This window comes from Macaca nemestrina, chromosome 16, assembly GCF_043159975.1.
Source record: "Macaca nemestrina isolate mMacNem1 chromosome 16, mMacNem.hap1, whole genome shotgun sequence".
NCBI classification, from domain to species: Eukaryota; Metazoa; Chordata; class Mammalia; order Primates; family Cercopithecidae; genus Macaca; species Macaca nemestrina.
This window is the reverse complement of record NC_092140.1, coordinates 104,399,515-104,687,872: the sequence shown is the minus strand read 5'-3', so window position 1 is coordinate 104,687,872 and position 288,358 is coordinate 104,399,515. Positions and strand designations below refer to the sequence as shown.

Below are 288,358 nucleotides of genomic sequence, written 5' to 3'. Positions count from 1 at the left end.
AGAATCACTTGAACCCAGGAGGTAGATGTTGTAGTGAGCTGAGATTGCGCCATTGCACTCCACCCTGGGCGACAGAGCAAGACTCTGTCCCAAAAAAAAAAAAAAATTTTTTTTTTTTTTTTTTTTTTTTGCTAAATGACATTGAAAGTGGAACAGAGCTATCTAGAAAAATATGCTGAGGGGTAACACTCCAACTTTGGGGGCTTTAGTTTTGGTTCTGTCATTAGTGAAATTATAATGGCATCGCTAAATAAGCTAGTTGTGATTAATTTCCCAAGTAAGAAGTTTTAAAACAATCAAGAAATTTCATTACTGCAATCAAATGCCAATCGATCTTAATTATTTGAGTTGTAAAAGGAAAGAATAATCTATCTTCATAATGCTGTGTGGATCCTCAAAAGTAAAATCAATGGTTTACTTATTTTTAGAGCTAGATATTTCAAACTGGAGCTTTAGTATCAAGAATACAGCATTAAGTTGTTCACTATGAATAGATTTACCACAAAACCGAACACAGTTTACCTTTTTAAGTTTAAATGTCACCACATTCTTAGAAGTTGAAGACTGCAGAAGGTAAGCATATCTATTCTTTCCTTAAAAGACAACCAGAGAGGTATCAGTTAAAATGAACCTCTCTGGTTTCCGAAGAAAGGGTTAATATTTTACTTTGTATTGAAAAAGCTCCTCCCATTGGCTCCAGCCCTCCAGAAGCAGGAGAGGAAAGAGGTACTTTGTTTACTACAGCTGCAGCGGGTCCCAGTGGATGTCATGATTTTGGAAAGTAATTTGAAATTAGTGACAACTTCACAAATTGAAATAACCTTCAAATCTTCTCCAACCAAGAGGATTTGTGAAAGATTATGCCCTGTGGTTACGTGTTTTTACAAGGGAGAGCCTGGGGGCTGGCGCTTTCTTTGCCACCCCCAACCCCCAACATCCTTCCTCTGGGCCCCTCTGCAGTCTGTCCACTCACCCTGTCCACCCATGAAAGTCAGGACAGGAGCAGCCAGTGGAGTTGAGTCTTCCTTAAAACTTGCTGAGTCTCCTGCATTTACCGCCATCCTCCCACAGCTCCATGAGTCGGAGCGTCTCCTGGGGCAGCCAGGACTGGCCAGTGATGGCAGCAATGTGCTGGAAATTTGGTGCTTGGTAACCCTCAACTGGCCCATCACCCTGGCCTGTCTCTTGACACTTGCAAGGGGAGCTCTCCTCTCCCTGGCTGTTGGCCTGCAGAGAATGATACGCAGGGCAGATCTCGAGGGCTGGTTGGTGAGCCCCTCAGGAGTGACACAACCAGGAAAAGAATGGAAAGAGCCACTCTCTCACTGTCTCGATTGGGAAACACCAGCTCAGGGGCACTGAGCGCCTAGGGGCAGCCCACTCAGGACCGGGCAGGTTTGGAGAGAGGACACAGCCCCTCCCTTGGATCACTTCTGCTGTTACGAATAGCAGGGCCTTTGTGGCTCTTGCAGGAGGACGCTGTGAACCAGGAGGCTGTCCTGAGTGACTGGGGGCCTAGACACGCTTGTATTGGGTTTAACCTCATTTTTCTCAGCAAGCTCGGCATCGCCTTTACTTTTCTTCCTTTAAACGCATAGGTGCATTGCCGATTTTTAGTACCAGCATTTCCACAGGAGAAGAGAATATTATTATTCAGAATGAAAAGAGGGGCCCAATTCCTGGAGGAGGGCAACTACCTTGATTTTTAAAATAAGAGAAATGCTTAAAGAATTAAAAATAGAATAACCATGAGATCCAGCAATCTCACATCGAGATACCTAAAAGACTTGAAAGCAGGGTCTTGAAGAAAGTATGAGTACACCTTACTCACAGTAGTGTTACAACCGCCAAAAGGCAGAAGCAACCCAGTGTCCATCGATGGGTGAATGAGTAAACAAAATGGGGAGCGTCTATACGGTGGAATAGCATTCAGCCTCCCAAATAAGGAAATCCTGTCACTCGCTGCAACGTGGATGAACCTCGAGGACACGATGCTGAGTGAAATAAGCCAGTCCCAAAAGACAAGTGCTGTGGCTTTCTACTTCTATGAGGTCGGTAGAGCAGTCAAAATCACAGACACGGAAAGTAGAATGGTGGTTGCTGGGGGCTGGGGAGGGGGGAATGGAGAATTGTTGCTTAATATTAATAACGCAGCCAAGGGCAAAAAAAACAATTTCTCAGAAAGCCAACGGAACTAGGAGTCGGACTTTTCCGACAGGTCTGCTGACCGCACCCGGCCAAGCATGAGAATGTTTTTAGGGTGGGCATTCCTTTTCAGAAAACCTCAGACTAGCAGGGCAGGGAGTTGAAGTTATAAAATATCACAGCCTACCTCAAAATAAAGTTGGCTTCAGTCTGTAATATCACTGTGTCACTTTCCCAAAAGATGCTGCCTTGGGGCACACAGTAGCACCCCACTCCGAGGCCAAGGCACTCCTGGGTGGGGAGAGGCTGCCTCCATTCCCCCAACTGCTTCCAGGAGCAGCCAGCATAATGCAGAGGGGCAGGTGTGTGGGCCAGAGCGTGAGGTCCAGGGGGCTGGCATGAGAGGGGGAGGCTGACAGGTGTCCCTCACCCATTCAGGGACAAGAAAGTCTAAGACCGGTGAACAGAAGGACTTTGGTGACTCCCTCATGCCCTGGCAGCCTGTAAAAAAATGCCTGAGTGAATTTCTCTGGGGAGGGGTCTCTTACTTTCTGAAAATTTTCAAAGGGTCCGTGATGCCTCCTTTTCTTTTTCAAAGGAGAATACTGACCAGTTCTATAGTCTTCTGTGGCAGTGTAGGATAAGAAGGCAACTGTTTGATTTATAGCAAAAGTGTCCATAGCTGTAACGAAGTCCTTTTTCTCTTGGGATGTAGAATCAGTGCATTAACGGGGAAGGAGGCCCTGGGTGGCAGGGGCAGCAGATCCCCTCCTCGGCCGCCCCTGGCACAAACAGGACCCGCTGGGGAGGCAGAGCCAACGTGGGCTTGGTTATACTGAAGATATGTTGGAGAACAATGGAGCAATCTTTATAAAAGATTGTGAGTCTCTTTTAGAAGAGGCTTTCTCAGTAGTTGACAATATTAGATTTCCTAAGAACACATGAGTATGGCAGATGATGTTATTCAAGCTAGAATTAAGTATAAATATATTGTATAAATAAGCTAGTAAGTATTTTGTTTTTTCCCTTCTTAGTCTGTTGGGTAAACTAGATTATGTCATTCCAATGGAAGTTTTGTTTTCCCTGAATAAGCTATTTAACAAATAAAATCTACTGTGGAAGCTCGGTGAGTAGCCCTTGGATAAAGCCAAACGGTGTAACAGCTCAGAAAGTGATTAAAAGGGAGCTTGGAAATGAATTCGTTTACCTGTGTTCCTGGATTAATGCAAACAGCAATCTAATATATGATCTGAATTCAGTTGAATCAAGATGATCTGAACTCCCTCCTCTGAAAAGTTATTTCTGACCAAAAACATGAGATTTTTTTTTTTTTCCTTTGGTGAGACAGAATCTCAATCTCGCTCTGTCGCCCAGGCTGGAGTGCACTGACGTGATCTCAGCTCACTGCAAGCTCCACCTCCCTGGTTCACCCCATTCTCCTGCCTCAGCCTCCCAAGTAGCTGGGACTACAGGTGCCCGCCACCATGCCCGGCTAAATTTTTATTGTATTTTTAGTAGACACAGGGTTTCACCTTGTTAGCCAGGATGGTCTAAATCTCCTGACCTCGTGATCCACCCACCTCGGCCTCCCAAAGTGCTGGGATTCCAGGCGTGAGCCACCGCACCTGGCCAAGCACGACAATGTTTTTAGGGTGAGCATTGCTTTTCAGAAAGCCTCAGACTAGCAGGGCAGGGAGTTGAAGTTGTAAAATACCACAGCCTACCTTAAAATAAAGTTGGCTTCATTCTGTAATATCACTGTGTCACTTTCCCAGGGCCTCTTCCACTAATAAACCTTTGCCCGCTTTTGTCTGTTTAGGGATAAACCGGCACAATGGACTGGGGGGCCCTGCACACTTTGATTGGGGGTGTCAACAAACACTCCACCAGCATCGGGAAGGTGTGGGTCACGGTCATCTTCATCTTTCGAGTCATGATCCTCGTGGTGGCCGCTCACGAAGTGTGGGGCGACGAGCAGGAGGACTTTGTCTGCAACACACTGCAACCGGGATGCAAAAACGTGTGCTATGACCACTTTTTCCCGGTGTCCCACATCCGGCTGTGGGCCCTCCAGCTGATCTTCGTCTCCACCCCCGCGCTGCTGGTGGCCATGCACGTGGCCTACTACAGGCACGAAACCACGCGCAAGTTCAGGCGAGGAGACAAGAGGAATGAGTTCAAAGACATAGAGGACATTAAAAAGCAGAAGGTTCGGATAGAGGGGTCGCTGTGGTGGACGTACACCAGCAGCATCTTTTTCCGAATCATCTTCGAAGCGGCCTTTATGTATGTGTTTTACTTCCTTTACAATGGGTACCACCTGCCCTGGGTGTTGAAATGTGGGATTGATCCCTGCCCCAACCTTGTTGACTGCTTTATTTCTAGGCCAACAGAGAAGACTGTGTTTACCATTTTTATGATTTCTGCATCTGTGATTTGCATGCTGCTTAACGTGGCAGAGTTGTGCTACCTGCTGCTGAAAGTGTGTTTTAGGAGATCAAAGAGAGCACAGACACAAAGAAATCACCCCAACCATGCCCTAAAGGAGAGTAAGCAGAATGAAATGAATGAGCTGATTTCAGATAGTGGTCAAAATGCAATCACAGGTTTCCCAAGCTAAACATTTCAAGGTAAAATGTAGCTGCGTCATAAGGAGATTTTTGTCTTCTCCAGAAGGCACCACCAACCTGAAAGTTCCTTCTCTAGCCTGAAGAGTTTGTCTTTAAAAATGACTTTCATAATAAATAGACACTTGAGTTAACTTTTTGTAGGATACTTGCGCCATTCATACACAACGTGATCAAGTCTGTGGTCCATCTTTGACAGGTTCCTTTTAAGTGGACTCTGACAAAGTGGGTACTTCCTGAAAATTTATGTAACTGTTGTTGATAAAGAACATTTATCTAGAAATCGATACTTTTATTAGGAAAAGATATTTTTATAGGCTTGGATGCTTTTAGTTCTGACTTTGAATTTATATAAAGTATTTTTATAATGACTGGTCTTCCTTACCTGGAAAACATGAGGTGTTAGTTTTAGAATTACACCACAAGTATCTAAATTTGGAACTTACAAAGGGTCTATCTTGTAAATATTGTTTTGCATTGTCTGTTGGCAAATTTGTGAACTGTCATGATATGCTTAAGGTGGAAAGTGTTCATTGCACAATTTATTTTTACTGCTTTCTGAAGGTAGATGGAACAGTACGGAATCAGAGAGCTTTTTTAACTCACCTATTTGCCGATCACTGCGAGCAACTGAAAGTGAATGTGATTACCTCAATAAAGCTCGGCCCCACTGCTTAAGCCTTCGCATGCCTTGTGGTTTCTGTTGCATCTGGGCAGCTTGCTGCCAACCCTCGTGGGCTGGGTGCTTTTGCTGGGAAGGCGACCAGTTACTGTGGGTGGAGGGGCCTGGGACCTCAACAGGGATTCTTGCATCCTCACTGCAAATGGGCAGAGGCTAAGTTTAGCAGCCTACGGGGCATTCAGCTTGGAGCGGGCCACTTGCACGACACTAGGAATGATGTCCTCAGGGTCAGTTCATCCTGGAAAGAGAGGAGGTTAGGGAAGTCTTAAGCCTTCATCCCGTGGTGACTGAGAAAAGCACCCACAGTTTAGCACCCAGAGGTGGGAAACCTCTTTCCCCCCAAGGATTTCCAGATTGGACACAGATACCGTTAGTGTGGGTGTGGGTGAGGCAGGTGCAGATCGCTCCTGGGAGCAACGGCACACCCGTGAACTCACTCCCTGCATAAAAGGACACAGCATGATACACCGCCCATGGGGACAGCCGGCGGACGGTGAACACAGATGTGGGCTTGGTGTGGCATGTTGATTCCTCCAGGACCTCCTTCAGAAACTTGCTCCAGAGAAACAAAAATACACTTCTCATTTTCTTTAGTCTAAAGCAAATCCCAAAATATTTCATCCATAAATATTTTAGTACCAATCTATAAAAACAAGGACTAAGCTTTTAAAGCAAAATCACAATTTAATCATCACACTAAAACAATTCAGTTGGCATTCATAATCCCTGCTTTTCCTGGGATGTTCCTTTCTTTTTATTTGATTTCTTTTTATTTTTATTTTTTGAGATGGAGCCTCACTCTGTAGCCCAGGCTGGAGTACAGTGGCACAATCTTGGCTCACTGCAACCTCTGCCTCCCAGGTTCAAGCGATTCTCCTGCCTCAGCCTCCCAAGTGGCTGGGATTACAGGCGTGCACCACCACGCCTGGCTAATTTTTATGCTTTCAGTAGAGATGAGCTTTTACCATGTTGGCCAGGCTGGTCTCCACTCCTGGCCTCAAGTGATCCGCCCTCCTCGGCCTCCCAAAGTGCTGAGATTACAAGCGTGAGCCACTGCTTCCAGCCCTGTTCCTTTTCTTTTTAAATCGCTGGTTGTACAAGTATTGCATGAAGCCCATAGAAAGTGGGGAAGATCGGGGCAAATAACACAGCCTTGGCAATGATCCCCATACGAATGGAGGAGGCATCTTCTCCCCACCTCTCCCCCAGCTGCTGCGGTTGGCCCCTCCATTCCCTCTCTTCTTTTTTAAACAATAAATTGAGGTAAAATGGATATACACAGAACTGCCCATATCTAAAGGGCCCAATTTGATGGGTTTGGACCTATGGAAACACCCGGGACACCCAGCACCATAATCAAGGTAATAAGCATACCCATCCCCTCCATAATCAAGGTAATAAACATACCCATCACCTCCAAATGGCTCCTGTGTTGCATTGGGTTTTTTTGTTTCATTTTGTTTTTGTTTGTTTTTTTGTGGTAAGAACATTTAACATGAGAACTATCCTCTTAAGGTATTCGGAAGTGCACAATACATATTGTTCACTATGGGCAGGATGCTGTGCAGAAGATCTCTAGAACATACTCTTCTAGCATCACTGAAACTTTATCTCCATTGAATAATAATTCCCCACTTCCTTAAATCCACACCCCTCCCCAACCCTGGAAACTGCTGTTGGATTCTTTGCTACTCAGAGATTGACTGTTTTAGACACACATCAGTATGATCAGGAATATTTACCTTCCTGTGCCCGGCTTATTTCACTTGGCATAATGTCCTCTGGGTTCATCCATGTTGCCCAGATGGCAGGATTTTCTTCCTTTTTAAGGTTGAATAATAATCCATCATATGGATATACCATACTTTCCGTTTTTATTTATCTGTCTAAACTATCATGATATATCACCTTACACCTGTTAGGATGGCTATTATCAAAAAACAAAACAAAACAGAAACAAAGGATGAGTGTTGGTGAAGATGTGGGGCAAACGGAGTTCTCATGCACTGTTAGCAGGAATGAAGAAGGGTGCAGCATTATGGAAGGCAGGACAGAGGCTCCTTAAAATATCAAAAGTGAAATGGCCAAATGATCCATCAATTGCACTTTTGGGGATATACCCAAAAGAGTTAAAACCAGGATCTCAAAGAAATATTTGCACACCTGTGTTCACTGCAGCATGATTCACAACGGACAAGATAGGGAAACGACCCTCTCTCTTTCACTTTCGGTCTCTTCGTCTTTAGTTTCTTCCTGCTCTTTAACCTCTCTAAAAGTTCCTCCCTCTTGAGCTACAGCCTGGTCTCTCCACACCCTGCCATCAAGATTCTGAGAATGGCAGCACCTACTTCCTCTTTCCCCACCTATTCCATGACAATGAATCTGGGCCCACCTTCACTACTGAACCGAAGCCATTGTCAGCCCCGATGACTTTCTGAACGCCATATCTGATGGCTTCTTCTCAGGTGTCTTCTTCCAACAATTCTTTTAAAACTCTTGGGCCGGGCGCGGTGGCTCACGCCTGTAATCCCAGCACTTTGGGATGCCGAGGCGTGTGGATCACGAGGTCAGGAGATCGAGATCATCCTGGCTAACACAGTGAAACCCCGTCTCTACTAAAAATACAAAAAATTAGCCGGGCGTGGTGGCAGCACCTGTAGTCCCAGCTACTTGGGAGGCTGAGGCAGGAGAATGGTGTGAATCCGGGAAGCGGAGCTTGCAGTGAGCCGAGATCACGCCACTGCACTCCAGCCTGGGTGACAGAGCAAGACTCCATCTCAAAAAACAACAGTCAACATAGTAAAGATGTAAATTCTCCTCAAAATGATATACAGGTTTAATGCCATTTGTATCAAAATCCCAGCAAAAGTTTTTGAATACATAGATGAGATTATTCTAAAATAATCCTTATAATGGATTCATTCATATAATAGAAAGGCAAAGGAACTAGTTCCTTTTTTTGAGACTGAGTCTCACTCTGTTGCCCAGGCTGGAGTGCAGTAGCATGATCTCGGCTCACTGCAACCTCTGCCTCCCAGATTCAAGCAATTCTTGTGCCTCAGCCTTCCGAGTAGCTGGGATTACAGGTGCCCACTACCACACTCGGCTAATTTTTGTATTTTTATTAGAGACGGGGTTTCACCACGTTGGCCAGGCTGGTCTCGAACACCTGATCTCAGGTGATCTGCCCACCTGGGCCTCCCAAAATGCTGGGATTACAGTCGTGAGCCACCATGCCCAGCCTCTATTCAACCTTTCTGACCTCAGTGCCCTTATCTGTAAAATGATGCTCATATCTCATAGGGTAAATTGTGCAGATAAACAAGGTTGCTGAGGAAGACTGCAGGGTGAGTAATGAAAGGTTCTTGGAGTAACTTTACCTGAGGATGGAGAGAGGAAGAGAAGCCAGTGCAGGAGATAGATGGGCAGGTGGAAGTGGGGCAGGAGAACCATGGTTAGGTTGGGCAGTATGTGGGAATCCAGTAAAATATTAGTTTTATTTAATTTTTAATTTTTTTGAGACAAGGTCTTGCTCTGTGATCCAGGCTGGAGTGCAGTGACATGATCATAGATCACTGTAGCCTCAACTTCCTGGTCTCAAGCGATCCTCCCACCTCAGCTTCCTGACTTGACTGTTGTTTCAGCATTAAACCAGACTTGCATTCCTGGAATGAACCTCACTTTGTTGTGGTGTGTAATTCTCTTTATATAGTACCAAGCTTTATTTGTTACTATTTTATTAAGAATGGTTGCATCTATATTAATGGAGGATATTAGTCTGTAGTTTTCTTTTTTGCATGCTGTATTTGTCTGGTTTTAGAATCAGTATGACACTAGAGTCACAAAATACACTGGGAAGTGTTCCCTCTTTTTCTGTTTTCTGGAAAAAATCATGTAGAATTGGTGGTAATCCTCCTTCAAACATTTGGTAGAATTCTCCAATGAAACTATCTGAGCCTTGCACAATTCTTTTCTGAGAGACTTTTAATTATAAAAGTTATACAGCTCATATCATCTATGTTATATTGGTTGAGTTACGGAAGTTTGTGGATTTTGAGGAAATTGTCTATTTTGTCTAAGTTGCAAAGTGTATGTGTAGAGTTGCTCACAAGATTCCCTTATTATTGCTTTGATGTCCACAGGGTCTGTAGCGATATATCCTGTTTCATTCCTGATATTGGTAATTTATTTTTTCACTCTTTTTTTCCTTTGTCAGCCTTCCTAGTGGTTTGTAAATTTTAAATTTTGTTGATCTCTTCAAAGAACCAACTCTGTTTCGTTAATTTCCTCTTTTCTTTTTCTGTTTTCAGGATAATTGATTTCTGCTCTTATCTTTACTATTTTCTTCCTTCTTTCTTTTGGTTTATTTTGCTCAGCTTCTTCTAGGTTCTTCGAGTAGGAACTTAGATCTCAGTCCTTTCTTCTTTCCTATGGTATGCATTCAGTGCTACACATTTCCTTATTAGCACTCCTTTAGCTATGCTAACAAATTTTGATATGTTGTATTTTTAAATTTCATTCAGTACAATGTATTTAGAAGTGTGTTTTAGTTTCCAAGTGTTTGGAAATTTTCCTATTTCTGCTATTTATTTCTAGTTTGATTTTATTATGGCCAGAGAACACACTATTATTTTATTCTTTGAAATGTATTGAGGTTTGTTTTATGGCTTATGTATTAAGCATGTCTTTTTACTCTTATGTTTTGACATCAGAATAATGTCCATGGCCTTACTAACCCTGAGGAGACTGTCCCTCCCAGGGCCAGCTAATTCCTAGAGATGGCAAATAACTCCCTGTGAGTGCACCAGTAATACTCAAACCAATCAATTCAAACCTAGACCCTAACCACCCCCTTCATCAGTCGCTCACGGAGATTTCACATTCTAGGCCACTGTCTACCTGCCCTAATCAGTCCAGGGCCAGTTACCAGACCAATGGGGATAGCCCCTATGCCTCAGAGCCCCCTGAAATTTTCACACTAGTCAATCCCAAGTCTGCTAAGCCTGCTTACTCTGCGTTGCCTTTCCCAGAGAAACCACATTAATGGCTGTTGTGGGAAGTCAGGGACCCCGAACAGAGGTACCGGCTGGAGCCACGGCAGAGGAACATAAATTGTGAAGATTTCATTTTAACATGGACATTTATCAGTTCCCAAATAATACTTTTATAATTTCTTATGCCTGTCTTTAATCTCTTAATCCTGTTATCTTCATAAGCTGAGGATGTACGTCACCTCAGGACCACTGCGATAATTGTGTTAACTGTACAAATTGATTGTAAAACATGTATGTTTGAACAATATGAAATCAGTGCATCTTGAAAAAGAACAGAATAACAGCGATTTTTAGGGAACAAGGTTAAGACAACCATAAGGTCTGACTGCCTGTGGGGTCGGGCAAAAAGAGCCATATTTTTCTTCTTACAGAGAGCCTATAAACGAATGTGCAAGTAGGGAAGATATTGTTAATTATTTTCCTAGCAAGGAATGTTAATATTAATACTCTGGGAAAGGAATGCATTCCTGTGGGGAGGTCTATAAAAGGCCGCTCTGGGAATGTCTGTCTTATGCGGTTGAGATAAGGACTGAGATACGCCCTGGTCTCCTGCAGTACCCTCAGCCTCACTGGGGTGGGGAAAAAACTCCGCTCTGGTAAATTTGTGGTCAGACCGGTTCTCTGCTCTCGAACTCTGTTTTCTGTGTTTTAAGATGTTTATCAAGCCAATACATGTACCGCTGAACATAGACCCTTATCAGTAGTTCTGCTTTTGCCCTTTGTTCTGTTCCCTCAGAAGCATGTGATCTTTGTTAGACACTTAATACTAGTTCTGCTTTCTGCCTTTTGAAACATGTGATCTTTGTACCTCCTCCCTATTCCCACACCCCTCCCCTTTTGAAACACTTAATAAAAACTTGCTAGTCTGAGACTCAGGCGGGCAACACAGTCCTACCGACATGTGATGTCACCCCCAGCGGCCCAGCTGTAAAAGTCCTCTCTTTATACTGTCTCTCTTTATTTCTCAGCCGGCCGACATTTATGGAAAATAGAACCTACGTTGAAATATTGGGGATGGTTTCCCCCAACAAGTGCCTCTTGCCCACACTTCCCCCTGACCCCCTCCACCTCCTGGTTGACTCTGGTACTTTTCCATATGGCCCTGCATGGTGTGTTTGCCCCCTATTTCTAGAGCACTGTGAGTAAAAACCTTTTCCTTCATGACAGTCTTTTCCATGCCTGCATTTCTTTTTTTTTTTTTTTTTTTTTTTGAGACGGAGTCTTGCTCTGTCCCCCAGGCTGGAGTGCAGTGGCGCGATCTCGGCTCACTGCAAGCTCCGCCTCCCGGGTTCACGCCATTCTCCTGGCTCAGCCTCCCGAGTAGCTGGGACTACAGGCGCCCGCCATCTCGCCCGGCTAGTTTTTTGTGTTTTTAGTAGAGACGGGGTTTCACCGTGTTAGCCAGGATGGTCTCGATCTCCTGACCTTGTGATCCGCCCGCCTCGGCCTCCCAAAGTGCTGGGATTACAGGCTTGAGCCACCGCACCCGGCCCCATGCCTGCATTTCTTATCACACCTGATTAAAACAGGTCTATCTTGCGGTTCTAGAATTTCTATTTGGTTCTTCTCTATATCATCTATTTCTTCACTAACATTTTCTATTTCTTTGCTGAGGCTTTCTATTTCTGTTTCACACATGTTTGTAATTGTTCATTGAAGCCTTTTTATCATGACTGCCTTAAGATCTTTGTCAGATTATTCTAACATCCCTGTCATCTTGGTATTAGTATCCATTGATTGTTTTGTTTATTCAGGTTGAGGTCTTGGTTCTTTGTATGACAAGGGATTTTCAGTTGAAACCTGGACACTCCGACCGGGTGTGATGGCTCACGTCTGTAATCCCAGAACTTTGGGAGGCTGAGGCAGGTGGATTGCCTGAAATCAGGAGTTTGAGACCAGCCTGGCCAAGATGGTGAAACCCTATCTTTACTAAAAAAAAAAAAAATACAAAAATCAGCAAGGGGTAGTGACTCAATAGGCTGAGGCGGGAGAATTGCTTGAACCCAGGAAGCGGAGGTTGCAGTGAGTTGAGATCATGCCACTGCACTCCAGCCTGGGCAACAACAGTGAAATTCTGCCTCAAAAACAACAACAACAAAAACCTGGACACTCTGGGTGTTTTGTCAAAAGACTCTGGGTCTCCTTTAAAGTCTCTGTTTTAACTGGCTTTCTCTATCACCCCTCCAGAAGGGAATGGGTGCCACCTCGTGCTGTCAGGGGAGGTAGAAGTCCAGGTTTTCCATTTGGCCTCCGCTGACACCCAAGGTGAGGAGAGGCTTCTTGTAGGGCAGGGTTGACAGTTCCAGCTCTCGGTGTAATCTCCACCAGCACCATGGTGGGGTGGCCTCGTTTCTGGTAGGCAGTGCTGAAAGTCCTGACTCTCCACTAGACCTTCTTTGACACCACCTGGAGGAGGGGTAGTGGTGCCTCATTACCACTAGGTGGGATGGGGTCCAGACTCCCAACATGGCCACCACTAACATCATGTGGCAGGAGGGTCTTGTTACCTGCTGGGACAAAAGTCCAAGCTCCCTACTTTGCTTTCTCTGACACTGTCCCAGTGGGGATGCTGAGGCACCCTGTTACAGCCTTGCTAGGGCAGAAGCCTGGGCAACCTGTTTGGCCTTTGCTGGCATGGGTGAGTGGTAGGAGGAACACAGTTTTTTCTGGGATATTTGGCTGAAGTAGATTGGTTATTGTCTAAAATAATTTTTTTTTTTTTTTTTTAGATGGAGTCTTGCTTTGTCGCCAGGCTGGAGTGCAATGGCACGATCTCGGCTTACTGCAACCTCTGCCTCCCGGATTCAAGCGATTCTCCTGCCTCAGCCTCCTGAGAAGCTGGGACTGCAGGCGCGCACCACCATGCCCAGCTAATTTTTTGTATTTTAGTGGAGACAGGGTTTCACCATGTTGGCCAGGATGGTCTCAATCTCCTGACCTCATGATTCACCCGCCTCGGCCTCCCAAAGTGCTGGGATTACAGGCGTGAGCCAGCGCGCCTGGCCTAAAATTTTCATGTCTTTCTAGGCTTCCCCTTTACTGACCCTATGACTGGAGACAGAAGGCTTTTCCTGGCTTGTCTTTGAGTTTGTTTTGTTTTTGTTGACATTCACCTGTGTTTTGGGTCACTGGTTCCCAGCCCTTCCAACCACATCCCCAGCCTTAGTTTCCCAGTTAATTTCTCAGTCTGAGAGTGATGGGGAGTCTCCATGCTCCCCATTTTCAACCTTCCTAAGGGCACTTGCTGTTCATTTTCTTATCCTCACCTCTGGGCATTGCACAAGCTCTCTTCTACCTGGAATGGCCTGCCTGCCTGTCTCCTCCTCCACCCTGTCCTTCTAGACCAGCTCAAAGTCTTCTTCTTGAGGATTCTCCTGCCTCCCCCCAGGCAGCATCATCCCTCCTGACCCTCCTCCCCAGGGTGCTCTGAGGGTGTTTCTGCTTTGCTAACTTCTCTCTGCTTCTCCACTCGGGCAGGGGCTCCTGGACAGAGAAGAGCTGATCTCATTCCCTATGCTCCTGCCTCAACGTGATCCTTCACATACTGAGCCCCAGTAAGTGGATGTTGAACTAATCGGCATCTGAAATACCAATCCTTTTTCTCCTGACTTTGTGGCATGGCTGCTGGGAAGGGAAGAAGGCTCATTGGCTTCCTTAACTGTGAGGGACCTGCTGGTAGCTTTCTGAAGGCCTGTGAATAACCTCCCTATGCGCCAGAACTGCTGTTGCCATGGTTTCTCCCACCCATGAGGAGTACTTAGGTGAATGCTGATGGAAGAACACAGCAGGCTGGCCAAGGCCTTTTCAGGCCATTTTAATAGGGAAAAGTTGGTGAAGTAACAGAAGACCTTGAAACCATTCAGATGGCAGAGTGCAGTGGGAAAATCTCACCAAGATGAGGAATTAAATTAACTGTGAAACTACAGCCAAGAGTGTCTTTAAAGATCATACTGCAGACAGCAGACACTCTATCATTAATCAGCCTCAGAAATGTGCAGGTGCTTGTCAATCTAAATTATTTCTAGGTATGATTGATTTCTAACTTTTTCCTAACCTAACTTTTAAGTTTATAGATTCAGGATTAATGTGGCATTTTAAATTGTGGTTAGCAGTCAGCTGTAAATAATTATTTCTTTGTATACCATTTACTTTTTATTCATCTCTTACTAACTTAGACATTAGTTTTCTATTTGAAATATATTAATACAACATGAAACAGTCTCTTGCGACTGGTAGCCAGTATCTATTCAACTCTTCAATGTTCACTAAAGAGAAGGCATAAATCCAGAGGGGAATTGGCTGTTTCTGGCTGAACTTCAGCCCTAAGAGAGACCTGTGAGTCTTCTAGACTCTGCTCATGAAGGGGTCTGCCTGGCACTTGTCAAAAACTATTTAGGTCCAGAATTAATATCAGAGAGAGGCTCCTGGCTGAAAGTGTGCCACAGGCTCTAACCTCCTTAACAGACGTGGGATTTAAAATTGAACACTCCATGTTTCCTCCTCATACACCACATTTCTACGTGCTGAAGACAGACACCTTCAGTCGGAGCTCATGTTAATGGGATCAAGATCCTAAGTTTCCCCAGAAGTACATTCGTCAAAATAGTGCCGTCCTAATCCGTTCAGGCCGCTATAAGAGAATACCATAGACTGGGGGGCTTATAAACCACAGAAATGTATTTTTCACCGTTCTGGAGGCTGAGAGTCCAAAATCAGACATCACCAGATTTGGTGTCTGGGGCAAGGGAGCTCTCTGGGATCTTTCATAAGGGCACTAATTCTATTCCCCTTAATCACCTCCGCAAGACCCCACCTCCTACTTGGGGGTGAGGATTTCAACACAGGAATTTCAGGGGGGATACAAACATTCAATCCATAAGAAGTGCTAAGTCCAGTTATAAGATCACAAGAACCAAATAATTACAGACTATAGCCCATGGCTTTCCAAATCTACTGGATCAGAACCTCTGGCCGCACAACCCAGAAATCTGTATTTTTAACAAACTTAGGAGTTGATTTTTTTAAATTTTTATTTATTTTATTTATTTATTTATTTATTTATTTTTAAATTTTGAGACACAGTTTCACTCTTGTTCCACAGACTGGAGTCCACAGACCTTGGCTCACCACAACTTCTGCCTCCTGGGTTCGAGCGATTTTCCTGCCTCAGCCCCCGGAGTAGCTGGGATTACAGGTGCCCAACACCGCACCCGGCTAACTTTTTATATTTTTAGTAGAGACGGGGTTTCACCATCTTGGCCAGGCTGGTCTCGAACTCCTGACCTCTGATGATCCACCTGCCTTAGCCTCCCAAACTGCTGGGATTAAAGGCGTGAGCCACCACGCCCAACCAAGAGTTGATTTTTAATCAATCAGCCTTATTCCACCTGAAAACAGTGTGTATTATGCAGTTGCTAAACTTGGTGTTCTGTAAATGTGAGATCAAATTAGCTGATAGTATTCCTTAGATCTTCTAGATCCTTACTGACTTTTATTATATACATGTTCTGTCAATTACTCAGTTATTATAACTATGAATATGGATTTGTCATTTTTCCCTTTAGTGTTCTTAATTTTGCTTCATGTAATTTGGATCTCTGTTACTTAGGGAATACACATTTAAGAGTGATGTCTTCTTTTTTTTTTTTTTTTTTTGAGATGGAGTTTTGCCCTGTTGCCCGGACTGGAGTACAATGGCATGATCTCAGCTCACTGCAACCTCCGCCTCCCAGGTTCAAATGATTCTGCCTGCCTCAGCCTCCCAAGTAGCTGGGATTACTGGCGCCCACCACCACGCCCAGCTAATTTTTTGTATTTTTAGTAGAGACGGGGTTTTGCCATGTTGGCCATGGCTGGTCTTGAACTCCTGACCTCAGGCGATCCGCCCGCCTCGGTCTCCCAAAGTGCTGGGATTACTGGTGTGAGCCACCGCGCCTGGCCAAGATTGATGTCTTCTTGATGAAAAGACCCTCTCACCATTTGAAATGTCTTTTTAACTCTGGTAGTTTCCTTGCTTTGAAGTATATTCTGTGCAGTAAAGCCACCCCAGCTTCCCTATAATTTAAGTTTGCATTGTATATGTACATTTTCCCATGCTTTTATTTTCAATATGTAGTGAATCTGCTTCTATTGACTGTTTTTTTTCCTCCTGATATGGATCTTTTTCCTATTTCCTCACGTCTTGTAATTTTTTTACTGAATGTTAGACATTGCATATAAAAGACTATCCAGGAGTGTTTTGTTTTTGTTTTTTCTAGTGAGTGCAAGTCCCTTGCTCTCTGCCAGTTGGCTGGAATGAGAATCTGATCAGATTTCATCAAGAGCCAGGTTGAGCTGAGACTGAGCGGTAGTGTTCACTAAATTGAGTGCACCACTGATATCTAATGGAAACAAGGACGTTTTACTTTGCTCCTCAGCCTAACCTGAATTTCCTATGCCACCACTGTATAATGGCTGGTTTCTTTGGTTCTCCTAATGTGTGAGCTGGAAGCAGGTTGAGACATAGATTTCATATCATTTTGGCTTCCCTTGCATCTAACATGGCTCCACAATTCAAGCACTATGAAATTGTTTCCAGTCTTGCCTCCACAGCCACTTTTGCAGTAAAATCACGGATGGGGGTGACATTGAGCCAAACTATTTTTGCATTTGGTGGACTTCTAAATTCCAATCCAGCTCCAAATCTTTTGGCAGATTTTTCTTAAAGGTACAAAGTCTCTTCACTCATAGAGGCCTGCTTCTCCACCTTCCCACACAGAAATCAGGTACTTTCCCTCAAGTATGAAAGAAGCTGTGGGCTCTCTGCTCATCGTCATGCCCAGTAATTCAGCTCATCAAAGCGTACCCTCTCCACTGTTCTTTGGTAATTGCCACCAAAAAAAGTATGATTTTTATTTTATCAGGGTTTTTGTTGTTATTATCATATGAATAATGGTATTTTGCATTCTATATTTTAATTGGAAGCAGAAGTCATATTGCTGTTTGTAACAGCAAAATATTAGAGATAATCCAAACACCCATCAAAAAGGGTTTTTAATTAAATGATTACATAATCATATAAAGGAATACTATGAAACTGTGTGAAAGAGTGAAGAAACTCTTTGTTCACTTATATAAAAAGATCCCATGATACGTTAAGAAAAGCAAAGTGTAGAATAGTATGTAAAATATTCTATCTTATGTGCAAAAGGGGGAATAAAAGTCATCAATATTCATGTAGAATCAATTCACATATAGATTCATATCACATTCTTATATATATAGAGATTCTGGAAAAACACAAAAGGAATTAGTAAAAGTTGTTACTTCATTGTAGTTTTTAAAGTTTTTTGAGTCTTAAGACTCACTTTCCACTTCTGTAGAATGGGATTAAAAATCCTTTCTTTATAGAGCTATGTAACAAAATAAACATAAAGCATTTGGCACACTTCAGGATAGCAATTTGTGGATTAGTGATTAACACAGTCACCTTTGCACCAGATTATACCCAGAGATTTCTTCATTTATATTTATGTTGTTTTGTGTGTCAGTTATGCAGTCTAACTCAGTCATTCAATTGTGTTATTGAACACTCTATTTTTAACTCTGGTAGTTTCCTTGTTTTGAAGTATATTTTGTGCAGTAAAGCCATCCCAGCTGCAACACTCTATTTTTTTTCTTTGGTACAGGAGTGTCTCTCTTATCCACTGTTTCAGTTTTTGTGGTTCCATTACCTGTAGTCAACCACAGTTGGAAAATATGATAGCATTTTGAGAGAGAGACTACATCCACAAAAATCGTATTACAATATATTGTTATACAATACATTGTTATAGGTGTTCCGTTTTATTATTATTTATTGTTAATATCTTACTATTAAGCTTTATGGTAGGTTTGTATGTATAGGAAAAAACAGAGTATATAGAGGGTTCAGTACCATCTGAGGTTTCAGGCATCCACTGGGGGCCTTGGAATGGGGAACTACCGTAAATTGTAAGCAGAGGCTGTGTCTTTCTAAAGCCCAGCCACCTAATTACCTACATGGAATATCAAGCAGCCTATAAGAGTAAGTGAACGTTTCCCATCAGATGGTGACTGAGATGACCAATGCCATCTTCACCCATGAAAGTTATGTGTACTAGAGCCCCATAGCACTAATAGCAATAGCCTAGTAAACTAAACTCCCCACCATCAATGATTCATTTCAAAGCCAATAAAGAGACAATATAAACCATTATGTTGATTGCCTCCTCTTTTCCAAAGCATAATTGTTCAATGCATACGTTTGACATGAAAAGTCTCTATCTGGTTCTTTAAATATAGAATCCATTAAAATGACTGATCGACGATTTCTGAGCGTACTACATATCAAAGTTTTACTCCTATCCTTTTTTAGACAAATAATTATATTAAGTTAGTAAAAGACCTAACTAAATATTGCTATTGCTTCTCAGATCACAAAGAGGAGCCCGGGGGACGTCTTTTTCCAAACTGAAATGATGGTCCTAAGCAGCCCCTCCACAAATAAATCTCACCAACCTGGGGTTTCTGGGATCAGTGGACTGTGAACTTAAAGCACAGCAGAGCTGGGGCTGCCCTTGAAGCCCTGCTGTCTCTCCTCTTAGTAACAACCCCATTTCACATGAGGTGACAGTGGTGTCTTTTGTTGCCCTGGAAATGGAATACAACAGGGGCTTTCCAACTTTTCTGCGGCAGAGACCTACAGACCAAAGTACATTTCACACTGGATCCAGGACACACATCAGTCTGAAAGCACACACATGAACCAAACGTTTCCTAAAGCATTACTTACCCTTGCTAATAGCAACACATTCTCATATTCTTTTATACTTCATTTAATTTCATTTAAAAAAGAAAAAGATAGGAAAGAAATCTATTTCTCCGCCCATTAATAAGGTCAGACGCAGCAACGCTAGACTAGAAGAAAAGTTTACCTACTGATTTTACTCCCACCTCCTGAGTGCGCACAGCTTTCCGACAAGTGTCAGTGCCATCTACTGTGCGCTCTGGGTACTGCAATAGCCTTTTTCTTTTTTTTTTTAGAATGAGACTAAATGAGAGAACACAAAGAACTTCTTTCCCCACAGTGGAGATGGCTCTGAAAGCGTTTAAGGAATGGCTTAGATGAGTGGCTAACACATTATCCCAGTTCTGAATTCTAAGACCACAGACTCCATGTCCGATCCCCAAAGAGAGGCTTTGCAAGCCACAGAATACCCCTCTGACTGGGGCCTCAGGAGCTAAACTGACCACGAAATTGGTTCTAGAAAGTGAAACGTTTTCATTTGAAACATCAAAATGAGCATTTTGTGAAAAGCTACTGTCGTCCATCAAATACAACACAGCCAGGAGTCATCGCTCTACTGCCCTTGTCAATCCTACATCTTTTGCTACAGCAGCTCATGAGTGTTGACTCTATTCTAACTTGTTCCAGAAGCCCTTCAAGATGATAGCACAATATTTTTGTAGCCAGAGCTAGAATGTAGAGCTCTTTTTTGCTTCCTTGTGAATGATCCAGAATTTCCATGTTGACAAGCCACCATAATTTACAGAATTTACTTTTTATATTCAATAGAAGTAAATAAAAAAAAAATTACCTATTTAGGGAGTTACAGCTCTGGATTCATTTCTGACCAAAATGTGCTTTTTGACACAAATACAGTTGGAAATATCTTTGTAATTTCTCCACAGTCTGCCTAGATAATCATAAAATAACTGCATGGATATATTTGTGAGTAAGAGCACGTGTCCATTCAGGAAAACCAAGGAGATCAACTAACTCTACCATTGCCTTGAAATGGAGACACATCCAGCAGTTCGAATTTCCCCCAAAAGATTGTACGTGTGAAGATAAGAATAGAATGAGGAAAATTTAAAAGCCGATAATAATTTCAGTCACAACTTGGCAATTAGAATTTTATGAGATGTCTTCAATTTGGAAGCAAAGAACAATTAAATTATTGAAGGCTGGAATTTTTTTCTTTTTTTTTTCCTTTTTTTTTTTTTTTAACTCTTTGAATGGAACAACTGATTTTCCCTAAAAGACCTGACTTTAACAATTTTCAGAAAACATAAGTCAGGGTGTGGTTCAATTACACAGAGAGAAATTGTAGTGAAATCGTGTTCCCCGTAATAATTATCCACAAAGGATCACAGTGGAGCCACTCCTGCATTAAAATTACAATATCATGTGTAAGTTATTAATTAACCAGAGATGCCAGGGGCTTGTCAGTTTCCAACTGCTATTTTGAGGAGAGCTAAAGTTTCTCTTTTTGCCAGTTATTATTAATATTATTAATATTTCAACAGCAAGGCAAGAAAAGGGAATGTGGTCCATTAACTAATGGCTCTTGAAGACAGTCAATGAATCCAACTTGCCCTAAAACTGCCAAGTGGTAGGACAGTCTCTTCGCATCTTGCATCATTTTCTGCCATCACCTACGTGTGATTCATGAGTCGAAAATGCAACCAAGACATGTTTAATGTATATTTAGAGCACCCTTCCCAGCAGGAATTCGCGAGGCCGTTCCATCAGGCAGTTGGCAAGCAGTCACTTGAATTATTAAGAAATATGATTTGTCTCACACAGATTTATTGCACAATAGCAACTTCTTTCTTTTTGGTTCATTTATAAAACAACTGTCAAAATGCCAAATAGCTTTGAACATTAGCATTTTCACCTTATAACCTTACAGGTGCATCACTTTAAACATCTGCATGAAAGTTCAGCTCGATGATAATCGCCTGGGATTTACCTGCATGGTACTAAGCATAGACGTGAAAATATTACTGATAGGTATCTCTGGCACTCTGAAGTGACAAAGTGTAGCCTTCACAGATCCTTGTCAGTTAATCATCAATAGTTACCTGATAAGTGCCCACTTGCCATCATTCAAGATCAATCAGGCAGACACCACAGTGAGTTTTCCATCAAAAACACCTTCTCCATCTGGTCCGTCCCTGTGGGTCAATGAGACAAAGTTGTGTGCTGCAGGCAGCAGGACTGTCCTAAGCTCCCTGTGCTCTCACCACGGGGCTGGGTGGCTGGGCTGGAGGAACACAGGATTGGGCTTCAGGTTCTCTAGGTACTGGTACATTAAGAGATGAAGACATAAAAGGTGAGAACATCATGGTTTATTTCCAATGTTTCCATTTCTGTTAAAAGTAATGCTTTCAACAGAAAAAAAAATGCAGCAATTTAAGTGTGTAATTTACAAAATAATTTCAGGATTTGTTTAATCATTAATTTGTGGTGTGATCTGTTAATTGGATCTATGTCTAAGCTCATTTGTAAATGACTTCAAATATCCAAGCCTTCCCTCACCCTCTTCCCACCTCACCTCTCCTCCTTCTCCTCCCCTACACGGGTACATGCATATACTGTCCTGCCCTAGAGGAGTCCTCAGCCTAGTTGGGAAGAGAACACCAGCTCACAGGAAAACAACAGAAATCATACAGAACAGAATAAAAGCAAGCGCTGATCTGTAAGTGAAGACTTAAGTGCTGTAGGACTTCTAGCTACAAATCCTGAAAACACGGAGTGGCTGTGATAATACGACTAGCCAACATCACACAGTAATTTTGCACGTAGGGAGAACTAAATCAAAGAAAACAAGGAAAAGAAAGTTGAGCCTGTCATCGTGACACAGACAATAAAATCTCAGGTGACATTTTTCAATGGGGGAAAGTCAGTCAACTTCCAATCTCCAAACCATCTTTACTAGCCAGCTTCCCACAATAGTTCTAGAACCTTCCTTCATTCCAACCAACCAGGACTCCAACAGACTCATAAACAGCATAGCTCTTGAGAAATTAAAGGGAGAACCCACCAACTGGCACCCCACACCACCCCACCCCAAGTCACCTCTGGCTCAACCAAGACGTGCTCAGGCCGAGAAAGCCGCTCCACCCCGCAGGCTTTGCCTGTCATTTTTAACCAGCCGACTCAGCACATCTCTCAGATGGGCCATGCAAGGCTTTTTGGCAGCTCTTGGTGCTTTGCCTCTTCATGAGCAGACACTCCCTCTTAGACTAAGACCTGGAGCCGGAAAGTAGGTGGTAACCCGCGACCCAAAACTCTACGCTCATCCCTGCAGAAACTGCCCAGGTCGGCCCATGGCCACGGGGCGCCCGTTTTTCAAGGAAAAGTCAATGCTAATAATGGTGGCAATCACAGGAAATCCACTCTGAGGCCAGCTCTGACGTGTCAGGATTAATCACCATTTCCACTTAACTTCGAATTGACCCGGGTAAAAACGTGAGCGCGAGGGGACCCGGCTGCACCTCTGACCTGGCTCCCCCTGCAAAACTCGCGAAGTGGGTGCCCGAGGTGGGGCGGGGGTGGGGGGAGACGTCCCCGGGGGTCCCCACCCGGCCTGCTCTGCACATCTTAGCTCCTCATCCGCTCGCGCTGTGCAAATCTGTCTTCGGTCATTTGTATCTCGAGACATCAAAATCCCCAACCAAATGCAAGCACCGAGACCTCCTAACGTGAGACAAAGCTTCGCGGTGTCCAGAAAGCGCCCAGCGGGTGTGCGGTGCAGACCCAGCCGCCCCGCGGCCCCCCGCAGAATCCCGTCCGTGCCCCCCTTTCGCGCTGCGCGCATCCAGCAGGAAGGGGCTTGGGAGATCTCACCTGCCCTCTCTCCTTTCTGAAAACTCCGGGCCTCCTCACCCCAAACCGAGACACCCCCTTGCAGTTCCCTAGCTGTGAAAGGAGGAGGAAGCTGGCTGGGCCGGGGCCGCGGGGGCGACCTCCGCAGACGGCGGGACCCCCTGCCGGCCACGGCAAAGGCGAGGCTTGTCGCCCCCACCGCCCCCAACCTTAGTCCTTGACACATCGTTAAAAGTAATCGAATCAAATCGGAAATTGGAGAAGGCGTTCGTGCGGGTTGGTGAGGTTTTGCGGGGACTTCGCCAGCACCGGCGGCGCCCCCTCCCCGGTCACCGTTAACCCCCATTCCGAGGGCACCGCCCCGCGACCCAGCCTAGACCCCCCGCGAGAGCCTCGCGAGCAGCCTCCGCCACCCGAACAGGTCTTCAGTCCTTGGACGAACGCCTGTTTCTCCAACAATAAAACAGTAAAGAAGCGCTTTGAACGCCCAGTGCTCTCGCGCCAGGCGGAGTAGAGAGGAACGACCGCAGCCAGCCCCGAACCCCGCCCGCCGCAAGCACCGGAGCCAGGGCCTGGGGCGCCGCTGCCTGGGGGTCCCGACGCTCGGCCGCCCCCGCTCCTCCCGGGCCACCCAAGGGCTGGAGGAGGCGGCGCTCGGGGTGACCGGGGGAGACTCGGGGCGCTGGGGGCACTTGGGGAACTCATGGGGGCTCAAAGGAACTCGGAGACTCGGGGCCTCGAAGGGGACTCGGGGGGTTCGGGGCTCTCGGGGTGCGGTCGTGGGTTCGTGGTCACGGGAAGCTCTGGGGACCCGGAGGCCGGGCGCGCCCCGCCCGCGGCGCCGCCCCCTCCGTAACTTCCTCAGTCTCCCGGGAAAGAGGCGGGGTGTGGGGTGCGGTTAAAAGGCGCCGCGGCGGGACAGGTGTTGCGGCCCCGCAGCGCCCAGGCGCTCTTCTCCCTGACTCGGAGCCCCTCGGCGGCGCCCGGCCCAGGACCCGCTCAGGAGCGCGGAGACCCCAACGCCGAGACTCCCGCCCCGGCCCGCCGCGCGCTGCCTCCCGACGCAGGTGAGCCCGTCGGCCCCGGACTGCCCGGCCAGGAACCCGGCACGGGGAGGGACCGCGAGACCCAGAGGGGGTGCCCGGCCGCGTGGGTCTCGGGGAACCGGGGGGCTGGACCAGCGCGCGTCCTGGGTCCGGGGACGAGGACCGCCTTCCGGAGCGGGCGTTGCTGCGGCCGAGCTCCGGGGCTGGAATCGGGCGGCCGGGCCGGACCGGCCGCTGCGCGCCGGGGAAGTGGACGCGATGGCACCGACCGGGGTGCGAGTGGGGCCGGGTGCGCGCGGGAGGGAAGGAGGCGGGGACGAGCCGCCAGCGCGAGGTCTGTGGTGCCGCCGATGTCCCTTTGGGGAACGCTAGCGCAGCCGCGTGGCTACTTGACCCACTGACACCAAACGTTTTAAACTGGCCGAAAGCTTAGCTCCGAAGTCACGCTCGGTTTCGCGGGAGAAGCAGGAAGCCTCCGCGGCAGAAACTGACCTTTACCTCCTGGAGCGGCTCCTGCAGAAAAAGCGCCCGGGCAGAGGTCTGGGCGGAGTTTGCCTGGAACTAACGCGGAGCCCGCCGACCCCGGCCGAACCGGGGCCAAGATTTCGGTGGCTTCCCTTTTTCCTAAACACTTCACGAGGGTTTGTTTCCGGGCTGTGCGCCCCGGCTAGAAAGAAAATTTTTAGGACCCTTGTTTGCAAAGAGGAGGGGTGCGGCTGAGACCCGCGTCTTCAGGACGGTTGCCTCCGTGCCTCGATCCCGCCCCACTGGAGGAGAAAGGCAGCCTGAACAGCGCTCACCTAACAGCTGCTGACAGCTGGGTGCTGTGTCCATGCACCTGGGACTTGAGAAGGGTGGCAGGGCCGTGTCCCCATGTGACCTCAGGTCCCTTTCGAAACTGCTGTGCAAAGCCTGTCACAATTTCAGACACTGGTGAGAAGGATGCAGGAACCCTCTGGGGGCAGCCAGGCAAGGTCGACCACCCATCACCTAAGGGTGGAGAAATTAAGGGGTGAAGAGTCCCTTTTGTCTTTTCTGGAACTTGGTGATACACCCAGTGTCTTCCCTACGGAACTGAACCAACTCCTCCTCTGGCCTCTGGCAGCTCTCCAGGCGGTGCGCGGTGGCGGTGGCCCGGTAGGAAGCTGCATGTAACCGCCCAGGGTCGGGAGGCCAGGAGGGCAGCTCCTCCTCTGACTTGAATATTGAAAACAACTTCGTCCTGCTTCTGAGCCCTTTTAACCCATGACCCCCTAGCCCATTAGTAAATTAATTAGTAAATTAAAATTTACTCCCCTTCCTGAAAAAGGATCTTTAAAACAGGTAGCTTCAGCTCAAGCTTTATAAAAGAACAATATAGGGTTTCTTGGAACTGTATTTTTCTCAGCCGACGGTAACTGGACAGGTCTGTCGAAGGGTATATGACCTGGGTTTGGCAGGTAGAAGAGGGCAAAGGATGAACCCCTCCTCCTGAGCCCCATATTCTTGGCCAGGTGTAAAGCAGGCGACAGTTTACTTCGGGGAGTATCCTGTTTTCCACTCAGTGAGGGCCAATGAAGAATGTCTAATTCCGTACTATGCTTTTGTTAAAACCGGAATGTTGCTGCCCTCAGTGGTTCTGCTGTCGGGACGGTACTGGCCTGAGCCACAGGTGCTTTAGCAGGACAACCAGCTCACCTAAGGGCTTCCCAGTCTGGATTTCAATGGGTCAGTGCTGAATCTGGGCTAAAATATTGTTTTTTCCAATGATGTTTGTCTTTCCCAAGCTTAGTGGGGCTCTGTTTCACCGGCCTGTGTCAACCTGATGTAACTTTCTTGGCCACCGCTCTCCTGTCGCCTCTGACCAAGGTGACACTACGTGGTTTCGGCCTGACCTTGGCAGTGACTCTGGGTCATGAAAGACATTCACTACGACCCTGCTTCCGGAGTCCATCAGAAAACAGGACGCAACTTGCCTAAAATGAGGAGAGGAGGATGCTTTTAAGTAAAAGGAGGAGGAGGGTTCACTACCAGCTCTGAAGGGTGGAAAAGAGATGATTCATCTGGATTGTGGAGAGGGTGGAATCTTGTTTAGGAGAGGGTTAGTTGTGGCAGGCAGGGTGTAACTATGAATCAGTGAAGATAGTTCACATCCTGGGATGAAAAGAAGGCCACGGGCTCACGGCAGGTTATCCACGGGCCTCTCCACATCCACTTGCAGTAAGGAGTGGGGGACTCCCCCAAGCTTCAGCGCTGAACTGCAGTGCAGTGAGGTCGCTTAGTCGGCCAGTAACTGGGGGAGTTGAATTTTCTGTCCTTTTTAAATAATGTGTCTTTTAAGAAACACTTTGAAATTAAAACCACAGCCCACAATTATAATGCACTGTTGCAGCACTTGTCAAAACAGATATGCTAACTGAGCGGTCAGTGCCAGCCTGACAGTGAGGCCACCAAGCCATCCACAAAACCTACATGAAAGTCTCCGCTCACAGTGGCTTTCCTCCATGAAGAGGGCATTCATAACTTCTTCCTTTCATGTAGAAGGAAGCAAGGTGCTTTGTAAAATTTTAACTCGGGGTGCCTCAAATGTAAACTTAACCACTGGTAACAGTTTCACTGCTACATGCCAAGTCTGTGAAAATTAATTCAAGACGTTAAGGAAAGTGGCTCAGCAGAGAGACTAGATAGGGGAGCTATAAGTTACATCTTATCCTCACGGTTCTCCTGTACTTGGCCTCTCAGCCTTTGAGCAAGGTTGGCCCAAGCTAGTATCAGCCCCAGTGGTACAGCCAAAACTTGAGACTGCAAATCAATGCAGCTGCTGAACGCTGAGTAACTTGTGCAGAGTCAGGAGGACCCAAGGAAGCTCTGCAGAGGATGCAGGGGTCCGGTCAGAACCCATGAGTGCCTTTCAGCTAATGAGTACTTTGTGACACTCCCTGACACAGCAAATTTTTATGATGTGTTTAAAGACTGGGTGAATTACTCAGGTGAACAAGCTACCGTTTATCAGAGAACGCCTAAAAACACGTTCGAGAGGGTTTGGGAACTATACATTTAACCCTGTGACAGACTAAGTTGGTTCGGTCTTCACCTGTTTTGGTGAGGTTGCATAAGAGTTGGTGTTTGCTCAGGAAGAGATTTAAGCTTGCTTGCTTACCCAGACCCACAGAAGTCTCCCTGTTCCGTCCTAACTAGTGATTCCTGTGTTGTGTGCATTCGTCTTTTCCAGAGCACACCGCCCAGAGTGGAAGATGGATTGGGGCGCGCTGCAGACGATCCTGGGGGGTGTGAACAAATACTCCACCAGCATTGGAAAGATATGGCTCACCGTCCTCTTCATTTTTCGCATCATGATCCTCGTTGTGGCCGCAAAGGAGGTGTGGGGAGATGAGCAGGCCGACTTTGTCTGCAACACCCTGCAGCCCGGCTGCAAGAATGTGTGCTACGATCACTACTTCCCCATCTCCCACATCCGGCTGTGGGCCCTGCAGCTGATCTTCGTGTCCACGCCGGCGCTCCTGGTGGCCATGCACGTGGCCTACCGGAGACATGAGAAGAAGAGGAAGTTCATCAAGGGGGAGATAAAGAATGAATTTAAGGACATCGAGGAGATCAAAACCCAGAAGGTCCGCATCGAAGGCTCCCTGTGGTGGACCTACACAAGCAGCATCTTCTTCCGGGTCGTCTTCGAAGCCGCCTTCATGTACGTCTTCTACGTCATGTACGATGGCTTCTCCATGCAGCGGCTGGTGAAGTGCAACGCCTGGCCTTGTCCCAACACTGTCGACTGCTTTGTGTCACGGCCCACGGAGAAGACTGTCTTCACGGTGTTCATGATTGCGGTGTCTGGAATTTGCATCCTGCTGAATGTCACTGAATTGTGTTATTTGCTAATTAGATATTGTTCTGGGAAGTCAAAAAAGCCAGTTTAATGCATTTCCCAGCTGTTAGATTAAAAAATAGACAGCATGAGAGGGATGAGGCAACCTGTGCTCAGCTGTCAATGCCCAGTCGCCAGCATTTCCCAACACAAAGATACTGATCTTAAACGCAACCATTTGAAACCCGTGTAGGCCTCACGTGAAACTCCAGATGCCACAATGGAGCTCGGCTCTCCCAAAGCCTCGAAACAAAGGCCTAATTCTATGCCTGTCTTAATTTTCACTTAAGTTAGTTCCACTGAGAGCCCGGGCCGCTAGGGGTTATTGGTGTAAGGTACTTTCATATTTTAAACAGAGGATATCGGCATTTGTTTTTCTTTCTCTGAGGACGAGAGAGAAAGGCCAGGTTCCACAGGGGACACAGAGAAGGTTTGGGTGTCCTCATGGGGTTCCTTTGGCCAATTTCCCCCACATTAAAGGTGAACGTTGGTTCTTTTATTTGCTTTGGAAGTTTTAATCTCTAACAGTGGACAAAGTTACCAGTGCCTTAAACTCTGTTACACTTTTTGTAAGTGAAAACTTTAGAGTATGATAGATTATTTTGATGTAAAGATGTTCTGGATACCATTATATGCTCCCCCTGTTTCAGAGACTTAGATTGTGATATGTAAATGGTATGTCATTAGCTACTATGATTTAATTTGAAATATGGCCTTTTGGTTATGAATACTTCGCAGCACAGCTGAGATGCTGTCTGTTGTATTCATTGTGGTCATAGCACCTAACAACATTGCAGCCTCAATCGAGTGAGACAGACTAGAAGTTCCTAGTGATGGCTTATGATAGCAAATGGCCTCATGTCAAATATTTAGATGTAATTTTGTGTAAGAAACACAGACTGGATGTACCACCAACTACTACCTGTAATGACAGACCTGTCCAACACATCTCCCTTTTCCGTGACTGTGGTGAATGGCAGCCAGCATCAGAAGGAACGCTGATTTAAAGAGGTCGCTTGAGAATTTTATTGACACAGTACCATTTAATGGGGAGGACAAAATGGGGCAGGGGAGGGAGGAGTTTCTGTTGTTAAAAAACAGATTTGGAAAGACTGGACTCTAAATTCTGTTGATTAAAGATGAGCTTTGTCTACTTGAAAAGTTTGTTTGCTTACCCCTTCGGCCTGCGATTTTTTAAGTGAAAATATGACTAATAACGTGAAAAGAATAGAAACTAAGGTTTAGATAAATATTGAGCAGATCTATAGGAAGATTGAACCTGAATATTGCCATTATGCTTGACATGGTTTCCAAAAAATGGTACTCCACATACTTCAGTGAGGGTGAGTATTTTCCTGTTGTCAAGAATAGCATTGTAAAAGCATTTTGTAATAATAAAGAATAGCTTTAATGATATGCTTGTAACTGAAATACTTTTGTAATGTATCAAATACATTTAAAACATTAAAATATAATCTCTATAATAATTTAAAATCTAATACAGTTTTAATAGAACAGCAAATTTTAATTTCATCTATCACTATTTTTATGTAAGTACATTAATGTTTTATATTTTTCATAACACGAATGGGTAAGTTGCCAAGGTATCTGCCCCCACTCTGCCTCAGTTACGGAAAAGCTTCTGTCACCAGGAAGATTGGTGGGGAAGGAAGGGAGGCAGATGATTTCTACCCAACCCTATGCCCACCTCTACCGGGTTTTTGAGGCATGTCAGTCTACGGACAATGTGGCATGTGGACTGGAAACATACCTTGGGGAATGCTGAGTTGGGTGGATGTGACCCGTTTAGCTCCTGGATGAATCACAGAAGTGGGCCTTCAGAATGTCACTCATAGCACAACCTCGGCTCACTGCAACCTCTGCCTCCCAGGCTCAAGTGACCCTCCCACCCTAGCGTCCCAAGTAGCTGGGACCACAGGAGTGTGCCACCGCACTCCACTAATTTTTTCATTTTTTGTAGAAACAAGGTCTCACTATATTGCCCAGTCTTGTCTCGAACTCCTGGACTCAGGGGATCCCCCTGCCTCAGCCTCCCAAAGTGCAAGGATTACAGACGTGGGCCCCCGCACCTGGCCTGAAACTGCTTTTTATTCTTCAGTGCCCACTTCCATGGGAAATAAGCCTGCCAGGTTAGCCTGCCCCATGGGAGTGACTGCCTGCTGCCCCCACAGGCTTGCCCGGCCCTCATGAGCCTCTCCCAGAGACGCCACCAATAGTTCTGTTCTTTCATGGTACAAGCTTTCCATCCAAAGCATTTCCCACACCAATAATTAGAAGTATTTTCATAGAGGACCATACACTTTTAAAATGGGTTTCAAAGAACAAAAACCAATCAACTATCGCCCAGGTAACAGAAAATGGGAAATGGTTTCTACCTGACTTCCAAAATGCTCTGCACATAGACTGTGAAAATAGGACATTTTAAGCAGGCTGCAGAGGCTTACACCTGTAATCCCAACACTTTGGGAGGCTGAGACAAGAGGATCACTTGAGCCCAGGAGTTCAAAACCGGCCTGGACAATATAGGGAGACATTGTTTCCACAAAAAGTAAAAATGTTAGCCAGGCAGGCACGGTGACATGTGCCTGGAGTCTCAGCTACTTAGGAGGCTGAGGCGGGAAGATTGTTTGAACCTAGCAGGTCCATGCTGCAGTGAGCTGTGACTGTGCCACTGCACTCCAGCTTGGCGACGGCAAGATCCTGTCTCAAGCAACAACAACATCAAAAAACACAGAACTTTTAAAATAAGTACATTCACTCCTACGAGCTCTGTAGATTATTACTCTCAAGCTATTAAAAGACCAAGCCAAAATAATTACGGGCTGCTCTCGACCACTTGTAGGAAGGGACAGAGAGGTCTGGTCACATTCCTGGAAATTAGAGCTTCGGCTCTGAAAATGATCATCCTGACTGTATCTCAAAGCATCAGTCTGCACTTTGTACCGAGCAGGAAAAAGCCTTGTGGAGGCCGCCTCCCACCCAGCCGAGCCCTCGGCGTGGACAAGCTCTGCTTTTTTTCTCCCTCTGCCTGCGTGAGATTCACGAACAAACCGGGAAACGTGGTCTCAAACAACCTTCCACAAAGGGCACCCATCAAAAGACAGTCACAGCTGGGTGAGCAGGTCAGGCCCACTTGTGAGGCCCCAAGGAGTACGCTGCAGGGGTGGGGCCTGAGCCACCCCCTCGGGTTGGTCTCTGACAACTAGAGAACATCTGAGAGGTGGATAAAAGCTCATTCACTCACCCTGACCTCAGTGTCCTCATCTTAAAATGGGTTTCCTGAATCTTTCCCAAGCTTCGTGGCAATGAAATAAGATAATGTATGCAAACGTTCTCCACATAGTAAAGCACTAACTAACATGTGACTGTCACCTGTTTTCCACTAGACAGATCCCAAGCTGGAAGGGTGATGGAAGGTATTTCAGATACAAGTGACTCAAGCAAAGTTTGATAAACGGGGGGCTGGAAAAAATGCACATTGACACAAAGCCTGGAGTGACTGCAGCACGGGCAGACGAGGCTAGCCACATAAGCCAGGAGAGGAATGGCTGGGGGCAAACATAGCAGCCAAAAAGGATAAGGTGGTGACAGCTATGCGACTCTGCAGTTAAAGAAAGGTCAACAGAGTAACGAAGAAGACCATTGACTCATCCGGTCAGGGTCTCTGCACTTTCCATACATCTCACCAAACGCTTTTCCCATGTTACCTCATTTGCACCTCACAGCAGCGCTCGCAAGTCCTAGGCTGTCAGAGTATTTTTCCCGCTGAGGGCAGCAGGAAGGCGCTGCTCAGAGAGGTAGCAGATCACGCTCAGAGGCCAACAGCGGCTGGGCCCACCACACAGAGGATGTGGACTGCACTTCTACAGTTCTCTAGTGCATTTGATCCCTGAAGCCAGTAAGAAGAACAGCAGGAACACCCCAACCGTCCCAGTGTTCACAGGATCCAGGGGCAAAGCTGGTGAGATGCTGTTCCATTTCTGCACATGGCTAACAATTCGTTTTCCCAGGCAATATTCACTGAGTGCCATGAACTGTTAGGGGCTGGGGCCATAGCTGTGAACAAAACAAAACCGCAGGCTTCATACTGAAGGAGGCCGACTCTCAACAGATCCCTGTAGGTGGTACCTGCTGCAGGTAATTTAAATGGAGGAAAATAAGACATTGTGAGGGAAATGGGAAATTGTAATGTAACTAACATGGGGTGGTCAGGGAGGGCCTCTGCTAAGAGATCCGGAGGACACAGGGCAGCAAACCACACGGGTCTCTTTGGGAAGCATCCTAGTGCGAGGGAAAGGCCAGGATGCCAGACAGTCAGGGTGAGAAAGGGGGAGATGGGGCCAAGGAGGGCGTGGCTGGGACAGACACGCAGGCCACTGTGAGGATTCGTGGTTTGAAGATGGAATTCCGGCATCTGGGCTCCAGCATTTGTTCTGCCCTCTGGTGGACCCGAAGTCAGTCTATTTTCCACTTGAGAAAGCTTCGAATCGCTGAGAACAACAGGTCCCAGTTCCGACTTTATCCTCCTGCTCCGCAGCCCCACATTCCTTCACACATTCAGCATTAAGCAACTACTGCATACCGCCCTACTCGATACAGGCTGCCTTCAACTTCCCTAAGAAAACACATGCTCTGACAGTCAAGCAGCAGTGACTGTGCTGGGAGCCTCCATCAGGCAGGAACAATATTCCAGTCCACAGTGTCCTCCTAGAAGGCAGATGGCCCCCTGTCCTCAGTGCAGCCCCCGACATGGCTGAGCCGTGGGACCCCTGTTCTGGACAACACATTATTGCTCAAGTGACTTAGCTTTTTAACAGCCCTATCACTTTTGCTCATTTCAAAATGAAAAGGCAACCAATGTGATTTTTGTAATTACAGAGTATACAAATACATTTTCACTTACATAATACAGGAGTATACGAAATCAGAAGTGAAAGTCTCATTTCGCTGCCATGCTTGGAAGTTTCAGTGTTGACATCTGAATTACGTCCTTCCAGTCTTTTCCCCTGTGAAACTGAATATACTAATACTTACATACACAGACACACAACACATACATGACCATGTTGGTTTGCATTTCTTACATCATTTGTTCTATGATAGTTTCCCATTTAGTAATACGTCTTAGAAATCCTTCCAGGTCTGGCCGGGTGTGGTGACTCACACCTGTAATCCCAGCACTTTGGGAGGCCGAGGCGGGTGGATCACTTGAGGTCAGGGGTTCGAGACCAGCCTGGCCAACATGGGGAAACCCTGTCTCCACTAAAAAAAAACAAAAGTTAGCTGGGCATGGCGGCTACCTGGCCGCCAGGTGTATTAGCCACCACACCTGGCTAATACACATTGGGACCACATGCCTGTGGTCCCAGCTACTTGGGAGACTGAGGCAGGAGAATCTCTTGAATCCAGGAGGTGGAGGTTGCAGTGAGCCAAGACCGCACCACTGCACTCCAGCCTGAGCAACAGAGGGAGACTCCATTTCCAAAAAAACAAAACAAACAAAAAACCCCACAAACAAAAACAAAAAGGAAATCCTTTCATGTCAGCATGTATAGATATTTGTTCTTTTAACAATGTGCAACGTCCCATCGAACGTTACTGAACCATTTCCTTGTTAAGAGATAGTAGCATTGTCTCCCATTTTTCACAAAGTCTACCCTTCCTGCTCCTATTTTTCTAACCTAAGTTCAGGGCTTTGCATTTTCCCTGTTACATTTCATCTTGCTGGTTTGGGCTCATCCTTCTGGTGCATCCAGATCTTTTTGAAGCCTGTCTTCAGTTTATTAGCAATTCATTCCAACTTTATGTCATCTGTCAGTTTAATGAGCGTGCTTTCTCTATGGTCATTTACGCCAATAAAAATGTTGAATAAGAAATGCCACCAACAATTTCCTGCTAGCTTAACATCAGTTCATTTACCAATGTGATTCAAGTTTGGAGTTTTAAGGATAGATGTACTTAGCCACATCTCATTCACAAGTTTCCATTTCATAGCAGAGATATTTATGGAAGGCTGTCAAGTATTTCTGCAAAACTATCTAAGTGTATCCACCATTTGATTAGCCATTTCAAAAACACATTTATGGAGATCTTCATTTGGGCAGAGCATTATTCCAGGCCTCTGAAGAACCAAAGATGATTTTGAAAGAAGGTCACAGTGCAGACAGCAGGTGTGTATATCAGGTGGTTACTTTACAAAACAGGATGTGGCAAGCTGGACCTGATAGACACATCAAAGCCTCTGAACAGAGTTCAGGGCATGAAATGGTTTCTTTTGGGGGTCTTCAGGAACAATTTCATGAAAGCTAAATCATGAAAGATAGCAGACTTTTGCCAGGAAAAAAAACAAAACAAAACGAGACTAGTGATCAGTTTGGCGTTTTCGGTTTCTTTGAGAAGCGAAATAACTTATCAAGGACTCTCTGTGCCGCTTGATGTTCTAATCGGTTGATGGGTCTCTCAGAAGCCCTTTCTGCAAACTAGAACCTGCAGGGATGTGCAAAGCCTCTCTCTGCTGCCATCTGCTGTCTTACAAGAGGTCACTGCGAGGGGCTGAATCCGCCAATGCCTTGGGGATTCCCACTGCAGGGCAGGGGCGCCAGCCTGTGTTACAACCACCTGAACGGCCACGTGGACCCTCCACAAAAGTGTCACTGTTTCCATTGCTCTGGTGTTTGTATTCCCAATGTGTAGTCTTTGTTAGGGCACTCACAAAAAGTTAAAAACAAAAATTCACACAAGCATACACTACCTTTTTTTTTTTTTTTTTTGAGACGGAGTCTCGCTCTGTCCCCAGGCTGGAGTGCACTGGCACGATCTCAGCTCACTGCAACCTCTGCCTCACAGGTTCAAGTGATTCTCCTGCCTCAGTCTCCCGAGTAGCTGGGACTACAGGCACCCGCCACCACACCTGGCTAATTTTTTGTATTTTTTAAGTAGAGACGGGGTTTCACCATAGTCTCGATCTCCTGACCTCGTGATCCGCCCGCCTCAGCCTCCCAAAGTGCTGGGATTACAGGTGTGAGCCACCGCACCCGGCCAGGCATACACTACTTTCATTCATAAACAACACAATAACCAAACTGAGAACAATATCAGCAAACTTCTGTAATATCATGGTTGTAGTTAGTAGCTTTTTACAGGTCCTTATTTAAGTTTTTTTCGCGTTTCTCTACTATTCTGTCCCTTGGATTTTGAAATTTTACTATCCAGGACTATAAATGCTATGAGGTCGGATTATTTCTTGACACTCATCCCCGAGAGGAAAGTCTCTTATTTAGAAAAATGTTTAAATCAACATCTAATAGAAACATGGAAGCTCTCTAAAGATTCAACATCATTTTATTTTACTTCTTTTATATTCTTACGAAGGGAAATCACCTAACATATTTCACTCAAGATTTTCAGGTGTTTTTTGTTAATTGTGACATCTACTTTTCAAAAATAAGAAGTAGATTTGGGAAATTTTAAATCACAATAAATCAGGAAACCATGATTTTTTTTCACATTTGTCCTGCCTTTTCCAAAGGAGAGCGATCTCAATCTGAACAGATATTTGTACATCCATGTTCACTGCAGCTCTATTCACAACAGCCAAGAGGTGAAAGCTACCCGAGTGCCCATCAGTGAGTGGATAGAGAAGCAGAATGTAGTCTCTCCACACAATGGAATGTTATTCAGCCTTAAAAAGGGACGAATTCCTGACACAGGCTACAACATGGATGAACCTTGAGGACATTATGCTAAGTTAAATAAGCCAGACACAAAAGAACAAATACATGTAATTCCACTTATATGAGATACTCACAGCAGGCAAATTCAGAGAGGCAGAGAATGGAGTGGTTGCCGGGGCTGGGAGGAGAGGGGATTGGGAGTTGTTTAATGAGTACAGCGTTTCTATTTGGGAAGTTGGGAAAGGTCTGGAGACGCGTGGTGGTAATGACTGCACAGCAGTGCGAATGCACTTAATGCCACTGAACCGTACACCTAAAAACAGTTAAGATGGTAAATTTTATGTTATGTGTGTGGGTACATGTGCATTTAGTAAAATTTTCAATGAAAAAAGTGAAGAAAGATCTTTTTTAACACAAGAGACAATGGGCGGGCTGCACTGAAAGACATTGGTTGTGATCATAAGCATGTTAAGATGTGTTCTGAACTCAGACACACATCAAACCCTGTTATCATCTCTGTCCTATTTTATTAGCACTATAATGCGCTGAAATAAACTCCTAAGCTCATATACACATTAACCATAAGCATTAGACTAAGAGGACAGGTCTGAGCACACAGCTGGGCCTTGCCCTTCCTTGTGAAAAACAATCACATTCAAGTCTGGTCAAGTTATTTAGGGAAGAAGGACCAGAAAATTATTCTGCCTCAAATTCAAATGGCATGCTAGAACTGACTTTTCCTACTCTCAAAAAAATTTATAGTACTCTCTATAGCCCATACTAGGTAGAATATTATGCATAAAAATTATTCTCCAGAAAAATTAGCTGGGTGTGGTGGAACATACCTGTAGTCCTAGCTACTCAGGAGGCTGAGATGGGAGGATCGCCTGAGCTGGGGGAGGTCAAGGCTGCAGTGAGTGGTGATCGCACCACTGCACTCCAGCGTGGGAGACAGAGTGACACTCTGTCTCAAGAAAAAAAAAAATTCTCAGGAATCGTGATAAAAGGAGGAGGCACCCATATCAAGCTTTGAAAACCTCGTATTTCTCTAAATCTAAATCTCTGTTAAGCCCCTTGGTTAAGCTTATTTCCCAAAGCTGGTATAAATTATAATTCATTTAGTAATCTTGTCTAGGAGTTTTCGTCCGTATTCCAAACAGAAGCAGAAGTTTTAATAATACTCATCATCACATAAGAACTTGGAAGAATCTGTTCTCCCCAGCCAGCAAACTTCTAGTTGTATAAATGGTAGGAAAAATTCAAAGTCACAAAGAGATAATATTTTCGTAGGATTTTCATCCTCCACAGTCTTTGACAACCTTTGGGTTCCCAAAAACATACCCCAGGGCTCTAGGAAGTAGCAAACAAAATCAGTCCTTATGGGAAACAGGAAATCAGTCCTTATGGGAAACACTTTGTTGCTGCTATTGTTTTAAAGATTTATTCTCGTCTTACTCTGCTCATTCTGAATGGGAAAATAGCTGTGTTTATGGGCCTGGGAGAGTGAAGCTGTGGTCACAAAGGAGAAGGAAAGGCTAGAAATTACAAATGTCCAGTACTTTGACTCTATGTATTAGTTACGTGTGTTCAGAATTTTGTAAAATGACTTAATTTTGTTCATCCAGAGAATAGCACAGGAAAGGCAAGGTTTATGAGAAAACTCAGGTGGATTCAAGGATGGCCTACCTGAAAGAACACCACATAATTCCAGACTCACGAACTCGGTCCAGCGAGGCTCCAGGGAGTTACAAAGTCCTCTAAAACTCGGCTCTGGGCTCTCAGATCTTGCAGGAGAGGACAGCAAAGGAAGGTAAGAGAGCTCACGTTGACAGGAGTGAGCGAAGGGCATACTCTGAAGGGGAGAGAAGTCTCGCTTACAGGGAGTGGAGCAGGGAAGGCCCCTAAGCAGAAAGAGAGAAGACAGAGTTTGCTTGCTGGACAAGGGAAGCCCTGGAATGTTTCGTGGCTGAAAATCCACACAGTCAGAGCTGGGCTCCAGAAAAGCAAGCCTGAGGCAGTACAGTAGTATGTGGTCAAATCAATTTGGTGGCCGAAATGGAAAAATACATATTAAATATCTTAATAATACTCATGGGCTTTGTAGCGGCCAATGCCCCCAGGATCCCCTGCCACCAGCCATGGTCAACTCTGCTGAGCCTTAAACGACATCTCTTTTGAGCTAGTTGCAGACAAAGTTCCAAAGATAGCAGGAAACATTCATGCTATGAGCACTGGAGAGAAAGGATTTGGTTATAAGGGCTCCTACTTTCACAGAATTATTCCAGGGCTTACATGCCAGGCTGGTAACTTCACACGCCATCATGACACTGGCGGCAAGTCCATCTATGGGCAGAAATTTGATGATGAGAACTTCATCCTGAAGCATTCAGGTCCTGGCATCTTGTGCGTGGCAAATGCTGGACCAGACACAGATGGTTCCCAGGTTTTCATCTGTGCTGCCAACACTGAGTGGTGGGCCGGCAGGCAGGTGGGCTGTGCAAGGTGCAAGGAGGCGTGATTATCATGGAAGCCATGGAGCGCTTTGGGTCCAGGAAGAGCAAGACCAGCAAGAAGATCACCACTGCCAAATGTGACAACTCTAATAAATTTCACTTGCGTTTCTCTTAACCACCAGAGCATTCCTTCTGTAGCTCAGGAGAGCACACCTCCACCCATTTGTTCATAATATCCTATAATTTTTGTGCTCTTGCTGCAGTTTTTGGAGCTTCATATGTTTTCTATTCTCCTCCACTTCTAGCCAGATTGCAGAGTTAAGTTTATGATTATGAAAAAAACTAAATACCAAAAACTCATGACTTGTCAACAGATAAGTTATAAAGGGTGAGAGAGAGAGGAAAGACTCCAAGGTGACTACATTTTTACATCTGTGCAGTGGGAAATAAAAACAAGTATGTCCCCAGGCCGGGCATCATGGCTCATGCCTGTAATCTCAGCACTTTGGGAGGCTGAGGTGGTAGAATCACTTGAGCCTAGGAATTTGAGACCAGCTTGGGCAATACGACGAAACTCCAACTCTACAAAAATGGGTCCAGAAATCAGCCAGACATGATGTCTCATGCCTGTAGTCCCAGCTACTCAGGAGGCTGAGGTGGGAGGATCAACCTGAGCCCAGGGAGATTGAGATTGAGGATGCAGTGAGCCATGATTGCGCCACTGCACTCCAGCCTGCCAGCCTGGATGGCAGAGTGAAACCCTCAAAAAAAAAAAAAAAAAAAGAAAAAAGAAAAAAGCCCCAGGGCAACGCATCTGTGTCACGAGGGGAGACGATAGTCTGATTTAAAACATGTTGAGTAGGAGACACTTGTAACATGGGAAAATCAAGCAGGGTAGAAAGGCTTGTCTAAAACTCATGCCAAACGCAGGCTAGAAATATTCGTGTGGGCCATGTCCTTGCATCCCTGATGGCTGAGGTCACCAGAGGAGGCAAAGCTCTCCAGGGAAGGCGCAGGGGGACAGCCCGCATGGAAGACGGTCCAGGGTGCCAGGGCCGAGGAGCAGGGAGGGCCTCGAAGGAGCAGAGAGGAGGATGAGCCCAGGAGGAGTCAGGGAAAGGCAGGTGGGTTTGCCCAGATGTAGGCCTGGGCAGAACCGCATATGCCTGCGCGCCAGTAACTTGGTGGAAGGTGCAGTGAGCACTGGCAGGGAGCAGGGACGATCCGGGCGAGGGGGGTCGCGGATAAGGGGGGCCTCAGTAAGCCAGCTGCGGTGGGCGACAGCGGCTCCATCCCGCAGAGAAGCTCGCGGGGAGGCCTCCCGTGCCGGGGGGTCACTCACGCGCCGTGTCGTCCGGCCCGGGCTGGCGGGGCCGACCCGGCTCAAAGGCGCAGCCCCACGGCGGGGCGGGGCGGGGCGGGGCGGGCCGCGTGGCCGTCACGGGCCCTGGGGCGTATCGGGCACAGCTCGGCAGCTTCCGCCGGGTGAGGGATGAAACCAAAGGTGCAGCGAGGAGGAGGCACAGCGGCCCTGCCAGGACCCGGGACCACGGGTCAGGGAGGCGCCGGGAACCGGAGTCGGGGCGCGGGCGAGGGGGCGGCGCCGCGGCCACCGGGCAAAGAGAAACGGGCACCGGAGGAGGCGGACGGCGGCGCGCGGGCGGTAACCGGTCCCTCCCCACCGCGGGCCGCGCTCGGAGCCGGGTCCAGGCTGCGCCCCTGCGGGAGGCTGCGCGGCGCCCGCTGTTCTCCGCCCGGCCGGGGCTCTCGCTCTCCCCGGCTGTTGCCGCCGCTCCCCGCGCCTGGCCAGGGACTTTGCCGCCCGCACCGCCCTCCGCTCCACGATGCGTCCCGGCTTCCGGCACGTGCCCGCGCGAGGGGGCCACAGTGGGGTGTGTCTCTAGAGAGAGGGTCTCCGAGGGGAGGCGGCAACCGGGTGGCAAGTAAGACCTCCCGTCTCATCCAGGCTTCCCCACGGGGCGCGTGCCCGCCCGCCCAGCGTCTTTCCTGAGCCCTGAGCAGCAGTTTCTCAAAGGACTGGAAACAGGACAAGACCTTCCCAGACCCCTGTCAGGTGCTTGAACCAGACAAAAGTAACTGAATGGCCCGGCCTTGTGGCCTGAAAACAGCTGCTCTGAGAGCGGTAGCTGTCTACCCCAGAGCGCATCAGCCATGCAGCGACTGCTTCGGGCCAGGGTCTCTCGCTCAGTCTCCATCAGAGTTCAGAGCCCTTGAGGGCATCTTCAGTTTTCACTTTGCCACCAAAAGCATGGTGGTTTTTGGACCTACACACATCTCTGTGTGGCCGAACACCATAGTATTCACTGTCACATTAGGCCTGGACCTACTTCGTGCAACCGCAGCTTATCCAGTAGACGGGGCCAGCGGAGAAGGACCTGGGGGCCAGGATGAAGGGAGGCCTTTGCAACAACACATGATGCTTTTGGGGGTCCTTCCTGAAGACAGTGGTGACCCCAGCAGCTGGAAAACGGGAAGCTCCTCTTCTCAGCTTCAGTTGTTCATGAGTCAGGCCATCGGTCTGGGGCAGATGGGGCTGGCTTTTCCTGAACATCCAAGGAGCAAACTAGGTGAGGCAGTTTCGCACCAGCACTTCCTTTCCGGAATGTCACCTGAATGGGCCCTCTCTCCTCCTCCTCCTCCTCCAAATGCACTCCTCTTCCGTGTCTAGGAAACCTCCCTGTGTGCCAGGTCTCAGGTAGGCTGAGGCAATTCACAGTCTCTTTAGCTGACTTCACGTGGGAGAAACTGTTCATAGCAGAATGAGGTCACTTGAACAGTGGCTTACTTCAGTTTCTTTCACAACGATTAGGATTCTTAGGATAAAAGATCCCAAAACACGTTTTGTCTTTAAAACAAACACAAACCGTAGAAAACCCTTGTGCCTGTTTCTGCAGACGAGGGCCCCACCTCCAGAGGATGGGAGGCAGCCCCAGAGAACTCGCTAACAGTGTTGGTTTTGGCTCTGAGCCCTTTTTCAAATTGATAGTGTGATGTAATCAGAGGGTGTGTTTAAAGTCTGGAGTGGATAAAAGGAGACACAGATATCCTGGCACACTGTCGTTAACTGTTGCTGCCCAGATGGGAAAGGTAGACCCCTCAGGAAGGCTGTACAGCTCACTGGCAAGCAGTGATTCAAAAAACGTATCATAGCCATCCATCACAATATCTAACATCTGTAAGCTGTTTTATAGCTTTCACCTGATACCTGCACCTCTATAGTTAATTCTGACAGCCACCCTTAGAGTCTGATGGTGTTCTTTAGGTTCACAGATAAAGAAACTGAGTTCAAGGAGATTAACTGACTTCCTCCAATGTAATACGACCTAGATTAATAACCAATATTTGTATAACTTTTTAAGTATTCAGATGAATTTTAGAAGATCCCAAGACGAGAAAGCATTTGGTGGAGTCACTGGCATATGGTAGGCTTCCGTAGATTTACTTGTCCCTTGGCTTTGCAAATGTTTTCATCTACCGAATGCTATTAAAACAGAGGTCCCCTACCCAGGGCGAACAAAGTACGCTTGAGAGGACCAGACAGCTTGTCCACAGTCAGAGAGCTAACAGAGAGCTAATCGGGTCAGGATTTGAAAGACCTTAGCTTTGTGTGACCTTCAGTTTTATCATTCAGTTTGAATATGTGCCCCAGAAAACCTTTATGTAATTTCCTAATATTTCAGTAACATATTTCACAACATACAAGCAGCACATTCTCTTTTTTTAGAATGGTGTCTCGCTGATGACTTTGACGACAGCTCACGTGAGAGGGAAGTATTTCAGCAATCAGACCGAAGGAGAATCCAAAAACCCCACTATTGCGGGGTCAAGAGTGCACGTGTTTGAATTCTGAAAGATGTAAGCCAAGGCAAACAGAAGGAAATGATCTTCCACTAATCCCTGCATTTACTTCCTCCTCTCTGGAGGGGACGGCCACACACACAGAGCCCTGTGCTCTGACTTCTCCTGAAGGGGACACAGCCGGGCTCACTCAGTGTCACCTCGCCCCTGGGGTGTGCCCGGGTTTCAGATCTCAGGCTGGAGTGATTCACGTGTAGCAGGGAGGCCGTCATTAATGAAAATGCAGGGGCGTCGCGGGAGTGCTGATGATTCAGCAGGCCTTTCTACTTCTCTATGAGTCAGTACCCGTCGCAGCCAAGCCTGGGGCAGAACAGGTTTTCTTAAAAGAGCATGGGGGCCTCGTCTTCAACAACCAATTAGGAGGCAGAAAAGTCCTCAGTGAGGAAGGAATAATGACATGTTGGAGCTAAGATGATGGTGCTCAAGCCCGAGAGGCCCTTCCAGACGCCAGGCCCACATGGACAAGGTGCGTCACTCCAGCTGAGGCCAGGGGACAGCGGGGGCACCAAGTACAGGGTGGACCAGACCACCAGAGCCAGGCCACGTGGGACTTGAAGCCAGAAACAGCCCAGGCCATGAGGCCACGGGGCATTCCCTGGAGTCGAAGGAAAGCATGCCACTGTGCGGGTGCGAGGCTGGGGGACCACGCTCCATTCCACCCTCGTCCAAGCAGTCAGAGTGTGTGAAATCCAGGAGTCACCAAACCTAAGTTTTGGAAAGAGGTGTCCTGTTCCCTTCCCATTCCACTTAAGCAAACCACACCTCCCAAGAACGTTCTGAGCCACTCTTAAATACCAGAGCACAGAAGCGAATATGGCAATTTTTACTGCTGGAAAAAGTGTACATTCAGATAAAAAAGAGACAGAAAAACAACTGTGGTGCAATGTAACATGTGCCCCAAGGGGGGCCACCCCTGCTCTCATATTTCTGAGGGTGCCCTGGTCGAATACCACTTCAGTGTACCCTCTCTTTCCCTCTCTCTCTCACTCCATCGTTTCCTCCTCTCTAGGGGAGGAGAGACATAACTCATCCATGAGTCTGGGGGATGGAATGGGCCCTTTGAAGTCCGATGCCCTCTGCCCTCCTCTCCAGTGTGGCACTGCCTGAAGGCCTGGGGGTGGGGGGGTGTCCTGGTTCATCCTTGGTTGCAGCCAGAGCTGCCTGGGGGAGGCTGTGCCACCAAGAAAGCGGCCAGCAGCTGTGAGCAGGTAGTTCATTCTATCTAGTTTAGAAAGGGGTATGAAGTCACCGTATCCTGGCTTTTGAAGCTGACATTTTTATTTTTATCTGCCTGTCCTGTCTTATTTCTTGTTTCATTCTGAACTGTGGAGGGGAGCTCAGGGGGTGCCCCCAACCAAACCCCAACATAAACTCCGTGAACACACAGGACATCTCGGCGCCCGTCAGTGCCAGGTGTCTGTTGAATCTGCATCTGCAGAATCAAGAAAGGAGTGGTTTCCTCTGCCTCGGGTGGCGGGGAAAGCTCCTGGTGGAGAGGACATTTGAAGGAAGCCTTGAAGGACACTGGGTGAGGATGAGTAGAATTCCCTGAGCAGGCAGCAGGGCAGGCGGAGGGTGCCAGGCAGGAGCGAGGGTGCAAGTGAGTGTTGAGACTCCCAACAGCCATGGGGGAGGAAGCCCAGAAGCAACAGAAGTTTTCCAGCCCACCACCCGCGCACATGGGCCCCGAAATGAAGAGAGGATTAACTCATCTTCCCAGAAAGTGCTAGAACCATACAGTATTCCGCAGCAACTATACCATTTTACATTTCCACTAACAGTACACAAAGGTTCCAGTTTCTCCACATCCTCATCAGCACTTGTTATTTTTGGTTTATTTGATAGTAGCCATCTTGATGGGTGTGAGGTGGGCTGTCACAGCGGTTTTGATTTGCATTTCCCTAAGGATTAGTGATATTGAGCATCTCTTCATGTGCCTGTGAGTCATTTGTCTATCTTTGGGGAAATGTCTACTGAAGTCTTTTGCCCACTTTTGAATCAGCTTGTTTTCTGTTGAAACTGTTATTGTTCAGTTTTAGGAGTTCTCCATACATTCCAGATATTAATTCCTTATCAGACATGTGATTTGCAAATATTTTCTCCCATTCTGTGGGTTGCTTTCTCACTCTCTTTAGTGTCCTTTGAAGCATAAAAGTTTTTGATTTTCATAAAATCCAGTTTGTCTATTTTTTCTTTTATTGCCTGTGGCTTTGGTGCCATAACCAAGAAATCACTGCCAAATCCAGTGTTGTGAAGTTCTGCCCTTTGTTTTCTTCTACACGTTGTATTATTTTAGGTCTAACATTGAGGTTTTTTACTCATTTTGAGTTAATTTTTGTATATGGTGGAAGATTAGGGTCCAACTTGACTCTTTTGCATGTGGATATCCAGCTTTCCCCACTATTTGCTGAAAAACTGTCCTTTCCTCACTGAATGGTCTTGGCACCCTTGTGGAAGATGACCACATATGTGAGGGTTTGTTTCTGGCCTCTGTGTTGTGTTCCGTTGGTCTATACATCTGTCTTTATGCCAGTACGAAGTTGTGTTGATTACGATCACTTTGTAGTGTGTTTTGAAATCAGGAAGAGTGAGTCTTCCAATTTTGTTCCTCCTTTTCAAGAGTGTTTTGGCTATTTGGAGTCTCTTAGATTCCACATGAATTATAAAACGGATTTTTCACCCGTTATCTTTTGTTCTTGGCCTTAGCTAGCCTTATGTCCCTTGTTTTGGCCTTCCTTTTCCACCTCAAATCATTCAAAATGCAGCTCAATTCCCACCTCCAATGTTTCCCTGACTATCCCCACCATGTTGACCTCCCTCCCCTGAGCCCCTGTTCACCTATCTCCTGCACCACCCATTGGAGACAGCATCCCACCAACTCTTCTCCCCTGTCCCTACCCTTCAAGCCTCAGCTGAAACGTCACTCATCCTAAAGCAGGGCTTTCTGTTGGGCTTTCTTGTAACACCTTTTCTTTAAAGAACTCACCATGATTAGTAATTAACTTACTTATAAGTTAATTCTTACACACACAGATTCTAAGACACACAATTCTTTCCCATTTTAACACCTCTGAAATAGCCGTGCTTTACAACTGGTGACATCCGACAACCACAGTCAGGCTTTTACTTCAGTGGTACATACATGGTGATATGTCTTATGATCAATGGTACTTTCAATTCAGTGAAACACAGTACATGTTTTCTTGTGCATTTACCTGTTTAATGCTCATCTTGTTCATTGCAAGTTGCAAGAGAATGGACCCCCAATTCAGCTCACCATGACACCCCAGCACCTTTGGCATAGTTGATGTGCTCATCAGCCATTTGATGCGTTGATGAACTATAAGTTCATCAATCATGTTAACGAACTTATCAACATCAACTCATATTCATGGACTATAAGCTACTAAACATGTCACGCTTTCCCAGGAGCCCCATAATTCCTAGAACAGTGCTACCTGCACTGAGATGCTTACCCAGTGCATATTTAAGCTAGATAACATCTAGCACTTGGTTGCTCTGTGCTCTCTGGTAGAAATAAAAGGATTAAAGATGCCTCATTGTTTTAGAGGAAGAAAGCAAAGTAAGCACTGTCAGGAGAACCCAGTGGTTCCTGCTTTCCTTTCCTTGGCAAGCAATAGGCCTGGCCTTTGTAAACTGAAATCTACACACTTCAAATATTTTATTTTGCCTTTGTGGCATCACACAGTGCCTCGGGGACATTACGCAGGGTCCATTTTAGAAAGTGATGTCAACTTTTTTTCAAGAGGGTTGATGATCTTACCTGTTAAGAAAATGACATATTTCTACACTCTTAATAGCTGCTAACCACTTATAAACACACTGTCCCTACATATCAAATAAAGCAAATCTTGGATAAGCAGGAAATTAAATTTGTCCTCCTGTGAGGGGACATTGAGTTCCTGGTCTGGGCTTGTCAAGGATGAAAACACGGAGGAGGCGCCTGGGCCACGTGAGCACAAGTTCTTCAGCACCTGCCCTGTGCTGACAAAGGGGCCCACAGGGAGGCAAAAAGAAGCAAGAAGAGGTTCCATAGAAACCAGGTTATTTCATTTCTGTTTGTTTATTCTCTCCCAAACTCAAAGAGGAGGCCTGTTTTGCAGCTGATTCTTGCACCATTTGAGAAATTCACCCATTAGGTAAATAAATGTTTCTATTCGTAGTAAGTAGCTTTTGCAAAGAAAGGGAAATAAAGACATTAGTAGTGAAAGATTTTTTCCCTAATCTCTTGAGGATCAATACCTGTGTAAATTACAATATAAATATCACAGCAATGGCAAATGGCTATACAAGTTTCTAAGTAATAATAATGGGGGCCATTTTTTGAGTATCAACTATGCACCAGCACTGGTTTAGGCTACTTCACACACTGGGGTATGTTGATGCATCTTCATAACAATCCTACATAATATCCATGTTGTAGCCCATGAAACGGGGGTCAGTGTGCACAAGCCACTTGCCCCAAGGCAGAGAGCTAATAAGGGCAGACCAGTGATGGAAACTCAGACTTTCTCTCAATTGTCCTGAAGAAATAGGTGTATTCTACTTATCTGGCAACTGCAGCTGGTGGAAGGGAGTCTGCCGGCAGGAACTGGCTGGTCCTGGACCATCTCTGCTCATTCCTCCCATCACAAGGGGCAGGGATGGGGAGGAAGGAAGAGAGAAAAGGACCCTGTGGTGGTGGGGGCTGGTTACTGATGGAGAAGAACCATCAGCAATGGGGACTAAGGGGAGGGAAAGAAGAAATGATATCCAGTCACTTGATTAACAACAGAGGTACGTTCCGAGAATTTTGTCATTAGCCAATTTTGTCACTGTGGGAACATCATAGAGTATACCCACACAAACCAATGGAATAGCCTACTGCACACCTAAGCTGGGTGGTGTAGCCTATCGCTCCAAGGTCACAAACCTATACAGCATGTGACTGTACTGATTACTGAAGGCAACTGTAACATAATGATAAGAATTTGCATATCTAAACATACCACAGGTACGGTAAAAATATGGCATTATAATCTTATGGTACCACCATTGGATATGCAGTTCATCATTGACAGAAATGTCTTTATGACAGCATTAGGCAAAAGTGAAATTAAAAGGAAAAGATAGGAAAGACAAGTGAGAAGAAAATGTAGCCAGTAGAAGTCAAGAAAGAAAAAGGCAAAGGAGGAATGAAAAAGGTAATCCGTGGCTGGGCATGGTTCCTCATGCCTGTAATCCCAGCACTTTGGGAGGCTGAGGCAGGAGGATCACTTGAGGCCAATATTGCGGGAAGTCAGGGACCCCGAACGGAGAGACTGGCTGAAGCCACGGCAGAAGAACATAGATTGAAGATTTCATGGACATTTATTAGTTCCCCAAATTAATACTTTTATAATTTCTTATGCCTGTCTTTACTGCAATCTCTGAACATAAATTGTGAAGATTTCATGGACATTTATCACTTCCCCAATCAATACTCTTGTGATTTCCTATGCCTGTCTTTACTTTAATCTCTTAATCCCATCATCTTCGTAAGCTGAGGATGTGTGTCGCCTCAGGACCCTGTGATGATTGTGTTAATTGCACAAATTGTTCATAAAACACGTGTGTTTAAACAATATGAAACCTGGGCACCTTGAAAAAGGAACAGGATAACAGCAATGTTCAGGGAACAAGGGAGATAACCATCGGGTCTGACTGCCTGAGAGCAGGGCAGAACAGAGCCATATTTCTCTTCTTACAAAAGTGAATAGGAGGAATATCTCTGAATTCTTTTTCTCAGCAAAGAACAGCCCTGAGAAAGAGAATGTGCTCCTAGGGGAAGGTCTCTAAAATGGCCGCTCTGAGAATGTCTGTCTTATATGGTTGCAGATAAGGGACGAAATAAGCCCCAGTCTCCCGTAGCACTCCCAGGCCTATTAGGACAAGGAAATTCCCGCCTAGTAAATTTTAGTCAGACCGGTTGTCTGCTCTTAAACCCTGTCTCCTGATAAGATGTTATCAATGACAATGCGTGCCCGAAACTTCATTAGCAATTTTAATTTCGCCCGGTCCTGTGATCTCGCCCTGCCTCCATTTGCTTTGTGATATTTTATTCCCTTGTGAAGCATGTGATCTCTGTGACCCACCCCCTATTCGTGCACTCCCTCCCCTTGGAAATCACTAATAAAAACTTGCTGGCTTTGTGACTTGGGGGACATCACGGAACCTGCCAACATGTGATGTCTTCCCCGGACACCCAGCTTTAACATTTCTCTCTTTTCTACTCTTTCCCTTTATTTCTCAGACCGGCCAACACTTCGGGAAACAGAAAAGAACCTATGTGAAATATTGGGGGTGGTTCCCCCAATAGCCAGGAATTCAAGGCCAGCCTGGCTTTCTTTAAATTTTTTTTTCTTTTCTTTTCGTAAGGAGGATCTCACTCTGTCACCTAGGCTAGGGTGCAGTGGCAGGATCATAGCTCACTGCAGCCTCAAAATCCTGGGCTCAAAGCAATCCTCCCACCTCAGCCTCCCCAGCAGCTGGGGCTATGGCGCATGTTACTGCGCTCAGCTAACTTTTTTTATTTTTTGTAGAGACAGGGTCTTGCTTTGTTGCCCACACTGGTCTCAAACTCCTGGCCTCAAGCAATCCTCCTGCCTCCACCTCTCAAAGCACTGGGATTACAGGCATGCACCACCACACTCTAGCCATTTTCTTAATTTTTAAAATGAGGATAATAATGTTAACACCTCCCCAGAAGAAATGATAAAGCACCACCTTTTCCCTCCCAATTTTCATGAAAACAAACTCCTTCGGCTTCTGAACACCACCAAATTTAAATTCCATCGTTTGAGATCCTCAGGGAAGGGAAATTCTCAGACCCTGTGAGGCTCACCAGGAGGCAAGGAGCTCTTCTTGTACCTAGGGGTGCTGAGGTGTTGGGTCATCTTGCCCAGTCAGGCTGGGCGCAGGCATGGTGGTCCTCTAGGACCATGGCCCATTCCCTCAGAACCACAGCCTGACGACTTCACATCACTGAGGTTAGCCCTTTCTAGATGTTACCACGACTTTCACTGATTTATGGATGACTGAATTCTTTTCCTAGTCAACCTCAGAAGTCTCACAGTGCTACACAGAAAGAACTAGGTTGATACCTGCAAGGTCAGAGCCCAAACTCCCATAAGCTATTTACCAGCAGTGACAACGTCTGCAAACCATTTCACCTCCCCATCTCTCAACGTATTCCTCCGTGAAATGGGAATGATCCCTGCCCTTCCTTCCTCACACATTTCTTTTGAGGCTCAAATAAGATCAAGCACTTTGAAAACATTAAAACACCAAGCAGTGGTGAAGGGTTCTATTATTATTAACAGAAACAAGTCTGTTATCAACCAAGGCTGTCTTTATTTCTGAAGTACATGAAATACCAGGACAAGGCTTGTTCTACCCGATGATAACTGACAATAACCGAGCAGACAAGGACTCTGATATGAAATACCAGGACAAGGCTTGTTCTATCCGATGATAACGACAATAACCGAGCAGACAAGGACTCTGACGCTCTCCCTTGTCTATGGTTTATCAGCGGTTCTCCTATCTGCTTTAGGAATCACACTGACTCTCTTCCACATGAGATCTAATTTTCTAATTCGGCTGCTGTCCAAGTTTTATTATTATTATTATTATTATTAATCTGAGAAGGTCTCGCTCTGGCTGGAGTATAGTGGCACAATCTCGGCTCACTGCAGCCTCCACCTCTCAGGCTCAAGTGATCCTCTCACCTCAACCTCCTGAGTAGCTGGGACTACAGGCATGCACCACCATGCCCAGCTAATTTTGTATTTTTTGTAGACACAGGGTTTTTTCACGTTGCCCACGCTGGTCTTGAACTCCTGAGCTCAAGCAATCTCCCAAATTGCTGGGATTACAGGTGTGAGCCACCACGCCCAGTCCCAAGTGCTCTTTCTAACCCTCCACCCTGCTGTCATCATTCATGTCGATGCACGGTTCCTGAGCCCTGGCACTATGGCTCCTCATTCTCCACAGCACCCTGCTCCTCCTGCCTCCTCTGGGCAGTTTTTCCAGTTGGGTTTTCCCAGCCCTTCTGACTAGCCAAGCAAGGATGTATGGACACTTAGAAAACGTACATCAAAAGAAAAGAAGAAGAGTGTCAAAGGGACTTTCCAGCAGATGAATCTGAAATGTCTGGATACAACACACAACTTTCACCAAAGAGGATTTGGTTAACATGCTCTAAATGCTCCTATCAATTGGATATAATCATTTGTGCAAGAATAATGCAATTCTTTTTTTTTTTTTTTTTTTTTTTTTGAGACGGAGTCTCGCTGTGTCGCCCAGGCTGGAGTGCAGTGGCCGGATCTCAGCTCACTGCAAGCTCCGCCTCCCGGGTTCACGCCATTCTCCGGCCTCAGCCTCCCAAGTAGCTGGGACTACAGGCGCCCGCCACCTCGCCCGGCTAGTTTTTTTGTATTTCTTAATAGAGACGGGGTTTCACCGTGTTAGCCAGGATGGTCTCGATCTCCTGACCTCGTGATCCGCCCATCTCGGCCTCCCAAAGTGCTGGGATTACAGGCTTGAGCCACCGCGCCCGGCCAAGAATAATGTAATTCTTAACGTAATCATGAAATCGTATGCTGCCGTAACAAGATTAATCAAGTCTGATTTACTTACCTTACAGTCATTATGTTTTCAAAGCAAACTCCCACAGGAGATGAAATCTCAAATTATTGGATTTAACTCTCTGCAAGAAAGAGAAAAGATTCTTTATAATGCACAGCATATTGCTAAATAAATGTTCTCATCCTAGCATTCTGGTTTGAAACTTTTTGCAACTTAAAATTTCTATGAAAATCTATCTCAATGTAATCCTCTATTCGGCCTAGTAGTTCTAGAAAGTCTGTACTATGACTACTTGCACTGATATCTCTGCCACCCTCCATTCCGACTACCCAACTTTCTGGAATTAAATAAATTACCCGACAAGAATTGGATACAGTTTGTATTAACTGCTCAGCCCAGAGAATTTCCACAGGGGACATTCCCAAAGCCTGCAGAGCCCATATGAGACATGCAAATCTCATTTTTCCGCATGCAAGATAAGAAATAAACACTGCTTGTTTATAGTTTTCTCCCAATTGCAATCACTTCATAGAAATTATCCCATGGATTTTATTTTATTTTATTTATTTTTATTTTATTTTGAGACAGGGCCTTGCTCTGTCACTCAGGCTAGAGTGCAGTGGCATGACTCACTGCAGCCTTGACCTCCCAGTTTCAAGCAATCCTTCCACTTCAGCCTCCTGAGTAGCTGGGACTACAGGCACAAGCCACCTTGCCAGGTTAATTTTTTTATATTTTTGTGGAGACTGGATGGGAGGTTGGGGTAGGGGAACATCTCACTGTATTGCCCAGGCTGGTCTCGAACTCCTGGGCTCAAGCAATCCTCCTGCCTTGGCCTCTAAAAGTGCTGGAATTACAGGCACGATCCACCACACCTGCTAACTGTTGGTTAAATAATACTTTGCAATTCAGAAACAACAGACCCGTAAAATCCTCCTGCGGACAAAAACTGGCACAGAGCTGAGCACAATGAATTCTCTGAGGAGAGAAAGTGGAACTTTCCATCCTTCAACACCCAGCCCAGGGCCTTGTATGAAGAGAAGTTCAATAAATAAAAGTTGGATTGTTGGAATCCTTTTTTTTTTTTTTAGATGGAGTTTTGCTCTTGTTGCCCAGACTGGAGCGCAGTGGCGCGATCTCAGCTCACCGCAACCTCCGCCTCCTAGGTTCAAGCAATTCTCCTGCCTCTACCTCCCGAGTAGCTGGGATTACAGGTGTGCACCACCATGCCCAGCTAATTTTTTGTACTTTTAGTAGAAACAGGGTTTCGTCATGTTGGCCAAGCTGGTCTCGAACTCCTGACCTCAGGTGATCCACTCGCCTCGCCCTCCTAAAGTGCTGGGATTACAGGCATGAGCCACCACACCCAGATGGATTCATTTTTTTTAAGTGCTGTTAGAGCTATTTATAGCCCACAGAGTAACTGAAATAGTACGCATTGTCAATCAGTATAATAAGTAAGGAATAGTACGGTCTATACAAGTAATTTTGTTTTGCTTTGTTTTTGTTTTTGTTTTTTGAGATGGAGTCTCGCTCTGTCACTCAGGCTGGAGTACAGTGGTGCCGTCCCAGCTCACTGCAATCTCTGCTTCCTCAGTTCAAGTGATTCTCCTGCCTCAGCTTCCTGAGTAGCTGGGATTACAGGCAGGTGCTGCCACACACAGCTAATTTTTGTATTTTTAGTAGCAACGGGGTTTCACCATGTTGGCCAGGCTGGTCTCAAACTCCTGACCTCAAGTGATCCGCCCGCCTCGGCCTCCCAAAGTGCTGGGATTACAGGCGTGAGCCACCGTGCCCAGTTTATACAAGTAATTGTAAACGAAAAGGAAAAAATGGAGATAGTTTTTTCATGCATCTTAAACTTTGGTGCTTAAAGAAAAGCACCATTAAATCCTGCTCTCACACGAACACACACAAGATTACCACGTTTGCTCTGGGCTGCCGCGTATAGGAAGGACATATACATTCAATAAATATTTGTTGAACTTCCATTCTGTACACAAAGCACAAAGAAAGATTCGTTCACAGTCCGCGTGGGTACAGGAAAGCAGTTCCAGCCCTGCCTGCCAGGGGGCACCCCAGGCAAGCACATCTCAGTGGCTGCAAGAAAGTCAGCGAGTTGAGGCTGAGTCTCTATACCCAAGTGTTAGGTGTTCTAGGCTCAAAGAGAGACAATGACAATGCGGGCAATTCTCTCTTCACTGTGTCCCTTTCTTTGCTAGAAATGTTATTAGAATGTGGAAATGTGACCCGTCGATTGAGAATTCAGCACTAATCAGTTTGACATATGAGTATATCTACATAGACACATATTTCTCCCTGAAATTGTCCTAAACACTGTCTTCCTTGAAACCAAATGAGAAGGAAACAACTGTTACCACTAAACATTCAGCCATAAGATTAACATCTTAGTTGTGTACCTAGAAATTGTACAGTATGACAAGTGTAAAGAAACTGCTAGCTTCTTAGTTCTGCTGGTCTTTACACGATACCGTTTTAAAAATTGTTTTATGGTAGTAAAATATACATAACCTTTAATTTACCATTTAATCTTTCTTAATGTGTACAGTTCTGTGGCATTAAGTATATTCACATTGTTATGCAATCATTACCATCATCTGCTTCCAAAACTATTTCTATTTTCCCAAACTAAAACTCCATACCTATGAAACTCTATCTTCCCATTTCCCACTGCCCCAGCTGCTGGTAACCACACTTCTACTTTCTGTCTCTATGATTTTGACTGCTGTAGGTACCTCATGTAAGTGGAATCATACAGTATGTGTGACTTTTGTGACTGGCTTATTTCATTTAGCATAATGTATTCAAGGTTTATCCACGTTGTGGAATGTGATGTGGCTCTCCTTGCTTTTTAAGGCTGAATAATATTCCACTGTAGGTATGCAATACATTTTATTTATCCATTCATCCATTGATGGACACCTTTTGGCTACAGTAATAATGCTTGCATGAACATACGTGTAAAATATTTGTTTGAATTACATAATTTTAAATCTATATTTTAATAAAAAATTTTAAATTATTACTATATTTCCATTTTTATCCTCAGAATACCAATAATAGCATTTGGCAAACATACTACAAATATTAACAATTTCTAGTGCTTTTGTGATCAACCAAAAAAAAAAACCCAGAAACTATTCCTGTGCTCAGAGAAAATGTTTTAAATGAGAAAAATACTCAAGTATTTTAAGACCTTCAAAGGTAGCATTTTCCAATTAAAAACAAGAAACTAAAGTCTCCATAACTACTACCCACTCCATACATACACCGCAAAGTTCCCAAAGGGAGAAGATATTTTAGATGCGCCTTTAGGAGCTTAGTTTTTCCTCCTTGGGATAACTTTAAATTCAGATCTCAGCAGAACAAGCGCATTCTTCAGGGCAAGCCGACTGCTAATCCGAGTAGATCTAAACGCTAATGAAGGTAACCGATGGAGGCTGCTCCTCGGAGACAGGAAAACTATCAGACTTTCATTCTGCCACATTCCTGGAATAAACTTACTACTCAGAAAGGTGATTTGGGAACCGTTTCAGCTTGTAGAATCATCACCGAAATGCAGTCCACCGCTATTTGTTAATATCCCAGACTGGCCAAGCCCCAATCCAGACCTCGGGGGACAGGGAGGGGACCCGCGGCCTGTCTAGACTGTGCCCGGACAACACACAAGGACGATGCCGCCCTCGCTCCGCGGCCCTCCGGGTGGGCGTCCCTCTGGAGCGTTTTGGTAAAACCACCCGAAGGGAACAGAAAGCGTTAACATCTCCGCTGGGCGCCAGCAAGCAAGTTAGGCCTCGCCCCGGCATCTCCAGGACCAGATGGAGCGAGGGACCCGCGGGGACACCTTCCCGGTCACCTCGGGCCGGGCCGAGCCTCGAGCGCACGAAACAAGTTCTGTTTAAACAACAAGCGTCCGTGCGCCTGCCGGCTCCACTGAGTGTCTGACCCGAAGCCGGACGGCGGCCGCTATTTACAGCCTCCCGCCCGCCGCGGCGCCGCTCCCCGACAGCACCACGCCGCGCCCGGCAGCGCTTCCGCGGGGACTCCCTGCGCCGTGGCCCCCGGCCCGCCCCGCGCCAGCCGTCCGGACCCGCGTCCCCAGGCGGTTGCAGACGGGCGAGACCTAGGGCCCGATCGGCTCTGAGAGCCCCGGAGAGCAGCTGCCTCGCGCGGCCTGCGGAGCCCCGGACAGGCGCGAGCGGGGCGCTGGCTGGAGCATCTGCGTGCGGTGGGCGCCGGCCAAGCGGGTCGGGACGGCCCCAAGGGCCCTCGGCGCTTCTCTCGCGTCCCGCGCCAGCGTGCCCCGGAGTGTGTGGGCGGCAGGGAAGGGCTCCGCGTCCACACCTCGAGCGCCCGCGCAGCTGCGGGACGGGGATGCAGGCGCTAGGCTTGAGCGTGCGCGCGGGCTAAGGTGCGGAATGGGGCCGCGGGGGAGTGCGGTGGCTGCGCGTGCAGGGTAGGGATGCGGGGGCGGTCGGTGTGAGTGCCGGGAGGCGCGCGGGGCGGGGCGGGGCTGCTCGAAGGCGGCGGGGACTGTAGGTGTGCGGGGGCGGTGGGGGTGCCGGGGCTGTGGCTGCGCGTGCAGGGTAGGGGTGCGGGGGCGGTGGGGGTGCGGGGGCGGTGGGGGTGCGGGGGCGGTCGGTGTGCCGGGGCGGTCGGTGTGCGTGCCGGGAGGCGCGCGGGGCGGGGCTGTTCGAAGGCGGCGGGGACGGTAGGTGTGCGGGGGCGGTGGGGGTGCCGGGGCTGTGGCTGCGCGTGCAGGGTAGGGATGCGGGGGCGGTGGGTGTGCGGGGGCGGTAGGGGTGCGGGGGGGTGCGGGGGCGGCGGGGGTGCCGGGGCGGTGGGGGTGCGGGGGGGTGCGGGGGCGGCGGGGGTGCCGGGGCGGTGGGTGTGCCGGGGCGGTGGGTGTGCCGGGGCGGTGGGTGTGCGTGCTGGGAGGCGCGCGGGGCGGGGCTGTTCGGCGGCGGCGGGGGCGTGGCGCGGCGGCCTGGGCTGCGGCGTGGGGGCGCCGGGCGCAGCGCACACTGGGGCTGCAGGGATGGCGACCAGGGCGGGGAGGCCGGGCCCTGGCGCGGGGCGCACGCGTGAAGCGGCACCGCACGTGTGAAAGGAATTCTTTTCAGAGAGGCCGGGAGCCCTGCTCGGGAGGAACGCGCCCGGGTCGCCGCCGCGGCGGAGCGGGGTAAGGCGGGCCGGGCGTCCCGGGGGCCGGGCGCAGGGGCTGAGAGCAGCGCGGGGCGGGGACGGGCGGGTCGGCGGTGCCGCGGAGCTCCCGGGCGAGCTGGGACTGCCGAGCTGGGGAGCTGAGCCCCGGCACGTGTGCGGCTCCCAGCCCCCTAGGATTCTTTCAGGATTCTTTGGAAAGTTGTGGGGAGCTCGGGAAATTTGTGAGAAACTTTTGGAATAGTTGATCCTCCTGCTCCTTGGCTCCTGGAGGTCTGGGGAGCAGCGCCTGGTTTGGCTTCCCTTGATGGACAGTCCAAGGCCGAGTTTAAGGTGTTTTCCTGGGTGGTGTGCCCCTCGGGGGGAGGAAGCCGGGCTGTCCCGGACCGTCAGGCTGTAGGGCTCCTAGCGATACCCAAATGCTTGGAAACTCTCAGCAGATGTCACCGCGCCATCGTCCGCGCGCACCCAGCCGTCCGCGGGCATTCGGCATCGCCGTGCTCCCCAAAAGTCGTGTTGGGCTCGTTTAGAAACGAGCGTGGCTCGCCTACATTCTTTTCAGAAACATTTTAAACGTTTTATTTTTAAGAAACACTGTAGCTATTAATGCCACGACCAAATGCCTTGGTCTATATGTTTGTTATGACGTGTTCAAGTAGAAAGAATTTGCAGAGGAGCGGAAAAGCGCCGCCGGAGCCCCTTCTCGTAGGAGACTTGAGAAAACAAATGGCAGTGACGCGGCTGCATTTGCTTTGTTGCCGGCTCCAAACTAGTGAGCAAAATTCATCCTACCGTGTAGAGTTCTCGGCTCCTGAATATGTGACTGCGACTTTAGAACTCCAGTTTTTATTTTATCAAGATGTCTCCAAAACATGTCGTTTACAAATGGTTCTATCCCAACAGCTGACAAGCGAATTACGGCTCTCATCACCCCGGGATTCAAAACCGTGGTGATTTATGATCTGCGCATCCCCTCACTGGCGGTCCGTCCATGTGCTATGAAATGTATTGCAAGACAAACATTAAAAGATTAAAGAGGAAAAAAGAGGGGTTTATTTTCCAAATATCACTGTGCGCAAAGTAAACATCAGCTAGTTTGGCGCAGGTTCCACCTGCTCAGCAGTTTTGTTCATGTTGAGATAAGCATCTCATAAGGGCAACGCACGTGTTGCTGTAGTGGAAATTAATTCACAAAACTGTGCTACTCTAACAAATCAGACAACACTGTTTCTTAACCAGGAACTGTTAACTGGCTGAAAGCTCTTAAAAGAATGATGGGTAACAAAATTTTTTGCCAATAAGGAAAATATTTTTGACCCAATTGTCTTAAATGTTACTTACATTTTAACTTCTTATATTCATTTCTCTTAGCTAAAATAACGTGTACATACTATACATGTGAAACGAAAAATTATATACGTTTATCGCAGCCTTTGTTTGTTTGTTTGTTTTGAGACCGAGTCTCCCTCTGTGGCCCAGGCTGGAGTGCAGTGGTGTGATCTGTGCTCACTGCAAGCTCGGCCCCCCATCTCACCCCATTCTCCTGCCTCAGCCTCCCGAGTAGCTGGGACCACAGGCGCCGCCACCACGCCCGGCTAATGTTTTTTGTTTGTTTGTTTGTTTGTTTAGTAGAGACAGTTTCACCGTGTTAGCCAGCATGGTCTCGATCTCCTGACCTCGTGATCCGCCCCCCCCACCCCCCCCGCATGCCAAAGTGCTGGGATTACAGGCGTGAGCCTCCGCGCCCGGCCCTTTTTTTTTGAGATGGAGTCTGGCTCTGTCACCCAGGCTGGAGTGCAGTGCTGCGATCTCAGCTCACTGCAACCTCCCGAGTAGTTGGGACTACAGGGGCCTACCACCATGCCTTCTTCCTCCCTCCGCTGGATGGTAGCTATTCCCAGTACTATGTAGTACTTATATTTTGATCTGTTTTGTGCCAGTCTGACTCTCTCATAGATTGCAAATGAATCTCCTGAGAGTGAGGACTGGATCTTAATTATTTTTGCTGTCCTCAGTGTGTGGCACTGTGCCACACACAATAGGTAATAATGTTTTATAATAATTTATAATAAATGTTTACTGAATTGAGGAGGGAAAAAAATCCAATACCTGTGACAACAGCATATATGTCTCTAAAAAACAGTATTTTGCAATTTCTGTATAATGCTTAAAGGCAATAAAAGAGTAATAAAGTTTCATCTTAATTTGCATTCCTACAGTGGTGGAAAAATTCTCATGATAACTAGGTTAGTACTTACTGCTTGCTTTTTTTCTTTCCTTTTTTTTTTTTTTTTTTTTTTTTGAGACAGAGTTTCGCTCTTGTCCAGGCTGGAGTGCAATGGCACAGTCTCGGCTCATTGCAACCTCCGCCTCCCGGTTCAAGCGATTCTCCAGTCTCAGCTTCCTTTGTAGCTGGGATTACAGGCATGCACCACCACGCCCAGCTAATTTTTGTATTTTTAGTACAGACAGAGTTTCGCCATGTTGGACAGGCTGGTCTCAAACTCCTGACCTCAGGTGATCCACCCGCCTAGGCCTCCCAAACTGCTGGGATTACAGGCGTGAGCCACCACGCCCGGCCTACTGCTTGCTTTTTTAAAACTCCTCTGCATCTCCAAAAGTAATGGTTGATGTGAATAGTTTTCACACTCTTATGTGTTTTCTTTAATTTGAAGAATTGGTTTGCTTTAAATTTACTGTTAACAAACTAATGATACTAGACATAAAAATTATTTAGCTTTTTACATTTAGACCACCTGATTATCTCCATGGATTATTGCTTATTTATTCCTGAAACTCCATTTCCTGCTGACTTTAAAATGAATCTTTTATTCTAGAACATAGAAGCAATTTCTGGTTATATATCAATAGAACTAGAGTTGAGTAAGAAAAGTGAAATGATACTAATACTATAGAAATTATTTCTGCAAAAAACTAGAAAATATTTTGACAGATGTAATTTTTATCAGTAATTCAGTGGAATAATAAAATACCATAATTATCAGGTTGTGGGATTTTGTTCAGTAAGCAAGAGTAAAAATATCTGAATTTACTTTAAAAAAATAATTCTGGCCAGGCGTGGTGGCTCATGCCTGTTATACTGGCACTTTTTGGGAGGCTGAGGCAGGAGGATCTCTTGAGCCCAGGAGTTTGAGACTAGCCCAGGCAATGTAGTGAGATACAGTCACTCCAAAATATAAAAAATATATTAGCCCAGTGTGGTGGTACATGCCTATAGTCCCAGCTACTCAGGAGGCTGAGGCAGGAGGATCATTTGAGCCCAAGAGATTGAGGCTTCAGTGAGCCATAAGTGTGACAGAAAAAAAAAAAAAAAAAAGATAATTCCAACTTGTGATAAAGTAATTGGGCTGTCCTTAGCATATCAGTAATATTTAACCATTTTTATAAAAGATAAAAACGCCCCCTTGAGACAGTCTGGACTGGAAGAAAAGAGTGAAAGCTTAAAATGTACTCCAGCCCATGTTTCTAAACATATGTATTCCAGTATGTTAGAATATAATAAAATACAAAAGGCATGTAATACACAGTGTCACAGGCTGAACAGTCTGCCGACTGCATCGCCCATGAAGTGGTGTGGAAGGGGAAGGGAAGTTGGACCAGGAGTTGGAGGCTGGGCACTTCGTGCTGGTGTCAGCACTGTGGGCTGCGCAACTTTCGGCGAGTCCCAGGACCCTCTCCGGGCCACCATTTCCAGTTTGTAAAATAAGGAGCATGAACTAGACCATTTCTAAGGTTCATCCCATGCCAAAATGCTTAAGATTCCATATTTCTTCTGTCAGTAATGAGTCAGATTCCTGAAGGATGTCGTTTGGATTTATATGAGGAAGTTGCCTTTTAACTGATGGCACTGTGTTTATGAGGCCAGTGTTTGGTCTTCTGTTCAGACGTCACAACTTGTGTTTTAGACATGACAAAAGCCTGTTCTGATCGCTGCGATGCTGAAGTACCCCTGTAATTTTCTCTGTTACTTACCCTTGCCCCAAGCCACCCCTCAGAAAGTGGGGTACTGGTAAGTTCGATTTTACTTTAAGGAAGTCACTTGTTTTCATTATTCAATTTTTAAAACTTGGAGGACTAAAACATTGAAGGAAATATGTTAACACATCGCTAAAATGTCTAAATAAAATGTTTGGATAAGAAAATAATTTCAGGGGAATTCTTAAGTGGTTCACAGAAGTTATTAAAACTGACAATGCCCTTTAGTAGTTAGCGGAAGAAACCAGAGGGTTCCTCTGGGAGATGGAGCTGGGAGGTCTCTGGAGGGTTGAAAGGAAACCCAGTGGGGCGTGAACAGTCTTAGCAGACAGTGTTTCTAATTACGTGCAACTCTTTACATTTTCCTGTCAATTGAATTGAAACTAAACCAGCTGTTAATTTTCTAGCTTCATATTAGCCCTCCTTGTGGAAATGATGCTTTAGTGCTGATTTCTAGAGGGAATATTTATTTTATTCAAGTATTTCAAGAGGAAAGACTGTAGATAAATAGTATATTTTTAATTTGGCCATTCTCGAGTATAAGATATTGAAGACAATTGTTTTTAAATTAACACAGTTGTTTTAATTACTTCCAGTTTAAAATTAGCTCTCAGTACGGCCAGGCTTGGTGGCTCATGCCTATGATCCCAACACTTTGGGAGGCCAGGGTGCACAGATCGCCTGAGGTCAGGAGTTCAAGACCAACCTGGCCAACATGGTGAAACCAGAAATATTTTTGTGTTTTCTACCAAAAACAAATTAGGTAGGTGTGGTGGCACATGCCTGTAATCCCAGCTACTTGGGAGATGAGGCCCGAGAATTGCTTGAACCCAGGAGGCAGAGGTTGCAGTGAGCCAAGATCATGCTACTGCACTCCAGCCTGGGAGTGCAGTGAGACTGTCATAAAATAAAATAAAATAAAATAAAATAAAATAAAATAAAATAAAAGAATAAAATACTCTCACTAAGATTTTAAGTTATAAAAGGTAAAAAAAGATTAGTTCCTCCCTTTGACTAGAAATGAAAGTTGTTCACCATATTTACCTTAGCCAAATAAAGGTTTAAGAGCATATGACTTTTCAGGTATGCATAAAAGATTTAAATCCCCACATGAAAGAGAAAATAAGATAAATAATAATAATACGTAGATGGCAGACACTGTTGTACATGCTTTCCATACATTCTTATTTCGTAAATAAGCACATTTAAGATATAAAAATGTATAATCCTAGCAATGCCTTAGAACTATTAAAGAAGTTAAAAAATTAAATTTATAATATTCCTAAATCACTTGGCTCTGGATGAGAGTAATGCTTCCTGCAACAACAGCATTAGATTTTTGAAACATTAAGAATAGAACCCATGTATCTCTCCGTGTAAATTAGAGATGGAAACTCCTAGAACTATACAATAACCACATAACTTTTGAGATAAAGGATACTCTTAAATTGTATCTGTGTATTTTACAGTAATGCCAACAAATACTAAAATCTGCATTATCTATTGAAAAGATCTATAGGACTCCTATAGATTTATTCTATATGTTATGAATATGGCATACAAAATAGGACAAGGGAGAAAATAAAATAACCTGTCATTTTTAAAAGCATATCAAAGTTGGTTCATTAACAAAAGATAAACTAGCAAGACTAAATATTTTTAAATCCCCAAATAAACAATATTTGGAACCAAACGAATTTGACTACAAACACCATAGAGCTTCAAAATCATAAGAAAATGCCATGAATAATTTTATGTCAACAAATTTGAAACATAAAGCAGAAAATTTTCTAAAAAATATAAGTGACCAAATTTGACTTAGTAAACCTACATATGTTAGTAACAGTTAATGAAATTAAATTTGTAATCAAGTCTTCCCTCCTACCCCCTAAAAAAAAAGACATTAGTCTGAGTCAGGAGAATGGCTTGAGGCCAAGAGTTTGAGACCAGCCCTGGCAATATAGTGAGACCCCGTCTTCACAAACTAAAAATGAAAATAAAAATTGGGCATGGTGCCTGTAGTCTCAGCTACTTGGGAAGCTGAGGCAGGAGCATTGCTTGATCCCAGTAGTTCAAAGTTACAGTGAGCTATAATCATGCCACTGTATTCCATCCTGAGTGACAGAACAAGGCCTTGTCTCAAAAAAATAAAGTAATTAAATCATAACAAAGAGGAGTTACCCTCTTTGGTGATTAACATCTAAAAATCACAATAGATGGAGGAAAAAAGTGTTGCATTAAATCCAGTACTCATTCAAAGTTTAAAAAACAAAAACAGAACAAAGTATTTAGCAAAGAAAGCCTGGAAGGAAATGTCTTAGTCTGATAGAAATTAAAACATCGTGCTCAATGACAAAACTTTAGAAGCATTCATATTAAAGTCAGAAACAAGAAACGATGTTACCACACTATATTATGCTAGAAGTCCTGGCCAGTAAAGGGAAGACAAGAAAAATAAATAAAAGGAATTAGAATTAGGAAAGGAAGAGACAAATTTATCCTTAAGAGTAGATGATTTCTATGTCTACGTAGAAAATCCAAAAGAATCTATTAGAACTGGAAAAGCCTTTTTAACAGGTTGCTGGATACAATATCAATATACAAAAAGAATGTTCCTAAGTACTAATAACAATCAATAAGAAAATTTTTAAAACTCTTCAGAACAACTGTGAAGAAGTATCTAGGGATAAATCTAACAGATGTGTAAGACCTTCAGGGACAGCATCCTAAGGCTCAGGGCATTAAAGAAGCCGTTGCAGCAGTTGAGACATTGCACTTGCTAGTGGGGAAAGGAATGTACAGAAGTAAATCTGATTCATCTCTAAACGTAATGCATTTCCAATCCAAACCCTATCTTGGATTTTTGTGGGTCTTGGAAAACTATACCTAAGTTTCCTGTGTTAGAAGTAAAAGGCCAAAAATTGTTGAAAGATACATTTGGAGAACAAGGTTGGGGGACTTGTCCTACCAGATACCAAGTGCTGTATATCTAGAACTGTTGCCATTGGGTGTCCTGCTGGTGTGGTTAACAGGGGTACCCTTCTGTCATTTTCTTCCGGAGATGGGAAACTAATATCATGTGCTCTCAGTGTGAAACTTCAGAGATTCAAGATTTTCCTCTTTCATGCTGGTCTGTGTGATTGAACTGTGGCACTAAATTATAAGTGACACTAAACCAGCTTTTAAAGGCCTGCTTTTAATCTTGCTTGGACAATGCTAAATGTTGAAGTCAGCCGTATAGAGTACAATAAAAGGTCTTTTGTTCCTTTTGTTATTTTGACAGGTTTGTTTTCAATTCTATTTCTTTTTTAAAAAGTCAGATCAGAACTATGAAAAGGGTGGGACGATGTACCGAACACTATAGGCTTGGTCTTGTGGCATCTGGAAATTACAGTCTTTAGGTACAAAAGCTTGAAATAGGCAAGGAATGAAAGAGGCTAATGGAAGACAGTCTTTTCAGTGGTTGAAAAGATGACTAACTAGATAAGCCCATTTTCATTGTATATTATTTGTGACTAGTTCAGCCCACCATGCCCTCTTAGAAATGTGCTAAACCAGGGATGCAAAAATGAGCATCTGAACCACCATTGCCCTGTACCAAACCCTCACAGACATTACTAGTTAAACATAGAGCTCTTTCTGGGTAAGCCTACTTGTGACCCTCAAAATCCTACTCATCAGTGTTCCAGGCAATCACAAATACTTAATACAAAATTAATTTACCTAGCTTTACTCCATATTATATTAGCTCTAATTTGTAAACCAAGTAACAGTGTTTTAAATTGTCAGTATAGACTAGGCGTGGTAGCTCTCACCTGTACCAGCACTTTGGAAGACCAAGGCAGGCAGATCACCTGAGGTCAGGAGTTCCAGACCAGCCTGGTCAACATGACAAACCCCTGTCACTACTAAAAATACAAAAATTAGCCGGGTGTGGTGGCGGGTACCTGTAGTCCCAGCTACTCGTGAGGCTGAGGCACAAGAATTGCCTGAACCCACAAGACAGAGGTTGCAGTGAGCCAAGATCGTATCACTGCACTCCAGCCTGGGCAACAGAGCAAGACCCTGTCTCAAAAAAAAATTTTTTTTTAATTTTCAATATGGTGTTATGAGAGGGAATCAAGTATGGTACAAATTACACCTTTTGGCTGTGGCTGCATTCCAGAGTCTTAACTAAAACTTGGCTTGGTGGTGATCAGCTCCTCTGCAGGTGCCCCGCCCATGTGTGCTCACCCTCTGGATGCTGCTGGACCCCTGGGCTCTATCGTCACCCCTGTTTTCTCCTCCCCTGCCCTTCAATGATCTCAATCCAGCCCCGGGATCCACTTAGTGACAAGTCCCAGAGGTGCACCTCCAGCCTCCACACTCGCACATCTCAGGCATTTTAAACTTAACACGTCCCAGAAAATTCATGATCGCATGTTCTTCCCCAAACCTGGGCCTCCTCTGGTCTCCCCATCTTGGTAAAAGGCAGTTCCATTCCTCCAGTTCCAAGCGTCAGTGCTGGTGCCCTCCCCACACCAGCCCAGGGGAACGCCTGTGGGTACCACTTTCAGGCATATGCAGGCCGGGCCTTTTCCCATACCTCGACTGCTCACATCATGTCTCTGGGTTGTGGCCCAGCCTCCTTGCTGTATGCTGTGCGTTTGCCCCCACCCCCATTGACTGTCCTAGGGCAGCCCTGTGAGCATGGCCAGTCTTCTGTTCCGTCCCTCCAGTACTTTCCCATCGCACTGAAGTGAGAGCCCGGGTTCTCTTCCTGTCTACTGTGGCCTGTCTGCCTTCCTGGCCCCAGCTTGCCAAGCTCAAGTAATCCCATCCTCGCTGTCCCTTGAACCCATGAGGGATGCCCGTAACTGAGAGCCCCTTCTGGCCTGGATCACTCTGCCCTCATACCTGAGGCTCCCATGTCCTGGAGCCCCAGTCCTCTCTGGCCTGCGCACCCCCACGGATGCTCCTCCGCGGCTCTCCGCTTCTCCAGGGTATCAGGAAGTCTGACACATGGAACTTCTCTCACGTGGCCTGACTTCGCACCAGCACGGGGGCTGCACTGGGACAGGAGTCCCTGTGTCCTGTTCCGTGTCGTCCTGAGGCTGGAGGCATCCCTTTGGGGAGCAGGACTCAGCAGCCTTTGTTGACCGCCTGCATCTCCTGTACCTGCAGAGGAATGGGTTGTGGGGTGTGGGGGGCAGGACCTCATCTCTTCCACATCCTCTCCAGTCCTTGCCATCAAGTTTCCTTATTTCCTGGAGGACTGAGTCCTGCCCTTGCCTGAGGAGGTAACCTCCTCGCTGACCCCGCTGACAAGAGTCTTGTCAGCACTCTGGAGACCTCCTGCCCACGCCTGCCCTCACTGGCTGCCTCCTGGCCGGAAGGAGCCTCCTTGCTCCCACTCCACCCTCCCTCCGACACCCTCCTCCCTCTTTGATGTCCAACATCCACACCTCCCCGTCTGGGGTACCTCTGCTGGGCCCCGGGCCCCACTTTTGCCCATGCTCTGTCCTTCTCTGACATTCTTGATGTACTGAGAACAGATGGAAGCCGGTGGCTCCCCCATCACTTCTCTCCACACTGCATTGACCCCTCCCCCAGGACAGGACACTTGAGGACCACAGTTGTCTCCTGCCTTCCTGTGAGGTGGGCAGGCCTTTCCCCCACTCCGTCCTTTGGGCCCTCTGAAGGGCGCTGACACGGAGTCACCCCTGCACACCTTCCAAAAACCTAACACAATCTAAGCCTGTGGCCTTCTCTGAAGATGCTCATCAGGAAGAGACGGAGGGCGCCTTCCCCCACACTGTCCAGGACGCGGTCCTCCCGGCCTCATCTTAGTCCTGACACTGCCAGAGCACCTTCACACACACGCGCACACACGCACACGCACGCACACACACACGCACACACACACACACGCATGCACACACACACACACACACCAGGAGCAGTGGTCTCCTGCCTCCCTCTTCATCTCTGTTCTTTGCTCCACGGTCCTGCCTGAGAGAGACAGCTGTAGTGCAGACCCTCTTCCCGAGCCCTCCAGCCCACGCGGGCAGCTGCCTCCTGGTTGTCTTTGTTCCTGTCTCACCACTGATTTCACAGCCGCCCCCTCGCCTTTCTTCCAGCTCAGCTCAGCACTTGCCCCAACTTCTTCCTCTTTATTTTTTATCTATTTATTTATTTTTATTTTTTGAGACGGAGTCTCACTCTGTGGCCCAGGCTGGAGTGCAGTGGTGCGATCTCAGCTCAGTGCAAGCTCCGCCTCCCGGGTTCACACCGTTCTCCTGCCTCAGCCTCCCGAGTAGCTGGGACTACAGACGCCGCCACCATGCCCGGCTAATTTTTTGGTATTTTTAGTAGAGACGGGGTTTCTCCGTGTTAGCCAGGATGGTCTCGACCTCCTGACCTCGTGATCTGCCCGTCTCAGCCTCCCAGAGTGCTGGGATTACAGGCTTGAGCCACCGCGCCCGGCCAACTTCTTCCTCTTTAAATGGTGCCATCATTTTCCCAGTCATCAGGCTCAGCCTCTGGTTCATGGCTCCTTTATTCCCTGACTCTAGTCAGCCGCTGCGTTCTGCTTTATTTTTGTCTTCAGAATGTGTCTCCTTGCTGTCCTTTTTTTTTTTTTTTTTCCATTCGCCTGCCTGTCACCCAGCCCAGGCCTTGGACACTCACTCCGAGATTACCCCACTCCTCCTGGGGCCCTGCCGGCTGGCAGAGAGGCCCCCTCACTCGTGAATAGCACTTCCAGCCCGTCGCTCCCTCCCAGCGTTGTTGAGGGGCTGTCATTCATCTGTACCGCAAGTGTTTACTGAACGTCTGCTCTGCGCAGAGTATGGCCACAGCCTGCCTCTGCTGCACAGAAGCCGCCTTTTAAAATCACTGCTTCCAACCCACAACCCCTGTTCCCACCTCCATGGAAACGTTGCTCTCTCCTGGAAATGCATTCTCTTCTCCCACCGCTTATCCAAACCCACAAACTCCTAATCCCAGCTGAAATCCTACTTTTCTCTGCCTGCCCATTTCAGTATAATATGAATATCCCTTTTCTCTGAAATCCCCTTGTATGTATATACTATGTAGCTCCCTAATTTACTGAATTTTCCCATCTCCACAAATAGATTTTTAAGATAGACACTATTCCCTAAACTATTTCTTTCTCTTTTTTTAAGAGACAGCGTCTTGCTCTGTCACCCAGACTGGAACGCAGTGGCACAATCACGGCTCACTACAGCCTCAACTTCCCTGGCTCAATTGACCCTCCACCCACAGCCCCCCGAGTAGCTGGGACTATGGGCATGCACCACCACCCTCAGCTAATTTTTTTGTAGAGAGGAAGTCTCACCGTGTTGCCCAGGCTGCCCTTGAACTCCTGGTCTCAAGAGGTCCTCCTGCTTGGCCTCCCAAAGTGCAGAGATTACAAGTGTGAGCTACTGCACCGAGATCATTCCTTAAACTTCTCATGTGGCCAACAAAACCTGTGGCCCAGAATTGAGAGCAAGACTGTCGCTGAGTAAATAGCCATTGATATATCTGAGGGAAAATGCAGTGGCTCTTGAAGGCCAAGGGGAAAACAATTTAACGGTTGAAAAGAAAAGGTAACTTTTCAAAGACTAAGAAAGCAGAGACAGAAACTTTGAAACATAAGACCTGTTTGTTATTCAGACAGTTAAGAATCAAAGTTTTCACTGAGACAAAACTGAAACGATGAAGGGCCATGTCATGGGCGATCATAAACACCCATAAACACCCTGCAACCCAGTGCTGTGTAACCCACAGTTTTTAGGTCAGTTCTCTAAAAAGGTCTCAATAACGTGGGCTGCGGTATTCTGTCATTAGGTGGCATGCACCTTGCAAGGTTAAGCGATCACACCGGGGCCCTCCCCGTGGGTGATGAACGAAAGCCTGTGTTTTCCTCTGCCCAGCGGTGCTGAGGAGACGTGGTTCAACAGTGCCTTGCCTGACCTCAACCTCCGTCAGTCCTGGCCTACCTTCTCTCGCCCTCTGCCTGTACTTAGCGCAGGAGAGTCTTTCTGTGACACATGTGCAGGTCTCTGATTTCACTATCTAATGATATTAGGAATGTGATTAAAAGTGATATCGGGCTGGGCACAGTGGCTCACACAGGTAACCCCAGCACTTTGGGGGGCCAAGGTGGGCGGATCACTTGAGACCAGGAGTTCCAGACTAGCCTGGGCAATATCGCAAGACCGCGTCTCTACAAAAAAAAAAAAAAAATTAAGGCCGGGCGCAGTGGCTCAAGCCTGTAATCCCAGCACTTTGGGAGGCCGAGACCGGCGGATCACGAGGTCAGGAGATCGAGACCATCCTGGCTAACACAGTGAAACCCCGTCTCTACTAAAAAATATAAAAAACTAGCCAGGCGAGGTGGCGGCACCTGTAGTCCCAGCTGCTCGGGAGGCTGAGGCAGGAGAATGGCATGAACCCGGGAGGCGGAGCTTGCAGTGAGCTGAGATCCAGCCACTGCACTCCAGCCTGGGCGACAGAGCGAGACTCCGTCTCAGAAAAAAAAAAAAAAAAAAATTAAAATTAGCCCCGCATGGTGGTACATGCCTATAGTCCCAGCTACTTGGTAGGCTGAGGTGGGAGAATCACCTGAGCCCAGGGAATTTGAGGCTGCAGTGAGCTATGATCCGTGCCACTGCACCTTAGCCTGGGCGACAGTGAGACTCTGTCTCTAACAACAACAACCAAAAAAAAAAAACAAAAACAGAAAAACATGATATTGGTAAAATGCCTCCAGAGCCTCTACATGTCATCCAGAGCCAACTAAAGTCTGATGGTGGCGGGGTGATTGCCGTGTCTGCTGAGGAGGCTTCCACACAGGTCTGATCAGGATCCAGTTGTCAGTCTCCCAGATAGATTGTCTGTCTTCTGGTTAAAATTTCATTTATTCTTGCATGTGTTTTACAAAACAAAACCCAAATTGTGAAGTGTAGTCGTGAGGCTCAGATGAGTGGCGGGGACATGGACGCCCTTGCCCTTGCTCGCTTAGAGTCAGTTGGGGAAACTGCTTTCTCCAAACACTGCGCCTGATGTGGGAGATTGCCAGGCAGGAGGATGGAATCCAGTCTAAACTCTCAGTGATCCCGCAGTCATTATCCTCTGACATTGGGCGAAGCGTGCAAAGTGTATTGTATTTGTTTGTGTGCTTACTGCAGACATGATTAAAGCAATGAACGGAGTAGAAACCACAATGAAAGAACAATGAAAAAGGAGTCAGCTGATTTTTTCAAAAACTACAACTTCGAAAAATGAAAGCCTGCCGGGCGCGGTGGCTCAAGCCTGTAATCCCAGCACTTTGGGAGGCCGAGACAGGCGGATCACGAGGTCAGGAGATCGAGACCATCCTGGCTAACACGGTGAAACCCCATCTCTACTAAAAAATACAAAAAACTAGCCGGGCGCGGTGGCGGGCGCCTGTAGTCTCAGCTACTCGAGAGGCTGAGGCAGGAGAATGGCGTGAACCCGGGAGGCGGAGCTTGCAGTGAGCTGAGATCCGGCCACTGCACTCCAGCCTGGGCGGCAGAGCGAGACTCCGTCTCAAAAAAAAAAAAAAAAAAAAAAGAAGAAGAAAAATGAAAGCCATGGTCATTCATCTTTTATGATGAGCAATGTGATATGTTGTCATAGAAAATGCAGAGAACTGTGAAAAGAAAAATCACCCCATTCTCAGAAGCACCACTGTTAACATTTCAGTATCATTTTTCCTTTTCCTGTGTCCATGTAAGAGAGTGTATAAAATAGCTGGTATCAGACTGCTGTGTGGTCCTAAGCTTTTGTCACTTATCATAGCACCAGTAATTTTTCATGTCATTAATGTTCTGAAAAATTACATCTAATGGCTCCTTCATATTTTAGTAGTTATAAATGAACCATAGCTTTTCATTTTTACCAGGCTTTATTTCATGAAGCATTTAAGATAGTGTATCGGTTAGGAATTCTTTTTCACTTGCAAGCAACAGGAAACCTAATTTGAACAAATAAGATTTTCCCCTCTCATGAGAAATCTGGAGGTGGCTGATGGGGCTGGCGGGGCAGTGCCACAGTTCACAGCAGGTGCCCTAGGACTCTCTTAACCAGCCCCGCATGCGTATTGATTCATGCTTGCCAGGCGGCTGCCCAGCTCCAGCACCACGTCTGTATGTGGAAGAGAAAGGGAAAGGATGGCACAGTACTGCCTGCCCTTTTCCCAGAAACCAAAGCTTTCCCAGACGTTCCCCAGCCGACATCTTACACCTCACCGGACAGAACTGCCTTTTCTATTCACCTCCAGCCACAAGGGAGGATGAAGAAGCAAACATTTCCCTTCCCAGTCACATCAGAGTCAGGCGAGGGAGAGAAGGATGGGGGTAGGAGCTGGGTCGGCCAGAGCACGGTGTCAGCCATGGCCAGCCAGCACTGCTCAGGTAACTGTTCATCCTCTACCAGCCGTTTCTGATTCCAGTCATTCCTTATGAGTAACATCACAACACGCCATGCACACACACGTTTATCCAAGTCTCTGATTATTCCCTTAGTAGGATGTCCTGGAAGTAGAATTAGAGGTCAAAGGTATTGTTAGGTTCATGCCTCTCATTCTTTTCCAGAAAGATCCACACAGATCCCTGGTGTGCTACCACACGCAGTGTCTGAATGCTGGACGCTCCTGTTCGGGACACACTGTGTCGTCCTGTCTCTGGGACGCAGCCTTGGCCCCTGATGGGGCACAAGCAAGGCTCTGGCTGGTGGCTGGTCATCGTTCTTGTAGGTTGCACTCAGAGGTCACAAGTCTCTTCCAAGGGCATATATTAGAGTGTTTTGCAGCCCCTGGGCCTGAAGGATCTGGAGCAGGCTGAGCCGCTGCAGTCAGCTTCCCCATCCTATCGTCTGGTTTACCAATTGAATAAGTAGTTATTTGGCCCCGTGTTTCTCAGCAGGTGCACGATGGGCATTTGGGGTGGGACAGTTCTTTCCTGTGAGGTCACCCCAAACATGGCAGAACATTTTGCCTCCACTGGCCCCACAGGGAAAGGCCAGCAGCATTGTCCAGTCTGTGACGGGCAGCAGGCCCCTCCCTCATGGTGCTCTGTGCCATCAGCCCTGTGCTGGGAGCCAGCGAGGCCCCTGTCCCAGCAGCTCGTGTAGCAAGAACTGCTGGAGCATGTGCGAGGCTGCTGGAAGGGGAATGAGCTACCCACAGCGGCCTCTCCTCGGAATCCTCTGGAAAGCACATCACCCTGCTGCTCCGCCTGTAGACAGGGAACAGGAAAGGACGCCCATGCCAGCCCTGCCCTCAGAGCCAGGCCTAGGGGAAGGGCACAGGAGGCAGGTGTTCTCTAGAGCCCAGAGGCTGCTCTTGCCTGGGAGAGCTTGGCAGGTGGAGCTGTGGGAGGATGGAGAGAACCTGCTGGAGCGGGGTGGAGAGGAGGGTGTTGGGAGGAGGTGACAGCCATTAAATCAGGGCGTGGCAAGGGGGGGAGAGAACCCAGGGCACCGGTGTAGGCCTGAGGTGGCCACCCCTGAGGGGACTGTGGAGGCAAGGGGCAGGTCAGCAGGCAGTGGCTGGACGGAGCAGGGCTTTAGGTTGGAGAAACAGCATGTGCGGAGGCGTAAAGGTGGAGTTTCAGGCTTCAGTGTGTCTGGGCCCAGGTCCTGATGGGTCTTGCGTGCTCTCATGGTTTTGTCCTGTGCAGTGTCTACCCAGACGCCTGGGCAGGTAGGGGCATAGATGCCACTGGGGTCTGGTCCCAGCCCAGAGGAACACTTGGAGGAGAAGCAGGAGGTGACCTAAAATGGTTCCCCGACGTCTTTCATGGGGTGACTGAGTGGTTTCAAGTGTAGTAATTAAGTTTCTAAAGTAAAACATCCTCCTCCTCAGAACACAAGAAAAGATGCCAGCCACAATAGGAGACGAGAGACTGGGAGGATGAGTGAATAGTCAGCTTGTCTAAGAGCTCCAGGGGCCCAAACAAAACGCTGGGAGTTTATTCTGAGGGAGAGTTAACATTCGTCTGTTTCTTTAGATTGTTAGTGAGTAGAGTTTTCTTTTATTTGCCTTTGAACCAATTCATAAAAATTAATATTTTTTTTAAAAAATTGTGTTTGAGACGGACTCTTGCTCTGTCACCCAGGCTGGAGTACAGTGGCGTGATCTCGGCTCACTGCAGCCTCTGCCTTCCAGGTTCAAGTGATTCTCCTGCCCTCAGCCTCCCAAGTAGCTGGGACTACAGGCGTGCTCCCCCATGCCTGGCTAATTTATGTATTATTAGTAGAGATGAGGTTTCACCACGTGGGCCAGGCTGTTCTCGAACTCCGGACCTCAAGTGATCCTTCTGCCTTAGCCTCCCAAAGTGCTGGGATTACAGGTGTGAGCCACCGCTCCCAACCTGAAATATTTTAAAATTGAAAATGACAAGTGTTTTCTTTGGTTCCACTAGAGACTGTGTCCTCACAGCTGAGACTGCTTTCCTCACTGCAAAGCATGGAGCTGTCTTTCTGTTTCCATTCCCAGCATCCAGCCTGTTGGGGCAGCAGCAACACGGGGTGCCATCTCGTCCCGTGTCTGCGGGCACTGCTGCTTTCTCAGCAGGCGGCCATCTCACCTCCCTCCATCCCTGTGGATGACCGTGGTCCCTGTTGTACACAGGCTCGGAGAATGGAAGCTGCCTGCCTGGGGATGTTTACCTAACGCTTGCTGAGTTGGGCCTGGGGCTGGGCCTGCAGCTGGTACCACCTCCCACCTTGGGCTGCCTTCGTTGGAGTCACACCGCTGGGGCAGGTGTGGCTGGTGAGCCCTGCCCAGCACCCATGGGCACTCTGACCCAGAAGACTGAGGATCCATGCCATCTCCCACACTGGCTGGGCTCCATGCACTTGCACCCTGACTGAGTCTGGACATGCTGTTTCCACCCCCAGACATCCTGGGTACCCACGAGTGCTGTTGGGTGACGGCCACTGAAGGCCTGGCTCTGCTGAGCTGGCCCCTGGTCCTGGCAGGATCCTCAAGCTCTGTTCACCCCAAGGGCTTCCTCTGCCCTCATCCACCACCCCTCCAGCTCTGCCTAGAATCTGATGTGGGCACTCGGTCAGGTGAGGTGATTTCAGGTGGTTGTCAGTTGATGCTGAACCTGTGTGAGAAGATCGTTCCCTTATCAATTCTGTTTCTACCCTAATAGTGGCCTTGGAGAGGGGTTCGGTTTGGTACTAGTCTGTTTAACACCTCTCCAGTACTCCTCATCTTCCTCTTTGCAACAGAGAGAGCTTACACCCAGAGCTCAAGCAAGCAATGTCCCATAGACTGTATCAACTTCCTTGTCATCAAGGAATTTATTCTTTTTTAAAAAGGGGGAGTAAGCCTTTATTTCCTTATTTCCAAAATACAGCTGACTGAATTGGAACGTATTTACTTTTAAAGCTACCATCCATTGAAGGTATTAGTGGCAGTTTTCCATTGACAATAGTAATGTAAACTTTGCTAGTTTAGATAAATTTAAGCGTAAAGAGTTGTTGTGAAGACAGAAAAAGCAAATAGTAGGAGAGGTATCAGATTAACATGGCAGAAGTTCTGAAGGTGGCATGGGCATGGGGATGGCAGCAATTTGGGAAAAGGCTGCTCTGATCCCACCAGAACAGAAAGGTCATGATTCAGAATTGGCCCAAGTGGGCGCAGAGCCCCGGAGCTCCTGTAGGGTCAGCCTCAGGGCGAGGATGTGGGCAGCCTGGAGGCCAGCGGAGGGCATTTTCTCTTCCGGCTCTGGCTTCCTCCTCTCTGAAATGAAGAGTTCAACCTGTGGTTCCTCATGGGCGCTTGCACTTGTGTAGTGCCTGCTCGTCCGGGTCCCGGGGAGCCGCGATGCCTGCCCTGTGGAGAAGCTGCCCAGCAGCCCCATCTCAGTACCATCGGGCCGCGCCCAGGGGTGCAAACCCTGGCCCTGAGCCGTTGCAGCCCGGTGTTAATGAGCGTTCTCCTCTTACAGGTTAGGAATCTGAAGCAATGGGCGACTGGAGCTTTCTGGGAAGACTCTTAGAAAATGCCCAGGAGCACTCCACGGTCATCGGCAAGGTTTGGCTGACCGTGCTGTTCATCTTCCGCATCCTGGTGCTGGGGGCGGCGGCGGAGGACGTGTGGGGCGACGAGCAGTCCGACTTCACCTGCAACACCCAGCAGCCGGGCTGCGAGAACGTCTGCTACGACCGGGCCTTCCCCATCTCCCACATCCGCTTCTGGGCCCTGCAGATCATCTTCGTGTCCACGCCCACCCTCATCTACCTGGGCCACGTGCTGCACATGGTGCGCATGGAGGAGAAGAGGAAGGCCAGGCAGGAGGAGGAGCCGCCGAAGACGGACAGCCCCAGCCCCCCGGAGCCGCCGCAGGACAGGCCCTCGTCGCGGGAGGACCGCGGCCGGGTGCGCATGGCCGGGGCGCTGCTGCGAACCTACGTCTTCAACATCATCTTCAAGACGCTGCTGGAGGTGGGCTTCATCGCCGGCCAGTACTTTCTGTACGGCTTCGAGCTGCAGCCGCTGTACCGCTGCGACCGCTGGCCCTGCCCCAACACGGTGGACTGCTTCATCTCCAGGCCCACGGAGAAGACCATCTTCATCATCTTCATGCTGGCGGTGGCCTGCGCGTCCCTGCTGCTCAACATGCTGGAGATCTACCACCTGGGCTGGAAGAAGCTCAAGCAGGGCATGACCAGCCTCGGCCCGGACGCCTCCGAGGCCCCGCCGGGCACGGCCGATCCCCCGCCCCTGCCCCGCAGCTCCCGGCCGGCCGCGGCCCTCGGGTTCCCGCCCTACTACGCGCACACCGCGCCCGCGGGACAGGCCCGCGCCCTGGGCTACCCCGGGGCGCCGCCGCCAGCCGCGGACTTCAAACTGCTGGCCCTGACCGAGGCGCGCGGAGGGTGCCCGTCCGCCCAGCTCTACCGCGGCCACCACCACCTGCCGCTGACCGAGCAGAACTGGGCCGGCCGCGCGGCCGAGCAGCAGCGCCACGAGCTCAGGGCCTACCCCGCGGCGCCCACGCCCGCAGCCCCCAGCCCCACCGGCAGCAGTTCCCAGCCGCCCACGCACGAGGCTGAGGCCGGCGCGGCGCCCCTGCTGCTGGATGGCAGCGGCAGCAGTCTGGAGGGGAGCGCCCTGGCGGGGACCCCCGAGGAGGAGGAGCAGGCCGTGACCACCGCGGCTCAGATGCACCAGCCGCCCTTGCTCCTCGGAGACCCAGGTCGGGCCAGCAAGGCCAGCAGGGCCAGCGGTGGGCGGGCCAGGCCGGAGGACTTGGCCATCTAGGGCCCGGGTGCCTGCCTCCAGACAGCTGTGTAGTGATCCTTTTCTTAGAAACCAAAACCAAAGTGCACTTGCCACCAGCAGATAGAACCTGAAAGTGAGCGCCTGGCGTCCCAGGAGGTGGACGATGGAGGAGAGATCAGGTTTCCGTGTTCAATGCTTGCTGTTCTTAGTACTGTGAGTTACAGGGGGGCTAACTCCCACTTTCTGAGTTTGGGGATTGGGGGGCAAGGGTTGTGGGCCTTTGAGATCTTCACAGCAGCCCAGAAGTCTGGTTGCTGAGCGCTGTCTCTGGGGGTAACTGTTCTGTTGTGGTAAAGCAACAGGTATCCTGCAGTCCCTTCAGCTCCAGGGCAATTGGGTTTGCTATTCCTCAGCTCTCCAGAGCCTCTGGGCAGCCCAGAGAGTCACAGAGGCACTTAGCTCTATCTCTGTTTGATACTTTTAACTTAGAGTTGAATTTCATTTGGGATATTTGCCAAACTGCGCTAAAAAAAGATTTACAGCAAGTCTATGTAGTGTCATTTGAGTTTCCGAAATTGCATGTGAAGCCCAGGATATCAAGCTTCAGGCTTCATGACAAGTGACAAAGAGCAGTTACCCTGCAGAGGCAGGCTCAGTGGGCAAGGGCCCCAGAGGTTGCTGGCAGAAGGCAGGTGGAGACGCAGCCACACCTGAGGCCATTTTTAAACAGTTGAGGAAATTGACATAAAAGTGTGTCGGGTATGCTGTAGGTATTTATTTTCTAAATGATTATTTTGTGCTTTGAATGGTACAGATATGCCTATTTTCTCCCACTTTCTTTCAGGAAAAATGAAAGAAAAATATTGTTTTTCTTTCTCTAAATAATGTTAAAATGATTAGTGGCCAAAACAGTGCTAATTTGTCCTAATGCATACTAGTAAAGATTTTGAACTTTCTTTTAAAAGAAATTCTTTCACTTCATGAGTCACCTAATTATAATGAGAATGTATTATATAAAACAAAAGCAGGGGAAAGTTTTAAGTGCATTCAAATACTTGAAGTTCTGAAGATTTTGAATGGGAAGTGAAAAGTGAACTACTGTTGCCAGGAAAATTATTTATACAGATGAATCTATGACAATCGACACTTTAAAAAAACAGTACAGAATAAAAACACTTCAAGCTTCCTAATCATTCTTTGTGGACAGCCTGTTTGCTTTCTGGAGTGTAAATAATATCAGTGTCTGGGGATCCCTGCCTGGGGGAGGGCGTGTGCTCATGCAGGCTGTATGCCCCCTTCTCCCTCCACACTAGAGCTGTCCTGACAGGGAAGGCTGTTTATGTGTGTGGGCATGGCTGGAAGACGGCAGAATTTTCTGTCCTGCACACACGGCTATAGTATCTTGGTCACCATTTGTTTATAAAATGAATGATGGTCATGTTGAGCCTGTTTCTACTCACACTTTTCACCTCCAACTTCTACTTAGTATAGTTAGCCCTTGTTCGGCAAGACCAATTTAATGCATTTCTTTTTATAAATTAACTTCTCGATGGTGCATTTGTGACCACACTCCAGACATACTTTCTGTTTTCTATCATAAAGGGTGCTCCACTAACAATCTGATGAAAGGAATGCAATTTCCAAGTCTCAGATTCCTGCATGCAACTAGTTTTTCATGTCAGTCAAACACAAAGAATTTATTAGTACATTCTGCTTGCTGTAGGATTCACTGGGCAGGCTCCTAGGCTTGAAAAATGCTAACTTTTCCGTACAGCTCCTCGCAGACTTTCTCAACCAGATTGAGAAAGAGAGAAATTAGCCTTTTGGAAAACTGTGAGTGACTTTCTCACTTCTTTCCAGGCTGGTGCATAACTACAGCCATTCTAGATGCATAACTTCCCTCCGAAGTTAACTCATTACATGCAGTGTATGCCATAGGGCTAGGGCAGCAGGACTTAGTTCTCGTGAGTGATAAAGGCTGCTAGAAGATCCTAGTGTGGGAGGCATTCTGATAAAAAGCTTTGGCCATTTTAGAAAATGCAATAGCAATCATCCAAGAGCATATAAGTACAGCTCAAGTACCAGTGGATGTGAATACTTGGTTCTTTAAATTCTACCGTAATAAATGTTCATAACAGTAACAAGCTTCTTGTTTACTCACAATTTGATTTTGAGTGGGGTTGGAGATGAGCATGAGAACTCAAATTGTATTTAGTTTTTACATTTTAAAATTGAATTTAGTCAAAATATGTTTATGGAAATGCCAGTACTGTACAATTGACTATAGTCTAGTGGGCCCATTGAGAGTGGATAGGAGTGTAGACTTAGATTCACCGACTTGAAAATCACTAATCTATAAAGAAGTGAGGTTTTGCAATAGAACAGTGCCTGTGGTGTTTTTTCAGGTTAGCATACTGATTTCAGTTCATGTAAGAAATGAAAGCATGTCTTACATCCTTTTTCTCTTTGAGGTATCCATGATTCTAAAGGCTGGGTCTTTCTCTCTCGGGCAGTGTGAAATTGTTCTTTACTCAACTAGTCCTTTAAGACATTGAAACGTGCAATAAAAATAGAAATTGCCTCTCTCCGTGGGCAAGATTCCAGACCTTTTTTTTTCCTAGCCTGGAAATTTTACTGAAACTATTTTACTCTTGATTTATTAGAAAGTTTTTAAAAATCTCTAAGCCTATTTTAAAACTCAAATGGTGTACCTATAGCATTTGAGTATTATATTTACATACATGGTTTTTAAGCTGCTATATACAATTACTTCTTAGATCCCTGTTTTTATAAAATGTTAAAGATCACTATAGTTACAGTACCAAAATTCATTTTTTAAATTCTAAAACTATTTCTTATATTATCACTCACTTTCTCCTTTTTAAACTTTTACTGAGTTATTCTTGTATTTTTTAATAAAATTGACACCAAGAAATCCTTAAATTTACAAAAGAAAAATAGCAAGACAGCATCTCTCTCATTTATCCTGGATTTCTTCAACTCTGGACAAGTAAGTAGATAGATCATAGAATTCCTACACAACAATACCTAGAATAATAACTATGAATATCATTTAAACGTCACTTTACAAAAAATTAACCCAATAGGGTTTAGGTCTCCTTTCACTTTAGGCTTTTTAAAAAGTATTATTAACACTTTAATTATTTTGTATTACTAAATAAAGTCCTTTTCTCTGAATTTTTTGAACTTCTGATATTTGTAACACTAATTCATGAATCTCCACCAAAATAAATACTTATAGAGAGTACTGCATGATTTAAGAGAGTAAATACATTTTCCAAAGATGAATAGAGTCCTGCCACCATCACCACGTGCCACTCCCACAAATTGAGGATATCCTACATAACCTTTAATGTAACATATGGACATTGTACATTTAAGGTCAGGCAAGGCACTTTTCTTCCTAATTTTATATTACAGTGCAAATCTTGGGTTGACTCACTCTAAGGTTTCTGACCAAAAGATTTTTTCCCCTTTACATTACAGAACATCATAACAAGGCAAACAAGTTAGGGATTTGAATAACACTCAAAGCAACAAACTGTTTCCAGAAAGTACCATATTTGAAGCTGTTTGATGTGTAAATGTTCATTTAGCTCATATATTTGCAAAACTCTTACTAACACTTAATTATTGTGCCATCACAGTGTCTTTCCTGGATTACACTGTAACTGGAAGTAAACATTTTCTAAGATAATAAAAGTGGCCTTAAGTTTAAACCACTAGTTCTGCAGTGGGTTGTTCTCATTGACAGGCTCCCTAAGCCGGTATTCAAAATCACACTTTTTGGTATCTTGGATATAATAAGGAGGAAGACCTTTATTCCTAACAGAAGCAGTTTGAGAAGTCACTGCAGGGCTTTCTCTCTCACAGGCTTTCCCCAGAGTGAAAACACACGTTCTCCCAGGGTTCAAGCGTTGCCGATGCCTGCAGCGAGTTCTTCTGAAGAAATAATATAAAAGTTCACCTTCTTCCTGTCTCATTAAGTCCCCCCTTGAGCAGCGTTCTCTCAAGCCCCGTGGGGCTTCACCAGAGCGAGAAAGAGATCTTTGCTTTAGGAGGCTGGAGTTTGTGGTTCTTGGGACGCTGTCCCGCATGGAATTCTATGTCAGGGGCCCCCTCTGCCTACCTCTGTGACACCGTTGGCAGCACTGGAACGCGTCTGATTTTCAGTGCTTGAGAAGGAGCGCATTTCCCACCTGCAGCCTTCCTGCTTTCTGAACCCAGGTGTGAGATGATTCCCAGGGACACAGTATAACACCAAGCCGCCGGCCTGGGGGCTCGGAAAGCTTTCAGAGCTCCACACCCAGAACTCAAAACTCAGCTCCTCCAAGCACAAATTGGTGGGAGTTTCCCATATTGCAGACAAGTGCAAACACCTGTCGTGATGGACACTTTGGGGAAGACAGTCGCGGCCTGTGGAGGGAAATGTTAAACAGGCCCAGGCCGCAGCCTGTGGCTCCCTTGCTCACTGCGGGCCAGGGCGGCCCGGACCCTGGGGACAGAGCGCCAGTGGCACCGACGAGAGGAGAGGGGCCGTGGTAAGAAGGCACGAGTGCAACCTGGGCAACACAGGGACACCTCGTCTCTTCAAAACAGCAACAACAACAACAAAAAAGCAGGCCGGGCGCGGTGGCCCACGCCTGCAATCCCAGCTAGTGGGGAGGCTGAGTGGGAGGATGGCTGAGCCTGGGAGTTCCAGGCTGCCGTGAGCCGTGATGGCGCCCCTGCACTCCAGCCTGGACCACACAGCAAGACCCTGTCTTTAAAAACAAAAGCATGGACACACGGATCAGGACCGTTTCCCTCGGGGGAGGGTGGCGAGGAAACGGGCAGACCCGAGTCTGAGCCTGGGCCGGCTGGGCCGCCGCGCAGGGCGCTGGCACGCCCGGGAACAAGTGCCAAGTGCGCTCCGCACAGCGCCGCGGGAGCGCGGGAGGGACGCGGGGAACCACAGCGCCTGCTGCTGAGCCGCAGAACCCAGGCTGGCCGAGCGCGGAAACAGACGCTTTCCGTGGGCTTTGTCGTCTGCGCGGTCCTGTCCATTGGAAGGGAGTGTCCTCACCAGGAACTCGCAACGGTCCTGTACGGGGGACAGTTCCACGCCCGAGTCCAGGTGAGCCGCTGTGGTCACGGACAAGGGGCTGAATCTTGCACCTGTCTCCTCCCACAGCTGACTTTGGGAAAGTTATCTGACGTCTTTGACTTTACAGATGAGTTTTCTTGTCTGAAAAATTGAAATAAAGTTGCAAGGAGTAAAGAATGTACTTAAAATGCTTTGCCTAGCCCTTAACCCATAGTGATGCTTAATAAACGCAAGACTCAGGGTAAATAAAAATAATCCTCAGGCTGACCAAAATTTTCACCTGCCTACCCATTTTTATGGTTTACCTTTATTTCAAAACAAAACAGTTTTAGGCCAATTGGCTCATGCCTATAATCTCAACGCTTTGGGAGGCTGAGGAAGGAGCATTGCTTGAGGCCTGGAGTTCGAGATCAATCTGGACAACATAGTGAGACGCCCCTCTCTACAAAAAAAAAAAAAAATTTTTAATTAAAATTAGCTGGGCAGGCCAGGCGTAGTGGCTTATGTCATCCCAGCACTTTGGGAGACTGAGGCAGGTGGATCTCCTGAGATCAAGAGTTCAAGACCAGCCTGGTCAACATGGTGAAACCCCGTTTCTACTAAAAATACAAAAATTAGCTGGGCGTGGTGGTGCATGCCTGTAATCCCAGCTACTCTGGAGGCTGAGGCAGGAGAATCGCTTGAACCCGGGAAGCAGAGGTTGCAGTGAGCCAAGATAGTACCACTGCATCCAGCCTGGGCGACAAGAGCAAAACTCTGTCTCAAAAAAAATAAATAAGGGCTGGGCCCAGTGGCTCATGCCTGTAATCCCAGCACTTTGGGAGGCCGAGGTGGGTGGATCACCTGAGGTCAGGAGTTTGAGGCCAGCCTGACCAACATGATGAAACCCCGTCTCTACTAAAAATACAAAAAATTAGCCAGACATGATGGTAGGCGCCTGTAATCCCAGCTACTTGAGAGACTGAGGCAGGAGAATTGCTTGAACCAAGAAGGCAGAGGTTGCAGTGAGCCGAGATCGTGCCACTGCACTCCAGCCTGGGCAACAAGAGTGAAACTCCATCTCAAAAAAATAAAAAAATTAAAAATAAATAAATAAATAAATAAAAATTAGTCGGGCATAATGGCACTCACATGTGGTCCCAGCTGCTCGGAAGGCTGAGGCAGGAGCACTGCTTGAGCCCAGGAATTCAAGATTGTAGTGAGCTGTGATTATGCCACTGCACTCCAGCCTGGGTGACAGAGCAAGACCGTCCCCCTAAAAAAAAAAAAAAAAAAAGAATATTATACAGCTTTAAAAAGGGAGGAAATTCTGACACGTGCTACAACATGGATGAAACTTGAGGATTTCATGCTGGGTGAAATAAGCCAGACACCAAAGAACAAACACGACACAATTCCACCTGTACAAGATACCTTACAGTGGTCACACTCATGAAGACAGAAACTAGAATGGAGGCCACTAGGGGCTGTGGGGAGGGGAATGGAGAGTTGCTTCCTGGGGACAGTTTCAGTTTGGGAAGATGGAAAACTTCCGGAAAAGGATGGTGGTGATGGTTGCACAACACTGTGAATGTGTTCAATGACCCAGAACTGTACACCTGAAAATGGTTAAAATGGTCAATTCCCTGTTATGTGTATTTTACCACAATTAGAATTTTAAAATATATAGATTCAAGAAGCCCGTAAGAATCGCATTTCAAACTGAACTAAAATACATATGGAAAATGGTGCGATGCCTACGCACACCGCTTGGCAGATCTGAACATGCCTAGAGGAAGAGACAGAAATGGCTTCCTCCCCAGAGCTGCCCTCTTTGTCCTCTGTTTATGTCACAACTGCCCACCCTTTCTCTTGTCACTATTCATGCTGAAATTCCTCAGGGAAAAGAAGCAGGCCTTTGGGATGAGGGTTGTGGGAGTGGTGGGGTTGGAAGGGCAGGTATGGGAGGAGGGAAGGGAGGTGCAGAAGGAGGCAAGTGGCCTGGGTACAGTCACCCACAACTGTCCTCATCCTGGCGCTTGGTCCTGTGTCGGTTTGACAAGCCTTGAACTCACCCCAGAACACTGTTATTGGCCCTGATGTGGAATCTTCTTTGAACCATTTCATGAGTTTTCATCACATTTCTAGTGAGAAAAACAAAAAGGTTTATAGTTCTTTAAAAAAAAAAAAAAAAATCTAGGCCGGGTGCGGTGACTCACACCTATAATTCCAGCACTTTGGGAGGCTGAGGTAGGCAGATTGCTTGAGCTCAGGAGTTCAAGACCAGCCTGGGCAACATGGCGAAACTCTCTCTCTACAAAAAATACCAAAATTAGCTGGGCGTGATGGGGCATGCCTGTAGTCCCAGCTACTTGGGGGCTGAGGCGGGAGGATTGATTTGAGCCCTGGAGGCCGAGGCTGCAGTGAGCCATGTTCATGTCACTGCACTCCAGCCTGGGTGACAAAGTGATACCCTGTCTCAAAATAAAAAAAAAATAAAAGGCCGGGTGCAGTGGCTCACACCTGTAATCCCAACATTTTGGGAGGCCAAGGTGGGTGGATCACAAGGTCAAGAGATCGAAACCATCCTGGCCAAAATGTTGAAACCCTGTCTCTACTAAAAATACAAAACTTAGCTGGGCGAGGTGGTGCGCGCCTGTAGTCCCAGCTACTCGGGAGGCTGAGGCAGGAGAATCACTTGAAACCGGGAGGAAGAGGTTGCAGTGAACTGAGATCGTGCCACTGCACTCCAGCCCCTGTGACAGAGCAAGACTCCACCTCAAAAATAAATAAATAAATAAATAAATAAATAAATAAATAAAAATAAAAACAAAACTCTCTCCCAAAGGCAGTTTCTATGGATTTTTCAAAATAAATTGCTTTAGACTTGGAAAGCAGTTTCATCACAAAAAGCCATGCAGGTCCCTGGGCTTGGAGGGGTGGCTGCCTCCCTGGGGTCCACCCTGGAAGGCCCCACACTCACCTGGGTGTCTGCTTCCAGAGGTTAATGTGTTTGCTAGGAAAAAGAATAAAAAAAGAATGCTTTCTTTCATTTCCCCCAAAGAAAGTCTGTGCCCACTTTTCCTAGTGGGCACAACAGACGACACATCTGTGAGTGCTAGAGGTAGCACCAGGGCAGAACCTAGGGCACCTGTTTGTCAGTCTCAGTCACTGCCACCTAATGGAACTAAAAATCATGTCACAGGGTTGCCTGAAAGGAGGATGGTAATGAATGTGCTCACTGCATTCTCAGATGTGAAGACCTATCCAATCATAAAAATCACCATTAAACCCCATAAAATTACAAAAACAGTGTCGTGTCATGAATATTAAGGGAGTCCCACGCTTTGGAACCAGTAAGCTTTCGACCCAGGTCTGTCACATACTAGCTGAGTGACTTCTAGACAGTTTCCCTCTTGGGCTGTCAGGTCCCCCTTGGTGAAAGGGAGATGACACCCCAGTCACTGTAAGGAGTAAGAATATTTCACGATGTCAGAATCAAACTGATGTTATTCCAAGATCAGGCCAAGGGGGAGGGGCCCCAGACTCCCCTTGGCTCCCTTCACATTGGGGATGTCAGTGACTCCTAGTTTGTCCTCACACACTCCCAGTGGGCCAGGCTCATAAAGGAGACCAGATCTGTGAATGAAAACAGGCAGCGTCACTCACAGTTACTGAAGGGCTATTCATAATAGTAAAAAGGTGGATGCAACCCAAAGTCCATCCGCAGATGAGTGGAGAAACAAAATGTGATCTGTCCATACAATAAATATGATTCAGCCTTAAAAAGGAAGGAAATTCTGACACATGCCACATTGGTGAGCCTTGAAGACATGATACTAAGTGAAATCAGCCAGGACAAAAGGACAGAGACTACATGATTCCCATTCATGAAGTATCCGGAGGGGTCAAATTCGTAGAACAGAAAGCGGAATGGTGGTTGCCAGGGGCTGGCAAGAGGGGTGTTTAATGGGGCAGAGCTTCAGGCTGGAGAGATGAAAGCGTTCTGGAGACGGATGGTGATGACGGCTGCTCAACAGTGTGAATGCACTTAATGTTGGCAAATTTTACGTTATATGTTTTGATTCTGTTCACAACAATCAAACATTTTTTAAATACAAATAGAAATTGTTAATGAAAAAAAAAGGAAATGAGCTACAACTTCTTTGCCCCTCAGAGCCAGCGGGAATGAGGCCGCCATGCTACTATGTTTGTGCTACCTTGGAGGCACTTAGGACATAATAACTCTTATTTTTTTGTCAGCTTGGCTGGTTGTTTTGCTGTGTGTACTAATTTTCCAATTAGGGGAGAAATTGTTTCTCCGTCGTGTGGACCGAAGGCGCTTGTTTTTCAGGCTGGCTACACATCGGGCCCACTCGCTATTGTCTCATCACTGCAGCTCACCTCCATGGCAGCCCTGCCGGGATCCTCTCACTGTGGATTCTGTAGGACACCGCCCGGGGGCAGTAAGAAATTGTCCCCAACGCTTGGAATGAGCTCTGGATTAGAGGCTTGCTGAGGGCAGCTTTTGTGGCCACGTGAGGTATGCTGGAGAGTTGCAAGAGGTGGCTAGTCAGGTTTGAGCGTGGCAGGAGAGGGCTCCCTCCACCTCACCAGGAATGTCAGGCGACCCTCAGGTGATGGTCAGGCCGTTGTCATACTCTCTCTAAAACAATAATTGGTCACAGCCAGTGCCAGGGAAAGGCAGTCTCCCAATAAACAGAAACACCAGAAACTGGTGATCACTGCTTCCCAATAAGCTCTCAGGAGTTGGGTGAGTAGCAACTTCTGTAAGGTTTTACATCAGAGAAGGAATTTTTCCAAGCCTCGTCAGCAAGGCCCTCCCCAACACACTCCCTTCCTCGAGAGCAAGTTCGGATCACCTTCTCACAACCTGTTCTGTTCATTCTCTGCTTCCCACCCTCTAGCTTTGTGGCTTTTGTGTTTGCCTGGCGTCGAACTCTAGGCACAATGCCTGGCACGCAGTAGGTTCTCGATAATACGTGCTGAATGAATGAATGCCTCGTTAAACACTGTGGGAGTCAGACAGTCACGTCCAGGCCACCAGGTCACACACTTGCAACCTCTGCTCTACTCCGTTCTGATAGAGCTGATGATTCACTCAATAGACACAAGTGCCAATGAGCTGACCTTTCTCCGGAAAAGTTGGTACTTGTCCATCTACCTGTGTGCGGCATTCGTGGGTACAACGCACACAGAAGTGGACCCGACACTTCGTGCTTCCCACCGAACTGCGGATTACGTTGTCCAGTAATGGGCTGGGGGAGAGGACCTGCAGCCTCAAAGGGCTTCACTGGGCTCCAAATACCAAACATGGAAATAGAGACTTTTACAGAATATAGGAGGTGCCCTTCCTTCTTATTTTCCTTGAAAGTTCAAAGCAAATTAAACAGGGGAGGGAGAATGACTGACTTTCAAAAGTCAGTCATTCTCAAGCATGAGTTCAGCAAGCCGTGAGGAAGCTCTTAATCCCGGCTACAGCCTGCGTAGCTGGCTGTAGGAGGAGACCCACAGAGGCCTGTAGGAGGCTGGCAGAGGGGTGAGGGTGGAGAGGGAGCTGAGGCACAGCCCCCAGGTCCCCCAGCCCCAGCCTCAATGGGCCTGGCCTCCCCCACTTCCCCAGTGGCACCTGTGGGCTGCAGGTGCTGAGGAACTATGTACATGCACAGCGGGTCACTTGTGGCAGAATTGAACAGAGTGTTCTTAAAAGCAGTCCTGAGCTACAAATTTTCACTTTCAGCGTCTTCGAAAACCATACAGAAAGTGCAATAATCAGAAAGCACATCCCACCTCCATTTGAGCATTTACCTCGTGTGTGTGCGCGCGCCTGTATGTATATGTAAGTGTATCTGTGTCTGTACGTGTCTGTGTGTGTGTTCGTGTGTGTATGTGTATGTGACTGTAAGCCTGTCTTTATGTGTATGTGTGTGTATGAGTGTGTGTGAATGTTTATGTGTCGATGTGTGTATCTGTATGAGTGTATGTGAGTGTATCTGAGTGTGTCTAAATGTGTATGCGAGTGGGTGTATCTGTGTTAGTGTATGTCAGTGTGTATGACTGAGTGTGAATGCATGTGTATGAGTGTGAATGTGTGTGTTTGTGTGTCTGTGTGTATCTGTATCTGTGTGTCTATATGTGTATGCGAGTGGGTGTATCTGTGTGAGTGTATGTCAGTGTGTATGAGTGTGAATGTGTGTGTATGAGTGTGAATGTGTGTGTATCTATGTGTGTATCTGTGTGTGTCTATATGTGTATGTGAGTGGGTGTACCTGTGTGTTAGTGTATGTCAGTGTGTATGAGTGTGAATGTGTGTATGTGTCTGTGTGTATCTGTGTGTGTTTGTATCTGTGTCTATATGTGTATGCGAGTGGGTATGTGATATGGTTTGGCTGTGTCCCCACCCAAATCTCATCTTGAATTGTAGCTCTCATAATTCCCACATGTGGGAGGGACCTGGTGAGAGATAATTGAGTCATGGGGGCGGTTTCCCCCGTACTGTTCTCGAGGTAGTGAATAAGTCTCAGGAGACCTGATGGTTTTATCAGGGGTTTCCCCTTTTGCTTGGCTCTCATTTTCCCTCTTTGCCTGCTGCCATGTAAGATGTGCCTTTCACCTTCTGCCATGATTGTGAGGCCTCCCCAGCCGCGTGGAACTGTGAGTCCATTAAACCTCTTTTTCTTTATAAGTTACCCAGTCTCGGGTATGTGTCAGCAGCATGAAAATAGACTAATACAGTGTGTCTGGGTGTATAGTTAGTGTACCTGTTTGACTGTGAGTATACGTGTGAGAGCCTGTATGTGGGTGTGGGTGTATGAGTGTGAATCTGTGAGTGTGTGAATGGGTTTGTCTGTGTGTTAGTATATCTCTGAGTATGAGGGTGAATGTATCTGTATGTGTGTGTGTGTCTATGTGTCTGTGAATGTGTATGTGTGTGTATATGTATGTCTGTACATGTGAATGTGTGTCTGTGTATGTGATTGTGTCTGTATCTGTATGAGTGTGTATGTGTGTGTGTGAATGTGTGTGAGCATGTGTATGTGAGTGGGTGCCTGTGAGGATGTTAGTGTATCTATATGTGAATGTGTGTGTGAGTGTAACTGTGTGTAAGCATATGAGTGTATGTGAGGGGGTATGAGTTTGTTAATGAGTATAGGTGTTTAAATGTATGAGTGTGGGGGGGTGTCTGTGTGTGTGTGTGTATATATATGTGTGTATATGTGTGTGTGTGTGTGAGTGAATGTGTGTACACACTCTGTTCCTTCTCATTGTACTCTCAGATTTGGTCTTAAAATATTTCGGACTCAATCCAGACAAAACTTGAGGAAGATACAAAACCACAGAATGGCAGTGTGGCCTGGAAAGGAAGAACTTTTGTTTGTTTGTTTGTTGTTTTGTTGTTTTTGTTTGTTTGTTTTGAGACAAAGTCTCGCTTTTGTTGCCCAGACTGGAGTGCAGTGGGGCGATCTCGGCTCACTGCAACCTCCACTCCTGGGTTCAAGCGATTCTCCTGCCTCAGCCTCCCGAATAGCTGGGATTACAGGCGCCGCCACCACACCCTGCGGATTTTTTTATTTTTAGTAGAGATGGGGTTTCACCATGTTGGTCAGGCTGGTCTCGAACACCTGACCTCGTGATCCGCCCGCCTTGGCCTCCCAAGTGCTGGGATTACAGGCGTGAGCCACCGCGCCCGGCCGGAAGAACTTTTTTTCTTAAGAAAAATGAAAACTTAGCATCACCGATGGGAGCCCGAGTCTCAAGCCTTCCCTAACCACACGCACTCCAGGGGCAGGTCCCAGAGCCTCCGTCCTTACCACGGCGAGTGGCGGCTGCACAGGTTCGGAGGTTTTTCAAAATTCACTAAACTGCATCCTTAAAATAAATTTATATTGTTATATGTAAATTTTGTGTCAATAAAGTTGAGTTCAAAGGAAATGCATATATTTGCGGGTGCATATATGTAAATGTATATCGATGAATACAAATCCTTAACTTGACACAAAATCGTGGACTCTTCCGTTCCACGTATTTCCCTCTCTCTGATTCTCAGCAAGGTTTTCACGGCCGAGCGGGTCTGCGGGCGGGGGGAGCCCCACAGGCTGGGGAGCCCGGCTGCTGCCAGATAAAGGACCGCAGCTGGAGGGGCTGGTCCCGTGGCTGCTTTAACCAAATCCCACAGATGCGGGCGTTACACGCCGCCCGGTCCAGCCGCATCCCCACAGTTCTGGGCGCGGAATCGGTGCCCACGGTCCCCGGCCTCTGCGCCCACGGTCACGTTCCTTCGCCTCCTCGCCCTCCCCTACGAGGACGCTTCGATGGCATTTGGGGTCCGCCCGGATCGTCCAGGACGATCTCCCTACCTCTGAACCCTCAGCCCGGCCACATCCGCAGAGCCCCGTGGGCGACAGAAACTGGTGTTTGCAGGGGCAGGGATCGGGGCCGGGCACGCGGCCACTGCGGGTGGGTGTTCTGGGCCGGATGGCACCGTCACCCCCGCCTGGAAAGTCTCGCCTCCCCCAGCTTGGACCCGCGGCGCGGGGCAGAGACACGGGCGCCCCTGGAATCGGCGGGACGCGCCCCACGGACAGGCCTGCGGGGGGGACCCGAGCCCCCAGCGCCACTGCAGGGCGGGTCCCACCCACGCTGTCTACAGAGATTCACGGAGGAGGCTGCACTCGAGTCCGAAGTCAGGCTGCGCGAGACACGCGGGGAGGTCCGCGCCGGCCCCACGACCCCGCAGTGGAACCCGGGTCCCCTCCGGCCCCGCTGGGCTCCTCGTGCCTGCGCGATTCAGATGCTGCGGCTCCGGCCAGCAAGGCCCGGTCACCCGGACACCAGCGAGCCGGCGGCGGTCAGGCGGGAGGACAGGGGGTCGCACGCGGCGGGCGGGGGACACGGGACCCAGCCGGAGGGCAGCAAAGAGGCGCAAACTCGGGCGTGGGAAAGGAGGCGAGGCTGACTTGGCGGCTGCGGGAGAACGGCCCAGCGGAGGGCACCGCGCCACGGCCGGCCGGGGGCTCCGGTTCCGGGGCTGCTCCGTGGCCTGCGGGATGCGGACGCGCACGTGGGCACCTCCCCCGCCCGCTGACCTCGCCTCCAGCTGACCTCACCCTCATGGCCCCAGCACTGACCCCGGGGGACGCGCGGGCTGGCCCTGGTGCCCACTCCGGGTACGCCCCCGAGGGACACGCGCGCCTTCGCTCTCGCGGGACAACGTTGCTCAGCAACTTCCCCGGCCCCAGGGACCCCCGGGGCGGCATCCTGATGTTTCAGTTGGGGGCCTCCAGACAGAATCAAGACTTGGTCCAGGTCCTGCACATGGCTCACGCCTATAATCCCAGCACTTTGGGAGGCCGAAGTGTTAGGATCACTTGAGTGAAAAGTTCAAGATCAGCCTGGAAAACATAGTGAGACCCCGCCTCTAAAACAAGTTAAAAAAAAAAAATTAGCCGGGCGTGGTGATGCAACGCCTGTAGGTTGTCCCAGCTACTAGTGAGGGTGGGGAGGGTGGGGGGTGTGGAGGCTGCAGTGAGCTATGATGGCGCCGCTGCAGTCCAGCCTGGGCAACAGAAGGAGACCCTGTTTAAAAAAATAAAAAGCTTTGGCCTAAAGGGAAAAAAATGACCTAAAGGCTTGCTTCAGGTCACACCAGGATGCACAAAGCACAGGCAGTGGCTCCGGGCAGCGCTGTGGGTTAATAAGCGCAGTTGGCAAGTGGCAGACCCCATGCTGAAGCCAGGTCCTCAGATGCAAGCCCACAGATCCTCCACTAAGCGTGACTAACACCAGAGCCAAGGCGGCTTCAGGGGTGCAGAAGCAATGCTTGCCATCGAAACAGGTGGTTTGGGGGTGGTGAGAGGTAGAGGAGGGAGGTGAGAGGAGAGGAGGGAGGGAGTGGGGTCAGGAGGCCAGTGGGCACCCCTCTACCTCCTCACTAACAGAGCAGGCAGAGCTCTCAGCCTGGGCGTGGTGGAGCCCACTATGGTGAGATCCTGCTGAAAATACCCTGCACTAACAGCCACATCCAGGAATCCAGGATCACTGGGTGGGGATTGCAGTGATGGGGAATAACAGCCACATCCAGGAATCCGGGATCACTGGGTGGGGATTGCAGTGATGGGGAATAACAGCCACATCCAGGAATCCGGGATCACTGGGTGGGGATTGCAGTGATGGGGAATAACAGCCACATCCAGGAATCCGGGATCACTGGGTGGGGATTGCAGTGATGGGGAATAACAGTCACATCCAGGAATCCGGGATCACTGGGTGGGGATTGCAGTGATGGGGAATAACAGCCACATCCAGGAATCCGGGATCACTGGGTGGGGATTGCAGTGATGGGGAATAACAGCCACATCCAGGAATCCGGGATCACTGGGTGGGGATTGCAGTGATGGGGAATAACAGCCACATCCAGGAATCCGGGATCACTGGGTGGGGATTGCAGTGATGGGGAATAACAGTCACATCCAGGAATCCGGGATCACTGGGTGGGGATTGCAGTGATGGGGAATAACAGCCACATCCAGGAATCCAGGATCACTGGGTGGGGATTGCAGTCCAAAGACATGATGCTGAGCAAGGATGCTACCCACGTTTGTGTGAGCTGAGCACTCCTAAAGCTAGAGGCTCTGTTTCATAGCAGCCTATTGGTTATCTAACTTTAGCTTACACAAGAGTCACTTGGAGGCCTTGTTAAAAATAGATTCCTGGGGCCGGGCACAGTGGCTCACGCCTGTAACCCCAGCACTTTGGGAAGCCAAGGCAGGTGGATCATGTAAGGTCAGGAGTTTGAGATCAGCCTGGTCAACATGGTGAAAACCCATCTCTACTAAAATACAAAAAAATTAGCTGGGTGTGGTGGCGGCGCCTGTAGGCCCAACTACTCGGGAGGCTGAGGCAGGAGAATCACTTGAACCTGGGAGGCAGAGGTTGCAATGAGCCGAGATCGCGCCACTACACTCCACCCTGGGTGACACAGCCAGACTCCAGCAGAAAGAAAGAAAGAAGAAAGAAAGAAAGGGAGGGAGGGAGGGAGGAAGGAAGGGAGGGAGGGAGGGAGGGAGGGAGGAAGGAAGGAAGGAAGGAAGGAAGGAAGGAAGGAAGGAAGGAAGGAAGGAAGGAAGGAAGGAAGGTAGGTAGGTTGGTTGATTCCTGGTCCCCAGAGCTTCTGCATCAGCAGGTAAGGTTAGAGTTCAGGAATCTGCATTTCTTATAAGCTCCCAGGTGATACCAATGCTGCTGGTCCATGGACCACAATCTACAAGAACCACTGTCACGCCAGAGACGCACAGTCAACAACCTGCACAACTGTACACAGCAGCCCTAAACATCACAAAAGCACCTTTAACAAAAACAGCTTGCAGCCCTGCTTGTGGGAGAATAAACCAGGCTGAAAAAACGACAGCCAGGCCGGGCGCGGTGGCTCGCATCTGTAATTCCGGCACTTTGGGAGGCCAAGGCAGGCAAATCACGAGGTCAGGAGTTCAAGACCAGCTTGGCCAACATGGTGAAAACCCATCCCTACTAAAAATACAAAAAAAAGAAAAATAAAATAGCTGAGCATAGTGGCGGGTGCCTGTAATCCCAGCTACATGGGAGGCTGAGGCATAAGAATCACTTGAACCTGGGAGGCGGAGCTTGCAGTGAGCTGAGTTCGTGCCGCTCCACTCCAGCCTGGGCAGCAGAGCGAGACTCCGTCTCAAACAAACAAACAAACAAACAAACAAAAATGACAGCCAATAATGTCCATTATTTACAAGGCAAAGACAGGCACGAATATACTTGCAACCTGGATAATTCCCAAAGTTACTTAACTGCTTCCTTTTTAGGTTGTTGGTCATCTGACATTTTTGGCAAGATGACCACAGAAATGAAGCATGCCCTTCTCAGTGCATCACACCAAGGGGTGTGTGACACCACAGTGACTTAGTTGAGCACACCTTGGCTGTTTGCTTACGGGGACATCTTCCCAGTTTCTCTGCTATAAAGCTAACAACCTGGGGAGATACTCTGAGATTATGCAAAGCCTGCCTCCTCACACTTCCCCCTGGATTTTAGCATCTGTCAGTTGCTCTCGCCCACAGCATTTTTCCTGGGGGACTTTGCCCACGGCTGCTTTTCTGTTGCTCTTTTTCCTTCTGTGTCTGTTCACTGGACCACTCCTTCTCAGCTGCCTTTGTCTCCATGTGGGCTCACCACGGGCTTGTAGACAACAAAATCCCAGGACTTTTCCTGATAAAATAGCTAACATTTGTAAATGCACAGTTTATAAAGTGCTCTCACTTACACTATCTCATTTGATTTCCTCGCATGAACAGCTGCCCAGAAAAGCCTCTGCATTCTGGGACCCCCGCAATGGGCTTTTTTCATCCAGCCTAAGTGGAACATACAATACTGTCCTGGCTAAATCATCTTGTTAATTGGGTGTCAGCCCAGTTAGTTGAGTCATTTACTGTATTAACTTGGTGTCATTGGAAAATGAAGTAAATGGACTTTCTCTGTCATTATTCAAGTCATTGGTAAAAATATTGAACAGGACAGAGCTAAAAACCTATAAATTTTTATTTTCAGTAACACTTTACTATTAATTGGACTACCCAAAGAGAAAGAAAACGAGTAGTAGGGAGTTAAAGAATTATCTCACATGTATTGTTTCTTAGAAATTCTGAAGTCTATATTTAGCCAGATCACATGCTCTGTGACTGATAATAAATTCCTAACAACGGCAGAATTTTTTGTTTTCAGTTACTTTCTCTGGCAACGGTACTAGCTACCATGTGATAAATGAAACAAAAATCTCCTTGAAAATATGCATATATCACTATCCTTCATATAGAAAATAAGTGCATTATCTTACAACGTCAGAGCAATTGTAGCCTACTGTGTGCCTGGTGAACAGTAGGTGTTCAATAAATACATGTTGAAGTAACAAATGAATGCATGAATGAACACATGAGTGAATGACTGTAAAATGTAGAAGGTAAGAGGTTTAAAAACACAGGTTTGTTTTTCCTTTTTTTTTTTTTTTTTTTTTTTGAGATGGAGTCTTGCACTGTTGCCCGGGCTGGAGTGCAGTGGCACAATCTCGGCTCACTGCAACCTCTGCCTACCAGGTTCAAGTGATTCTCCTGCCTCAGCTTCCCAAGTAGCTGGGATTACAGGTGCCTGCCACTATGTCTGCTAATTTTTTTTGTATTTTTAGTAGCAACGGGGTTTCACTATGTTGGTCAAGCTGGTCTTGAACTCCTGACCTCATGATCCACCCGCCTTGGCCTCCCAAAGTGCTGGGATTACAGGTGTGAGCCACGGCACCTGGCCTGTTTTTATTCCTTTTAAAGCAACATAAATTAAATGACATGACAATTAAATCAATAGAGTATTGCTTAAAATTGCCTAGGCAGTAGATACACTATAATGTTGAGAAAAATGTCTGGCAAGCAGGAGAAACAACTTTAGCACGTCAGTCTGTCTGCCCCCTGCTTCCAGGGTCCAGCCATTCCTGCTGTCCTGGTGTTAAGGTGCCGTCACTTCTCCTCAGGTTCCTGTAGGACCCTTGTCTCCTGACAGTCCACTCTCCATGCAAGAAGTCAAATCACGCCTCTCTGTTAAAAACCTTTCCAGCAGCTTCCACCTCACTCCAAGCAAAAGCTGAGGGATTCACGGAGGCCCACGAGACCCCTGGGCCGGATCCCCTTGGCCTCCCCGGCCACACTACCGCCCCTCCATTCCAGCCACTGCACCCTCTACACCACCATAGCTGCACCTCCTCTCTAGGGCTCTGCTCTGTCTTCACCTTCTCAATGGGGCCTTCCCTACCCCACAGTTTTATTTTATACTTTATTTTATTTTATTTTATTATTTTTTGAGATGGAGTTTCACTCTCGTTGCCCAGGCTAGAGTGCAGTGACGCAACCTCGGCTCATTGCAACCTCCACCTTCGGGGTTCAAGTCATTCTCCTGCCTCAGCCTCCCGAGTAGCTCGGATTACAGGCGCTCACCACCACACCTGGCTAATTTTTTGTATTTTAGTAGAGACATGGTTTCACCATTTTGGCCAGGCTGGTCTCAAACTCTTGACCTCAGGTGATCCACCCACCTTGGCCTCCCAAAGTGCTGGGATTACAGGCGGGAGCCACCACCCCCAGCCAAACCCACAGTTTTAAGTTGCAGCTCCTACCCACCTTGTCCTCCTCTTCCCAGCGCCCTTTCCCCTACAGCACATGTCATCATCTAGCACACTACAGATCTGGTTCATTTTGATTCCTGTCTCTAAATAAGACCTTACGTATGAGACGAGGGCAGGAGTCTTGAGCTGTTTTGTTCACTGTTCTCTCCCCGACACCATGGAGTGGCACATGCCCAGCACGTAATAGTCACTCAAGCATGCACTGAATAAATGAATGAATGCATCATACATTTTCGCATGTATAAAATATTTTTGAGATCTTTAGATTGGAAACACTAAAAATTATCATGTCTAGTCCTGACACTAGTCAACATATATTAAATATCTGTTTGGAAATAAGGGCTTTGCCCACACAAGACTTAACATTCCATTTAGTTTTTCTATTTTCTTTCCTCTTGAACATCATTATTTCTTCTGACGAAACATCTCAGACTGTACCAAATGGCTTTTCCTTGAAGTAAAGTTAAACGGGTAAATAAATAACAAAATCAACACAACAGCAATCACAGAGAAAAGAATAAGTATAGTCTGGGCACAGTGGCTCACGCTTGTAATCCTAGCACTTTGAGAGGCTGAGGCAGGTGGATCACTTAAGGTCAGGAGTTCAAGACCAGCCTGGCCAATATGGTAAAACCCTGTCTCTACAAAAAGTCCCCCCAAAAATTAGCTGGGCATGGTGGTGGGTGCCTTTAATCCCAGCTACTCAGGAGGCTGAGGCTGAGGCAGGGGAATCGCTTGAACCCAGGAAGCAGAGGTTGCAGTGAGCCGAGATCATGCCACTGCTCTCCAGCCTGGGCAACGGAGTGAGACTCTGTCTCAAAACAAAACAAAACAGAAGAAAGAAAGAAAAGAAAGAAAGAAAGAAAGAAAGAAAGAAAGAAAGAAAGAAAGAAAGAAAGAAAGAAAGAAAGAAAGAAAGAAAAGAAAGAAAAGAAAGAAAAGAAAGAAAAGAAAGAAAAGAAAGAAAAGAAAGAGAAAGAAAGAAAGAAAGAAAGAAAGAAAGAAAGAAAGAAAGAAAGAAAGAGAAAGAAGAGGAAGGGAAAGGAAAGGAAAGGGAAAAAGAAAAACAAAGGCTTAAACTTATAACTGTGAGCCTCCTTTTGATTTTCCAGTGTGGTCCTGTGTAAAACCCCTAAAAATACAAAGATTAAATTGTGTGCCTTCCTAATGTTCTCTTTAAAAACCCTCCTGTCTGGGGATGCCTGGAATACACAGTTTCAGGCTGTGAGACCTTCCCGTGGATCTGGGCTGAATAACACTACTGAGAACAGGATAAGAGGGAAAATGTCCTACAAAGTCGGTCCTCCAACACAGAATGTATTGAAAATAAATTTGGGTGTCTCCATCCTCCTCCACCTCAACTGCGTTCGGCAAATGCTCCCTTCCAGTCTGGAAAGCATTTCATGAGTTAAAAGTCACAGAGGAGCTGGAAGGAGGCTTGGAGCTGGCCTCATCTAGTGATCTTGTTTTGTGGAAGAAGACAGTAGAGGCTTGGAAAGAGCACATCTAATGTTGTCCATTTGTAACTCAACAAACACTTACTAAGACTCTATGTCTAGGCACTCTTCTGGCACTGCAGATATAGGAGTGAACAGAACAAAGTCCCTCGGGAGAAGGACAGTCTTTTCAACAAATAGTGTTGGGAAACTGGATATCCATACACTAAAGAATGTGGATACCTCACACTATATGCAAAAATTAACTCAAAATGGATCAGGCCGGGCATGGTGGCTCACGCCTGTAATCCCAGCACTTTGGAAGGCCATGGGTAGATCATTTGAAGTCAAGAGTTCAAGACCAGCCTGGCCAACATGGTGAAACCCTGGCTCTACTAAAAACACAAAAAGTAGCTGGGCATGGTGGCAGGCGCCTGGGAGGCTAAGGCAGGAGAGTCTGTTGAACCCAGAAGGTAGAGATTGCAGTGAGCCAAGATGGCACCACTGCACTCCAACCTGGGCGACAGAGGGAGGCTCTGTCTCAAAAAAAAAAAAAAATTAAAGGCCTAAATGTAAAAGCTAAACCTATAAAACTCTTAGAATAAAACAAGGGAAAAGCTTCGTGACACTGGATTTAGCACTGGTGGTTTCCTGGCTACAACACCAAAAGCACAAGCAACAACAACAAAAATAGACACATTTCATCAAAAGTGAAAACTGTTGTGCATCAAAGGACATTATCAACAGAGGGCAGCCCACAGAATGAGAGAAAATATTTGTAAACCATTTATCTGACAAGGGTTTACTATTCAGACTTTATAAGCAACTCAACAACAACAACTAACCCTTAACTACAAAAAACAAGAAACTCCTAAACTCAACGACAAGAAAATAAACAACCCAATTTTTGTTTTCTTGTTTTGTTTGTTTGTTTGTTTGGAGACGGAGTTTCATTCTTGTTACCGCGGCTGGAGTGCAGTGGCACAATCTCGGCTCACTGCAACCTCTGCCTCCCAGGTTCACGTAATTCTCAAGCCTCAGCCTCCCAGGTAGCTGGGATTACAGGCACGCGCCACCATGCCCAGCTAATTTTTGTATTTTTAGTAGAGACGGAGTTTCACCATGTTGGCCAGGATGGTCTCGATCTCTTGACCTCGTGACCCGCCCACCTCGGTCTCCCAAAGTGCTGGAATTACAGGTGTCTGCCACCACACCCTGCTAATTTTTGTATTTTTAGTAGAGACGAGGTTTTACCATGTTGGCCAGGCTGATCTTGGACTCCTGACCTCAGGTGATCTGCCCACCTCGGCCTCCTAAAGTACTGGGATTACAGGCAGGAGCCACCACGCACAACCCAAATAACCCAATTTTAAAATGGGCAAAGGATGTGAATAAACAGTTCTCCAAAGAAGACCTACAAATGGCTAATAAGCACAAAAGATGCTGAATGTCACTAATCATTGGGGAAAGGGCAAATCAAAACCACAATAAGATACCACCTTGAGCCCATTTGGCTGATAGGGTACAATTAGAGAAATATATTTGGTCTTTGTCCCCGGTTCCTAGCACAGAGCCCCTAAAGCCCTTGGAATTTCCTGAGTGATAGCAGTGTCTTTTGTTATTCATAATGAAGCCCCTATTGATCACATCTGAGTTTATGCTCCGGAGGTGACTTAGGGTAAACCCTTGCATAGCTTCAGGATGGGGTTGGTCACCGGAAAGACCAGGTAAGTAGGAGGTTGGATCCTTCAGCCTCACCCCTAAACCTGTGAGAAGGGGAGGGGACTAGAAATCAGGCTCTGAGAAAGCTCTTGAACAAGGAGGTTGGGAGAGTTTCCAAGTCGTAGGAGTGTGGTGCGCCTGCAGCCCCCACCTCATACCTTGCCCTGCCCGTCTCCTCCGTCCGGCTGTTCTGTGCACTTGAGCTCAGTTAATGAGCACAAATTCCCTACAGTCTTGGTCTCTGACACTGAAGAACAACATTTTGACAAATTGAGTTTTAAAGATTTAATTGACTCTTATTAGCAATGTACGAAACAGGCAGCCTCCAGACTACAAAACAGAAGGCACTCGGCTGGGTGGCGCAGAACAATTGGCTTTGGTAAGGCAGCTCGAGTAGGACTGAAGAACGGTGTGGTTTGAGAAAAGCGCATTGGTTATCATTGGGTGACTTTCTGAGGCAGGAGAATAGGGTATGGGGGCAGGAAACCCAAGGCAGATTCACACTGAATTCCTAGAACTAAATCAAAAGGAAAACCCCGACATTTCACACCTAACTAACAAAAAAACCAGGGGCAGCCGGGCATGGTGGCTCACGCCTGTAATTCTAGCACTTTGGGAGGTCAAGGTGGGCGGATCACCTGAGGTCAGGAGTTCCAGCCCAGCCTGGTCAACGTGGTGAAACCCCGTTTCCACTAAAAATACAAAAATTAGTCTGGCGTGTTGGCAGGCGCCTGTAACCCCAGCTACTCGGGAAACTGAGGCAGGAGAATTGCTTGAACCCGGGAGGCGGAGATTGCAGTGAGCCGAGATCAAGCCATTGCACTGTAGCCTGAGTGACAAGAGTGAAACTCCGTCTCAAAAAAGAAAAAACGAACAAACAAAACCAGAGGCTACTCCCTTTGCAAACCCCACCCTTTTCTGCCTGGCAGATGGAAAATTGCAAGTGTCTCTGAGGGCAGCCAATCAGACGTTTACATAGGATTGTAACTTTGTAACGTCACTTCAACCTCTTTTTGGTCGCTTCCCACAACCAGTCAGACTGATGGTGGGCCAGGTCTGCCTTTGCATAGAAGTGTAACTTTGTAACTTCACTTTGCAATCAGAGGCTTGCACAGGGTGTAACCTTTGTAACTGAAGTTACACCTCAGCCTCTGGTTGCAGGTCACTACTTCATTTACAGAGAGTGTACACCAGGTAACCAATGGGAAACCTCTAGAGGGTATTTAAGCCCCAGAAAATTCTGTAACAAGAGCCCCTATGCTCCAGCTGCTCCCACCCTGTGGAGCATACTTTCATTTTCGATAAATCTCTGCTTTTGTTGCTTCCTTCTTTCCTTGCTTTGTTTGTGCGTTTTGTCCAATTCTTTGCTCAAAACGCCAACAACCTGGACCCCTCCACTAGTAACATGTCCTTGTATGAGTTTAAGCAGAGGAGACCTCTCTGTTATGCAGGCTCAGTGGACTGGACCCCTTTTGACTGGTTGCTGGTAGTCTCCTATTCTTTCAGGAAAACTGGCCCTGTTGGGGGATTTTCCTGTTTTGTTTCAGTTTCAGTTTGATTACGTGGCACTTAGCACAAGTGATTCCATTTTGGTCTGGCCTATTGGGGCCTAGTACAGGAGCTCAGTCCAATTCAATGGCCTCCCATAAATCTTATTTAACACTTACCACCACTGTGCATATGTGGAAGGTAAAACTCAGAGACGTTAGGTATCTGAGTGTGTCACAGAGCTAGTAAAAGGCAGAGCTGGGATCAGATACATTGATTCATTCACTCAAAAACCTTTTTTTCCTCGGGTGCATACTATGTATCAGCCTCTGGGTACTGAGCATGGAGCAGAATCAGACACCCCGGACTGATGGGGCTCACAGGCGAGAGGGGGAGACAGTTCTCAATCATAGAAACCATTTGTTCTCACAAACGGTGACACGTGCTAGGAAGAAAAAGGCCTGAGAACTAGGAGGGCATCTAGAGGCACCCTTTCGGGTCTGGGCGTCCTACAGGCAGCTGGAGGAAGACGTCTGAGCTGACATCAGATGCGTGGGTAGGTGCGTGGGTAGATGCGTGGGTAGATGCATGGGTAGGAGTCTACCAGGACGGGGGGGTGAGTGCCTTCCAGTGGACGGAAAAGCTGTCCGGTTCCCAAAAGTTTCTTCCTTTTTCTTTTTCTTTCTTTTGTGTGTGTGTGCGTGTGTGTGAGTGTGCGTGTGTGTGCGTGTGTGTGCGTGTGTGTGTCCACGCACGTGTGTGTGTGCGCGCGTGTGTGTGCGCGCGTGTGTGTGCGCGTGTGTGGGTGTGTGTGTGTGTCCGCGTGTGTGTGTGTGTTTGGGGGGCCGGGCAGGGTCTCGCTCTGTTACCCAGGCTGGAGTGAGGGGAGCAGTCACAGCTCACTGCAGCCTCAGCCTCCCAGGCTCAAACCATTCTCCCATCTCAGCCTCCCCCCACCTCAGCCTCCCTACTAACTGGGACTACAGACAAGCACCCCTGTGCTTGGCAATTTATTTTATTATTTTATTTTATTTTATTATTTTTTGTAGAGGCAAGATCTCATTCTCTTGCCCATGCTGGTCTTGAACTCCTGGGCTTAAGCAATCCTCCACCTCAGCCTCCCAAAGTGCTGAGATTACAGATGTGAACATACACTGTATTTATTTTTAATAAATATGGTGTATTTAATAATTTCTTTTTATGAAGTTAAAAACAATAGTCCTCAAAAGAAAGAGTTTCTCAAAAACTCATTGAATTAAAGCCTTAATCTTTACACAAAACAGATTATATCCACCGATGGTTACAAACACCAAAATTATTCAGAAGTCCCCCAAATACTTCATCCTGGAATTTTAACTAATGTCTGAAATTAGCTAATGCAGGAACCTTTAACTTAAGAACTTTCCTGACTCCTTAAACCAAACATAGAGTTACTCTCTGGGGCTTCAAGCCCCTACCTTCTTTATCTGGTCCTTTACAGTCTAAACCCTTTGGATATCACTAACTGAAAGGTTACTGTGATTTCAACTATCTTCCTTATATTCATCCTTATTTTCTGATTTTTCTAAAATGAGTTTTTGTTGTTTTCATAATTTTTATAAAAGTTATTTTCATTTTAAAAATTAATTTCAACTCTAAGAGAAATTTTTCAGGTCACATTTTAAAAATAGAAAAATGGGGCCGGGCACAGTGGCTCACGCCTGTAATCCCAGCACTTTGGGAGGCTGAGGTGGGCAGATCACAAGGTCAGGAGATCGAGACCATCCTGGCTAACACGGTGAAACCCTGTCTCTACTAAAAATACAAAAAATTAGCTGGGCGTGGTGGCAGCGCCTGTGGTCCCAGCTACTCGGGAGGCTGAGGCAGGAGAATGGCGTGAACCCGGGAGGCGGAGCTTGCAGTGAGCCGAGATCGCGCCACTGCACTCCAGCCTGGGCGACAGAGCGAGACTCTGTCTCAAAAAAAAAAAGACTATGAGAGGGCAGGGAAGGAGCATGGAGGCTGCTTAGGAGGCTGGCACAGCCATCTAGGCCGGGCATGGTGGTGGCCCAGCGTGGAGGTGGCAGTTGAGGTGGTGTGAAGGGGTCAGAAGCTGGATATAAATGGAAGATGGGGCCTGTAGGATATCCTGTCATGGTCACTGTGCAACATGGAGAAAAAGAAAGGAATTGAGGATGAATTTGAGCTTCAGTTTTCACGTCCCTGGGTAGGCACAGTGGTCAAGGGTAAAGGCCAGGATTTACCCAAAGAGTCTACTAGGCAACAGCTGACATCCTAAAGGACTGTGCACTCAGCTTAAAAATCAGAGAAAAAAAGAAAAGATTTAGTAATCACTCCCTCCTAAGACTGCAAGAAACTTTGCCTGTTTAATCCATGGTATTCGGTGGAAAGGGGTCATCCTGCCCCAGATAACTTATAACCAGAAGCTAGTTCTCAGGCATATTTTTAGCCTGAGCTCACACAACTAGTTGGACAAAAATCCCTTCAAGGTGACAGCTGGGTTTAAAGTGTCTCTAACCTGGGACAAGCACCTGCCAATCCCCCCGGGAGGGATCATCTTCGTCCTGTGTCTCGAAGAAGCCCGACACGATCTTCCAGTGAGCAGCTATTGAAGCAGTAATGGTCTTTTCCCCTCTCTGCAGCAAGAAAAAAGTCATTTTAAAATTTTCCCTTACACGGCGCACAGACAAAAACCCAGCACATGCACAAAGCAGGGAGGCCCTACGACAGCAAATAAACAGAAACAAGAGACGTTAGAAATAGACCTACAAAGACTTCAGATTTTAGAATTATCAGACACAGAATGTAAACATGTAAAGAACAACAACAACAAAACAAGATTAGAAATATGTGAGGTAAATAAGAAATAATAAATAAGGACCAAATAGAAGTTCTAGAAATTAAAAAATAATAATAATAATTGAAATTTAAAACTCAATGGATGGATTTAACATATAGCTGAAGAAAGAACTGGTGAACTAAAAAATATAGCTGAAGAGGCCGAGCGCGGTGGCTCACAGCTGTAATTCCAGCACTTTGGGAGGCTGAGGCAGACGGATCACCCAAGGTTAGGAGTTCAGGAACCAACCTGGCCAACATGGTGAAACCTCGTCTCTACTAAAAATACAAAAATTAGCTGGGCATGGTGGCAGTTACCTGTAATCCCAGCTACTGGTGAAGCTGGGGCAGGAGAATCACTTGAACCCAGGAAGCAGAGGTTGCAGTGAGCCGAGATTGCACCACTACACACCAGCCTGGGTGACAGAGAAAGACTCCATCCAAAAAAAAAAAATACACACACACACACACACACACACACGAAGAATTATCCAGAATGCAGCATGGAGAGTCAAAGAAATGGCAGGTATGAAAAAGAGATTCAGAGACATGAAGAATGGCGAGAGGTCTCACATATTAGAAGTAAAGAAGACAGAGAGGGAGCAGAGACAATATCTGAAAAGATTAGAGCTGAGAATTTCCCAGAATTGACAAAAGAGCCTATCCATAGATTTAGAAATCCAAGAAATCTCAACTCAAGGAAAAAAAAAAAAAAACCCACCAAGTCAAGACACATTATAGCTAAAGTACAAACACTGAAACATGAATATGAGTTCTACGGATTTGCATCTGACCGCACAGAGGTAACCTCTGCTAACATTTTGATTTATCTGAGGTATTTTCTAAGTGTACACTTACATGGAATTTGGATCCTGCTCTATATTTATCCTGGTTTTTTAAACTTAATATATTATGAACATTTCTCCACATTATGTTTTCTTCAAAATCAAAGTTTTAAAGGCTTCATGACATTGCACCTCATGACATTGCTCACAATATACCAGAGGAAAAAGATGGAAGATAAAAATGCTTTTGTTTTACATACAAATAATATGGATATATAAGATAAGGTGCAATGTCTTATGTATGTATGACATTTTGTTTACGCAGAACTCAGTTGTTGAACACTGTTGAACATTTAAGTTCTTTCCACATTGGGGCTTGTTGCACATCACTGGTCTCCGCATCTCTGGTTATTTCTTTAGGGTGGACCTCTAGGAGCAGGACGGCTGCGTGAAGCATGTGGACTCTGTTAAGGGTTTTGATATATATTTGCCAAACCACTTTCCAAAAAGCCTGTGATGATTCCTCCCTGATCGGCAGCTCACACGTGCACCTTTCCCCACACAGGAGGACTTCTCGCCTAACTTCACTCAGGTAAATTCATGGTAGGTTGGTGGACTCGCCCCCCAAATGTTAATTGACTTTCATTTGTGCATCTCTCCAAAGTCAAAAGGCCCCGATATTCATATGCTAATAAAAGGAAACCACTTCACATCTCACTTCAGAACAAAAGTAACGAAAATCCCTTAGGAACATACACATATGAAAACTTGAAAACCCTTTCAGTTATTTTTAAGCGTTGCTTCCTTGTTTTCAAAAATGACTCTGCTTCATTTACTTGAACATGTTTTAAAATGCAGTTGTCATCCATTCCATGTCTCCCAAAGCCGGACAGTTTGTTTTATGATAAATGGTGGCCTTAGCTCCTATCACGTGATTAGAGGGAATTCAGCACACATCCCAGCCTCTAATCACAGCTCTAATCTCGTTTTCACATTTCGCTCTGGTTATCCTACTTGACCCTGCTGACTGAAGCACATTCATTGTGCTGGTTAAAAGGACAGGAATTGAGTAGAAACAAGAGTGAGGTCTGAGAATTGTTTTGATAGCATGTGCCCATCCAGCTCTACGGCCAAATGAATAAAAAAGATCTGGAGTACAGCCAAAGCCGCTTGATAGAAAACTCTGACTTCCAAAATGTATTCTTGGTGTGGACAGCGAGCTCCCTGGGCAGGCACTGAGTGTCCCTATGCACACCTCACCCACTGTAGGTATCCAAGTAACATATGATCCTGTGAATAAGTATGAATGAACGAAGGATATTGTTTTCCCCATTTCTGCAGGAAAAAAATCCACAAAAGCCTGTTTGTCTTGGCGTTGGTTTTTTGTACCCTTTAACCCATTCCACAGACTAGCATCAACATGTATGTCACTGGTAGTCTTAATAAACATTAAATTAGGCCAGGTGCGGCGGCTCACACCTGTATTCCCAGCACTTTGGGAGGCAGAGGAGGGAGGATCACTTGAGCCCAGGAGTTTGAGACCAGCCTGGGCAATCTAGTGAGACCCCTGTCTCTAAAAAATATTTTTAAAAATTTGCTGGGCATGGTGGCACACGCCTGTAGTCCCAGTTACTCAGGACATTGAGGCCTGAAGATCGCTTGAGCCCAGGAGTTGGAGGCCACAGCAGTGAGTTATGATCAAGTCACTGTACTCCAGCCTGGGTGAGTAAGACCCTGTCTCAGTCAACCAATATCAAATTAATCTTGGCAACTTTAACAAAGGGAGGGAAATAGAATGGCAGTCCTTCCTTTAGGCTTTTAAAAATGGTTTAAAGGGCATTAAAGTGTAGAAATATTTCATATAGTATTTCATATAATCAAAACTCCTCAGAGGAAGTATGTAAAACACTCACAATATGCCAGAGGAAAAAGGTGGAATATAAAAATGCTTTTGTTTTACATACAAATAATATGGATATATATGAGAAGGGCTAGATGGGGGGAATACTGATATGCTTAGGGGTCAAATTTCAGATATATTTGCTGTATTCAAATATTTCCTCTTTATGGTTACCATTTTCTATTCTTTACTGCTTTTACAAAATAATACGACTCCAGGTCAGGCACAGGGGCTCAAATCTGTAATCCCAACACTTTAGGAGGCTGAGGCGGGCAGATCATTTGAGGTCAGGAGTTTGAGACCAGCCTCACCAACATGGTGAAACCCCGTCTCTACTAAAAATACAAAAATTAGCCAGATGTGTTGGCGGGCGCCTGTAATCCCAGCTACATGGGAGGCTGAGCCACAAGAATCACCTTAACCCGGGAGGTGGAGGTTGCTGTGAGCCGAGATCGCACCACTGCACTCCAGCCTGTGTGATAAAGTGAGACTCAGTCTCAAAAAAATAATAATAATATGACTCCAAACATTGAATAACCTAAAGCAGGATCTTTTACTGATAAGAATGTGAATATTCCAGAAAGCTGTGATTTAGAAATCCAAACTCCAAAAAGCAATTAAGCATTTTCTGCTCTCTCTGACACAAAACTCTTTAACATCTTTCTTGCCTCATGTCTCTAACTTGCTGCGTTTCACTAGAATGTGCTCCCGTCTGCCTTTCCTGATGTGGTGCCAGTCTGCGGCTGCAGCTGTTTTGGGTGTTAACTGAACGCTTGCCCACGTGACGTTCTCATTAGATTCAACAGGATGGGGAAGCTTCTGGTGCGCACCATCAGACTTGGGGGAGAAGGGGAAAGAAGAATGAGAATTTAAACAACAATCTCTCGTTTCAGAAGGTTTCCTTTTTCCCAGAAAAGTCTTTGAGTAAAACTCACCTGGAGGTTGAGAGCTTCTAGAATGTACCACAGAGCTGGGTTTTCAGTGATAAAATCAACCGCTTCTCTCTTGGTGAGTGCTCCTCCATGTCACTAGCCAGCAACGTTCCTCAAACAGGAGAATCTGTCGGACACTGCCAAAGAGAGAAATCCTCTCCCTCCTTCACACGCTGAGGCTTAAAGGAGTTGGAACCGATGCTGACAAGTATACACAGGAGTTCCGCGTGGGGACCTGAGGCTGCTAGACTTCCTCACCCACTTAAGTCAAAACGCTGCCTGCTTACCGAAAGGAGCAAGTTCAGGTAGATCCAGATGGGCTCAGGAGACAACAAACACTACTTCTTCCCTTCAAGTGCAGGGTCAATCCCATGATTGCAGGTGCGTTTGGTGTGAAGGGCGTGCAGCCCCCGTTCTCTCCAGCTCTCTGGAGGCTCTCCCATGCCCTTCTGCCTCCCGTTGCCGATGACCCATCTCCAGATGCTGACCCCTTGATACTGGATTTCCCAGCCTCTAGAACTGTGAGAAATATATTTCTTTTCTTTACAAACTAGCCAGTCTGTGGTATTCTATTGTAGCAGCACAAAACAGAATGAAACACTGCCCAACCCCCAGCATATTCCCACTAGCACCCGTTCGGACACCTTGTCCTCCTGGGTAAGTCTTCGCTGAGAAGATCTGTCACTCCAGTGAGACTGAGTGCCTTGAAAATGTCCCGAGACACTGGGTGCTTCCCCCAGCCTCCAGGATGGGAAAGATCCTCAGAGAAAGCATTTAATGCATTCCGAATCACACAGTACAGCATGGAAATGCAATGGGGAGAGCCACTAATCTGCAGTAACGACAGACGTGGAAGCAGGAATATGGGGCAGGTGTTCAAAAGATGGTGGGCAGGCTCAGCTTCACCCTGGTTCCTGTGGCTGCACGACAAACTGTCACTCGCCTTTGAAGACCTCATCCCCGCGCTCTGTGGTGCTGGCCCCAAGCTCCTCTCTACCAACCTGAGAAGTTCTCTCCTCGTCCTGTTGTGTCCTCTGCCTGCTGTGTGCTCATCTTGGATGCCATGAGATCGCAGGCCCTTTCTTTCTTCCTGTCTGTCTCTCCTATTACATTGTGGGAGATACTTTAAGGAAATATTATTTGTCTCTGTTTACCCTGTGCCTCACAGGGCTGACATGTAGTAGGTCCTTGAATCCTCCCTGAATGAAATCTGACATCTCCTTTCAGCAAGTCAATGAATGTCATACTGAAAACTGCTTTTTGATGCTCAAGTATTTTTCTCTGGTATAAATAATGCTTGAAATAATGGAGGCAAGGTAGTGGCCATTTACCACATAAGACAAAGTTAGAGAGGAATAAATTAAATAATAAATAAAATGAAATTCCCAAAATACCTTTCTCAAGCTAATGCTTAGTTTACAGATGATAATACTGCCAGCATCAGGCATGAATTAATATTCTTTGTAGCAAAGGCCTGTATTTCAAATGCACCAATTTAATTAGATTCAACTTTTCTTATTGTGGTAAAGCAAACATAAAATTCAATATTTTAACCATTTTTAAGTGTATAGCTCAGTGATATTAAGTATATTCACACTGTTGTGCAACCATCACCACTATCCATCTGCAGATTTTTTAGTCTTCCCAAACTGAAACTCTACACCCATTCAACAGTCATTCCTCACCTTCCCCTCTCCCGCCCGGCAACCACCTCTGTGGTTGCTGCCTCTATGAATTTGCCTACCCTAGTACCTCTTTTTTTTTTTTTCTGTTTTTGAGAGAGAGTCTTGCTCTGTCACCCAGGCTGGAGTGCAGTGGCCGGATCTCAGCTCACTGCAACCTCCGCCTCCTGGGTTTGAGCAATTCTCCTGCCTTAGCCTTCTGGGTTGCCAGGACTACACGCACCCACCACCACGCCTGCCTAATTTTTGTATTTTTAGTAGAGATGAGGTTTCATCCTGTTGGCCAGGCTGGTCTCGAACTCCTGACCTCAAGTGATCCTCCCACCTCAGCCTCCCAAAATGCTGGGATTACAGGTGTGAGCCACTGTGCCCAGCCCCTAGCACCTCTTATAAGTGAGATCACACGATATTCATCCTTTTGTGACTAGCTCATTTCACTTAGCATAATGTTTTCAAGGTGTGTCCTTGTTATAGCATGTGACAGGATTTCCTTCCTTTTTAGGGTTGAAAAATATTCCATTGTATGGATAGGCCACCTTTTGCTCATCCATTCATCTGTTGATGGACATTTGAGCTGTTTCCATATTTGAGCGCTCATGAATAAATTAAAAGATGAAGTAATACGTTAAGCAATTTAAAAGTAAAGAAGTCATCCCCCTATTGGCTGTTTTGCTTTCTGCAGCCTCAAAATATTAAATGGAAAATTCTGGAGATAAACAATTATCTAAGGTAAGAGTGCGTAGCCTTTTGAGTGGCGTGACGAAGTCCCACGCCGTCCCAAGCCATCTCACCCTTTGACGCGAGTCGTCCCATTGACCAGTGTCTCCACACTGTACTTGCTGCCCACCTGTCAGTCACTTAGTAGCCATCTAGATTATCAGACCAAAACATAGTATATATAGGGTTTGGTACTATCCGTGGTTTCAGACATCCACTGGGGGTCTTGAACCATATCCCCTGAGGAGAAGGGGGGGCTGCTCTAGCACTGAGAGACATATAATAAAAACCAGCAGTGCCCTGCCCACTCCAGATTCCTCTCCTGTTGTTCTCCAAGGGCAGCACCTTTCCTATCACTGAGCTCTTTCTCCTGGTCACTACAGCCATATTTCTAAACATACTTCAGTGCATTTTTTTTGTTTTGTTTTAGTTTTAAAATTTTCATGTAATCTACTGACTTCTCACCACAGAAGAGTTGGCTCTTCTACATACATACCCCCTCACATGTCCATCCATACCTATATCCCCTTTCCATCATCCCAAGACCACCACAGCATACATCTTGATAGAATAATGTTTCAGTGTTTATAGTACTATGTATGTCAGTCGGGATCGTCTGGAGACAGAATCCATACCAGTAATACTAACAGGGAAAATTTAACATAAAGAATTATTAGCTAGTAATTAAGGAATGAATTCCTGGGAGGCATAAAGTGAACATTGGAGAATGCAGGAGCAGCAGGTGTAGAGAGCAGCTGCTGCCTCTAGGATGGAGGGAAGGCAGCAACGCAGGACCAAGGCTGAGGCTGCGGCCTGTGGTAGAGTCAATGAGGTGCTGAGGCTGGGCCGATGGGCAGAAGTCACCACCGATTTGCCAGTGAAACTCACAGGAAAACTCCCCCTGGGGTTCTGCTGGCGGTCTCTCCATGAAAACAAGAAAAACGGGGACTGAACCCGAGAAAACCCTTCCCTCTTGCAATGTCTTCCCATGCCCTTTACTGACAAGCCTTGCCATTGCGACGGCCAGCAAACGGGAAATGCTTACAGGGTCCTGCTCAGGTAGCACAAAGAAAGGTAGAAGGGTGGATTTAGAGCCGAGAGACAATAAAGTGACAACTGGGGCATGATGATGTGTCACACAGCCGCCATCCTTCAGCGCCTCTCATCCGGGCTGCAGCTCCTGTTTCCTGGATCCCCTGTCCTCATTCATAATCTCATTTCGGCGGAACAGAGCCACCTCTTGACAATGACATCTAAGGGGGAAACTTTCTGAGGACTTGCGGATCTGAAAATGCCCTTCCTCCACCGGATAGCTCAGCTAGACATAGAATTTCAGGTTGGAAATAATTTTTTTTCAGCATTTTAAAGGCTTTACAGCACTGTTTTTTTTAACTTCCAGCGCTGCTGTCAAATCATTTTCTGATTCCAGATATTTTGTATGTAATCTGCTTTTTGGATTTTTTTTTCTCCCTCTTTGGAACCTTGTAGAATCTTTGCTTCACATCCCATTTTTTGAAATTTCACGATGATGTGTTTTGGTCTGAGACTTTTTAAATTAATTACCCTGGGCACCCTGTGCCCTTTCAACATGGATAATCTCACTTTCCCATTCTAGAAACGTTTCCCATATTATCTCTTTGCCATTTTCTTCCCCTGCACTTTCTCCGTCCTCTCTCTCTGGAATTTGTAGTTGTCTGATAGTGGACCTTCTGGATTAAATCCATAGGATTAAAAAAAATCTTTTCTCTTTCTTACTTTGTCCTTCTTTATCTTTTTGCTCTACTTTATGTGAGATTTTCTTAAATTTGTTATCGATCTTTTGACTGAATATTTTATTTCTGCTATCATATTGTGAATTTTTCCAAGTCTTTCTTCATATTCCTTTTCGTAGCCTCTGATTCTTGCTTCCTGGATATGTCTATCTTTTTTTTTTTTAATCGAATTAAAGTTTTCCTTTGCTTCCTACATCGTAGCACTTTTTTCCCATTTCCTTCTTGTTTTGGTTCTCTTTCGTGTCGAAAGCTTTCTTCAAATGTCTAATCCATGCTTACCTAGAGTGCAAACCCCTGAAGGGAGCTCTGTGGACCTGAGGAGGGTTTCCTGACTGTAAGGTCGTTGTGCAGAATCGTGACGTCAGCAGCTGTAGGTATCACTGTCATTTGTCCTGGGCCGTTTATCCCCCCAGAGAGGAATCGTCAGATCTTCTGCAAGCCTGGCCTCAAGCATCCTGGGTGCCAAGCAGCAGGGCTCTCACTTTCAGCTGTAGACTGGCATGCAACCCGCCGGCTTCAGTCTTGCCTGGCCTCTCTGAGTCCCAGGCTTCTCTACTGCACTTTTTCCGGAGACTAAACCTCAACTCCTAGGTGTGGGGAATGGCTGCTAAGGCTGGGGGCAGGATCTTGGAAAGGACTACATGGTTTTTCTGGCAGACTTTTAAACAATCTGATCTTCAGAGTGTCTGATGCTTCCAATTCCTAAGACTTTTTGGAGTTCTGGGGCATAATTGCTAGCTTTTGGTTAGCTTTCCTTTTTACCAACACGTATTTTAACTTTCTAGGCAGCGTAGTGATTAGGCACACAGACTTGGAGCCCAGACTGCCTGTTGGAACCCTCGTTTCATTTGCTAGCTGATGAGTGTTGGCAAGTTATTTGAACTCTTTGTGCCTCAGTATCTCCACATGTAAAACGGGGATAATAATACACTACTCTGTAATAGCTTACGGCAGGGGTCAGCACACCACAGCCATCAGTGCAAATCTGGCCCATGGCCTGTTTATGTATGGCCTATGAGCTAAGAATGCTTTTCACATTTTAAACGGTTGTAAAGAATCCAAAAAAACTCATAAAAGAACATGCAACAAAATGTTAGTAAGAGGTGAAACCAGCTGGGCTTCGGGGTTGGGTGGGGACTTGGAGAACTTTTGTGTCTAGCTAAAGGATTGTAAATGGACCAATCAGAGCTCTGTGTCTAGCTAAAGGATTGTAAATGGACCAATCAGTGCTCTGTAAAATGGACCAATCAGCAGGACATGGGCGGGGCCAAATAAGGGAATAAAAGCTGGTCCCCTGCCACCTGCCACCAGCCACCAGCGGCAACCTCCTGAGGTCCACTGGCATGCTGTGCAGTCTTGGTTCTTTTCCTTTTCACAGTAAATACTGCTGCTGCTTAACCTTTGGGTCTGTACTATCTTTATGAACTGTAATACTCGCGAGGAGGGTCTGCGGCTTCACTCCTGAAGTCAGCCAGACTACGAACCCACTGGAAGGAAGAAACTCCGGACACATCTAAACACATTTGAAGGAATAAACTCTGAAGAGTTGTAACACTCACTGTGAGGTCCGGGGCTTCATTCTTGAAGTCAGCGAGACCAAGAACCCACCAGAAGGAATTCAGGACACATTAGGAGGTCCACAAAGCCTCAAATACTCGCCCTTTGGCCCTTAATAGAAAGGTTTTCCATGCTTTGGCTTATAGGGCGGTTGTATTAACTGAGTTAATATAGCTAAAGTGCTGGAAGAAAACATCTATTCCCCAACTTGGAAGTATGTGGTCAATACATGTAACAGAGTTTTCAGTATACTGGTGGCATTTAAAGCCATTGAGACTACGTAAGAACCCCACAGATTTAAGTTAGATAAGAGGCTCAAGAACTGAGCTGTGGACATCCTAACTTTAAGAGGTTAGGGGCTAAGGGGTTAAGGATGGTATTAGCAAAGAATACTGAGAAGAGCCATATGAAGTAGGAGAAAAATCAGGAGACCATAGAATATAGGAAACTAAGTTCAAAAACATGTTTCAAAAAGGAAGTCATGCGCTGCAGTTTAAAATGCTAAGTAGTATGATGATTAAGAATTACCTACTGGGCCGGGCATGGTGGCCCACTCCTGTAATCCTGTAATGGTGGGACATGCCTGTCATCCCAGCTGCTCAGGACGCTGAGGCACGAGAATTACTTGAACCGGGGAGGAGGAGGTTGCAGTGAGCCAAGATTGCACCACTGCACCACAACCTGGGCGACAGAGCAAGACTCAGTCTCAAAAATAAATACATAAATAAAATTGCATTTATAAGAAATTGAAGTAGAAAGCAAGGTTAACAAGTAGGAATTGCCAAGTTCAGGCTGCAGACCAAGTCTTACCTACGACCCATTTCTACAAGGCACACTAGCTAAGGATGGTTTATGCATTTTCTGATGGTTGGAGACATTTTAAAAAATATTTTGTGGCATATAGCATTCAAATATTTCCATGAATAAGGCTGTATTAAAACGCAGACACACTTTTTCATTATGTATGGCCTTTGGTGGCTATTTCGCTGCAAGGGCAAGGCTGAGGAGCTGTGAGGGAGTAGCCTGTGGCACTCTCAGCTCTGTGCCGCGCTTAACACACTGCAGCGAGGGCTTCACATCAGTGTTTCAAGTGCCATGCACATTGCCACGCCAACATCTTATTTTCACCAGTGCAAACTCACCATGTCAAAGCAATTAAAGTGTCCTTTGGGTGCTCCAATGTTAAGGTACAGTGGAGTTGGATTCTGCTATTGCATTAGCTGGCTTTGTGTTTAATTGTGAAATGACATGACAGCGATGCTAAAGAACACAGTGTCCATCAACATGACCAGCCTGAGCCCTCCTCACAGTATGTCCAACTCACAGGAGAGCCACGGTCAGAAAAATTAGAAACTTTGAAACAGAACCTCTCACTCCAGCACAATTTCCTCAAAAAATAAAAAATTCAAATGAGGCTGCAACCAAAAGTTTCCAGCGGCTCATTTGTTAGCCAAGCAAGGAAAGCCACTTCCCAATGGTAAATTAATTAAATTGTATTTGATTGCAGCAGCCAAAGAAATGTATCCAGAGAAAATAAGCTTGTTTAAGAGTACTGGCCTTTTGGCAAAAAGACTTGCTTAAAGACTTGAAGAGTCATTTAAAATTTTGAAAACAAGGTAGATGTTTTCAAGTGTTTTTCTTTGCTCTTGATGATTTTTTACCAACACTGCTTAGGTGTCTTTTCAGTGTGTCTCATTGCAAGTTTAAAGTGACTGAAGAATTATTAGCATCTATGAGTAGATCTGTAGGTAAAGTGGAGAAAACCTGAAAATAGAATTGGCTGAGTGCAACTAATGGTGGCAAAATTACGAAGCAGAAAAAGTCTTAGTTGAAATGTAAATGTTTAAAGCCTAAGGTTGTTCATGGTATTATTTATCAGCAGTGCTTTGCAGTAAATACGTCGTGAATGGATCACGTGTTACTGAACCAGCAGTGTCAATGGCGAACTTCATTCACTTTCTTGGATTTAACTATCGTCAATCCTGTGAACATCTGTCAGACAGCACAGTTGAACATCCCGACTTGCCCTACCACAGAGCAGGTCAATGACTTGGCCGCAACCAAGTTTTATTTGATGTTTTGAGCTCAGGGCAAAGACTGCAATTGTTCTGAATGAGATAAACCACACTCAACCACTACGACTCAACACTGAATAGCTCTGGAAGTTATTTTGTTGCAAGCTTGATGATGTTTCTTGATGAATTCACCCTAAAATTACAAGGCAAAACAGTGCTTAAATGCAAAACATACTGCAGTAAGGTTATTTCAGTTAATGATGACAACTAATGTTGCTTGAATCACAAGTAACATCAAGCTGCTTATGCAATTCTCATGCTGTCAAAAGTCAAAAGCAATGGCATTCCCATCCCCACACATTGAGAGCAGACACGTTGCCAGTCTCAAACTAGAGTTCCAGCAGTGTTTTTCAGAGCTCAATGCAAGTGTGAAGGAAATTTCTGTACGTCAAAGTCCATTTAATTGGGAAACTGAGCAGATCACATCTAACTTTTAACTGAAGGAGATTAATCTGCAACACAGTAACATGCTGAAAGGTAACTATCAAGAGAACGATCTAACGGAATTGTACAAATGCCTTCCAAGTGATGAATATTTTACTATAATCATACGCTCATGGACTGATATCAGTGTTTGGCAGCATTTACCTGCTTGAAAAGATTTTTTTTTTATTTTTTTGAGACGGAGTCTCGCTCTGTCGCCCAGGCTGGAGTGAGTGGCGCAATCTCGGCTCACTGCAAGCTCCGCCTCCCGGGTTCACGCCATTCTCCTGCCTCAGCCTCCCGAGTAGCTGGGACCACAGGCGCCGCCACCACACCCGGCTAATTTTTTGTATTTTTAGCAGAGACGGGGTTTCACCGTGTTAGCCAGGATGGTCTCGATCTCCTGACCTCGTGATCCGCCCGCCTCGGCCTCCCAAAGTGCTGGGATTACAGGCGTGAGCCACCGCGCCCGGCCTGAAAAGACATTTCCAAAGATGAAATACATTAAAACCTAACAAGTGAACATTTGCAATCAATTTTGATCATAGCTAACTACTTACTTGGAACTCCAATTAAGTGAAACAGTCCCCTAAAAAGCATTCTATCCCTCTCATTAGTAGACTCGATTAAGAAAAACTGTACTCAATTATTATTTTGAATTTTGTCAGTTAAAAAAATACACGGACATTCCTCTAAGTACTTACATAATATCCTCAATGCTGCCTCTTGGTCTGCAAGGCCTGAAATACTCACTCTCTGGTCCTTTACAGAAAAAGCTGACCAACCCCTGAGTGTACAGAATGGAGAAGGGTTCACGTGCAGCGGGAAAGGTATGGGATGGCAATCCAGCTGCCAAGCGTGTTCCTCGGCAGTCAGCTGCCCACGTGCAGGTGAAGCAGGCAGGGCAAGTGTATGGAGCGCGGCTGGGGCTGGCTCTGCTAAGTTCCTTTCCGTGTATCCACCTGCTATCTTCCACAATTCTGCTGCAGGCTCGCCTACTCTTTTTGTCTCCGCGTGTGCTTACTAAACATTTGCTCTACCAGTTGAGAAGAGGTTCATGGATGACTGGGGTAGCCTGGAAGGACTACCTGTTTCAGTCTGTCACAGACACGAATGGCCAAGTAGTTCCGGAGCACCCATGGGCTTTTAGACACAAAGATCTAATGTGGGTCACACCTCTGCCACTTCCTAGTTGTGTGACCTTAGGCGTTCGCTCATCTTCAAACTGGGAATAGTAATACCAACAGTACATCAGGGGTTGGCACACAGAAAAGCACTGCAAGAACTGTTGCTTTTATTCTCACAGTAACTCAAGGAAAAAAGAATCTTGCCTCAAACTTACGGCAAACAAGTAGAGAAATGGACGATTCAAACACTACACCACACTAGCTTTGACTAGCCACTTACCCATTATGGCAAAATGAAAAGCACATGTCCCCACAGGTCACAGCTTTCTGGAGTCCGGTGTAGATAAACTAAGAAAGTGACATCTGAAAACAAAATGGGAGGTGCAGACTAACACCACATCCTCATCCTTCTGTATGTAGTGGGGAGTTGCTTAGTTTTCTCCTAGGGGAAGGCTTTCACACTTAGAAAACCATAAAAATGTTTTCCATTTGCCAACCAATGCACACGTGTATAAAATAAGGTTCATGAAGAAAATGCCTCTATTATGTTCTATTCCATGCAATTCTATTTCATTTTTTAAAGTGTAGGTGGAGCACTTTTTAGACTGTAGGGCTTTGGGTTTTTAGCCAAGGTGTTTAAAATGCAACTCTCTGGGAGACTTGCACCCAGACTTACTAAACCCATCTCCAGCGGGCAGACCAGAAACCTCCAGTTTAACGAAATCCACAAGTGATGTTTAAGTGTTACTATTTTGAGCAGTACTACAGACCATCAAGTCCTACATCTTCATCTCCTTGGCTCTCACACATGGAAGGTTACAGGAACTCAAGCTGTACTAGTATGTTGAGCAAATCAGAAAAGATACACACCCACGCACAAATGCAAGGAAGTGTTCAAAGGCACACCAAAAAACAGGTAATTTCTTCATTGATCACAGGTCATATTTCCAATGGTTCCTTTATTTTCAAAATGCTTAAAAGTACCTGTAATCATTGATTCATTCAACAAACATTTACTAACACCTAATAGGTGCTAGGGACTTTTCTAGGTGCTTGGGATCCAACAGGGAAAAATTCCCTACATTACATTCCAGCCACTTATGTTCTGCTCTTACAGCAAGGTGACTGGTTAAAAACTGAATGAACAAACACTGATTCATAACCTCTAAAGATCGAGCGCCTTCCACCTGGTTCACTCTTATTTTTCAATGTGCTCATCTCCGCATCCTAAAAGCCGGTACCTCTCCCTTTCCAGAATGGGCAGACAGGTGTCATGGTGAAGTCTGGAACCGCAGTCGGGAGACGGAGCTGTGTCACAAAAAGTAGCTCCTTGAAAAATTGCTTGATCAGGGTATTTTACTCAAAATACAAGTGTGATCATGCTCAATAAGGCCTAAGTGCCCATCTTATTCTGATATTCCATCACATTCCCATTTCTCCCAGACTACACTAAGTCCTCGAGAGGAAGGGCTGGGTCTGAATTCTGTGTTCCCAGCACCTGGAATAATTAGTGTGGAAGAATCTGAGTATTTGTTGAATGAATAAATGACTGGCTCTACGGCATGACTGCAGCTCTTCATGAACGTTTATTTACGCAGAATACTTGTAATGCTCCAAGTATTGAGGCAAGATGAAAAGTAAAAGAAAGCAATTGTTAAGTGTTTCAAAATTCTGTAATGGTTCTAGAGCTGCCATTTTTATTTATGCCTGTTCTAACAACTTCATGCATTTTTCTTAAAAATCTAATACATGAATTCTAAAGAAGAAAGTCTTCAGTTACCTCTACCAAAGCTAAGCAATTTAAAAAGGGGGGAAAATGGCTACGTATTTCATTGGAAGGAAAATTCTAGACCCGACACCAGTTTCCTTGTAGAGGTCAGCAGTCCCTAACCACCAGTTCTGAGATCCAAAAAATCTCTGAAAACCTAGTTTTTCTGTTAAGTTTGTGAGAAAAATTGACCTAAACTATGTCAGGCAGATAGCTTACTGCCTTATAGTTAATCCCAGTTACTATGAACGTCTCATTTATAACCGCAGAAATACTAACGTTTGATTATGGAGTGTTGCCCCAGGCCCACTGAGGGTGTTATGTAATCTACGTTATATATATCATCTCTGAAAAGCAGAAAATTCTGAATTCTAAAACCCTAAGGGTTTCAGATAAAGGATTATAGTATACTTACAAAGAAAGTAAAAGCAATGGAAGCCTCATGCTGTATACCATTTGTATACTATTGCCATCTGCTGATGTCGATATAGAACTACAAATATGTAATCCAAATGGCAAGATTTCATCTTGCTTATAGGGTTAAGAGAAGCACACTCATAACTTGGAAAATAGTTGAAATTTTATTTTCAAAAGTAATTATTATTAAAAAAATCCTTAGTGGATGAAGTTTTAAAAAAAACTCTACAATGTTTGCAAGAATTCGTGTGCTCCATCCATCCTACGTAACCTAGAAGGTGGATTACTCATTTGATTCAATGTACTTGAACACCTTTTAGATTTCTCTTTAGTGCATGGTGAGCGTGCTCTAGCTATCCCTTTTGGGTGCTATTTTTAACTCCTCTTGTATTAAGTTGGGCTGAAAGCCACAGATAAGGACCTATGCCATCAACACCGCACCATCAAAATATTCAGAAATTGCTCTACTGACCATTTCCAACAGAGCTAAAAGCAATGTCCAGGTTACAGAATCTCACGTTTCATATACCGCGTCATCACAGGCGCTAGTAATCCTCTCTGTGAACTGTCTTCTAGACCATAACGGCCTTTTGAGGTACTTCTGTGTGTCCACAATGATCTCTTTCTAACACCAATACTCTAAGTTCTCTAGGAGTTTAAATATACTGTATGTCTTGTTTACCCCCAAAAGATGTAAGTTCTTCAACACTAATGTCTTCTTTTGCTTTCTCTTCCTAACTACCATGGTTAGCAGCAGCCTTTTAGCACAGAGGAAACATAATTAACAAATACTAACTTTTGTGAGAATGAATTTTAGTGTGCTGCATTTACTTCTGAGGAGTTATCTGAATTGGACTTTTAAAATTAGGCCTAACATGTTCTTAGCGCTAAGGTTATTTTAGAAAAGATCTTTCTCCTCTCCAGGAAAAATGTGTCTTTAAGTAAATGACAAGGATTCAATGTAAGCAATCCAGAAAGAATAAAAGACCTAAGATCCCTAAAAGAGCTACAATTGTTCTTTTCATTGCACAAGAGAAAATATGCTGTTAAGATTGACACCTCTTAACAACTAATGGTCTTTGGTTCTATTCTTAATATACAGGTTAAACCTTACATTCTCTTTTCTCTCTCTCTCTTTCTTTCCCAAAAGGCCTAAATTCATGAACTTGTTTAACTCAGTAACTAATCAGGACATCACTTGCCCTGATTTTAGGGACCTTCCCTTTTCCACTTCAAGACAGGGGATCACAGTCACTTACTTGAGGTATCCCTCTGACATCTAACTTCCAAGTAAAGAAAAAAAATTACAAATTGGGACAGCACTTTAAGTTGTTTCTATTCTCAGATCCAAACTGTTACAGATAACCTGCTCTGGACATCAACTTCTAAACTGATATAATCCTCAGAACACAGTGGAATGGAATAAATGAAATTCAAAATCTTCTCTAAAAATGAGTAAGGGGCTTATTAAGGGGGAAATCCAAAAGTATGTAATTTAAAGAAATTTATTCTTTAAAAATATTTTCATGTACACTTTCATGACTATTTTGAGGGGAACAAGGAGATTATCCTACAGTCAATATTAGCTTAAAAACATAAGTGACACGTATAACAATACATTTTGGAAATAACTGGCATAATAAAAATGCAAATGTTTGTAGTGATTTAAGGCTGCAAGATATTTAAGATCCCAGATTAAACGAACCCACATTAGAGTAATGCAAACCAAAACTTGCAATTTTATGATTTCTTCATACTATAACCCTTAATACTATGCATAAAGAAGTTACCCCATTCCCAAGTCATAACTAGAAAGGACAAAGGGAAAGTCTGTCAGAAAAACAGTGATAAATTTGAACGCATAGTAAATATGCATCCTCCTCCTATTTCAATGTTTAACATACTGACAACCCCATTTAATAAAAGAAAACCATAAGTTACTATTTAAGCAAAAATTATTTTTATGGAAAAAAAAAGTTGAGCTTCTTGCCTAGAAAAATCCTTTAATATCTATGTTACCTAATACAGTAAAGACTTTTAAAATGTGTTAATGAAGATTCAATTTGCATGGGAAATCCACTTCCTTCAGTGTGGATAAATATTTTTCACTGGATCATTTTAAATGGCAAAATCTTCAGAAAACAGAACAGAAAAATATAGCATCTTCAATAAACATTTCAAGACAATAAAGTTGTATTTACAGGATGCTATCTATAATCAGAGATCACCTAGAAGCAAAAGGAAATTGCCATCATTTCATTGTCCTTTTCTCCACAGTCAACTATGACCACATAAACTAAGATCCAAGAATCAATGAAATGTGTTCTAGGTGAAGTAAGTTTCACAGAACAAACAATTCTCATAAAATAAGTTTTTCTTTTTCTTTTCCCCCTGAGAATCAAGTTAATCTATCGTTGGATTGCAATCAAGACAGAGACAAGAGCTCTAAATCCTCAACCTTGTCAAGATCAAAATTATGTAGACATTTCCACTTAGAAAAGCTAAAAATGTACAAATGAAGAAACTGTAAATAGCAAGACAATGTGCTTGATAGTAGTACTATGGCAGAAATTTATGGTATTTGGTAACATATACAATAAGTGACACCTGGGAAAAACTTTATTGCTTTTGATGGAATATAGCACCACTTTGAAGACTAAAAGATGGTTAGAATTAACCACCTTTTAATCAACAATAGGCATTAATAGGAAAAGTGCTAAAAGAAGTAGTTCTGGAAAAAGGTAAGTTAGAGGAAATTTTTGTATTATATATTTTAAATGTTACCCACTTGTCTTCGTTAAATAGACAATCAGCAATCTATTTTGGTAATGTAATATCAGATTTGCTACTATCAGTCTGATTATCACTCAACAATATAAAATCAAGGGACAGAAAAGTCATTAAACTTATAAAACAAGTTAGAACATTATAAAGTAATTTTAGGCCAAAAACATTCAGATAATTATTGCTTAAATATACAATAATGACACCTGTGAAATTTTCCAAATCAGAATTGAGAAAATTTCTTTTGTGTGCTGTAACATTTATCCTATGGGAGAGAGGAGTATCTAAGGATGTGTAGCAATTGCTAGCCACTACGGAAAATAGCTCAATTTTCCACTGAACAATTTCTAAACACTAATGCTACCATGGTCATTCAGGAATCAGAAGAAAACATGATTACACACATGCTAGAAAACGGCCAAATGATTTCAAGATAATTTGCAGCTAGCACTTTGTTCAGTCTTTAGAAAGTAGATTTTAAGTTTCCTTATTCTAAAAGAAAAGGTCTGAATGGATAAATTGCTATGCAGAAGCACACATTTTTTTTATGCAACCTTCTATAAGAAGTAATTTAAAAAGCCAAACAATCTAACATTGAATGGGATTTCCTCTGAGATTGACTTTCTCTATTAGTTTCTTTGTTCCTCAATCATTTGCAGTATCAGAATCACTACACTGGTAATCTTCATAATAAAATGTGATCCTATCTTATTTAATGTAGCTTGACTTTCTGTAACTATTTCAGGAGTGGAATTTCTAAAAATAATTTTATCCAATGTAAACAGGCACAAGAATTCTAATAAAATTGCTAAGTTTTAGAGTACTACACAGGTAACATTGCAGCATGATCTGTATCCTTAAGAGGGAAAAAAAGAAACAAAAATCAAACCTCTATAAATGAAGAGGATTTCAGATATTTATGGCTGGCATAAAAGAAAACAGAATTTTATACTTTCATCAGACATTTTTACAAAGGAAATGTCTTGATGATCTTTTCAACTTACAATCATTTTTTTATATATATATATATATATATACACACACACACATACATACATATATATACATATATATATATATATATATTTGTTTTTTTATTGATTGGGTGATGCAGAAAGCCACAAATGAGAAAAGGACACTAAGGTTTTAATAAGGGGAACAAAAAGTTGTTTTCACCAGTATAGATTCACATTACAGTACACCAATATTGACAGCATTCTCTTGTCTATTTTTGGTACAGAAGATGGTATCTCTCTACATAACCTTGTAAGGCTTCAGTAACTAAAATGCAAAACAAAACAAAAAAAACCCCAAAACAAAACAAAAACCCCAGCCTATTAGTTTACAGTTTATTTTAAAAATTCCGAAAGACACTGCAAGTTCTAAACTTTTAGTAGTGCTACCCATACACAACCATCTGGTTAAGAACCCAGTAAAAGAGCCCCCTTCCAAGGAAGCTTTGCAACAGTAGAGTTGTGCAATATGGATGTTTCTTACTACAAGAAAAAAATTATACATGGCACATTCTCATTCATATTCTGTAATGTAAAAAGTTACAAACATACCTAATCAAATAAATAATAATAAAAAAAGAATTTGAATGTATTTGTTAAGTATCCTAAAACCACTACATAGAATAATGGCAACTTTCACTCACAGATTATTTACATGGTAATACCCAGTGTGGGTACACTGCTACAAAACTCAAAACAGAAGGAGTAAACTTGAAATGTTTTCCATAATAAAGATCTAGCAGCGTGACTATCTAATGCTGTTTTATCCCGATTGCTTCTGAAACGTTCCTTTTTAGTCTGTGTCTTCATCCAGTTCATAATTGTCTTTATCATAAATATCTTTTACTAGAAGAACCCGTACAAGCATATTTTCCAAGGTGTTTCGGTCCAGTGAAGTAGATGTATACCAGACAGGGCTATCTGTAGAACTAGAGCATTCTGGTTGCAAATAAAAAACATCCATCCTCTGATTAAGATTCTGTGGACTTTGGAGGTGGGAGGAAAGAGAGGAAAAAGTCAATTTCACAAAATACATACAAAATTTCCCACAACTTTCGTTTCTTCTTTCAAGAATAATTCAGACCCCATTAATCACGCTATATGACCAGACCCTATGCCTCACTGCCTCCATTATTCTGTCATTAAAATATTCTGTTATTTTCTGTGACAGAGATTATTTCTCACCACAATTTTAACTCTATTTCATTAAATCCAAGACACCATCAATAGACATATCACTCATTATTTTAATGTTACCATTAAGCAAGTAAAACACTGCCAATTATGATTTCAAGATGCAACAATTTAAACTGTGCATCCCAGTTTCAGAAATAGTGAAACGTGAAAATGTCTTAGAATTGATGAAATATGGCAGCACATAAAATTAAAAAAATTATTACAGCATTACATAATAGAAACTTAATTTTTAAAATACCAACAAGATAATAGTGAGATAGGAATTTCCACCTAACAAATAGTTACTACCAACTGAAGACCCTGACACTATTGCAGCCAAATAGGACTACCCTAAACCATGGTGAGAAATACAAGCTGAGCATCCCTAATTCAAAAATCCGAAATCTGAAACTCTTTGCCAAAATGACACCAAAAGTGGAAGGTTCCACACCTGACCTCATGTGAGGGGTTCGCAGCCAAAACACAGGCACATAACACACAGGTTATTCGGCATCCCCAAGGGGAAAATAAAATCACCTTCAGGCTATGCATAAATAAAATTATCTTCAGGCTACATGTATAAGGTGTATATGAAATATAAATGAATTTCATGGTTAGAGTTGGGTCCCATCCCTAAGACATGTTGTATATGCAAATATTCCAAAATCCAAAAAAGTCTGAAATCTAAAACACTTCTGGTCAGAACCATTTTGGATAAGGGGCATTCAACTTGTACTACTACCATCCTATACATGACACTGTTGCTTTTACGAGTTCTTGAGGGCCATCCTGGGGACCTCACTGTGATTTATAAATTTGTTTAAATAGGGAAGTACATTTTGAATTCATGCTGACCTTCTGAAAATTAGAGAGTGCTTACTTAAAACAATAGGCAAGCATAAAATAATCTATGATCTCTAAACGTTTTATTGGCTTAAACTTTTTTAAATGCCTGTTGGTCTAAGATTGGGGGAAAAAAAATTCCAGAACATGATTCCATTTTTCATACCTGCTTGACTGTTTTCTCTTAAATGTAAATACTTCACTTATATTTCCATGTATCTATTCGACCTTTGAGCATACCTTTACACCGCGCATTGGCAAACTATAGCCAGCCACCTGCTTATATGAAGTTTTACTATATTTTACTATAACACAGCCACATGCCATGGGTTTATATACAGTATATGGCTGCTTTCTAGTTAGAAGAGAACCAACTAGTTACAATAGAGATACTACAGCCCAAAAAGCCTAAAATATTTACCATCTGATCCTTTAAGAAAAAGTCTGTGTCCCTTGCTTTGCTGGCCTTGGAATCGCTGTAATTTAAAAGAAAATGACAGGCACAATGGCTCATGCCTGTAATTTCAGCCCTTTGGGGGGCTGAGGCACGAGGATCGCTTGAGGTCAGGAGTTCAAGACTAGCCTGGGCAACACAGTGAGACCCTGTCTCTACAAAAAATACAAAAATTAGCCAGCTATGGAGGCACATGCCTGTAGTCCCAGCTACTCAGGAGGCACAGGTGGGAGGATCGCTTAAGCCCAGGAGTTTGAGGTTGCAGTGAGCTATGATCATGTGCTACTGTACTCCAGTCTGGGTGAGAGAGCAAGACCCCATCTCCAAAAAAAAAGAAAGAAAATGGCAGCAGTGGAAATTTCATTAGTAGAGAGTGATTTCTTAACGTATGCTTAAACTCTAAGTATGATGTATAAGCTGGGTATTTTCAAAATAAAAGATTGTAACTGAATGAACTTAGGTATAACTGAGAGAGAAGAAATCTCAAAAAGAATCCATTAAAAAAAGTCACTTCCTGGTAATGTTAAATTTAAACCAGCCAACTTCTACCATCATTTTTAAAAGTTAAGTATCATTAACACTCACCTTTTAGACAAGTAGCATTCAAACATCTTCACAGGACATCTGGAAGGATTGGCTGTGTTTTCAATCTGTTCAAATACTGGCTCATCATCTTCATGTTTCCTTTTTCCAGTAGTAATTTTATCTTAAAAAATAAAAGTGAAATAAACCTCCTAAAATAATCTTGAAGAAAGATATAAACATCACTCCTAGTGTCTGTTATACCAAAGAATAAGGACTAGGTGCCCCCTGGCTTGGAGTTTTAAGTTATGGCTTCTGGTAATGTACAATTTTTCAAACAAAAGGAACTGAGACATCTTAAGAAGACATAGGTTGTCTTATTTTATAAAACAGACAGTCCTTAGGTTCTTAACAAGTGACCCAGGTGGTCTTTAGTAAGGCAAGGTTTGGATATCCCTACCACAGACAATCTCAAAATAAAAATCTGGGCCAGATGTGGTGGCTCACGCCTGTACTCCCAGCACTTTGGGAGGTCGAGGCGGGCAGATCACCTGAGGTCGGGAGTTCAAGACCAGCCTGACCAACATGGAGAAACCCCGTCTCTACTAAAATACAAGGTTAGCCAGGCTTGGCGGCGCCTGCCTGTAATCCCAGCTACTTGGGAGCCTGAGGGAGGAGAATTGCTTGAACCCAGGAGGTGGAGGTTGCAGTGAGCCGAGACTGCACCATTGCACTCCAGCCTGGGCAACAAGAGCGAAACTCTGTCTCAAAAAAAAATGTAAAAATAAAAATAGAAATCTGTTACACTACCTTCATTATCTGTTCCACATAAGGAAGACACTTGGTATCGAAGACACGCTTTGTTTTCCATCGTTAAAGGATTTTTTTTCCAATGCCTAAACACAGTGCCAAAGGAAAGTCTTAAGTGTTGTTCCACTGTTTTCAGGCCAAAATACTTAGTGTTAAAGTAGAACAGTGTGTTCAGAAGAGCTACTGGAGAGTGTGATCCTAGTTGTTTTATCCTCCAGAGATAGTCTTCTTCAACTCGAGAGAATATTGACCCTTAAATAGAGAGAACTATTTTAAAAGAATTATAATAAATAAAAGTTTTCATTTAACCATCCAGAAGTAGACACAGTTAATTTAAGGACAAATCTATACCAATTCTTCTTTCATACTAGATCAACTAGAAGAATTTTAGAATTACCTATGCAGCTCTTTAACAATACAGAGACTACTATGGAACTATTATCTATGGAATAAGGGACTGGATGTTTGCTTCTGTTCTTCAGTAGGACGAGCCAAATAGTGGTCAGAAAAAAAATGTAAATCTTCTTAAAATTAAAATTCAGGAATTTAAACTCCTGAAAAAAAATGGTGACTCCACATACATACACATTTTCTTCATATATTGAAAACAGGGATTTAAGGGAAATTTACATCAGAAGCTCCACTGGAAGGCTTAAGACATGAACATCCAGTCTTATACTCCAGAGAAAGTAGATCACATTTCTTACAAAGTTCTTCATAAACACTAGTTATTGACCACATTCGTTTCTAATTCAACAAGAGATGAACGTCAGATGAGCCCAAGAGTAAGTGTTCAGAAAATGTTATCTAATGTAAGTGACTTAATTATAATATTTTCACACATACTCTGTAAAAATAACAACACCTTTATTTAAAATAGCATTACCATCTGGAAGTATGCTTGGTTGCCAGCTTCGCAGTATTTTATTCAATTCTTGCTCAAATGTTTGGTATCCAGGATCAATAAATATGTTGTCTTTTCGATTACTTCCACCCAAGTACTACAAAAAAAAAAAAAAAAAAAGCCCCACAAACTTTCTTGAAAGAAAATCAGCTAATTATAGTGAACATGATACACTCTGTATTTCTTAAGGAAAAAATACAGCTTTATGTCTTTGAAATGCATACTAAAACATGACTGATTTTATGTATGCACCTAGAAATCAAAAAGAATCATAAATTATCAACAAATCTCTTGCCTGAAACACTCAAAGCTGAAATACACACCCCAGAATCGAGAATGTAAAAACTGGATGACAATCTTCAGTCTGTCAGACAAAAAAAAAAAAAAAAAGAATATTTGACTCCAGTATTTATTATATAGTGGATGAAGAAAAATGTAAATTTTAAAATAAAAGTGACTTTTTTTTTCTTTTTAGTTTTTTTTTCTTATGAAGTAAGAGTAATTAAGGTAATGACTAAAGAAAAACACTGAGTGGTAAGGATGGGATGAAATGTTATCTGTAGCTATCGAAAGCTCTCTTCTAGCACTCTGACTTTGTCAGGCTAACGCTTTTTTCTTATTGTCTCTATATTCCTAATTCTCCACCTGTAAAACAGTGCAGATTTATGAATCTTGTAACTTACTGTCACAAACCTAGAAAAATCTTAACAGTGAGGGTGGTTATAGAATCATTTCAAGTATAAACATTAGTGGGACTTAGAGAAAATAACATAAAATTATATAATAGCACAAAGAATGAAAGGCAAGAATGGGGAGTACACTGTTCTCAGGCTCTTAAACTACATGTGAAGTAATACAATATTATTTGAATGTAGACATGTAATTAAAGATGCAGACTACAAATCTAAGGTAACAAGTAAAACTTAAGAGGTACAAATAATAAACCAATAGTGGAAATAAAGTGGGATCACAAAACATATTAATTCAAAGGAAGGCAGAAAAAGATGAAAAACAAAGAACAGAGAGAATACAAAACCACCAGAAGGACAAGAGATTTTAATTCAACGACAGCAATGATCATGTCACATGTAAAAGGCCTAAGCCAAGGTTAGCAAACTGGAGTCCTAGAGCCGTATCTGGCCCATGCCTGTTTTTATCAAGTGTTCTTGGAATACAGACACACTGGTTCATCTGCATACTGTGCTGCAGCTTTCATGTTGTAACGACAGAGCTGAATGGCTGCACGACACAGACAAGCATGACCTGTAACCATGTACCATTTGGTCCTTTATGTATAAAGTCTGTTAGTCCCTGGTCTAAACCGCAATTAAAAGACAGATCCTGGGGTGGGAGCGGTGGTTCACGTCTGTAATCTCAGCACTTTGGGAGGCCAAGGCAGGCAGACAGTTTGAGCTCACGAGTTCAAGACCAGCCTGGGCAAGATGGTGAAATCCCGTCTCTACAAAAAATACAAAAATTAGCCAGGCACGGTGGGATGTGCCTCTAGCTCCAGCGACTTGAGGGGCTGAGGCAGGAGAATCACTTGAGCCTGGGAGGTCAAAGCTGCAGTGAGCCATGAGATCACACCACTGCACTCTAGCCTGGGACAGAGGGAGACCCAGTCTTAAGGAAAAAAAAAAAGACAGAGACAGATATTGTCGGATTCAATTTTTTTAAAGGCAAGGTTCAACAATATGCTGTCTACAAAAAACCTATTTTAAATAAAAGAACAGATAAGTGAAAAGTAAAAGAAAAAAAATGTACACCATGTATACACTAATCAAAACAATGCCATCATCTGAGTTGATCCAATGTTATTCAAACTAGTCAAAGGAATATTAGTCAGCAAAATTCTAAAATAGTAGAACAAAAACTCCTAATTAAAGTCTTTCAAATACAATGACAGACCAACTGATAAGAGCCTGGTAAATCAAGAAAGTGACAATGCTAAGTTTCTCCCCTGCTTTCAGGTTAGTCAAAGGGTAGATGTTCTAAAAATAGCATTTCCTAAACTACCTGGAGATCCTCACTGTTATGAATGAGAACAGCAGTGATTGTTTAAAATATAGCATCATGATTCCAGCTATTTAACAGGACTATAAACTTTTGTACTGTTCCTGTATTTCTTTTTTTTTTTTTTTGAGACGGAGTCTCGCTGTGTCACCCAGGCTGGAGTGCAGTGGCCCGATCTCGGCTCACTGCAAGCTCCGCCTCCCGGGTTTACGCCATTCTCCTGCCTCAGCCTCCGAGTAGCTGGGACTACAGGCGCCCGCCACCACGCCCGGCTAGTTTTTTGTATTTTTAGTAGAGACGGGGTTTCACCATGTTAGCCAGGATGGTCTCGATCTCCTGACTTCGTGATCCACCCGCCTCGGCCTCCCAAAGTACTGGGATTACAGGCTTGAGCCACCGCGCCCGGCCCTGTTCCTGTATTTCTAAAAATACAAACTTAGTTGGGTATTACATAAAACAATCACTAAAGTAAAATCCCCAAGTTTAGAATAGCAATTTGTATTTTTTGCTTTTATCATAAAGCAACATGCATAATAAAAAATGAGGGAAATGATTCTGAAATAGTTTCATCTGTAAATCTAGTATAAAGAGAAAATTTCGATGTAACATTCAGAACCTTAGCAACAATAATAAACCAAAAACTAAGTTCCCAACTCAGCTCTACTAAAAGCAGTTCCTAAATGAAGTGCCAACACTTAATTCTCCTGAAAAGGCTTCTCTAGGCAATCCATGATAAATGATCTGCTGCTCTTGTTACAGAATGAATTACAGTATGTTTTATTACTCATTTCTGGTAGTATGGGAAGCAATGCCATATTATTGCTGCTGTTATTTTCCATCATAGGCAGTCACAACTTAGAAACATCTAATCTATAGATACATGGTTGCCTGAGCACCAAAGCCCTTACAACCAATGAGAATCTACAGAAGAAAAGAATGTGTGGTTTCAGGAACAGAGGCAAAGGAGAAGCTGTGAGGAAGAGCAGCAACTTATAGTAACTAATCTCAGAGAAAACGCCTCAACAGAATAGGCCTGTCTGAAAAGCAGCTTTCTTAATAAAAAAAATCGTGACAGAAAGTCTTCAATTATGGGATTTGAATTCATAAGTATCTTTTTTTTTTTTTGGAGACAGAGTCTTACTCTGTTGCCAGGCTGGAGTGCAGTGGCGCGATCCTGGCTCAGGCAACCTCCGCCTCCAGGCTTCGAGTGACCCTCCGGCCTCAGCCCCCCGAGGAGCTGAGACTACAGGCGCCGCCACCACGCCCGGCTAATTTTTGCGTTTTTAGGAGAGACGGGGTTTCACTATGTTGGCCAGGCTGGTCTCCATCTCTTGACCTTGTGATCTGCCCACCTCAGCCTCCCGAAGTGCTGGGATTACAGGAGTGAGACACCGTGCCCGGCCAATCAGTACCATTTTTTAAAAAATATAAATTCCTTTTTTAAGAGTTACTGGTCTCTCATTTTACTTAGATTTCTTTGGGACTATACATGAGAGAACTAGAGCTCCCTAGATAGTTTTGGAACATCCGTAAAGAGCAGTATTGAATGATAAAAATAACTTAACTATTCTAGTAGCCACATTTAGAAATTAAAAAGAAACAAGTATTTTACTTAACCCAATATATCCGAAACATGTAATCCCAACATATAAAAATATTTAACATTTTAAAAATACAAATTCTTTGAGATCTTGTATAAATTTTACACACTCAGAACACTTCTCATTTCAGACTAGCCACATTTCAAAGGCCCTGTTTCTTATGGATAAAAAATGTTTGGGAGGGCAAAGTAGCACATTGATACTTAAACAGAAATTACAGTACTAGTACTTGCAAAGCAAAAGAAAATCTCATAAACACAGCTAACAGAGAGTTGAAAAAGCATGTGTTTGAGATACGTTCAGACTACTGGCATGTTTGTTCAGACAAGTATTGTCACTAATATGACAAACATATGGTCAAATAATGTTTTGGAGATCTACCTAAAGCAAGACACTATGTGCAACAATATATATAACAATTTTATAAAATTAAATAAAAATTGGGAATATAAGATATAATTTTAGGGCTATCAGATTCTACTTCTAAGTCTCAAATCAGTTGTTTTATTAAATGTTATATGAATAGAGCTTCATTAAGAATGATATAAAATATTCTACCATTAATTTAAGCTATCAATCAGTAGTTCTGCACAATAATTTGTTTCAAAGAAAATATTCCAGCTTTCTGATGCCTATACACCCAGGAAAATAGTGTCATTTTAAAAAATACTTAAAACCTTTTCATGTTTCTCCCTGGATAAAGACGAAATCTAAACATTTAATCAAGGAATAGAGGCCTCTGTGGTGTGACTCTTACTTACCGCAGCCCCCAACTCAATACCCCAAAGCTTTCTCCACTTCACATTATACTTTCCAGCCAGGCTAAGTGGTTCCTGGTAAACTGTGCCCTTGTACTGCCATTGTCCTTCTCTCATCCTTTTGCTGAATAAATTTCTGTATGTACTTCAAAACTCAATTGAAAATTTAAAACTCAGTATCATCTACATTCATATACTTTTTCATTGTATATACTTAGGTAGAATTAATTAGTCCCAATTCTGTGTTACCAAGTCTGTATACACCAAGTCTGTATACACCAAGTCTGTATACACCATGAACATAACATTTTTTAAATATTATTTGTCTGTGTATTTCAACTCTTTGAGTGGAACATATTGTAATGGCTTTTAATTCAAACTGCCCACCAGATTCAAAATTTATGAGCTGTGTAACTTTGGCAAGTAACTTTACTTCCTCATAAAAAAAAGCTGATAATTATAGTAAAGTTGTTGAGGCGACTGAATGACACATCGAGCATGTAAGCTGTCAACATGCGTATCTCAATCTCCAAAGCCTACTCCAATGTCCAGCATCCAGCATACAACAGCACTTAATGTTTGCTAAATTAACCAATGAAAGAAGGATTCAAATAGCCTGAATCGACCTCATCACTGCTATTAAAAAACAGAGGCCGGGCATGGTGGCTCACGCCTGTAATCCCAGCACTTTGGGAGGCCAAGGCGGGTGGATCACGAGGTCAAGAGAACGAGACCAACCTGGCCAACATGGTGAAACCCTGTCTCTACTAAAAATACAAAAATTAGCTGGGCGTGGTGGCCTGTAGTCCCAGGTACCTACTCAGGAAGCTGAGGCAGGAGAATCACTTGAACCTGGGAGGCAGAGGTGTGGTGTGCCGAGATCGCGACAAAAAAAAAAAAAAAAAAAAAAACCCCAAAAATTCTTAAGGTCCTCTGAATAAAGATTAAATAAGTTTAGAAATCCTCTATGTATTTTAATAGAATTTAATTATTTGAAAACTACCCATTTACACAGAAATTAAATTAACAAGCCACACTGTGAGTTTACTATATTTTTTAATTTAGTAAATAAAGTTCTTTCTTCTTTAAAAAATATCCCTCCATATAAAAGACTTAACATGTAGAAAGTAAAAAATAAAAATTCTGGAGAAAAATCTGGAAAAATGACAAAGACTTACTGTCTGTAATAAACAAGAAACTCACAAACTAAAAAAGATAAACAATGGGGCAATTCACAGAAAAGCAAATGGTCAATAAACACAAAGATCTCCAAACTTTTTGGGAAATAAATCTGTTACTATCTTTAAAAATAAAAAATATACTTTTCTTAAGATCCAATAATACCCTTTCTGGAATCATATCTCAGAAATAAACGCATCAGTTCTTTAGGATAATTATACAAGATTTGTGTGGGGCAGGAGGGGAGCAGAGGAGGAAGAAAAGTATACACTGTCTATAACAGCAAAATTTCATCAAACAAAGAGAATGCTCATCATTGTGGAAATTACTAAATTAATTGTGATATAGCACACAATGAGATATATACACAGTTAGGCCCGTTCCTGCTGACTTAGAGGGACTGCTACAATTTACTGGGAAGTAGATGAACAGAAAGTAAGATGTAGAAGTGTGTAATATGGTCTAGTGTTCCTAGCTGACCAAATTATCTCTTTCATCATGTTCACAAAAACCAGAAATACACACATCTAGCTAACAGTGATAAGGTGGGGAGATTAAAGAAAAAAAAGTGGCTGGCATGGTGGCTCAGGTCTGTAATCCTAGAACTTTGGGAGGCTGAGGTGGGTGGATCACCTGAGATCAGGCGTTTGAGACCAGCCTGGCCAACATGGCGAAAACTCATCTCTACGGGGCAGGGAGACCAAGTAGCCAGGAATGGTGGCTCATTCCTGTAATCCCAGCTACCTGGGAGGCTGAGGCAGAATTGCTTAAACCCAGGAAGTGGAGGAACCGAGATCATGCCACTGCATTCCAGCCTGGGCGATAGAGACTCTGTCTCAAAAAAAGCAAGGTGTCTATAGTTCTATTTACAATAAATTTAGTATGACAGATATGTGTTCACATACGTAAAACAGTGTATGAAAGAATGATCATGAAATGTTAATGATGGTTATCACAGGATTTCATATCATTTTTCTTCTTCCTCAAACATTTTCATATTATGTGAACATTTAACAATAACCACCATTCCTTATACAAAATCAGTGGAGGAAAGTCAGTTACTTTGAGAAGGAATAAGAAAAACAAATAAACAAAACAAGAAAAAATAAGGCTGTGCTCCCCTTTCATACAGTACCAGTTATTTACAATTGTGTTTAATTTTTCAATGTACAAAACAGAAGTGACTATTTACTTCAGTTTACATTCACAGGACTTAGACTTAGTCCTTACAACAAAAAGATATTGTTTCTATAGACATATGGAAGAAAATCATACTTCCTGTCAACTGCATCTTTATTGTCAGATGTGAGCAAAACTAATGAATCCAAAAGAAAAATATGCACACTCTTCCAAAAATAGCTTCTATTTCTGTACACATCTTGAACTAACATTAAACAGCACTGATTTCTGGAAAGTTTACTTGAGTTATCTTATCTTTACACTGAGTTTCAGGATTACTTTTAAAGCTGCTTATAAATACCACAGTCTTTGAAAACAAGTCTGTGAAAATGTATCCAATAATAAAAATAGATATTCCACAATTTTTAAAAATTGTGGTAAACTGTAGAACAAAAAAATTACCATCGTAACCATTTTTAAACATGCAGTTCAGTGGTAAAACAACTTTTTGAGAAAACATTCATCAATACATAAGGAACCTATTTTAAAAAGGAAGGAAGCCGGGCACAGTGGCTCACGCCTGTGAATTCCAGCACTTTGGGAGGCTGAGGAAGGTGGATTGCTTGAGCCCAGGAGTTTGAGACCAGACTGGGCAACATGGTGAAACCCCATCTCTACAAAAAAACACAGAAGTTAGTTAGCCAGGTGTGGTGGTACGTGCCCACATTCCCAGCCACTTAAAGGGCTGAGGCACTTGAGCCTGGAGGTTGAGGGTGTACTAAGCAAAGTTCCTGCCATTGCACTCCTGCCTGGGCGACAGAGTGAGACCAAGTCTCTCTCTCTGTCTCTCTCTCACACACACAAACACACGCACGCATGCACACACACACACGCGCAGGAAATTCTGACATATGCTACACAACACAGATGAACCTTGAGTATATTATGCTAAATGAAATAAGCCAGACTAAAAAGGACAAATACTGTATGATTCCACTTATATGAGGTGCCTATGGTAGTCAAAATTATAGAGACAGAAAGTAGAACAGTGGCTTACAGGGCTCAGTAGAGAAGGAATGGACAGTTACTATTTAATGAGTACAGAGTTTCAGTTTTGCAAGATGAAAAGAGTTCTAGAGATAGATGGTGATGCTGGTTGCACAACAATGTGAATGTACTTAATGCCACTGGACTGCATCCTTAAAAATGCTTAAAACCGTAAATTTTATGTTATGTATATTTTACAATAACAAAAACTGAGAGAAAAAAACCTATTTAAGACATACTTCATAATCATTTATTACACAATCCACTTAGCTCTCAAAACTTCTAATAGTATTGAAGTCCTAATTATTTAAATAATCCATTCAATAAAAAGCAATCCAGAGATTCAACTTCCTGTGATACCATCTTCTTTAAGTCAAGGAAAATTAACTGCAACATATAAAAATTCGTGATGTAAGTAAACTAGTTTTAGAGAAAAGTTTACAGTTTTAAATGCTTTCCTGAAAAAGAACGATCTAAAATCAATTATCTAAGCTTACATCTTAAGAAGCTGGATAAAAAGAGAGCAAATTAAGAAAGGAACTAATACGGCTCAGATTCAATACAAGAGAAAAATTAAAATGATACACCTTTAGCTACGTGAGTGTCTAGGCCACCTATACAGACCCAGCTAGCTCCATGGGCCCAATCCCACAAACCTATGAGCTAAGAATTGCTTTTTACTCTTTTATAAATGGTTACAATTTAAAGCAGTTATATGTAAGCAGCTATATTATGTTCTAAAGTTTTTTCTCTTGGTCTGCAAAGCCTAAATTATTTACTATCTTGCCCTTTACAAAAAAGTTGGCTGATTCCTGAGCTGGACTGTTCAAGATACAAAAAGAGGCTGGGCACGGTGGCTCACAGCTGTAACCCCAGCACTTTGGAAAGCTGAGGCAGGCGGATCACTTGAGGTCTGGAGTTAGAGACCAGCCTGGCCAATGTGGTGAAGTCCTGTCTCTCCTAAAAATACAAAAATTAGCCAGACATGGTGGTGGGCACCTGTAATCCCAGCTACTTGGGAGGCTGAGACAGGGATTCGCTTGAATCTGGGAGGCAGAGGTTGCAGTGAGCCAAAATCACACCACTGCACACCGGCCTATGCGACAAAGTGAGACTTTGTCTCAAAAACAAACAAACAAACAAAAAGAACTAAGATACAAAAAGAAGGCACAAATTACCAGTATTAGGAATGAAAGGATAATAAGAAAGTATTATCAAACTTAGGCTAACAAATTTGACGAGTTTGATGAAATGCATCATTTCTTGAAAGACAAAATTGCTAAAAGTGGTGCAAGAAGAAACAGGAAATCTAAACAGTTGACATCAACTAAAGGAACTGATTAAGTGATTAAAAACCACACCTATCCACACCCTGCCACCCCCACCACAAAGAGCAATCGTAAGCCTATATGGCTTCACTGGAGAATTCTATTGCATATTTAAAGAAGAATACCAATTCTCACAAATTCTTTCCAAAAATAGGAGGTAGGAATATTTCCCAACACTTTTTTAAAAATTATTATTTTTTATTTATTTTTGAGATAGAGTTTTGCTCTTGTTGCCCAGGCTGGAGTGCAATGACGTGATCTCGGCTCACTGCAACCTCTGCCTCCCAGGTTCAAGCGATTCTCCAGCTTCAGCCTCCCAAGTAGCTGGGATTACAGGTGCTTGCCGCTACGCCCGGCTAATTTTTGTATTTTTAGTAGAGACAGCATTTCACCATGTTGGCCAGGCTGGTCTAGAACTCCTGAGCTCAGGTGATCCACCTGCCTTGGCGTCCCAAAGTGTTGGGATTACAGGCGTGAACCCCCGTGTCCAGCCCCAACTCATTTTACGAAGCCACTACTACCCCCAAACCAAAGCCAGGTAAAGACAAGAGAACTTTCAAGTTTACTTCCAGCTCCACCAGAAGCAATTTGAAAATGGCGTCTTCCTCTCTGAACCGGCCAAAAAAAGCAGCTGTAAACAGTGAATTTCATAACCAGAAGTGGAAGTCAGAGAGACCAAGAGGAATGGGAATTCCCTACTGTTCCTGATGGTTGGAAGGAACCAGCTCTTTCCAAAGAGGACAATCCCAGAGGACTCCTGAAGGAAAGCAATTATGTAACTCTGTTCCCAAAATACAGAGAGGCTTACTAGAAAGAGTGCTGGCCAGCGGTACACAAAGCCTTGAATGAACATCAATGTTAACGCAACCCTGCCCTGGATTCAGGGCAGCATGACTGCTTGAACTGAGGCAGAAGAATGGGGTCTGGAGGCAGAGAAATTAAAGTCATTCATGGTGAATCAAGGGAAAACACCTGGTTCTGGGGCAGGAAACCTAAGGCCAATTAACGCCAATTTCCTAAAGTTGAACCAAATAGGAAAACCCCATCTCCCCATGCCCATAAAGCAAAAGCTACTCTTCCTACAATCCTCTTCCTTCCGCCAGGTCTCAGGTGGAAAGAGGGAGTGCCCTGGACTGGCCATGGGCCAAGCAGGGACCATCCCTTCATCTACACAGGGGGCCAATTCACCTCAGTCTTTTATTAGTATTAGACCAAATCCTTCATCCAGATAAGGGTAACCGATAAGGACCTCAAAAGGAGTACTTAAATCCCAGAAGACTTTGTAACAGCCCTAGAGTCACTTGCTTGGGTCCATTCCCACCCTGTTCAGTGCTTTCTTGCTTTAATAAATTCCTGCTTTCGCTGCTTTGTTCCTTTGTCATTTGTACATTTTGTCCAATCCTTTGTTTAAAACACCAAGAACCTGTACAATTTACACTCATGGCCTTAATTCCGTTAACAGTAGTACAAAGAAGAAGACTTGTACTAAAAAATACAAAAAATTAGCTGGGCATGACGGTGGGTACCCGTAATTCCAGCTACTCCGGAGGCTGAGGCAGGAGAATCGCTTGAACCCAGAGGCAGAAGTTGCAGTGAACCGAGATGGTGCCACTGCACTCCAGCCTGGATGACAGAGCAAGACTATCTCAAAAACAAAACAAAACAGAACAGAAGACTTTTGATTCACATATCATCACTGGGACCAGAGATCTAAAACAGTTAGCAAGGAGTGTTTCATTTGAACAGGCAGTACGAACTCTTCCAGATGACGCTGCATGTAACATCATTAAAATAGGTTAGTTAGTAAGAAATAAAGAGATTTGTACAAAGACAACGGCTTATTGGTCTCAAAGGATCAACACTGAAGAACTCTTAATGAACTTGTTCCATTATGAAGGAGGGAAACATAGTTTCAGTCACTGAACCTTTTAGTGGCTTAAAAAAGAGGTTTGAGACTAGCCAGGCACGCTGGCTCATGCCTGTAATCCCAGCACTTAGGGGGCCGAGACGGGTGGATCACGAGGTCAGGAGATCAAGACCATCCTGGCCAACACGGTGAAATCTCGTTTCTACTAAAATACAAAAAATTAGCCAGGCGTGGTGGCGGGCAGCACCTGTAGTCCCAGCAACTTGGGACTGAGGCAGAGGAACTGTTTAAATCCGGGAGGCGGAGGCTGCAGTGAGCCAAGATTGCACCACTACACTCCAGACTAGTGACAGAGCGAGACTCCGTCTCAAAAAAATAAAAGGTTTGAAAAGTAGTCCTATATACTATGAAGAATATGCATCCTATTTATAATATTAAAACCTTAATGATTAAAAGAGTTGGCAAAAGATTCTGAATTTCAATCAAAAGCTGGGAGAGATTTTTGCCACAATTCAAACATACAACTATGAATAAATGCAAGGAACCAAAGAAAAAAAATGTTAAGAAAGAATATACACCATTCCCACCACCACAGCCACAAAGTCAGATTGATAACAAACTGGCTAGTGGTGAAAACTTTTCGAAGGCAAATCAGAAGCAGTAGCAGAAAATGGAAGCAATAAAGGCTGAAGAAGCAGAAGCCCTCGGTAAGAGATGGGCAAAGTAGTAAAACTTTAATTTAAAAAACCCGATGTGAAACCTAAGAAGGCTTCTACTGAAACTAACATTCATGTGGCCAGCATCAAACAAAAAGTTAAGTAAGCAAAGAAGAGCAAGTTGGAGCTCTTACAGCTGAAGAAATTATGATTAAGATGGAAGCAGATGAAAAGAAAAACAAAGTAACATAAAAGAAAAAAAAAAGTAACATACCAAAACCCCTTGACTAGATCTTAGGAAGCTATCTCCTTTTTGTAAAGGATTTTGAGATACCAGGGCATTAGTTGCCTTATTTGTGAGAAATAATATTCTGATCACTTTTTTTTTCTGAGTTTTTCTTCTTGTTGTTGTTCACAGAACAATGTTCTTTATAAATACGAATTATCATTAAAAAACAAAACTTTGAACTACTTATTATGAACGTCTGCAAAAATCATCAACAATATATTTGCACATCTAATCTGGCAATACATAAAAAAGATAACATTATCCAACTGGAGTCTATCCCAAGAATGCTAGGCTGGTTTAATGTCTGAAAATTAATTTAAATTCATACCATTATTAATAGGAGAGGAAAAATCCGTATCTCAATAGATGCAGAAAAGGAAGTTGACAAATTCAAAAAGCATTTATAAATTAAAAAAAAAAAAAAAACTCATCAACAAAATAAAAAGCTAAAAAAATCCTTGGTCAACTAAGAATGGAAGAAAAGTTTCTCAACTGGTAACAGGAAGTTACCAAAAAAAAAAAAAAAAAAAAACCCTAAAGGGTGCATTGTACTTAATGGTCAATGACAAAATACTTTCCTCTACGATCAGGAACTAGGCAAGAGTTTCTGCTATCACTAATTCCATTCAACACTGTACCAGCACTAGGGTTTGGGTGGCAGGAGAGAAAAATGGGGGAAGGTTTTAAGCAATGCAGTAAAGCCAAGCAAAGAAAGATCAGAAAGAGGCAAAACTGTCCTTATGCATAGGTGACATGATTGTGCATATAGAAAATTCTAAGATATATTTAAAAAATAGCAAAACAAGACCACCTACTAGAATAGTGAACTGATGAATATATAAAAATCAATAATATTTCTATATGCAAGTAATGCCAGAGGAAATAGCTAAAAAGAGCAAAAAGCATGTCTTTAGGGAGAGGAACTAGGTAGACTAGAGATCAGTGGGGCAGAGAACCCCTTATTTTGTAGTTTTTATTGATTTTAAAAGTTTTAATATCTAAATACGTTTTTAAGCCTTGTTCTACCAGAAACTTCTTCTAAATGAAATTCCATACATAACCCAAAACACAGACCCCAAAAAGCAGGAATGAATTAAAACAAGAGGAGCCTAGAACTCAGCCTCTCTCTTCTTGCTGAGTTAATCTGGCGCGACCCTAGTGCTCTCTACAGCACTTTAAAACCAGTTGCTCTAGATAACAGAATTATTTCTAAAATATAAACGTTCTCCTTAAAAAAGTTTCACCAGCATAAATAAATATACACACACATTCAAAAGCAGTAGAAAATGGGATCTAGAGGTTTATTGTGTAAAAAGTCACAACAATCGTCCAACTCAATGAGTGCCTACTATGTGGACAGTATGTACAAGAAAGAATAGTAAGACCTAGCTTCCCTTTGTTAGTAAGAGGATTTATATGTAATAAAATTGTTCTGAAACTCGAGGACTAAGACAATTTCATCTATACCTGGTACAGGATAAATGCTATTCCTACTCTCCCCCTCCCTCCTAGTATCATAAAAGAAGAGGAGGGAAAATACACACATGGGTCTTCAAGCCCTCAGCCAGAACCACCGGAGTCACATGTTTTGGAATTCATACTTGTCTGGATTTTACAGGGGAAACAGGGCATGTACATAATTATAATACATTAATATTCCTAGAGTGGTGTGGGTAAACACTGTACTCGTTTAGAAACGTTAACAACTCTATAGTAAGTTCTATGGTGAATGTTCTATAGATGAGTATTAACACCAAGAGTAATAAAGAAAACAATAGCTTCACAATCCTTTAAGTTAGGTTTTACTGTTGAGTGTGTTTTCATGAAAAAAATTCTGGTTTTCAGAGGTTTGTGGAATGGTGGACCTATATTATCATCTAAGCATGAGGCTCAAAGTACACGTAAACCTATAAAACGATAAAAAAGTACACCTATTCACGTATCTTTTAGGATGTTATTGCAAGATATGTGATGGTCCTTGAATATAGTGAATTACAGCCATGCACTATATATCTGCACCACCACTTACAGAATCTTAAGCAAATTTCTATCCTAAAGAAAAAGTAAATAAAACACAAATTAGGACAATTCTAGTATTCTTCAGTGATTTATTTCATTATCTAACACCTGTTAGCAGAATAAAATGAACTTTTAGGCCTACAAACAAAACTCTGAAGAGATCTCCTGTCATCTACTGTATTTCAAAATACATAGGATGTGAAGTCGGAGATTCTTTCTGACTTCTGGGCACAAATCTGTAGAATTTGTTCAGAACTAGAGGTCATTATTTAAAGTTGATCTCCACGTTTACTGTAGAAAACAAATCCATAGACATGTGGATGAAGTTTATCTTTACCCCTAAAGAATGATCTCTTCTTATGAAATAGCCAAAGAATTAATGACTAGTTACACCGTTTAGCAAGACAGGCACACATCAGCAGCACACAGTGAAACAGACCTATTTACAGAGTCAGGACATTTTTCTGTTTACCTGTAGATCAACAGGGATCTACAGCCAGATCTGGCTACATATCATGCCTTATAATGTGAATTCATTTATCTGCAACGGTAAGGAAAGAATCTCATCCTGATTATCATTTATATATAAATGGTGGCAAATATACAACTTTGTAGATGTGCTAGAAAAGATGCTGAAGTTTTGAGTGATCTCTCCATACCCTATTTTTCCCATAAATTCTTTCTGGTTTTGGTACAAAGTTTTGGAGAACTTGAAGGTTTTTAGGAACATATATATTCCATTACAGAAGAAACACAAAGTAGCTAATCCTTTATAATATCATAATATTTCCAAATAGACTACATTTTTCTTTGTCTTTCTTGGTAAGTCAATAAAGGTTCCATAATGCTACAGGAACAAGAACTACCACAACTTTTCTTATTAATGTTATACTTAAAAGCAGCCATCAAATTACTAACCTCCTGTATTCCAAGGCAAAGGTAATAGATGCTGTCAGGTGCATAATTCTCTCCATTTGGCCGTCGGATCTCATTGACAAAATGAGCTAACCCATAGTTAAGCTCAGCTGTGGTGTGAGAGAGTAGATCCTCTTTTAACTTTACTGATTTAGCTAAAAATACATAAAATAAAAATCAGTAATTGTTATTATTTACTGTCTTATTAAGGTTAAGAACTTTCTGACATTCTTTGTAAGAGCTCTGAAGTAAAATAAAATGCATTCTTACAGGTATTTTAAGTTACATTTATGTTTTTTAAATTTAAATGTACGCCACAACAGAAATCTTGATTTTAAATAGGACTTAGGAGAAACAAAATTAAAACACTTACAAGATTTTAACTCATCTAATACCAGAAGATCTTCATCAAGTTGCCTAGTTTTGACCCAGTGTTTCCATGCATTTACGCCATACGTGTATTTGAAAGGAAAGCTGCATTCTGAATTGTCAGAACTATCATCATGAGACTGGTATCCTGATACAGCCTTTCTCTTGGCTCCCTATTAGTAAAAAACACCGTAACATCTTTTTTAAAGCCTACATTATTTCATTACTTTACACAAGCCATCTCTCAACAAAGGCAAATTACAATCGACCCTTGAACGACATGGGTTTGAACTGCAGGGGTCCACTTGGACACATACGTTTTTCTGTGTGCATGCCTCTCCCACCTCCTTCTATCTCTTCCAACCGTGCCACCTGAGACAGCAAGATCAACCTCTCCTCTTCCTCCTCAGCCTACTCAACATGAAGACAATGAGGACGATCTATTTCCACCTAATGAATCGTAAATATATATTCTCTCCCATATGATTCTCTTGATAACATTTTCTCTAGCTAACTTTATTATAAAAATACAGTATGTAACATATAAAATGTGCGTTAATCAACTGTTATCAGCAAGGCTTCCAGTCAACAGTTGGCTACTAGTAGTTAACTTTTTAGGGAGTCAAAAGTAACACATGAATTTCTGACTGTGCAGGGGGCGCTCAGTGAAGAGTAGGCTACTAGGACTTAACTTTTTAGGGAGTCAAAACTTACACACAAATTTGTGACTGTGCAGGGGGGATCAGAGCCCAGCCACTGCATTGTACAAGGATCATCTGTAATTACAAATATAGTTACTTCTTTAATCTGTAATAAAAATATAGTTATTTGTTTAATCTGTCATGAAATTAGAGAAGAAGAAAATGAAATACAGGTATTTGCTTTGAACTGACTGGTATTCCTGAATCTGACAACAGTTAGTCAATATTTCAGGAAATGTGATGTTTCTACATAAATCAGTTTGTGCAACAAAATCATATTAAATTCTGTGGTGAGAGTCACCAAAGATGAGAAAATAAATATAAGACAATTAATAAACTGATATTCTAAATATTACTGTAAGAGAGAAACTGAAGAACTTTTCAACAACTCTACCTTATAGAGAGTGACACTTAACTACTTTTCACTTTTTATTTTATTTTATTGTTTTATTTTTGTTTTTTAAGACAGGGCCTTGCTCTGTCATCCATGCTAGAGTTTTGTAATCACGGTATCTCCGCTGCCAGGTAAGTATCCATGCTAGAGTTCTGTTTTGAGGTGAGGTCTTGCTCTGTTGCCCAAGCTGGAGTGCAATGGCACGATCATAGCTCACTGCAGCCTGGATCCTCCTCCTGAGTAGCTGGGACTGCAGACACGTGGTACCATGCCTGGCTAATTTTTAGAAGTCTCACTATGTTGCCCAGGCTGGTCTCAAACTCCTGGGCTCCAGCAATCTTCCCGCCTCAGCCTTCCAAAGTGCTGGGATTACAGGTGCCACTGTGCCTGGCCCCCTTTTCACTTTCCTGATGGCATTGTTCGCAATGCAAAAGTTTTTAATTTTGATGCAGTCCAGTTTATTTATTTATTTTTCCTTTTCTTCCCTGTGCTTTCGGTATCTTACCAAAGAAACTGCCTAACATAAGGCCATTAAGATTTAGGCCTATGTTTCCTTCTAAGAGTTTTATGTTTTTAGCTCTTACATTTAGGTATATGGCTCATTTTGAGTTAATTGTTGTGTCTGGTGTCAACGAGAAGTCCGCCTTCATTCTACTGCAAGTATTCTCTCCCTTTTCAGGTTTTTTTTTCTTTCTTTTGGAGACAATTTGTGAAAGCTATCATTCTTAAGGTATTTTTAAAACCTGCTTTATGTTGGAAGTCAGAAACACAGAAAGTTGGCAGAATACCATAACAATTACAGTTGTTAACGCATGTAGATTTGGTCCACTGAATGATCAAACTGTCCAGCATGTCTTTCTATGTGTGTATGCCTAAAAGATACCAGAAATAATAAACTGTATACTTCAACCCCGCTGATAATCTCATCAGAAATAACGATGGAAAAAAACAGCTCCCTAGAAAACAGTCTAAATTTTTGTGAAAGAATTGAACTTACTACTTTAGCAACTGTTTTCTATTTTGACCCTGCATCAAGAAAGTTTAGTTGAGGTATCAACTAAATCTGAGATATTTTTATTACTTAAAAATAGGTTACCTCTTAAATTATTTTCCAGCCTAGAAAACAAAGTGTGTTCCCATATTCTCAGGCACACTAACAGACCACTGTATCCCTGTTTGCCTATAGAGAGATATTGTTATATAGGCTATTAAGTGAATGTACCTTTTTTTTAGATCGAGGTCTGGGCTGTTCCTCATATTCTTCACCAAAAACAGGTGGTAATAAAAATTCATTTTCCATATCAAGCTCCTCAGCAGCTGACAACCAAATCAGAACTTTATTTTAAATGAAATAGCACAGGGTGATGTTACATAAACACAGCCAACAAATAACCACAGGATGTAAACCAGCATTCGTACATGGGGACAATCTGGGCTGGGCTGGGGAGTAAATGACTCATTGTATCTAACGTGGTGTGTAAGTTCTGACAAACCCTGTTCAAACTCCTAAAAACATATAAAATGAATATCAACACAGAATTTTCATGAAAATGTATGATATCAGAAAAATTACTACAGTCTGGAATCCAATTATAAGATCTAAATAGTATCAGTACAAATCTGATTCAATCTATTAAATGTTTTTTACAAAAACTAACGTTTTACATTCTACTCAGGGTGCTCATTAGCCATCCATGGATTAAGAAAATAATGAGGCCAGGTGTGGTGGCTCACGCCTGTAATCCCAGCACTTAGGGAGGCTGAGGTGGGCGGATCACAAGGTCAGGAGATCGAGACCATCCTGGCTAACACGGTGAAACCCCGTCTCTACTAAAAATACAAAAAATTAGCCAGGCATGGTGGCGGGTGCCTGTAGTCCCAGCTACTCGGGAGGCTGAGGCAGGAGAATGGTGTGAGCCCGGGAGGCAGAGCTTGCAGTGAGCTGATATCGCGCCACTGCACTCCAGCCTGGGCGATAGAGCGAGACTCCGTCTCAAAAAAAAGAAAAGAAAATAATGAAAAGTGACATGCTTATTTTACAAAAGACTTGAAAATAATTTTTCCTTTGAAGGTAAACTTAATTTTCAAAGGGAATCTTAAAAAAATGCTACATATATATACAAAATATATATATATTTTATATATATACTTTTTTTGAGACAGAGTTTTGCTCTTGTTGCCCTGGTTGGAGTGCAACGGCGCAGTCTTGGCTCACTGCAGCCTCCACCTCCCAGGTTCAAGCAATTCTGCCTCAGCCTCCCAAGTAGCTGGGATTACAGGTGCCCACCACCACGCTCAGCTAATTTTTCTATTTTCAGAAGAGACGGGGTTTCACCACATTGGCCAGGCTGGTCTCAAACTCCTGACCTCAGGTGATCCACCACCTCGGCCTCCCAAAGTGCTGGCATTACAGGCATAAGCCACCGCACCTAGATGCTAACAATTTTTTTAAATTAAAAAGGACACAAACACTTCTTTAAACTTTCTATAATGAATTACTTCTAGAGGTTTTTTTTTTTTTTTTTTTGAGACAGGGCCTCACTCTGGAGTGCAGTAGCACAATCTCGGCTCGCTGCAACCTCTACTTCCTGGACTCAAGCAGTCCTCCTGCCTCAGCCTCCCAAGTAGCTGGGATTACAGGCATGCACCACCATCCTGGCTAATTTTTATATTTTTTAGTAGAGACGACATTTCGCCACATTGCCCAGGTTGGTCTTAAACTCCTGGGCTCAAGTGATCTCATTCCAGAAGTTAACTGTTAAGGTGGGTTTTTAAAAAAATAAAAATAAAAATAAAAAACAGTTAAAAAAAAATATGAAGTTAACTGTTAAGGTGAGTTTAAAAAAATAACAACAACAACAAAAATATGAACACTGCTAAAAGGCAATGACACAAACATCAAATGGTAAATTATCATAACCACAGTTGACTCCATAACTCAATTCCATAGTCATAAAGGTTTTGAGTACCTCTGGGAAAATCTATTTCGATATCCAAATCTGGTTCATATGGTACATCAGGCATGCTGGACTGTGTCTCTGGGTCAGAGCTCTTCAAAAGATCTGAACCAATTATATCTGTTTCAATAATTACACCTGAAATCAATCCACACTGTCATTAGGAATCAAACAGAGAACCCCAGCAGTGTCTGTATTTAATCTGCAAAAGCAAGTCACTTAATTTTAAATGCAATATAAAAAAATACGTTATTTAATCTGCAAAAGCAAGTCACTTAATTTTAAATGCAATATAAAAAAAATACGTTATTTAATCTGCAAAAGCAAGTCATTTAATTTTAAATGCAATATAAAAAAATGTTTAATGTCACAAAAGGGCATATTATATATATAACTATCTCAAAATGTAAACCACTATAAACCTCATAATTATAATTAGTCACAAGCACATGAAAACTTTCAATCCTATAAATTTTATAGGAAGACTCCCTTCAAAAGCTAATAGGTACGCTTTGATAGTAAAACAACTTCAACAAGTAAAGTATTTCTAAAAGCAACTTTTTGTCAAAAACAAACTAATGAGGGTAGACAACTGTAGTTTTCAATACTCTTTGAATTTTGACCTAGGTTTCTCAAGTCGTTCAATATATGCTTATTAACAACTGCCTTTTAATGGTTCGATCAATTGCTTTCAAGTGTTTTTGTGTTATAGTCATGGTAAGAAATGCATTTTATCCAGCACATACTGCAAGGTGATGGCAAGGAACAGAAAGCCATCTGTATACACACTGGTTTCACAAAATAATACTTACCCTTCTAGAAGGGATTCACATTGTCATTTTTTTTACCCTGCTCCACTTAGTTTTTCTTTTGTTAAACAAAAACACTGGTTGCAACCCACTAAACTAATTTCACAACTTCTTACCACAGTGCTTCAAAAACACTGTCTCATTATTAAATCCAGAGAAAATTATAGTATTTTGATTGTTCTCTAGGGTAGGGTAAGAATTAGCTCAAGGTTGAAATAGGACTCTGGGTATCAAGAGAGGGTTGAGGGTGGAAAATAAATATTCTAAGTGACTTAGAACCATCCACAACACACTCATCATGTTATATACCATGTAGCGCAAGCACTACCCTAACAGAGGTTAAGATAAACTCTGGTGTAGGTAATGCAAATTATTTTATTAGTATAAGCAATAAAAGAAATCTAGGTGCTGGGTGTGGTAGCTCACACCTGTAATCCCAGCACTTTGGGAGGCAGGCAGATCACCTGAGGTCAGGAGTTTGAGATCAGCCTGGCCAACATGGTGAAGCCCTGTCTCCACTAAAAATATCAAAATTAGCTGGGCGTGGTGGCACGTGCCTGTTAATTCCAGCTACTCAGGAGGCTGAGGCAGAAGAATAGCTTGAACCCAGGAGGCAGAGATCTCAGTGAGCCAGGATCGTGCTACTGCACTCCACCCTGGGCAACAGAGCAAGAGTCCATCTCAAAAAAATCAAAAAACTAGGGATAACTACTACAAAAGAAGAGTTCTGATCACTATTAGAGTCTACTACAAGTTATTATAGTTTTGTATCTGTACCACTCCATTAACAAGAGTAACTCTGAGTGGATTTTACAAGTCAAATCCTGCTTAAAACAGAGACCAAAGACCAAATTCCTGCTTCGGATATGTGTCCCAGGGCACCTGGCTAAATATAGTGTAGATCTCTTAATATAAAATATATTTGTTACAATGCTTTCCTCACCCCCACATAAACTGAAACAAAATATGCCCTGGAAAGTACTGTAACAATACTTATAAATAACCAATGGTAACAATATTCATAAATAACCAATGGAACAATACTTATAAATAACCAATGGTAACACTTATTCGCCAGGTATAATCTAGTGTAGCTCACTGTTGATGTTGGCAGTCTCTGTTTTCCCCTCGTCTTCACTCATCATATCCGTCATTGTAAGCAACTCTGTATCAAGAGGATCTGAAGAAACCTTGCTTTTTAGCTCCTCAATTGCTGCAGGAATCTTCTCACTGCTGTCCAATGGAGCAGGCAGAAACACAGGAACTGGCACCTAATTAACCAAATCATTTTGAGTTAGGTTTACTAAACATTAAAAGGTATTTTTCCAAATTAAAAATTACTCTGACACGTGATCTACTTTATCATATCACACTGGATAAAAGCTTTGAAAAGAACACATACAAAACTAAGATGTTAACTGTGACAAGAAAGCCTAGAATACAAACATCTACTTTTTGGAATACAAATTAAAGAAAAAGAATTTTTGAAGTATTTCTGTCCCCCAGGGGACTATAACAGCCAAGCCCCGACACAGCAGTGTTCTAAGTACTGCAAGTGATTTGGGATAAAATAATATTTTATATGAAATTCTACGTTTCAGTTCTAAACCTTATGACTTCACAAATACTTCTTTTTCTTTTTTTTTTTTTGAGACAGAATTTTGCTCTTGTTGCCCAGCCTGGAGTGCAATGGCGCTATCTCAGTTCACTGCAACCTCTGCTTCCTGGGTTCAAGTGATTCTCCTGCCTCAGCCTCCCCAGTAGCTGGGATTACAGGCGTGCGCCACCACGCCCGACTAATTTTGTATTTTTGGTAGAGACAGGATTTCACCACGTTGGCCAGGCTGGTCTCGAACTCCTGACCTCAGGTGATCTGCCCATGTTGGCCTCCCAAAGTGCTGGGATTACAGGCGTGAGCACATGGCCCACAAATACTTCTTTTGAAAATGAACCCAAATATAAAACTCAGTATGCATAGAGCAGGCACAGACATCTGCAAAATGTTACTCGTGAGGATGAACACATACATACTTACACACAAAATGTTACTCGTGAGGATGAACACATACATACTTACACACAAAATGTTACTCGTGAGGATGAACACATACATACTTACACAAAGCAATCAATCATGACAACAGAGATACAACCAAATCTAAGTTAACTGTTGAAGAAAGGTAAAGATGGTTTTATTAGCTTCATTAAACTAGTAACTGCAACTACAGTTATCCTCAGAATTCTAAGGGATTGGTTCCAGGACCACCTGTGGATGGATACCAAAGTCTACGCAGACTCAAGTCCCACACCCCTACAGTCAGCCTTCTATACAGATTGCACATCCTCAAATAATTTTTTTTTTTTTTTGAGACAAAGACTTGCTCTGTAGCGCAGGCTGCAGTGCCGTGGTGCAATCACGGCTCACTGCAGCCTCCATCTCCCAAGCTCAAGCAATCTTCCTACCTCAGCCTCCCAAGTAGCTGGGTCTACAGGTACACGCCACTGTGCCTGGCTAATTTTTTGTATTTTTAGTAGTGACGGGGTTTCACCATGCTGCCCAGGCTGGTCTTGAACTCCTGGGCTGAAGATACGCCTACCTTAGCCTTCCAAAGTGCTGGGATTACAGGCAGAATACTGTATTTTCAGTCCGTGTTTGGTCACGGATGTGGAACCTGCCAATATAGAGGGCCGCCCATATTTATTGGAAAAAAAAAAAATCATCCACATATGTGGATGCATGGAGTCCCAACTCTTGTTGTTCAAGGGTCAACTGTACATTGTTTTCCCAACTGTGCCTGCTAAATCTCAAAATGAAAAAGAACTTAAAATGTGACTTACAGGAACAGGAACTGTAGTAGGAACAGGAATATTCTGGCTGTACATGTGCATAGGAACTGGGATATACACAGGCACAGGGATAGGCACTGGAACATATTCTGTCTTCCACGTGTCATCTAAAAACACAAAACATATTTAAGGAGCAACGTTAACTAACACTTACATACAGGTGTTTAATGTTAAAATAATTTGATCAAGAAAAATTTAACTACCTCAGTAGTTAAATTTAACTACCTCAGAATTTAGAATTTCTCTAAATTCCCAGTTTTTACAAGTTAGGTAACTTAAAAGAAAGCAGCAGCTGTTCTAACTTACAGAAAATACAAATAGAATTTAGGGATTTTTTTTTAGGAAAGAAAACATCCTTTAAAAACACTATATAGTTCCAGATACCCTACCATACTCTCCTCAACAACCTCCCCAAAGGCTTATTTAATCAAATAATTAGAATACAGATAACACTGTGAATTTGATAAAAAATACATGTTTGAATAATTTCATCTCATTCTGACAGGAAGGAAACAGAATTGTTACCATTACGAATCACAGGGAAAGAGGAAATTTTTGATAAAGTATTTTTTCACTTTGACATAATTTGTATTCTAGGCCTTTATCAGAGATTGATCATAATGATTTAAAATGAGATGCTGTACTCTCCAGGTAATATCTAAAATTAGATAAGCAAAATCAACAGAAAATGACAAATTGACCAAATGAATCTATCCTGGAGGCTGTTCCATTCAAGAAAAGCATGTAAAGAGGAAGGTATGGGGAAGTATGTAAGTCACATTGTCCTAAGTTACCTGTCTGGCAAGATTTGGTCTGCATGTGAGGTTTACAGTAAGTAGCTTTTGTCATTGTTAAAGGTTTGCAAAGAACTGCTTTGTTCTTCATCTCTTTGTTAGGTGTTGGAGAAGGGGGTGGTGCTGAACCCTATGGAGAAGCAAAGAGAAACAGTTTTACTTTTATGTCTAATTTTCAGTACTTCCTGGTGTCAATGAAGGATTTTCAGTACTAAGAAGGGAACACACAAAAGCAGAAGAGGATAACCAAATTATGCTATTATCACTATGTTCACCATACTCTTAATCTATAAGGATCAATATGAATCTATCCTAACTACTAGCAAAGTGGTAGCAATTATTCATTCTATAGATTTATATCACCTTCAAAGGATACCATTAGAATGATTAAAAAAAAAAAAAAAAAGACAATCTAACTTTTAAGTACAAAATCAAGGTTGCAAACCTGAACTATGAAAACACTTAGGCACTTTTAAATTTATTTCAGAAAAAGAAGATCTTACAGTTATTATGGCTCTCTGATACTCTAGCTCCCTCTGCTGGATAAATGGCATTAAATATGATTATAACTTTGAAAAGAAAAATGAAAACAATTACCAAAGATATCCTCAAACTTTAAGTTGTATATTTCCTGTGACCCAGCAATGACAATTTCTGAAACCTATTCTACAGATGCAGTCTCTCAGACATTTCGCACTAAGTTCACCGTAGCATTATTTGCATTGCAAACAAAACAAAACCCCACATAAATAAAATCTGAAATAAGTGGAAGATAAGAGCATAAGGGAGTAAAGGTAAGGTACTCTCCACATCACCTATTGATATGGAGAAAATGTAGGTACATAATTCAGAATAGTTGTGTTCTATACAGTTGCCCCAAACAATGACTAATGAACTGCTGCTTCAATGGGAAATACAAGATTAGGTTCCTGTGAGCCTCTGGTCACAATGTTTTCATCAACTGATCAATACATAATTTTGTTAAAGATACTTCATATAGTATTTTTTTAATAATAAAACAATATTTCATTAGAGTATTTTTGTGTAATACACTACTGAGATCAACTCAAACAGTACAAATACAGCACACGCATACTGTACAGCACTCACACAGCACATGCACTGTACAGTTCGCCACACACATATTGTACAGTGATCACATAAACAACACTGTGTTTATGTGTGTACATAAACAACACATACTGTTTACTGTGCCTTTATGCAAATAAAGTCCTAAAAAATATAAACAAAAATCAAGCAGTCAAAGTTTTACAAAAGCTGGCCGAGTGCATTGGCTCACATGTGTAATCCCAGAACTTTGGGAGGCCGAGACAGGCGGATCACCTAAGGTCAAGAGTTTGAGACCAGCCTGGCCAACATGGTGAAACCCCATCTCTACTAAAAAGTAAAAATATAAATAAATAAATAAATAACTAGCCAGACACGGTGGTGCCCACCTCTAGTCCCAGCCACTCTAGAGGCTGAGGCAAGAGAATCGCTTGACCCTGGGAGGCGGAGGTTGCAATGAGCCAAGATCATCCCACTGCACTCTAGCCTGGATGACAGAGTTAGACTTTGTTTCAAGAACAAAGCAAAAACAAAACAAACATTAACAAAATTTCACTGTGGATGGAGCTGCAGGATGTGTGATGAGACACTGAACTGTGTGGTCTGACCTCTCAACCTTGGTGTGTCCCATGAAAACCGAGGTTGTATAACTGGCTCTTGTGCCTTGTTGACAGTGTCAGTGATTTTCTTACCCAAACTGGCTCCAAAAATTGTGTCAGCCTTGGCAGCTTAGCTTTTAACCTCAGATCCTTTTGCATCTCAAGTCATGTTCTCAGTAGTACTTAAACTTGAGACTTTGCTCATGCACAGGGCCATTTTTCTGTTTTATTGACAATTTTTCCCAAGACAGAATTCCATTCTGATATCACCTTCCTTCATGTTGCCAAAGCCTTCTATGCTCATTTGCTGTGTGATGCACATTGTGTTTTTAACATCGTTCTTTACAATTTCTGTAACACCTTTTCAGTTTGATCAAACATTTTCCCAGCAGTTATCAACAGCCTGCTTGATACTGCCCCCAGGTTGTGTGGCCATAATCAAGAAGATGCATATTGTGACTGCTTCCAGGAGTCTATCCATGGTGGTTTCCTTGTTGGCATCGAGAGCCTCACAAGCCTTGTTACAAAGCTCCCTCATGTGGTGCACCGTGAAAGCCTTTAAAATGCCGTCTGAGGGACTGGAGAAGAGACGCAGTATTTGGGGGCATGAAAATAACTCCTACATTGGGGCGGGCACTTTCAAGTTCTTCATAGCAATGAACTGGGGCATTACCCACAAATCAAACTTTGAAGGCTAAGTTTTCACCCTGAAGATAGTGTTCAACTTCTAGGATGAAGCAGTGAAACCAATCCCAGAATATACTGGGCATCATCCATGCTTTTTTGTCCCACCTCCAATGGAAATGATACATACTTCAGATTTTTCCCTGCAAGTGCTCAAAAATTTTGAGCTCTGTATATCATTAAGGGTTTGCATTTAAAGGTGCCCTTGGCATTGGTATACAATAACAAGCTTGCATACTCTTTGGATGAATTAAGGCCAAGGGCATTTCACAGGTTCATATCCCAACGACCTTGTAAAAACAAGCCAGTCCCATTAGTGCTGAAAACTAGCTCTTCCATATAACCTTTTCCCTGTATAACACTTTGCAAGTATTCTTCCATAGTATCTTGATCTGCAAAACTCACCTCAACTTCAAGTTTAACATGTTTCATACCACATGGCCTTAAAATGTGGAAGCCAGCTAGCTCTCACATAGCCAAGAAGAGTTTAACATTTTCCTAACCTCGATTAACCTGTGGTGGGCTGAAAGCTGTTCAGTATGCTTTAAAAAAAAAAAAAAAAAAAAAAAAGGTCATAATCTCACGAATCCATACATTTAGTCATTACTCTATCTTTTCCTTAGCTGTACCACAAACTAGAGATGTTACTATAGCACTCAGGTAGACTGGCAAATTTCCTCTTTCTTTTTCTAGACGTACGGTTATGTTGATTCATTAATAATGAACTTACACCAAGAACATTATAACTTCATGCCTAAATGAAACTTTTCTAACAGTATTTTCTCCATAAGGTACATCAGAGCTTTCCTGTTCTTAGTGACACTAGACACCACTTCCCGGCCCTTCTAAACAATAAAAATCATCAACAAAAAACACAAAAATGCAAACAACAAAACCACCTGACACTCATTAGACTAAGAAAAGGACACTTGTTTATAGAATGAGAGCTGAAACACAAAGGCACAGCATTGCTTTGTTCTACTTCAACTGGGAACATGTACATTGGGTAACTCAAATTTCTCACCACTCTGCACATCTACAAATGTCTGTGAAAGCACCTGAAGTATTGATTTAGGGGTTACAAATAAATTTTGGTGGGCAGGCAAATTTGAAATCCATGAATGAGGACTGACTGCACAATTCTCTCTCAGTATATGTGGAGGATTGGTTCTAGGACCACCACCATCCGCCAAAGCCCCTACCCCACTCCTCATACCAGAATCTGCGCATACACAACTCCCACAGTCAGCCTTTATAGAACTCACCCATATGAAAAGTCTGCCCTCAAATTTGCCTTGCAAATCCTTTATTTTCCATCCAAGTTTGGTTAGGAAAAAAAACAAAAAAGCCATGTGGAAGTGGACAAACGCAGTTCAAATCCATGTTGTTCAAGGGTCAACTATACTTACAGCTACCGCTGTGTGACCTCAGGCAAGTCACTCGATCTCTTATGCCTCAATTTCCACCATAGTATAATGGAGAGAATAACTTAGCAAACAGTATCTGTTACATACCAGGCATTAGGAAAGTTTGGTCTGAACTGAAAAATACTCTACATCCCAAAAGAGAGGATCTAAAGTCATAGACGTCCTGGGATTGCTTGATGCTGCACTTCCTGCCATTCTGCAAATACTACTTTATGTCAATAAACTATGCCACTTGGTGAAAATCTACACTTGAACCAAACTTGTTTTTTCGAATGTTTTTTACTTTTTAGTCAATAGACAGGATCCAGTTATTTGTGTATGCTGAAGTAGGACCCAAAAGAATAAAAATTATAATGACAAAAGCCACCATCTGTTGAGTATTTGCTAGATGCCAGGGACTATGAAAAGCACCAAATCTTACTGCACACTCCTAACACCACAAAAGGTAGGACTTTTTATCACACTCAGAAGTGATACAATCTGGCAAGAGGCACTGAGCTAAAAGTTCTGAAATCAGGATTCAAGTAAGATTCACCTGATGTCAAAAGTTTCTGTTCTTCACTATACATACTGCCTCTATGAAGTCTGGAACAAAACAGCTCTACCATGGTTTAGGATTCATCATGAGGTAGGTACTACATTCATCTTGATTTTTCAAATAAACTTACACAAAGAACAGTGAAGTAACTTGCCCAAAATTACACAGCTAAGCTCCTATCCTTTGAAGTTTATGGGTGGAGAATTAGAAGATTCCAAAAGCTTACAAAGAAGAAAAGATGGGAGAGGACTTTATACGACAAAAGGCAACAGCTGCAATGGCAGCCTTACTTATCCTTCCCTATCAATAACGCTTCCTCTACCCTCCGCCATACAGTTCGGTTCAAGTCCTTCCCTATCAATAACGCTTCCTCTACCCTCCGCCATACAGTTCGGTTCAAGTCCTTCCCTATCAATAATGCTTCCTCTACCCTCCGCCACACAGTTCGGTTCAAGTCCTGTAGGAGGAGAAAAATATTTAATATCATGCTAATAGAAAGGGTTTCTGGTCAAAAGCACACACCTTTGAAACAAGGTTGAGGAGTTGCCTTATAAATATAAGTATATAATAGGGAATAGTCATCTTTCATACCCTCAGCATGGATGAAAGTCTCTGGTATTAAAATGAGATAATTCAAGTGAATGCTTTACATACTTCCAAAATTATCTGATTTTAAAATGTTATTATTTCCATAAGGGGGCATATGGATAGAGAAAGCAAGGAAAAACTATTCTTACTTTTCTAGGATTCTGTCCAACTATTAACATCAAAAACAAACACTGAATAGAATAAATGTAAAAATAACAATTTTCATCTATATCAGTGATTCTCACTTCTGGTTACATATTAGAATCCTGAAGAACTTTTCTTTTTTTTTTTTTTTTTTAATGAAGATGGAGTTTCACTCTTATTACCCAGGCTGGAGTGCAGTGGCACAATCTTGGCTCATTGCAACCTCTGCCTCCCGGATTCAAGCGATTCTCCTGCCTCAGCCTCCTGAGTAGCTGGGATTACAGGTGCGCGCCACCACGCCTGGCTAACTTTTTGTATTTTTAGTAGAGATGGAGTTTCATTATGTTGGCCAGGCTGGTCTTGAACTTCTGACCTCAGGTGATCCACTTGCCTTGTTGCAGGGATTACAGGCATGAGTCACTGTGCCCAGCCAGAACTTTTTTAAAATACAGAATTTCTGGGTTGGAGTCTAGGCACTGGAAGGTTTTGAAAATTTGCCAGGTGATTCTAATGAGTAGTCGGCGTTGGAACCACCGATCTGTTCTTTTGTAACACAACAAGAACTAGCCCAGAGACTTCATTGCCGATAAATGACTCCTGAAGAGCTTCGCTCGGGTAAGGATGCGAGCAATACCAGGATCCACCGCTGGTGACAGCTGTAAGATGCAGCATGCCAAGCCAGGCAGTGCCCCACCACTCTCCGGAGTGGCAAAAGCATTGCCTCTTATCTTTAGTAGTCATTAGCAACATCAACCTACAAAACTCTTAAAATGCTAACAGAAGTAGAATTTGATATATCACACCAAAAGAAAAATAAATAGGAGGAAAAAAAATCCAGGACACATTGCGTATTTCCCAAATTTTTAAACTCAAAAAATTCTAGCCACCAACATGTATCTTCAGATCTCTACTTGAAAGATAAATGCATAAAGCCATCACTAATCTGCCTCAGCCTATTCCTTCAGCCTCATTTTCCATTATTCCACCAAAGACCCCTTCCAGCTTGGCTCTAGTAAGTAGTTCTGCCAAATACACATGTGCTTAGCACGTTATTATTCTCCTATTTTTCATGCCTATCTGGCTATCTTCTACTCAACTGTTTACAGTCAGCTTATTCGTATCTTTCAGAACAAATACAGTCATTTCAAACATACTATTGCCATTGTCTTAAAGATGCATCTATTATGGAAACATCCGTCAACTGAAATATCACTTATGTCTATTGTCCCACTGTGAGGAGAGGCTATAATTAACTCTCCTTTATATTCCTTGGCATGTATGACAGTCTCTGGTATTAATACAATTCAGCTGAATACTCCACTGTCTCAGTTAAGCAAAAAAATAATAATAATAATAATTACCGTTATGATCACATTAAATTGGCCTAATTATTTTTTACCCCGTATTAAAAAAATCACAATTTAGCACTCCAGTTCACCAATACTTACTGTCATTTTGGTTCGAGACGTCTGACAACCCTGATCTAAAAAACATAAAAAATTTAAAATAAGAAAAATACTCTTTCTTCAGAATTTTCTAAATCCCTATTTCTCATTAAATTTCACTAATTTAAACTGTGACTAAAGAAAATATTTTAGACATTTTAAGGGAAGAATTTCAAATTTGTATAAAGTATAGAAATATACAGGTAAATAAATTAATCCTTTTTTCCTTTTGCCCCCTCTGAAAGTATACACTGCTTTTGGGGAAATATTATTATATATTCTTAGATTTATATCTTAAAAGATATAGATATATTTTTTTAAATTACAGCTTCTAAAGGGTTTTTGTTTTTCCTCCCAACCTACTCCCTAGCAATTCGATTTGCTAAAAATAATTTGCATTTAAAATTGTAGATGATACATGATAGGTAGATGTCTATTCTTTTTAAAATTTGTGTTATAACGCTGTTTAGCTTCTCCTCACTCTCAACTACACCTTGTTTTCTCAATTAGCATGAAATTTCAAAAAGACAATAAAACAAAAAGCAATACATTTATAAAAACAATATACAAGGGTGCTTCAACCCAGAGAATCTACGGAATTTAAGTTGCTGTTAAGCTATCTCCAAAATCAACTATTCATTATCAGTGTTTTGGATTCAGAACTACGTAAAGACTGATTTACAGGGCTTTCAAGTTATCACCTAAATTATTACATACCATAATGCAAGTTTTCAGGTCCTTTCTGAGTTGTCATGTTGGGCTCATTTTGTTGACAGTAGAAACGCAGTAAGCAATGTTGATCACAGAAATGTTTCATTTCCCCACGCCACTGAACTCGCTCTTTAAGAGTTCCTTGAGATTTACAACAGTCACACCTTGCAGCCTTAATTTAAAAAGGAAGGTTTCAGACATTGCAAATTATTTTTGAAGATTTCCAGAAGTTTATCAGTGATTATTGCCAAATGTGATAAAACCGTGAGTGATAAAGAAAAATAGAACTATAATATAAATCATTTATAAACAGTAAAATGTACAATAAGTGAAAGTGGAAAAAAAAAAAAAAAAGAAGCAATTTCTCAATTGACAAAGTTCCATCCTATACTTACCAGGAGCCAAAGACCAGCATCACAAAGGTAGGATAACTAAATACATATTGGTAGACCAAACCAATGTATTTTAATGTCTTTAAATACTTTTGAGGGCCATATAATATACTGGTAGAATCGTCTCCTACCATTATATTGAACATTTACGAGTAATGAACGGATTTCCCAGGTTTGTTGTACAAGGCAAAGGCAATTTTGAAGCAAGCTCTTATGATGGGAAATTTATGGATGTTAACTTGAACTATTTCAGTTTTTCAACAGTTTAATATAAATTTGAAAAGCTTTAATAAATAAATGTATTTAATTTTAGTAACAAGAACTTTGAGTTCATGTTTTTAAACACTCAATGTTTAAATGTTCTGAAAACCAGTAATATCAATAAGACAAGCGATTTGACCCACATCTAGGAAAACAATCAGCCCAATGGGTCCACAACTTAACCTGCAATACCAAAAAATGATACAAGAAAAACAAATTAAAATTCAAAGAATGTACTTTATTTTGGTGAATCAATAATCTTGAGACAGATTTTTGTTTTTTAGGATCTTAATTTCCCTAGATTTTGCCCATTTTCACTATTAACATCTTGACTAATGAGTGTGAAGAAAATATAAACGATATATCTTCAAATACAGAAAAATGATATAATTTCAAATACAGTTCTTTTCATAATTTAAGTTTCTGGTCTAGAAATGAACTACTATTATTTTTTTCAATTACCCTTTGGCTTACCAGCTTTGAAATTTTGACAAAGTAATAACTGTTAAGTATTTTGCAGTTCATAATAATTGTGGCTACAGCTTTTCCTTTATTACTCTAATCTAGAGTTTTACACTGTGGATTTTGAAATTTCTCACGTTACAATTTCAACAGGAATTCTACAAATGCCACGTCAAAATTCCTGGTCAGGAATATTAACAAATGACTATGTTGACAAACAGGTCTTACATAACAAACATACCCCAAGGTTAGAACACAGGCTCTTTTTTTTTCTCCAGGTCAGGTATTTCTCCTGCTGAATAAATGTTAAGTGAATGAAGATTTATAGTACAAATTATGACTACTAAGTGATGCCAATATCACGACTCTTGTCCAAAAACTTGTGAATACAAATTTTATACTGCTGATGGTATTATATGATCATCTCACTAACAACAGCACTTAATATCAACCAAGATCATATTTTCACTCAATAATAAAAAAGACCCTTTGTTAAATTCTCACCAGCGAGACTGTTCTTCAAAATAACCATAGAATTGTTCCAGGGTTTCTTTTCTTTCTTTCAGTTTCTTTTTCCCTTTTTATAATTTATGCTCAAAAAAAGAGACAAAGCATAAAGGAAGGAAATGGAAGCTTAATACTTTATTCATTGATTCTGAACAGTGCAAGAACCGAAAGTAGAGTTACAGCCTGACTACATTGTTCACTGAGAACCTGAAATAAGAGCCAAACCCGTTGTATCTTCTCTCTATAAATCTTCACAACAGCCCCGCAAAATGGGTACTGCAAACTAAGATCTAAAAAGATTAAATAACTAAGGTCAAATATTAAAAATGCAGAGATGGGATTCAAAAAGCAGACAACCAAGTCAAAACCCAGGCTTTATCCTGTACACTAAGCAATAAAGACAAAATGAGTTACTATAAATGACTAGAGAATAAATATCCTAACACAATACAAATAAAATGCTATAAGATTCTCGATTTGACCTTTAAAATAGAAATCTGTATTAATTCAAATCATTACACGTACTATGCTGACTCTTAGGAGTAGTACTGCCATTTATACAATAATTTGGAAGGTCAACAGCATAAAATCAAACACATTCCACCTAAAGAATTTGAACAATGGAATCACTTCATCGTTCTACAATTTGACACTTGGTTTTTATAGAACCAATACTTGAAGCTCCCTTCTTCTTTTAAAGGTTCAAAACAAATTTAGATAATTTCCCTCTACCCAAAGAAAAAAGGGGCAAGATGAACACCAATTTACAAATGTAAACAAAATAGGCATGTATTTTTTCAGCCCGAAAAAATAGTAAGTGAGAACTTAATACTAATAATTCCAAGTTTAATGCCACAATTAAAATTTTGGAGGTTGTGAACTTTTGTTTCTTTTACATCCACTTATGCAAACTCCTAGTAAAACGTATGGAATTCAGTTAAAATATGATGGCCAATTTAAAAAGATCATTAATGATCATCATTCCTTACCAACACCAACACAACTCCACTCCAAGATGCATTCCCTAGCCATTTGCAAAAAATAACTACTAAGACACCATTAAAAATGAAATAAATGGGACATAAGTCTCTGGTTTTAAAAATACTGCATCATCTATTTTGTGGTTTTCTTGTCATTGTGAAATCAAGAATAGCAAACTAAGGAGGAGGAGAAAAAAAAAAAAATCACAGGTTCAAACAAATCTAAGTAACAGCCAGGTACTAAACTCTGATTCAAAAACCTTAAACCAATCTATCACTAAACAGAAATTTCATTTTCAATAACTGGCAAAGGTCATTCAGCCTATCCTGACCCAGTCCCTTTCACTTCTTGGATAGTTTCAACTTTTCATTTTTCGTTGATATATACATCTTTTTAAAAAACTTTCCTATCTATTTGTTCCCTATTTCACCAAACAAACCTAATTTTCCAGGGGAGAACCATGAATATGAAAAAGATAGGGGTATTTTACAGACATTTTAAACAGAAATCCTTTATGACTTCTCAATACAGCTTTCTGAGCACAGTAGAGTGATTCACTACAAAAAAAAAGAATGCAGTGATAAAAGGTGACTGGGTACTACGCAAAGCATAGGAATTGTCTGGTGACCAAAAAGATACATTTAAAGCAATATTCGAATATTAAATATTCTTTTCCTAAAATTAATTTCAAAAACAATTTTAAAAAATGGATATAGCAGTTTATAAAGAAAAATTATAGAAGTCTAATATTATTAATTTAAAGCCCATCAATCATACTGTTAAGACTATTAGAGGGCATTTGTATTAAGAATTTAATATTGCCACCGTTTGCTACTTGTTTGGAAAACAAATCAAAATCTGTGTTAAAAACCTGTGCAATCGGAAGTAATATGGTTTAAGAAAAGCTTAGGTCTTAATAGACATAGCCTTGAGAAACAGGGGACCTTTTGAAATATTATCTTTACCAATTTATCAAACACCTTCTAGCTATTATTGCATTGCAATACTAAATCCTTTTTCTTAAAAACTTTTAAACTTACACAGATCAAAAGAACTATCTGGTTTTTCAATCTGCCCGGAAACATTTACCTGAGGAAAAGTAAAATCTACTTCTTTCTAAAAAGGTATCTGGGAGAAGAAAAATACATTAGTTGTATTTTCAGCATCTTTTGGTTGCATGATGTCACACGTTTCTTATTCCAGTTTAGAAGAGACAGGATTTAATAAATCTCTATTTTAAATCTAGAAGCAAACCATGATATAAACCAGAAAACACAGCTCATTCAGTGACTTGTCAAGTAAAAAAATTTTTAAAGCATAAAACTAAATTTAAATTAAAAAAAATGTAGAAGTTATTTATACTATAGGTAGTAGTCTCTCAATCTAAAGTGCAAAGATAAGAGAAGGTAAAAATACAATGTGTGTGCATGACCATTTAAGAAATGTTCATGGCTAAACATGAAATAACAGCCAGATTGGCTAGCTGTTGATTTTTAAGTTTCTGTGATGAAGCACTCTTTTTTCCTTTGGCTTGAAGCTTATTTTTCTGATAAGCCAGAATGATTTGTAAGGGTCATAGGTTTTAATGCGCTAATATATAAACTTGTGAGTATTTAAAAAAAAAAGGGTAAGTCATAAAAGGGGGAGGACCCCATAATTAGTTTACCACATTTTCAAGATGATATCATGGCAACAGTGAATAGAAGGGATGCATGGGGGGTATAAGAAAATACAATCTGACTCAAGTAGAAAGCACAGAGAGTAAAGTTACCATTTGATTACAACAATGGCTGCATGCAGAAAAACCAAGGATGAATGAAGAGAGACAACTCTTCACATTTCAAAGATTGTGGTGCATATTGATTGTATAGAAAAATGAGCATTGCTACTTGCTTTATAAATTTCTACCATGTAACAAAAATAGTCTTACCTTTATTCCTCAGATTAGTATAATATATAATAAGTTATTACGTATATTATACAAAAATCTGTTTAAAATAAGGCAGGAATATATAATGTACTTAAGGTACAGAATACTGACATTAAACATAACTAGATGATTGTAACTTGGTATTTGACTAATGTATTTCTTGTATATTCTGAAAAGCACTGCTTCGTTAAATCCTCATCACTAAATTCTGCATAAATGAAAATAGACGTAACTATCTTTTAAAATAAGCAGCAAAGCGGAATACATGGCAACATCTACAATAACATGGTCTTCTGCCAAAGAACATACCTTTGCTTCCCAAAGAGGGAAACAAATCCCAAACTTATCTATATACATATATATTTTTTAATTTAGAGACAAAGTCTTACTGTGTCTCCCAGGCCAGAGTGCAGTGGTGTGATCAGAGCTCACTGCCACCTCAAAAACCTGAGCTCAAGTGATCCTTCCACTTCAGCCTCCCAAGGAGCCAGGACTACAGGCATGCACCACCATGCCTAAGTTTTTTATTTTTTGTAGAGTTGGGGTCTCGCTATATTGCCCAGGCTGGACTAGCACTCCCAACTTCAAACAACCCCCTCACTTCATCCTCCCAAAAGGCTGAGACTAAAGTCGTGAGCCACTGCTCTCAGTAATCTTTTTTTTTCTTTTTGAGACAGGGTCTTGCTCTGTCACCTAGGCTTGAATGCAGTGGTGTAATCATAGCTCACCACAGCCTCGAACTCCTGGGCTCAAGCAATTCTCTTGTCTCATCCTGCTGAGTATCTGGGACTATAGGGGCATGCCATCACACCTGGCTAATTTTTAATTTTTTTTGCAGAGATGTGCTCTATGTTCCCCAGGCTGGTCTTGAACTTCTGGCCTCAACTGATTCTCCCACCTCATACTCCCAAAGTGCTAGGAGTACAAGCATAAGCCACTGCACCCAGCCCCAGTAATATTTTTTAAAGCTGGGAGATCATTCATTCAAAGAAAGAAGCCGAATAGAGAAATACATTCAGTATGTGCTGTGAACAACAACAAAAAAATCCTCCAAGAAAGATTATTATACATTAAAATTTTATATTCATAATTTTACAATTAGGCAGATATTTGTACAGTAAAATGACAGGGAAATCATCATCACATAGTAACAATTTCTGTCTTAAACAATAAGATAAACAATGCAAATAGACATAAAAATAAAATGGGATTTCCAAATTTGTACTCACTAAATGCCTTTATTGAGATTATCCAAAAGAAAATTTTAAAAATAAAACCTCCTAAACAATGGGCATAAAAGTGCACTTGTATGTGCTGAACTAACATCAAGCATTCCAAGGCGCTGAAGTAACATTTTCTGAGGGATTTCTCAAAAACACTAATATCTATAAACAAAACATTGGTTTAGACTAAAAGAAACACATTTTAGAGTGTATGTTAGTCCTCTGTGTATTTCTAAAATTTGAGCCTTCATTTTTAAAGTTTACATCATACAGAAGCAACAGTAAAGCAATGAAGTAACTTTTTTAAAAGTACATCAAAACTCTTAAGTCTCAATTACTTCACAGCTCTTAACAAGTTGGAAATTACTTCACAGCTCTTAACTTGGAAAGCATCTTCCTCTTTTTATTTACAATGCCAGTTAACATGGTGAACTGCAGATATTAAAGAACTGCACCAGAACTCCTGCAATTCTCCTAGTAGTATCATTTTAATACCAATAGCTTGATAAAGTAAACTAAATACTGGTCTTCATATTCAGCTGTTTCTTTAGAGGGCTTCACAATTTTGAAGTCATGATGATGTCTGTCTTCACATGCTTTTTTTTTTTTTTTTTTTTTTTTGACACAGAGTCTCACTCTGTTGCCCGGGCTGGAGTGCAGAGGCACCATCTCACCTCATTGCAACCTCCGCCTCCCAGGTTCAAGTGATTTTTCTGCCTCAGCCTCCCGAGTAGCTGAGATTACAGGCATGCACCACTATGCATGGTTAATTTTTATATTTTTGGTAGAGACGGGGTTTTACCATGTTGGCCAGGCTGGTCTTGAACTCCCGACCTCAAGTGATCTGCCTGCCTTGGCCTCCCAAAGTGCTGGGATTACAGGAGTGAGCCACCGTGCTCAGCCTGCCTTCACATGCTTTACAACTGTACCCACAATGAAGTTTCGGCATTGAGATGGTTTTCCATGTTATCAACATAGGAATTAATGCTCTTTCCTTGTAATCTTTCTGACTACACACACTCCAAACTTACTCATTTTCTTATCTAGGAAGAAATTAATGCAATGTGTGAAAAGAGACTGACTTTATAAAAGTAGATGCTGGGGCAAGATGGCTGACTAGCCGCGGCCAGCTAGAAGAGTTGCCCGGAGGGACTGAGAATGCTGGCGCACTCCTAACAGATCTTCAGAGGGACTGAGAATGCTGGCCCACTCCTGACAGATCTTCAGAGGGACTGAGAATGCTGGCGCACTCCTGACAGATCTTCAGAGGGAAAGCACCAGGAGTAGAGGAGGGAAGACAGAGAGAAGCCTGTCTGAAGAGGAAGGAATCTAGGAACCTGCATGGGGCTATCACACACTAGGACTTGTTCTTGGCCCCCAATATGCTGAGGGCACAAGTTAGATGAACTGGCAGAAAGGAACCTGCTCTGGCCAAGGCCTCTGGAATCTCAGGAGGAGGAAACCCTTCAACCAGCAGGGACAATTGAGTTGGCAGGGAGAGCTGCTTAAAGAAGTTGTAGGGGCAGCAAGCCAGCTGATGTGGAGCCCAGAGGGTTTGGTGCTGGGGCCTCTGTAGTGAAGCACAGCCAAGGATGACCATCCACCTAGAATCAACTTGCTCCCATAGGAGACTTTAACCCTAGGGCAACTGTCAGATCTGAACTCTGCAGGGAAGCCTTGCCCATAAGAAGGGGCCAGTCTGACCGGAGCAGCCCTTGGTCTGTCGGCCTGTTGCAGGCTCCTAGTCTGACAGTACCTGCTTTAAGGTCAGCCTCGAGTGTCCTAGGAGCCCTCATCATAGCTTCTACCCTGGCAGACTGAACCTGACCACTGGAGAGCCCCAGTGGGGTGGCCCCCACAGACATGCAGCAGCGCCATACATTCCCTCCCCACACTGCAGCTTCCCCTGGGGCCCACGGATACTTCCCACATCCCTTTGCCATGTGCAGGCAGGTTTTGCTTGCCTCACCCAGCCAGCACCCACGTGTACGCGTGCACCCTGCCCTGCCACTCATGCAGTGGGAGTGCACTTCGCCCCCACCTTGCCCCACCAATAACACTTCAGTTAGAGCCTTAGCAGTCAGTCCCACCCCTACCACAACCTGGCCCTTTCACCAACACTGCCAAGAGCACACAAACAGTGGACACTCCACCTCCCTGAGCGACCAAGAGCCCTCTGAGAATGCACAAAGACCTGCACCTGCCAGCGCCCTGCCACCACCACCATCAGCACAACCACAGGCACAGCAGCTGACAGGGGCTCCCCACTCCACCCCCCAGCCACATTGCATCCACCACTGTGGCAAGTGTAGGCTGGGAGGCAGGCACCCCAGCACCAACTAGCATCCTGCCACAGCCAACTAGTGTGTACTCCACCACACTGCACTGCTGCTGGCACATGCCAATGAGGATGGATCCTGCTGTCACCTCACTACCAAATGCTTTGACACCATCCATCGAGTGTAGTGATCAGTGACCCCAAACATGTCAGTCTCCCCAGCGCAGTGGATACCTAAGCTCCAGGAGACAGAATAAAGTAGACACTGATACAAGTACCCCAGAGTTAAAGCACACAGTCCAGGAGTTGGGAACTCAGCACTGGTCCCTTAAAATCTTCCAGAAACAGAGTCACTTGGCTGTATCCACCTTATTCCACAATTAAACCCTCAAGGCCATCAAATATAGGATAAAAGAAAAAAAAATTGGCCGGGCACAGTGGCTCACGTCTGTAATTCCAGCACTTTGGGAGGCAGAGGCAGGTGGATCACTTGAGGTCAGGAGTTCGAGACCAGCTTGGCCAACATGGTGAAACCCCGTCTCTACTAAAAATACAAAAATGAGCTGGGTGTTGTGGCGTATGCCTGTAATCCCAACTACTCGGGAAGCTGACAATCACTTGAACCCGGGAGGCGGAAGTTGCAGTAAGCCAAGATCATGCCATGATACTCCAGCCCAGGCCACATAGCAAGACCCTGTCTCAAAAAAACAACAAAAAAACAAACAAACAAACAAACAAAAAAAACAGCAACCTCAAAGGTTGAAGGAGTATAAGCCCACAAAGATAAAAAAGAACCAGCACAAGAACCCTGACAACTCAAAAAGCCAGAGTACCTTCTTTCCTCCAAATGGCTGTACTACCTCTCCAGTAAGGGTTCTAAATCAGGCAGAGATGGCTGAAATAACAGAAACAGAATTCAGAATATGGAGAGGAACGAAGATCACTGAGAAGCAAGAGCACACTGAAACCCAATCCAAGGAACAATGCAGGAGCTTACAGACAAAATACCCCATATAGAAAAGAATGTAACTGATCTGATAGAGCTGAAAAACACACTACAAGAATTTCATAAGGCAATCACAAGTATTAACAGCAAAATAGACCAAGCGGAAGAAAGACTCTCAGAGCTTGCAGACTGGCCTTGTGAAATAAGACAGACAAGAATACAGAGCAAAAGAATAAAAATGATTGAGCAAAACCTCCAGGAAATATGGGATTACGTAAAGAGACCAAATCTACAACTCAATTGGTGTCCCTGGAAGAAATGGGGAGAGTATAAGCAACTTGGAAAACCTATTTCTGGATATCATCCATGAGAACTTCCCAACCTAGCTAGAGAGGCCAACATTCAAATTCAGGAAAGGTAGAGAACCCCAGTATGATATTTCATAAAAAGATCATTCTCAAGGCACATAAACATCAGATACAAGATTAAAATGAAAGAAAAAAATGTTAAAAGGCAGCTAGAGAGAAAGGTCAGGTCACCTACAAATGGAAACTCATCGGACTAATAGCAGACTTCTCAGGAGAAACCCTACAAGCCAGAAGAGATTGGGGGCCAATATTCAACATTTTTTTTTTAATTTAACATCAGTGCCACTTGCCAACCAGAATTTCATATCCCACCAAACTAAGCTTCATAAGTAAAGGAGAAATAAGATCCTTTTCAGACAAGCAAAATCTGAAGGTATTTGTCACTACCAGACCTGCCTTACAAGAGCTCTTGAAGGAAGCACTAAATATGGAAAGGAAAGACCATTAACAGCCACTACAAAAACACACTTAAGTACAGACCAGTGACACTATAAAGCAACCACATAAACAAGACAGAAAAATAACGAGCTAACATCATGATGACAGGATAAAACCCACACATATCAATACTAACCTTAAATGTAAACAGGCTAAATGCCCCAATTAAAAGGTACACAGTGGCTTGGATACGGAAACAAGACCCACTGGTATGCTATTTTCAAGAGACTCATCTCACATGCACTGACACACATAGGCTCAAAATAAAGGGATGGAGAAAAATCTACCACGCAAATGGAAAACAGAGAAAAGCAGGGGTTGCCTCAGACAAAACAGACTTTGAACCAACAAAGATCAAAAGAGACAAAGAAGGTCATTACATAATGGTAAAGGGTTCAATTCAACCATCAGACCTAATTATCCTGAACATAAATGCACCCAACACAGGAGCACCCAGGTTCATACAGGAAGTTCTTAGAGACGTACAAAGAGACTCAGACCCCCCAGACAATGCTCCAATGACAGTATCAGACAGATCATCGAGGCAGAAAATTAATGAAGATATTCAAGACCTGAACTCAGCACAGAATCAAATGGACACCCCAAAACAACAAAATATACATTCTTCTCACTGTCACATGGCACATACTCTTAAAACTGATCACATAATCACATATAAAACATTTCTCAGTAAATGCAAAAGGACTGAAATCATAACCAAAAGTTTCTTGGATCACAGTACAATCAAATTAGAAATCAAGACTAAGAAATTCATTCAAAACCATACAAACATGGAAACGGAATAACCTGTTCCTGAACAACTTTTGGGTACATAATGATATTAAGGCAGAAACCAGTTAATTATTTGAAACCAATAAGAACAAAGATACAACGTACCAGAATTTCTGGTACACAGCTAAGGCAGTGTTGAGAGGGAAATTTATAGCACTAAATGTCCACATCAAAAAGTTAGAAAGATCTCAATTTAACAACCTAACATCACAACTAAAAGAACTAGAGAACCAAGAGAAAACCAACCCCAAACCTAGCAGAAGACAAGAAATAACCAAAATCAGAGCTGAACTGAAGAAGATTGAGACATGAAAAACCATTCAAAAGATCAATAAATCCAGGAGTGGTTTTTTTTGGGGAGGGGATTAATAGACTGCGAGCTAGACTAATAAAGAAAAGAGAGAAGACCCAAATAAACAATTAGAAACAATAAAGGGGATATTATTACCACTACCCCACAGAAATACGAATAACCACCAGAGATTACAATGAACACCTCTGTGCACATAAACTAGAAAATCTAGAAGAAATGGACAAATTCCTAGACACATATATACCCTCCCAAGACTGAGCGAGGAAAAAATTGAATCCCTGACCAAACCAATAATGAGCTCCAAAATAGAATCAGTAATAAATATCCTACCAACCAAAAAAAGTCCAGGACCAGATGGATTCACAACACAATTCTACCAGATGCACAAAGAAGAGCTGGTATCGCTCCTACTGAAACTATTCCAAAAAATTGAGGAGGGGGGACTTCTCCTTAACTCATTCTATGAGGCCAGCATCATAATGATACCAAAAACTGGCAAAGACACAACAAGAAAAGAAAATTTCAAGCCAATATCCTTGATGAACATCAATGCCAAAATCCTCAACAAAATACTGCCAAACCAAATCCAGCAGCACACTGAAGAGGCTTATGCACCATGATCAAGTAGGCTCTATCACTGGGATGCAAGTTAAGTTCAACATACGCAAATCAATAAATGTGATTCATTACATAAACAGAACTAAAGACAAAAACCACATGATTATCTCAATAGATGCAGAAAAGGCTTTCAATAACATTCAGCATCCCTTTATGTTAAAAACTCTCAATAGGCCGGGCACGGTGGCTCATGCCTGTAATCCCAGCACTTTGGGAGGCTGAGACGGGCGGATCACAAGGTCAGGAGATAGAGACCATCCTGACTAACACGGTGAAACCCCGTCTCTACTAAAAACACACACAAAAAAATTATCCGGGCATGGTGGCGGGTGCCTGCAGTCCCAGCTACTCAGGAAGCTGAGGCAGGAGAATGACGTGAACCCAGGAGGTGGAGCCTGCAGTGAGCCGAGATGGTGCCACTGCACTCCAGCCTGGGTGACAGAGCGAGATGCCGTCTCAAAAAGAAAAAAAAAAAAAAACTCTCAATAAACTAGATATTAAAGAAATATACCTCAAAATAAGAGTCAACTATGACAAATCCACAGCGAACATCATACTGCATGGGCAAAGGCTGGAAGCATGCATTCCCCTTGAAAACTGGCATAAGACAAGGATGCCCTCTCTCACCACTCCTGTTCAACACAGTATTGGAAGTCCTGGCCAGAGCAATCAGGAGAGAGAAAGAAATAAAAGGCGTCCAAATAGGAAGAAAGGATGTCAAACTTCCCCTGTTCACAAATGACATGATCCTATATCTAGAAAACTCCACACACTCAGCCCAAAAGTTCCTTCAGCTAATAAACAACTTCAGCAAAGGATACAAAATCAATGTACAAAAATCACCAGCTTTTCTATATGCCAACAACAATCAAGCTGAGAGCTAAACTAGAAACACAATCTCTTTGAAAATTGCCACAAAAAGAATAAAATACCTAGGAATACAGCCAATCAGGGAGGTGAAAAATCTCTACAAGGAGAACTACAAAATACTGCTCAAAGGAATCAGAGATGACACAAACAAATGGAAAAATATTCCATGCTCATGGATAAAAAGAGTCAATATCATTAACATAGCCATATTGCCAGAGCCATTTACAGATTCAATGCTATTCCCATTAAACTACCAATGACACTCTTCGCAGAACAACAACAACAAAAACATGTCTTTAATTCTATGGAACCAAAAAAGAGCCCAAGTAGCCAAGGCCATCCTAAGCAAAAAACGCAAAAAGAACAAAGATGGAGGAATCATGCTACCTGACTTCAAACTATGCTATAGGGATACAGTAACCAAAACAGCATGGTACTGGTACAAAAGCAGACACATAGACCAATGGAACAGAATAAAGAGCCCAGAAATGAGGTCACACACCTACAACTATCTGATCTTCAACAAACCTGACAAAAACAAGCAATGAGAAAAAGATTCCCTATTCAATAAATGCTGCTGGGATAACTGGCTAATGATATGGAGAAGACTGAAATTGGATCCCTTCCTTACACCACACACAAAAATTAACTCAAGATGGATTAAAGACTTAAATGTAAAACCCAAAACTTTAAAAACCCCTGAAGCCAACCTAGGCAATACCATTCTGGACATAGGAACCAACAAAGATTAAGATGCCAAAAGCAACTGCAACAAAAGCAAAAACTGACAAATGGGATTTAATTAAAGAGCTTCTGCACAGAAAAAGCATGCACACATATGTTTGTTGTAGCACTATTCACAACAGCAAACACTTAGGGTCAACCTAAATGCCTACCAATAGTAGAGTGGATAAAGAAAATGTGGTTCATATATACCACGGAATACTATGCAGCAATAAAAAAGAGATTATATCCTCTGAAGGAACATGGATGGGACTGGAGGCCATTATCCTTAGCAAACCAACACAGGAAAAGAAAAGCAAAAGATGAGAACACAAACACATAACAGGGGAACCACAGACACTGGGGCCTACGAAAGAGTGGAGGGTAGGAGGAGGGAAAGAAACAGGAAAAACTGGCCAGGCGCGGTGGCTCAAGCCTGTAATCCTAGCACTTTGGGAGGCCGAGACGGGCGGATCATGAGGTCAGGAGATCGAGACCATCCTGGCGAACACGGTGAAACCCCGTCTCTACTAAAAAATACAAAAAACTAGCCGGGCGAGGCGGCGGGCGCCTGTAGTCCCAGCTACTCGGGAGGCTGAGGCAGGAGAATGGCGTAAACCCGGGGGGCGGAGCTTGCAGTGAGCTGAGATCCGGCCACTGCACTCCAGCCCGGGCGACAGAGCCAGACTCCGTCTCAAAAAAAAAAAAAAAAAAAAAAAGAAACAGGAAAAATAACTAATGGGTAGTAGGTTTAATACCTGGGTGATAAAACAATCAGTATAACATGACCCAAACTGACCTATGTAACGATGGGTCATTTACCCATCATTTACCATGCCCCAAATTGACCTATATAAAAAACCTGAACATGTACTCCTGAACTTAAAAGTTAAATTTTAAAAGTGGATTTAGTATGACACATACACATACACACATTTATAGTTTCAAATTAAATGCTTCTGGTCTCTACTTAGCATTCCTTTCAATCTTAAAGTCCCCCAAAACTCACAATTAAAAAGACGAAAAGCCAAAAAAGAGCAAGATGTTTCTAAAATATATCCCAAGTATCCAAAACAATTACCTGCTAACATTCAACACTGATAACATAGTCAAAAGTATTTCTATTTAGCTGTGCACGGTGGCTCACACCTGTAATCTCAGCACTTTGGGAGGTTGAGCAGGACAGATCACCTGAGGTCAGGAGTTCGAGACCAACCTGGCCAACACAGTGAAACCCTGTCTCTACTGAAAGTATAAAAATTAGCTGGGCGTGGTGGCACACGCCTGTAATCCCAGCTGCTTGGGAGGCTGAGGTACAAGAACTGCCTGAACCTGGGAGGTGGCGGTCGCAGTGAGCCGAGACGGTGCCGCTGCACTCCAGCCTGGGTGACAGAGATACCAACTCAAAAAAAAAAAAATTCTACTTAGTGAAATAAAGACACAACAAATTTTAGAAAAACATCCATTTTGTTAAACTACAATGCTGAAAATATAGGTATATCCTAATCTTTTGGTAATGCTTAAGTTATTAAAAAAAGATAAAAATGCTACTTCAAACAAGCAGAAATGATAATTTTAACGAGTATTATCAGGGTGAGGCCTTAAGTGTGCACATTTTTAAAATAAATGAGTTGCCAGATTTATAATGGTAACAGCTACCACGTTTTTTAAGACTGGTTAAAGTAGCTGCTATAATAAAGGAGTTACTCGCCTTGTAGTACCAATCCTGAAATTTTTTACAGCAGTCTTCACTGCAGAAATCTCTCACAACACCATCGAGTTCTTTAGTTGCTCCCTTCTTACACAGCTGAGAACAATAGTTGCAAGTAACACATCTCAATCCTAAACGTCTTGCAAAATCCTGTTTGTATAATAATTTGCAGCCTGAAAAATATAAGGTTTATATATTAAAACAAAAAACACACAAAAACTAATTATTGAGCAGAGACAGATCTTAATTGGTCAAGATTTTTCCTCTCCTGATCAAAACTGCAAAATCTACTATAATCAATATCAACCTATAAAAATTAGAACAGAATATGGGGTATTTTATTAGATAACATATTATCTAACATGGTTAAAATAATGTTTCAAGACATTAAAATCTAGTAATGTCTCAGAATTATTTTATTTGTTCTATTTAAATAGAATCTTGCTTGGGCAGGGGAAATAGATAGAATCTTAAGTATCAAAGTAAGCATACCTTATACAAACAGGCATTTTAGAAAAAGGAACAATGTAGACTACTGAGAGGCTCTGAGTAAACTTATAGAGACGTTCAACCTAAGCAGGCATTTTAGCTAATTTTTCAAGCTTACCTGTCTTACATGGACCTTCAGGGAAATAAAACAGATTTATTGACTTGCCCAAAGAAAACACTTTTGTTACCTAGTCCTTTAATGAAGTATTTCTTTTTTCTAGTACATAAACGCATTAAGTACTTTTACATATCTTATTTATTCCCTATACCATCTCTACGAGGATCAATACTCTATACTTATACTGTGCTATGTAAGTAGAATGACTTACATGTTATCTACTAAAATCCTATTCATCCTTTCATAAGGACCTCAAATTATACCCCTACCACAAATGCTGCCAACGTCAACCTAGTTTAAAATGACATTTCCTATTTGCAAACATGAACTGCAATTGTTTTCTACATAATTTATTTAGCAATCATTTATGTACTGTCCTATGACTTGTTACCTTGAACTATATTTTAAAATATTCTTTAAAATTTACCTTTTTAGCTTTATCTAACTAGAGTTTGACGGTAATACTAGGTATTATGTGTTTTGTTATTTCTGACAGGTTCTAGCAGAGAACTAGGTGCAGCAAGAGAAAGCAAAAAACATATCATTTAACAGGAAAAAAACACACGTTCTTTTTTAAAATGCTATTACACCCAGCTGGATGTATAAATCCCTCCAACTGAAAATTATCTTCTTGAATGTCAATTACCTATTTGCTGCTAATTGTCTATTCATTTTAGTAAAGTTCATATAATCCAAATGGTAGACAATTAATAACATACATGAGCAACCAACATCAGTATGTTCAGATTTATGAATCAGTAAGAATGTCATTGCACAACTCAAATGTAAAAAGACTAATTCAGAATCAATCTTTTCAATGAAACGTTATAAGATTTGCCATTTTTCATTATAGCTTTGATCTTAACAGTGAAACAGTTACTTTCCATTTCAGGTGAAATGTACAAAATTAAATTTAAATAGGAATGCCTTGTTTTATAAGCAAGCAGCACCCTCTTACGGACATGACTTTACATTACATGTTAAGACTGTAAATGAACGCACTAGTTGAATGAACTGATAAATCTTTTAATTTTGCTGTCATTCTCCACTGCTGACATTTAGGATTTTCCTACCTTTCTCTTACTCCAAACTAGCAGTTAGGAATCCACAGAAAAAGTAGATCCAGAAAAAATTATTCCTCATTAAAAAATTACAGGTAAAGATAGCAGACAGGAAAGCTGGGAGTTCAGTGCCAAAGGCCAAAGACAGAAAGTGAAAGCCAGCTTAGAGCAAGAATGTCACCTTTGGGAACAGGAATTAACAAGAACCCCAAAATCCATAGCTACAATCCTCGTTCCTATCTCTGGATAAGTAGATTTAGAATTTGAATTCATCTGTATAATCTGCTGCCTGGCACCAGAGCAGCAAAAGTGTAGATAAGAGGAAAGGGAATTCTTGAACATACTAAAACAGAACCCAGTGTTTCCCTGGCACCCCAAATTGAATACCTAAAAGTTCCCATTTTAGTACTGCCATATGTGATTTTCTTTCTGGTATACATATTGAAAACCTTTGCAGGTTAAGTAGTGAGCTGGGCAGGGAAAATGGAGTTAATTTTCAGAAAACAATTTTAATCCACTTGGAAAACCAACTTTCAGACCACAATGTGTAGGTTTAGAAATAACATGGTATGACAATGCTTTTATTTTATTCTAAAACTTTAATGAAATAAGAGGTTATCAAATTTTTAGAGATAAAACCATCTTGAAGCCCATGTCTACAAACACATATAAAATAACAAAACAAGTCAGCAGAAACGTAAACTCAATTTTTTTGTTTGGCTACATTAAAACTGTGCAGCCACTCTGGATATATTAAAGTATTTTGGCAAAAAACATTAAATATCAATAAACGTTATGAACAACACTGTATATACACTTGCCTTCACTACAGAAAGGTCTCTTAACGCCAGAGAAATTTACTGTTTCATGAAGAGTCTTCTCCTCTTGACAGTATTCGCAATATGTAACTATGCAATGCAACTTCTTATAGTCATCTGAACAAGTTTTGCTGCAGAACTGATGCACTTTGTTCTAAATGCACAATGGGAACCTTGGTAAGTATATGACAACCACCTCGAGAACAAGCTTAAGAAATAAACATGCCACTTTCACAGAAGCAAAGTTAAATCATTTACCTATTTGATGTTAAGATCCTTGGGGATACATTTCCTACAGGCCATGGATGCCTAGTTTAACCAATTCACTGCCAAATTTAAACATAGCTCCACAAAATTCAATGCCATTAGCTACCCTAAAATTAGTCAATGAAAGTAAAAGTATCACTAAGTAAGATGATAGACTGGTGTTGCTAACATAATTGGAGAAATGGGAAGAAAATGATGGAAAATACAGCATAGGTAAACTAAAAAAAGATAAAAATTATGACACTAATAATATTTTCAGTCAAAAAGAAAAATCCTTTGTCGAGTATAAACAAGTAGGCTCCACCACATCCCCAGCACACACCTTAGCAGTAACACATCATCATGGGTAAAGCATCCAATCTGGTGCCATCACACAGTGTGCTGCAGAACTTGAGACTGAGTTGCTTCCTTTGAATGGAATATGATTAGCGTCTCCCAGGCCCAAACCCACAATAGCCAGAGCTGCTTTCCAAACATCCACCCAAGCAGGTATGAACAAGTTACAGCTTCCAGGGAGGCAGCTTTCCTCTCACTATTGAGCAGGCTACACTAAGTCTAAACCATCTACTTGACACTTAGCAAAGACATGTGAAGACCGGAATAAGGAAGGTGAGGGAGTCTGGGAATCAACTCAAGTAGTAAGACAATCATTAGTGGAAAGTTGCCCCATTATGACTGTGTAATTTATAAAAGGAAGAAGGTAACAAAGAAGCCACACGGAGTGAGGAGCAAGAGACCACTGAATTCTCAATCTCCCGGGGGACACACTCAACTCTCATTCAGTGTGGCAGTGTCTCTTAACTGCTTCTAACACTTAACCTCCATGTAAATAAAAGCAACACCCCAAAACAACTACAAAAGTGGGGTAGCACTGACATAAATGCAGCGGAAAGGACCTCATTTTCATCTAGTACCAAAATTCAGTGTATGCAGGATCTTCATTTTCTATGACACTATTATTCTGTGTGCTTGCTAATGGATTTCTTTCTTTATTCCCTCATCACTCCTTTATTATCTCTTACTGGGCCTTCATTCTTACTGCTGTTACTTAAAGGTTATCAGTCACTAAGAATCATCACTGGACGCCAACAACAGTCTCAAATAGGGATTGGTTTAAATGATCTGGAGACAGCACCGAAGAATATAATAAACTAAAAAATGTCACTAAATGTCACTAAACGGTTAAAATGAAATTTCATGTTTCCAAAGTATTTTAGAAATCATGTAATCCAGGCTGGGTGCAGTGGCTCATGCCAGTAACCTCAGCACTTTGGGAGGCCAAGGCGGGCGGATCACCTAATGTTGGGAGTTCAAGACCAGCCTGGCCAACATGGTGAAACCCCATCTCTACTAAAAATACAAAAATTAGCCAGGCATGGTGGCAGGCGCCTGTAATCCCAGCTACTTGGGAAACTGAGGCAGGAGAATCGATTGAACCTGGGAGGTGGAGGTTGCAGTTAGCTAAGATTACGCCATTGCTACTCCAGCCTGGGCAACAGAGCAAGACTCCATCTCAAAAAAAAAAAAAAAAAGAAAGAAAGAAATCATGTAATCCAGTTCTGAGTACCACCTTTCACCTAAGACTTAGATACTGAATGACTCACCAACAGCTACTAATAAATTTTGGCTCAAGAACAGTGTTAATACTACATCTTCTAAATCTTGTATACCATTTTATCATATACTCCATGCACTACCTCCCACCCAGCCCCACCCCTAAAGGAGTGAAAAGAAACAATGGCCAAAGGCAAGCATTGCTCAAGAAAGCAATGGGCAGCCTGGGCAGCCTTGTCCATCTATCCATCTATTACTGCCCCCTTATGAAATAAAAGTCAATGATCAGAGTTGTTGCTAATTGAGACATGTCAAAGCAAATTAGTAAACTAGTGAAAAACGGGAAAAGAAAATAAACTTGTATTGGGATTCACAGGCCACTATTCGTTTATTAAAACACAATTATGGCCAGGCGTGGTGGCTCATGCCTGTAATTCCAGCACTTTGGGAGGCTGAGGCAGGCGGATCACTTGAGGTCAGGAGTTCGAGACCAGCCTGGCCAACATGTTGAAACCCCATCTCTACTAAAAATACAAAAATTAGCTGGGCATGGTGGTGCCCACCTGTAGTCCTAGCTACTTGGGAGGCTGAGGCAGGAGAATCACCTCAACTGAGGACACAGAGATTGCAGTGAGCCGAGATCATGCCATTGCATTCCAGCCTGGGCAACAAAGCCAGACTCTGAGGAAGAAAAAAAAAAAAAAGAAAGAAAAAAAACCAATTACAGAATTGTATCATTTTCTTTTTTTTTTAATTATACTTTAAGTTCTAGGGTACATGTGCACAATGTGCAGGTTTGTTACATATGTATACATGAGCCATGTTAGTGTGCTGCACCCATTAACTTGTCATTTACATTAGGTGTATCTCCTAATGCTATCCCTCCCCCTCCCCCCAGAATTGTATCACTTTATAAATGACAATGTGGTATATGACTAATACATTCTAATATGTACAGGTGCTAAATGATAGAAAATATAGTTCTCATAATACAGGACAGGGAGAAACATGGGACAAAAAAAGGAAACACAATTGCTCTAGGTACGTAGCTAAACAAAGTGACATTCTGTAAACTATTATGAACAAAATGTATCAGGAATATGACTTCAATAATTTTTCTTGGACCTAAAAAGAAATAGATCCTCTGTTGGTTTTCCACTCCCACATGAGAATAAATAATCCAATCACAAAAAAAATCTGAAAAGCATATTCTTATCTACCAAGAAATAGGTTTCCAGATGGAAATACAACACATATTTTACTAGACTTTCTTTTTAGCACTAGATAACACACATTGCAAAATACAACTTGCCTCCCATTCCAGGATTTCTGGTTTTGAACAAAAGGAATTTTTGCAGTAGTTGCATTTCAACTGAATATCACTTGGCGCTACAAACTGGCCATTTGGAGATGACTGCATACTTAGAGCCTAAAACAAAGAACAAAAGATACTAAGCCTGACATGTATTTTTGAATTTCTATTTATGATTACTGTCAAATATCCACGATGTCCAAAAAGTAACATGTATCTTGCTTAGATATCTTTTCAGCACATAAAACTCATTTCCAAATTTTGTCCTTAAAAATTATAATAGTAAGTGTTAGTTTTATAAAATTGAAATTCAATTTATTTTTTAACCACAGAATTATTATTTACCTAAAATAAAAGAAAAAAGAAAAAATCATAAATTCAATCATGATCTGTTTACTTAAAGAAAATGTAAGGAAGTAATAGTAAGCAAATAATAGTGAGGTTAAGTTGCCCATGTTCTGAACTAACAGAAGTTTAAAAAAACAAAAACCTAGTTCTTATTGCTATCTCCAATAACCATCAAATATCTAATTTACTAATGTTTTGTGCCACTGCATCATTACTACAATTTTCATTCCAAGACTACCAGTGAAATAGGCCTATGTTGGCCAGGCACAGTGGCTCACATCTGTAATTCTAGCACTTTGGGAGGTCAAGGCGGGCAGATCACCTGAGGTCAGGAGTTCGAGACCAGCCTGGTCGACATGGCAAAACACCATCTCTACTAAAAATACAAAAATTAGGCCAGGCGTGGTGGCTCATGCCTGTAATCCCAGTACTTTGGGAGGCCAAGGCGGGTGGATCACTAGGTCAGGAGATCGAGACCATCCTGGCTAACATGGTAAAACCCAATTTCTACTAAAAATACAAAAAATTAGCTGGGGGTGGTGGCAGGTGCCTGTAGTCCCAGCTACTCAGGAGGTTGAGCCAGGAGAATGGCGGGAACCCAGGAAGCGGAGCTTGCAGTGAGCCGAGATCACGCCACTGCACTCCAGCCTGGGAGACAGAGCGAGACTCCGTCTCAAAAAAACAATAATAATAAAATTAGCTAAGCGTGGTGGCACACGCCTGTAATCCCAGCTACGGGGGAGGCTGAGACAGGGAAAATCGCTTGAACCCAGGAGGCAGAGATTGTGGTGATCCGAGATCACACCACTGCATTCCAGCCTGGGTGACAGCGAGACTCCATCTCAAAAAAAAAAAAAAAAAAAGGAAAAGAAATCGGCTTATGTTACATTTAAAAATTGATCATTAGGAGAAAAAAGATTTACACACTGGTGTTCATACCAGGAATTTTAGTATTCCTTTTTTTAAAGTTAAAACAATTTACAGGCTGGACACTGTAGCTCACACCTATAAGTAATCCCAGTACTCCGAGAGGCAGAGGCGGGTGGATTGCTGGAAGTCAGGAGTTCGAGAACAGCTTGGTCAACGTGGCGAAAGTCTGTCTCTACTAAAAATACAAAAATTAGCTGGGCATGGTGGCAGGTGCCTGTAATCCCAGCTACTCGGGAGGCTGAGGCAGAATCACTTGAACCCAGGAGGCAGAGGATGCAGCGAGTCAAGATCACGCCACTGTATTCCAACCTGGGCAACAGAGTGAGATTCTGTCTCTAAAAAAAAAAAAAATTTACAGAACAAGACACAATATAAGTATACATGGACATTAACAGATTTTTTCTAATTCCTAATCTGAATGGTGAGGACACTGGTATTTAATTACCATTCTTTTTAACCGTATCACACATATATTATATACAATCTTAATGCATGAAATAGTTAATAAAAATTAGCTATTCAATGCACAGTAGGAGAAAAAAACTACCATTTTTAAAACTTCTGCATACACTGTACAACACCAAGTTTGTGAAAAATAAGATATACCAATTTAAGACTATCAGATGAATAAATTTAAAAAATAAAAGCCAATATTACCCTTAGTGTTTCCAAAAAATTTGAGCCCCATTAAAGTTAACTAGTCTTTCAAAACAAATGGAATATGCTACAGTCTGAATGTTAGTGTTCCCCCACAAATTCAAAGGTTGAAATCCTAAACCCCAAGGTGACAGTATTAGAAGAGGCAGAGGCTTTGAAAAGGTGGTCAGACCATTAGAGCTCCACCCTCATGATCTAATCAGTCAGTATCTTAGAAAAGAAGCCTGAGGGAGCTTGTTTGCTACCTTCACCATGTGAAGACACAGCAAGAAGGTACCATCCATGAGGAACAGACCTTCATCAGACAACAAACTGCCAGCGCCTTATCTTGGACTTACTCACCTACAGACTATGAGAAACAAATTTCTATTTATAAGCTACCAGTCTAAGGTATTCTGTAATAGCAGCCTGAATGGACTAAGAGGGAGTACTATCCTATTACCTTACTTTTAAAGGGAAAAACACCTAATGAAGATATAAAGTTCAAAATATATGGTTTGCTTTATGATAAAGGGAAAAACGTTGCTTTTCTGTCAATTTTGTATTTATATGCAGAGTGATGAGGCTACCTGTAGGTCTAGCTGGATGTATTCCTCAAAATAAGAGCCTAAATTAAGTACAGTCGGTCCTACATATGCATGGATTCAACCAACAGAGGATCAAAAATTTTAAAAAAAAGATGATTGCATCTGTATGGACACGTACAGTCATTTTCTTCTTGTCACTATTCCCTAAACAACACAGTATAACAACTCTTTACATAGCATTTACATAGCATTAGATATTAAGTGTAATCTAGAGGTGATTTAAAGTACACAGGAAGACTTGCATTGTAGGTTACATGCAAATACTATGCCATATTATATAAGGGATTTGGGCATCCCTGGATTTTTATATCTGCAGGAGGTCCTGGTACCACTTGCCCATGGATATCGAAGGATAACTGTGTATCTTAAAATATACAATGTACATATACAGAGGATCTTATCAAATCATGGGTGATACAAGTTTCATTAATGAAAAGGGCAGTTACAACATTTTCAATTATCAGTTTAGTTTATCCAGCAACATCAAAAAACAAAGTTCAAGATCCGACAAGCAGCATACTACAGACACTGTCTGCCTCTCTTGTAATTAATAATTACTCCTTAATTTCTAGTGTAAGAAAAGCCAACAAGGCAAAAGCAGTATCTACCACTGTAAGGATGTATCAATGGCCATGATCCCAACTTCTAAAATAACAAGTCTTAAATGTGGTTTATCACCTAAGTTCAGTAAGAATATTACTATTAACAAAAACTGACACTCATTTGAATTCAAAAATACCTCAATTTAAATACTAATAAGTGATATAGTAACTATTATAACATGCTTAAGAAACTATATTTTCAGTTTAAATAAATCAACATAGAGCACAGCACCTGGAACAAAGCAGAATTGTTGGATGAATTAACTCATGAAGCATGGCTTTATGCACAGGTTTGAACCTTTGGGTAATACCCTGAAATTTTCACACTCAACAGGTAAACCTAATCGTATCACCTAACTAATGCCTGAATTCTCTCTAAACTATTCCTTCCTAGTGGTCAACAAGGTTAAGTTTGAGCGCTTCCAATAATCTATCTTCTGAGACTATCCATACTCCAAATTTGAAGAACTACGTCAGAAAGTCTTTGTTTACATTTACCAAAATGAAAAATGTCTCCCCAAAACTGATCTTGTATTAAATTAAGGCCTCGTGTAAAAAATCTAATTCCCTCTTTACATGGTCTGTTTCTAACATATGAAGAAAGCATGTATTCTTATCACTTCTAGGCTAAACACATCTAGGTCCTCCATCCATTTGTCATGTAAGAGTTCCCCTTACGGTTCACATTTTATTCAAACCATCTAATAAGAAAAAACTACACATCAGCACTGAACTAAACTATATTAAAATTTCTTTTCCTTCAAAATCTACATCAGAGTAGCAATTATAATTTCAATTAGAATATCCAGGCTAAAATGGAAAACTGGTACAGCTGCATATTCTGTGACTAGGATATCCACCTTCCAATTTGACCCTCAACAAACTATGTAAAAATTAAGATAAAATAAAGATAAAGCATATTATATTACACTGGTTATTTTCTATGTGTATTTTATTGGGGGCATGGGTTATGCAAAATAAACAACAAACCTGAAATTTAGCCACACAACTGGAATTGCAAAAGTTATACAGTTTTCCATCAGGCATTGTGGCTTGGTATTGAGGTAAAGAGTTTCGCTTACAAAAATGGCAAATAATTCCCAAACCTAGGAAAGAAAAGGTACATATCTGATTTGTTTATAAAGTAATAAAAAAGTTTTTTTTTTATCTTAACTGCTGAGATTATAGACGTTTCTGTTAAAAAATAAACTATTATTATTTGCACCTTCAATAATGAAGATTATTTGCACCTTAAAAATATTGTCATAAAGGACTCTGATATTATGCCACTAAAACATACATAGATACAGAGAAAAAACTCAGTTTTAGGTAATTTTTTAGATGGAGTAACAATTTTAGTTAAGAACACAGATATGAAGAGAACTAAAAAAGTAGTACAGAATAATCAAAATAATTAGAACAGTTTTCAAAAAGATTAATAGAAAATAAAAAGCTTTTAAAAACAAGCATAAAGACATTAAGAGTATTTATGCAAAAATCATTTTGTAAAGGTTTTTTAACTATCCAAGTATGTGAGACTTACTCTGTGATTTTGCATGTTTTGTCTTGTGGCTGTTCATACAAGCAGTTGAACAGTACGGCTCCATGTGCCCATTAGGGCCTATACACTGAGTCATATCAAAAAACCTGCACTGTGTTCGACAGCCAGTGCAGGTTGTCAGTTTTCCGTATTTCTAAAATTTGAAACATAAAAAGATAATTTTTAAGACCACAACTTAACTAGAAAATAATTACCAGTTTTTCATTACACTTTTTGTCTCTGCAAAACAATCCTGCTAATCTCTAAACAGGTTTAGAGTCACGAGTCTTCATCTACATACAAACTATTGACTACGCAACAACTGTTAAGGTTCAAACAAAGCAATGATCATCATCAAAGTTGCCTTCAAAAATAGAATGTTTTTCTCTCTATTATATTTAGTTTAACAGAATCCCAACATAAAGGTAAGTAAAACCTGAAAATTTAGGAAAGGCACAGTGCTTTTTGTTTACAATGAGGATATACTTCTTTGTCATTTGACAAAATAAATTAAATGGAACTATGAAATATAAGCCTTAATAATAAAAAGTATGGTGAAGAATGAATTTGAAGATTTTAAATCATTTTCCCACCGAGCTGCTATTGTTCCAAGCACTTCTGGAATGTCTCTTAAAAATGATTTATCACCTATCTACTACATTTGAAATCTCATTCAATCACAATCAAACACAAAAAATTTTTTGAATTAAAAAAAAATTTAAACCACATTCAAAATGACTTCTGGCTATAAAATGAAGTAAATAATTCATCAATAGATAATAATAAAGCTAAGCCTCCTGCCAAAAGTGAATACAGTAATGTGCCAAATAACGATGTTTCACTCAATGATTGTAATGCCGTATTCTTACTGTACCTTTTCTATGGTTAGACATATGTAGATACACAACTACTTACCATTGTGTTACAACTGCCTGCAGTATTCAGTACAGTAACATGTTGTGCAGGCTTGTAGCCTAGCAGCAACAGGCTATACCACTTAGGTTTGTTTGAGTACACTCTGTGATGTTCATAAAACAAACTTGCTTAACGATGCATTTTTCAGAATGTATTCTTGTCATTAAGCAATGCCTGACTATATGTGCCAACAAGATAATGGAAAAAAAAAAAAAAAAAAAGGAGATAAAGAATATGAGAGGAAGGGTGTGGCTCACACCTGTAATCCCAGCACGCAGGGAAGCCTAGCGAGGTGGATTGCTTGAGCCCAGGAATTTGAGACCAGCCTGGGTTCAAGCAATCACCTATTTTTTTTGGTGGGGGTGTATTTTTTTTTTTTGTAGAGAACTGCTTGAGCCCAGGAGTTCAATAACAGCCTGGGCAATACAGCAAGACCCCCATCTTCCACAAAAAGAAAAAAAAAAGGTAGAAATAAAAAAGAAAGGCTAGCCTTCAAGTGCAACCTGTTTTGATCCTCTTTTTGAGTGGTTGCAAAATTCTGTCATAATCAAGTTAAATCAAATATCACAAATCATGTTGCAAAATAATTGTATCCATTTTCCATCTGATGTTGCAATTAAATCCGTCTTCATACCCACGAGCATCTATACAATATGAAAATATAAGAAGGCTTCAAACTGTTCCATAGACAGCATAAATAATAGGTGTTGTACATAACAATCAGGCCAAAAATAACAACTGAAATGAATACACTGCATGGAAAAATGTCACAAATACCACAGGGTTTCAGAAAATGAAGGCAATAAATGGAAGGCAAAAAGAAACAAAAAAATACAATCAACATCAAGAAAAAGATCTTTCAGCTTGAAACGAATAGAAAAAGTGTAAGAAACCACAGCTGTTTATGTGCCAGGAATGCACATTCATTATCATCCTATTAAAAAAAACACTTATGCTGCCTACTTCCTCATTTACTGAAATATCAACTAAAGAAAGCCCTCAATTTTGCTTTTCAAAGTGGAAATCAACTCATTCTTTAATGACAGGTCCTGCTTCAAAAATATTTGTCAACTGCAAAAGAATAGTGACAAGGAAAAAATAAAAATGACTGCAAACATATCTTATCATGATGTATAAGTACAATAGAGGAGAATGCTCTGTTTTTGCTTCCTGAGGTCTATTTGATGACTTAAATTTCTATACTGGAAAAGGGACAAAAACAAAGCAAATCAATGAAACAGAATATAACATGTTTAAAACTTGAAATGATAGTACAAATTAGTAATGCTATAAAATATTCGGGACAACTGCCACTATGTTGCAAGCTTGCAAGACAGAAAAGCCAGCTCCCACTGGATGTCTGCAGAGGCCTCCATGTATTGGTACCTATAAAGAATTCCTTTACTGATATAAATTAAGTTCCACCATCTAATCAAATCATGGATTTGATTTCTATTTGAAACATTCTTCAAACTGACTGAGTCTATCCGTTGGATCTGTGATCCCAACACTGATTTTATTGGCAGAATGATTAAATAATTAGTAACAGTTTTAAGACATCAAGTAAACATGGAGTTAGGCAACTGTTCCATACAAATAATTTTATCTAAAGAGAATGAAGACCGGGTGCAGGGGCTCACACCTGTAATCCCCACACTTTGGGAGGCTGAGGCAGGCAGATCACGAGGTTGGGAGTTCGAGACTAGCCTGGCCAACATGGTGAAACCCTATCTCTACTAAAAATACAAAAGTTAGCCAGGCGTGGTGGTGCACGCCTGTAGTCCCAGCTATCCGAGAGGCTGAGGCACAAGAATCACTTGAACCCAGGAGGCAGAAGCTGCAGTGAACCAAGATCGTGCCACTGAACTCCAGCCTGGGCAACAGAGGGAGACTGTCTCCAAAGAAAAAAAAATAAGAAAAAGAAAATGAGAAAGTACTATCAGAATGACAGAATCACTGAGAATATTTCAATACTGCCACTTTCACAGCTACCGCTGCCTCAAAGAACCAATTAATGAAAGAACATTAGCCAAAAGGGAAATGTAATTTTATGCCATGTTTACTCAGCTTCATATGTAAGCAATCAAAATAATCATATTTAAATTTCATACAAATTTATATGCATCCTATAAACACATATTTAGTGATGTAAAGGAACAAAGCTTTGTGGAATAAATTCAGAATTAAAATATTCCCTTTTTGGACATGGGGAAAAATAAGCCTACATGTAACTTCAGTGAAAAAGAAAGAGATAGAACGAAGTAAAACGAGATATGGAAAAGGTAAAAAGTAGATATGATGGGTAAGTTTATGACAAACTGGCTAATTTGCAGTCTACTCATTTAAAAGATGTACCTTATATTTTAATTTTAACCAATTTCATGTGGATATCAAAACTGTCACGACTTTACAACTACTCTCAAATTTTCCTTCTACATATAGGAAATATATTTCATTTGTTACATTTGGACCAAGCAAGAAGACCACATGGGAAGGTAATCAAGAAAGAATGGCTAGCCGGGCGCGGTGGCTCACGCCTGTAATCCCAGCACTTTGGGAGGCCGAGGCGGGCGGATCACGAGGTCAGGAGATCGAGACCATCCTGGCTAACACGGTGAAACCCCGTCTCTACTAAAAATGCAAAAAATTAGCCGGGCGAGGCGGCGGGCGCCTGTAGTCCCAGCTACTCGGGAGGCTGAGGCAGGAGAATGGCGTAAACCCGGGAGGCGGAGCTGGCAGTGAGCCGAGATCGCGCCATTGCACTCCAGCCTGGGCGACTAAGCGAGACTCTGTCTCAAAAAAAAAAAAAAAAAAAAAAAAGAATGGCTTGATGTACCTGTTGCTGCAAATCTAATTTAGGATATGGGGTCCTGAGATACAGCCTGCATATTATCTACTTTCCTAGCCACATTCAAATACAATATGAACTTTAGTCCGCGACACTGCACAGTAAAAAAATTACCTTTATATTTACTAACCTCTAATTGAAATTTAACATTCTCTTTCACTCTGACTGGAAGCAACAAACTTACTTCATTAGTTTAATAGGGCCTATGACTGTCAAAAATAAAAATTCCCAATTTTTATATCACTCTTAGTATCCCTTAACATATCAACTACATTCAACTTTACTTCAAAATTATAGTTATTAACCACTGTATTTTATTCCTAAACACATTAAAATAAAGCAGCACATTTCAAAAATTTTAAAAATATTTTGGTAACTATATTTTGATATAATTGGTTGTCTTTGTAATCCCAGGCATTTTATGCATTTAATAACATTCTGAGAATGAATCTGTCCTTATTACCAAAGGAGTCCAAAGCACTGAAATCGTGAAGAACCTTGATTAGAAGAAGTGGCAATAAAACTTAAACAATGACATATTATAATATTTATTATAATAAATAATTTCAAGTAAAAATTACGATTCATTTATTCAATAAAACCTGGAAATCATCTCTTCATATTGCAAGATTTGTTTGTGCAGAGAAAAAAGGGTTTAAAAATTTATATACCATTGTGTTTTACTTTTCCCTCTTACTGTATAATTTACAATTTTTCTTTTAACAGACATATTCTAACTTTGTAATTTAAGGATTTTTTTCCAATTGACAACAGATGGCTAACAATAGTGGGTGAAAAGTTTGCTTAACTTAAACAGATACAGAGAGAAAAAGAGCAACTTCACCCTGGAGACACCTGACAGACATCCCCTTCAACAAGTTAACACACGATAAGAGAACACAGACAGCACGTGCTTCCTGATGTGCACGAAGAGGGACACACCATCGCTTAGGAGGTATTCACGCCAAAAATGCATTACCTCAATCTAATCTTGAGGAACTATTAAACAAACACAAAGTGAGGGATGCTCTCCAAAGTGGTATTCAAAATGTCAAGTCGTAAAAGACAAACAAAAACTAGGGAACTATTTAGATTAAAGCAGAGGTAACTTCCACTCCCAACCAACAGAAACTAGATTTAAACCTCCTACCCACCTTTAACAACTAGAAAATTACACACACACACACACACAAACAATGGTTTTCAAACTCTACACACAAGGTAGCACAGAACTGTATACCTAAGAAAAGGGAAACAAATCAAGTGAGTCCTGTGGCTACCAAAGCTTGAGGCCTAGAAATAGCTGGGGGAAGGGGAGGTTAACAGAGCCTACTTACTAGTCAAACTGAGTTGAGGAAACACAAGGCTTTCAAGGCAGCTAGAATTTGGGAAACAGAGTACTGACGACGATGGAGCTACACAAAAAAGCTCTGATCTTAAAAATACGTCTACAGACGTATTTTGGCTGAAAACTGATCTGTGTATTTGTGAGATGAAAGCACCTAAGGCCAGAGAAAGAACCCCAGAATCACAAGAAAGCATTAGGCTAACAATTCCCAAAGAACACACATGGCCAGGAATACTCTGTATTGCTACCTGTTCAAGAGTGGGATGACCCTGTAACCCGGGAAGATTCAGATCTCTCCAGGTATCATCACGGTAGTATGAATGAAGAGCCACAGACTACAGTTTGCTCTACCAAAGAATTTTCAAAAACTTAAAAGCAAGCCTCAAAAGGATCCAAATAATTCACGGTTAATTTGACAGCACGCCATGCCAGAACAAAGTCCAACAAAACGTTGAAAATAATACAACAAAATCCAGCAACCAATAATGTAAAATTCACAATATTCTGAATCAAACTTAAAAATGACAGGCATTTTGTCAAAAAAAAAAAAAAAAAAAGGCAGGAAAATGACTCATTACCCGGAAGAAGGAAAAAAATAAAAATCAAACTATAGAAACAGATCTAGAAATGGCAGATACAAACACAGTAGGCAAAGATGTTAAAAGAACATTATAAATATGCTAATATATTAAAATAGTAGTAGAGGAAAACATGAACACAATTAGGCAGGAAATAGAAGATACAAAAGAGACTCAAATGGAACTTTTAGAGATGAAAAACATAACATCTGAAAAAATATGCTGCATGGTATTCACAGATGATTTTTTAAAAGATCAGCAAACTTAAAGATACAGCAATAGAAACTTTCCAAAATGGAGTACAGAAGGGAAAAAAAGACTAGGAAAAACAAACAATACAAATAGAAACAACAATGCAAAACAGATACAAAACAATATAAAAACAATACAAAACAATACAAAACAAAGCCTCGGTGACTGGGAAAGTGGCAGGAATACATCTGGAATTGGGGTCTCAGAAGAAGAGGGTTGGGAAACGGCCTAAAAAATATATTTAAACAAATAATGGCCTAGGATCCTGTACTGGATTCTAGACAAGAAATCATTGTTTTTCATTTGTTGTAAGGGACATTAATGGACAAAATTTGAATAAGCTCTATTGACTAACCTGATAATAGTTTACTGATGTAAATTTCATTATCTTGATAACTGTACTATAGTTAAAAGTCTTCCTAATTTTAAACACTTATTACTAATTCACGTATCTGGATTAACAGAAATACAGGCTTAGAAATTTTTTTGAAAGGGCTTTTTTTTTTTTTTTTTTTAACTTTTCAGGCAGGCACAAAAGAGAGGATTTTTATATCCCATTATCAAATGCCTACTGTGTACAAGGTATTGTGCACTAAAAAAATTATATCTGAAAATAATTTCCTAAGAACATAAATATCTAAAGACAAATGAGCATATCACAAGAAAATACACGTAAAAGTAGTAAAATTAGAAACCTATCTATGTCTTGGAGATAAAACATTCATCATGTGATACAATTTAAGTTTGGAAATTTTAATATATTTCAAATTGCACAAGATTTTTCAGATACACATTAATGACAGTAGTAGCAGTGCTCGAAAATGTGAAGGCCTTGAACTCCACTTACACTCCTGCTCACCTCAGGCTGCATTAAGAAAGAGTCCTGCATGTGATCTCGAACCTCCTTCAGGAAGCTGGGATGGCTACCTACCTAAAAAAAAGATTTTAAAAGACTTTATAAACACACATAAAGAACAGCTGCTAGATTGAAAGGTAAATAAGCATTATGTAAAAGTTGCTTCTCACTTGTATTTTGTGACTTACAAACTCACTCCAACTTTTAAAAATGTCTGCCTGTCCTGTCCCCACTACTGTTGACCAACTTAAAGAATTATCAAATAATTACATCTCAGAAAAAATGGTATAATGATAAAACAGTAATAATGAGCTAAGGAATTAAAGATAGACCTGACTCACCTCTAATTTCTGAGAAAAATCACTTTTTTTTTTTTTTTTGAGACGGAGTCTCACTCTGTCGCCCAGGCTGGAGTGCAGTGGCCGGATCTCAGCTCACTGCAAGCTCCGCCTCCCAGGTTTACGCCATTCTCCTGCCTCAGCCTCCCGAGTAGCTGGGACTACAGGCGCCCGCCACCTCGCCCAGCTAGTTTTTTGTATTTTTTTTAGTAGAGACGGGGTTTCACCGTGTTAGGCAGGATGGTCTCGATCTCCTGACCTCGTGATCCGCCCGTCTCGGCCTCCCAAAGTGCTGGGATTACAGGCTTGAGCCACCACGCCCAGCCAGAAAAATCACTTCTAATTTGGAGTGTTCTAAGATCTCTTTAAAACCTACTAAACTCTAATACTTACAATGAAACTCAAAGCTTCCTAAATTAAGTCATTTGGAGATTACACAGCTACAATTTCTACCATATGCAAAATGGACTGAGACTTTTTTATTTTATTTTATTTTTTTTTGAGATGGAGTTTTTGCTCTGTCGTCCAGGCTGAAGTGCAGTGGCATGATTTCGGCTCACTGCAACTTCCGCCTCCTGGGTTCAAGCAATTCTCCCACCTCAGCCTCCTGAGTAGCTGGGATTATAGGTGCCTGCCACCACACCTGGCTAGTATTTTTAGTAGAGACAGGGTTTTATCATGTTGGCCAGGCTGGTCTCGAACTCCTGACCTCAAGTGATCCACCCACCTCGGCCACCCAAGTGCTGCGATTACAGTCATGAGCCCGGCATGTTTGAGAAATTCTTTTGAAAGCACACATGACAGCTTCCAGAATATAACACAAATATATATCCTTACTCCTTGCACAAAAGTTTTAAAAGACATGCTTCCCGCTTTCCATGAAAGTCAAAATACTATGCTAGAAAAGGAAAACTACTGAAAGGCATGGGGCAAGTGTTATACAGTCTCCACCACCAGGATCTAGATTATTAACTAAGTGTATCAATATACTTCAGAAACTAATTGAGCAATGAGAGCACAGATAAAAAAAACAAAAGGCAGCTAAGTTAAATGTTACAGACAAAGGTCAAAGGGGGTGAGTGGAAAGGAAGGAAGGATTATGATACAATTTTAGCTCCCAGGCTGCAGAAAAAGAAGACATTCGCTATAGCATCTCATGTAGTTGTCTCCAAACACATCCAATTGGGTCTCTTTATCAGTAAAATAGTAGGGCAGGGACTCCCACCTATTTATTAACTAATGAATTATGAACATACAGTATGTAATTATAAAACATGCAAGTAATTTTAAAGAATAAAAGAAGAAACACTATTTTAAATAATTTTTATTTATTTAATAATAGTACAAAGAACATTTTCTTTATCCACTGGAGTAGAATCATTTGGTCTCAGTAGAGGTTATGTGGAGAACAGGATAAGGAACTCCTACTTCTCTAGTCAGGGTAGTATCAGCTAATGTCCAGAAAGGAACCAGAACTCCCATATCCACTCAGCAATAACCAGCTGCTTCTCCTCCACTGGTGTAGAGAGGCCACGTAGAGAGGCTGACCTTTTATCTCCACTTGGCAATAACACAGCACTCAAAATGTTCAAGTTTCAGATAAAAAAAATCATTTATCATGCCAAACACCAGGAAAACTATAATTTAAACAGAAAAGGACAAACAACAGATGCCAACACCAAAATTACAGAGATACTGGAAATATCTGACAAAGATTTTAAAGCAATCATCATGAAAGTGCTCCAACAACCAATACACATGCACTTAAAAACAAATGAACACACAGAAACTTCTAGAAAATAAATAGAAGATATAAAGAATAAAATGGAGAGAATCAGTGAACAGGAAGATAGAATTATAGCACCCAACCTGAAAAACAGACGGGGTGGGGGGAAAGTAAAACAGAGCCTTAGGGATCTGTAACAAAATTAAAAAAAAATAAAAAATAAAGTAACATTCATGTCATTGGAGTCCCAAAGGGAAAGGAAAAAGAGGACAGAGTTAGAAAAGTCCTCCGAAAACACTACTGTTTTAAATGTCTCAAATTTGGCAAAAGACATAAATCTACAGATAGAAGGTTAGCAAACACTAGGAAGGATAAAACCCAAAGAAACACTAAGATACACCAAATTTAAATTTCTGAAAACCAAAGACAAAAAATCTTGAATCTGGCAAAAGAAATGACACACCTGTAGGGGAAATACAGTTGAAATAGCAGCTAGAGAAACAGTAAGACAAGTTTCTCTACTCCACAGACCCTAATCCCATTCACACAAAAAAGGCCAGTTAGCCTAGACTTCCACCCTGGCCTGGCTACAACGTGATGCCTCACGCCAGCACCCCAGCAATGGTAAAGTCAGACAAGGCCACGCAGGAAACGTGAACTTCCACCCCACTGGGTGGTAATTAGACAACTTAACCACCTCCACCCTAACTGAGGAGGTCTGACCCAGCAGAGAGCCAGAACTTTCACCAACGGCTTGCAGTAAAGAGGCCAAGACTGACATCACAGAATCTGAGGAGCAGGAAAGGAAAGAACGAAGAAAAGTAAGCAAAGGCCTAAGGGGCCCATGGAACAAGATCAAACAGACCAACATGTACTTTATGAGAGTTTCAGAAGAAGAGAAAGGTGCAAAAGATTATTTGAAAAATTAATGGCTAAAAACTTCCCATATTTGATAATAGATACAAATCTACAAATCTAATAAACACAACAAATTACACGTAGGATAAACTCAGAGACACACAATAAGACACACTATAATCAAACTGTTAAAAGACAAAGAGGGCCGGGCGCGGTGACTCAAGCCTGTAATCCCAGCACTTTGGGAGGCCGAGACGGGCGGATCACAAGGTCAGGAGATCGAGACCATCCTGGCTAACACGGTGAAACCCCGTCTCCACTAAAAATACAAAAAACTAGCTGGGCGAGGTGGCGGCGCCTGTAGTCCCAGCTACTCGGGAGGCTGAGGCAGGAGAAAGGCGTAAACCCGGGGGGCGGAGCTTGCAGTGAGCTGAGATCCGCCCACTGCACTCCAACCTGGGCGACAGAGCAAGACTCTGTCTCAAAAAAAAAAAAAAAAAGACAAAGAAAATCTTGAAAAAAGCAAGACAGAAATGGTTCAGCACAACAAATTCTCAATGTGATTAACCAGTTTCACAAAAGAAACAACCATGGAGGCCAAAAGGCAGTGGAATAACATTTAAAATAATGGAGAAAAAAAAGTTTTCAAACAAGAATACTATATCCAGCAAAACTATCATCCAAAACTGAAGGAAAAGTAAAGACACAGATAAAAGGTGAAGGGAGTTTGTTGCCACTAAATCTACCCTACAAAACAAATGCTAAAGGGAGTCAAAGCTTTTTATTGAAATGGAAGTACACTTGACCCAATCTTTAGTAAATATATGAGAGAATACAAAACAAGTATAATTGTATTTTTGGTTTATAACTCCACTTTTTATTTCCTACATGATTTTAAAGACAAATATACACACAAAATTATAAATCTGTATTACTGGGAATACAATGTTTAAAAACGTAATTTATAACAAAAAGAGGGAACAGATATATAGGCACAGCATTTTTAAAAGCTAATTAACTTGTTATAAGTTCACATTAGCTTGAATTGTAGGATGTTATATGTAAAGCCTCCCAGACAGTAACCACAAATAATATATTTAAAAATAATAGGCCGGGCGCAGCGGCTCAAGCCTGTAATCCCAGCACTTTGGGAGGCCGAGACGGGCGGATCACGAGGTCAGGAGATCGAGACCATCTCCTGGCTAACATGGTGAAACCCCGTCTCTACTAAAAAATACAAAAAACTAGCCGGGTGAGGTGGCGGGCGCCTGTAGTCCCAGCTACTCGGGAGGCTGAGGCAGGAGAATGGCATGAACCCGGGAGGCGGAGCTTGCAGTGAGCCCAGATCGCGCCACTGCACTCCAGCCTGGGCGACAGAGCAAGACTCCATCTCAAAAAAAATAAATAAAATAAAAATAAAAAATAATAATATAAAAATGAGAAGGAAATCAAAACAGTGCACTACAATAAACTAAATATAAAAGGCTATAATGCAGGAAATGAGATACCAAAAAAAAAGGTACAGAATATACCAAAGAAAAAATAGGAAAATGGCAGAAATAAATCCTTCCTTATCGGTAATTATGTTAAGTGTACATGGATCAAATTATCCAATTAAAAGCCATTTTTTTTCCTATTCTGTCAATTTCTGCCTTTTGATTGGATAATTTGATCCATGTACATTTAATGTAATTACTAATAAGGAAGGATTTATTTATCCAAATATACAAACAGGTCAAAAGTAAAAGGATGGAAAAAGAAACTCCATGCAAATAAACAGTAACTAAGAGAGTTGGGGTTGCCATATTAATATAAGGCAAAAAGAACCTTTATGTGAAAAACTGATACAAGAGACAGAAAAAGAATACATACTGAACAAAGGGTCTATTTACCAAGAAGATGTAACAAATATAAACATATACATAGCAAATATCAAAACCCCCAAAATACATTTAAAAAAATTAACAGAAGTAAAAGGAGAAACAGATAATAATGGAGGTAGAAGCACATAACTGTACAATAATAGTTGGAGACATCAATACACCATTTACAATAGTGGACAGACCATCTAGACACAATTTCAACTAAAGACAGATCTTGAACAACAATATAAACCAACTAGAGTTATTAATAACAAACATATATTGAGTATTCTTGCCAACGACAGTAGAATAAACATTCTTCTCAAATGCACATGGAGCAATTTCCAGAATGAACTACGTTAGGCCACAAAAAAGTCTCAATAAATTTTTGAAGACTGAAATCACACAGAGTATTTTTCCAATGAGCAACGGAATAAAACTAGAAATCAGTAATAGAAGGAACACTTAGAAAATTCACAAATATGGAGATATTAAACTATACACTCTTAAACATGGCTCAAAGAAGAAATCACAGGAAATTTTTAAATACTTAGAAATGAGTGAAAACAAAACTAAAAGAACACCAAAAGTTATGAGATGCAGCTTAAATAGTGATCTGAGAAAAATTTATTTATAGTTGTAAATGCTTATGTTTAAAAAAAAAAAAAAAAGGCCAGCACGGTGGCTCACACCTATAATTCCAGCACTTTGGAAGGCTGAGGCGGGCAGATCGCCTGAGATCAGGAGTTTGAGACTAGTCTAACATGATGAAACCCCAACTCTGCTAAAAATACAAAAATTAGCCGGGTGTGGTGGCAAATGCCTGTAACCCCAGCTACTGAGGAGGCAGATGCAGGATAATCGCTTGAACCTGGGAGGTGGGGGGGTGCAGTGAGCTAAGATCATGCCACTGCGTTCCAGTCTGGGCGACAGAGTGAGACTTTGTCAAAAAGGAAAGGGGAAGGGGAAGGGGAAGGAACGGAATGGAAGAGAAAGAAAGAAAGATAGAAAGACAGAAAGACAGACAGACAAAAAGACAGACAGACAGACAGAAAGAAAGAAGGAAAGAAAGAAAGAAAAAATATCTCAAGTAAATAACCTAACTTCTCACCACCTTGAGGAAAAAGATGAGATCACTATACCCAAAGCCAGCTGAAGAAAGGAAATAATAAAGATTAGAGCAGAGAAAAATAGAACAGAAAAAGTGAGAGAAACAAACCAAAAAGTTGGTCATTTTAAAATATCAAGAGAATAGACACAAAGAATAAAATATGGAAGGGAGACATTACTACTGGCATTCCTGAAATAAAAAGTAGTACAAGAAAATGCTATGAACAATAGCACATCAACAAATTACATAGCATAGATGAAATGCACGAATTCCTAAAAACACACAAACCACCAAAACTGACACAAGAAGACACAGAAAATGTGAACAGACATATAACAAGAGACTCAGTCATCAAAAACGTCCTGGCCCAGCATGGTGGCTTACGTCTATAATCTCAACACTTTGGGAGGCTGAGGTGGGTGGATCGTGAGGTCAGCAGATCGAGACCATTCTGGCCAACATGGTGAAACCCCAAGTCTACTAAAAATTCAAAAATTAACTGGGCATGGTGGCATGCGCCTGTAGTCCCAGCTACTCAGGAAGCTGAGGCAGGAGAATTGCTTGAAGCCAGGAGGCAGGAGTTGCAGTGAGCCAAGATCGTGCCACTGCACTCCAGCCTGGGCGACAGAGCGAGACTCTATCTCACAAACAAACAAACAGTCCCAAAAAAGAGAAGGTCAAGATCAGATGACTTCACAGGTAAATTCTATCAAACATTTAAAGAATTAACACCAATTCTCACGCTTCCAAAAATCAGAAGATACAAGATATCTCACCCACCCTATTCTATGAGGCCAGCATTACCCTCATTCCAAAGACAGATAAAGACATCAAAAGAAAGAAAATCAAAGACCAGTATCCCACAAGAATATTGATGCAAAGATCCTCAACAAAGTACTACTAAACTGAATTCAATATATTAAAAGGATTATACACCACAATCAAGTGGAGATTTATCCCAATAAAAGTATGGTTCAACATAAAGAAATCAATCCATGTAACATACCACATAAATAGGAGCAAAGATAAAAACCACATGATCATCTCAAAGGATGTAGAAAAAGCATTTGAAAAATTCACCTTTTTATGATTAAAAAAACACTGAATAAAAAAAGTAATACAAAGAAACTACTTCAACATACTAAAAGCCATACATTCTAACATCAGACTCAATGGTAAAATAATTCTTTTCCTCTAAGATCAGCAACAAGGATGCCCACTTTCACCACTTCTATTCGACAGTATCGAAAGCTATAGCCACAACCATTAGTTAAGAAATAAAATGCATCCAAATTGGAAAAAAGTAAAACTACCTCTATTCACAGATGACATGAAACTCATAAAGCTAGTAGAGCTAACAAATTCAGCAAAGTTGCACAGTACATGATTAATGTACAAAAATCAGATGTGTTTCTATACACTAGTAATGTACAATCTGAAAAGAAAATAAAGCAAATCCACTAGAAATAGCATTAAAAGAATAAATATCTAGGAATAAATGCAGCAAAGGAGGTGAAGACTTGTACACTAAAAACCACAAAAGACTGCTGAAAGAAATTAAAGAAGATCTAAATAAATGGTATGTCTTCATAAATAAATGCCATTTTCACAGATAGAATAACTTACTACTGCTAAGATGCCAATACTACCCAAAACAATCTAAAGATTCCATGCAATTTATATAAAAATTCCAACAAACTCTTCTGCAGAAATAGAAAAGCCAATCTTCAAATTCATATAAAGTTAGAATGGGTTCAGAATATTCAAACAATCTTGACAAAAAACAAAGTTGGAGAACTCACATTTCCTGATTTCAAAACTTAGAACAAAGATACACAGTAATCAAAATAGTGTGGCACATACATAAGATCACACATGTAGATCAGTGGAACACAGAAATGATCTCTGGCCAATACATACTTGACAAGTGTGATAAGTCCATTCCATGGAGAAAGAATAATCCCTTCAACAGGTGGTGGTGGGAAAACTGGAATTCCAGTACAAAAGAATGAAGTTGGATCCCTGCCTCACATAATAAACAAAAAGTAAATTAAAATGGATCAAATACCTAATTAAGAGCTAAACTCATAAAACTCTTAGAAAAAACTGTAGAGGTAAACCATGACCTGGGATTTGGCAACAGATTCTTAAATGACACCGAAAGTACAACCAAATGAAAAAAAATGGGTAAATCAAAATTTAAAACTTCCAGCTGGGTGTGGTGGCTCACACCTGTAATCCCAGCACTTTGGGAGGCTGAGAAGGACAGATCACTTGAAGTCAGGAGTTCGAGATCAGTCTGGCCAACCTGGTGAAACCCCGACTCCACTAAAAAAATACAAAAATTAGTTGGACATGGTGGCCTATGCCTATAGTCCTAGCTACTTGGGAGGTTGACGCAGAAGAATCACTTGGACCAGGAGGTGGAGGCTGCAGTGAGCTGAGATCGCACTATCACACTCCAGCCTGGGCTACAGAGCGAGATCCATCTCAAAAAAAAAAAAAAAAAAAAAAAAAGACTGGGTGCGGGGGCTCACGCTTGTAATTTCAGCACTTTGGGAGGCCAAGGCAGGAGGATCACTGAAGGTCAGGAGTTCGAGACCAGCCTGGCCAACATGGTGAAACCCCATCTCTACTAAAAATACAAATATTAGGCCAGGCGCTGTGGCTCACGCCTGTAATCCTAACACTTTGGGAGGTCGAGGCAGGTGGCTCACTTGACTTCAGGAGTTTGAAACCAGCTTGGCCATCAAGGTGAAACTCCATCTCCACTAAAAATACAAAAAATCAGCTGGGCATGGTGGTGTGCGCCTGTAATTCCAGCTACTTGAGAGGTGAAGGCAGGATAATTGCTTGAACCCAGGAGGTGGACGTTGCAGTGAGCAGAGACTGTGCCACCACACTCCAGCCTGAGCAACAGAGCAAGACTCCATCTCAAAAAAGAAAAAAATACAAAAATTAGGCATGGTGGCACACACCCATAACCCCAGCTACTCGGGAGGCTGAGGCAGGAGAATCGCTTGAACCCAGGAGGCGGAGGTTGCAGAGAGCCAAGATCTCGCTGCTGCACTCCAGCCTGGGCAAAAGAGGGAGACTCTGTCTCAAAAACAAACAAAAAAGAGAGAGAGAGAGAAAAGAACAAAACTACAAAACCCAATTCAAAAACAGAGAGAGAACTTGAATAGACAGATACTTCTCCAAAGATGATACACGAATGGCCAACAAGCAAGTGAAAACTTGCTCACTGGCCAGGCGCGGTGGCTCACACCTGTAATCCTAGCACTTTGGGAGGCCAAGGCAGGCAGATGGCTTGAGCTCGGAGATCGAGACCAGGCCTGGGCAACATGGTGAAACCCTATGCCTCCAAAAAATACAAAAAATTAACCAGGCAGCATAATGGCCTGTGCTTGTGGTACCAGCTACTCGGGAGGCTGAGACAGAAGGATCCCTTGAGCCCAGGAAGCAGAGGTTGCAGTGAGCCAAGATTGTGCGCCTGCATTCCAATCTGGGTAATACAGTGAGACTCTGTCTCAAAAAAAAAAAAAAAAAAAACACACACAACAAAAGCAAAATTGCTCATTGTCATTGGTCATTAGGGAAATGCAAATCAAAACCATGAGATACCACCGCACACATACTAAGATATCTACAAGAAAAATCAAAAGTTTAAAACACGGAACATAACAAGTGTGGCAAAGATACATAGAAAATAGAAACCTTGTACATTGCTGTTGAGAACATAAAATGGTACAGTTGTGTAAAATAGTTTGACAATTCCTCAAAAGGTGAAACAGAATTACCCTATGACTGAGCAAATCCACACTCATCCAAAAGAATGGAAAACCAGGATACTTATATCAAATTTATACATCAACATTCACTGCAGCACTATTCACAATAGTCAAAGGTGGCAACAATGTAACAACTATCACAGGGACAACAAATTAAACAGAATGTGGCATATACATATAATGAATATTATTCAGCCATACAAGGTAACGATGTTCTGATCATGGCTATGCTATGGATGAAACTGAAAGCATCATGTTTCAACTTTCAGGTAAAATCAGCCAGATACAAAAAGACAAATATTATATAATTTCACTTACATGAATATCTAGAATATATGAATTCAGAGAGACAGAAACTACTAAGTTACCAAGGACTGGGATAGAAAAAAATGGGAGTTATTGGCTAATGTCACAGTTTTTGTATGGCATGATGAAAAAGTTTCAGAAATAGAGTCAATGGTGGCATAACACTGTAAATGTAACTAATGCCACTCACTTATATACTTAAAAATACTTAAAACTGCAAATTTTATGTTACATATAACTCTACCACAATGTTTAAAAAACTTACGAGTTACTTTCCTTCCTTTTTATGCTCTAGAATTGTTTAACACTGAGATTTTCTTGTTTAAATTTGATGGAATTCCCCTATGAAAACATCAGAGCCTGGTCCTTGTTGTGGGGTAGTACTTTAATAATTATCTCTATTTCATCTACAGAAATTTGTCTACTTAATTTTATCTGAAGTCCAGTTGGGGAAATTATATTTTCACAGGAAATTACTCAATCTAGGTTCAACAGGAAATTACTCAATCTAGGTTCAATATTTTTATATAGGGCTATATAAATTAGTTCTTATGACTGATTTTTGTCAAGTTCTTTTGTTTTGATGCTCATGTCTACCTTGTCATTTCTTATTTTATGTATTTCTGTTTTTAAAACTCTTTTCCTGATTGAATTAACCATTGGGTATTTTTTCCCTGGTTTTTCGAAGACCTGGTTTTTCAAAGAGGCAACATTCTGAACAATGTTAACACTATTTTAAATTCCTAATTAGTTTCTCCTTTTATCTTTATTTCCTTTCTTCTCTTTTGTTTCAGCTTATTTTCCTTTTTCCAGCTTTTTCAGTTGACTATTTAATTCATTTATTTTCATTTGTACTGCTTTAAGTATATGAGAAAATGAATTTTCCTCTGGACATTTTTATAAAGCAAATGTAACACTGATACCTTAAGAAGGCACCAAAAAAAGGACATTACAGACCCATCTTACTTATAAATATCAATGCAAATGTACCAAATAGAGTATTAACCATCAGAATGTATGCACATTTTTGAAAAACTAATTATCTGGCATAGTTTATTCTAGGAATACAAGGATGGCTCAATAGACTAGGAAATCTACTAATATGGCAGTGCCACCTCTTATCCTTGAGAGATATATTCTGAGGCTACCAGTGGATGCCTGAAACCTTTGCTACTACATCTTTTCCTACAGACACATATCTACGATAAAGTTTAATTTCTAATTAGCCACAGCAAGAGATTAACAACAATTGGCCGGGAATGGTAATCACGCCTGTAATCCCAGCACTTTGGAAGGCCGAGGTGGGCAAATCACTTGAGGTCAGGAGTTTGAGAACAGCCTGGACAACGTGGTGAAACCCAGTCACTACTAAAAATACAAAAATTAGTCAGGCATGGTAGCACGCGCCTGTAATCCCAGCCACTCGGGAGGCTGAAGCTAGGAGAATCATTTGAACCCAAGAAAAGTAGATTGCAGTGAGCTGAAATTGCACGACTGCACTCCAGCCTGGGCAACAGAGCAAGACCCTGTCTCACAAAACAAAATGAAAAACAACAACAATTATAGTTAGTTATAATTAATCTCTCTCAAATTATCTTATTGTAGTCTACTCACCTAAAATTAATCACTTTCTGAAATTATCTTATTGTAGTCTACTCACCTATTTGGGAACTGCAGCTGACTGTGAGTAATTGAAACCACAAAAAAACGAAACCTCGCGTGAGAAAGGACTACTATATAACTCACACCTTAATAAATCTGAGGCCAGGCGTGGTAGCTCACGCCTGTAATCCCAGCACTTTGGGAGGCCGACGCAGGTGGATCACAAGGGCAGGTGATTGAGACCATCCTGGCCAACATGGTGATACCCCGTTTCTACTAAAAATACAAAAAAATTAGCTGGGCATGGTGGCATGTGCCTGTAATCCCAGCACTTTGGGAGGCCAAGGAGTGCAGATCACTTGAGCTCGGGAGTGTGAGACCAGCCTGGCCAACATGGTGAAACCCCATCTCTAGTAAAAATACAAAACTTAGCTCAGCGTGTTGGTGCACGCCTGTAATCCCAGCTACTCAGGAGGCTGAGGCAGGAGAATCACTTGAACCCAGGAGGCGGAAGTTGCAGTGAGCCAAGATCACGCCAATGCACTCCAGCCTGGGCAACAGAGCGAGACTTGTCTTAAAAAAAAAACTAAAGAGGGAGAAAGTTCATAAAACCTTCTCCACAGACAACGAAAAGATCTTTAAAGCAATAATTTCTGATAAAACACTTCATAAATTTATGAAGATTGAAATCACACAGAGTATCTTCCCAATGAGCAATGGAAAAAAACTAGAAATCAAAAAGTCCTTAAAATAACATTAACCTGGACAGGTGCAGCTGGCTCACCTTTGTAATCCCAGTACTTTGGGAGGCCAAGGCAGGTGGATCACCTGGGGTCAGAAGTTTGAGACCAGCCTGGCTAACATGGTAAAACCCCGTTTCTACTAAAAATACAAAAAAATTAGCTGGGCATGGTGGCACGTGCCTGTAATCCCAGCTACTTGGGAGGCTGAGGCAGGAGAATCACTTGAACCTGGGAGGCAGAGGTTGCAGTGAGCTGAGATCATGCCACTGCACTCCAGCTTGGGAAACAAGAGCAAAACTCTGTCTCAAAAAAAAAAAAAAAAACCAACAACAACAACAAAAAACTTAACCTTAAAATTTGAATATAAACAATATGACCACTTCAAAGCTGAGCTTTAAAAGTTTGAAAAATATTTGCAGCCCCTCTCCAACTCCCAAAAAGGAAATAAATTCAAAAGAAAAATCATTCTGACAGCATTTACCATTATATGTAAAATATTAAAATTACTGCCAATAATCTACATACACAGATGTTCCATAAGAATGGAGTTACATCCTAATAAACCCATTCTAAGTTGAAAATACCAAGGTCAAAGGTGCATTTTAAGACATTTCCAACTTACAACGGGTTTACCCAGACTTAACTCCATCATTATATCATGGAAATGACCTACCTCAAATGAATAAATACAGATGGTCCCTAACTTACGATGGTTCAGCTTTAATGGTGCAAAGCAATATGCATTCAGTATGCTCTCCATGATATGACAATTGAATTAAATGAAATTCTAAGATAAATTCGGTTAATAAACACTATTAGAGTAGAAGTATTACAACAGTTTCAAGCACATTCTAAAGAATGCCCAATTTTGATTAGAACATGAATTACCTGTTTGTATTCACTGACACAACTTTGACAGCAAAATCTTTTCTGTTGACCATCAATCACCAGAACATTATTTCCAGCACCTTTACTGGGCAAGTACTCTCCACACTGTTCACAGCAATTCATTATTAAACCATTGGCCATTCTGTATCTATTAAAGCAGTGGTCACTGCACAGCTTATGAGTCATATTTTTAAAGCTGACTTCATGGCGAATCTAAAAGAAAAATAAACAAAATCTTACAAAACAGATAAATCTGACAAGTAGCTAAATAATAAAGCATTCTGAACAGAAACAAGCATATCCCAATAAGGCTTGTTTGGAGAAAAGGAAAAATATTGCTTTTTTTTTTTTTTTTTTTTCTAAAGACAGGGTCTCACTTATCACCCAGGCTGAAGTACAGTGGCACCATCAAAGCTGACTGCAGCCTCAATCTCCTGGGCTCAAGCAATCCTCCTACTTCAGCCTCCTGAGTAACTGAGACTACAGACACACAACCACACCCAACTGATGTTTTTTCCTTTAGGTACAGATAGGGTCCCACTATGCTTCCCAGACTGATTTCAAACTCCTGGCCTCAAGTGATCCTCCCACCTTGGCTTCCCAAAGTGCTAGGATTATATAGGTGTGAGCTACTGGGCCTGGCCCCATTCTCACAATTATTTAAATTGGTTTATACACACAGGAACACATGTATGGCACTGAAAAAAAGAAAAAACCATCAGTGACATCACTACAAACTTCCCTAGAGGTATCAGAAGATGACAGAAAACCAGGTTTGGGTAGTGGTGATATTAAACTCCATAGACTAAAAATCTTTAGACCAATTTTTAAAAACTATAAATAAAGTACATTTCTCTAGAAAAATGAGGAGGGGAGAACCATCATAAATCATTCAAATGACATATATAAGCAGATTACTTTTTATTTAATACAATATTAATTATGTGAGGTTATCAAAAAATATTCCAATTGTTCTACTTCTCAGCAAAATTATTTGTAGTATTTCTTGTGTAGTCTGCTTGCTTGTTTAAATAAATATATTACTCGACAAAAATCAATCTCAACACTATGGTTCTGTCTGTGAGTGCTCCCAATCTCAGGGAAAAAAAGGCACATTAACACAACGATTTTTCCTAAATCATCCTGTGGGAGAATCAGATTATATAAAAGGATATTAATAAGTTAAGATCCTATGGGAGAATCAGATTACATAATAGGATATTTATAAGATAGTCTTTTTAGATATTCATTTTTAAGGAACTGATAAAAGATTATCTAACAGTTCTTAAATGAACTTTAAAATATTCCTATTTGTTAGAACTAAATGATAAAGTAAAAAAATACAAACCTCAGTTAGTTTACCACAGATTGTACATCTTGATTTATTTAGAGCTCCTTTAGTAGGATTCTGTTTGTCTTCATAGAGAGATAAACAAGATGTACTACAGAATTCCTGGAAGGACTCACTTGAATCCACTTGAGCAACAATGGTTCCTTTCATTGTAGTTATATCTCTGAAAAATAACAGGTACATATTAAAATTCCATTTTAAAAGAAATCAAATATAAGACTCATAAGTGACATTTTTCATTTCTATAGACTAAGTCCTGCAAATCAAACATCGTTCTTGGATCTAATAAATCATTTTTATTAGACGTTCTTAATAAAATATGAACTCTTGAAAATAAAGACTGAGAGGCAGAAATATTTTATACTATTAAATCTTTGCCACTACTCAATTTATCTTTAAATTCACTAAAAAAGATTTCAAATATTGGGAAAACTAAAAAAAGAAAAGCTGTTATTAGTTACATGGAATTAATGTTAAGGATTAATTCACTGAGGTATACCCTGTTCAGTTCCCTCCCCTGGATTAGCAGAAAGCAAGAGGTATCCAGGTCATAGGAATATGGCATATGTTCTAGAGGGATAAATGAACTTAAAATATACCCACACCCCCCATTCCCAAATAACCTCACCCACTATTAACATGGCTCTTCAACAGTAAATAGAAATGTTAGAAAATGACAATACTGCCAGGCACGGTGGCTCACACCTATAATCCCAGCACTTTGGGAGGCCAAGGCGGGCGGATCACAAGGTCAGGAGATGGAGACCACGGTGAAACCCCGTCTCTACTAAAAATACAAAAAATTAGCCGGGAGTGGTGGCGGCGCCTGTAGTCCCAGTTACTCAGGAGGCTGAGGCAGGAGAATGGCGGGAACCTGGGAGGCGGAGCTTGCAGTGAGCCGAGATCCGGCCACTGCACTTCAGCCTGGGCAACAGAACGAGACTCCGTCTCAAAAAAAAAAAAAAGAAAATGACAATACTGATGACCTTTGAAGTTTTCCTTTTATTCTGATTTTCAAGATCCTACACTGTAGTGTTTAAGTTTACTACTGCAAAACAATCTGTGTAACAATTGTTTCCGTATTTGAATTTATTAAACATGTACAGAGCACTAAGCCCTTTGTAAAATTCAAGATCTAAATATAGCTTCACAGAACTGAGCTTCTCCAAGATATGGTGCAGAAACGCCACCACGCTTTACCTTGCATGTAATATACCACATTCCAGCTATTTTTAACCAGTGAAGCCAGATCAAAAAACAACAGCAGAAGAGGGCTGGGCATGGAGGTTCACGCCTGTATCCCAGCACTTTGGGAGGTTGAGGTGGGCAGATCGCCTCAGGTCAGGAGTTCAAGACCAGTCTGGACAACATGGTGAAACCTCATCTCTACTAAAAATACAAAAATTAGCTGGGCATGGTGGCGAAAGTCTATAATCCCAGCTACTTGGGAGGCTGAGGCAGGATAATCGTTTGAACCCAGGAGGTGGAGGACCCGGGAGGTGGAGGCTGCAGTGAGCTGAGATCGCACCGCTGCACTCCAGCCTGGGCTAGAGTGAGACTCTGCCTAAAAAAAGAAGAGAAAAAGAAAACAGAAAAAACAGCAGGAGAGAGGATCCTGTCTTTCCAAGGCCGGCTAAAAATTGGTACCTGACTCCTGAAATACTATTTCTAATGACTTAATGTTCAAAACACACACATATAAAATCCAAAGACTTGCCAATTTTATAATCTTGATCTGAAGATAGTATAAAATTTAGCCAATTTTAATACAGAATTACGCATAAACTGCTTAGCATTTTTATTTGGCTATAACAACTAATTTCTTCTCATTAATCATGTAAATAAGTATACATTGTTACAAAATCAAGGAGTCCAATGGAGATTACAGACAAAATTAATTATAAGGACCTATCTAAATCAACTCCAATGCCTACCCAAACAGGAAGCCTTTTATCCATAGGCCACCTGGATTTGACAGAAAAGTTTCCAAAGGTATTACAAATCTGTTTCACTTTTCTTAAAATTTTACACCACCACAATTCAACTACATGGAATTGTGATGAAAGGTAAACCTTACTTTTTACACATAACACAGAGTTTCTTTGGAGCAGGCTTGTGGGAGAAGGAAGAAAGGCAGGTGGTAGAACAAAAGAGGTGAGCTGATCCTTTCCGTTGATAAGCTGTCTGGCCCTTCTGTAAAGGTTTTTTGCAGTTCGCACACGTGACTTTAACTGGTTTAGTAGGCTGCTGTTGCACAGAAGGCTGGAAAATCTGTTTAGGAAGTGAGGCCACTGGTGATAAAGAGTCCACTCCTGGTTGTTTCTGATTACGGGGAAATGAAGCTGACTGGGAGATCCAAGAATCTTAAAAACAAAACGCACAAGAAAGAGTAATGAAACAAGTGTTTGTTCATACATATTAAAATTTATATCAGAGAAATATTAACTTCCCATTTTGTACAATTTTAAGATGTTAATGGAACAGCAACATAGCAGAGAGGTTTATAGCACAAGTTTTGGAGTAAGAATGTCACAGTACCAATGCACTATATTCTTTAAAATAGTTAACATTAGATTTTAAGTGTTCTCAGCACAAAAAAATGGTACGTCGGGTAACACACAGCTCAATCTAGCCATTCCCACAATATGTATCCTCTTCAAAGCAACATGTTGTACACAATAAATAAATACACAAGTTTTGTCAAATTTTTAAAAATTAGTTAAAAGAAAAAAGAATGGTTCACATTCCAGCTCCATCACTTACAAGATTAGGAAGCCACTTAAATTGTGCCTTACTCTTTAGAGCGTTTGAAATGGTTTCAACCTCATGCTAACAGTAAACATTAAAAGAGGTGAGACATATAATAAAGCATAATAACTGGGATATAGGAAGTATTAAAAAATGTCACTAGTTATTAAGCAGGAAGTATTCACGTATTTATAAGATATTACTTTAGGCAAGGAACACATATTTCAACATTAAAGAAGAGTAAAATCCTAACAAGAACCTTGACAAATGTAATGCAAGTCTAATAAAGTTTATAATTATTTTCAAGACATGTTTTTAAGAACAGCTTTTCCATATATATGTTTAGTTTCATGGCCTTTAAATATAACACATAATCTCATAGAAAGAGTATTACATAGAAATGATGGAATTAAACCAATGTGTACAGGCATATCTCAGAAATATTTCTGGTTCAGTTCCAGATCACTGCAATAAAGCTAATATTGCAATAAAGCAAGACACGAGAATTTTTTTGGTTTCACAAAAAACGTTATGTTTACACTATAATGTAGTCTATCAAGCGTGCAATAGTATTGTATCTTTTAAAAATCTACATATCTTAATTTAAAAATACTTTATTGCTAAAAAAAAAAAAAAAACTAATCATGTGAGCTTTCATCAAGCTGTAATCGTTCTGCTGGTGGAGGGCCCTGCCTCAATGTTGACAGCTGCTGACTGATCATGATGGTGGTTGGCTGCTGGCTGTGGCAATTTCTTAAAATAAGACAACAATGATCTGTACCCCATCAATGAACTCTTCTGCTGTTTGACAGCAGTTTACCCACACTAGAGCTTCTTTCAAAATCAGAGTCAATCTTCTGAAACCCTGCAACTGCTTTATCAACTAAGTTTATGTGATAATCTAAATCCTTTGTTGTCATTTCAACAACATTCACAGTATCTTTACCAGGAACAGATTCATCTCAAGAAACCATTCTACTTTGCTCAACCATAAAAAGCAACTCCTCATCTGTGCAAGTTTTATCACGAGATTGCAGCAATTCAATCTCATCTTCAGGATCTACTTTTTTTTTTTTTTTCTTTTGAGATAAGTCTCTCTCTCTAGTCCAGGATGGAGTGTAATGGTGCAGTCTTGGCCCACTGCAACCTCCACCTCCTGGGATCAAGCAATTCTCGTGCCTCAGCCTCCCACGCACCTGGGATTACAGGTGTGCGCCACCACACCTAGCTAATTTTTGTGTTTTTAGTAAAGGCAGGGTGTCACCATGTTGGCCAGGCTGGTCTTGAACTCCTGGCCTCAACTGATCCATCTGCCTCAGTCTCCCAAAGTGCTGGGATTATAGGCATGAGCCTCCATGCCCGGCCTCATTCAGCTTCCACTACAAATTCTAGTTCTCATGCTATTTCCACCACCACATCTACAATTACTTCCTCCACTAATGTCTTGAACCCTTCACCATCATTCATGAGGGCTGAAATCAGCTTCTTCCAAACTCCGGTTAATAATGCTGTTTTGACCTCCTCCCATGAATTACAAATGTTCATAAGGGCATTGAGAATGGCGAATCCTTTCCAGAAGGCTTTTAACTTACTTTGCCTAGATCGATCAGAGGAATCACTATCTACGGCAGTTATAGCCTTACGAAATGTATTTCTTAAATAGTAAGACTTAAAAGTCAAAATTACTCCTTGATCCACAGGCTGCAGAATGAATACTGTGGTAGCAGGTATGAAAACAACACTCATCTCCTTGTACATCTCCATCAGAGCTCTTGGATGACCAGGTGTACTGGGCAGTAATATTTTAAAAAGAATCATTTCTATGAGCAGAAGGTCTCAACACTAAACTATTCGGTAAACCATGCTGTAAACACATGTGCTGTCATCTGGGCTTTGCTGTTCCACTGATAAAGCACAGGCAGAGTACATTTATCATGATTCTTAAGCACCCTACGAATTTCAGAATAGTAAATGAGCACTGGCTTCACCCTGCAGTCACTAACTGTATTAACTATATTAACAGGAGAGCCAGCCAGCTGTTTTGTCCGCTGTTTCATGTTGCCACCTACATCAATTATCTTAGATCTTCTGGAGAACTTGCTGCAACTTCTCCATCAGCATTTGCAGCTTCACCTTGCACGTTTATGTTATGGAGATGGCTTATTTCCTTAAACCTCATGAGCCAACCTTTACTAGCTTCAAACTTTTCTTCTATTTCCTTATCTCTCTCAGTTCTCATAAAACCGAAAAAGAGTTAGGGCCTAACTCTGGATTGGGCTTTGGCTTAAGGGAATGTTGTAGTTGGTTTGATCTTCTATCCAGACCACTTAAACTTTCTCCACATCAGCAATAAGGCTGTTTTGTGGCCAGGCACGGTGGCTCACACTTGTAATCCCAGCACTTTCAGGGTCTGAGGCAGGTGGATCGCTTGAGCAGTTCAGCCTGGGCAACATAGTGAAACCCTGTCTCCACAAAAAAATATTTTTTAAAAATTAACCAGGCATGGCAGCACATTCTTATGGCCCTAGCTACTTGGGAGGCTGAGGTGGGAGGATCTCTTGAGCCTGTGAGGCAGTGAGCCAAGTTCGAGCTACTGTACTCCAGACTGGGTGAGACAGTGAGACTCTGTCTCAAAAAAAAAAAAGGCTGTTTCACTTTCTTATCATTCCTGTGTTCACTGGAGTAGCACTTTTAATTTCCTTCAAGAACTTTTCCTTTGCATTCACAATTTGGCTGTTTGGTGCAAGAGGCCTAGCTCTCAGCCTTTCTAGGCTTTTCAACATGCATTCCTCACTAAGCCTAATCAGTTCTAACTTTTGATTTAAAGCAAGAGATGTGAGGTTCTTTCTTTCACTTGAACACTTAGCAACCACTATAGGGTTATTAATTGACCTAATTTAAATATTGCTGTGTCTCAAGGAATAGGGAGGTCCAAGGAGAAGGAGAGTTAGAACACACACAACAGTTATCAAACAGGTTCACTCTCATATAGGTACGGTTTGTGGCATCCAAAACAATTACAATAGTAACATCAAAGATCACTGATCACAGATCACCGTAACAGGTATAATAATAATGAACACGTCTGAAGCATTGTGAGAATTACCAAAACGTGAAACAGAGACACGAAGTGACCACATGATGTTGGAAGTGTGGCGCCAAAAGCCTTACTCGGCTCAATGTTGCCACAAACCTTCAATTTGTGTAAAGTGCAATTATCTGTGAAGTGCAATAAAGAAAGCATTATAAGGCCGGGCGCGGTGGCTCAAGCCTGTAATCCCAGCACTTTGGGAGGCCGAGACGGGCGGATCACAAGGTCAGGAGATCGAGACCATCCTGGCTAACACGGCGAAACCCCGTCTCTACTAAAAACACAAAAAATTAGCCGGGCGAGGTGGCGGCGCCTGTGGTCCCAGCTACTCGGGAGGCTGAGGCAGGAGAATGGCGGGAACCCGGGAGGCGGAGCTTGCAGTGAGCTGAGATCCGGCCACTGCACTCCAGCCTGGGCGACAGAGCGAGACTCCGTCTCAAAAAAAAAAAAAAAAAAAAAGAAAGCACTATAAAATGAGGTATGCCTGTACTGACTAATCCAATGTCAAATTCCTCCACCACTGCAAAGGTTCAGCACAGCACAGTACTGAGGTGTCGTAACGATTAATGGTAGAGGACATCTTTTCTCTCTTAGTCTCCAGTTTGCTGCACTAGTTCCTGTTCTGCAGGCCTCTCATGGCGCTACCAATACCATAACCTATCTTCATTTTGAAACGTTTCAGGTTACCACTCCAATTTCTACTACTTTGGTCTCTCATAAATTTCTTTTTCCTTTCTAGTTTCTCCTGTATTTTGAACTTCCATACACAAAAGCTGCCCTTCCACAGGAAAAAAATTACTTTCCTTGCAGTACAAAATGTAACCAGAGCTTGGGAAAACTTCTTTCCTACCAAAACTTTAAAAAGGATGATTTTTTGGTTCTGACCCATTCCATCAACCTAATGGTTTCAAGGGGCTATTCAGATTTTACCTGACTGTATTAATACCCCTTAGTTTGAAAAACAAAAACAAAAACACACCAAACTTATTAGAATAAAGAGTGCATTCTGGAATTCTGTTATTTAGCTATCATCACAGTAACTGACTAGTTTTAATAAATGGGTAAAAATCTTGTCAACGAGAAAGAAAATCACTAGAAGAACTGGTAATTCCATCTTATGAAAGGAAAAAAGGTCTCCAATAAAAAATTATGCTTGAACAGATCTAAAAGAAACAGTTCTTGCCCACACTAATACAGGCTCCTCAGGGCGTTCTATTTTCTAGGCTTGTCACTTGAATACATAGTTAAAGGAGCCTATCAAAACTTAAGGGCATCTATTGCCTTGACACTGAAATAAATGGTGCTTCTGTATTTTCAATTTACATTTGCCCTAGTTTTACATTTTTATTTCCTCCAACATCAAAAAAAAATTTTAGGAATAGAAAAGGCCTAATCATTTTGTCTAAACCTTCAATTTCATACAAGGGATTTCATGAAAGGATAGCTGGTAAATTTTCCCAATTAACAATTAGTACAAGAACCAATATAAACAGCCAAGATTTTATAGCATCCATTATTCTCTATTACAAATAAAATCAGCATATAAATGCAAGACCCAATTCATATTTCTCTGTGTGCAGTTTTTCTGATGACTACTTTACAGAGTTTGAGTAGACAGGAACACAATTCTTATGATATGGTCTCTTTGATCCAGCAATATTCCTAAAGAAGTAAGTATCCCAAGATGTATACACAAGAATATTCTTAAAAAATAATTATCTAAGTAGGAAAAACTGGAACCGAGCTAAATACAAAATAGACAAATTTCACACGCATATGTTGACATGAACAAAATTTCAAGATCTACTGCCAGGTATTAAAAGGAGTGGCAGGAATGGCTGCAAAACTGTACCTATGCTATGATCTCAGGTTAGAATTATATGTACCATTAATTGATTGATTCTCAGTGGTAAGACTTAATGTTATTTTCTTCATATTTTTACATATGAGAAAGAAAAAAATAGCTATTTTAAAACTAATTTGAGCACTATTTAAGCAGCAAGGTTATAATGAAAGACTAACATACAGTTCATGGCAGTATAAATTGCTAAGAGCTTTCTAAAAAGCATTATGACAATATATTTCTGTAAGTTAAAAATGCTCCTACAAACTCACACATACACCCCCCCCAACACACACACACACACACACACACTTCTACCTGCCTATAAGGGGTTTTAGAAGTAATAAGAAATTTCAAAACTGAGTAAAAAAGAACATATTTATTCTAACACCACTATATACCAGGTATGTATTTTTAAACCAAAAATCGTTAGGGGCATGGGAGTAATCATATCATTTAGCCCAGTAACTTACTTATAGGAATATACTCTAAGGAAATAAGAATGTGAAGAAACATTTCATCATAGACCTACAACAGCAAAATATGGGGAACAGTGTAAAAGCCAAATATGGGAATGTTACGTCAATACCCACTGCGCAGCCATTAAAACTTACATAGTTAATGGTATGAGAAAATGCAGTGGAGGAAAAAACAAAACAAAACTACACAGATCTGCATTTCCACTAGGTTAACAAAATACAAAAAAGACTAAAAGACAACCACCCAAAGTATTGATAGTGGCTATCTTTACTCAGGAGGACTATGATCGGGTCTCACTGTGTTGTGCAGGTTGGAGTGTGCTGGCTATTGACAGGCACCAGCACAGAGCACTACAATCTCCAACTCCCGGCCTCAAGGGATCCTCCCATCTCAACAGCTCCGCACCTCACACCATCATGCTCAGCTCTCTTTATTTTTTTCAGACAATGTCTCACTCTGCTGCCTGGGCTAGAGTGTAGTGGCACAATCATAGCTCACTGCAGCCTTGATCTCCCAGACTTAAAACGACCTTCCAGCTTCAGCCTCCCAAGTAGCTGAGGCTACAGGTGTACACCACCATGCGTGGCTAGTTTTAGGGGGTTGTTTTGTTTTGTTTTTATTTTTGTTTTGAGACAGAGTTTTACTCTGTGCCCAGGCTGGAGTGCAGTGGCGCAATCTCTGCTCACTGCAACCTCCACCTCCGAGGTTCAACAAATTATCGTGCCTCAGCCTCCCGAGCAGCTGGCATGCACCACCATGCCCGAAGAATTTTTGTATTTTAGTCGAGATGGGGTTTGGCCATGTTGGCCAGGCTGGTCTCGAACTCCTGACCTCAGATGATCCATCCACCTTGGCCTCCCAAAATGCTGGGATTACAGGCTTGAGCCACTGCAACCAGCCCTGGCAATTTTTTTCATCTTTAGTAGAGATAAGGTCTTGCTCTATTGCCCAGAGGCTGGTCTGAAACGCCTGAGCTCAAGTGATCCTCTTGCCTTGGTCTCCCAAAGTGCTGGAATGACAGGCATGAGCCACCATGCTTGGCACCAGCTCTTGTTTTTAATCATAGATTTTCCAAGCAGTCTTCAATAATGAGACATTACTCCACAAATAAGAAAAATAACTAGCAATTCATAGAGCATCCTACACTGCCTAGATTTTAATTACTTCATGTTATTCTCCACAATCCCTAGGATAAGGCCTAAAATGATGACAGAATGAGTCAGACACAGAGAGAAGTATGTGAGAGAGAAAAGCAGATAGATATACACACACAGAGGAATTGGGGGAGAGGTTAAAGAGAGACATCCACAGCCATGCCACAAAAAAGTCAGAGTTCGTTTTGTTTTTGAGACGGGGTCTTACTTTGTCACCCAGGCTGGAGTACAGTGGTGCAATCTTGATTCATTGCAACCTCTGCCTATGGGGCTCAAGGGATCCTCCCACCCTCAGCCTCCCAAGCAGCTGGGACCACAGGTGTGCACCACCATACCTAGCTAACTTTCATATTTTAGGTATTTTGTATTTTTTCACCATGTTGCCCAGGCTGGCACAGAGTTATCACTTCCATATTTTAAAGTTTTCATAGAACAAGGCTGCTCACAGAAAACAATTTCATATAGTCAAGAAATTTATCAACCTTCAAAAAAAAAAAAAAAAGGTGGGGGGCTAGGTGCAGTGGCTCACACCTGTAATCCCAGAACTTTGAGAGGCCGAGCAGATGGGATCACTTGAGGCCAGGAGTTTGAGACCAACCTGGCCAACATGGTGAAACCCCGTCTCTACTAAAAATACAAAATTTAGCTGGGTGTGGTGGCGCACATTTATAATTCCAGCTACTAGGGAGGCGGAGGTGCAGTCAGTTGAGACTGCACCACTGCATTCCAGCCTACGTGATAGAGCAAGACTCTGTCAATAAATAAATAAATAAGAAAAAAAAGTATTGCTTATTTATGCCCTTGAAAAATAAAAATAATTTTTAAAATTTTTAAGTAGTAAAATGCTAACTAAAAGCTAAAGATACGTGGTCAAAAATAAACACAGCATCGAGTTGTATACATTAAATATATACAGACTTGCATGTCAATCATAACTTTAGTTTTAGAAAAGAAAAAAAAGCATGATATGTTTGGCTTTCTTCAAACGTGAGAAAAATAAAAGAAAATCTTAGCCAACTCTTAATAAAAAATAAAATGGCTGGGCATGGTGGCTCATACCTAGAATCCAGCACTTTAAGAGGCCAAGGCAGAAGGACTGTTTGAGCCCAGGAGTGTAAGACCAGCCTGGACAACATAGTGAGACTCTGTCTCTACAAATAATTTTTTTTTTTTAATTAGCCAGGCATGGTGGCTCATGCCTGTGGTCCCAGCTACTCTGGAGGCTGTGGTGGGAGGATCACCTGAGCTCAAGAGGTCGAGGTTGCAGTGAGCTGAGATTGTGCCACTGTACTCCACTCTGGGCAACAGAGAGAGATCCTGTCCCAAAAAATTAACTAATTAATTAAATTAAATAAGCACAGGGAAAGTAGAAATAAATCTAAATGCAGCCAGGTGCAGTGGCTCACACCTGTTAATCCCAGCACTTTGGGAGGCTGAGGTAGGCAGATCACCTGAGGTCAGGAGTTTGAGACCAGCCTGTTCTGGCCAACATGGTAAAACCCCATACAAAATACAAAAATTAGCCATGTGTGGTGGTGGACGCCTGTAATCCCAGCTACTTGGGCGGCTGAGGCAGGAGAATGGCTTGACAGGAGGCGGAGATTGCAGTGAGCCAAAATCGCGTCACTGCACTCCAGCCTGGTTGACAGAGCAAGACTCCTCCTCAAAAAAAAATCTAAATGCAACTACTGTACCATATTACACTGTTCTTTAAGTGTACTATTATATTAATCTACTGGTTCTCTAATTTATATATTAAAACACTAGCAAAAATTCTATTAGCAATTCATTCTTTTGTTTGTTTTGCTTTTTAAATTTAGAGATGGCGCCTCACTATGTTGCCTAGACTGGTCTCGAACTGCTGGGCTCAAACAATCCACCCACCTTGGCCTCCCAAAGTACGGGGATTACAGGCATGAGCCACCGTGCCTGGCCAAATTATCAGACTTTGGTGATGAATGTAAGGAGTATTTTTTTCTTAAATCCTTTAAATATAAAATTACTTTATGATTAACTTTCTAGTAATCCACAGAAAAATACTATACACGGTTTTACAATTCTTATTAAAATTTCAAACTTAAGATAAAATTCAATATAATTAACATATTTTACATGATGAAACTAAACAAGGTAATACCAGTTACTACAATGAAAAAAGCAGCAGTCAAAGGTTTAAATTTATTTACATGAAGTAGAGTTTCTCTTACTGCTTACCAGGATTATGATGAGTTGCAGATTCTCCATTCTGAAATACGTCTCCTGCCACATTCATTCTACCAGGATTAAAAGGTCCTACTCCAGTCTTGGTCTGTGAAGTTAAAGATGGGGTGTACGTTTGTATATTAACACCAAAATTACTTGACTGCAGTCCGTTAGAGACATCTCCCAAGTTGGTATTCTGCAGTGATGTTACATGTGTAATCATTAAGTTCATATCTCGCCCGTCAGTATTTTCTAATTGGCCATCATTCACAGAGCTTACACCTGTTTCTAAAGTTGTAACATTAGCAATCTGAATTTCAGAGTCTGGTTCTGTGGTGATACCACTATTACCCATTCCTGCATTTACCTTACTTCTTGAAAAACTGGAAGTGGAGAAATCCACATCATTGGTTCTGTTTTTAGTCTCAGGAGGTCTTCGTTCAATAAAATTAGAGGAATTTTTCTCTTGCCCTTGATTTGTTTCCATGTCCTCTTCATCATCAATGACAATTGTCTCACTTACACTTCCCTTCTGAGATGCCAACTCTTTTGAGGAAGGAGTAATTTTGGAATCATTTCCTTGTAGTTCTTCATTTTTTGATGATGTAAATGTTATGGTTCTTTGATCAGCTACCACTGGTACAGAAGGTGGGGGAGGTTGTACAGGTTCGATAAAAACAACATCATCATCATCTTCCACTGACGAGTTCTGAAACTTATTAGATCTAGACACTAAAGGATTAGCTGGACCACTAAATGAGTTTCCTACATTCGTGAGACTGGTTGCCATGGCCGTACTCCCTAATAAAACAGGAGTCTGATCAGTCAATTCTAATCCTCCCACTGAACTTGTGTCCATGCCAAAGAGCCTGTTAGGAAGATAGAAATAAGAATTAAAACGTCAGTATGACTTTTTATGTTACTCTAACTGAAACCACTGATTTAAAGGGTACTTTTATTTTATTTTTATTCTAAATGAAGTGACTCTTATCTAACATTCAGGAAATTATGTGATATCCATTCTGTGATCTCATTCATTAATCATTTCATACAGTTCACATGTTAACTTTTGCAGGATAACAAGGAAGGCAATTATCCAACTTTTATTGGATAATGAATCATATGCAATATATTCATGGTAATCACATGCAATATATTCCTACCACCACCACCACCACCTCCTTTCAGGGGTACATTATTTACTCCATAAACTTTAACACTAAAAATATGGATAAATCCTCCCAAACATCTGAACAGGAAAAAAAAAAAAATCAAAATTTGACAAAAAATAATTACTTCATTATACACTTATCCCATTTACTCACTGTATCATACAAAGTCACATGCTATAATCCTTTCCCTTACCTCATCTTTTTTGGGGGGTGGGGAAGGACAGGGTCTCGTTCTGTCACCCAGGCGGGAGTGCAGCGTTGTGATCATGGCTCACTACAGCCTCGACATCCCAGGTTAAGGCGATCCTCCCACCTCCAACTAGCTGGGACTACAGGCCATTGCCACCACACCTGGCTAATTTTTTTTAATGTTTTTTGGTACAGATGAAGTCTCATTATGTTACCCAGGCTGGTCTCAAAATTCCTAGGCTCAAGAGATCCCCTGACCTTGGCCTCAGCCTCCCAAAGTGCTGGGATTACAGGCATGGGCCATTGTGCCTGGCCATCTTATCTTTTTTTAACCCACTTTTCTCATATTCTCTGGCTTCCATTAATTGTACAATTAAATCTTTCTGAAAATTTTAATCTTTCTTGACCCTATCCAGAAAGCATAAATTCTTTTGTTGCCAGGTACCATGCTGTGTGCTTTATATCCCAGTAGCAGGCTGCATAAAGGTCACCAAAGGTATCAGGTCCCCATCCCTGGAACCTATAAATGTTGTCTTACATGGAAAAAGGGACTTTGCAGATACGATTAACGTTAAGGATTTTCAAGTGAGATTATATGGGATTACCTGGGTGGGTCACAAATGCACTCACAAGTACCCTTATAAAAGACATGCAGAGGGAGACTACAGGTGAAAGAGAAGGCAGCGTGACCATTGGGAGGCTGAGGTGGGCAGATCGCTTGAGCCCAGGAGTTTGAGACCAGCCTGCGCAACATGACGAAACCCCATCTCTACAAAAAATACAAAAATTAGCCAGGAATGGTGGCACGTGCCTGTAGTCCCAACCACTCAGGAGGCTGAAGAGGAGAATCATCTGAGGCCGGGAGTTTGAGGCTGAAGCCAGCCATGATTGCGCCACTGCGTTCCAGCCTGGGCTACAGAGTGAGACCCTGTCTCAAAATGGAAAAAAAAAAAAAGAAAAAGAAAAAGAAAAGAAAAGAAAATTCTGGCTTACAGATGCTAACTCTCTTGCCCAAGTCACATAACTAGGTTGAATACCCAGGTCTCTAAAACTCAAGAGTTCAAAACTCATCATTGTGCTATATTCAACTAATATTTTCTAAGCACCTCCTATATGCCATGCTGTGCTGAAGCCAAAGAAAATAGCAGAGTTAAGAAGATAACCTCAGGCCAGACACAATGGCTCATACCTGTAATCCTAGCATTTTGGGAGGCTGAGGTGGGAGGACTGCTTAAGCCCAGGAATTCGAGACCAGCATGAGCAACATAACAAGACCTCAAATCTACTAAATACTAAAATTTAAAAATCAGCCAGTCATGGTGGTGCACATCTGTAGTCCTGGCTACTTAGGAGGCTGAGGCAGGAGGATCACTTGAGCCCAGGAGTTCGAGGTTGCAGTGAGCTATGATTGTGCCACTATATTCCAGCCTGGGCAACAGAGCAAACTCTGTCTCAAAAGAAAACACATACACACACACACACACACACACACACACACAGAGACAGAGAGAGAGAGAGAGAGAGAAAATTTCTAGAACAAAGTTACTGAGCAAATGGAGATGAGATAGATCATCAGGTGGTAATATCACTAATTCTGAATAAGAACCACTTTGATCTCACAGATCAAACTTGGGGGGCGAAATGCAAGGGGAACCAACTAGAAAAGGAAAAACTGAAGGGTAAGTATAGACTACAGATTAATTTGTAGATAGGATGAATAGGAAGTTGAAGTGGCTTATATACAGTGGTTTGGTCAAATTTTCATAGTGTACTATCTGAAAAGATGAGGAGATACTGGCTATATAGTTCTTAAAGACTGGTTTAAAAACACTTCATTTAAAAGCCTCTGCAAGGATAAAAAAGAGACTAATATGTATTGCTTTGATTTACAGATGACAGTGTTAGAGGCATTTTTCACTGTACATCTTGTAGCATTTTCTTAATTTTGGATCACGTGATTTATCACTTTTTTAAAAAACTAAATTTAAAAAATTTTAAACAGAATAACAGTGAAGAGATAAGTGAAGAGATAACTAGTTTGGTGATCAGAGAACATCTCTTTAAGCAAGTGACATTTACACTGAAATATGAAATGATAAGAAAGATTCAGCTGTGAGAAAACTGGGGACGGGATATTCCAGGCAAAGAAAACAGCTTCTGCAAAGCCTAGAGGGAATGAAGTTGGCCAATCCAAGCTGCAGAATAAAGCCAATGTGGCAGATCAAAGTAGGAAGCAAAGAGGAGGATAAAATGAGATAAACAGGCAGAGAACAACACATCAAGGCCAACTAGCTAATACATTAATTACATTTAACAGATTTACAGAGCACCTAGTATGCACAAGATACTTTCAAGGCACAAGGGAAAAATCAGTAATCAAAACAGGTAAACAGCCCTGCCTAAGCTTAGAAAGCATTAATTCTAACTAAAGGTGAAAGTTTGGATTTTACTGGAACAGGAAACACTGCTATGTTTTCAGCAAAGAGGTGATACAATCTCAGGTTTTAAATAGATCACTGCGGCTGCTATGTGGGAACAAGAGACAAAAACTGGAAGCCAAGAAACAAACTAGATGGCCATTGAAATGGTCCAAGTGAGAGATGACAGTGGCTGAAAAAAGGGTGAAAAAAATCTACAAGGTATACTGATGACTTTAAAAAGTTACAGAACACTCATGGAGATCGAGAAGAAGGATGCTTAGCAAAGGCTCAGAAGGGTAGTGGTGAGGTGGGAGGTTAATGGGCACAAAAAAATAGAACAAGACCTATTATTTGATAGCACAACAGGGTGACCATAGTCAATAATAATCTAATTGTGCATTTTAAAATAACTAAGAGTATAACTGGATTATTTGCAACACAAAGGATAAATAGTTGAAGGGATACTCCATTCTCCATGCGATTATCACACAATGCATGCCTGTATCAAAACATCTCATGTAGCGGGCAGAGGCTGAGGCAGGCGGATCACTTGAGGTCTGGAGTTAGAGACCAGTCTGGCCAACATGGTGAAACCCCATCTCTACTAAAAATACAAAGATTAGCTGGGCATGGTAGCGTGCACCTGTAATTCCAGCTACTCAGGAGGCTGAGGCATGAAAATCGCTTGAACCTAGGAGGTGGAGGTTGCAGAGAGCTGAGACTGTACCACTGCACTCCAGCCTGGGTAATAGATGGGGTGAGACTCTGTCTCAAAAACAAAACAAAACAAAAACAAAAACAATCTCATGTAACTCATAAATATACCTACAATGTACCTACAAAAAAACCTACAATGTACACACAAAAATTTAAAAAAGTTATAGAACACAAAGAAAATTACTACTGTGATGTTATGCATATCCCAAAAACCTATATATACGATATTTTCCCTGAAGTATATATATTTATACACAAATTCATGGGGAAAAAAAAAACTCCTGAGAGGATCACATCATGCTGATAGAAGCAGTTTGCTGGGAAGGACAGAAGTTTAGGTAGGGGGCTGAGTGGTCAACCACACGCACTTTGGATTCTGCTTTAATCTAGGGTTTCACGCAGCTAAGCACCTGACTGAGTAAAGGAAGGAAAAGGAGTCAGTAGCAGAAGATGATATACAGTTGGCAAAACTCTAGTCAAAGATGCAATCTCCAGATACAAAAAGAGATGCAGAATAAGCACTTTTCACAGACATCAAATAAGGGTACACTAACTTTTTAATGAAACATTGAAACATTTAAATAATTTGTCTTTTCTTTTTTTTTTTTTTTTTGAGATAGAGTCTGTCACCCAGGCTGGAATGCAGTGGCGCGATCGATCTCGGCTCACCGCAACCTCCATCTCCTGGGTTCAAGCGCTTCTCCTGCCTCAGCCTCCAGAGTAGCTGGGACTCCAGGCATGCACCACCACGTCCAGATAATTTTTTGTATTTTTAGTAGAGACGGGGTTTCACCATGTTAGCCAGGATGGTCTCGATCTCTTGACCTCATGATCCACCCACCTCGGCCTCCCAAAGTGCTGGGATTACAGGTGTGAGCCACCACACCCAGATGTAACTTGTCTTTTCACTGAATCTCTAAGACCTAACACAATGCTTGAGCACAGAGTAGACAAATGTCCCAAATATCTGCAGAAAGACCAGAACCCAAAGCCAATTATGTTCACTTTAACTATCAAAGTTATTTTTAAGTAACAGCATTATTTAATTATCAAAGTATACACTCTAGCCCTTTAGTTTATATATACTGTATTATTCTCTGACGATTAAGTGTCCTCACTAAACCAAGTTCTAGTGTCAGACGGGCACTTTTCCACCACTCAACAAAATAAGAAAATGAAGTATTTTCAAAAACATACGATATTTTACAGAATGCCAAGGTGTTATTTTATTCTCACATAACTGTGACAATCCCTTTGAGTTAAAAAACAGATTTTTTTTCTATAATAAAACAGCAGCTCACAAATTAATTAAAACTGCCCAAAGTCCCAAGACAGTATAGGATTCAAACACTATATACACAGAGCTCGATTTCAAAACCAGTCTCCACTGGTCTCAGAGAAAGAGCTGTGTATCTACCTGCTGTCAGATAAAAGACATGCTGTGACTGGAAAATGGCAAAAGATACATTTATAACTACTTGAAAGAAAATGGGCTGGGTGCGGTGGCTCACGCCTGAAATCCCAACACTTTGGGAGGCTGAGGCGAGAGGATTGTTTGAGCTCTGGAGTTCAAGCCCAGCCTGGGCAACATAGTGAAACCCCGTCTCTACTAAAATACAAAAATTAGGCTGGGCACGGTGGCTCACGCCTGTAACCCTAGCACTTTGGGAGGCTGAGGCAGGCAGATTGTCTGAGCTTATGAGTTCGAGACCAGCCTGGCCAACACGACAAAACCCCATCTCTCCTACAAATATATATATATATATATATGTATACAAAAAATCAGCTGGGGGGCCGGGTGCAGTGGCTCACGCCTGTAATCCCAGCACTTTGGGAGGCCCAGGTGGGCATATCACGAGGTCAGGAGTTTGAGACCAGCCAGGCCAAAATAGTGAAACCCCATCTCTACTAAAAATCAAAAAATTAGCCAGGCGTGGTGGCGGGCGCCTTTAATCCCAGCTACTTGGGAGGCTGAGGCAGGAGAATTGCTTGAACCTCGGAGTTGGAGTCTGCAGTGAGCTGAGATTGCACCACTGCACTCCAGCCTGGGCGATGGTGCGAGACTCTGTCTCAAGAAAAAAAATAAGAGCTGCATTATTTATTTACATTATTGTTTAATATTTAATTTCATTTTGCTTAATAGTTGTGAATATTTAAATCCTGACCTCTACCATTTTCTTGCTGTGGTTTTAAGCAGTTTACTTAACTGTTGAGGATTTTTTTTTTTTTTGAGACGGAGCCTTGCTCTGTTGCCCAGGATGGAGGCTGGAGTACAGTGGCACGATCACAGCCCACTGCAACCTCCGTCTCCCAGGTTCAAGCAATTTTCCTGCCTCAGCCTCCCAAGTAGCTGGGATTACAAGCATGAGCCACCATGTCCGGCTAATTTTTTTGTATTTTTAGTAGAGATGGGGTTTCACCATGTTGGCCAGATTGGTCTCAAACTCCTGACCTCAAGTGATCCACCTGCCTCAGCCTCCCAAAGTGCTGGGATTACAGGTGTGAGCCACCGTGCCCTGCTGAGGATATTTTTTTAATCTATACAATTGATAGAAAAATGATTCTACTTTAAGGGTCTGCTATAGTGTTTGACATGAATATTTGGTCCACAATAACCATTAAAAGAAAGTTTAGCTATTACTGATGACAGTACTTGTATTTAAAAATTTTTAATTGAATTAGTTATGATAATTTTGAATGAAAATGTTATTCAGTATATTGCAATTTTTAAAACTTTCTGTAATGGAAATGCTTAAAAAATTGTTTTTCAAATTTATTTAAAAGTAACTAAAGGACTTACCTGAAACTTTCTCCTTAGTATATCTTATTTTTGCTATAAACAAGCTCTCCCTATTAAGGAAGTGTCTTAAGAGTAATGATGTTTATATTTTAATTTTTGAAATAATATCTTAGGATAGGGAGTAGTAATCTACAGGTCTTTGGATAAAGTTAATAATCACCCTTCTCTTTTTTTGTTTTTGTTTGTTTTTCTTCTGAGATGGCGATCTTTCTATGTTGCCCATGCTGGACTCCTGGGCTCAAGTGATTCTCCTGTCTGTGTAGCTAGGACTGTAGCTGTATGCTGGGTTAAGCTTTTAAACAGAATTATCCATTTTCTTTTTCTTTCTTTCTTTTTTTCTTTATTTGGAGACAAGAGTCTGGCTCTGTTGCCTAGGCTGGAGTGCAGTGGTGCGATCTAGGCTCACTGCAACCTCCAACTCCTGGACTCAAGGGATCCTCCTGTCTCAGACTCCTGAGTAACTGGGACCTCAGGCACACGCCACATGCCAGGCTAATTTTTTTGTATTTTTTTTGCAGAGACAGGGTTTCGCCATGTTGCACTGGACTGGTCTCAGCTGAACTCCCAAGCTCAAGCAACCTGCCTGCCTCAACCTTCTGAGTACCTGGGATCACAGGCGCATGCCATTACACCTGGCTTTTTTATTTATTTATTTATTTTTTTATTTTTTTAATTTTTTTTTTGAGACAGACTCTCTCTCTGTTGCCCAGACTGGAGTGCAGTGGCACAATCTCGGTTCACTGCAACCTCAGCCTCCCGGGTTCAAGTAATTCTTGTGCCTCAGCCTCCCGAGTAGCTGGGACTACAGGCGCCCACCACCACTCCTGGCTAAATTTTTTTTTTTTCTTTTTGAGACCAAGTCTCGCTCTGTCACCCAGGCTGGAGTGCAGTGGCATGATCTCATCTCACTGCAACCTCTGTCTCCTGGGTTCAAGCAATTTTCTGCCTCAGACTCCTGAATAGCTGGGATTACAGGCGTCACTGTGCCCGGCCACAGCTCTTATGTTTTAAAAAAACATAACCATTCAACAAAACAACCAAATCAACATTCAAAATACACAAGATTCAAAAGAAACAGCAAACCCAAAGTACCAACCTACAATGGGATTTTTAAAAAAATGAATGGGGCCGGGCATGGTAGCTCACACATGTAATCCCAGTACTTTAGGAGGCAGAGGCAGGCAGATCACTTGTGTCTAGGAGTTAGAGACCAGCCCTGGTGACTGAGTGAAATCCTGACTCTATGAAAAATACAAAAACTGGCTGGGCGCAGTGGCTCACGCCTATAATCCCAGCATTTTGGGAGGCCGAGGTGGGCGGATCACAAGGTCTGGAGATCGAGACCATCCTGGCTAACATGGTGAAACCCCGTCTCTACTAGAAATACAAAAAAAAAAAAAAATTAGCTGGGCGTGGTGGTGGGTGTCTGTAGTCCCAGCTACTCGGGAGGCTGAGGCAGAAGAATGGCGTGAACCCGGGAGGCAGAGCTTGCAGTGAGCCGAGATCTCACCACTGCACTCCAACCTGGGAAACAGCAAGACTCTGTCTCAAAAAAAAAAAAAAAAATTAGTTGGGCATGGTGGTGCACATCTGTAGTCCCAGCTACTTCGGGGGCTGATCGCTTGAGCCAGGGAAGCAGAGGTTGCTGTTAAGCAGAGATGATGCCACTACGCTCCAGCCTACACAAGACAGTGAAACCCTGTCTCAACAACAACAACAAAAAACAATGAAGCTGAACTTGTAGTTAACATTCACTTGTCATAAGGGAAGTACCTGATCAACATAATGATTTTCACAGAAATGAGATAACAGCTCAGCCCAAATCTACAGATATTATAAAATGTGCAGGCTTTTAATATATAAGTTATTTGGTTCCTTTGTTTTGGCATACTTAGAAGAAAACCACTTCCGGGGCAGAAAAGCTAGAACTGACTTCACAGTTCCCTCTGGTGGCTGCTATGTGTCAATTCAGTCTCCTTAGAAGAAAGTTTCTTTACCACAGTTAGATCCCTGCAGCAATCTACTTCTGAAAACAGAATAACCATTCAACTATGACAGCTATTTTAAAATCAGACTGTAAATAATATTAGTCACTTCTATACATCACAGAAATAATGTTTCAACCAGAAAACATCTACTTAGTCCTTTAAAGAAAGGTAATCCAATTAGAAGTTGATCACTTCTCCATTATCAAGGTAAAATCTACTCCATGTAGCCGCCACTCTTCTACCTCCAGTCAATTCTAACTAGCTATTTAATACTAAACAAATAACTTATCTGAATTTCCGTTTTACCACAGTAAATGGTATAAAAACGGTTCACATGGCTTTTCTTCTAATTCAAAGATACAACTGGATGTGAAAACCACTTAGCACACTCCTAAATACTTACCTAACTCCTAAACAATTACCAGACAACTGATGCTTGTACCTCGGAATTTCAGTAAGTTTCCAATTAATTTTTAAGCTGTCTTGTGATACTCCACATTATAAATCATAAATGCTTTCAGTTCTATTTGGTCTTTATTTTGATTCAGTGAGAATTAATTAACAGAACAATTGATGTTGTCATGAAAAAACAATGAAAAGGTGATAGTTAAAATATAAATGTTCATATATTTGTATCAAGAAAATATTAGTACTTGCTGAAAAAGGCTGATGAACCTTCAAAAAACAAAATCACAAAGAAAGCTCTTCAAAGTGCTTCAACAAAAATATTCATCATCATCTCCCTTACAAGCCTACCTAAATGCTTTCTAAATATCGTTAAAGAATTACAAAGAAAGCTCAGGTGAACTCTTTTTTACAGCAAAGAGTATTATAAGTCAGTATGTATTCATGGTACTTACAATAGTTCTGAGTTAATATGACAGATTTAAAACATTAAGAATAAAAATTCCTGGCCAGGCACAGTGGCTCACGCCTGTAATCCCAGCACTTTAGGAGGCCATGGCGGGCAGATCTCTTGAGCCCGCAGTTGGAGACCAGCCTGGGCAACAGGGAGAAACCCCAATTCTACAAAAAATAGGAAAATTAGATGGGCATAGTGATGCACGCCTGTGGTCCCAGCTACGGGACTGAGGCGGGAGGAGCACTGGAGCCAAGGAGGTCGAGGCTGCAGTGAGCCAAGATTGCACCACTGCACACGAGCCTGGGCAAGACAGCGAGACTCTATCTCAAAAAAGGAAAAAAAAAAAAAAAAGAATAAAAATTCCTAATAAAATAGGAAGAAGGAATTATAGGAAAAATTATTAAAAGCATTATCAGTAAAGTCAAGAATAAGACAAGAACATTGGCCGGGCGCGGTGGCTCAAGCCTGTAATCCCAGCACTTTGGGAGGCCGAAACGGGTGGATCACGAGGTCAGGAGATCGAGACCATCCTGGCTAACACGGTGAAACCCCGTCTCTACTAAAAAATACAAAAAACTAGCCGGGTGAGGTGGCGGGCGTCTGTAGTCCCAGCTACTCGGGAGGCTGAGGCAGGAGAATGGCGTGAACCCGGGAGGCGGAGCTTGCAGTGAGCTGAGATCCGGCCACTGCACTCCAGCCTGGGTGACAGAGCGAGACTCCGTCTCGAAAAAAAAAAAAAAGACAAGAACATTCTTCTACTATTACCATATAGCACTGTTACAGAAGTAACAGCCAATGCGATTACATAAAAAAGAAATGAAGAAATATACAAATGTGAGGCCGGGCACGGTGGCTCATGCCTGTAATCCCAGCACTTTGGGAGGCCGAGGTTAGGCGGATCATCTGAGGTCAGGAGTTTGAGACCAGCCTGGCCAACATGGCAAAACCCCATCTCTACTAAAAGTACAAAAATTAGCCGGGCATGGTGGCGCACGCCTGTAATCCCAGCTACTCGGGAGGCTGAGGCAGGAGAACTGCTTGAACCTGGGAGGCAAAGGTTGCAGTGAGCCGAGACTGTGCCACTGCACCCCATCCTGGGTGATGGAATGAGACTCCGTCTCAAAAAAAAAAAAAAAAAAATGAAAGTGGGGAAAATATTATATACAAATTATAAAATTCTTTACCCCAAAGACCCAAAAGATTTACCTGAAAAACTATTATAGACGGTGAGTTTATACAGTAAAATAACTGTATCTACATAACAAATTAATATGTAGAAATCAGTCAACTGAATGGCCATAAAATTTTGCTCCCATCCAAAGGTCAACTAAACCTACAATAAGGGTGTTTTTAGAAAAAAGGACAAACCTACAAGGAAGGGGAGACAACAAAGAATTCAAGCACACTAAAATTTTGGAAGAGGGAAGGCAGATAAGCATGGATTAGTTGTAACTGACTTAGCAGGCCTGAAAAAGGTAACACTGAACCCACAGGAAGCAAAGTTTTGAAATGAACAAATTACAAAAGAAACTGCAGTTAACATTCACTTGTCAAGGTAGGAAGCATCTTCATCAACATAACAATTTTCAGAGGAATGAGGCAACAGTTCAAAATAGAAACCAACAGGTTCAGGAACCACTGAAAGTAATGGCAAAAACTGCAATTACTTTTGCACCAACCTAATAGCAGCCATCTCTTCCCCAAAGGGGATGATGTACTTAGGGCAGCTAATGTTTGGGAGACTGAGGAAAACAGATCACTTTAGGTCAGGAGTTGGAGACCAGCCTGGCCAATATGGTGAAACCCCATCTCTACTAAAAATACAAGAATTAGCCAGGCATGGTGGCGTGTGCCTGTAATCTCAGCTACTCAGGAGGCTGAGGCATAAGAATCACCTGAACCTGGGAGGCAGAGGTGGCAGTGAGCCGAGATCAGGACACTGCACTTCAGTCTGGGTGACAGAGTGAGACTCTGTCTCCAAAAAAACAAAACAAAACAAAACAAAACAAGACAGCTAACAGACAACTCAGTGAAAACTATTGAAAAGCAATTAGAAACCTACATTTCCTTTCCCATCCAAATAAATCCACAAGTTTAACCTGTGGAGAAAGTACAAGATCGACTCTGGACAGGAAGATATCAGGCACAGTTCAGGGGCGAGCCCCTTATTTCAGCTGAACCTGAGATAGAAAATAAACTGATACATACTCAACTCAGTACTGGTGCTGAGACCTAACCTCCACCTAAAACTGCAAGTCACACATCTCCCTATTCAGGAAATTGGAAGGCTCTTTCTGGAAACATGATTTCATAAAAAGATACCCAAGAATGGAGATTTCCCAACAAACATCCCCCCAGATCATCCCTTAATGAAGTGTGGTATCAACAGTGTACTGTGACCCCCAACAGCTCAGAGTGTCCACACAGCTTTTAGACATGCATTCTTAACCATGAACAGACAACCAAGGACTACCTGACAGATGAGTAAAGACATGAAAGATATCTTCATGATGAAAAAAAACGGGATGAAAAACTCAAGTTGGTAGAAATGGTAACTATCTAAGGGGAAAAAACATCTTAAGAAAATAATATATTCAGAGAGATAAGAAAAGATATCCACAAAATATGAACAGAATGCTAGGAAAAAATTCGTACCTACAGGAGGAAAAAGGTTAAAAATATGACTGCAGAAACTTAAAATCCAATAGAGGAAAATACCATTTCCCATCTACTGAAACCAGGGCTCCTTGGAGAAATGGTATATTGCAGGTCAGAGGCAGGAAATGTGTAAGATTAGCCCAAACACTTGCTTATAGTAGATAGCAAGAAAGCTACTGAAGACTAATGGAAGAGTTAAAAGGACTCCAGAGCCAACATGAACAGGCTCCAACTGGCCAAAGACAGGAAAATTTAAACATGAATAAAAATCACTGCAATTAATTAAAACACATCAAATATGTGGTTTTTGGGAGGTTTTTTTCTGTTTTTTAGAGGCAGGGTCTCACTGGCAACCCAGGCTAGAGTGCAATGGCATGATTACAGCTCACTGCAACCTTAACTTCTGGACTCAAGTGATTCTCCCACCTCAGCCTCCTGAGAAGCTAGAGCTCCAGGCATGTGCCGCCATGCCTAGCTAATTGTTTTATTTCTTGTAGAGATGAGGTCTCCCTATGTTGCTCAGGCTAGTCTTGAACTCCTAGCCCTAACTGATCTTCCCGCCGCAGCCTCTCAAAGCACTGGGATTACAGGCATGAGCCACCACGCCCAGCCTCAGATATGCTTAAATCCATGAGTTCATCACGGTACTCACACCAACAAAAACGGACCAACTATGATGATGATAAATATACATATCCAAGAAGCTCAACAAACTCCAAAAGCAGGATAAACTCAAAGATATCCATGTCAAGACACATTGTGGACCTCAAAAAGAGCAGAAATTCTGAAAGCAGCAAGAGAGAAGAGACTCATCTGGTTCAAGGGGATCCTCATTAGATCATTTAGATTACCAGCGTATTTTTCATCAGAAACCATTAGAAGCCAGAAGTCAGTGGGACGACATTTAAAGTGCTAACAGAAAGAGGGGGAAAAAAATCTGTCAGCCAAGAATTCTATATGCAGCAAAAAATCCCTCCAAAAATACGGAGAACCTAAGATATTTCCAAATAAGCAAAAGCAGAAAGAAGTTCATTTCCTGCAGACCTGCCCGACATGAAATGCTGAGAGAGTTCTTCCAGCAAAAACGATAAAACACTGAACAGTAACTCAACATGGTAAGAAGAAATAAAGAATATGAGTGAAGGTAACTAATGAGATAACAGAAAAGTCAGTGGTAATGTACTTTAGGTTTATAATTAATTTTTTGATATGATGTAAAAGATAAAGGCATAAAACAGTAATTTTAGGCTGGGCATGGTGGCTCACGCCCATAATCCCAGCACTTTGGGACGCCAAGGCAGGCAGATCAACTGAGGTCGGGAGGTTGAGAACAGCCTGACCAACATGGAGAAACCCCATCTCTACTAAAAATACAAAATTAGCCAGGCGTGGTGGCGCATGCCTGTAATCCCAGCTACTCCAGAGGCTAAGGCAGGAGAATCACTTGAACCCAGGAGGCGGAGTTTGCGGTGAGCCAAGATTGCACCATTGCATTCCAGCCTGGGCAACAAGAGCGAAACTTCGTCTCAAAAACAAAAAATCCCAAAAAACAGTAATTTTAAATTTATATTAATAAGCACACAATATATACAGATGTGATCTATGACAACAATAACACAAAGGAAGAACAGCAGAGTGTTTGCATACTTCTGAAACCAAATTATTTGCAATACGTTATTATAAATTTAAGATGGCTATTTTAATCCCCAAGGTAACCATTTAAAAAATACTTATAGGCTGGGCACAGTGGCTTACACCTGTAATCCCAGCACTTTGGGAGGCCAAGGCGGGATGATCACAAGGTCAGGAGTTTGAGACCATCCTGCCTAACACGGTGAAACCCCGTCTCTACTAAAAATACAAAAAACTTAGCCAGGCGTGGTGGTGCACGCCTGTAGTCCCAGGTACTTGGGAGGCTGAGGCAGGAGAATGGCGGGAACCCAGGAGGCGGAGCTTGCAGTGAGCCAAGATGGCGCCGCTCACTCCAGCCTGGGCGACAGAGCGAGACTCCGTCTCAAAAAAAAAACAAAAAAACAATTTTTAAAATACATAGAAAAGAAGGAAATCAAATGGTACACTAGAGAAAAATTTAATATAAAAAGCAATAATAAAAGAAACAGAAATGGTTGGCTGGGCGCAGTGGCTCACGCCTGTAATCCCAGCACTTTGGGAGGCCAAGGAGAATGGATCACGAGGTCCATCCCGGCTAACACAGTGAAACCCCGTCTCTACTAAAACTACAAAAAACTTAGCCAGACGTGGTGGCGGCGCCTGTGGTCCCGGCTACTCGGGAGGCTGAGGCAGGAGAATTGCGTGAACTAGGGAGGTGGAGGTTGCAGTGAGCCGAGATTGCACCACTGCACTCCACCTGGGCAACAAGCGAGACACTGTCTCAAAAGAAATGGAAAGGAAAAAACGTAAGACATGCACAAAACAGCAAAATGGCAGAGGTAAATCCTTATGAAGACTTACCTTAGATATAAATGTTTTAAATTATAATAAAAGATACACTGGCAGACTGAATTTTTAAAAACACTATCCATCTATATGCTGTCTACAAAAGATTCACTTCAGGGCCAGGCAACATGGTTTACACCTGTAATCCCAACACTTTGGGAGCCCAAAGCAGGAGGATCACCTAAGCCTAGGAGTTTGAGACCAACCTGGGCAACAAAGCGACATCCCATCTCAATTTAAAGAAAAAGATTCACTTCAGATACAAAGATATAGAATAGCTGAGTACTATTTTCTGCTAGGATAGAAAACCTAATATACGCAAATATTAACCAAACGAGAACTGGAGTGGCTATACTAATCAGAAATTAAATTTAAATCAAAAAAGGTTATAAGAGACAAAGGACATTATATATTGATGAAAGGTTCATTCTAGCAAGAAGATACAGCAGTTCCAAACATAGATACCTAACAACTAAGCCCCAAAATATATTAAAGCAAAAATTACCAGAATTAAAAGGAGAGAGAGAGAGACACAAAACTCTATGATAAGAGCTGGAGACTTCATTATACCCTTTCAAAAATGGATAGAACCACCAAACAGAAGATCAGTAAGGAAACGGAAGGGGCTTAAACAACACCATCAACTACCATCAACTACTTAGACCTAAAAGACACAGACATACAACAGACCTCTACAGGGACGAAAATTCTGACACACGCTGTAACACAGAACCATGAGGACATCACACTACCTGAAAACAGCCAATCACAAAAAGACAAATACTGCAGGATTCCACCTATATGAAATATCTAAAGTAGTCAAATTTCATAAACAGAAAGTAAAATGGTGGTTACCAGGGGTTGGAGGAAGAGATAATTGGGGAACTGTTGTTTAGTAGGTAGAGTTTTGGTTTTACAAAATAAAAAAGGTCTAGAGCTCTCCTGTGTGACAATGTGAATATATCTAACAATATTGAGCTGAACACTTAAAAGTGGTGAAAATAGTAATTTTATGGTTTTTTTACAATTTAAAATAAAAAATAAAGTACCATTTCACACGCAATAGGATTGCTATATTTTTTTTTTTTTTGAGGTGGGTCTCGCTCTGTCGCCAGGCTAAGAGTGCAGTGGCACAATCCTGGTTCACGGCAACCTCCGCCTCCCGGGTTCAAGTGATTCTCCTGCCTCAGCCTGCCAAGTACCGGGACTACAGGCACGCGCCACCACGTCTGTTGATTTTTGTATTTTTAGTAGAGACAGGGTTTCACCACGTTGGGCAGGATGGTCTCGATCCCTTGACCTTGTGATCCACCCACCTCGGCCTCCCAAAGTGCTGGGATTACAGGCATGAGCCACTGCACCCAGCACAGGATTGCTATTTTTCTAAAAAAGGAGGTCAGGCGTGGTGGCTCACACCTGTAATCCCAATGCTTTGGAAGGCCAAAGTGAAAGAATCAATTGTGGCCAGGAGTTCAAGACCAGCCTGGGCAATATAGCAAGACTCCAGCTATACATACATACATACATACATAAATTTTAAAAATGGAGGAAAAAGTTTTTTAAAAAGAGAAAAGAAGAGAAGTGCTGATAAAGACCTTCGGAAATTGGAACGCTTGTGTACTGCTGGTAAAAACGTAAATGGTACCACACCGTGGAAAACAGTTTAATGGTTCCCCAAAGTTACATGTGGATATTAATCTATGGCCTATCAATTTCACTGAGATACAAACCCAAAATAACTGAAAGCAATGACTCAAGTAGATACTTGTACAACAATGATCACGGAAGCATTTTCACAACGGTCAAAGGGTAAAAACAACCTAAGTGTCCAACAAAAATTGAATGGATAAATAAAATGTTGATAAACATATACAGGGGAATATTATACAGCTTTAACAATGAATAAAATTCTGATACATACTACAACATAGATGAACTCTGAAAACATGCTAAGTGAAGCAGGCCAGACACAAAAGGACAAATATTGTGATTCCATTCATGAGGTAGTTCGATACAAAACGTAGAACAGAAGTTACCAGGGGCTTGAGGGAGGGGAGACAAGGAATGCTAATGAATATGGTTGCTATTTGGGATGATGAAAATATTCTGGATAATGTTGATTTTTACAAGAAATTGTGAAGGTACTTAATGTCACAAAATTGTGGACCCTTAAAAATGGTTTAAAAAAAAAAAAAGGTCAATTTTATGTTACTATATTTTACTGTTTTTTTTTTTTTTTTTTTTTTTAGAAAAGACAAGACACCATATGGGGGAAAAAACACCAAAAACAATGATATCCTATGAAAAGAAAATTTTTGTCATCTCGTAATAAAATGAAGGCAAAGAGCTCCTACAATCAATGAGATAAACCAACAATCAAATAGAATAAAGGACAAAAAATAAACACAGTTCACATACACAAAAAATCACTCTTAAATATGTATCTACAAAAATACTACTTAAATTCTGAAAGGCCACCACTTTTATATTAACAAAGGCCCACCAAGTCTTAACAATATCCCATGTAGCAAGACTCCCATTCTGTTAACTGGTACAGTCTCTATAGAGGGCAACTAAAAAAATATTTCTTTGACCAAGCAATTCCACGTGTAGGCATCCATTCAACAGATACATTATCTCATATTTTAAAGAACAGACCAGGCACAGTGGCTCACGCCTGTAATCCCAGCACTTTGGGAGGCCGAGGAGGGTGGATCATGAGGTCAGGAGTTAGAGACCAGCCTGGCCAACGTGGTGAAACCCCATCTCTACTAAAAACACAAAAATTAGCCGGGTGTGGTGGTGGGCACCTGTAATCCCAGCTACTCAGGAGGCTGAGGCAGGAGAATTGCTTGAACCCAGAAGGAAGAGATTGCAGAGAGCCGAGATCGCACCACTGCACTCCAGCCTAGGTAACAGAGTAAGACTCCATCTCAAATAAATAAATAAATAAATAAATAAATAAATAAATAAATAAACATAGAAGGATATTCATGGTAAAATCAAAACATTTAAACAATCCAAATATCTCTTAACACAAATGGATAAAATGATGACAAAGACATACAACAAAATACTATGCAGCGCTTCGAAACAATGAAGCCACTCTAAATGAATTTACATGCTAATAAGGATCAACCACACATATAAATTAAGTATAAACAGCAAGGTACAGAACAATGCATAAATGCACCACACACAGCATCTCTGGATAAATGCCCAAGAAAATGACAAGAGTGGTTTGCCTCTAGGGAAGAAAATTGTGTAGATGAATCAGAAGGAAGAAAAGTGAGTTTTCCTTCTCACTGTTTATCCTCTTCTACCTTTTAAAGTCGGTATCATATGCAAATATACTAGAATTTGATTAGGGTTTCACTGAATTTAAGAGATTAATCCAGAGACAAATTAAACTTTTTTACATTACAGAAGTCTTCCCATTCAGACACTGGCACATCTTTCCATGTAAAGTTTTCTTATACGCCCTATGGTAAGGGTGTCCAACCTTTTGGCTTCCCTGGGCCACACTGAAAGAACCTGTCTTGGGCCACACATAAAATACGCTCACATTAATGATAACTGATGAGCAAACAACAACAAAAATTGCAAAAAAAAAAAACTCACAATGTTTTAAGAAGGTATACAAATTTGTGTTGAGCCACATTCAAAGACCTCTAGGCAGCTTGGGACCTGTGGGTCGCAGGCTGGATAAGCTCGCCCTATGGTATTGTGTTGGGTTTTTTTTCTGTTTGTTTGTTTTTTGAGATTAAGTCTTGCTCTGTCACCCATCCTGGAGTGCAGTGGCGTGATCCTGGATCACTGCAACCTCTGCCTCCCGAGTTCAGGCAATTCTTCTGCCTCACTCTCTTGAGTAGCTGGGACTACAAGCATGTGCCACCACGCCCAGCTAATTTTTGTATTTTTAGTAGAAATGGGGTTTCACCATGTTGGCCAGGCTGGTCTTGAACTCTTGACCTCAGGAGATTCACCTGCCTCGGCCTCCCAAAGTGCTGGGATTACAGGCAGGAGCCACCACGCCTGGCCCCCCTACGGTATTGTTTTACAGTTTCCTTCATTAAAGTCTTGCATACTTCTTGTTACAGTTATTCCTATTTCTTGCAATAATAAAATGGATTTCTCCATTACATGAAAAAATTTACATAGCAAAAAAACTTGTAGCTGGACGCGGTGGCTAACGCCTGTAATCTTTATTAGATACCTAAAACAAAGCTAGTCTGGCTTTAGAAGATGATAGGAACCATTTAACTCAAGTACTCAGCTACTAAAAATCCATTCAAGGGTTATGACACAGTCTAAACAAAAATTCCTTTGATCTAATAAACAAATGAATAAAACAATTATTTCATTCAGAGATCTCTAGCGTGTAGAATTTCTAGAGGTAAGAAAAAATTTCTTCTCTCCCATAGGACCAAAATTTAACTACAAGGTACTTTCAAGTAATTTTAACTTCCTTTGGGAATCTCATCCATTCCCATGATTTAAAATAATACCGTAATACCCCTAAACTCCTTACTTTATCTCAATCAAGATGTTTCAAAACTCCAAACTGCCTACTCTCTACATCTAGGTTGGTTTTTTTTTTTTTTAAACTTGCTCTATCCCCTTTTATCTGTACCTCTTCCAGTTTTTGTCATTTCACCATGTTTTGTGTCTAGTGACTCAATAATACAAACCCGGAGGTCATCCTTAATTCTTTCTCCTTTCTTCCCCTACAGACTGCCATCATCAAGTGTTTATCCTACTCCAAAATAAATCTCAAAATTGTTCACTTTTACCCATCTCTACTACTATCCTTCTTGCCCGAGAAGTCCATCATTTTTCTGCTGGGATACTGACATTACGTACGATATTCCCCAGAATATCTAAAGATCTTCTTAAAAATGAATCGGCCGGGCATGGTGACTCACGCCTGTAATCTCAACACCTTGTGAGGCTGAGGCAGGCAGATCACCTGAGAGCAGGAGTTCAAGACCAGCCTGACCAACATGGAGAAACCCCGCCTCTACTAAAAATACAAAATTAACCTGGTGTGGTGGCGCATGCCTGTAATCCCAGTTACCTGGGAGGCTGAGACAGGAGAATCACTTGAACCCCAGAGGCGGAGGTTGTAGTAAGCCAAGATCACACCATTGCACTCCAGCCTGGGCAACAAGAGCGAAACTCCATCTCAAAAAAAAATAAATATATAAACTAAAAATGAAATCAGACTGCAACATTCACTTCTTACATGGCTTTTCAGTATACTTAGCAGAAAGCTTACAATTCCTCCCCTTACCTGTATGTAATATTTCTGTCTGATTTGATCCCTACCTACAATCTAGGTTCACTTTCAGCCCTACTTTTCCCCACCTTGCTCATTAAGCTTCAGCTAAACTAAACTAAGCCTTCCTTCAGGCTGTGGAAGAGTTCAAGCTCCTCACCTCAGGATCTTCCTCTGCCTGAAAGACTCCTTTTCACGCTTCCATCTATTCTCTGCTTAAATGTCACTCTCTCAAAGAAAGATTCTCCTGTGTCAACCATCCACTAATCCATCGCTGGTCTCAATTAGGTGTCTCCTGCTGCACTCAGATCATACTCATTTCCTCAGCTGCATTTATCCAATTTGCAGTTATGTTTGTTGATCTGTAATCTGTAACCCCCAGAAGACTGCATGGTCCATGAAGGCAAAGACCTACGCTCTTATTGCCTCTTACTGTATCCTTGAACTTAATAAGAGCCTGGCCAATAAATATTTACTGAATGAATATTTCTCTTTAACAAATAACCTTTCTGGGATTTGAAGATGCCTGTTTTGCGGGGTGTGGGGGACGGGTTTTTCACTTCTCCCTGACCCACAGTGAATTCTGGCGCTCTCTCTTCTTGTGTGCATAGGACAATCACTTCACCCCCAAGCCCATTTCCCTGTTATAAAATGGAAAATTAGAATAACTCCCTCAAAAAATGAAACAAGCTAAAACATAATTATCTCTATCCTTTGTCATTGGTCCTAATTTTTTTTACTTCTATATTCATCTACGTAAGTACAGTTAGTAGTAACATGACCTGATTTTAGTTCCTAATGAAAGGTTATCATACCCTATCCCTGTGATCCCCTTTACCAGAGAAGTTAAATAAACCCATACTTCCTCCTCCAAACATAGTTTAAAAACTACAACTGCACAAATAAACTTCAACTACACACGTTAATTTGGAAACAAATCATCAAACATTCATTTATTATTATGACCACTTGTTGGTATTCCAAATCTATGATCTAGTGTAACGACTGTTTTCCATAACAAATTTCCCGTAACGTTTAAACAGATGGAGTAGAGGGCTTTTAAAAAAAACATTACCTTCTTTACGTGACTTCAAATGTTCCATGATTAAGACCTCATCTAACCTAAAGAAACAACAATACTTGCATCAATAAGCAAATGAGACCACAGATCCAATAAGGTAGACTTCAGGTACTAAGAATCTATTTCTCTAATACAGACTATTACTAAGTAAAAATCTCTTGCCTCTGTTTCATAAGACTCAAAACTCTTTTTTAACCAGCATTTTTTTCTTGATATGTTCAAATGTTTCACTGATTGCTTTAAAAAAGAAAAAACAAAGTGAAAGGCATACACAGCATGGAGCATAAGAATTTCCTTATTAGACAAATCTCAGAAAATAAAAAATCTTATCACTTACAATAGCTTTTATTTTTTAAATTATCTAGTAAATAAAGTGAGCCTGAAGCAAAGAAGGCAACCCTCAACAAATCTTAATTAAAGAAGGCAGTCCTCAATAGTCTATTTTGCTGATCTCTTTTATTCAATCCCTTCCTTCATACCTTGAGTTATACTTTTGCCTCTAAATTTCATCATACATCTCACACTATAACTACCAATTATGAAAAACATGCTTGACAGCACTCTCATCACAAGTTCCTTGAAAAGACCTTCTACTATATTATGATCCCATTTTGCAGTTGAGTAAATTACTCTGTACAATCAAGTAAATCTCCTATGGCATACAGCTGTAGGTGGCACACACAAAGTTTGTACCTAAAAAGTTCACATACCTTTCATTATACCACATTATCTTCCCATCTGCTAGAACTAAGACTAGTGAACTGGGTCTAATAAACTGACCACTAGAATTCAAACAATCAGCTAAAGACTTCTGCAACTTAAGGACAGGGAAAGGAAAACAAGGATGTCAGACTTTGATGTATGCCCATTGTTGATAGGAACAGTATATATGCAAATTATTAGTGTGATGACCAGATGGAAAATCATAAGAATACATTTTAAAGTTTAAACACTGGTCTCAAGGAGAATGGAATTAGGCGGGAATTCTCATTTTCTATGTCACATATATTTTTTACTGCCTAAAGATTTTAAGGGAATGTTTTATTTTTATAACCAAAATATTAAGAAATGTCCTTTTTGATATGCATATATTCATTCACTTCTGTTTACTACCTATTACACTTTGTTTTACATTTTGTTTATATTTACTCACTTACATGACTCTCTAAACTGAACAGTGAGAACTTACATGAAAAACACACATAACACACTTCCTACTTAATTTTTTATTTTTAAGGGTTAAGTCCAGGCTTAATTTTTATTTTATTTCACATGCCAACAGAAATTTCTCAAGTTTTTGCAAAATAAGCAATGTCATCAGACTGAGCTTTAGGAAAAATTAATCTAGCTACACTGGAATCAAGAATAGGAAGAGCCGGGCGCGGTGGCTCAAGCCTGTAATCCCAGCACTTTGGGAGGCCGAGGCGGGTGGATCACGAGGTCAGGAGATCGAGACTATCCTGGCTAACATGGTGAAACCCCGTCTCTACTAAAAATACAAAAAAACTAACCGGGCGTGGTGGCGGGCGCCTGTAGTCTCAGCTACTTGGGAGGCTGAGGCGGGAGAATGGCGTGAACCCGGGAGGCGGAGCTTGCAGTGAGCCGAGATCACGCCACTGCACTCCAGCCTGGGAGACACAGCAAGACTCCGTCTCAAAAAAAAAAAAAAAGAATAGGAAGAAACTGCCTTGTAAATAATTCCGTTTTCTAACAGACTAAGGTGAAAGTTAAAAGCAAAATAAGAGAGAGCTAAAGATGACAGTAAAGGACACTTAAAGGTCTCAACATTAGAAAGTCTAGTGAGGGGAGGCCGGGCGCGCTGGCTCACGCCTGTGTTCCCAGCACTTTGGGAGGCCGAGGTGGGCAGATCACCTGAGGTCAGGAGTTCAAGACCAGCCTAGCTAACAAGGTTAAACCCCGTTTCTACTGAAAACACAAAAAAAATTAGCCAGGCGTGGTGGCGTGCACCTGTAATCCCAGCTACTCGAGAGGCTGAGGCAGGAGAATCGCTTGAACCTGGGAAATGGAAGTTGCAGTGGACCAAGATCACACCATTGTGCTCCAGCTTGAGCAAGAAGAGTAAAACTGAAAAAAAAAGAAAGTCTAGCGAGGGAAAGTGAAGGAGGTGGTCATAACTATGAGACCACACTAAGCCCCGGAGGTAAAAATTTTAAATGTTACAGAATTAAGACCAAAAGAAACAGTTAAAAGATTTGGCAATTAGGTAGCCAGTGACCTCAAAAGAGCAGATTTGTTATATTGTTGATAGTGCAGATCAGACAGTGGATTTCTTTCTAAAAGTATAGGGAAAAGAAGAAATCATTAGAAAAAGATGCAGAGATTCTGGAGGATAAACCATTTTTATCTCGATGGAAGATAAAGCACTGCAGACCAATGAAAAAGCCAGAAGAGGGAAGTTGGTGAAGAGAAAGAAACTCTTCTAGTCATTACCAGATGAGCACACAGTAAGTTTACCATACCAGGTGGTGGCAGCAAATTCATTATGTTTGGTCCATACAAACAGACAGTTTAAGAATTGTAGCTGCTATTAACTGAGCACCTACTATGCCAGCTGCATACCCTGTATTATTTTTAGCCCTCACCTCGACAATCTCAGGAAACCAGGCATTACCATACTCATTTGTTAACTGACTGAACTACAGCTCAGAGGTTACATGACTTGCCTGATATCACAAACTGGTAAATACTGGAGCAAAATTGTTTTTAATAGTTATATTAAAGCATAATATACATGTAGTAAAATTTACTTAAGTGAAGGGTTTGACAAATGTATTAAATGTATATACTTATGCAACAATCACCACAATCCAGTTTTATAGAACACTCTATTACCCCGAAACTCCCTTCATGAGCAGGGCAGATTTAAGCCTGAATCTGTATGACTCCAACTCATGTCATGCTACAATGAGAAAAATGGCTTTTTTTGGCAGAATATCTGCAAAATTAAGTCGCTATCCTTCCAATCTTCTGTTAGTACTCACTAGTTCCCTTTTCATGTGAGGCCCTTATATATCTCTATAACCACACTCACATATCATGATCTCACCAAATACACAGGTTTATTATAATTTGGAAACATACCCCCTAAAAGCAAAGTATAATCAGACTTTTATATAGGATGCTATTAGATACTGCGATCCTTTTTTTAAAAAAAATGCAAAAGGAGTTAGGAAAAGGAAGACAAATGAACAGGTAAGTCCAGAAGAAAGACTGAATGAAAAGAGAAGAGTAAGGTCCTTAAAAAAAGGACAATGTGATATACAAATAAAGAGAACATGAAATAACAGAAGTCAGGAGTCTGTGTCATGGAAGAGAGACTAACTGGAACAGAAGCTTCTCTTCTATAAGCAACGTAAAACCGTACAGAGACACAGGATGGAATGACTTCCCCGGCAGGAGTTAACACTTATTTGGCTAAGAAACAGGACTATACAATATTAAGACAGACAGGCCGGGCGCGGTGGCTCAACCCTGTAATCCCAGCACTTTGGGAGGCTGAGGCGGGCGGATCACTGGGTCAGGAGATCGAGACTATCCTGGCTAACACAGTGAAACCCCGTCTCTACTAAAAAATACAAAAAACTAGCCGGGCGCGGTGGCAAGCGCCTATAGCCCCAGCTACTCGGGAGGTTGAGGCAGGAGAATGGTGTGAACCCGGAAGGCGGAGCTTGCAGTGAGCTGAGATCCGGCCACTGCACTCCAGCCTGGGAGACAGAGCGAAACTCCGCCTCAAAAAAAAAAAAAAAAAAAAAAAAATCAAAATAAAGTGAGACAATATTCATAGTAAAGTTATAAAGCTAAAACTTGTTAAATTTTTATAATAATGATTTTCCTATAACTAATTAAAACAAGTGCAAATTTTTCATTATGTAAAAAAACAAGCAGGTTGGGCACGGTGGCTCACGCCCATAATCCCAGCACTTTAGGAGGCCAAGGCAGGCAGATCACTTGAGGTTGGGAGTTCAAGACCAGCCTGACCAAAATGGAGAAAACCCGTCTCTACTAAAAATACAAAATTAGCCCACCGTGGTGGCGCATGCCTGTAATCCCAGCTACTCAGGAGGGTGAGGCAGGACAATCGCTTGAACCCGGGAGGTGGAGGCTGCGGTGAGCCCTGATTGTGCCACTGCACTCCAGCCTAGGCAACAAGAGCAAACCTCTGTATCCAAAAAAAAAAAAAAAAGAATTATAGACATAAAAGAATTCAGGCCTAGGCAGTGGTTCACACCTGTAATCCCAGCACTTTGGGAGGCTGAGGCGGGTAGATCCCCTGAGGTTGGGAGTTCAAGACCAGCCTCACCAACATGGAGAAACCCCATCTCTACTAAAAATACAAAATTAGCCAGGCGGGCAGCTCATGCCTGCAATCCCAGCTACTCGGGAGGCTGAGGCACGAGAACCACTTGAACCTGGGAGGCAGAGGTTGCGTTGAGCTGAGATTGCACCATTGCACTCCAAAGCCTGGGCAACAAGAGAGAAACTCCGTCTCAAAAATAAAAAAAAAAAAAACAAGAAGCAAATATAGAATTATATAAGAATTCAGGCCTGGTGCGGTGGCTCACACCTATAATCCCAGCACTTTGGCAGGCCCAGGCAGGTGGATTACTTGAATTCAGGAGTTCAAAACCAGCTGGCCAACATGGTGAAACCCTGTATCTACTAAAAATACAAAAATTAGCCAGGCGTGGTGGTGCACACTTGTAATCCCAGCTACGCAGGAGGCTGAGGCAGGAGAATTGCTTGAAATTGAACTCAGGAGGTGGAGGTTGCAGTGAGCTGAGATCATGCTACTGCACTCTGGTCTAGGCCACAGAGCAAGACTCCATTTCAAAAAAAAAAAAAAAAAAAAAAAGAATTCAGATACCATATCAGAGCCAGAAATAATTAAAATGATTAAAATAAGATATGACAAGCCTGGAACGAAAAAAAGTACAAATCTAAACAGGAGGATAAACTAAAATTTTCATTTAACTTATATTTTCACTTCCACCCAAACCTTTCCTTAGTTCTATAGAACTAGAAACAAAATTCACTAAGTCTAGATGAAATGCTCTTCCAAGCAGAGCCAAAGAAACTACCAGCCCACAATTAACAGAACACATCTTTTATGACTATTTAATATATAACAGGTGTTGTAATATCCAATTTGTTGAATCAGTCCCCTGATTATTACCCTGAACATTCTGTCTAGTCCAACTTGATATTCCAAGAAACACTACTCTGCCTATGCAAAAGACATACCTCTTTGGAAGGAATGATTATAAAACTATTCCAGTATTAGAAGAAAAAGTCGTTTTTTAATGTTAAGTAACAAAACCCAAAAATTTAGTTGTCAATTCTTACACTAGTAAGTCCAGAGACGGTATCTAGGTGACTATGGCAGAGAGTAATATATACATGCATTGCTATAAAGTAAAAAGAATTTGTCTCACTGTATTATAGTCACATTTTACAAATATTATTCTGTCTGCAACTTCTAACTGTGCATCCCAATGTTACTTAAAATAGCTATGTATTTTTCTTATCCAATCTAAATGCATGGTTAGAGAGAAATAAGTTTAATGCAAAACACTAGAGAGAAAAAAAAAATCTGGAACCCTCTGGAAAAGAGAGAAAAACCTAATCCTTGGCAGCCTATTGACATTAAAGAGAAGGGTGTAAATTAAGAATAAACAAAAACAAGACGATAACTTATATTAATAAAATATAAGTGCACGAAAGTTTAAAAAACCCAACCTACTGGCTAGGCATGGTGGCTTACACCTATAATCCTAACACTTTGGGAGGCCAAGGTAGGAAGATCGCTTGAGTCCAGGAGTCCAGGAGACAACAAAGCGGGTCCCTGTCTCTACAAAAAACCGACCTATTAAACATGCATTACCTATTTCTGTGAATAATCAGTTTACTCTTTTTTTTTTTGACAGTCTCTCACTCTATCGCCCAGGCTGGAATGCAGTGGTGCAATCTTGGCTCACTGCAAACTCCACCTCCCAGTTTCAAGTGATTCTCCTACCTCAGCCTCCTGAGTAGCTGGCATTACAGATGCCCACCACCATGCCTGGCTAATCTTTGTATTTTTAGTAGAGAGAGGGTTTTACCACGTTGGCCAGGTTGGTCTCGAACTCCTGACCTCAGGTGATCCACCCACCTCAGTCTCCCAAAGCTGGGATTACAGGCGTGAGCCACTGAGCTCGGCCAACCAGTTTACTCTTACGTCATTTCTTGAAATAGCAAACACGAATACTTACAGAACACTAATCAAATCAGTAAAAATAAAACTCAACAGCTATACCCTTCTTTCAAATTAAAGAGCATTAATTTTTCTTAAAATTTATTACTTCTAATTTTCAATGGACTGTTATAAAGTTAAAAATAAAACAGTACTAAGAGCAAATCCCAAAGTCATACTAATCAAGTGATTCTGCTAACCTCTCTGCACATCATTTTTTAAATTCTTTAATAAAAAGTTTAAAAATGTTTACGAAAACTCATTCTGCAGCTCCACAGAAGTGCTTCAAGTACTGTGTAAAGCTCAATTCAAAAAAAATTAATATATCTTAAAATATGCACGAAAACAACAGATATGTTCAAATGTGTTATAATCCAACACATTTTAAAATGATGAACTCATCTTGTTGCCAAGCATTTGGTGATGACCATAAAGATCCTTTTCATATGTCTATTTTAGTAAAAGACATCTAAGACTACAAAGTGACTTCATTTAAAAAACCAGGTTGCAAATATAAAAATGGGCAACTCCAACTACATAAAAAATTCTTGCTGATATACAACCAAAATAAAATATGAAAATAAGCTGCAACTGTTACTCAGATTGCTGCACTCAAATTCAAGGATTTATCCAACAGCAATTTTTCTCATTGACAGCTTTGTAAGTCTTATATATTGGAGACCTGCATTAGAACTTTTTGATCTGGGGCCGGGCGCGGTGGCTCAAGCCTGTAACCCCAGCATTTTGGGAGGCCGAGACGGGCGGATCACGAGGTCAGGAGATCGAGACCATCCTGGCTGACACGGTGAAACCCCGTCTCTACTAAAAAATACAAAAAACTAGCCGGGCGAGGTGGCGGGCGCCTGTAGTCCCAGCTACTCGGGAGGCTGAGGCAGGAGAATGGCGTGAACCCGGGAGGCGGAGCTTGCAGTGAGCTGAGATCCGGCCACTGCACTCCAGCCTGGGCGGCAGAGCGAGACTCCGTCTCAAAAAAAAAAAAAAAAAAAGAACTTTTTGATCTGAATACTTCAAAAGTCCTGTTCACTTCTGCGCTTTGACAGGTATATAAGAAAATTAACCAACTGATGTTTTTAAAGGAGGAAAATGCAGGAAGTCAAAGCAATTTATTTCTTCCCTAAATTGAAATGCCCTACATAAAATACTATTTGCGAATCCAATGAGAGAAAACACTCGAGTTTGGGCTCTCCTTGCATTCGCTAAAAAAAAAAAAAAAATCACATGCAGGCCGGCACGGTGGCTCATGCCTGTAATCCCAACACTTTGGGAGGTTGAGGCGGGCGGATCACCGGAGCTCAGGAGTTCGAGACCAGTCTGGCCAACACGGCGAAACCTTGTCTCTACTGAAAATCCCCATCTCTACTAAAAATACAAAACTAGCCAGGTGTAGTGGCAAGTGCCTATAGTCCCAGCTACTTGGGAAGCTGAGGCAGGAGAATGCTTGAACCCGGGAGGCGGAGGTTGCAGCGAGCAGACATCGCGCCACTGCACTCCAGCCTGGATGACAGAGCAAGACTCCGTCTCAAAAAAAAGAGGCTGGGTGAGGTGGCTTACGCCTGTAATCCCAGCACTGTGGGAGGCTGAGGCAGGCGAATCACTTGAGGCCAGGAGTTCGAGATCAGCCTGACCAACATGATGAAATCCTGTTTCTACTAAAAATACAAAATTGGCCAGGCATGGTGGCGCGCACCTGTAATCCCAGCTACTTGGAAGGCTGAGGCACGAGAATCACCTGAACCCGGAGGCGGAGGTTGCAGTGAGCCAAGTTCGCGTCACTGCACTCCAGCCTGGGCAATAAGAGTGAAACTCCATCTCAAAAAAAAAACAAAAAACAAAAAACAAAAATCACACGCAACTTGAATAGCCCAGTCTTCTTATAATAAACGACATTTATTATGATGTATATATTAACAATATTGTCAAATGGGATGGAGACATATTAATGCTAGAGAGACAGAAAATATAACATTTCTAATGATACCACGCCTTTTAACACCAGAGTTTCAGCATTTCATACCTATTCTTCCCATCACATTAATACCAGAGCATCTGACTGAAGGTAAAGATTCACTTTGTCTCAAATGTATCAAGTTTGTACACCTCCGTACCTCAAACAAGGGCAAAATACAGTAAAACTGAAAAATAAAAGCTGCTGTTCAAAGGCAGTATAACCTCTCTATCCACACAGAAGTTAAAATGCTCATATGTCATACCTGAGTGATTCAGGGTTGTCTCACCACATGAAACACAAAAAGCCCAGCCCATGGAAAAGCAGGGACCACTTTGTATCTTTCTCCCAACAGTTTAAAAGGATAGGTGAGAGGGAATAGATATTATTAAGGATGCACCAAAGAAAGATGCCATAAATATTCAAAGTAGTTGTAACTGTCAAAATACTTTGTAAATAGATCTAAAAGCACTCACATATGTTCCTACTGTATAATAAAAGTATTTATTTAGTCAAGGCCAATTAAAAATCATCAGGTTATCTTCATCTTACTGTCTAGCACATAAGAGCATCACTAGTTGCTGTTTTTAAGTAAAGAAATGTTCAATTCTAAGCTAAATTGTTAAGCAAAACAAGAACCACATTCTGGTTATGTAAAAGCAGCACTGCTTCCAATTAGTATACATATATTGGCATCACAGAAAAGTACTGATTTTACATTTTTTATGTTCCTCGTCTCCAAATATCTATTAAACATAACCAATTATCAAGCTTCCCTTATCAACATAAGAACAAAGAAAAAAAATCCTAGAAAGGTAAATCTTTTGTGAAAATACGCAGCGATAAGCATCTTCCATCCATTTGAAAGATCTAACCTTGATTCACTATATTTGAATGATCTGACGCCTGAGATGAATTTCAAACTCTATATAGACAAGTTATAGTCATTCAAGTTAGCAGTACTTAGAAAACAATTACAGACTGTAAATTGTACAGACACATGGAAAAAGAGACTATGTTAATTCTGATCCAAACAGCCCATTAGTTTTGAAACAAGGCAGTATAAAAATCTAATTGATAACTGTGGTTATCAACATCACTGGGTTTTCATGATAATTAAATTACTTAATACATTAAAAATTAGTGCGGGCACGTATTGATAATTTTAGAATGTGAATGATGGGTACATGGAGAGTCAGTACACTATTCTTACACGTAAAATTTAAAGTTTCCATAAAAATAAAAAAAAAAACTTAGAATCGGGCTAGCATACAATAAGGGCTCAATACATGCCATTCGTATTACCCTGTGGGCTACTTGCTAAGATTAAAACAAAGTGTCCTGGACTGTGCCTAGAATGATGTATATTTAATACAAGTTACTATTCTCACATCATCCTTCACAATGTATATTCAGCAAACGCTTATCAATTAACTATTTTTTAAACCATGTGGACTGAATACTTAAGCGTAAATAACTCATCTCTGACTCTGACAGGGAGCTACAAGTTACAATATCAACTGTCAGTGGGCTCCAGAGATATAATGTATCCAGAGTGCTGACTTCAGATACTTTGTTTAGTTTCAATTGCCTGAAGGAAAATATGACTGGCTATCTTCATCTTCCTCTCCAGCACATTACATGGTTGCCTTAAAACCAACAAATAAAATAATTCTCAGGTAACACATTCAAAAACGATCGCTAAGTGAAAGATGATCAACACGGAAGACGGGGAACGAAGAAAGTAACTAGATCAGTACACTGGACTGATCAGCCTACTACTTGGTGAACAAGATAGCACTAGAGGAGTGGACTCCATCCCTTTCGTAAGCAAATAAATGAAAAAAGATCTAACAACTCACGAACCGTAAGTGTCAAAATTTGCGTTTCCAATAGGCATAAACAAAAATATAAATGATTATTTCTATGTTTCCAATTCCTTCAATCAATTAGCCATTGTTTAAGGAAGAAAAAATGTTAAGGTTGCATGCACAGCATTCAACAAGAAATAACTTTAATTCCCATTTTGGAACTCTAGAGGGCACCAGAAATATGCCCTCCTTCGCACCACCCCTCCTCCCCGGTAACGTGAGCAGCTGCAGAAGCCCGTCGTCTGGTTGCTGAGGTTGGTATTGCAGCAGCAGGAGCGATGTCTGCAGCGGTGGAAACAGCAGCGCCCACTCCCAGCTGCCTCACCAGCCATTACCCAGGCTTCGCCCTGGGGGCAGCTGCCACCCAAGGGAAAGCTCCTCCCCCTCAAAACAACTGGGAGGGCCAGGTCCCGTAGCTGAACCCCTACAACCTGACAATGTCCTCTATTAGCAACAAATTAGGGGCAAGGGACTCACAATGGGGGTGTTTTTTCCTCCTCACTTTCTGCCAAGGATGCACCGGACAGGGCTGAAGGCGATTCTTGGTCCTGGGACAGGAGGAGAAAAGAAAAATGTATCAAGAACACACAACCTGGTGGGAGAAACCAACCCTTTCTGCCAGAAGGAGGCAGAGAAGGGAATAAGAGGTCAAGGAGGTTCGGTTCTTCTATTATTACCCCACCACGCGCACAATAGCCCCCTCCTGCGTAAGTGGGGCAAAACAGCGCAAAATGGATATCTGGGGCCAGAACCCATGTGAAAGGCAAAATCTGGAAAGGAGGGGGCCTGAGGACACCGAGCCTGCTCCCGGGAAGGGAGGGGGGAAGGGAAAACGTTGCCTCGACGCCAGCAAGGGATTTGTATTCCCTCCTAAATTCGCCCACCCAGCGTCATCCCCGTCACTCCAAGTACCAATTCAGAGGTAAGGGGCGGCTCGCGTCACCGCTGGGCCGATATCGCCCACATTTGCCCCAAGCAGTTGCCCTGGGCCCGAGGTTTGCCCCCCCCTGCAGTCGGCGACCGGCAGCGCTGCCTCCCCGTCCGCCATTAGAGACCCAGCCAAACAATACGTGCGGAGCAAGAGCCGCGCAGCGCAGCGCCGAGGAAGAGAAGAGCGAAGGAGGGGACCCGGCGGGGCAGAGGCGGCAGCCCTCACCCCGAAAAACTTGGGGACCTCGGCTCCGGCGGACAGGGTGGGAGCGCGGCCCCGAGCGCGGAGACCCGGCCGGGGCGCCCCTCCCCCGCCCCCCGCAGGAGAGAAAGGAAAATGCCCCGCGACCTCCCCGGGCGGCCGGCACCCCCGCCCCGCCGTCCCGCCGCCCCGCCGGCCCCGCGACCCCCGCCGCTGGCGGCCGCCTCACCCAGCCCTCCCGGCCTCGCCCGCACTCTCCCAGCCCCTCGGGCCGCACGCGAAGGCGCCTGTGACATGAGCGCAGCCCCGAGCTGCCCCCGAGGCCCCGACGCGGCAGCGGCGACGGCGGCCGCGCCGCGGGGTATTAATCCCGGGTCGGTGGGAGGCTCCGGAGGCTGCCCTCACCCATCTCCGCCTCCCTAGTCGCCTCCGCCTCCGCCTCCTCCTCCGGAGGCTGCGCTGCTCCCAGCCACCCCCACTCTCGGCGGCCCCGGACTGGAAAGACAGCGGGGATAAGCCTCACCCGGTTCTGGCTGCGGCTCCGCGGAGCGAACCTCCCCTCCCCCGGCCCACCCCCCTTCGGCGACACGCACAACTCCGCTCGGTCCAGTCCCGGCTTTAGCGCTGGTGAGGAGGAGGAGGCGGAGGAGGCGGCGGCGCGGCCGAGCCCGGGGAGGCCCCGCCCTCCGCGCGCTCATTGGCTGACGGGGGAGGCGGGCCGGAGCGCCTCGGGCTTGCCCATTGGCTCCAACGGCAGTCCTTCAGGGCCCCCCCTCGGTGGGGTGGTCCGAAGGGCTGTCCGTCAGGTGCGGGCCACTCCCCCGGCCCTGCCGTTCCACTCCCGCCTCCGCCGGCCCTCGACTCCCGGCCGGGTCCCCTCCCCGCCGGTCCCCCGCCCCCACCCACCGGGTCTGCCAGGGTCAGGAGCCCGAGATTCGCTGCCCGCCGCACCGACCCCGCTTCGGCTCCTCAGGGCCCGGGGCTCTCTGGGACCTAGACAGTCCGGGAGACTCCGGCGGGGCCGCCTGCCCTCGCCCGAGCCTGGGCGCCCAGGCCGCGGCAGCGGCTCCCAACGCCCCTGCCCGAAGAGAGCCGCGGCCTCGATGCCCCATCGCCCTCCCTGTCCAGTTCCTTGAAGGCCCCTGCGAGGGGCGAGGCCGGGGAGGCGCTGGAGCGGGACCGAGTGGGCTTTCGGGGCCGCGGGCGAACTGGAGCCCTGACTGCGCTGGGGGCAGTGGAGGCCCTTCCACCCTCGCCGCGCCCCGTGGGGAATAGTCCCCCACCTCCCGCCATGGCTGCAGCAGGAGGAGACGACGTCCTCCATTTTGTCGGCACGACTGTGGGAACTTGGGACCCCCTAAAAACCAAACCCCGTGGGGCCGGGAAACTTGTCCCCGGGAAGCCCCGACTGGGCTCTGCCATTCGGCCAAGGGAACAGCCCCGGCTGCTGGCGTCTGCGTCCGCGGGGCCGTAGGGGACGGGCACGACGGTGGAGAGACCCAGACGCCGCTCCCCGCCTCCATCAACCAAGATGGAGGGAGCTGCGGGCTCCCCTGGAGCTGGGCTCCCGCCGGCTGGAGGGGCCGAGGCCCGCCCTGGGGCGTCCCTGAGCGCCGCCGTCCTGTGCTCCGCAGCCCGGGGCGCTGGCCCTGCCCAGGCCGCTCTACCGCCTGCCACCGTCTCCTGGTCCTCAACTGTTGATGGAGACTCCATGGAGGCTCCCTCCACAGCCCGCTCCATCGCGGGGCGCACTCGCTGCGGCCCCCGGGGGAGCGGAGTCAGGGACAGACGGCGACGGCGCCCGGGGAGGGCGGGCCCCACAGGCCACCTCCACGAGGGGTCTTCTCTTTTGTTCCTCGTCTACACCTACGTCTTCGGCGGACGTCATGGTGCTGAACCATTTCCAAGACTCACGTAAAGATGGAAGCGGTGCCGCTTGCTTCTCGCCCTGGCGGTTCTTAGTGGGATTACAACTGAGGGTGTTGGTTATTTTCCCACCCAAATGGATGGGCGACTTCTCAATTTCACCATCATCTGACACCATTGCCTATTAATAAACAGATGTATGGTAATACAGTTTCAAGTTCAACACGATATTGATGAACATGAAGTTTTCAGTGAAGTTAATCACCCATGAAAGACTGATGTTTAAACTAATAGACGCAACTGCACAGAGGAAATCTAGAAGAAGTTGAATTCAGTCACTCATTGAAAAATAAAGTAGGCTTTCCACCTTGTACTAAATACCTTGAATACACTGTTCTTTTCTATTGAAAAAAATTAATAAAATGTACTTGAACCAGCTTTTCAAAAAGTATCACTAATTTTTAGGAAACTTTTGTAACTACAATTTTTTAGTTTTAAATACACTAAAATAGCCTCAAGATTTTATATTACACAGTGCTGTTTTAGACTGAAAAACTATCATCACAACAGAAACATCACAACAAAAACAGCCACTATCATCAAAACAGACACATCCTCTACTACCAAATTGTAATAATTTGGTGAAAACTTGCACCATCCCTTTTCTGCTGCCAGCTCGTATTGCAGTAGCTTCAGCTCATTGAGTTTATATTTAGAAGAGTAAAGTAGACATACTTCCAAATAAGCTCTGTGATAAACTTAAATGATAGATTGGGTTGCCATGTACTGTTCAGTTGGAGCTCTATACTGCTACTAATTCTCTAGTGTTATTGCTGTTTTATATAACTAATGAGCACCTGTGCTAATTATGGTATTTATATGCACTTTTTTAGTTCATTCAGGTACATTTGTCCGTGAAACTGTTCATTGGTTTGCTAGTCTGATACCAGGGAGAATTTTTGTTGAGAATTTAGAACTGGGAAAAAAGTATTTGTCATAATGTTAAAAGCAGACTTAATTTTACATAAAAGTAATTTTAAAAATAAATGTTTGAATGTTCATAACAGCATTCATAATTTCCAACATCCCTAAAATGTCCATCAACTGATGAATGGATAAACAAAATGTGGTACATCCATACAATGGAATATTATTCAGACATAAAGAGGAGTGAAGTTCTGATATACGCTACAACATGGACAAACCTTAAAGACATTATGCTAAGTGAATAAACAAGACACAAAAGACCACTGAATATTTTATTCCATTTACAGGAAATGTCTAGAATAGGGAAATCTGTAAAGATAGAAAGTAGATTTTTTTTTTCTTTTTTTTTTTTTTTGAGACGGAGTCTCGCTCTGTCGCCCAGGCTGGAGTGCAGTGGCCGGATCTCAGCTCACTGCAAGCTCCGCCTCCCGGGTTTACGCCATTCTCCTGCCTCAGTCTCCCGAGTAGCTGGGACTACAGGCACCCACCACGCCCGGCTAATTTTTTGTATTTTTTTTAGTAGAGACGGGGTTTCACCGTGTTAGCCAGGATGGTCTCGATTTCCTTACCTCGTGATCCGCCCGTCTTGGCCTCCCAAAGTGCTGGGATTCCAGGCTTGAGCCACCGCGCCCGGCCGAGATAGAAAGTAGATTACTGGTGGCCCAGAACTGGAAAAGTGGGGAGTAGAAAATGGTAGCTAAAAGTTACGAGGTTTTTTGATGGAGTGACTCAAGTGTTCTAAAATTGACTGAAATGATTGCACAACTCTGAATGTACTAAAAACCTCTGAACAGGATACCTTAAATGAGTGAATTGCATGATATGTAAATTATATCTCAATAAATCCACAACTAAAACTGTGTGTGTGTGTGTATGAATCTATTCTGTACCTGTCAAAAAGCATACCGGACATCCAAGAGGCAACTGCAAGACATGAGCAAAAGACTCGTATTTCAAATATCTGGCCACTCAGAACCTCAGAAAGTTACCTTCTCTCTGAGTCCATTTCCTTATTTGTAAAATAAAGTAATAAAGAGTGGTTGTGACTGGGCATGGTGGCACCCGCCTGTAATCCCAGCTACTCGGGAGGCTGAGGCAGGAGAATCACTTGAACCCAGGAGGCAGAGGTTACAGTGAGCCGAGAGCACGCCACTGCACTCCAGCCTGGGCAACAGAGCAAGACTCCATCTCAAAAAAAAGAGTTGTTGTAAGGACCAAGTAACTGCTGTGAAAGTTATACAAAAGTGTTAGGTTTAATTGCATTTTGAAGACCAAGAGCTCACCATTTATTGAGATGTAGTATTACTGACTCTGGGCTCAGCTTAAAGAGCCAGACTGCCCCCATCTGAATTCTGGCATTACCCACAACTAGCAAGTGGCTAGATGCTTTTAGTCATGCGTAAGCTTCTCTAAGCCTCTGATCGGTTCATCATGTGTCAAATGTAGATAATAATTCCTCTTTCATAGAGTTTTTTAGGGGGTGAAACGAGCACACATGTATAAAAACTTGCACCTCGCACCTCACTTAATATAGACCTCAGTAAATTTTAGTTGTTTTTATCATTTATACTTGACTCAATGAAATATTAGAAAAAAATTATAATATTCTACTAGGACTATATTGATATCTCTACCACCAATACTATGCTACTGTATAATCCAAATAATAATAATAATAATTGCAGTAACTAAATCAAGCAGTCTTGGGGCTGGGCACAGTGGCTCATGTCTGTAATCCCAGCACTTTGGGAGGCCAAGGTAGGTGGATCACTTGAGATCAGGAGTTTGAGACCAGCCTGGCCAACATGGTAAAACCCCATCTCTACCAAAAAATACGAAACTTAGGGTGGTGCATGCCTGTAGCCCCAGCTACTCAGGAGGCTAAAGTGGGAGAATTGCTTGAACCAGGGAGGCAGAGGTTGTAGTGAGCTAAGATCGTGTCACTACACTCCAGCCTGGGCAAAAGAGTGAGACCCTGTTTCAAAATGAACAAAACAAAACAAAACAATATTTTAACAATGGAAACAGTGAATAAAATTTTCTATGAGAGAAGGAACAAAGACTGAAACCAGTTTAATATTACTTACTGATATATAAATAAAGTACAACTCGGTAGGATGCTTCTCATAGGATTCAAAAATAAGAATTTTAAATAAAAATTGTTAGTTTTAAGATGTTGACATTTATAATTTGCTTATACTGATGTTTGATATTATAGCAACCAAAAATCTATAATTTTCCTTCATAGTTGTGGAGAAAGGGTGAAGTTCCTTGGCCCTAGGATTCTTGGCTCCAGAATCCATGCCATTAACCACCTCATTATACGGCCTCTCTAGATAGCTTTGTCTTCATTCTTAAATTTTAACTCTTAAGCATGTCATCTTAAAAAATTTTAAACATAGCACTAAATAATGCATTTTAGATCAGTGGCAGATAAACTTTTTTTGACCATGATAACTACTGGGATAGGCATTGTACATCAGCACCCAGTACAAACCCCTACTAGATACGTGACTATAAGACTGAAACACAGGATTCATGGAATAATTACCTTTCACTGTCTTAGATGCATTTTAATATTATCCATTCTAGTATATTTAAATCTAGTCTATACAGTTTTAGTCCTTATTTTTAAATAAATAGATAATAGTTGCAACACACCAAGTTCATTTCATGGCTTACAAACTGTGGTTTGAAAAATATTACTCTGCAGAGAGCAAGTCATGGATAAATTTAAGTCCTAAATCAGTTGAAAAAACACAAGATGATATCAGAAACTGAGAGTAATCTCAAATGAACCATAGATTGAATTTTTTTTTTTTTTTTTTTTTTTTTGAGACACAGTCTTGCTCTGTCGCCAGGCTAGAGCGCAGTGGTGCAATCTCAGCTCACTGCAACCTCTGCCTCCTGGGTTCAAGCAACTCTCTGCCTCAGCCTCCCGAGTGGCTGGGACTGCAGGCACGTGCCACCACACCCAGCTAGTTTTCGTGTTTTTAGTAGAGACAGGGTTTCACCATGTTGGCCAGGATGGTCTCGATCTCTTGACCTCCTGATCTGCCCGCCTTGGCCTCCCAAAGTGCTGGGATTACAGGCATGAGCCACCGCGCCCAGCCTATATAGATTGAAATTTTACAAATAGAGATTTAAGTTGCCATTCTTCCTAAATATATGAAATACTTATTCTTTCCTATCAACATGTTTTACACTTTATGAAAGAGTAATGAAGCTTATTAACAATGCTTGGAAAAGTATGCAGAGGTGAAGTTAATGCTAATTCCACTACTTGTTAGCTTTGTGACTGTCTTAGTTCATTTAGTGCTTCTATAACAGAATACCTAAGACTGGGTAATTTATCAGTAACAGAAATTTACTGACTCACCATTCTGGAGGCAGGGAAGTCCAATATCAAGGTGTTGGCATCTGTCATGGGCCTTCTTGCTATGTCATAACATCAAGGAAGGCATCACATGTCTGAAAGGCTGAGAGAGGATGAGAGTAAGAGCAAGAAGGGGCAAGCCCCGTCCTGCAATAAGGAAACCTACTTCCCTGATGACAGCATTAATCCGTTCATGAGGGCTCGAATCTCTTAAAGGTCTCACTTTTTGATACCATCACAATACTAATTACATTTCAACATGAGCTGTGGAGGGGACAAACTTTCAAACCATAGTAGTGACCCTCCAGTTTCTGAGCCTCAGTTTCTTCAGTGAACTGAGGGAATTGTACTTCCTAGGCCCTTAAAGGAAAACCCCTTCTTCTCTCCTTATAATCTTCTCATCCTTTGGGATCCCAATGCCTCCAACCAACCCCATCTCATTTTTCCAGTTTATTGTAAGTATTCCTTTCCTCTGAGTTCCTGTGGCTTTATTATTGAGTAATAAAAAGTGTTCGCACCTATAGTCTTAAGAAACATTGCCCTTCACTCTTCCTTATCAGTTCACACTGGAATAAGAGCCCCCCCGTGTTTCTCCTGTTAAATCAAATGTATTTATTTTAATTGGCAAAAAATTGAATATATTTACTGTATACAATACAATGTTTTGAAACATATATACATTGTGCAATGACTAAATAATATAGGCATAACCTCACGTACTTATTATTTTTTGTGGTAGAAACACTTAAAAATCTACTCTCAGCTATTTTCAAGAATACAATATACTGTTATTGATTTTAAACACCTTGTTGCACAATACGGTGTACATTCTCTTGAGCTTCCTCCTATGTAGCTAAAACTTCTATCTTTTGACCCATATCCTCTAAATTCCACCAAACTCCCATGTCACCACCCCAGCGCCAAGTAATCACCATTCTACGCTCTGCTTCTATGAGTTCATAATATGTGACATTATGTGGTATTTGTCTTTCTGTGCCTGGCTTATTTCACTTAACATACTGTCCTTCAGGTTCATCCATGTTGTCACAAACAACAGGATTTCCTTCTTTTTAAGGCTGAATAGTATTCCACAGTGTATATATGCCACATTTTCTTTATCCATTCATCTGTTGATGGACACTTACATAGATTCCATATCCTGGCTATTGTGAATAATACTGCAATGAACATGAGAGTATAGGCACCACCTGAAGGAACTGATTTCACTTCCTTTGGGTATATATTCACTAGCGGAATTACTGGATCATATGGTAGTCAATTTATTTTTTTGAGAAACCATCACACTGTTTTCCATCATCACTATTAATTTACATTCCCAGCAACAGTGTGCAAGGGTTCCCTTTCTTCCACATCATTGCCAGCATGTGTATTCTTTTGTCTGTCTTTTTTATTTTATTTTATTTTATTTTATTTTTGAGATAGAGTCTAGCTCTGTCACCCAGGCTGGTGTGCAGTGGCCCCATCTCAGCTCACTGCAACACCCACCTCCCAGGTTCAGGCGATCCTCCTGCCTCAACCTCTCAAGTAGCTGGAATTACAGGCGTTTTTAGTAGAGATGTGGTTTCATCGCGTTGGCCAGGCTGGTCTTGAGCTCCTGACTTCAACGAATCCACCTGCCTCAGCCTCCCAAAGCACTGGGATTACAGGAGTGAGCCACCGCGTCTGGCTCCTTTGCCCATTTTTAAATTGGGTTGCTTTCTTCCTATTGAGTTATTTGAGTTCCTTATATATTGTGGATAGTAACCCCTTATCAGACATATGGTTTGTAAATACAGTCTCCCATTTCATAGGTTGTCTCTTCACTCTCTTGTTTCCTTTATTATACAGAAGCTTTTTAACGTATCTCATTTGTCTGTTTTTGCTGTTGTTACCCGTGCTTTCTTGTTATTCATTTATCTCCCAGGCAGCATAGCCCACCAAATTCCATCTAAGCTTTAGAGCATGGGTGTCCAATCTTTTGGCTTCCCTGGCCCACGTTGGAAGAATTATTGTCTTGGGCTACACATAAAATACACTAATGATAGCTGATGAGCCAAAATAAATCTAAAAATCACACACACAAAAAAAATCTTACATTTTAAGAAAGTTTACAAAATTTGTGTTGGACCACATGCATTCAAAGCTGTCCTGGGCTACATGCCGCCTGCTGGCCACTGGTTGGACAAGCTTGCTTTAGAGGTACTCACTGCAAAACAGAAGCAAATTTTAAGGGGGAAGATTAGATTATTTACGAGATCCTTTCCAGCAATAAATTCTATGATTTTATAAAATAATGAGCTGAAAGGACCCCTTATATTGTCAACTGTTATTTAGTGAATTTCTGTACTGGGTAGTGTTAAACCAAAACTTTAAACAAATTAAATTTAACAATTTAATTGAGCAAAGAATGATTTGCTAATTTGGCAGGACCCGGAACCAGAAGAGGTTCAGAATGACTTTGCAGGGGCTATGTGGTCAGAGAGAATTATGGGTAGAAAAAGGAAAGTGACTTAAAGAAAACAGAAATGAGGCCCAAAAACATCCTGATTGGTTAGAGCTTGTCATTTGCCTTATTTCAACATGGTTTGAACAGCTGGCTGCCTGTGATTGGCCAAAACTCCGTGACTGGTACAAGAATAGGTTACATTCTGTTTACATATCCAGCTGGTTGCAGTTCACTCTGTAAGGGGAAACTTTTAGGCCAAACTTAAAATATGTAAGCAGGTAATTTTAGGCTAAACTTAATTTGCCAGTAGCTGTTCACTAAAAGATTAAAATATAAAATTAAGCTGATCTGAAAGTTTTGAATCATTACATTAAGTTTTTAATACTTTTCCCTACCTCCAAAGGTAATATGTACGCAATGATTTTAATTTTTTTAATTTTAAAAAATCATTTATTTATTTATTTCAGCCTCCTAAGTATCTGGGACCACAGGCACGTGCCACCATACCCAGCTGAATTTTTTTATTGTTTATTTTGTAGAGAAGGGTCTCACTATATTAACAGTCCAGGCTGGTCTCCAACTCCTGGGTTTAAGTAATAATCCCACCTAAATCTCCCAAAGTGTTGGAATTATGGGTGTGAGCATTCACATCTTTTCTTTCTTTCTTTTTTTTCTTCCTTTCTTTCTTTCTTTTTCTTCCTTTCTTTCTTTTTCTTTCCTTCCTTTCTTCCTTCTTTTTTTTTCAATCTCGCTCCTTCCTTCCTTCCTTCTTTTCTTTTTTTTTTTTTTGACGAAGTCTCGCTCTGTCACCCAGGCTGGAGCGCAGTGGTGTGACCTCGGCTCGCTGCAATCTCAGTCTCCCGGATTCAAGCGAGTCTTCTGTCTCAGCCTCCTGAGTAGCTGGGACTACAGGCGCCCGCCACCACGCCCAGCTAATTTTTGTACTTCTAGTAGAATCGGCATTTCACCATATTGGCCAGGCTGGTCTCGAACTCCTGATCTCGTGATCTGCCCGCCTTGGCCTCCCAAAGTGCTGGGATTACAGGAGTGAGCCACCTCACCCGGCCTATTTTTTCTTTCTTTCAACAAGGTCTTACTCTGTCGCCTAGGCTGGAGTCAGTGGAATGATTATGACTCACTGCAGCCTCCACCTCCTGGGCTGAAGGGATCCTCCTACCTCAGCCTCCCGACGGCTAGGACGACAGGCGCCTGCCACCACATCCAGCTAATTTTCTGTTTTTGTTTTTTGTTTTTTTGAGACAGAGTCTCGCTCTGTAGCCCAGGCTGAAGTGCAATGGCGAGATCTCGGCTCACTTCAACCTCTGCCTCCCAGGTCCCAGTTCAAGCGATGTTCCTGCCTCAGCCTCTCAAGTAGCTAGGATTACAGGCACACCCCACCATGTCCAGCTATTTTTGTATTTAGTAGAGTTGGGGTTTCACCACGTTGACCAGGCTCATCTCGAACTCCTGACTCAGGTGATCCATCTGCCTCGGGCTCCCAAAGTGCTGGAATTACAGGCGTGAGCCACCATGTCCGGCCTTAATTTTTGTGTTTTTTTGTGAAGGTAAGGTTTTGCCATGTTGCCCAGGCTGGTCTTTTTTTTTTTTTTTTTTTTTTGAGACAGAATCTTGCTCTCACCCAGGCTGGAGTGCAGTGGTGTGATCTTGGCTCACTCAACCTCTGCTTCTTCCCGGGTTTAAGCGATTCTTCTGCCTCAGCCTCCGGAATAATGGGGACCACAGGCGCCCACCACCACGCCCGGCTAATTTTTTGTATTTTTAGTAGAGATGGGGTTTCACCGTGTTAGCCAGGATGGTCTCGATCTCCTGATCCACCCGCCTCGGCCTCCCAAAGTGCTGGGATTACAGACCTGAGTCACCGCGCCTGGCCCAGGCTGGTCTTAAACTCAGTTCAAGCCTCGGCCTCCCGAAGTGCTGGGATTACAAACTTGCCCTGCCCTCTGTGATAAAAACAAAACAAAACAAAAACAAACAAAAAAACCCACAAACCACAACTTGGAAAACCTGAAAAGTACAAAGGAGGGAAAAATGACCAATAAGCCTTGCATGTAACGATAATTGTTAACATTCTTAATTGACTTTATTTCTTAGAACAGTTTTAGGTTCACAGGAAGTTTGAGCAGAAAATACAGAGAGTTCTCACATACCCCATTCCACACCTGCGTAGCCTTCCCCACTAGCAACTCCCCCACCAGAGTGGTACATTTTGTTACAACTTATGAACCTATATGAACACATTATTACTACTCAAAGTGCATAGTTTATATTAGAGTTTACCCTTGGTTTTACATCTTGGTGTTGGTCATCCCTCCCTGTCTCTCTCCCTCCTCTATAACCCCTAGTAACCATTGATCTTTCTGCTGTCTCCATGATTTTGCCATAACCAGAATGTCTTACAGTTAGACTCATACAGTATTCAGGCTTTTCAGATAGCATATTTCCCTTAGCAATATGCGTTTGAGTTTCCTCCACGTCTTTTCGTGGCTTGGTAGTTCATTTCTTTTTAAGCGCTGAATAATATTGTGTTGCCTGGATGTACCCACAGCTCCTTTATCCATTTACCTACTGAAGGATATCTTGGTTGCATTCAAGTTTTGACAATTATGAATAATGCTTCTATAAATACCCATGTGCAGGGTTTTGTGTGGACATAACTTTTCAACCCGTCTGGGCAAATGCCAAGGACAGCGATAAACTGGATCGTATGGTAGGAGTATGTTTAGGTTTGTACGAAACTGTCAACTGTCTTCTGAGTGGAATTTTACATTCCCACCAGTAGTGGATGAGAGTTCCTGTTGTTCCACATCTTTGTCAGCATTTTGTATTGTCAGAATTTGGGATTTTCACCTTCTAATAGGTATATAGTGGTATCTCATTCTTGTTTTCATTATAAACATGTTGATGTAACAATTTTTTTTTTTTTTACTTATACGATGTTTTAAAAACATTTATGTCATCCCACAAGAATAATGTCTTGCTAATTTTTTTTTTTTTTTTTTTTGAGACGGAGTCTCACGCTGTTGCCCAGGCTGGAGTGCAGTGGCGCGATCTCGGCTCACTGCAAGCTCCGCCTCCCGGGTTCCCGCCATTCTCCTGCCTCAGCCTCCCGAGTAGCTGGGACTACAGGCGCCCGCCACAACGCCCGGCTAATTTTTTGTATTTTTAGTAGAAACGGGGTTTCACTGTGGTCTCGATCTCCTGACCTTGTGATCCGCCCGCCTCGGCCTCCCAAAGTGCTGGGATTACAGGCTTGAGCCACCGCGCCCGGCCTAATTTTTTTTATTACTTGGCATAGAGTGAAGAAGAGATTCTGTAAAGAACTGGTGATATCTAGAAAAATGAAATTGTCATTGAGAATAGAGCGGTCATCTTCATTTTGCTGTTGTAGGATAGGTAAATGGATTTTTTTTTTTTTTTTTTTTTTTTTTTTTTGAGATGGAGTCTCGCTCTGTCGCCCAGGCTTGGAGTGCAGTGGCCGGATCTCAGCTCACTGCAAGCTCCGCCTCCCGAGTTTACACCATTCTCCTGCCTCAGCCTCCGAGTAGCTGGGACTACAGGCGCCCGCCACCTCGCCCAGCTAGTTTTTTGTATTTTTAGTAGAGACGGGGTTTCACCGTGTTAGCCAGGATGGTCTCGATCTCCTGACCTCGTGATCTGCCCGTCTCGGCCTCCCAAAGTGCTGGAATTACAGGCTTGAGCCACCACGCCCAGCCAAAGGTAAATGGATTTTAAAAAGAGATACATACCGGCCAGGCGCTGTGGCTCACACCTGTAATCCCAGCACTTTCGGAGGCCAAGGCGGATGGATCACCTGAGGTTAGGAGTTCGAGACTAGCCCGGCCAACATGGTGAAACCCCGTCTCTACTAAAAATACAAAAATTAGCTGGGCGTGGTGGCATGTGCCTGTAATCCCAGCTACTCAGGAGGCTGAGGCAGGAGAATCACTCGAACCCGGGAGGTGGAGGTTGCAGTGAGCCAAAATCATGCATTGCACTCCAGCCTGGGCAACAAGAGCAAAACTCCGTCTCAAGGAGAAAAAAAGGAAAAAAAAAAGAAGAAGAGGAAGAGATACGTACCATAGGGAGTAATATGTGGCTACACAAAGAGTTGTACTTTGGCTTCCTTCTATTCCTAAAACATTGATAAGAAATCAAATCTAAGGATCCAACCATGGAAAAGTGACATTCTTGAGAGAGGCAGCACACTGATAACAGGTAGGGAGATGAAGACGCTAGACACACTTTTTAATTACTTGATGGGGTATAAAATGCTTTTAAGACACCACATCTCTAATTGTAAGAAACTTTTTTGGATCTAATAATCATTCTTTAAATGTATACTTTGTGGTGGTAACAAAAATTAGTCATTATTATAAACATACTATGGAACCTTTGCTAAGCTCTGTGTTGTTCATTCATTCCACAAATATTAACGGGGAGTCTAAGTTAGGCCAGACAGTAGGGTAAGTGCTAGGGATACAACAGTGAATCATACAGATGTAGTTCCTACCCTCATGGGATATATAGTCTACTAGACCAGAGAGCCAATAAACAGAAAGTCAACAAAATGAATAACGTAAGGGCAATCGAGTGCTAGTTGGAATCAGAGTTCTGCTGTAGAGAATAACGATGAGGACCATCGCTAATGATTATGGAACACTTTTCTGAAGAAGTAACATTTAAACCACTGTTTACCTTTGGAAGAACCAGAGAAGTAATGCTCTGAACAGCAGGAAAATCAAGAATTAAACTTCTTCTAAGAAATGGAAGATGATCAGTTGGGTGGGGAAGAGTCATGGGAAGGGAGAGTCAAGAGCAGGCGGGGTGGCTCCTGGAGGGCCTTGGAGGCCACACTAAGAAGACAGGATGTTACTGTAGTGCATGGAAAAGCCATAAACAGAGGATTTCAGTAGGAAAATGACACAATGTAATGTAAACCTTAAGCATATAACCCTGGCCACTTTGTGGGGAATTATCGTAGGGTAGCAAGGGTAGAATTTTAGAAGCTGTTGAGTTGTCTGAGCAAGAACTGACACTGGTAGCCTCAAATAGGGTGGTGGCAATGCAGGTAAAAGAAGTGAGTTGATAGTAATGATGGAAGATGTGGGGTACAGAGAAGCATTTCTTTTTTTTTTTCTTTTTTTTTTTTTTTTTTTTGAGACGGAGTCTCACTCTGTCACCCAGGCTGGAGTGCAGTGGCCGGATCTCAGCTCACTGCAAGCTCCGCCTCCCGGGTACACGCCATTCTCCTGCCTCAGCCTCCCAAGTAGCTGGGACCACAGGCGCCCACCACTTCGCCCGGCTAGTTTTTTGTATTTTTTAGTAGAGACGGGGTTTCACCGTGTTAGCCAGGATGGTCTCGATCTCCTGACCTCGTGATCCGCCCGTCTCGGCCTCCCAAAGTGCTGGGATTACAGGCTTGAGCCACCGCACCCGGCCAGAGAAGCATTTCTAAAATTTGGGAACTAATTTAAAATTCAGACACAGAAAAAACTTTTCTTCCTTCCTTTCTTTCTTTCTTTACTTATTTTTCTTTTTTTTTTTCTTTTTCTTTTTTTTTTTTTTTTTGAGACGAAATTTCTCTGTTGTTGCCCAGGCTGGAGTGCAATGGCGCGATCTTGGCTCACCACAACCTCTGCCTCCCGAGTTCAAGCGATTCTCCTGCCTCAGCCTCCCAAGTAGCTGAGATTACAGGCGTACGTCACCATGCACAGCTAACTTTTTTGTATTTTTTTAGTAGAGACGAGGTTTCTCCATATTGGTCAGGCTGATGAAAAAACTTTTCTAATTATTAAATAATATTAAATTATTAGCAAATCTGATCAATTTTATACAAACAAAAGATGAGAAGCTTTACAAAAAATAGAAGCAAATCTTCAAGAATGATGGCCAAAAGGAGCTATCCTAAGTAGACCAATAAATTAATACTACTTTGAGTTGACTGAGTTTTTGAAAGAAATTAGTCTAAAATTACAGGGCACAGTGGTTCACACCTGTAATCCCAGCACTTTGGGAGGCTGAGGCAGGCGGATCATTTGAGGCCAGGAGTTCCAGACCAGCCTGGGCAACATGGTAAAACCCTGTCTCTACTAAAAATACAAAAATTAGCCAGGAGTGTTAGCGCACACCTGCAGACCCAGCTACTTGGGAGGGTAAGTCACGAGAATTGCTTGAACCCGGGAGGCAGAGGTTGTAGTGAGCTGAGGTCATGACACTGCACTCCAGCCTGGGTGACAGAGTGAGATTCTGTCCCCCTACTCAACCCCCCAAAAATGAAATTAGTCTAAAATGTATAAGTAAAACATTACTGAGTATTCTACTTATTATTGCTTTTTACTTCTTGTTCAATAAACTTGGAAAAATAGTTGAATATAAATAAATGATGATTGATTTGTAACCAACTTCGAATTTAGTTCTGTTTTTAAATTATATCACTATAATACTATGGTAGTTCTTTATAATAGTCTTCTCAGACGTGTTGGGTTTTGTTTTTTTGTTTGTTTGTTTGTTTGTTTTCATTTTGACCTTGGTTTTGTGTTTTTAATTTGTTTTCTTCAAAATAAAAAATGGGGGCTGGGTGCAGTGGCTCACGCCTCTAATTCCAGCACTTTGGGAGGCTGAGGTGGGAGGATCACCTGAGGTCAAGAGTTTGAGATCAGCCTGGCCAATGTGGCAAAACCCCATCTCTACTAAAAGTACAAAAATTAGCCAGGTGTGGTGGCGGACGCCTGTAATCCCAGTTACTTGGGAGGCTGAGGCAGGGAGAATTGCTTGATTCTGGGAGGCGGAGGTTGCAGTGAGCTGAGATCGTGCTACTGCCCTCCAGCCTGGGCAACAGAGTGAGACTCCATCTCTAAATCAATAAATAAATAGGGCATGGAAGGAGAGGTGATTGAAGAAGAAATTCACAGTGAAAAGTAAGACTTCCCTTACCCCCTCAAGTAGCCTCCTGCCTTCCAATCTGCCTCTCCAGAGACAACCACTGTTACCAGTTCCTTCTAACACTTTCCAGAAACATCTCTCATGTAAAAGTATATATTCTTTTTCTACAACTTTTTTTTTTTACTCAACATTGTATCTTAAAGCTGAGTTCACATCAACATGCATAGATACAGCCCATTCTTTTTCAGGACTGTATAATGTTCAATTGAACTATAATTTATTTGAACTACATTACTCATTAACAGAGTCAGATTACAGTGACCCTCAGTCATTTCATTATGCTGTCCTTAATATCTAGTTATCGTAATAGTAGGTTATTTTCACATTAACTGCTACTTTTAAAAATTAAAGTCCCCAAAAATACCTTTTTAGAATTATTTTATCCTGAGCAAGGGGTAATGCTTTGATTGCTAAGTAACTGTCTCTGTGGCAATTGTTCTTATTTCTTTCCTAATATTGTTTTAAATACCTACAGAGTCCTTCTACATATGTATAGCAAAAGAGAAGTAGCTAAAAGAGGTCTGTGTCTACCAAGGCTGCCTACTAGGCCCCCATTGCCTAAAGAATCAATTCTAGAGTTCTTTCTACAGCCCTGCATATTTTACAATGACTCCCACCAATGCAGCCCCATCTCCCTTCTCATTCTCTCAAACAGCCCACACACTAGACACATTGGATAATTTACTCTATCCCAACAATTCTGCATGTTTTTAGCAGACTGCCTTTGTGCGATTTCCTCAAACTAGTAAAAACCTGGCTTCCACTCAGTTTGGTGAACTACTTCATCTTTAAGACAGAAAATTTCACACTTGGGCACACATACCAACTGGGTACCGGGCAAGAGCAGTTTTACAATAATCCATTTTCAGATCCTCGAATTCAGTTGTACACGCACCTAAAATAGATCTGCCCCATTCCCATCCACCCTTCTCCCACTGAAAACGAAAAGCAGGCATCTCACCCCAGAACTGCGTGAAGGCGAGGTGCCTCCTGGTGAAAAAGGCTTCAGAATGCCCAGTGAGAGGAGAATTTGAAGCACTGGTGTAAACTGAATTAAATAAATGACTCTGATGACTGGACAGCAGATGATTTTTCAACATCAGGTGGTTTTCAATTATTTATTTTCAACAAAATTGAATGAAGAGCTAATTGGGATGTCAGCTAATCTTATAAAACACATATGCACGGTGTTGTGAGTTTAATTGTGTTCCCCACCCCCAAAAATATATGTTGAAGTCCTATTTCCCAGTACTTTGGAATGTGATCTTATTTGTAAATAGAGTCTTTTTTTTTTTTTTTTTTTTTGAGACGGAGTCTCGCTCTGTCGCCCAGGCTGGAGTGCAGTAGCGCGATCTCGGCTCACTGCAAGCTCCGCCTCCCGGGTTCCCGCCATTCTCCTGCCTCAGCCTCCCGAGTAGCTGGGACTACAGGCGCCCACAACCGCGCCCGGCTAATTTTTTCTATTTTTAGTAGAGACGGGGTTTCACCATGGTCTCGATCTCCTGACCTTGTGATCCGCCCACCTCGGCCTCCCAAAGTGCTGGGATTACAGGCGTGAGCCACCACGCCCGGCCAGAAATAGAGTCTTTATAGAGATAATCAAATTAAAATGTTGCCATTAGGAAGAGCCCTAATCCAATAGGACTCATCTTTTTATGAAAAGGAGAAATTTGGACACAGAGGCAAGACACATACAAAGGGAAGAAAACCTGAGAAACTTGGGGAGAATACGGCCATATGACTGGAATGTTGCATCTACAAGCCAAGGAACTCCCAGGATTGCCAGCAAAGAACAAAAGCAGTAACAGCAGGAAGCCGTTCACCTCCAGAGCTGTCAGAGAGTTTGGCTCAGCTAACGCCTTGATTTCAGACTTCTAGCCTCCAGAGCAGTAAGACAATAAATCTGTGCTGTTTTTTTGTTTTTTTTTTTTGTTTTTTTTTTTTGAGACGGAGTCTTGCTCTGTCGCCCAGGCTGGAGTGCAGTGGCCGGATCTCAGCTCACTGCAAGCTCCGCCTCCCGGGTTCCCGCCATTCTCCGGCCTCAGCCTCCCGAGTAGCTGGGACTACAGGCGCCGCCACCTCGCCCGGCTAGTTTTTTGTATTTCTTAATAGAGACGGGGTTTCACCGTGTTAGCCAGGATCGATCTCCTGACCTCGTGATCCGCCCGTCTCGGCCTCCCAAAGAGCTGGGATTACAGGCTTGAGCCACCGCGCCCGGCCATCTGTGCTGTTTTAAGCCACTCAGTTTGCAGTCTTATGTGATGGCAGCCCTACGAACCTAATTTCTATATAGCTTTTAGCATGTAATTCCCCAAGAATTCAAAATAATTGAGAGATGGCATTACACAAAACTTCGATTTTTGTCTATTTGTTAACCAGTTTTTTCATCACGTACATCCATAAAACTGAAAAGGCGGGTAAACCTGTCCCATTTCAGCCAAAAAAAAACTTTTTTCATTAAAAAATTATGAGCTATTTCAAGAATTACTTTTCATTGATTGATGGATTGATTGATTGACTTTTTTTTTTTTTTTTTTCTGAGACGGAGTCTCGCTCTGCCGCCCAGGCTGGAGTGCAGTGGCCGGATCTCAGCTCACTGCAAGCTCCGCCTCCCGGGTTCCCGCCATTCTCCTGCCTCAGCCTCCCGAGTAGTTGGGACCACAGGCGCCGCCACCGCGCCCGGCTAATTTTTTGTATTTTTTAGTAGAGACGGGGTTTCACCGTGTTAGCCAGGATGGTCTCGATCTCCTGACCTCGTGATCCGCCCGTCTTGGCCTCCCAAAGTGCTGGGATTACAGGCTTGAGCCACCGCGCCCGGCCTGATTGACTTTTTTTGAGACAAGATCTCTCCCTGTAGCTCAGGCTGGGATGCAGTGGCAGGATTATGGCCCACTGCAGCTTCAACCTCCCAGGCTCAGGCAATCCTCCTACCTCAGCCTCCCAAGTAGCTGGGACTACAGGCATGTGCCACCATGCCTGGCTAATTTTTTTTTAATTTTTGTAGAGACAGGATCTCCGTATGTTGCCCAGGCTGATCTCAAACTCCCGGATTCAAGCAATCCTCCTGCCTCAGTAAAAATATGTTATTGATTTGGCACTTACCATCATTTCTTTAAAAAGTACACAGATGATAAATTCTTTAGTAGTAGGACATTTTATGTGGTTCCTTTTTCTCATTCACATTTGTATTTCTATTCCACTTCCCCCACAGAATTGTATCCTAGTGTAATATATATGTATTATTAAAAATTTTAGTGATCATCCTACTATATTACTCTGCAGTAAAAATATGTAATACATTAAAATTCAAAATGTATAAGTTTCTAGACCAAAAATCTAAGTGTTGAAAATTTCTTACACATGAAGCTATTATTTATGTTAAATATTTGATTGAATTAACATAATGCATTATACACTTGGTTTGGTAATTATGAAAAGTAGAATTGTATAGAAATACCTCACTTGATGATATAGAAAGTAATTTTTGGCCAGGTGCAGGGGCTCATGCCCGTAATCCAGCACTTTGGGAGGCTAAAGCAGGAGGATCACTAGCACCCAGGAGATTGAGACCAGCCTAGGCAACTGGCAAGATCCCATCTCTACAAAAAGTAACTAAATTAGCCAGGTGTGGTGGCACGCACCTGTAGTCCCAGCCACTCAGAAGGCTGAGGTGGGAGGATCAGCTTAGCCCAGGTCAAGGCTGTAGTGAGCACTTATGGTACCACCACATGGCAGCTTGATTGACAGAGTGAGATCCTGTCCCCGCCCCCACTCTCAGCCCTCTGCCAAAAAAAAAAAAAAAAAAAAGCAGAAAGCCATTTGCCTGGAGTTGTTTCTGTACCCAGAACCCTTATACAAGCAAATCAAAACATAAGTTAGAGGCATTCCTTGTATCTGATTAATTTTCAATTGAGCTTTAACCAATCACAGAAAGTCAACTAGCCAATTGGTTATAAAATTAAGAACCTCAAACTATCGGCCGGGCGCGGTGGCTCAAGCCTGTAATCCCAGCACTTTGGGAGGCCGAGGCGGGCGGATCACAAGGTCAGGAGATCGAGACCACAGTGAAACCCCGTCTCTACTAAAAATACAAAAAATTAGCCGGGCGCGGTTGTGGGCGCCTGTAGTCCCAGCTACTCGGGAGGCTGAGGCAGGAGAATGGCGTGAACCCGGGAGGCGGAGCTTGCAGTGAGCCGAGATCGCGCCACTGCGCTCCAGCCTGGGCGACAGCGTGAGACTCCGTCTCAAAAAAAAAAAAAAAAAAAAAAAAAGAATATCAAACTATACCCAAATAAGGAAAACACCTAGCGGTAGTCAATCAAGTAATGTCTTTACTGTACTTCCATCTTCAGCCTATAAATCTCCCTGCTCACACTACGGATCACTAGAGATCAGGAGAGAGATCTCTGAACCTCTTCCAGTTTTGAGTGTTGCCCAGTTAATGAATCCTTTAATGCTCAAATAAACTCTGTTAGCTTTATGTTGCCTAAAGTTTTTCTTTCTTTTTTTTTTTTTTTTTTTTTTTTTTTTTGAGAAGGAGTCTCGCTCTGTCGCCCAGGCTGGAGTGCAGTGGCCGGATCTCGGCTCACTGCAAGCTTGGCCTCCCGGGTTCACGCCATTCTCCTGCCTCAGCCTCCCGAGTAGCTGGGACTACAGGCGCCGCCACCACACCCGGCTAATGTTTTTTTTTTTTTTTTTTGTATTTTTTTAGTAGAGACGGGGTTTCACCGTGTTCAGCCACTGTGCCAGGCCAGCTTTTCTTTTCTTTCTTTCTTCTTTTTTTTGTTTTGTTTTGTTTTGTTTTCCATTCTGTCACCCAGGCTGGAGTGCAGTGGCACAATCTCTACTCATTGCAACCTCTGCCTCCTGGGTTCAAACGATTCTCTGCTTCTCTCTCCCAAGTAGCTGGGACCACAGGCACAAACCACAACACCCAGCTAATTTTTGTATTTTTTGTAGAGACAGGGTTTCACCATGTTAACCAGGCTGGTCTTGAACTCCTGGCCTCAAGTGACCCACCTGCCTCAGCCTCCCAAAGTGCTGGATTACAGGCGTGAGCCACTGCGCCCTGCCAAGTTTTTGTTTTAAATACTACAGCATGTGAAATATTGTAATATAGGTGTAAATAATACAAGTTTAGTTGTTTACAACTCTCTCTCTCTAGTGTCTTGGAGGACAGGAATAATGTGTTATTTACCTTTGCACTCCCATGCCTGGCATAACTATAGGTGTATAGCATGTATTTACTAATTTATTTCTGTTACATAGTTTACAAAATTTTTCTTATGTACCTCCTGTGCTAGAGTTTACAGTAGGACTAGGTTATAGCATTTCCTTAGAAAAATATACATTTTCATCCCGTAGTGCACTGAGAAAGTGTCTCGCTTTACCCAGAGAAATTGAATTGTAGTCAAGGAAGTGGCTGAACACCATTTGAAATATAGTCTAGTGGGTTTAGTTTGATCTCTCCTACAGACACCCTGGGAAAGGAAACGAAAGATTTTAGAGAGTTGTTGGAGACTAGTTTATTTAAGAAATAAACTTTTTCATTGCTGCTGGTTTCAGGAAAAAACCTGAAGGCTAATATAACAATCTCTGAAAGTAGAGAATGGAAAAGAATTTGTGTGGCAGTTACCAATTTGTAGTGTAGTAAATATCACGTAATAAACAACAAATTTGAAGGAAATGTAGTGATTTTGTTAAATAGACTCTGAATTAACTGTAAACTATAGGAAAGAGTCTGCATTGAATGCTTGCAAATTCCAAACAGATTAAGAACGCTTTTGTCCTCCATCCCTGGGTGGAAGAAAAGAACTGCTTAATGTATTCCCTAGCCCCATATTTTGGCTCACCATTAAGGAAGAACTCTATTTCATTTCTTTATTCTACCACTTTCTTTTCATGCTTCCTTTTCTTTCTTTTAAAATTCGGTATTAGACATCAATGGGAGCCTTCCTCATAACTTTTCCAATTCCAAACTATTAATGAAATATCATTCTATATTTGGCTCTACACTTAGATATGTTTTCAAAAACACTCACGTTTTAAAAAGCACAAAATTGAATAGTATTGCGTTATTCTCACATTTTGATTTCTCAGTTAACAATGTTATAGACATTGTTTCAGATCCGTACAACTAGAACCGCCTAGTTCCTTTTCATTGTTGCGTGACAGTCCACAGAGTGATATATCATGCTGCCTTGAGTCCTTTATTTGCAAGATAGAAATAAACAATAGTACCTACCACATAGGACTGCAATGAAAATAAAATGTGTTAAAATGTGTAAAGTGGGCCGGGCGCGGTGGCTCAAGCCTGTAATCCCAGCACTTTGGGAGGCCGAGACGGGTGGATCACGAGGTCAGGAGATCGAGACCATCCTGGCTAACACAGTGAAACCCCGTCTCTACTAAAAAATACAAAAAAACTAGCCGGGCGAGGTGGCGGGTGCCTGTAGTCCCAGCTACTCGGGAGGCTGAGGCAGGAGAATGGCCTGAACCCGGGAGGCGGAGCTTGCAGTGAGCTGAGATCCGGCCACTGCACTCCAGCAAGGGGGACAGAGTGAGACTCCGTCTCAAAAAAAAAAAAAAAAAAATGTGTAAAGTGCTTACTATAGTTCTGGTACATTGGAAGCACTATATAAGACCTTGGGGAAATAATATATCCTCACTTCATTATTTTTCATGGTGAATAGTAAATGTTCCACAATAAATATATTTCCTAACTCGTAATTATTTGCATATGTATTAATGTTTAAAGTATTTTCAATTCCTTGCTGTCACAAATTGAGCTACATAAGCATCCTAAAGCAAAAATTAAAGTGTGTTACACGTATTAAATAGCCAAAAAAGGAAAAGTTGTTAGTAACCAGTGCAGATGAAACATAAAATAAGAGTTTCATTTATTGACAGTTGAAGTAAAAATTAGTAGAATTATCTATTAAAATATAAATGTAAGTCATATACTATGGCCTATTATTCTAACATTAGAACTCTAATATACAGAAACATATATATAACATAATATTATACTATTTTTAAAAATTTAGACAAGTATTAGATCTTATGAACTGTCAAAAGACAAAATTACGGCCGGACGCAGTGGCTCACACCTGTAATCCCAGCACTTTGGGAGGCCGAAGTGGGTGGATCACCTGAGGTCAGGAGTTCAAGACCAGCCTGGGCAACATGGTGAAACCCTGTCTCTACTTAATATACGAAAATTAGCTGGGCATGGTGGCGGGCATCTGTAATCCCAGTTACTCGGGAGGCTGAGGCACGAGAATCACTTGAACCTAGGAGGCGGAGGCTGCAGTGAGCCAAGATCATGCCATTGCACTCCAGCCTGGGTGACAGAGTGAGACTACGTCTCAAAAAAAAAAAAAAAAAAGTTACAACAAAGTTAGTTACAGATCTAATTGGCTTTTTTGAGATCTAATTGACTTTTATTCATGATTCATGGATTGAGGCAGCTTCCATTGTACAAAAAGGAATGAGAGTCCCCAATGGGCAATGGCAAAACAGTGGGATTTGTAATGTGGGAACGAGGGAACAAAAACAACATGAAAAAATTGATTGATTAACATCAGGTTACTCCAGGTGATCTTTTTGTAAGGATTAAAGCAAAGGGAACTCCCGTATTAAGCTGACTCAGATAGGTTGGAATCTCCTGTTTTTAGGGGTGGGGGGAAAGGTCTGTTTTGGGATCTCTCTGCTTCCTTAACATTTCAGTTTGTTCATGTGACATTTAGCATGAGTGACTCCGTCTCAAAAAAAAACAAAACAAAACAAGAAAATGCTCTTTGAAGGAGTTTTCAAATAAAAAGAGAGATAAATCTTGTAAGAATTCTAGTAAGAGTCATTTGACACCTTAGTAAACCTTATTGGGTAAAAGAAGAGCTAGCCCCAAAAGAAGGAAAAAGAGAAAATATATCCATAAAACTCCAAACTAAAATTATAGATAATGATAAAAATTTTAAAGGATGGAACTAAGGCTAGAGACAAACAGACATGCTAACAAGCTTCTATTATTATGAGAAATATAGATATCATATTGACGAATTTAAGAAATTGAAAATTATTTAAAACCGGGCTTGGTGGCTCATGCCTGCAATCCCAGCACTTTGGGAGGCCAAGGTGGGCAAATCACAAGGTCAGGAGTTCAAGACCAGCCTGGCCAATATGTATAACCCCATCTCTACTAAAAATACAAAAATTAGCCAGGTGTGGTGGCAGATGCCTGTAGTCCCAGCTACTCAGGAGGCTGAGGCAGGAGAATCGCTTGAAACTGTGAGGCAGAGGTTGCAGTGAGCCGAGATCATGCCACTGCACTCCAGCCTGGGCAACAGATACAGACTACATCTCAAAAAAAAAAAAAATATTTAAAGCAAAATATGAGTATGAATTCGAAAGACAACTACCATAAAAAATAAATAAAATACATTACATTTAAATCCTTCTAGTACAAGTCCTATAGAAAGCAGGAAAAGTGGGGTAGGGAAGAAAATTCAATAAATATAAAAAAATAAAACATGGTGATAGAGAAAAAAGTCCTAATATGAAAGTAATTACAATAATCGTAAATGGGTTAAATGCACTGATAAAGATTTTCAGTATAGTGGATACTGTGATATGCTGACCAGAACAGAAGCACTGACTCTCCCAGATGCTAGGAATTTGGAGACTAAAAGCTCTCCAGAAACTTACTCTGTCTGAAGAGAGTCAGTTTCTCCAATGTCACAACTCTTTACTCCTTTCATAATGTGTGACCCACATCTAACAACTGTCATTGACAGACTATAAAGGCCCAGTGCCCTCATCCCAATTAAGGACGACTCCGAAGGACCAGGACAGTTCCAGAATTCTACATAGGATCATCTGAGGTTTCTGTCTATTGCTTGGCCATGCAATATTTCCTTCTGATCACTCTTGCTTTCTTTGCATCTTAATACGTGTTGATCCCCAAAACACGAATTAATACATTTTCTGCATGCCAATCTCTATCTCAGGCAACCACTAAGCAAATAGGAACAAAAATCAATCAGGCTAGAAATGTTATTATCTGATTAAAAAATTTAAAGTAAAATAAAAAATTATAAGAGGTGTAAGGATGTGATATGATAATAGAAGAATAAACGCAAGACGTGTAGTTACTATACAGATATATGTACCTAATAATATAGACTTGATGTAAGTTAAAACAACAACAGCACTGATAGTACTCTAAGGAGAAATTACCAAAAAAATCATATTTAAAAATTTCTGGACCTTATTACCAGATGCTGATAGATCAAAGAAAACAGGCTGGGCACTTTGGTTCTCACCGATAATCCCAGCACTTTTGGAGGCCAGTGTGGGAGGATCGCTTGAGCCCAGGAGTTCCAGACCAGCATGGGCAACAGAGTAAGACCCCATCTCTAAAATAAATAAAAAATAAATCAGCTGAGAGTGGTGGTGCATGCCTGTAGTCCCAGTTATTTGGGAGTCTGAGGCAGGAGAATCACTTGAACCCAGGAGTTCAAGGCTGCAGTGAACTATGATTGCACCACTGCACTCCAGCCTGGGTGACAGAATGAGACCTGTCTCTAAAAATAAAAATTTAAATTTAAATTTAAAAAGAAAAAAGAAGCTGAGTGTCTCAGCTCAGACTGCCATGAGAAAACAAACAAACAAACAAACAAAAAAAACCCACCGTGACTGGGTGTTTTGTTTTTTTTTTTTTGAGACGGAGTCTCACTCTGTCGCCCAGGCTGGAGTGCAGTGGTGTGATCTCGGCTCACTGCAAGCTCTGCCTCCTGGGTTCATGCCATTCTCCTGCCTCAGCCTCCAGAGTAACTGGGACTACAGGCGCCGCCACCACGCCCGGCTAGTTTTTGTATTTTTAGTAGAGATGGGGTTTCACCGTGTTAGCCAGGATGGTCTCGATCTCCTGACCTCGTGATCCACCCGCCTCGGCCTCCCAAAGTGCTGGGATTACAGGTGTGAGCCACCGCAACCGGCCTCCCAGCTACTTTGTAGGCTGAGGCGGGAGGATCACTTGAGCCTGGGAAGTCAAGGCTGCAGTGAGCCATGATTGCGCAACTGCACTCCAGCCTGGGCAACAGAGAAAGACCTCGTCTCTAAAGAAAACAGAAAAGAAAACTTTAGTGCATATTGCAAAGTGAAAGAAGCCAATCTGAAAAAGCAATATACTGTATGATTCCAACTACGTGACATTCTGGAAAGGAGCAAAACTATGAAGACAGTAAAAGGATCATGGTTGCCAGGGCTTGGGAGAGGGAGGGATGAATAGGTGAAACACGGAGAATTTTTAGGGCAGAGAAATCCAAAATCAATAATTATGCTATTGTTATTTAGATAGTTCCACAAGGTTGTTAGATGCAAGATAAACCCTCAAAAACCAATAATATCTCTCTATATGAACAATAGTTAGCTAGTTATATATTCAATTGAAGATGATGGGGGGGAAATCTGAATAAACGCCATAGAAAATGGAAGGGAAAAAAAAGAGCCCAAATCAATAAAATAGAAAGTACACAATACAGAATATTAACAAACTAAAATGTGCTTGTTTAAATTATTAATAAAAGGGTCCGGGTGAGGTGGCTCACGCCTGTAATCCCAGCACTTTGGAAAACCGGGGTGGGCGGATCACCTGAGGTCAGGAGTTCGGGACCAGCCTGGCCAACATGGAAAACCCCATCTCTACTAAAATACAAAAATTATCTGGGAATGGTGGCGGTGGTCTGTAATCCCAGTCATTATCAGGAAGCTGAGGCAGGAAAATCACTTGAACCTGGGAGGCAGAGGTTGCAGTGAGGCAAGATCGCACCAGTGCACTCTAGCCCGGGCCACAGAGTAAGACTCCATCTCAAAATAAATAAATAAATAAGAGGGACAAACATTTACAAATCAATAATATTAGAAACAGAACAGAGCACAACCACAAGTACTTCAGAAATTGTAAAGATAATTTAAAAAATACTTTAATAGGTTTAAAATTATTTATTTACTTATTTTTTGAGATGGAGAATGGAGTCTTGCTCTGTGGCCCAGGCTGGAGTACGGTGTGGCGTGATCTCGGCTCACTGAAACCTCCGCCTCCCAGGTTCGAGCGATTCTCCTGCCTCAGCCTCCCGACTAGCCGGGATTACGGGTGTTCATCACCACATCCGGCTAATTCTTGTATTTTTAGTAGAGATGGGGTTTCACCATGTTGGCCAGGCTGGCCTTGAACTCCTGACCTCAAGTGATCCACCCGCCTCAGCCTCCCAAAGTGCTGGGATTATAGGCGTGAGCCACCGTGCCTGACAAATCAAATACTGTTCATTTATTTTGTAGAGATGAGGTCTCGCCATGTTGCCGAGGTTGGTCTCAGACTTCTAGGCTCAGGCAATCCTCCCGCCCAGCCTCCCAAAGTGCTATGATTACAGGCATGCGCTACCATCCCAGTAATGTAATAGCTTTATGCCAGTGAATTATTAAAACAACACATAGATTATAAATCTAATTTGAGGCCAGGAAGACTGAGTAGATCCACAACTATTCAAGAAATTGAAATAGGTAAAATATTCCCATAGAGAATATTACAGGTTCATACGGTTTATAAGTAAATTGACCTAATCTTAAACACAGTCTTCCAGAGGATAGGAGAGAAATAAGTATGCCCCAAACCATCATTCTATGAGGTAAGTAACCACTGAGAGTAAAATCAGAAAATAGAAGTCTGAGATGGAAAATTAAAAGACCAAAGCCACCCGTGAGCATGATAACACCAAACAATTTTATTATTTTTATTTTTTTGAGACGGAGTCTCACTCCGTCCCCAGGCTGGAGTGCAGTGGTGTGATCTCAGCTCACTGCAAGCTCTGCCTCCCGGGTTCACGCCATTCTCCTGCCTCAGCCTCCCAAGAAGCTGGGACTACAGGCGCCACCACCACGCCGGCTAATTTTTTGTATTTTTAGTAGAGATGGGGTTTCACCTGTTAGCCAGGATGGTCTCGATCTCTCGACCTTGTGATCCGCCCGCCTCGGCCTCCCAAAGTGCTGGGATCACAGGCGGGAGCCACCGCGCCCGGCCGTCCAAACAATTTTAAAAAGACACTGCACCGTGCCAAATTTTGGTTTCTGCAGAAATCCTAGAATGGCTCAAAATTGGAAAAATCTTTAAATATTAATAAGATAAAAGGAGAAAAAAATACGTAATGTCATCCAAACAATAAAAAGATTAAAAATTGGAAAGAAAGAAACAAAGCTGTCATTATTTACAGATATATGATTATCTACCTAGAACACCTAGAAGAATCTAAAGGCACATTAATATAAACAAAAATATTTCACAAGTGACTGACTATAACATCAGTATAAAACTTCAGTTGCATTTTTATATACTAGCAATAGTTGGATATAATTTTTAAAGACATTATTTACAGTCTCAACCAAAGCTATAAATTGCCTAGATTAAATGTAACAAAAGGCTGGGCCCACTGGCTCATGCCTGTAATCCCAGGCACTTTGGGAGACCGAGGTGGGTGGAACGCCTGAGGTCAGGAGTTCGAGACCAACCTGGCCGACATGGTGAAACCCCGTCTCTACTAAGACAGGTTTTTTTTTGAGACAGAGTCTCACTCTGTCACCCAGGCTGGAGTACAGTGGCTTCATCATGCCTCACTGCAACCTCCGCCTCCCGGGTTCATGCCATTCTCCTGCCTCAGCCTCCCAAGCAGCTGGGATTACAAGCGTGTGCCACCACGCCCAGCTAATTTTTATACTTTTAGTAGAGACAGGATTTTGCCACATTGGCCAGGCTATTCTCAAACTTGGGACCCCAGGTGATCCACCCATCTCAACCTCCCAAAGTGCTGGGATTACAGGCATAAGCCACCGCACCCAACCTGGTATGGTTTTTTAAACAAGACACACAGAATGATAATGATAGAAAAAGATTGATAACATCAACTCTATTAGTTTTTTTTTTTTTAATTGCACTTAGTGAAAAGACTCAGTAAAAAAACACAATCCAATCTGACGGAAGATATTTTTGACCTACTTACCTGACACAGGAATGCGTTTTAAATATTACTGCAAATCAATAAGAAAAAGGCATGTTGGGTGCATTCGCTCACGCCTATAATCCCAGCACTTTGGGAGACTGAGAGAGGCTCGCTAGTGCCAGGAGTTCTAGGACAGCCTGGGCAGGACGGTGGACCTCACCTCTACAAAAAAATAAAAAGGAAATTAGCTGGGCATGGTAGTGAGTGCCTGTAGTCCCAGCTACACGAGAGGCTGAGGTGGGAGGATGGCTTGAGCCTGGAAAGTCGACGCTGCAGCGAGCCATGATCTTGCCACTGCACTCCAGCCCGGCCAACAAAGCAAGACCCTGTCTCTAAGAAATGAATAAATAAATAAATAAGAAAAAGCACACACCCCAACTGACAAAGGGGCAAAAATATGAACAGAGTTCATGAAGATGGCCAATAAACATATTAAACATATTTAAAAGATGCTCAATTTTATTACTAGTCGGGAAAATGTGAATTCAGACTATAGTGAAATATTATGTTAAACCCATTAAGATGAGAAATTTAAGTTATTCAATAATATAAAATGTTAGAAGATTTGGAGCAGAGAGACTATCTATACATGGCTCCCTGAAGTGTAAATGAGTCCAACCACATCGGATATTATTTGGCATTCTCTCAAAGCTAAGTGTTCACGTATCTATAGCCAAGCAACCTCATTCCTAAGTACAAACCTGAGAAACACATGCATTTATGAACACAAGGAAAGACCATGAGAACATTCGAGGCAGCCACATCCTTAACAGCAAATAACTGGAAATGACCCAACATCTATCAACAAAAGAGCTGATAAATAATTGTGGTATATTCACACAACAGACTGGAAAATAAACACAGTAGGGATCACGGAAGCATTATATTTAGTGAAAATAGGAGTCTCAGAAGACCACATAGAGTATCATAACATTTTTAGAATTCAATAGCTAATAAAAGTAAGCAATCAGGCCGGGCGCGGTGGCTCAAGCCTGTAATCCCAGCACTTTGGGAGGCCGAGGCGGGCGGATCACAAGGTCAGGAGATCGAGACCACAGTGAAACCCCGTCTCTACTAAAAATACAAAAAATTAGCCGGGCGCGGTGGCGGGCGCCTGTAGTCCCAGCTACTCAGGAGGCTGAGGCAGGAGAATGGCGGGAACCCGGGAGGCGGAGCTTGCAGTGAGCCGAGATCGCGCCACTGCACTCCAGCCTGGGCAACAGCGTGAGACTCCGTCTCAAAAAAAAAAAAAAAAAGTAAGCAATCAATTACATGTATGTGTGTTGTCTCTGTGATTAAAGTATATTTGTTAAGATTTCAAGATAATGGGTACCTCTAGTGGGCAAATTGGGATATGGGGCAAGGAAAGTAAATACAGGTAAATGCCTATTATTGGCAGTGGTCTGGATCTTGATTTGAGAGGGTGGATCACAAGGATTCATTATGTCATAATTTTTTAATAACAAATACATATTTATCAAGAAAAAGAGAAACTAAATAAATACATGAAAAAGAGATATAACTACAAATATACTAGAAGTCTTAGGAAAGGGACTATCACTTATGCCAGTGAATTGGAAATTTTAGACAACGTGAACTGTCTAGAGAATAGAAGTTATCAAAACTAGTTCAAGAGGAAATAGAAAATTTTAGTAGTATAATAAAGAAATAGAATAAGGAGTCCTGGCTGAGTGTCGTGACTCACGCCTGTAATCCAAGTGCTTTGGGAGGCTGAAGCAGGCAAATTGCTTGAACTCAGGAGTTCAAGACCAGACGGGCCAATATGGTGAAACCCTGTCTCTACAAAAAATACAAAAATTAGCCAGTTGTAGTGATGTGTGCTTGTGGTCCCAGATATTTGGGAGGCTGAGATGGGAGGATCACTTGAGCACAGGAGGCAGAGATTGCAGTGAGAGGGGATTGTGCCACTGAACTTAAGCCTGTGTGAAAGACTGGGATCCTGTCTCAAAAACTAAAAGTAAAAATAAAGACTGGGTGTGGTGGCTCACGCCTGTAATCCCAGCACTTTGGGAGGCAGAGGTGGGTGCATCACTTAAGGACAGGATTTCAAGACTAGCCTGGCCGACATGGAGAAACCTTGTCTCTATTAAAAATACAAAAATTAGTTGGGCTTGGTGGCCCACGCCCGTAATCCCAGCTACTCAGGAGGCTGAGGCAGGAGAATCACTTGAACCCGGGAGGAGGGGCTGCAGTGAGCCGAGATCACACCATTGCACTCCAGCGTGGGCGACAGAATGACACTCATTCAAAAAAAAAAAAAAAAAGAATAAGTAGTCCTAACTCCACCCACTCACCCCCACCAAAAAGCAATACATCCTTCATCGTTTGAAGCCAATTGGAGAAGCCCTTTAAAAAAATGATAACCTTTGGCCAGGCGCAGTGGTTCATGCCTATAATCACAGCACTTTGGGAGGCCAAGGTGGGTGGAACACCTGAGGTCAGGAGTTTGAGACCAGCCTGGCCAAGATGGTGAAACTCTGTCACTACTAAAAATACAAAAATTAGCCGGGCGTGGTGACAGGCACCTGCAATCCCAGCTACTCCGGAGGCTGAGAGAGGAGAATTGCTTGAACTCAGGAGGCCAAGGTTGCGGACAGCCAAGATCGTGCCGCTGCACTCTAGCCCAGGCGACAGAGCAAGACTCCGTGTCAAAAAAAAAAGATAATCTTTGTCTTATACAAATTTGTACAGAAAATAGATGAGAATAAAATCCCCAACCTGTGTTATGAGAGTATTATATAACTTTATTTATTTATTTTTTTAGATGGAGTCTCGCTCTATTGCCCAGGTTGGAGTGCAGAGGCACAATCTAGGCTCACTGCAACCTCCGCCTCCCGGGTTCAAGTAATTTTCCTGCCTCAGCCTCCCAAGTAACTGGGAATACAGGTGCGTGCTACACGTCCAGCTAATTTTTGTGTTTTAGTATAGATGGGGTTTCACCACATTGGCCAGGCTAGTCTGGAACTCCTGACCTCAAGTGATCTGCCTGCCTCAGCCTCCCAAAGTGCTGGGATTACAGGTGTGAGCCACCGCACCTGGCCAGTATTATACCTTTGATACCAAAATGGGGCAAGAAGAATATAAAAAACAAAAAGTACTTCAAATACAGCAACATATTTTAAAAATACACAAACATACCATAACTACTTGAGATTACCTCAGAAATTAAAAAATGTTTAATATGTAAAATATGTTAATATAATTAAATACGTAATACATTTAAGGGGAAAAAGCATATTATAATCTATAATCTCAATAAATGTGGAAGAAGCACTTGAAAACATTTAAGACCTACTCCAGATAAAGAAAAGATTAGCAACTAAGCTGTAAAAGAAGTCCTTTAACCAAATAAAGGGAATTTACTAAAAAGCTATAGCAAATAGCACTGTTGGTGGGAATATAAAACAGCACAGCCATTATAGAAAACAGTATGAAAGTTTCAATAAATTGCTGGGCATTGTGGCTCATGCCTGTAATCCCAGCACTTCGGGAGTCCAAGGTGGGTGGATCGCCTGAGGTCGGGAGTTTGAGATCAGCCTGACCAACATGGAGAAACCCTGTCTCTACTAAAAATACAAAATTAGCCGGGTGTGGTGGTGCATGCCTGTAATCCCAGCTACTCGGGAGGCTGAGGCAGGAGAATCGTTTGAATCTGGGAGGCGGAGGTTGTAGTGAGCCAAGATCGCGGCCACTGCACTGCAACCTGTGCAACAAGAGCGAAACTCCATCTCAAAACAAACAAACAAAAAAGAAAGTTTCAATAAATTAAAAATAATATTAACATATGATCCAGCAATTCCATTTCTGAGTATATATTCAGAAGAATTGAAACCCAGTAATCACAGAGATATCTGAACACTCGTGTTATAGAAGTGTTATTCACAATAGCCAAGAGGTGGACACAACCCAAATCTCCATCCACAGATGAACAGATAAACAAAATGTAGGATATACATACAAAGGAATGGTATTCAGCCTTGAAAGGGAAGGAAATTCTGACATATGCTACAACACAGAGCAGCCTTGAGGACATTCTGCTGAGTGAAATAAGGCAGTCACAAAAAGACAAATACTTCTTTTGGAGAGGAGTGGCTGGAGTGCAGTGGTGCTATCTGAGCTCGCTGCAGCCTCTGCCTCCTGCACTCAAGCGAAACTTTCACCTCAGCCTCCCGAGTAGCTGAAACTACAGGCACACACTACCACACCCAGCTAATTTTTAGAAGATTTTTTTTTTTTTTTTGTGAACGTGAGGTCTCGCTATGTTGCCCTACAGTGGTCTCGAACTTTCCTGCCTCAGCTCCCAAAGTGCTGGGATTACAGGCGTGAGCCACCGTGCCTGGCCGGAAAAGACAACTACTATGATTCCACTTATATGAAGTATTTAATGTAGTCAAATTCATAGAAAGAGAAAGTGGAGTGGTGATAACCAGGGGCTGAAGGGAGGGGAAAATGTGGGTTGTTCAATGAACATAGAATTTCAGTTTTGCAAGATTAAAAAGTTCTAAAGATCTGCTATACGACAATATAAATATAGTTAGCCTTATGGAACACCTGAAAACTTTTATGATAGTTACAAAGTGAGAGAGAGAGAGATGATTAAGGTCCCGTGGTTGGGCACAGGGATAGATCAATGGCACACCACAAAAATGTCCCGTGGCTGGGCGCAGTGGCTCACTCCTGTAATCCCAGCACTTTGGGAGGCCGAGGCGGGTGCATCACCTGAGGTCAGGAGTTTGAAACCAGCCTGGCCAACATGGCGAAACCCTGTATCTACCAAAAATACAAAAATTAGCCGGGCATGGTGGTGCCTACCTGTAATCCCAGTTACTCAGGAGGCTGAGGCAGGAGAATCACTTAAACCGGGAGGCAGAGTTTGAAATGAGCCAAGATCATGCCACTGCCCTCCGGCCTGGGAGACAGAGCGAGACTCCGTCTTAAAAAAAAAAAAAAAAAAAAAAGAAATGTCCCTACAGGTATGGTAGTTCACACTTGTAATCCTGACTACTTAGGAAGTTGAGGTGGAAGGATCACTTAAGCCCAGGAATTTGAGACCAGGCTGGGTGATAGAGGGAAACCCCATCTCTTAAAAAAAGAAGACCCCAAACAGATACAAACAGATATATATAGATATGCAACTTTGATACATTGTAGAAAAGGAATTACAAAGCAATGAATAAAGGACAAGCAATTCACTGAAAAGCACTGAGACCACTGACTCTTGTCTTTTTTCCTTTTTTTTTTTTTTGAGATGGAGTCTCGCTGTGTCGCCCAGGCTGGAGTGCAGCGGTGCGATCTCGGCTCACTGCAACCTCCACCTCCCAGGTTCAAGGGATTCTCCTGCCTCAGCCTCCCGAATAGCCGGGACTACAGGCGCCCGCCACCACGTCTGGCTAATTTTTTTTTTTTTTTTTTTTTTTGTATATTTAGTAGAGACAGGGTTTCACCATGTTGGCCAAGCTGCTCTTGAACTCCTGACCTCAGGCGATCCGCCCGCCTTGGCCTTCCAAAGTGCTGGGATTACAGGCGTGAGCCACCGCGCCCGGCCTAATTTTGTATTTTTAGTAGAGAGGGGGTTTCTCCACGTTGGTCAGACTGGTCTCAAACTCCTGACCTCAGGTGATCTGCCCACTTCGGCCTCCCAAAGTGCTGGGATTACAGGTGTGAGCCACTGAGCCCGGCCAACCACTGGCTTTTCATGTGGAGAAAAAAAATTCAAACGTGATCGAGAAAAGAAAAGAGCTCTCATCCGAGGAATGTGAATCCCAGAGAGACATTAAAATGAGACAGCAATCACATTCTACTTCCCCCTAGAAGTATGTACCACCTCTTTTGAAACTGCTTGCTGTTGCCACAAGTAGATATAAATTAACCTAACAGTGCCTCGTAGGACACTGTAACTCTCACCTTATAGCTTAACCATGTAGAGCCAATCATTAGTCAATGTTATTTCTGTAAACCAATGAGAATTCCTGACAAGAAACTTTTTATCAGCCCACTCCCTGCTCCCTTTTTCCCCTTTAAAAATCCACTTGTGGCCAGGTGTGGTGGCTCACACTTATACCCCCAGCACTTTGGGAGGCCGAGGCAGGCGGATCACCTGAGGTCAGGAGTTTGAGACCAGACAGGCCAACATACTGAAACCTTGGCTCTATTAAAAATACAAAAAATTAGGTGAGCATGGTGGTGAGCGCCTGTAATCCCAGTTACTCAGGAGGCTGAGGCAGGAGAATCACTTGAACCCAGGAGGCGGAGGTTGCAGTGAGCCGAGATCATGCCACTGCACTCCAGCCTGGGCGACAGAGGGAGATTCCGTCTCAAAACAAGAAAAAACAAAAACAAAAAACTGCTTGTAACTACTGCTCATCAGCGTGTGTGTTGAAAGCAGCTTGAATTCATGTTCCCAGGTTGCAGTCCTCAAGCTTGGCCCAAATAATCTCTGCTTATATTAATTTTGCCTCAACTTCTTTCTTGTAGGTCAACAAGATTAACTATTTCATACCACACACAAAATTTGATCAAGTTGTGTTAAAGACCTAAATTTGAAAAGAAAAACATTAAAGTTATTTGAAGAACTGTAGTGAGATATTGAAGAATATGTTGATAATTTTGAGGTGGGAATATTAAGTATATTCATAAGCAAGACAAGACTCATCAATAACATTTCTAATCAATATTGTGCTGGAATGGCTAGCCAATGCAAAAGCAAAGCAAAACAAAACAAAAAGAAAAACAAGTTCGGGCGTGGTTTTTCACACCTATAATCCTAGCATTTTAGGACCCAAGGCAGGCAGATCACTTGAGGTCAGGAGTTCAAGACCAGTCTGGCCAACATGGTGAAACCCCATCTCTACCAAAAATGCAAAAATTAGCCGAGTGTGGTGGCTCATGTCTGTAACCCCAGCTACTCCAGTGGCCAAGGCAGGAGAATCGCTTAAACCTGGGAGGTGGGGGTTGCAGTGAGCAGAGATTGTGCCACTGCACTCCAGCCTGGGCAATAGAGCAAGACTCCATCTCAAAATTAAATAAATAAATAAATATCTAACCTAAGAACACAACTCATATGGTTCACAGTATTTTTACTAAAGGAAGGGAAAGGCTGGGTGCGGTGGCTCATGCCTGTAATCCCAGCACTTTGGGAGGCCAAAGAGAGCAGAACACGAGGTCAAGAGATCGAGACCATCCTGGCCAACACGGAGAAACCCCGTATCTACTAAAAAATATATATATATATATATATATTTAAATATATATATAAATATATATATATATATATAAATCAGCTGGGCATTGTGGAGCGCACCTGTAATCCCAGCTACTCAGGAGGCTGAGGCAGGAGAATCGCTTGAATCCAGGCGGCAGAGGCTGCAGTGAGCCAAGATCATGTCATTGCACTCCAGCCTGGAGACAGAGCCAGACACAGTCTCAAAAATAAATACATACATACATACATACATACATATATACATGCATAAATGAAGGGACATGTATATACTGGTTTCTCAATGAACTCCCCTCCTCAGCCCCCTCCTCTTTTTCCAGGCATGTGATCTTTTTCCTTTCTCTTTTCTCCCCTCACCCCCTCCTTCCCTCCCCTCAGTGTTCTCCTCCTCTTTCCCCTTACTCACCTCCTCCTTCACAGTCTCCCCTCCCCACCCTCTCCTTCCCGTCTCTCTTTTTCCCCTCCCCTTCCCTCAGCTTTTCCCTTCCTCCCCCTTACCCTCACTCTGAATTGAGTGATACAAAACTCTACCTGCTTACACCTGCCTTCCCTTGAAGAAACAGCACCAATCTTTCCATAGAGCAAGAGATGACAAACTAATGCTCACAAGCCAAATCGGGTCTGAGACTTGTTTCTGTACTGCCTTAGAGCTAAAAATGGTTTTTACATTTTTAGAGAGGCTGTTTAAAAAAAAAAATTTTTTTTGACAGACACCATATGTGGCCTGCAAGCCTACAATATTTACTATCTGGCCCTTTACAGAAAAAGTTTGTCCATCTCTGTCCTAGAGGATTCGTACTTGAAAAGGTTAATTTAGGGATCATAAATACATGACGCCTACATAGATACATAACTTTAAAAATATACGTTGGCCGGCTTCACTGGCTCACAATGGTAATCCCAGCACATTGGGAGACCAAGGCTGGAGGATTGCTTGAGCCCAGGAGTTCGAGACCAGCCTGGACAACATAGCAGGATCCAGTCCCTACAAAGAAATAAATAATTTGGCCAGGTACAGTGGCTCTCGCCTATACTCCCAGCACTTTGGGAGGCTCAGGCAGGCAGATCACGAGGACAGGAGTTCAAAACCAGACTGACCAACATGGTGAAACTCCATCTCTACTAAAAATACAAAAATTGGCCTGGTGTGGTGCATGCCTATAACCCCAGCTACTCAGGAGGCTGAGGCAGGTGGAGGTTGCAGTGAGCTGAGATCGCACCACCGCACTCCAGCCTGGGCAACAAGAGCAAAACTCCGTTTCAAAGAGAAAATGAGTAAAAGATATAGAGACATTTCACCAAAGAAAATACATGGATGACAAAAGCACATGAAAAGTGTTCAACATCACTAGCCATCAGACAAATGCAGATTAAAACCACAACGAGGCATCAATACACATGCATTACAACCACTAAAAATAAATGGTAAAAATACCCTATGATGGTGAGAAGGCAGAGAAAATAGATCTCTCATTTATTGCTGGTGGGAATGTAAAAGGGTACAGCCACTCTGGAAAATAGTTTGGCAGCTTCTTAAAAAACTAAATATACACTTACCATACAACTTAACAATTGCGCCCCAGGCATTTATCCCAGAGAAATGAAAACTTAGTCTACACAAAAACCTGTACAAGTGGTTCATCGTAATATCTTTATTTGTAAAAGCCAAAAGCTGGAAACAATAAGAATGGTTTTCAATAGGGTTAAACTGGTGCATCCAAAAATGAAACTCAGCAATAGAAAGGAACAAACTCTTCTTACACACAACTTGGATGGATCGCAAAGGCATATGCTAAGTGAAAAAAAAAGCCAATCTCAAAAGGTTACAGACTGTATTATTCCACTTATACAGAATTCTCAAAATGACAAAATTATAGAGGTGGAAAACAGATTTGCCAGGAATTAGGGAAAGGGGGTAGACAGGAGTGAGTGTGACTATAAAGAGGGAACACATTGGACATCTTTGAGGTGATAGAACAATTCAATGTTTCAATTGCTGCACTGGTTACTTTAATCTGCAGATATGACAAAATAACACAGAACTAAGCAAGCGCAATATACTGATACCAATTTTATGGTCAGCAGTAAACTTGAAAAAAATGATTCCTTTAGTTCTAAAACTATTTGAAAATAAGGTTTTCGGCCGGGTGCGGTGGCTCATGCCTCTAATTCCCGCACTTTGGGAGGCCAAGGTGGGTGGATCACCCAAGGTCAGGAGTTCGAGACCAGCCTGACCAACATGATGAAACCCGTCTCTACTAAAAATACAAAAAATTGGCTGGATGCGGTGGCAGGCACCTGTAATCCCAGCTACTCAGGAGGTTGAGGCAGGAGAATCACTTGAACCCCGGTGGCAGAAGTTGCAGGGAGCCAAGATCATGCCACTGTACTCCAGCCTGGACAACAAGAACAAAAACTTTGTCTCAAAAAAAAAAGAAGAAAAGAAAACAAAAAAAAGAAGAAAATATTTTTTTTTTAATTGTTTTTTGAGACAGAGTCTTGCTCTGTTTCCCAGGCTACGGTCCAGTGGTGCGATCTCGGCTCACTGGAGCTTCTACCTCCCAGGCTCAAGCGATTCTCCTGCCTCAGCTTCCTGAGTATTTGGGACTACAGGCGCCTGCCACCGCGCCCAGCTAATTTTTGTACTTTTTTTTTTTTTTTTTTTTGAGACGGAGTCTCACGCTGTTGCCCAGGCTGGAGTGCAGTGGCGCGATCTCGGCTCACTGCAAGCTCCGCCTCCCGGGTTCCCGCCATTCTCCTGCCTCAGCCTCCTGAGGAGCTGGGACTACAGGCGCCCGCCACCGCGCCCGGCTAATTTTTTGTATTTTTAGTAGAGACGGGGTTTCACTGTGGTCTCGATCTCCTGACCTTGTGATCCGCCCGCCTCGGCCTCCCAAAGTGCTGGGATTACAGGCTTGAGCCACCGCGCCCGGCCTAATTTTTGTACTTTTAGTAGAGACAGGGTTTCACCATGCTGGCCAGGCTGGTCTCGAACTCCTGACTCCAGGTAAGTCAGCCACCTTGGCCTCCCAAAGTGTTGGGATTACAGGCGTGAGCCACTATACCCGGCTAATAAAAAGGTTTTAAAATGTTTTAATAAAAATATACATTTCCAGGATGTGGAGATATTATCACCTTTGTATTTAGAATGTTCTTTTTCTTTTTCTTTTGTTTTTTTGAGACAGAGTCTCCCTCTGTCGCGCAGGCTGGAGTGCAGTGGCACAATCCTGACTCACTGCAACTTCCATCTTCCGGACTCAAGTGATCCGCCCACCTCAGCCTCCTGAGTAGCTGGGACTACAGGCAAGCCACCATGCCCTGCTAATCTTTGTATTTTTGTGGAGACGGGGTTTCACAATATTGGCCAGGCTGGTCTCAAACTCCTAGACTCAAGCTATCCACCTGCCTCGGTCTCTAAAAGTGCTGGGACAGGCATGAGCCACGACGTCCGGCCTAGAATGTTATTTTTCATACTAAATTGATGAATAGTGACTTAGAAGAGTACAGTAGAGACAACTACCTGGTCCGTATGTATTAACTTAAATACCACATTAATCCTGCTGTAAAAGTAACATTGGAAAGTTGACATAACAAGCAATCACGGCCGGGCGCGGTGGCTCAAGCCTGTAATCCCAGCACTTTGGGAGGCCGAGACGGGCGGATCACAAGGTCAGGAGATCAAGACCATCCTGGCTAACATGGTGAAACCCCGTCTCTACTAAAAATACAAAAAACTAGCCGGGCGAGGTGGCGGGCGCCTGCAGTCCCAGCTACTCGGGAGGCTGAGGCAGGAGAATGGCATAAACCTGGGAGGCGGAGCTTGCAGTGAGCTGAGATCCGGCCACTGCACTCCAGCCTGGGCGACAAAGCGAGACTCCGTCTCAAAAAAAAAAAATAAATAAATAAAAACAAGCAATCACTTTGTGATAACTAACTTCTTTTTTGTTTGTTTGTTTCCCTCTTGTTGCTCAGGCTGGAGTGCAGTGGTGCAATCTTGGCTCACTGCAACCTCTGCCTCCTGGGTTCAAGCGATTCTCCTGCGTCAGCCTCCTGAGTAGCTGGGATTACAGGCACGTGCCACTATGCCCAGCTAATTTTTTGTATTTTTAGTAGAGATGGGGCTTCATCATATCGGCCAGGCTGGTCTCGAACTCCTGACTTCAGGTGATCCACCCACCTCTACCTCTCAAAGTGCAGGGATTACAGGCGTCAGCCACTGTGCCTGGCCGTGATAACTAATTTCTATGACACCTGTTATTAACTCTAGCCTTCAAATCCCAAAATGCATGTTTGTAAAGCATTCAAGCAAATAATATGAAGGTAATTTAAAAAGTGTTTTATATATATATATATATATAAAAATTATACTCTATATATATATATATATATAGAGTATAATTTTTTTTTTTTTTTTTTGAGACGGACTCTCGCTCTGTCGTCCAGGCTAGAGTGCAGTGGCGCCATCTTGGCTCACTTCTAGCTCTGCCTCCCGGGTTCATGCCATTCTCCTGCCTCAGCCTCCCCAGTAGCTGGGACTACAGGTGCCCACCACCGCGCCCGGCTAATTTTTTTTGTATTTTTAGTAGAGGGGGTGTTTCACCGTGTTAGCCAGGATAGTCTCGATCTCCTGACCTCATGATCCTCCTGCCTCGGCCTCCCAAAGTGCTGGGATAACAGGTGTGAGCCACTGCACCTGGCCTATTTTTATATATTTTTATTTATTATTATTATTTTTTTGAGACGGAGTCTCACTCTGTCGCCCAAGCTGGAGTGCAGTGGCTCAATCTTGGCTTACTGCAAGCTCCACCTCCCGGGTTCAAGCCATTCTCCTGCCTCAGCCTCCTGAGTAGCTGGGACTACAGGCGCCGGCCACCACACCCGGCTAATTTTTTGTATTTTTAGTAGAGACAGGGTCTCACCATGTTAGCCAGGATGGTCTCAATCTCCTGATCTTGTGATCCGCCTACCTCGGCCTCCCAAAGTGCTGGGATTATAGGCGTGAGCCACCACGCCAGGCCTATATATTTTTTAATTATACTTTAAGTTCTAGGGTACATGTGCACAGCGTGTATAGGTTTGTTACATATGTACACATGTGCCATGTTGGTTTGCTGTACCCATCAACTCATCATTTACATTAGGTATTTCTCCTAATGCTATCCCTCCCCCAGCCCCCCACCCCGT

At 42.5% G+C, this 288,358-nt stretch overlaps 4 protein-coding genes, 1 long non-coding RNA gene and 1 pseudogene across 19 annotated transcripts in view; 4 read left to right on the top strand and 2 right to left on the bottom strand.

Annotated features, from left to right (window-relative positions):
* LOC105490291 (gap junction protein beta 6) overlaps positions 1-5,455 on the top strand; it is an 8,746-nt gene extending 3,291 nt beyond the window's left edge. For all 5 annotated transcript variants that reach the window (XM_011755784.2, XM_011755785.3, XM_071081585.1 and 2 more), the window contains one exon: positions 3,965-5,455. In XM_011755784.2, coding sequence (XP_011754086.1) covers positions 3,980-4,765 — 786 coding nt within the window. In that variant the 5' untranslated portion in view covers positions 3,965-3,979 and the 3' untranslated portion in view covers positions 4,766-5,455. The remainder of the gene's footprint in view (positions 1-3,964) is intronic.
* A 15,054-nt stretch (positions 5,456-20,509) lies between these two features.
* LOC105490290 (uncharacterized) lies at positions 20,510-23,592 on the bottom strand. The gene is made up of 3 exons (XR_011615010.1): positions 23,331-23,592; positions 23,143-23,214; positions 20,510-21,467 (listed from the first exon to the last, which is right to left on the bottom strand). It is a non-coding gene; the product is annotated as an uncharacterized lncRNA (long non-coding RNA).
* Positions 23,593-23,907: 315 nt separating this feature from the next.
* On the top strand, positions 23,908-29,516 carry LOC105490289 (gap junction protein beta 2). Of its 5 annotated transcripts, none has more exons than XM_011755776.2 (2): positions 23,908-24,188; positions 27,379-29,516. In XM_011755776.2, exon 2 carries the CDS (start codon positions 27,401-27,403, stop codon positions 28,079-28,081), a length of 681 nt encoding a protein of 226 aa, XP_011754078.1. In that variant the 5' UTR covers positions 23,908-24,188; positions 27,379-27,400; the 3' UTR covers positions 28,082-29,516. The 5 variants fall into 5 exon arrangements, with proteins under 5 accessions (XP_011754078.1, XP_070937688.1, XP_011754080.1 ...); XM_071081587.1 differs by lacking the exon at positions 23,908-24,188 and adding an exon at positions 24,535-24,705 and having other exon boundaries at positions 27,379-29,475; XM_011755778.3 differs by lacking the exon at positions 23,908-24,188 and adding an exon at positions 24,535-25,100 and having other exon boundaries at positions 27,379-29,475.
* A 26,207-nt stretch (positions 29,517-55,723) lies between these two features.
* LOC105490288 (gap junction protein alpha 3) lies at positions 55,724-78,864 on the top strand. Its single transcript, XM_011755774.2, has 2 exons — positions 55,724-55,886; positions 73,837-78,864. Exon 2 carries the CDS (start codon positions 73,854-73,856, stop codon positions 75,150-75,152), a length of 1,299 nt encoding a protein of 432 aa, XP_011754076.2. The 5' UTR covers positions 55,724-55,886; positions 73,837-73,853; the 3' UTR covers positions 75,153-78,864.
* A 42,092-nt stretch (positions 78,865-120,956) lies between these two features.
* Positions 120,957-248,550, bottom strand: LOC105490285 (zinc finger MYM-type containing 2). 7 transcript variants are annotated; one of them, XM_071081584.1, is made up of 26 exons: positions 248,531-248,549; positions 246,593-246,663; positions 214,774-215,275; positions 214,419-214,512; positions 204,966-205,251; positions 202,886-203,051; positions 201,538-201,750; positions 188,316-188,387; positions 181,519-181,669; positions 180,966-181,081; positions 176,852-176,968; positions 173,722-173,872; positions 171,233-171,405; positions 156,426-156,591; positions 155,712-155,746; positions 149,216-149,345; positions 148,413-148,528; positions 146,674-146,845; positions 144,778-144,903; positions 143,031-143,125; positions 140,718-140,886; positions 140,348-140,499; positions 125,536-125,650; positions 124,650-124,901; positions 123,903-124,023; positions 120,957-121,830 (listed from the first exon to the last, which is right to left on the bottom strand). In XM_071081584.1, the coding sequence occupies exons 3-26, from the start codon at positions 215,263-215,265 to the stop codon at positions 121,638-121,640; spliced, it is 3,873 nt and encodes a 1,290-aa protein (XP_070937685.1). In that variant the 5' UTR covers positions 215,266-215,275; positions 246,593-246,663; positions 248,531-248,549; the 3' UTR covers positions 120,957-121,637. The 7 variants fall into 7 exon arrangements, with proteins under 7 accessions (XP_070937685.1, XP_011754070.2, XP_070937683.1 ...); XM_011755768.3 differs by lacking the exon at positions 248,531-248,549 and adding exons at positions 236,023-236,069; positions 247,771-247,905 and having other exon boundaries at positions 214,419-215,275; XM_071081582.1 differs by having other exon boundaries at positions 214,419-215,275; positions 248,531-248,550.
* Positions 130,410-137,373, top strand: LOC139359253 (KRR1 small subunit processome component homolog pseudogene; annotated as a pseudogene).
* Positions 248,551-288,358: the final 39,808 nt, after the last annotated feature.

Bases quoted from the DNA above. Each gene is read 5' to 3' on its own strand.
- LOC105490289 (XM_011755776.2), top strand. From the start codon at position 27,401: ATGGATTGGGGCGCGCTGCAGACGATCCTGGGGGGTGTGAACAAATAC.
- LOC105490288 (XM_011755774.2), top strand. From the start codon at position 73,854: ATGGGCGACTGGAGCTTTCTGGGAAGACTCTTAGAAAATGCCCAGGAG.
- LOC105490285 (XM_071081582.1), bottom strand. From the start codon at position 215,265: ATGGACACAAGTTCAGTGGGAGGATTAGAATTGACTGATCAGACTCCT. The intron at 205,252-214,418 runs GTAAGCAGTAAG...TTTGTTTTTAAG, and splicing joins TGCAACTCATCATAATCCTG to ATTCTTGGATCTCCCAGTCA. The intron at 181,670-188,315 runs GTGAGCAGGAGT...TTCAAATTTTAG, and splicing joins CTTTCTTAATGCAGCCTGAG to AAATACGGAAAACTGACAAC.